The 288358-nt window shown below is 45.5% G+C and overlaps 1 protein-coding gene across 1 annotated transcript; it reads right to left on the bottom strand.

The window, feature by feature from the left end:
* Positions 1-64020: 64020 nt before the first annotated feature.
* Positions 64021-233955, bottom strand: GRIN2B (glutamate ionotropic receptor NMDA type subunit 2B). The gene is made up of 12 exons (XM_086469920.1): positions 233545-233955; positions 183867-184465; positions 141407-141521; positions 93990-94198; positions 93503-93674; positions 92678-92831; positions 91016-91141; positions 87784-88013; positions 72101-72261; positions 69810-69997; positions 67789-68027; positions 64021-65928 (listed from the first exon to the last, which is right to left on the bottom strand). The coding sequence occupies exons 1-12, from the start codon at positions 233953-233955 to the stop codon at positions 64021-64023; spliced, it is 4512 nt and encodes a 1503-aa protein (XP_086326046.1).
* Between the last annotated feature and the right edge of the window lie 54403 nt (positions 233956-288358).

Below are 288358 nucleotides of genomic sequence, written 5' to 3'. Positions count from 1 at the left end.
TCTCAACCCCTGCCTCTGAGGAGGCAACCTATGTTCTCCATCAGGGGCAGAGTGGTCAGGCTCAAGCAAGATGACAGTGAGGAAAGGAACAAGTGAGAAGGGATCAGGTGCTAAAAGGCTTTTCCCAGTCTTCCAAGTCTCTAAAACATTTCGGTTTTCCCCAGATATGGAGGCCTGTCCAGATCCAGAGAGAAGCATAACAAGAATTTCCTAAGCTCTAATGCTAACAACCACTTGAAATTAGTGCTACACTGGCCCCTTTAAACCTAACTGTCCTCTACACTAGCTGCCTCCATTTTTAAGTGATTAAAGACCTCAGAAAATCCCCCCACAAGTCCCTCAGCTGGAAGTCAAACCCAGTGAAGCCAAATGTGAGCAACAGCAGCTAACCTGATGCTTGCCCGTGTGCAGCAGCATGCCTCAAGGAACCCTACCAAACCCACTGCTACTTGTTCGAAGAGCCACAGCGTCTCTGCTGGCCACTTACCAGAGCCAGCCGTACTTGGAGATTTATGAGGGTTCTCATGAGCTCTGCTGAGCGTCACACTCTCCCTGGCCACAGCCAGCCCAGGGAAAGAACCATAAATCCCATTTCACAGATGCGAGGAGTGAAGCACAGAGAGGTGGACAATTTCACAGTCAAATCATCCATCCAGATGCCTACCACCTTGGCTCCCCAGCCCTTCCCAAATACCTTTGAGTGGCCCAAACTCCCTACAATGTGCTGCTCTCCCACTATGGCATGTGACAGAGGGCACCCATTGTTCCCCTTCCTTCTCCTGTGTGTACTGCCAGCAGAATGATTTATTTTTTTCCCCAGTTCAGAAGGCAGCTACATGCATCCCACTGTGTGGCTTATCTTCTGCAATTAGCACTTCCCGCATATCTGATAGGAAAGAAGGGCTCAGCTGCCCCTGATTAATTGCCGAGTATTTGCTTTCTTTTCCACTTCTGTGGCCTGGAATTAATTAGTTTATCCCTCTTATTCCTTTCATGGGCCAGAGCATTCTCCTTTTTTGTGCAATTATATATAATAGCAACGCTTGAAATCCCCTGGGGAACAGTTGAGAGAGGCTCTCAATGGGGAGGAAAGGAGCCTGAAAGCAGGGAGATTACTAAAGGTCATACACCCTACAGCTTCCCTTCGGTCTTGAAATATATATTATCCTCTGACTCCAGTAGAAATCCCTTCCACTCACCACCTGCCTTGCTGCCTTCTCCAGGCTTTTCAGCGAGTTAATGTCTGAACAGCAGGAAAAGCTTGCAGACCTAAATCCCAAGTGCGAGCAAGAGATGCAAAGCAAGCCCCCTGCCTTGGCTGGACACCTTCAGGTGTTGCAGAAGACATAGATCTCACAGCCCAGTGGGGACAGTCTAGCAATACTTACCTGGCCCCCTATAAGCTACACAGCAATAGGAACATTGGCTCTAATTTGAAGGAAATACTACAGCTTAGATGCAGCAGCTAAAAACTCAGTTTCTGGCTGAGGAGGATTGCTCCTGTGGTCCCCACAAAAGCCAACCAACAGCACCCTGCTGACTTGGGGGAAAGGAGGAGAGAAGAGGGTTTCTGAGAGCAGAGCAAGCAGACCATGCTCAGTCCCTCCCTTGCAAACATGGTCAGCACTGGAACCGGTGATCACATCCCAGTTCTGCTTTCCTGAACAGTAGTGTAAATCAAGAGTAAATGGGTATGGAAGCACTGTTACTGAAAGCAATCCTTGCCCCTTTGTCCAAAAGGAGAAGGCTTTTCTGCTATTCTTTATTGAGTGTCTCCAAGCCAAGCCTTATCTAGAAACTGCAGCTCTCAGGGAACAGTATATAGGGCAGCCCTCCACCTTGCATGGGGGAAAATAAAAGCATCTGGGAAGGGGTGAGACAGTACTTCATCTCATCTTGAACTGTTGGTAGTAGATTCATTTAAGCCCTTATTTACTGAAGTTTATAGAACCATAATTGTCATCTTCCTTCTTATCTCATTCATACCTTTCATTAAGCAAATTTATCTTTACAGTCTGAAGCACTTGGACCACCTCACTCACTGCATTTCTCTTTAAGCTGGGACATGATGTGCCAGGTGGCTGTGTTTGACAAAACACAGCCCGAGTTTCAGTGCACTTTTCAGGTGTCAGGGTTCCTGTGCATGAAAAATTTCAGTGGTATCTATTTTGTAGGCGTGGCAACCCAATGCAGCCAGGTTGCTGCCCCCAGCTCTCAGGCTGTCAGTATGACAGTGGCCTCACTAGGGATGGGGAGTGAGGGATTCCAGGACACTTACACAGCCAAAATTTGGCAAGTGCTTGTTTTCCCACCACAATAACTGCAGAGCTAAAGCTGTTCAGCTTTGAGTCAGAGAACAGAGAGCAGGTTGACTCTTCATGGGTGTTTGCAGGGAGATGGGGTGATGGGGCAAGATAGTATGCCTAAGAAACCCTGGCACCCTGCTCTTTGGATTGACATTTCTCTTCCCCTGCTCCCCTGCCTCTTATTCCTACTCAGCTCTGCCTTCGTTTGGCTGTCTTAATTATTAGCAGCGCCCAGTTGTCTCCGTTACAATCCGTTTGGGTAGGCTAATAAATAAAGGTGATAAATGTGTGGAAGGTGAAACCCGTGCATCGCCTGGGCTGCAAATCAAGAAGCGGCTGAGGACTGCAGCTGGAGTGGTACGGCTTCTCCCGCAGCAATCCTTCGCTTCCTTTCGTTTTCCCACTCCTGACTTGCAGCTCTGCCAATTCTGCAAAATGGACCCCTCTGAACTTGCTCTGCAGGCAGGGTGTGAACAGAGTGCAGCCCTGCCTGGAAGTCTATAACTACACAGAGATGGGCAGGTGTATGTCGGGGAGGGGGAAATGTGTCAGGGGCTAGCCATGCACACAACATGGAGCTAGGAAATGCAAACACGCTAGGTATATTATACACACCCTTTCACCCCTATTACTTGCATTGCTGTCTGCACCCTTCAGTGTACTGCATGCTCCAAAGAGCATCTGCTGAGCAAAAGGCATTAGCATACAAGAAGGAGGGAGCTTGCTTTAAAGCAACTGTATGTATTCATCCAGAGCGTGTGCTGCAGTCAGCAAGTCGTTTCAGGGGAAATGGTCGCATCTTTCTCCTTGGGGAGGCATCTAGCTTAGCACTGTTGGGCTCTCCCTTGACTCAGCATGGTGTTGGGGGAACAGCCATTTCTCTGTTCACAGAATCAAAATGACATAAGACACCCACAGCTGTTTCCTTTATCCATTTTTCTGGGAGAGGACAACGCAGGGTAGTTTCTTGCCTTATTCTAGAGGGAGTATTTCCTGGTCCTGATGCTGTCGGACATGGCTGGAGAAGACACTCTATATGGGGAGAGCAAGTTGTGCCAGTGGTCTGCTGAGGAGCCACACGCAACCTCTGTTCCACATTGACCTGTGTGTTGGAGTCCCCAGCAGCAGACACAGAGGAGACCCTTTTACCGCCCTGCATGAATTCACAGTTATCCCTGAAGTTCTTGGATTAGTGCCCTGGTCCTGCTCCTTCAAAACCTGCATCCCCCCAGCCATGCCCTGCTGGTGTAAAATGGCCAATCTGCCTTTGCTTGGACAGTGCTGGTCATTTACACCTCCTGAACCTCTCTCTTTTGTGATTAGGGATGTAACTGACCTCATATGAAGAGCTCTGCATGGCCTTGAAAGGCAGGGCTGTGAAACTGAGAAGGCTTTCCGCCCCAGCACCTACAATGCAATTCATGCACATGAGCCAAGCATCATCCTTTGTTTAACCTTGCAATAATCTACAGCTTTACTAAGGTGGCACTCACAGAGGTGACTTGAAAGCAAACCAATAAACATCTCTCTTAAATTACTTGATAAAGCTTTTAGTTTTCTGTCACTTTGCTTCACAGCTCTGAGTAACAGCAGACAGGGAAGATATGCAATGTACTGCCTTTGAATGACACGGAAAGCCAAGTGCCTGCTCATCACACCTCATTCAGGTTTGCAGAAACAGAGCCCAGAGGCACGTGCATTTCTACATGCGCAATTCTGCATCAGCATTTGCAATTGTTGAGCTGCCTGTACAAACCAAGAATTTTACATGGGCAAACTGATATTTATTCAGCCTCATTTGAATGCAAAGCTGCCATCATTCCATGCAGAAAGTAAGCATGCAACTCCTCACGAGCAGACGCACTACCCCAGTGGTGATGGAGTGCACTCCCCAAATTCCCGACAGCAAAGCTCTGGGATTTTAGTGTCATGCACTGCTTAAAAAGAAGCTTAGCATCTCATCAGATTCCAGTTTGATGTTACACACTGGCTACCTCAAATTCTCCCTACTAGTTTCCATGCAAAGTGTTCTTTTTGCTTCCTTCTGTACATGTCTTTGCTGGGTTTTCAGACATTATTAAGCATCTGTCATGCTCCACCCCAGAGGTAGCTGCATTTCAGCTGTGGCTGAATGATCGCTGTGTACGTAGTCTGCAAAGCAGTTAGTGATTCTTCAAGATGACAGGCACTGGGGATGTCAGTCATTTTCATTAACATAAATAAGATATGTTTCATTTTAGTCACTCTAAAATCATTGAGTCATTTATTGATGTCTCAGTAATTTATGTGCTTTGTATCTTGGCTGGAAACCTACCAGTGTGACTGTCTGCAGTAAGAAATGGGCACAGTACAGAGATAGATCTCTGTTTATCTGAACTTCAACTAAATATTCCCTGGGTCAAAGTGTTAAATGGACTGGGGTGACAAGGCTTGGGAACATTTCACCTGCAATTCATACAGTTAGTGGCAAAATGCTTTTACTACAGTGCCCAGTAAGAAATGGGTCAATTATTTCTTATGCTCCTGTTGGTGCTATGGCTTATAATGCGCATCCAAAAACTGTATCTAATTTCCCTTTTTGCTGTCAACCGTAGCCCAGAAGGTAAAGGACCCATTAGGACAGAGAATGAACTTCCTTCGTGCTCCTAGAAATGGTCAGCCAGGAGGAGAGGTGCACATGTTATGTTTGCTCTGCTGCAGCCGGAGCTTTTATCTGAAGGGGTGATGAAAGGGAAGTGTGAGTCTCCCAGAGTGTCAGTCAAGCACTCTCATCAGGCTAATTTCAGACAAAAATTTTATCAGGCAAGAGAACAGAGTGGGTTCAGATGAGCGCTGGAGAGGCATCCAGATTTTCTGCTGATGAGACAAACCAAAATGGGATGCCAGCTCATCACAGTCCAGAGAGAAGAGGAATCCTGCATCCTCAACAACACCTCCGCAGCCCCCAGCCCAGTGGTGAGATGGAAGATTTGTCAAAAAAAAACATGTCCAGGCTCTGCATCTCTCACAAGATGTCTGCACTGGCCTCCCTCTGCCATGTGTTTCAGATCGTATCTGCTCTCAGAAATTCCCAGAAAGGTGACCATGAAGCCAGTGGGAAAAAGAAGGGTGGGGGAGTCATGACCTGTATGAGGGTCAGTCAAGCAAACTGCGATGCTGAGGGTAAAGATATGCACACAACTATTCCAGGTCTAGCCATGAATTTCTCTCGGGGCAGGAGGAAGAGGAGAGGAGGACTGGTGGAGGGTGCCCAGAGCCCACACTGACATTTCTCTCTTCCCCATAATCTCACCCCTCTGGCATCTCACTGCTGGGAGAGGGGCAGCTTCAAAACGAGTTTTCATTAAGCCAAACAAAGTTGGGGGGAAAAAGCAACCAAAAGCCCAAACAAATTTCTTTTGTCTCCTTCTCTCACTCCTGTTCCTTCTCTTTCCTGTTCCCTTCTGTTTCTATCATGTTATCTTCTCTTCTCCCTCTCTTACTTTCCCTCCCCATCCCTTCCTGCCTCTTCTAATCCTTTTCCCCATGTTTTCTGCTAGGCAACCCCATAGGCATCCTTCTCTGTTTGCAGGCCCACAAAAGCATCTGGCTCCCTTGAACTTTACCTTTAAAGGGGCAGCAGCAGTGTTTCAGTGGCCAGTCTGAGGGACTTTGGCAACACTGCTTTGCCACTAGCCTGCTCTGTGCCACATCACCTCTTTCAAACAGCTCACAGGAGCTGTGAGCACCCCCAGCCCTCCACTCACCCAGGGACCCTTGGCCCTGGAGCAGAGAGAGGAGACGGTCCTATCCTCACTGCAGAATTACATCATACCTGGGGTGATGCTTTTTGGAAACGATCACCAAGAGCTGCCGTTCACAGCCTCTGACAGAGGGTGGTCCTTGATTCATTTCACCTCGAGAATCACGCCTGTGTGGTTGACCCATGGGTAGGCTAGAGATGCTCAGGCACTGCTCCATCTTACAACTGGGAGCCATTGGGAGCCCTGACTTTCTACAGGGGGGGTCATATTGAAAAGCTTAGAGAACTCACTCCTCCTTGCTCCCACCTGAGTGTTACCTCTTGGGATGCAAAACCAAGGCTTGAGGCTGGAATTTGTCAATTCTGCATTTGTTGACTTGTCACCCAGGAATATTAATGATCTCCCTGCATGACCCACTGCCTTCAGAGGTAAAATAGCTCATCTGGAACATTAGGACTTCCATTGATTTACTTTTAGTGCTTCCAGGCAGTAAAGTTCTCTCAGTTTTCACCAGTTAAATGTATTTTCTAAAGGGATTTTATCTACCTATCTGTTAGGGCCAGTGGGATGGTGACAGTGTGGCCAGATGGACTCACGCACAGGTGGGAAGACTGGCAGACTGGTAAACATCAGCTGGGGGTCTTTTAGACAGTCTGTGGTGGGAGCCATTTGTTTTCAACAAACAGCACAACTTTTAATCCAGTTAAGGCATGCAGCAGCATGGTGGGTCCAGGTGACCACAGCAGATTACTCCACTAAAGTCCATCAGTCAGTAAATCAGTCCCTTGCTTTTGTTTGAACAAAGGCTCTTTTGCAAGCTGCCCAGTCTGCTAACCCTAGCAGAAATGCAGTTACATCTGGTGGCACTGGAGCAATACCACAGCAAGTTTGGCTGTATCAAGCTTCTCTGGCCAGTGGAAAGGCTGTGCAGAGGCACCTTCACGGTGATGATAACTGAGAGGTTTTCTCTCCCATCTGCGATGAGCTATTAACATCCACACTACCACAACAGAAGATGCTGTGGTATTAATATCTGCCCTTAGTCAAATACGGCAGCCTCTCTGCATGAAAGCAATGCATGATATATAACACTGCTGGATGAGTTTTCCCTGGCATCTGAAAGGCAAAAATGCAAGCAGAGCACACACATACAGCACAGCACAGGAACACACATCACTGAATTGTTAAAGGCATGTCTAAACTTGTCAGAGATGGGACACTCCTCTGAACCTAGGCATTATTGCTTTCCCTATATCTTACCCCCTCACAAGATTTAATGAAACTCTTTCTCACTGAGCACAATACAGGAGTCAGAGCTGACATTTGAAAGCCAAGCCAGTTGTCTAAATGCAAAAGACAATAAATCTATACCAAGTCAAAAGGCCAGAACGATCTTAGGATAGCTGGGAAAGGGTATCTCCAGGCCAATCTCTAGAAGGGAATCCAGACCAACCCCTGTTGAGATGCCACTGTAGCTACTTGGCACTTCAGACCTTTTGTTACATTTTTTGAATTTGCTCTTACTGTAATTTTTCACAGCCCCTTTGAACAGGTTCTACTGAAACTCCCCAGATCTCTTGACACATTTTGGAGTCCAGCCTCAGCTCATAGAGTGAAAAAGGTGCATGTCAGAGCTCCAAAACCCTGGGCTTCAGGAGGAGGTAGGAGTCCGCCCCCAGGTCTTCTGCCATGCCCAGTACCCAGCAGTAGAGTCGCTTTCTCTCCACAGCCACTTGCAAAGATGAAGGGCCTGGCCTCAAGATTGTAGCTTCTTCCCTTCTTCTGGAATGTGTGCCAATGTATTTGGGGGTGGAGAGGAGAGGGAGCCCCTCTGTCCATGTTAACAGTAACTCAATGTGTTATTTCTGGCAGCTATTCCAAAACAATTTTTTTTTTCTACATTAAGATTCAAGAGCCCAGGAAGGCAGCTGAGGGCTAGACTTCAGGATGCTAAATCCTGTAACTCAGAGCAATACATAACTGTATAATAAAACAGATGTGTATATAAAAAGACCACCCCTCCTCAATGTTCTTAATGTGAAAACCTTGCAAGCCTCCAGGAAATTATTTTTTAAAACCCCAGTAACCTGTATCTCCAAGGACTATGCAGTCTCTTGCTGCACTGGAGCATCTGCCTTTGACTGGCCTTTCAAGCTGCCTCCCTGTGACTACCACCCATGTGCAGTTGGCTGCACCAAGCACATGTCCTGGCACAGACAGGATGGGCGTCTGTGTCCCTGCCACCCAGAGCTGGGGTGCACCACAGTGACTCAGCTACCTGCACCCCTTGAGAGAGGAGCGAGTGCTGAGAACAACAAGCACCTCTCTGAGTCACAGCCCTGCCCCAGGGGCTGCAGGTGACTCAGCGGGGGTACTCAACCATTTATTTTTTTGTTTTATTTTTTTCTCAGCCTTCTTCCATGTGAGCCACTCAGCCCCCAAATATTTGCAGAGGCTGCAAATCTCATGTCAGTCATGCAAAGCCTGGGATCAAGTTGAAGCCTGTGGGGATAGCGTTGCACACGGTTCAAGATACGTAATGAGTCCCTGATGGCCAACAAGGGTGTTGTGGGGTGCAGTGTGTGTACATCCCGTGGGATCCCTGGGCATGCAAAGCGCTATGGAAATGCAAGGCACCGTTGGTCCTATTCCTCCATTCTCTGGTCACTCCATCCCCTGTTTAGACCTTGCAAAGGGGAACATCCACCTCCACTGCCTTTATTGACCCCTCTATGCCAGCAGCTGCCTTACAGAGATTAGCCTGTAAAAGGGTTTCATGCCCTCCCCCTATCCCCAGGCCAGATCACTGCATTACCCATTCCTTTCCCTGCTTCCCTTGCCCCATGCCAGCATGTCCTTGGGGGTCCCCAGGGGCCACCATTGCCCATGACATTGAGCTGTGCTCGTCTTTACCAGCATCCTTGCCTCTGCTCAGCCCTGGCACCACAGCCTGATCTCGACAGGGCTTCCCCTGTGGCTTGGGGACGTGTGGCAAGTTTTGGGGGAAGCACAGAACCTGGTGGCTGCAGAGGGCAAGGGATGAGAGAAAGACACAGACAGAGAGAAAACAAAGCTCCTGGAAGATCTATAGGGCAAGAAGGGAACCTCCTCCACAGATTCGAGGCAGGTCAGTGGTGCCAGTAAGGCAAAGGACACCTTGAAGTGGAAGTGGCAATGCTTTGTTGTGGTTGCCCAACCGTCTTACACAGCCAAGCCAGGTCAATGGTACAGGAGGTCATGTGCAGAAGAGACTGTTAATGTAGGGAAAGCAAGGTATGCATCTGAAGCATGAGACCTCAGCAAATCTGGATTTGGGGCTCAGCCTCCAGGCTTTGGTGCTTTACAGTGTGGCTTCTGGCTTCAATCCTTCCACCTGCTCATGTTTGTGTCTGGGTTTTACTCTCTCCCTCTCTCTCATGTTTGTGCTTTTCTGGTTAAATAGGAGCTTCATTCTGCATTGGCCAGGGCTGGAGCACCAGCTGGGAGTGCAGGGGGAAGGAGCAGAGTGCACAGCGGTGGAGACAGGTGGTGGCTCCAGATGGCAGGGAGGGGACTTCATGGTGGGGGGCAAGGGCAGAGGAAAGAAAAAGCTGGAGGGAAGCAGGGGATGAAGAGATTGGGTAGAACAAGTTGAATGAGAAATCACCTGGCCATTCAGCTAGGTGCCAAACACCTTGCACTGTGAGCAGCTTTTCTCTGTCTGAAATGTTTTGGTTAATGCTTAGAAAGGGAATAAAATGTGTGGATGCCATACATATTTTTTTTTTTTGTTAATAACAGTGATCTATTTATAGGCTGTAAATTATACACCATGAACGTTGCTCAGAGACAAGACATTATTTTGCTGCCAACAGGGAAAAGGGAAGGAAAGAAAGAGACAGAGAGGAGGGAAGGGAGACATAGAGAAAGTGAGGAAGCTGTGAGCTTCTGAACCCCCTGCCTGCACCTCACACATTTACAGCAAAGGGCATGTTGTGTGCAAGAAGCATGACACTGAAGAAGAGAGGTCTACAGGGGCAGCTCCAGGACCCTGATCCTTCTCCTACCTTTCTGCCACGGACAAAACATGTGGGACCATTTCTGAACAGGTCGGAGTGTTTTCTAGGGCCTCCTCTGAACGCCAGAGCAAAGCACCGTCAAAAATGTTGCACAGGACCTGATGGCCTGTGGTATCTGGCACCCTCCTGTCTGCTGCAAACACAAGTGCATGGGCCACCTGGCAGGCTTTCCTGGCGCTGCAGCAAGCCAGTTCTGAGTGCTTCAGAAAAATACATTACTGTACCCCCCTCTTTTCAGTCTTTTTTCTGGTTTCCTCTCAGAAACCCTCTCCCTCCTTTTGCAATCACACATGCACAGAGAAGTCATTTGAACCCAAATTAATCTGCCAGAGTTAGAAACCCAGTCACACTGCCTCTTTTTACAGTCAACAGAAAAAAGGAGAGAAGGCAATTCATCTACTTGGTCTCCCCATTAATTACAAGATGGCCCTACAGTATTTAATTGAGTATAATGTAATGGGTTTGCATGGCAAGGTTTTGGTAGTAGAAGGGGTGGCTTCTGTGAGAAGCTGCTAGAAGCTTCCCTTATATGTGATAGAGCCCATGCCAGCAAGCTTCAAAACAGACCTGCTGCTGGCCAAGGCTGAGCCCATCAGCAACGGTGGTAACACCACTGTGATAACATATTTAAGAAGAGGAAAAAAACCTGCACAACAGCAACTTCAGCCAGAGAGAGGAGTGAGAGTATGTGAGAGAAACAACCCTGCAGACACCAAGGTCAGTGAAGAAGGAGGGGGAGGAGGTGCTTCAGGCACCAGAGCAGAGATTCCCCTGCAGTCCATAGTGAAGACAATGGTGAGGCCGGCTGTCCCCCTGCAGCCCATGGAGGTTAATGGTTGAGCAGATATCCACCTGCAGCCCGAGGAGGACCGCATGCCAGAGCAGGCAGATGCATCCAAAGGAGGTTGAGACCCAGTGGGAAACCTCTGCTGGAGCAGGCTCCTACCAGGACCTGTGGACCCATGGAGACAGAGTAGCCCACGCTGAAGCAGGTTTGCTGGCAAGACTTGTGATCCTCCATGAGGTCTGTTCCTGAAGGATTGCACTCATGGAAGGGACCCATGCTGGAGTAGTTTGTGAAGAACTGTAGCCCATGGAAAGGACTGACATTCGAAAAGTTCATGGAGGACTGTCTCCCATGAGACAGACCCCACACTGGAGCAGGGGTAGAGTGTGAGGAGTCCTCCCCCTGAGGAGGAAGGAATGGCAGAAATCACGTGTGATGAACTGACCCCAACCCCCATTACCCGTTCCCCTGCGCCGCTCGGGGGGAGGAGGTAGAGAAATCACGAACAAAGTTGAGCCTGAGAAGAAGGGAGGGGTGGGGGGAAGGTGGTTTTAAGATTTGGTTTTATTTCTCATAACCCTTCTCTGATTTGACTGGTAATAAATTAAATTAGTTTCCCCAAGTCAAGTCTGTTTTGCCCGTGACAGTAATTAGTGAGTGATCTCCCAGTCCTTATCTCGACCCGTGAGCTTTTCATTATATTTTCTCTCCCTTGTCCAGCTGAGGAGGGGGAGTGATAACACCACAAATATTTAAGTATCTAACATTAGAAGAGACAAGTCTAGGCTTTATGAGACACCCAACAAATTATTTCCTTCAAGCTTACTGTGTACATGATGAAACCATTCAGGAATAATCCTGGACCATAACAGAATAAGAAAGACTTATTTTTAATGCAACTACCGATAAACTTTTCCATCAGTCCTGGGTTTCAGAAAGGATCACAGCAAATCTAAGACAGCTTCCTCCTTTTCTGAATCTTACTGACCTCTTTCTTTGGATCTCTGAGCTTTATTACCTGACTGTTCTTTTCTTTCCACAACACTCCTCTTCCTTTTTTCTCATCTAGGTTTCATACTGTTTTTAATATGCCATTCTTTTTGTTTTTATACACTGGGAAAAGAATAAGAGGTTTTGACCCAGCTTGCCTATAGAATTAAAAAACCTTTGTCATCTCTGAGGTTTCTCCCTACCTATCCTGTATGATCAAAATGGAAAACCTAGAATGGGAAACCCACTCATTTTACAGCTCCACCATGAAAAGCACCATATATCCACCCTACTGTCACTGAAAACATACCCTTGAGTGGCCACTCACTTTAAAATATCTGTGATGTCCTTTGAGGGATGTCACAATCCAGATATTGACCAGAATCAGATACGACGCCCTACACAGCCTCAAAGCAAGGAGCACATGTGTGGAGGCATGCAATACTGCAATCCAAATTCAATCCACATCTCTTTTTTCTGGTTCTTTTTTACTGGTACTAGTAATTGGCTCAGATTTGAAATGTCCAGTGTCAACCACGTTCTGCAGGAAGGGCTTCCCTGCATTTCAGTGAGGACAACAAGGGATGCCAATATGGAGAACTGGAAAAAGATGAGAGAGATTTGTTTGACAGTCTACTGAATCATGAACAGTTGAGTAACGCGTGGCTGAGTAACTGGCAGGGTACTGCTTGGCATTGTTTCAAGCCATGTGTTGCTCAAGAGGAAGGAGCAGTTTAAGCCACTCATCCTCAGGGTGAAGTGAAAGTGAGATCATGAATTTGGATCCGAGTTTGTAGGGCAAAACCCTCAGTTTTGGGGTTTTGTTTTTTTTAAGCTGCTTTGGTCTAAGCTGCTAGTTAGGAGGGATGACATACACATGTAAGATGGTGCCATGTTCGATGCCACGTAATGAAATCTGTGAGCTCCCTAGAATCTCCAGCAAATGGGAGCAATGGCATTACAGTGCTTGGCATCAAGAGCCTGCCCTCTGCAGCTGCTCTTACAAGCCAGCCTAGGACACTGTAATACAGAGCAAAGCTTTGAGTGTCTGTTTGGTGACCTGTGTGCAAAGGGACTTTCTAGTTCCACTTAAAGGGGCACAGAAACACCTTCCCAGATGAATCCAAAGGTAACTCTCATGTAGTGCTGTACAGAGATATCTGAGCAGACACTTAGCAAAATATTACATCATACAGAGTTCCATAAGTGTGTTCAGAGGTACTGACTTCTGCCCTGGAGGTATTATTTGTTGTAGAGCCTTCAGCAGAGACACCGTGTCACTAGACTCCCTTTGCATCCCAGCAGTGGGTCTTTCCACAACTAGGAGAGGACATCCATGCCAGCAGTGATGTGTGGGCAGAGAACTTGCAAAGCAAACACTGCCGCCAAATAAATAGAAACTCATATCCCCAGAGTTTTCAGTTTGGCCTGGAGGACAAGTCAACCAGCAGAATTGATCAGCCTAGCTACTACTCATCTGAGCCCCAGGGAACAGCTCTACCTAAGCACAGTGCACCCTTCCCCTTCAAGCTCTGATCTTGCCAGAGCTCAAATACGAGCAACATGAAAGAACATCCAACAGTTGCTGATGAATTAGTACATGCTGCCTTCTCTCTGAGTTGGTGTAAAGCTAAATATGTCTGCATCAGATTAGAGAGCTACCTTTCCTCCTCAAACCCTGACACCTGCAACCTCACCTCATTCCTATCCCCTGAAGCTCAGAACTGATTACTGGACCAGCGCTCCCGGCAAGCAGACTGGCATCCCATACCCTTGGCAGGGTCTTGCAGCCAACCTGTATTTCCACTGATGCAGCAAATCAGAACTGAGCAGTCTCCTGATCTGAGCCTTGCAGGGCACAGCAGTCTGCAGAGCTACTGTATGTAGCCCCCACGCTCATGCCCTTGCCATGCCAGAAAGGCCTCTCATCTCTGTGCCGCGCAGCATGGCCATAGCTGCTGCTCCAAGGGCAGATGCCTGCCAGGGAAACCCAGCAGGACTGAAGTTCTGCAGAATCACATCTGCTTCCTTGTCCTGGTTTCCCCCAGCTCATCTATGATTTCATTCAACTAAAATCATGACAGCTTTTCCACTCCTACATAGGCAGGGCAGATCCCTTCACGGTTAGATCTTTTTTTTTAATGAGTATTATTTTGAGGTGGAGGTGGAGGGGATGGTGCTTAAATGCAAAAGTCTGAATCTGTAGCATAAAATCTCCACTCAGCCTAAAGGAAGAAGCTGGCAGATTGATGGAGAGCATCACCATAGTGTGAAAGAACAAATAGGGTGAAGATGCTGCCAGATGGGAAACTGAATCCTCCCTGGCTCAGTGAGCATAGATATTGGTGGTGGTGTATGTACCACTGGCACATTCTGCAAACAAACCTTAGTCTTAGCTATAGCTACCACCAAATTCTGCCCTGGTCTATAAATAGCAGCAAAATATTGTACCCAAGTGATCTGGGGGCTTGGAAAATCCTTTCCTTGTCCCGCTCAGCAGACCCCAGATTCACACCTATGTCCTTACACCAGTGACTTTTAGCAGCCATGGGTAAAGAAGACTGGAAGGATATCTCCCTTGTGCACACCCCTTCCACTTCTATGACAGCTGGAACCTCTTTGCAGTGAAACACCTGGGAGCGGTGGCTCTTTGCAGAAGGCAAGATTGTTTCTACGTGGGTGAGACTGTTGTTATGAGGGCTCTAGAGAAGGAGAAAAACCTCCTGTGTTACTAAGCAGGGATCTGAAGGCCGTTGTCGGGGGAGAAGCAGAAGGATTTCCATAAAAGGAAGAATTATTCTGCCTGCAGCCAAACCACCTCGACTCTGATCTTGTCAGATCTCACAGCAGCAGCAGGACTGGTCAGCAAGGGGAGGCGAGTCCCCTGGAGGGAAGCAGGGTGTTGCGGTGATGCAGAGAAGGAGGGAAGGAGCTCCTCATCCTGTATAGACAATAAACACATTACCCCCCGGACTTTTTAAGGGGTTTTTTCATGACTGAAAGAGCCCTTTACGATCCAGAGGGTGCTAAGTGTGCATCACATGGGGCGTCTTATATGGTTTTCTCATCTAATTCCAACAGGAGTAATTAGATAATACCAGAGTACCATCCCTCTCTTTCCACCTTCTTTCTTCCTTCACCTAAACTGCTCCAACAGGTCGCCAGCTCCAGCACTGTTTGAACAACTGTGTATGAAAAATATTCTTCTGTTATAAGCAACATAAGGCCATTGGGAACAAAGCAACCCATCGCAAAGCCACCCATTGGGACCAAAGTGATCCTTTGTCTGATCAGCAGGAGGACTCCCAGAACACTAAAGCAGGAATGGATGTGGTGGAGGAGAGGGAACTTAAAGCACAGGGCCTCCATCCATCAGTCCAACACCAGAGTCCACATGAGTCACTGTGGTTTGCAAGTAAAAGGAGGCACCTCCAGATCCCAGCCCGTTTTTTCTGCAGTACCCAGGGATTATCTCAGGCAGCTTGTCTCCTTGCTTCGCCTCTGAACCATGCCCTGCACAGACGGCAGAGCTGCAGAGCCTGACACAGTGGCAGCACCCTCCAATGTCCTTGAAGTCCCTGGGACAGAGCTAACAGCAGGCTTAAGTGCACTCACGGCAGCTTTCTCTCGGCTTGACCAAGTTGGTGTTGATTTCTCTCCACATGCTGGTTGTTTAAATTCACCATAAGACAAGTAGGAGGAAAATAATAGATCAGGGGAAGGAAATGACTAAGTCTTGTCCTGCTGCTCTTCGGCCAGTAAAGTGATAAGACAGAAAAGAGAGAGGAGGCTTTTCCCCCGCTGCATTAAGAAGCTGAAAATTGAAGAGCAAATGAAGAGTATATTTGAAGATAGCACAAATCCTCGATAAAGCCTCTCTGAAACTTGATGAAAAATTTCAAAGTGCATCAGGAAAGCTGGGACTCTCTAAAGGATAAATTCATCAGACAGGACAAACTGAGGAGAAGAGACAAGCAGAGATGTTTTGTCTAGGCTCTCTGGAGCAAGGCAGGGGTGTAGAGCGATCTTTAACCTCTGTGCAGCCTGGCTCAAGGTCAAGGATGGAGCACTAGTGTGGAGGTAAAACATACAGGGTCTTCAGTCTCTGCTAAGCCTCTCCCATCATTTCAGGAGACAGCCCCAGTGTGCTGGCACCACAGATGCAAGGCTGCTGGGGCAACTATGAACATGGCATGGACCCCATCTTGCTTTGCTCTCTGTCCACTTCTCTGCCTCAGGGACAAGCTGCAGACAGCACAGGCAAGCAACTCACTTGATGACTCCCTGCCTCACCAGGAAAACAGGGCAACATGCTCTTCTCTGGGCAGGGAGAAGTCCAGGCTGGTTACAGATGTGGTGTTGAGGTCTTTGGGAGGAGATGTAGAAGCAGTCACTAACCTCAAATCTTGTTTTTTTCCAGTGTCTCCTGTAGGAAAGCAAGCAGAAGCCCTCTGCCTAGCTCTCCAGATCTGCACTGCCCCCCCAATATGAAAAGGCTTGTCCTTAATTTTTTACCTGCTCTTCAAAGATTTCTGTTACCCCCTTTACATTTCCAACAAATTAATTCCCTTGGAACAGGTCTGTAATTAAGAAACATTACAGCAGACTTTGTCATCAGGTAAATACAGAACATGGTGTCTGGAGACAGAAATTCTTTCCATGAAGATTAATTAAGCAGAGTTCCTGTCCCAGTCTGTCTGGCAGTGGGGAGAACAGGGTTTGAACATGTGAGAAAGGCACTAACGCTCTCTCCGCTCCACACATCCAGCACCATCCATGCAGCAAGCATTGCTCAGGGAGGCTCTTCAGAGGATACAGACAGTTTCTCTATTTGCAGGTTTTTTGTTTAGGAAGAGCTGCTACTAAGACTAGCTCATGCAGCAGCAGAGAAAAAGACAGGGAAAATACATTTATTCTTGATCAGAAAGAACTACATTTATTTGCCCCATTTGCATCTGCTTCCCGGAGGGGATTGGGACAGGAGCTGATTTTTGCGATGCACCCAGCGCTTGGTGGGAAAGCAGGTCCAAGAGAGGCAATAGGACACAGCTATGCCTCTTCCTGGCAGATCATCCTGGCAACAGATGTTTTGCCTTAGGAGTTTGTGCTCTTCGGTGCCCATCAGGCAGCAGCAACCTGACTGCAAAGGCCTGAGTCAGTGAAGGGATCAGGAAATATGCAGGGATAAAGAGAAAGTGCAACTTCACTTTATATGTTGAGTGGAAAAAGAAAATACCCCACATAAGGACAAAAACCCACAGAGGCCACAGCACACAAAGTAAAGGAACAGATGGAGAAATGATGCAGAAATCAGACCAGAAACTGTGTTAAATCAGTAAGGAGAAAAAGGACTGAGGAAAGATATACCAAACATCCGCCAATAAAGTTAATCAAATATAGCCAGAGAAGGAAGAATCTCAAGAAAAGAGAGGAAAGACAGAAGACCCTGGTAGGGAGTGAGAGAAATTGGTATGGGAGACAGTGCTTACCCTTTCACCAGGAGACTTACATGCATAGCCCCAGTTAAAGGACAGATGTGGGCAGGAATGGATTACCCTAAATGAGGAGGGTTGTCTGCCTCCATCTTGCACAGCCACCTATGAGCTCTTCCCCTGTGCCTGAGTTTCATAGAATCATAGAATCATAGAACAGTTTTGGTTGGAAGAGACCTTCAAGATCATCGAGTCTAACCTTTGTCCTAGCTCTATCAACACCACTAAACCATGTCCCTAAGTCCAACATCTACCCATCTCTTAAACACCTCCAGGGATGGTGACTCCACCACCTCCCTGGGCAGGCTGTCCCAATGCCTGACAACCCTTTCATTAAAGAAATTCTTCCTGATATCCAGCCTGAACCTCCCCTGGTGCATCTTAAGGCCACTTCCCCTTGTTCTATCGCTTGCTACTAGGGAGAACAGACCGACCCCTGCCTCGCTACAACTTCCTTTCAGGTAGTTGCAGAGAGCGATAAGATCTCCCCTCAGCCTTCTCTTCTCCAGGCTAAACAGCCCCAGAACCCTCAGCCGTTCCTCATACGAGACATGTTCCAAATCCTTTACTAGCTTAGTAGCCCGCCCCTGAACCCTCTCCAGCACCTCAGTGTCCTTCTTGTAGAGCCAACGGAGACAGCAGCATTGGCAAAGATCAGCATGAAAAGATGTGTGTGTTACTCACAGTGGTCCCTTCCCCATCACCACTCTCTGGTAGGCAGCGTGGGCTTTGTGGCTATCAGCAGCAGAATTTAACCAGACATGGGAAGAGTTAGGCAGACTGTCCACCTCTGATCATCCAGCCCTGCTTACAGGCAGTCAACAACAGGAGCACACAGCTCTAGATAACAATCTTAGAAAAGCTCATGCTTAAGCGTAATAACTTGTTCTTTTAATAACAGTGACAACACTTGCACTTCCTGTAACAAGTTCAGCTCTCAGGACATTTAATGGCAGAGTCCCAGAAAGTTGGATTAGCTGGCTAGGAAAACATGGGCACTTCAGGAAACAGCAAGTCTCATCTGGGAGGCACATGGCTTCAAGTAAGATCTTGGCCCAAGGTAGTGACTGAAACGCTGCCGACATTCCCAAGAAGGAAGGGAGAAAAAAAGATATTACAAGAAGGTGAAGAAAGCCTTTGATGCTCAGTTTATTGGGAGGCATAATGTGATATATGAGAGATTTAGCCAGCTTTATCAAGAACTGGAGGAGACTGCCAAGTCCTTCAGAAGAGCGGAGCAGAACTGTTCAGGACACTTCCAGAGAATTTATAAGAGGCAGCATTACTGCAGGCCTAAGAGACGGGGTGTATTGGGCTACTCCTTTCAGCCTGAACCCACGCTGACTTTGGCAAAGAACAAAAAAGCTACAAGAGTAGAAAAGAAGCAGGAAGACTTGGAGGATAGGGCATGCAGAGGAGGAAGAAGCAAGTAGGTTGACCCAGCTCATGGAAACTCCCAGGCAGGTAAAAGGGATCAGGCACACCAAAATAACCATCCAGCAACAAAGAAAGAAACAACAGAAAACATTCTGAATATGCCTCTGAATTCAGGCCCTGTATTTTCATACCCAAAACAAGTTTGCAAGAGATCAAAAGAAAAAGGGAGCTCAAGAGACAAGCAAGGACATAATTAAGAGAAGTTGCTTTTGACACAAAAAGCCACTGAGGTGTGCAGAAGCAAGGCAACCCCCCGTGCCACAGAGACCTTAAGATGCAGGATTTCAGGTGGTATGATGAAACCAACCCTAAAGGCAATTACAACTTGGATTGACAGGAGTTCTCAGCAGATACAGGCAAAACCCCCTACAACCCACAACACCCAGGCTGGCCCAGTCTTCAGAAAAAGCTCCCAACTGGGGCAGGGCAAGGTTGATTTTTTTTTCCCTACCAAGTGTCTCTTCGTCTGCAGCTTCATGTTCTGTAGCACTTGTAGCAGCTGGCCAGCCATTCACAGTGCGTATAGAAGAGTTTGGCCTGGGATATTTTGCCCACAAAGCTTTCATTAGGAGGCAAAGATCATACTTTCATTTGGAGATGAGAGCAATACAGGTGGCAGGAGATGCACTTCTGATGTGAGGAAGAAGCGAGATACCCAAGTGTGATTAACGCCCTGTAATTTTTGATGTCTAAGCACAGATTAAAGCATAACACAGGAAATGGAGCTAGACCAGCTTGCAGTCAAAGGACAGACAGGTACTTTTACATTGTGATTCTTCTATCTATTTGACATAGGTACGTAAGGATGAGATAAATCATGCTCTTCCTCTTCCATGGATATAAGGGGAGCCTGGCATTGTGGTAGGCATCTATCCTTAGAGAGAGAAACCCACCACCAGTACCTAGAGAGCTTTAAAAGGCTCAAGCTACCCAGGCAAAGGCACAACTAACCTGGTGATAATAAACAGCCTGCTCCAGAGAGGACACCATGTCATGGGCCTCATGCTAAAATTGATATATCTGTGAAGATGCTGTGATAGGTCTGCATACTGTCCTTGCTGCAGGTGCAGGACCACTCCCACCCCAGGGGGAGCCCGTGGGGCTGCCTTGGCCTTTGCTTAAGAGCCCAAGCACTGTCCTCCCAAGGTCCAGTATGGCCCCAGCAAATGGGCAGCTGTGGAAAGCAGAGGCTCATCCCCCTAACCCTGCAGACAGGCCCAGAGACTCAGGGCCGCCACAGCTTTCAGTGGGAGAGGGAAGAAACAAGCAGGTGTCATCTCCTCCACAAGACAAATGAATTCGTCTATCCCATCACTTAAGGCAGGCTCGGCGCCAAGTAGAAGCTACCACTCTGCTCTGCCCAGCCCCGTTTTCTTATTTCTCTGTTCCTCTGGGTCTACTAGCCTGGTCCAGGAAGGCCATGGCAGAGTCTGTTGCTGAGGAACATAGTCCCACAGTACAGCCAGAAATAAGGGTAATTAAAGTGATCATTTGCCTTTTTTCTGTTTGATTGGCAGCTAAGTGCGGTGGAGGAGAGCTGTGCCACAAATGGTACCCAAGAAATACTTCACGGAGAAACTGAGAAGACACTCAAAAAATAAAAATCTCCTGTTCTGGGGGATCCAGAGAGAGAGGTCTCCTAACAGGTGCCACACACAAGTAAACAGTGACAATTCAGGACCCCCCACCCTCCTCTACATATGAGTGATTCCTGCTGGTTTCCAGGGGGGAGTATTTGTGTCTTGATGTTGGAGAATGACGACTCCTGTTTTGCGGAGAGGTACAGAGCAACTTTCTCCTCCCAGTTTTTCATCATTGCTGTCTGAGGGAAGGAGCCAGCTTGCTCCACCTCTGGCATCTCCTCAGAGATCGACGACAAGAACGCAATTAGTTCCAGTTGCAGAAGGCTGTTAGTTTTGTATGTGAGTGAGCACGTGTGCTGACCATGTGAAAATGAGCTCACAGAACTGGAAAACAACAATTTCCCACTTGCATAAATACTTTCTCCATCTTCTGTGCAGACATAGTAGCCTGGGCAGTGGCCACAAGCAAGTAAGAGAATCTGATCACAACCTGGAGAACTCCATGGATGTCCATTAGGGTTGAAGGGGTGTTTTACTGCTAAGCAAGGGTCTGGGGAGATATTGCCTTTCAGGAGGAGAGCTATAAGCCAGATTTCATAGCCTAAAGGCATCCATGGGGATTCTCCATCCATGGCACACACTGGTCAAGCTCTGTCCACATGCCAGCCTGATTTGTTGCATCTCAGCTCACATATTCTCACTTCTGCAGGGACATACATGTGATAGGGGTAGGTTGTAGATGTTCTGTTTCTGCTCCTAGAGCATTCAGAAAAAAGTCATGGTCCCATATTGTTGGCCCTGTAATCACAACAGCCATCCACTGAACCAAGGTAGGTTGAGGCTGTTCATCCAGGATGTGCTTAAGGAAGGTTTCCTTATTGTTTTGCAACCACCAGATCTAGATGCTTACTTTCTAAAAGCCCATTGAGAGTTCTTGAAATCCCCAGAGTCCAAGCCTGGCACTTTAATGAAATCCTATGCAAAGCTAGGGAACTTATTTCAACAACTTTCATCAGCCTCTGGGTTTACTGCTAGCTGTAGGGTCCTAGTTGCAGTCTCTAACTTCTGCCCCAAATGAATTATAAATGCAAGCACACACCAAATGAGGCTGTTTACCATCTATGCTTCTCACACTACTTCATTTCTCTGTCCCATCATCTTTCATCTGTTGGCTTCTGTAAGCAGAAGCTGTCATTGAAGGCACCTTACCTACAGCACCTGGATTGAGCACAAACACAACACATGCAATTCAAACTGACCCCACAAACCAACTCCATCCCCCAAAGGGACTGGAGAAGATGGCAGCAGAGATGTAAATCATGACTGACATTAAACCCTAGATGCATCGCTTCAGAAAGTCCCAGGGACTGGTATTCAGAGCAGAGGAATTAGGGAATTTAGTTTGGAAGTAAGAGGCAGAAGACTTAGCGCTAGACAGCCTGGAGGATGTTAAGTGCATTCGTCTTGTCCACAGATGAATGAAATGTTATCATTAGAGCCATAGAGGATAATTTGACCTTTCTGTCTGTCTGTCTGTGTTTCTCCCTCCATGCAGCTCGAGAGAAACAGAAAAACTTCAGTTCCCTTTTTTTTCCCCAGGGCTTGAAAGCATAGGAAATACCAAAGCTCCCGTTGCACACAGGAGAGACTCAGGATACAGCAGAGGGAGAGGTGAAGGAGTAGAGCTAGCAGAGGGTTGAGCCTACTGGTAGGCACAATTCTTATTGTTACCCAGGAGAGAGCAACCAGAGTGCTGTGCTCACTGAAGAGCCTGTGCATGGAAAAGTTGGACAGAGGATTGTACATTGGGCTTGGGAGTCAGCCGTCCTCCTATTCAAGCAGCTCTTCTCATGCCAAGAGGCTTCCAGTGCTGAGGGCTGCATCCATCCAGAAGAGCAGGGAAACGAGAGCACCATTGGGACTGGCTGTTTCGTAAGCATTGGGAGTCCTGTTTGAAGAAGTCCCCCCATCCATCCCTAGTAGGACCAGGCACACTATGAAACACAAGAAAACGGGGTGTACACAATGAAATGAGGAGCCTGTTGTAGGAATGAAGAGCAAAGGGACTCAAGGACTGTGATGATGGCCAGGCACAGAGTACATTGCACCTTGCAAAGTCCTGCAAGGGTCTGGCAATCAGAATCTCCCACCTCTTCGCCCTCTTGCATCAAACCTGACAGAGGCACAGCTTCTTCCCTCCATCCCAGCTTCACCTCACGTGTTCCACCACCCTGGGATCTCCTGTGCATGACACGGCTGATTGTGTGGCCTGGGTCCTGTCACGGGGGCCCACAAAGCAGGAGCAAGTCTCCAAGGCTGTGCTGTGGTAAAAGGACCCCCTGCCCTGGCTCAGTGTCCCTATCTATGTCTGCTATGTGCCTCTTCTTTCAAGTTCCAGCTATTGCCTTTGCAAGTCCGGGACATGACGGTCATTCTGGGTGCTTGAGGAGAAGCCATTCCTCAGCTGGCTGGTGAAGTGCTCTGCATGAACTTAACAAAAGCCTCCACGGTGAACCTGCAACAAAGGCCAGTCTGGGGAAGGTGGAGGAGGAGGCAAAGTCTCCCCTAGCTGTAGGCACTGCTCACACTCAGTTGTGACATACTATTGGTCTGGCCTGAGAAACATATGGCAGGAACACCATTGATATGGGTCCTAGTCAGACCACAATAGGCTGTGGTAAAAGTTTTACTCTAAAAGTTCTATTTTTTTTTTTTTTTTTTTGGGGGGGGGGGGGGGTGGGGGAGGCTGCAAAATGGAAGGAAAGAGAAGAAAATTGCAAACCTTCTCTGAAGTCGAAGAGTGGGAAAATGTGTTCAGCAGGAACAGTACAAGCACCGTGTGAGTGTGCCCCAGGAGCACTAGGGGAGAAGAAAACAAAACCTGACACATCATCTCTTCCATCAAGATCCGATGCACTGTCCCTCCAGTGCCAGCTCTGAATACAAAATCCACTTTTCCTCCAAAAAGCAGCCTAATTGATGCATAGAAGTGTGAGCATATTAGCAGGAGGGGGAAGCGCTGTGGCTCTGTGTGTGTACAGGCAGGAAGGCAGTCCTGTGGGAACAGAGGCAGAAGACAGTGAGCAGTAGGCAGGCATCGATGTTCCCCAGCAGGGCACTGGAGGGGAGCAGGGGGCAGCAGAATTGACACGGGGGCTGCAGAGAGAAGTACCTACAAGGCACCACACAACAGCCCAGCCGGCACTCAAATTTCCCAGTGCTCAAAGTGCACAGCCAAAGTATTTGATGGGAACTGTTATTTAAACAAGCCAGTTGTTAATAAATGGAGCCTTTTAGTCCTAATTGCTAGAGAACTACAAGCCTGCAAACCTCCTGGAGCTCTTCAATTATAGATACTGCCCCAGAACTGCTGCAAACAGCTGAGCTGTTTCGTGAGTCACTACAGAGCTGCTCCTGTCTGTCACTGTGCACAGCTCTCACACCACTCTGGCATGTCAGAACTGCCATGATATGGACCTTCCTTTATATACCTTTCTAGAGGCAGATTCACCTATAGCCAGCCAAAGCCTCTAGACTCTGAAGGAGAAGGGCTTTTGGTGCAGCTGTTTGCACATATTCTGCATCCTATCCACCGCTGGCTTCCTCCCCACCTCCCACCCATCAGATCACCAGCTCTGATGGGGCCTGTTTGACCCACACAGGTTTTGCAGCCAAACAACCATCAAGTGTTTCCAGCAACAGCCCTTTTGCTTGTTTCCTACATCTCCAGTGACTTCACAGGTCTTCTCCCTCGTGTGGAGTGCTGGACAAGCCCAGAGATGCTTACTTTCCACAGCATGGTCAGAGACCAGGTACTGTGGTATTCCTAAATTCCCATGCTTTCAGTCAGGCTAAGGAATCTTTTCCCCCTTGGTCTTTCTCTCTGCTGCAAGAAACCATCAGTGTTAATACCTTCCCTTGTATAACCATGAATAAAAAGCATGCAGACAGGCTCCAGTGACAGAGGTGTGAGTGAACCCTTCCTACCTTGCATCACACCAGGTGAGGAGCCAGCACACAGCTAGTTATGGGGATTAATCTAAGAGGAACCAACATCTGCTGAAGGCTCTGAAATTCCTCTGGTGCCACCACTTGAAGTCCCTCTGGCTCTGCCAAGTGAAATGTTCAAAATGTTTCATTTTGAAAATGCCTAAGGGATACCAAAAAAAAGAAGCTTCCTGGCCTGGTTACAGCTCCTGGGCTCCAAGGCAGGAGGCTGGGAGCCAAGGTGAGGGTAAGGGGCAACACAGCAGCCGCTAACTGCTTTCCTGTCCTACCAAACAAATATTTAGCATGCTTGAGTCCCATCCATGGATTTATCCAATTGAGTATATCCCTGCCAAACAACAAGAGCCTCATGAATCAGCGTTTTCTAATAGAAACGCACTGTTGAAAAAATTCTTCACCAAGCCCCAAAGCCCTGCACACCCTGGGAGACCCTACAATACAAGGAAAGTCTCAGGGGTGGAAATCATCTCATGGTTTTAAATCCATGACTTGGACCCTCCTTTTTCTCCGTAAGGAATTGTTTCCTCTCTTCTGGTACAGCTGTGTGCCTTCATTTTCACAGCTCTCAGTTGTAACTCATGAAGGTAAATGAAGGAGTAGAGGGAAGAGTGAGCTCTGAGGTGGCGCAACAGGGTCTGGACTGCTTCTCTACAGCCAGCCTATTTGTTCTGTTGCCAGAGTCTTGCAAGGACTTTAACTGCCTGCTCCTGAAGACACCTAAATGCCAATGAGCAGGGAAGGGAATGCTATTTTTTCATGCTTAGTTACGCATTTTTAGACTCAAGAGTAAGCCACATTCTGGATGGGAGTCAAAATCCCTCTTCCAGAGTGATCTCTATGTATATGAGCTGCCTGCCTGACCCAACTGGCAAGACCCCTCAAGATAAAGGCGTGCTGGCAGGAGGCGTCATGCAAGCCACTGCATGGGGAGGGCTGAGCTCTGCAGGTCACAGCTGCTCTGTGTATGGAGGGCAGAGGGATCCTAAGTGCTGCTCCTCGGAGCAGTTGAGACTAGCTCACCCCTGAGATATGTTCAAGTGGCATGTGGGTGCACAAATGAGCTAGGGTCAGTTATCCATTTTCTGCCAGGCTGAGACCTGTTTTCCACAGCTACAACTTGTTTACCTTCTCCAGTCTCCGTTGATAACTCTTCAGTAAAGCTTTTCTCTCTCCTGCAGTCCCTTTCCTCCTAGGCTTGGGCTCTCTTCCCTGACTTTCAAGTGTTTCTTTCTGTGAGATCTGTTCAGGATAGCTCTTCTGCCATGAGCAATGGTGGCATTAGCTTCAACAGACTTAATCAATTACTAACAGTATTCAGGGCAGATTGCAAAAAGACTCTTGCAAGTGTTCATGCCAGGGCTTTCCTGTTGTTTCCCATATGCAAGACATATGCCACAACATGCTCTTACTGGCACAGCAGGAGAACATGCTAAATGAGATCCACACGCACCCTCCCATGCTCTGAGGTTTACCTCTTGGCTTCTGCTGCAATGTGCTGTCTCAGTTTCTCTCATGTTTGTCTGCCATGGGAATACTGGGCTGGACAACATAGTGGTGTGTCCTCTCCTATCAATAGGTTGCCCACAGCATAGCATCCCTCAAGTTGGGCTTCTCCACACCTGCTCCTTCCTAACCAGGAATTTGCCTTTGTAGATAAGCAGTGTTGAGGAATGAAAAATAATAAAAAAAAAAAAACAACCCCCCCCAAAAAAACCCAAAACACAGAACTCCTTAGGAACGAGTGTTTTGTTTTTAATGAAGAAGCCTTTTATGCTGCTTTGAAGCAGTTGTGCCAGAAGACTGTGTGCTGTAGCTCTTTGCCCTTGGGCTATGACCTTACCCAACCTTCAGAGAAAGCAGGAAATGTTGGGTTGGGGCTCAGGGAGGTGACTGTACAGAAAACCTTGGGTGCTGCAGAAGGCAGGAGACTAGGTCCTAAGATATGGGCCTGCCTTACATGGCTCCTCTGCAGCTTAGCCCCTGGAGGATTTGCTCCATACCTACTGCTGTGGGGTCAGTCTACAGCAGCAGCACAGATCAAGTATAATGGGTAAAGTAAAGGCCAGCTCTCCAGATGTGCAGGTGAGAGAGGGCTGCAAAAGCCACTGAGTCTTGCCTATAAAAGCATGGTTGCCAGAGGCCAAGAGGATGTCCATCTTCAATGCCTTTTGTTCAGAGAAGGCTGTTAATGGAGTCAGATAGCACAGGGTTGGTGGCACCATGGGGGGATGGCTAGGGAAGCCCCAGCATTGTAGTATCCAGGTAAGGGCTCCAGAAGCCTACCAGTCTGTCCACTGTATCCACTTTGCTGTTCAGCCCCTCCACAGATGGCTCATCCTTCCTGGGATTTTTCACTGCCCACCCTGCCAGCATTCCCCTTCCTGCCAAGAGACCATAAATTTCTTCTCGTTTTTAACTCTTGAGCTCTGTTTTTTGTTGAGTTGGGGTTTTTTTTTGTCCCTTTTTTGCTGTCTTCATCACAACAGGAGCTTCTCCCTGCAAGCAGCATTGACCTGCTCAGCAGGACAAGGCCTCCGTGCAGGGATGAGGCAACCATGGTATGAGGAGAACACCAGGTCTAAGCAGGCTTTATGCTCCTGCAATTAGTCCAGCCTGAAAAAGAGCCTCTGCAGCCCTGCACCGCCTCCACTAGCACTGAACCAGTGCTCCCATGTGCCAGCATTTACAGCGATAAAAGGAGGCAGGTTACCTAGGGACTTGGTCCTTCAGAGGCTGCATTTATTTTCACACCCATCACCTTGCTTAGGGGTTGCATCCCCTGGTGCTCTGAAACTCTGGCACTGCTCACACTGCTGCTGATGGCACTGAGTGCTGTGACACAGAACAGCAGCCATGTCCCAGACTTGTCCACACCACTGCAGCATGCAAAGCTGCAGACAGCAGATCTGCCCTTGATGTTTGTGGCTTTGAAATCTACCAGCAGAGGAGATCTGTGTCATGTCGCAGCTACAGCAACTTTTTGTGCAAGCAGATAATTACATACTGCTTTCTTCATCTCTGAGTTCTGCAGCCAGATGCAGAGGCTACAGCCCACAAACTGACCTGAGGAGCTTCAGAGAGGGAAGAGACACTCACAATGAGGGGGATGTAGATCCATATGGATGCTGAAGGGCTCATAAGCTGGGAAGGTCATGTAATAGGTGAGGCCAGGAAAGAGTTGGGCTTTTAACTGACTCGAACTCTGTGTGGGTGGTGATTTGGCAGCAATGATATCTGTGTGTCAACTGGGTGCAGAGGCAGGTCAGAGCCTGTGGGGTTATGGCAGCATGCAGCAGTGAGACGAAAAAAGAAAGAATTTCTGTGTGCACCTGGGAACTCCAGGTGCTTGTGAGATATAGGGAGGGAATAAAGAAGGTGTAGAGACTGTGTGTGCATGTATAGGACCAGTTTTCAACAAAGCAGTTATTCACTGTGCTTCAAAAGTCACACACCAAAGCTTTCCTCTAGATCTAGGAAGAGAGTGGTGAGTGATACCCCTTGCCCAGACAGCATTTGGGAAAGGGAGAGGCAGGTCACTGTCTTCAGCCTCTGTGACAAACACTCATCTCCTTGACGAAAGGTGGACAGAGATTTGTAATACTCCTGTGCCTTCAAAATTTGCAATTCTGTTTTCTGGCAACTGGAGCGCACGTGAAGTACTTGATAGGTGTGTTGGTGATGTGAGACCCTGGGCTGTGAGTAATACATGATAGGAAGAAATGGATATTCAGCAAGGGACATGTAAGGCTGCTGAGAGAGGAAACTGATCCCCGACCTTGCAAATGGGGTTTACACGTTTGTATTCCCAATTCACATCCCATGAGGGTGACGATTTCAAAATGTGTGGACAGCAACACAGAGGAGCTCTCATCATTGAATTGCCACATGAAGGACAGGTCACAGAATCACAGAATCACATAATGGTAGGAGTTGGAAGGGACCTCTGGAGATCATCTAGTCCAGCTCCCCCACCAAAATCACTTGAATCTGTCTTCCTGGAACAGAAAGCAGATGGGAGAGATGGTGTAAACCACTGGCAAGTTGAGATCACCCATGTCTGTGTGCTGCTGTGCAGAAGACACCACATATTACAACCTACTGCAGCTCATGAAAGTAGTTCTGGAGGGTTCACATTTCATCCTCAGCACCGTTGGTTGTGATAGCAAAGTTGTCCCATTTCCATTTTCTCTTTGCGTCACTGAGATGACCTGTGTGTAACTACATGGGCACTCTTGAAAACTAGTCCCAAATCAAAAGCAAACTCATGGAGTGGGTTAGCAACTAGAGGCAGCTCTACATGGGAATTCCCTGCTCTTGGGAGTAACATGAGATCTGTCCTGCCAGCAGGATACAAATGTGATCAGCTGGTGAGTGCCAGAGCTTTCCTCTTTGCATGGATTTAGATATTTTGCTGGGACTACTGTACTGTTCTTACACCTAGAGTCCAGCTGTTTTGCTTTATTAAATGCGAGGTGTCCTGAATGGAAACACTGGGAATGAAGAATATTCCACAGGGAATTGCCACCTGTCATCGTGTCCCATGGCGCTGCTTTTCTTGTGACGGGCACAGAGGGAACATGAGCCATTTCCACCATCTCCTGTGTCTGTGTGGCTGCAAGGATGGGAAAGCAGGTTTGCATGTCTGCTCAAGGAGACCTGCAGCAGGCCCAGTGCAAACAGGCTCAGCCTGATGACCAGTTTTATCTGCCATGTACATGAGTGATCTAGATGTTGCCTGAGTTATAAAAGTGAGGGGTCTATGGATGTGCAGGAGATAAAACTGATAGGGGGAGAGGTCTTAGCTTTTGTTAATCCTGTAGAGGGGAAGCAGAGGGGCCTTGAGACACACAAGCCCTTCAACATTGTTGATTTCAAACACAAAAAAGTACTTGTGTGCCCAAAAACCTTCCTTCACCAGAGAAGAAGGCACTGTAATGTGGGAGTACAACTGATTCCTCAGTGACATATATTCCAATCCCTCTTTGTTAATGTGACATTCTGTTAGTTTATTAAAAGACTTAAGCACGTATCGAGCCTGTAAACAAAAATACTACTAGAGATAAAGTCAGACCAGCAAACAAAAGTCAGACAGTGGGAACAGGGGGTTACTCTGATCACCAAACTGTTTCTGGTTCACCAAACTTGTCTTTTCTGGCCACTTTGGCCATGGGACTGTTTCCAGGAGGCGGAGAATCTCATTTCATACCATGAGTTACTTCTGCAGACACAAAGCAGCATTAGCAACATTATATGTATCCTTGAAAAAAAGGTGCAATCTTCTGTTTCTCTTGGGTGGGTACCTCTGAGGGGCATCACAAACATGTAACCTGGATGTGGGTGGCAGAGGTGTTTTACCAGTCAGCTTTTCTGGTTTCTTTCCAAATCTATTTGCACTGCTTTTGGACCTTTGATCATGCTGCAATTTCACCATTGACAGGCTGCGTTTTAAGCCAGACTCATGCTCAGCCTTCTATTTCGAACTCTGTTGATGTAATTTGTCTTTATACAAACATGTCATGGTCACTTTTGCCACATGGTCTCATTTAGTGGTTATGACACATCTAATTCTTTCTCATTTCTCTAGCAAGTAACAGTTTGACCCTCTTTTTAGAGAGGTCTGCTGTGTCTCCTGGCATGCAGGTTTTTTGTAGCAACTTCAGTATTAATTAACCTTGGATCCAGAAACTTTTCAGATGATGGCAGAGTTTCTGTTCAAGAACCTCTGAAATGGTGAATCTCATAAAGTGCTGCCGGATATTTTGGTCTATGCTAAGACAGATCACTTGAATTGGGTAGGGCTTCATCTATCCAGTACTCTGGATCCATTTGTATGGATTTCTCATTTACCCTATTTGACTCTGCATTGATGGGTATGCTTGAAATGACACATTGAAGAGAAAGACGCAGATGAATCACTACTTACTAGGAATGCACCCAAAACTTCTTGGTACAAAAACCCTGCAATTTTTTACTTTTATTACTGGCACTTACTGTTGTGCAACAGCTCACCTCATAGGAATGAAAGTAATTTTTTCCCATTTCATTCAGTCTGAACAGTGTCTGAACTATGGACAACCAGTAATCTCTAGGAACTATATGGATCCCTTTGTCAATTTGGCTTTAGACTTTTTGAAGATGCTATAGTTTGATAGCCTTTCAAACAGCCCCTTCTCTGTGATCTCACACTGTCTAACACCTTGGACTGTTAATCTTGAAAAAGTGGTCTATGCAACTCATTTTACTTCCCCAAGTCTTTTCCTCTTGCCATTTAGGTTCACAGAATCACAGAATGGCTGAGGTAGAAAGGGACCTTTGGAGGTCATCTTGTCCAACTCCCCTGCTCAAGCAGGAACACCTAGAGCCCAGGACCATACCCAGACAGATTTTGAGTATCTCCAAGGATGGAGACTCTGCAGTCTCTCTGGGCAACCTGACTGAGTGGTCAGTCTCCCATGCAGCAAAAAAGTGTTTCCTGATATTCAGAGGGAAACTCCTGTGTTTCGGTTTGTGCTCATTGCCTCTGGTCCTGTCTCTGGGCACCACTGAGATGAGCTAGGATCTGTCTTCTTTGCACCTGCCCTTCAGGCATTTGTACACATTGATAAGATCTCCCTGAGCCTTCTCTGCAGGCTGAGCAGTCCCAGTGCTCTCAGCCTTTCTTCATATGAGGAAGTCAGTTGCAGCAACTCAGCTGCAATGAAGCAGAAAGACTTTGTTTAAGAATTACTGCACCCATTATTTTAAGTCCTGCATTTTTAACAGATTTTTTTTCCCATTAGTAAAAACTTTCCTGAATTTTTATCAACTGTCTTTTTTAGAGAGGTACTGTTTAACTAATCTCATTCAGTTGTTTGTTTATGCTCTATTAAATAGTTCTTTTCCTGGCATGCAGCAGAGGAAAATGCATAAAGTTCTGTTGACTGAAAAAAAAAAAAAAAAAAGGAAAAAAGGAGTTTTGAGAAAACAAAGCAGTAATCCTTTTGGTGGGTGCCAAAGGGAGCTCTGTTTCTCTGTGTAATATCCCAGGTCAAGCAGTAATGTCTTCACTGGCACGTCATTCTGTAAACTACACCCGGGTGAGGTTTCCTACTACAAACTCTACTTCTGTAATCGGTTTTGTTAACGTAAAGATGTCAGGCTTAGTTTTGCCACATGGATCCTCTTGGAAGCTATTTGAAAAAATTATTTTTATCAAAAGAGGTGCTTACTGTGATGTAGCTGTGCTTGGCTTGATCTCTTTCATGTTTCCTTTGCCTTTTTTGTTCGTTTCTTTCTGTCAATCACAAATCAGTTTGTGGTAAAGGCTAGTTTCAAAACAGTTACTTAAATCGTCAGCAGGGCTTTGTCCTTCAGAGACATTTCGTTAATTCATTTTACATTTTTTTCTGCTGAAAACAACATTTCTCTCCAATGATTTTCTAGCATTCATGGCACAGAGTTGTTGTGCCTGAATGCCGTTTTGCTGTGCTGAGATTGTCTCTGCTTTAGTGCAAGTCAGTCTCGTCACTGCTGTTTCCCTGCCCTATATACCACGGCTTTTTTAATTAGATGTGTATTTGTCCTGCAGTGTTTGCTTGTGCTTCAGTCTGGGGAGTAAGCAACTGCAAGCAGTTGTCACCCAGAGCATTATAAACATTTATTTCTCACAAGTGCTGTTGTGACTCGTGCTACAAACACTTCCCAGCTGAGAGAGGTAACGTTAAAAAACAAGCCAGCTCAGGACTGGCAGTCATCTGATCTTGCTCATCAAAAGCACAGCTCTTGCTACCATTACAGGTACTCATGGTCATTCCAAGGTCAAGGGGTCAAGTCCTCTTCTTGAAATAACTGATATTTTTGAACACTAATTACATCACAAATAGAATCACAGAATCACAGAATGTTAGGGGTTGGAAGATCATCTAGTCCAACCCCCCTACCAGAGCAGGACCACCTAGAGTAGATCACCCAGGAACACATCCAGGAGGGTTTTGAATGTCTCCAGAAAAAGAGACTCCACAACCTCTCTGAGCAGCCTGTTCCAGTGCTCTGTCATCTTCACAGTGAAAAAGTTTTCCCTCATGTTTATGTGGAACCTCCTATGCTCCAGCTTGCACCTGTTGCCCCTTTTCCTATCATTTGGCATAGTCCACTTTTAAAAATACTTTAGATTTTTATAATGTTTTATTTCCCTACTACAGTCTCAGGATGATCAACGTTATAGTCTGCCAGCTAGTTTTTGGTAGAAACACATAATCTTTCCTAAACAGCATTCTCGTCCAGATGAGAAAATTCTCAAATAACTTTTGCCTTGCTGTTCATAGCTGCTGGTGAGTGGCAATCCTGTTGCCATACACACGCTTGCATTGATCTCTAGCTTACAGTGTTTTGCAGTGTCTGTGCATTTTTAGGCAAGATCTATATTATAGGTCCCTGCTGCCTCTCAACCTGCCAGATCTCATCTCTGTCCATGTAAGTTACACACAGGTCATCTCAGTGATGCAAAGAGAAACTGGAAATGGGACAGCTGAACTCTAGGTGTAAGAACAGCACAGGAGTCCCAGCAAAATATCTAAATCCATGCAAAGAGGAAAGCTCTGGCACTCACCAGCTGATCACATTTGTATCCTGCCAGCGGGACAGATCCCATGTTACTCCCAAGAGCAGGGAATTCCCATGTAGAGCTGTCTCTAGTTGCTAATCCACTCCATGAGTTTGCTTTTGATTTGGGATTAATTTTCAAGAGTGCCCATGTGGTTTTACACGACTGTTTGTTCCTAAAAGCATTTAGCTTACCCGTTTGAGTTCTGCTTTTCTACCACTGGAAGACAGAAGCCTCACTAGGGACTGAGTCCCCACTCAAGTACTTATAAATGTGGTGAAGTCCCTAATACACGTTGGTTTTTTTTTTTAGAGGCTCACGCTGTGTTTGTTGTATGGCACACATTTGGAGGCAACCTCACTACAGACCGAAGTCCCCACCTGCTAGATCCCTACACAAACATGGATGAGAGCTAGTCCCTGCCCTATGAAGTCTGCACACCAGACAGCAGACATGGTGAAAAGCTGTTGGCACAGAAAGACTGCTAGAGGAGGCACAGTCCACCAGCTGGAGAAGAGGCAGGAAAGCCAACTTAGGGGCCCAGAGTAAAGATCACCTTCTCAAGCCTTGAACCTGTGCTGTGGCAGCTTTCTGACTGCTCAGTGGTGAGATAATCTGTGGTCATGGTATACCCACTGCCTAGTCCCTGTCAAGGACTTCTTTAACCATCACAGTAAAGAGAAGTCTGAGCCTAGAGAGACTCTTACAGTGAAATGGAAGGGAGAAGGAGCAGACAAATTCCCCTGCTCCAGCTACCTTTCCTCCCTCTTTATGTCTGACGTAACCATAAAGGTCCTTGCTGGGTGGTCCAGTACCCAAGGGAACCCACAGCATCCTCTTGCTAATGTCAACAGTGGCAAATCTCATCACAGACACTAGCTGTCACCACTGTGTGATGAAAATCAATAACAGAGATGGTGCTGTTCATGTTGTGTACAGCTACCAGCAGTCAGCCTACTTTAGGTGGCTGCTTTAGGCTCATCCACCACATCTCAACACACCTGAGTGACCCCTCAGAGCAGAGACCCTCTTTCTCCTGCAACTTGCCTTTGCCATGGCCTAAGATGCACCAATAGGAGATGCAATAGTTTCTCTCCCCTACCTGAGCCCTATATTATCCATGACTGCATAATCCTCTAATGTCTTCCTGTCCCTGCCAGAGATTAATTTATGCTTTTAATCATGCTCTTGGTAAATTTCAACCAAGTTCAAACAACTTGTTGGGTCACAGCGCTCCTATATAAATGTCTAACCCATAAATTTTTTAGCCCTTGTGCTGGTCTGTGACAGTGGTTTTGGTCTGGACAGGTGGGAATTAATGAATTTGTTCCTCTCTGAGGGGTGTTTTGAGCAATAAGAACTCCAGCCAGCTGGAGCGATGGGGAGAAGAGCTGTAAGTCTCTCTAAGGGCATTGCCCAGGAGCCTTGTTGTGAATAAATACCTGCCTGGCTTTCCACAAAATCTGTTGCATTATATGTATTTGATGTATGCAACAAGAGAAAATCCCAGGGACTGATTAATTGCAGGGTGAAAAATGTAAGTGCCTTTAATCTATAAAAAGGAAAAGTATGTAGCCTTTAAGACTTCCTCTCTTGTACCAGGCTGACTTGGAGTGTCTGTTGGCCTGTTCTTGATCATTCATCATGTACCTGTTTATTACCTTCACTTCAGTCTCCAGCATCCCTAGTCTGTCCATGCATCAGATCCTTGCTCACACCCTGACAGCTCCTCAGCCCCTCTAGCTCTGGATCATTTGAATTGCCCTTCACTGGACCTCTATGATTTCTGCACTCCTCATTAATTACACTGTTCCTTTTTTCCCTCCTCGTGTTTATCCTTCTGTTTGTATCGGCACACCTCTGCTTGTTTTACAACCACCTGGCAACATATGATGACAGGGTGTTGAAACAGCTTAGCTGGTGAGGGCTGGATAGCCGTCAAAATGCCATGTTAGTTACACAGGTGCTGCTGACTGAGGAATTTGCTCAGACATCCAGTCACCTAGAACAACATACATTCAGATTGCCGTATTACTGAGCTGAGGGAGCGGGAAGACCCGCCTGGCCACAAGCATCACTACCTCCCACCTGTGTGGGTGCAAACAAAGCAGCAGAAACATTGGGAATGTGAAAAGCTACAGCCTTCTTCCCAACATGGTGCACACAAAGGAGGAGACAGGGCTTGGAAGTGATACTTAAAGTTGTTTGTTCCCAGCACCAGCAATGACATCACCATGAGGCTCTGATCTCAATGCTGTCCACATGCTAAGGAAGCCAGGCATGGAGGCTATTTCTGCACTCCACAGCCATACTGAACAACCCTCCCACCCACAGCTGCCTGGTGGCAGGAGCTACTGTGACATTGGAAATACCCTTCATCAGCTGAGCAGCAAGCCTAAGCACCTACTGTGCTTGCAAAAGGGTCACTGACAATTCTGCCGGCTCGAACTCAAATCCTATGCGACAGGACACACATGCAGAGGCCACTGTACTCATCACTAAAATGTACTAACCTCTCACAGTCAGTGGTACCTAGGTACTCAGGTTATCACAGCCTGGTATCAGAGGCATGAAAAGGATGTACAGAAGGACATGTCTAATTGCTCTGGGACGGCAGCCTCACAGCTCAAGCAAACACCGCTTTCTGGATATATGTCATCTTGCAGTCAAACAAGGCTTCCCTTCACTAGAAAACATTTAACACTATCACTCACAAAGCAAATGTGCTAATGTAAACAGCTCCAGTGTTGGCTAGATTAACTACACAGCACATCACTTCACTGAGCTGGGCAGAACACCTTTGCCATGTCTGGGTTGCTGGGTATACCCACGCTTATGAATGGGCTACAGTAGGCAGTTTCCCCGAGCAGGGTTCAAGTAAGAAAATCTGCACAGCAGCCCTTCAGTCAGGCACTAAAACAAGGATTGTGCAGCAACTTTTTGGTAATTTTGGGACAGACATTTTCCTCCATGTTGTTAATTAGAGAACATATCTGCAAAGAATAGGTATTGTTCTCACAGAATAATCTTTTGCTGATTGCATCTCCTGAGCTCAGACATATCCAAAAGCATACGCAGTGCTGAGTACATGGCTGATTACCAAATAAAGAACAGCATTCAGATGGCTGGTGCAAGGAACACTATGCAGTAATAAGCAGTCAGTCTTTGGGAGGTTTGGGTAGTTCAGTGTGTTTTCAATGTATGGATGTGCAATCTTTTACATTTTATTAGCAGGATATTATTGCATATAGCCCTATATAGTACATCACACAATCACACAATAATTTAAGCAAAGTGAATTACAGCTTTTGTTGCTGGAACAATGCAAAAGATAAAAAGAGGAATATAAATATGCACGTGTATATAAAGGAGCCACAAGATACTTAAGAATTCACCAGGGAAAAAAAAAAGAAGGTAGTTTGAAGCCATAGTTGGGAAAAGATTAAAAAATCCAGCCATACTCATTCAAAATTACAGGTAGAATTTTTAGATAAGGAGGAATTAACTATACAAGCTGGAACCAGGCCAGGACACTGTCCTTTTTTATACTACACAACGTTATCATGTTTGAATATGTTTGTAGCTAATTGAGTCAGAGGACACAATGCTGAGTACAACTTTCCTCTGAGAACAGGAGCAAGACAACACAGCCCTCTCCAGGTCACTGCAGTCCTGTTGTCGTGGGACATCATGCTTTTGAACGCAATTTTTCTCGGGCCCCACTGACCACTAAGTCAGCCAAGATCCAGTCTCTGACTGAACACGACCATATTCAAGCACAAGGCACCACTGTCCTTCATGCTTTTGCAGACATTTGTGCTGATGTTACACCAGCTGAGGAGATGGCTCATCAGGCTTTAGATACGGAAAACACCCCTGTATAGCTGACACTGCTGAGCAATACACAGGGACCTGTAAGCCCTCCACTTGTACAGTGCTTTATTTACATCTCATGTGGCAGAAAATGAGGGAAAGGGAGGGAAAACACAATGTCGTAGCTGTCCTGACTCAAAGCAGTGAGCACTTGCTACAACAACTGATCTTCCTGCAGAATCCAGGTTTCCCTCTCCCATTAAGGCTTTATCCTATGCAAGGCACCACAACGATGACTTTTGCTTTAGGGTCCTCTAATAAGCCTTCCTAATTTGAGAATAATGAAGACTGAAGGGTTCACATCCCGCAGGCCAGCCAAGGAAGAGGGCAGCTGAGGATAGTAGAGCTGGGGAGGACACTAATACATTTTAATTGCTTGCTAAACTTTTGCTTGTCCTCCTGGTACAGAAAGGGGCCTTCTTGCTCTGTGAATTTCACTAATGGCACAGGATGGAGTGGTTCCATCTCCTGCACCCCACACAGGAGAACATGGCATCTGGCATAGAACCTTTACTGGAGCAACCGGGTTTCTGCATACTTTGGGATTAATGTTGAACAGATCTGAGTAGGTAGCATTTATGGAGTGAAAGGCAGTGCACTCGGTCGCACTGAAGGAAGGAGTAAGGAAACCTGCCCGCTCCTGGTGGATTGAGTCCATTTGCCAGCGTTTTCTGAGGGACACCCCCAAGAGGTTGTTCACCCCCAGCAGAGGAGAGCTGATGCCCAAGGCAAGTGCAGGAGCAAAGCTCATTCTCAGCTACAGCTGCACTTACAGCGCTGTGAGGAGTGTCAGGAATTAGGTCCTGAATGATGGTAGAGTGGTTGTCTTTTGGGATAGACATGGAGAGATCTCCTTCCTGTATTGAAGGCAATGTCAGCCACTGCACTCATAAGTACTTTTGAATCCAGCTACATTTTTTCCCCAAACACACACATTGTTTTCTGACTCCTTTTGCTGCTTATTGATCTTCCATTTAGTACAGGCTGCCAAGAGATGCCTCAGGCAGTAGAGTTCATTACACTTCATTCTGCTGCTGTTCTACATCACTCAGCCCTCCCCTCCTCTGTGCCTAACATTTTTTGGCTACCCCACATCAGACAACTTGGCCTAGAAGGGAATCCCAATCCCACCTCAGTCCTCAGGACCTGGCGCTCAGTGCAACTCACCTGTAAGGGAGACATTTATCCCACAGTCACCCCTGCCATCTTAACTTAAACACAAGCAGTAGGCTTTGGTTGGCCTACCTTTAGCTGTCTTCCAGTGAGGATGTCCATGGGTCCAGACTCTTAGCAGAGACCTGCCTAAGCAATGAGTTTGGTGGGACATTTGTTTAAGCCAAAAAATGTATCTATTTGGAGATTATGTAAATCCTTCTCTAGAGTTCATTGACTGGACTGAGTCTAGATGCCAGTGAAAACCTAAGCATGTAGCTGAGGTTTCAACCTCCAAAGCTTACTCTTTACACACACACACATATATATATACACACACCAGTGCCAATCATCTGGACAATTATCAACACAAATGTCCATCAAAGGGCAGTATTGCCCGAGACATTGGCTTTAGGCCAGCGTAGCTTGTTTGAGAAATGCCTCCTGCTGTGCCATGACCAAGGAAAGAGGCTTGAAGATGTCACCTGTCAGACACGTAATGTTAGGAAGGTGCATCCCCACCTGTGTGGCAAGGGTAGCAGACCCTGGATGGAGCAGTGAATAGCTCTTTTCTATCATTGTCTTCCTATGCTGTGTTTAAAAGCTTTTCTGGAAACCTTGGCTCTTCAAAGAATCAAAGGGGTCAATGAGTGCTGACATCATCAGAATAAACCTATACTTGTCAAACTTGAGTATCATAAGGCTGGTGATAATGTGATTATTTCCCCCCATATTTTTACCCATTTTTTCATAGCTAGTCCTGAGCCAGCAGATTCTCGCTGAGGTGAAAAAAAAAAAAATCTATAGATGAAAACTAATCAATCTCTTCCCACTTCCAGCCTGTTGTGCATTTGGGAGATTCAGAGAGAGACCCTGATTTTTTGGTCCCTATCTCATTCACTGATAGCATCTCCAGACTTCTTAAAAATCATTTGCTTCAGCTAAAGTGCTGCCAGTTGAGCTGTTTGAAAAGTTCTGGTTGGATTTTATTTCAGTGAAATTTACAGAAATATAAATCTCCTGAGAAATATTTTTCTGCTGTTTGAATACTTTTTCAATCTCTTTTGATGACTAACTTTGCATTTCACTCACACACTCCAGTTATTTTCCTGTTTGGATTATTTTTACTTTATTAGCAGTTTTTAAGTGTGCAGCTTGGCCAAAAGGTAAATATTTTCAAACCTGAAACTAAATTGGCAGACATTTCTTTTTCAAAATAGAACTTGTCAATTAACAATTTCAGTAACAAAAAAAAAGGAGAAAATGCTATGAATGGTATTGAAGAGGTAGAAAATCTTCCTGTTTTGAAAAGGTAAAAGCATAAAACTGTTTGAAACTTTCAAACTGTTCATGTTTCGCCTGCACTTCCAACCAAGACCTCGCTCTGGCTAGCAAGTGAAATCTAGTTAAATACCCAACTTCTTTTGGCAGATGAACCTGGGGCAAGAGCTAAAGTTTGAATGACCTATACAGTCTTTCAGCTATGTGTTGGAAGTTAGCCAGTTTTGATGACAGTGTCCTGCATTTGAGTGGGAATTAATGCAACTCTTTCCCAGACCTAGAAAACAGATTTTTGTTTTCGTAACAAAACATATCAGGTGCTGTCACAATTGGCCCAAAACAATCACATGTAATTTTTCACTAAGCCAGTGTCAAAAAAAAAAAAAAAATTATTCCCCATCAAAATGGTGCTGTTTTGAATGCAGAAATATAAGGATGAGCACCTCAGCCTCATGGCTAAAGCACTTGGGTTGAGACTGAAAAAGAAAACCCTGATATTCACTTTTTCTTTTTTGCCCTCTGATGTCACTAAGGTCACTATTGCATTGGTGGATTTTGAGGTTGGAAAGAACCACTGTCACAAGACCATCCACACAAGTAGCTGAGTCATTTCACTGCAGCAAGCCCAGTAACTTACAGCTGGTGAGAGAATCAGGCAGGTACCACAAGGGATGCAGAGCTGTGACAGTGGAGGCCTGGAGCTGAGGCCCCCCACTGCACCCATCAGAAAGGCACCAAGTTGGGTGTTAGATAATGTCCCACTGTATTGAATCATAGAATCATAGAACAGTTTTAGTTGGAAGAGACCTTCAAGATCATTGAGTCCAACCTTTGTCCTAGCTCTATCAACACCACCAAACCATGTCCCTAAGTACAACATCTACCCATCTCTTAAACACCTCCAGGGATGGTGACTCCACCACCTCCCTGGGCAGGCTGTCCCAATGCCTGACAACCCTTTCAGTAAAGAAATTCTTCCTGATATCCAGCCTGAACCTCCCCTGGTGCATCTTAAGGCCACTTCCCCTTGTTCTATTGCTTGTTACTAGGGAGAACAGACCGACCCCCGCCTCGCTACAACTTCCTTTCAGGTAGTTGCAGAGAGCAGTAAGGTCTCTCCTCAGCCTTCTCTTCTCCAGGCTAAACAGCCCCAGATCCCTCAGCTGCTTCTCATATGAGACATGCTCCAAATCCTTTACTAGCTTGGTAGCCCGCCTCTGTACCCTCTCCAGCACCTCAGTGTCCTTCTTGTAGAGAGAGGCCCAAAACTGGACACAGTACTCGAGGTGTGGCCTCACCAAAGCTGAGTACAGGGGAATGATCACCTCCCTACTCACCTCCTGCTGACAACACTATTCCTGGTAGAGGCCAGGATGTCATTTGCCTTCTTGGCCACCTGAGCACACTGCTAGCTCATATTCAGCTGGCTGTCAGTCAACACCTTCAGGTCCCTCTCTGCCTGGCAGCTCTCCAGCCACTCCTCCCCAAGCCTGTAGCACTGCTGGGGTTGTTGTTGCCAAAATGTAGGACCCAGCACTTGGCCTTACTGAAACTCATGGAATTGGCCTTGGCCCAGTGATCCCATCTGTTTAGATTCCTCTGTAGAGCTTCCCTACCTTCAAGCAGATCAACATCCACCCAGCTTGGTGTCGTCTGCAAACTTACTAAGGGTGCACTCCATCCCCTCATCCAAATCATGGATAAAGATGTTAAACAGGAATGGCCCCAGTACTGAGCCCTGGGAGACACCACTTGTGACTGGCCACCAACTGGATTTAACTCCATTGACCACAACTCTCTGGACTCAGCCATCCAACCAGTTTTCACCCAGCAAAGCATATGCCCATCCAAGCCAAGAACAGTCCATTTCTCTAGGAGAATGCTGTTGGAAACAGTGTCAGTATTTCCAGGGATGGGGTTACTACTACCCCTCTGGGTAGCCTGTTCCAGTGTTTCAGCACCCTCATTGTAAAAAATGTCTTCATTTTATCTAGTCTAAATCTACCCTCTTTTAGTTTAAAACCATTACTCCTTCTCCTATCACAGCAGGTCCTGCTAAAAATATTGCCCCCATCTTCCTTATAGGTCCCCTTTAAGTACAGAAAGGCAATAAGGTCTCCCTGGAGCCTTCTCTTCTCCAGGATGAACAACCCCAACTCTATCAGCTTGTCCTCATGGAGGAGGTGCACTAGCTCCCTGATCACCTCTGTGGCCCTACTCTGGACTTGCTCAAGCAGGTCTATGTCTTTATTACACTGAGGGTGCCAGGGCTGAACACAGTACTCCAGGTGGGATTTCACCAGAGTGGAGTAGAAGGAAAGAATCACCTCCCTCGACCTTCTGGCTATGCATCTTTTGATGCAGCCCAGGATACAGTTGGCCTTCTGGGCTCCGAGCGCACAATGCTGGCTCACGTCCAGCTTTTTGTCCAGCAGTACCCCCAAGTCCTTCTCCACCGGGCAGCTTTCAATCCCTTCACCCCCCAGCCTGTATTGCTATTGGGGATTGCCCCAACCCAGGTGCAGGACCTTGCACTTGGCTCTGTTGAACCTCATGAAGTTCACACGTTAAGCTTGTCCAAGTCCCTCTGGACGGCATCCCATCCCTCAGGCATGTCGACTGCACCACTCAGCTTGGTGTCGTCTGGAAATTTGCTGAGACTGCACTTGATCCCACTGTCTGTCATTGATGAAGATATTAAACAGCGCTGGTACCGGTACGGACCCCTGAGGGAAACCACTTGTCACTGATCATCTGGACGTTGAGCTGTTGACCACTACCCTCTGGATGTAACCATCCAACCAATTCCTCATCCACTGAAAAATCCACCCATCAAATCCATATCTCTCCAATTTAGAGAGAAGGATGTTGTGGGGGACCATGTCAAAATCCAGATAGATGACACCCAGAACTCTTCCCTTGTCCACTGATGTAGTCACTCCATCATGGAAGGCCACTAGGTTGGTCAGGCAGGACTTGCCCTTGGTGAAGCCATGCTGGCTGTCTCAAATCCCCTCCCTTGTCCTCCATGTGCTTTAGCATAATTTCTAGGAGGATCTGTTCCATGATCTTCCCAGGCACAGAGGTGAGGCTGACTTCCTTTGGTGATGAACAGCAGTGCTGACATTACCCACTGTCTCTCTAGCTTCATATCAAAACTGAGTATTGAGCCTTTCGATCTCTCCTGTGCTATTATTGACTTACCTTTCACAGTTAGTACTTAACATCTATTTTTAGGATTCTCAATAAAGCACGTATTTATGTGTTTATGTATATATAATCCTCTTTACCTTTACATCTACTAGCCTGGGATTTTCTTTTCCTGGCTCATAATTTTGCTACCCTTATTGATTATCCACATTTACTAATGTTTAATTTCTATCAGCTATTACGAGCTTCCTTGGCTGAACACTACTTTTTCTGTTCTGAATCTGGCTCGCTGCATCTGCTGTGTTCCACCCTTTTATTTGTACCACATACGTAGTCTGGCATCCTCTGACTAGCTCAGCCAGTCCATTTTCTTTATTTTTAGCTCCCCTAAAAATATCTGACTGCCCCTTCACCATTAAAGGTGACCTGCTGTTCCATGTTTTCAAAACCTGCCACTTCTTAGTGCTTCTTATAAATAACCTCTTTGGCCTTTTCCATTGGTAGGACCAGGTAAGCTCTGCAAAGATCCCCTTCTTCTCTCAACTTCCCTGTAGTCTTGGGTGTCATGATTAATGGATGTTGCCAAGATGAACTGACATCATTAGAGACTTCCCTACCATCTTTGCCACCCTGTGCTCCTCTATAGCTCCAACCTGGCCTTTGTTTTCTGAAGACAGTGTCCCAATGCCTTGTCACTTTCTGGCCTGATGGGAGGGGTTCAAGACAGCTCCAAAATCCTACAGGTGGTTTAGGAGTGTTAGCAGCAGCTTCATGATGGTGTTCAGCATGCAGCCCCCAGCCAGTTTCTGGGCAGCGTAAGGGGAAATTCAACCCATGGAGACAGTCTCCCATCCATGTCTCTGCTTCAAAATGTGTTTGAGTTTTTTGAATGTGAAAGGTGCTGGAAGCTATTCCTTCACCCACTCTCATGGTGTAACTGCAAGACAGTAGCCTCAACCCACAGCTACTAGTGAGCACCAGAGCAAAAGCCGCTCTCAAGTGACATTGTATGCCTAAATTCAACTCAACCCCATTTCAGGCTTTTCAAACATCACACATGCAGCAAAATTCCCAGGCATTCTGCAAGAACAAAGTTAACAAAGACAACCAAGAAAATGTTCTGATTATGGGTTCCGATTTTTTTTTTTAACCCTGATATTCTGTGGTAGGTTTCTTTATTTTTGAATATAAAGTGACAGAAATAATTTGTTGTTAGAAAAGAGAAAGTATCTTTGACTATTTACAGGTTTTGTACATCACAAAGGTTTTCATGTTTTTGTTGATTTTTCTTCTTTTTTTTTTTTTTTCCCCTCCACATCCTTTAAACAATGCTGAACTGGAAATCTCAACAGTTCACAAAAAAACCTCTTCCCCGAAAAACAAGCCCCAATGAGAAACAAGAGAAATCAAAGGGGAAAAAATCAGCTTCTTTCACGGTTCTTCAGAAAATCCATTTGCTTATATATATATATATTTATATATTTATATATATGAATTTTTTCAAGTTCAAACACCAAAATTCAAGAGAGAAAGGAAAAAAACAAAACAAGTGTCATCCCTGCCCCCCTCCAGAATCTGTTGATCCCTGCTTGTCCAAAATCAGAAAGAGTTATTTACAGAAAGAAGAACCGGAGGAGGGTGAGGGTGTAGGGAAGAGGAGGATGAGGTCATGACTGGTGGAGGAAAGATAGTAGGATTAGGGCCTCGGAGAGATGAGGCAAGCCTGAGTTCGACCGCGCTTTCCCTTAGGAAGACGCTACACTGGGGAAGTATCCAGTGTCCCCTTGCCCCCATGTTCAGTGCAAGGGTGCTGCCTTTCTGAGTCCCCGTCTCAGCCCCCACCAAGTGCTTGGTGGTCATCACCGCCCTTCTCCTTGCACCCTCCACTGGTCCTCCTCATGCCAGCCAGCCTGCCCTGAACATCCCCAGCCAAAGGTACCACAGGGAGCAGAGCAGAGTGCCTCGAGGGTCTCCACTGCACCCAGCTGAGCCCCTTCAGGAGGATCAGTGCCAAGGTAACCAGGCCATGACTGGTAATAATGGTTGCTGGTCCTTTCCCTCCCACTGGCTCCTTTTGCTGCTCACCCATTTCACTCCAAGCCCAAAGTCTCTGCGCACACAACTAAACTGTGTGTTCACAGGATCCTGACTCCAGGGCCACAGCATTACATGAAACCTTTCCTATTGCCATGTATCCTTGGTATTCTTTTCTACTGTTTCATGACTGCAAGGTATCAGCAAGTAACAGGTGGTAAGGAAAGACTTCTGCACAGAAAATCTACCTCTGATCCCTGTTCCTCCTTCCCTCCCTGCCATATCTTGACTTCAACTGCAACCTGGAAATGTTCTGCTAGACAAGTCAAATATTACATTGCACGAAATGGAGTTTATGTTGCAGATGTGAGCCTGCAATTTACACATGATTTGTGTGCATGATAATGTATTAATCAGGAAACACTATGTAAATGTGTGTAAATGCAAACCATGATCTTAAATAAGTTTTGCATAATGCAAGTAAACAAATTAATCTCCCAATGCACTTGTAAATGATAATAAAAACTTGATATTAACCATTAAGTTTAGATAATATTAATGGATGAGAAAGCAGTGTTGTATGTCACGTGCACCCTTGAAATGCAAATGAGTAAAATTTACATGTCCAAGACATGCATGTTCTTGAGAACTCAAATTGCTGTTTGCTGTAAGTCATGTAAGCTCTACTTTTTCCTTCAGCAATTCCTTCTTAAAACACTGCCTCCTCCCTGGAGAGAGTAAACCATCCAAAATTAAATGTAAGGAACCCTTGAATATTTGAAGAGCGGCAGTGACTGTAAGCAGGAATATGAGTAATTTAAAGGGGTACTGGCAAGACAGACCTAAAATTTCAGAGCAGTTATGAGGTTTGAACTTGAACTAAGCTGAATTGTAACCCTAGGAAAATTTATTTTATCATTCTAGCCTTTTGAAGACAAAAGGAAGCTAGGTCAGCCTTTGTCCAATGGCATGTTTGTTCACACTTCAAAGCATTCTGCAAGGTCTGGAAGCAAAACCCAAGAAGAAGCTAGCCAGGAAGTTCAGTCACTATTCAAACAGACCAGGATGTCTTGGACAAACTTCATCAAGAGATGCCAAGCTGGATGAACATTTTGCATGGTACAAATTGCTTCTTGATGACGCCTCTCTGATGTGACAGCCTGAGGTGTTACTGTGCACTGGTGGAACCAAAAAAGGGAATTATTTTCTATACAATGTTTTGACAGCCTCCCTGTGAAAGCTGAAAATTTGTAGCAGCCTGACAAAAGCAGCAGAGGGATACTCAAGACTGCTTCTGAAGAGTACACTAAGACCTTGATGTGCAAGTTTCCAAGGAAGGGCAATGAGTTGTATTTTTGAATCCTAGTAGAACCTCCATGATCTCTGAGCAGAGCTCAGAGAAGTCAGGTCAGGGTGACAGCAGAGGCTGAGCTTCATTCACTGCACACATCCTGAGAGAGCCTGTACAGACCAGCAGTTCTTTGGATCAGGCTCATATGTGCACTTCCTCATGCTACCTGTAAATGCACAGAGAAAACTACCACATTTAGTGGTTCAGGTTCTCTTTGTCCAAGGCTGGGATAAGGTACAGCATCCTCAAGGGTCTTGAATGGAAGAAGTGAAATGAAGCTGGAAAACCAGAGCACTGTTGGAATGGCAAGTTTTCTCACCAAACTCACCTGAAGCAGAGGCTGATTGCCCTGGGCATAGCTTTGCAAATAACTATCATCCCTTCATGACCTCCAGAGGGGTAAGAAGAAGAAAAAGACATCCTGCCACTACTGAAGTGGTGACAGGCAAGTCTGGGGTCTGATGGCCTGCTCCTGTATGGACCACAGACTTGCCTTCTCACTGCCTGTGTAGAAAATTCTTGTCCCCTTACCGCGTGGGGGGAGCTCCACTGGGTGATGTTTGCACACTGCTGCAAAGAGGGGAGTGTTTCTTTCTCAAATCTCAAAAAAAAGTAACAGGCTGAGACCCTGACTGGCCTTTCAAGTTGAGGTCCCAACATTCTGAATCATGTCTACCAGCACCAGCTTCCTGCACTACTTCTGACCACAGAGATTCCTGCACTGCTTTCTCCAGACAGCAACCATGAACACAATATTTTTGCATATGAAAATGCCAGGTGTCCTTCTACTCTGCCCTTTGTCTTTACCACAGTTCATATAAGAAGCCGCATCAAGTCACCTAGCTTATCCTATGTCTGGATGCCTCAATTATTTCCCCTATAAAGTGTACATCTCATTTAATCTCAAGAAAATTAGATGCAAATACATGCACTATTTCAGAATATTTGCATAATATATGTAAACTATGGCATCTGTCAATTTACTTGTTAATGTAAATGCTAATATTAACGTATTTCAGTTTAGTATCAAAATTGCAAACTCTTTGAAGTAAGGGCTATGGCAGTGACAAGTAGTGAAAGGACAAATATTGTTTGAAAATAGGACCTAAATGGTTTTGATCCATTTTATGTCAGGGTTTCACCCTGCTGGCAAAGCATTTCACTTTACTCACTACTTCCCAGATTAGCAACTGATACTTACACTGTCCAACTCCACAGCAATAGTAGTGTTGTTAGGAGAGATGGAGTCATTTTGACCAACACAAAGGTACCCCTGAAGCCATCAGTCACTGCTTTCATTCAATGTGCATCCCCAAGCATACCTTTCTGATGAAATCCTGCCCAACGTGCCTACCTACTCCCCCCTTTGTGGCAGGTGCTATCAAGGAGGGAGCTCCTGCACCCTCTGAGAGCTCCGTCTGAAGGTAGTAGTTGCTATTTGAGATTACTTTCACAGTATTTTAGGCTTAGGACAGCTCAACTAGTTTACCTCACTATTAAATACTCCAGCCCCTTCATAAAGAGATTTTTAAAAAGAATAAACATTCTTTTGTAGTGGAAATTTCTAAAAGCACCTGAGCAGCTAAGAACTATTTGCTTTCAATGAGATGGGGTTTGTTTTAATAAAACACTCAGGTGCTTCTAAAAATCCTTCCCCACTTGATGCAAACATGGCACAAGCATTAACCAATTATTTCTTCCCAAGACTCAGTGCTGCTGGCCTCCAGGCACCCCAGCTATCCAGGATGTGTAGTAGGGTGACTTGAACAGAGCCATGCAAGCAGCATGTGCCTGAGCCTCTGGACTCATGGCTCATCCCTTGAGACCAAGATGGCAGAGAAAGTGGCCCTGCCCTTTGTAGCAGAAGCTATGCTATTCCCTCAGAAAAACGATGTAGAAACACACACGCAGAGCCTGTGTCTGGGCACCAGCCAAAGATCTGTCTTATTCTACCACTGCAAGACAATAGTCTCAATTTCAAGTGAGGGAAGAGCCTTCCCTTTATCCTTTTTCAGGAAATTTTCCCTTGGGAGCAGAGGAAATGGACAAAGAGAAACCCAACCCCTTCTTTTCTGCTAAGATGCAGGTCTACATGCCAGTCTTGAAAGAGTGGCAAGCGCGTGGTGTAAGTCACTTAGCATTCCAGTGTGCGTCCCTTCTGCTAACAGCGCAGCAGCAACCTGCAGCCGAAGGGCGATCACTTACCCAAAGCTTAACCTTGCGGCTGGCAGGCCTCGGTCTCTTGCCTCCTCAGCGAGGATAACTAATCAGAGAGCCACAGAGACAGGTCCAAAACGTCATGCTTCTCCAGTTTTAATCTAACACCTCAGATAAGAAAGCGACCATGAAGCCCTTACTCTCTGCATATAAAGAAGGGGAAGGTCAGCAGGGACAGCAAACCAGGCTGCCACTGCAGCACAGAGAGAGCCCTGAAGTGGCTTGTAGAGGAAGGAGAACAGCTGAACATTTAGTCCCTAAGCAATATGAAGCTGCAAAACTAAAAGTGGCTGGTTCATTACATCTAGCTCTGTTTGGTCTCAAACGGAATGTTTTTGCCTTTATCTTAGCACAGCAAGGTTCAGCTTCCAGAGCTGAAAAATGAGCACCTGTGTGTAGAAAAGGGCTGCCAGAGCCAGTGGAAGTGCATTTATCACTTGGAGAAGCCTCTATGTGTGGGAGGCCAAAGAGAAGCCCTGAAATTATTTGCTCCAACAAGTGAAGAACATTAGTATATATCCCCCAGGTATGGGATATACATCTTTGCAGGTGCCTTTTCTGTAACTACAATCCTAGTCTCTTGTTCAAATGTCAGAAAGCCACGTTGAATAGCTTTTCTTCGTTGACAGAATCTTGGCTTCCTGATGGACCAGGCAAATCATCTGTAAGGGCAAACAAACCCAGCAGCACTCACATTAACAAAGACACAGAGGTGTTTCAAGGAGAGCATCTAGGGCTTGTGTGCTTGAAAACTCCAGACTCCTGCCCTTGCTATATGTGTGTTCTGCCCTCCCTTCTGGCCTAGTTGAATGTCTACCTTGAAAGACCTGAGATCTGAGTAGTGAGGTGAAGAGACAAGATGGGCAAAATGCAAGCTGTTCCACTTCATCATTAGGCTCTCTGGGTCTAAAGGAAGACATGAGCCTGTGGCTTCACTCCAGGGAAGGGAAAGTGAGTGAGCATGGAGGCTGAAGTAGAAGAATGGCCCCTGGCTGAACTTCCAGCTAGTGTAACGCATGGCCAAAGCCACGGTTCCAGACTCTGAAACATTATGCTTGAAAATCTGACTTTTCAGAGCAGTTGCCAAGTTTCTGCTTTAGCTTTGTTCCCCTCTTCTTCCAGGAATTTTTTTTTCAAAATGCTTTCCACCCAGACCCGTATTTCCAGGCCATGGGTTTCCTTCTCCTAACACCCTGTGCAACAAAGTTATCTATTTTTCTCCACTACATTCATTCCTCTGCAGACTTTTCCTGAAGAGAGGCAAAGCCCCCAGAGCTGAGGTTTTCACTGTGACTTTTTCTTGCCAGCAGCAAGGACCTTACGCCGTCAGGTCAGTAGCCTGGCCTCTGATGTGCACCATGCACTTTCAGCACTTAAGCTGAGGTACTGGCAGGTGATCAGTCCCTTGCCCTGTCCCCTGCCTCACATCCTCCATGGGGCATCCTGCTGCCCAGGGAAGAGAAAGAAAGACCCCCTCTCAGATGGAGGAGGCAAGAAGACCTGGGGGTCGTAAAGTCACAGTGATGCTCATGCTTCATGCCACATTCTCTAGCTCGTGAGCACACACCATGCACCAGCACAGCATTACATGGTCTCTCAAACACCACCCTCCCCCAATTCCCCTTTTCCTACCCTTCCCTGCTCCTACTGTCTTGATCCCTGACACTGCTAAGGGGATGCATGTAAATACGAGGCTGCTGGTAGAATACCAGTCACAGGGTGATTGTCCAGGCTAAAGATAAGAGGCTCCTTGTGATTCTCCTTATTGTCTTTGAGGAAGCAAATGCCAGTAAGATACTGTGTTCTTTGTAAGGAAGGCAACTGAAATATCCAAGTCACTGGAGGAAAGTAAGGTAAGCAATAACTCTAAGCTGCGTGTAATGACTTCTTAGCCCTCATGGTTCATTGAAGGACATAGAACAATGCTAGATTCCTCCCATAAGGGAAAAAGGGCCTCTTTTCTTAACATACAAGGACAGGAGGCCACAGGGATGTGTGTTCTGCACAGCTTGCTGGCAAGACTTGCTGGCAAGAGGCTGGGACTAGGAGACAGAACAAGCAGGAAGAAGGGTAAATAGCCACATAGTCACTGGAGGAACAACCTAGATTTATAGCTTCACAAGGCAGAGGAAAGTCAGTCTCTTCTTCTCTGCAGGAGTCAAAATGCAAACACAAATAGTGCATGGGATGGGGATTGGCAGAGACAGGCTAACTCAGACCTAAATAAGTCAAGAAGTTGCTTCAGGATTTGGTCTCTTATGAATGCTGGTCTCTATGCTGAAAGGAATCCCCCTCTCTTTCCTCCACAAAGAGGTAATGTTCCCATGGATCCTGTATCTGGGGCTCGGAATTCAAGAACCCAACAGTCAAGTTGGTCTACACCACCACTGCCTCCAGGTCCCCCCTGTCCACTCCACCCACGTCTTTCTTGACTTGAGCAGAAGACAAGGTTTTGACCCAGGGTTCTTTTTCTGCACACTGCTGGAGAAATAGTCTAGGCTGATATTGAGTCTTTACCGATTTTCATTCTTCTCAGTCAGTGCTGAACCCATATTTTAAGCTGCATGGCATGCTATCTGCCTCCTCCCTTTCAGCCTACAATATAGAAGACACTCGGACAACAAGGACACGAGTAACAGAGAAGGTCCCTGCTAGCTGCTGGGACAGTGTTTTAATGATTGCATGGGAGATGAGAGCATGGGGGGAGGAAAGATGAAATTCATATGCAGGAGGTCTGATTCACTCAGGCACAAGGAATATATTAAAGACAGAATGGAGAGAGCAACCTACCAACATCCCTGGGACAGTCCAGAAAATAGTATATCCTGTCCTCTGACAATTCAAAGGAGCAACACCTTGATCAACAGCAGGGTGGGATGGGTGCTACCAGCTCTTCAAAGGCAACCTAGTGCTCAGCACCTAGCATCAGAGTCCCCAAAGGATGTAAAGGGCACTGACACCCCACTTCCTTCAGGGCACAGAGAATTACATTTCTAAGAGGGACTGGAGTGCTGAGACAACATATTGTTTTGTCTGGAACAGAGAGAGGCAGTCTGTTTCCTTTAAGAAACCAGCAATTTTCTTTTTTTTTTTTTTTTTTAAAGGAATGAAGAATGGCGCCAGTATAACCTGCAAAAGGGCAGTACCTTGTTCCCTTACTCAGGAGGAAATGCAAAGAGACCCTGGTTTAACTCCTGTGCCTCACATAACAAAAACCAGAACTTTGTCAGCCTTTCATTAATGTCTTACCTCCTTCACACTTGCCTCCCCAGTACTGCAACCTCAACTACTCAAAAATCATAAGTCAAGCAGAAAAAATTCATGATTGCTGTTAACACTCAAAAGCAATTCATGGCCATTTTCAATTTGCTTTTTGTCTTTTGAGTCTTTGGGATTCATTCTGTTCTTATTTTTCAGATTTTCTCCACAGCAATCAGAGATAAAAACACCTTTTCATATAAAATGAGTTGTTTTTTTCTTTTTTTACATAATCACAAGACTCCAGTTACCAAGATTGAAGAAAAAATCATGTATCGTGAAACTCACAGTGAAAGTAGTATCCCTCTCTCATACACCACTGCTTCTCTCTTACTTCTTTTCCCTCAACGACTAAACAAAAACACCCTCTGCACAGCTTTTATTCTTGATCATTTTATTTTGGTGGTTTTCATGCTACATAAAAATTATTTTTTATATCAAAAAATTATTCACAATATTTCCAAAATAGTTCAAGTTTTTTTTTTTTTACTTTTCGTGGTTTTTAAATATTTTTAATGTATTTTTATTTCTTTTTTTTTTTTTTTTTACTGCAGCTAGGGTTACAAAACATCCCATTTCCTCTTGCCACCACCAATTCGCTGTCAGTTCCCTTTTACATTTGCATATGTAAAAAAAAAAAAAAAGAAAAAGAACAAAACTTTTTTTATCATTTACTCGAGAAATGAAAAGTCATTTGGCACTCATGTCTCTGTGGCTCTGATTTTCACCAGTGGAGTGGCTGGAGGTGGGCGTGTGTGTGTGTGTGTGCATGCACGCATGTCCGTGCATACAGGGGATGAGGAGGAGGCAAAATTTAAGCAAAGATGGTCTCAGAAGTGAATAGGATATATCTGCTGTGTGCAACAGCCTGATGGGTTGCCAGGTTCCCCACAAGATACCAACAGCTCAAGAGAAGAGGAGGTAGCAGTGTTGGGCAGTAGAAGACTTACACTACAGGTGAGTATTTCTTTTTCTTTTGGTTGATAGACTGAGCTCATGAAATGTGCTCTCCAAAGTAAATTTACATTAGTTAGAAAGCAAATACAGCTGAAGCTGACCTGTGCCAGCTCTAGAGAGGCTGCCTGCCCCAACCCTAGGAGACAGGACAGTCCTCCACTACTGCTCTCAGCCACTTCCAAGTGCCAAAAGATGAAGGTACTGGGTTTTACCTTAGATATCATAACATGTGAGAGCTGGCCAGATACCCATGCACCACCTTTAACCCGTACTTCATGGCCTGTGAGACTCTGCTCAGCCTTAAATGACGTTGTCTGAGTTGAGGATCAGCCTTACCTGCTTATACCCACCCATAGCTCAGGAGAGGCAAGGCTGAACCCCTCTGGCCCATTTAGGGTCATTCATTTGTCCCCGTTGCAGACATGCTCCACTCCTGCTCCAGCGTGGGAAGGGCTGTGCAGGGGTTGGTAGCCATCTTGCCCTGCCTGTTCTCCAGCCTGACCCACGACCCACTCAAGCCAGAGGATGATCTCTTGTGGATGCTCATTCCCTTTGGGTCAAGCCCCTCAGGAGCCACAGGGTCCTTGTCCTAGGAATGGCTGTGGAAACCGCCAAAAAGAGCTATTCTTCCTCCTCACCCAGGCAATCCCGCATGGCTTCAGGAGGGCAGGACCCAGGAGTCAGACACCCTTCCCGCCTGCTACCCACCTCACAGCAGCCTTTGGGGCAACGGCCAAAGCTTGCTGGAGAATTTTTTTTTTTCAAGGGAAAAAAGAGAAAAAAAAAAAAAAGGAAGGAAAAGAGAGGGAGTATCAAAAAAAAAAACCCAAACCCAACCCCAAAACCCACCTGTGCAACAGTTAAATAATTTGCCTTCTGTGACTCCACAGGGAAGTCAGTGAAAAGCTACTTCCCAAAAGGCTACTGCCTCCTCTTTGTACCAGCCCTTGCCTCCAATTACAGATGGCGCTTTGGTCACTGGCAAAGAGACATTTCAAGATAGCCCTGCCATTCAGGATAAACACATACGAAAGAAAGGCCCCAAACACAGCTGAACCATACAAACAATAACTGCACAGAACTGAGGTCTCGGAAAGTTGTATTGCTGAAAACACCTCCCTGCTCCCATTGAAAGGACTGTGTAAACAAACAAACAAACAAAAGAAATCAACAGCTAATCAACAAACAATTTTTTCCTATATTAGAAATTTTGAAAATGCAAAGCTAAAAAGAGCAGTTTGCTGCATTTCTGACTATATGTGTGAGAGAGCCTGCTCCAAAGATAAGAAAAGCAACCAGACAGGCAAAGAGGCCTCCAAAGCTAGCAGCTCTCTGTGCTAACCTCCACACTAACCACTGTCTAGTGGGAAGGTTGTTTCCTACAGCACCTCTTGAAGGCTCCAGCTTGCTAGGAGCTTTTAGGTGTATAGCATGTTGATAATAGTAATAGTACTAAAAATACACACACACGTGTACACGCACTCATACACATATATCTTCTCTTCCATAAAACACAAGCCTGGCAGAGCACAGGATACAATTTGATGGAGAGGAAAGAGTGGCTGAACATGGAAGAAAGCAGAGGAGGTGGATGGATGTGGTCTGACAGAAGGAGTCACTGGAGGCCACAGCTTATTCTGTTACATCTTTTATACATGTAAATAAGAAGGAAAAAATCAAAGAGGCCCAGTGAAACCAGCTCTAAAGGGCTGGTTAAGCAGACTTAAGATAGTGTAGATGATGAGGGCCCTAGCCCCAAAGTGTTGCTCCTTCCTTATCTGACTAGTCATGGCATCTCTTCATGAGGTCCTGATTGTCTTTTCTGGCTGCTGACAGAGGACAGCAGTGTCTTGTTCAGCAGTTTGGCCAGTTAAAGTGCTGCGCTGGTTGGCACCGTAGGGCCCTCCCAGCAGGTCATTCTCTCTGGTGCTATCAATGTAGTGGTCTCTCCTGGAAATTAATGGGATGGAGAATGGCTGCAGAAAGTTCACTCCCTCCCACCCTCCTTATCTGCTGTCCCCTCTGAAGAAACTGAACCCCTCCAGAGCCTGGGATTTGCAAGCTCCTTACCCCGCTCCAAGCAGCAACAGTGAGATTCTTCCAAATAGCAGGAGTGGGAGTTCAATCCACTACAGTTCAGCTTCTGCCTATGCCTGTCTGACACAAGAGCAAGAAAGGACAAACTAGTGCTTGCCTGCAAGTGGAATTTCAGTGTTTGCATTGCCCTAGGAGGCAGCAAAAAGAATAGCAGTGGAGCCTCTTGTTTCAGTCACAGAACAGATTAACCAGATCTTTCCCAAAAGACCTTACTGGTCAGTGCATGATTGTCTTCCTGTTCCACTTAATCAGTTAAGGCCATAGTAGATAATGAGTGTGGCACAATGGTTTGAAAATGTGGCACAGCAGATTCAGCACAGAGGTGAATGAATGCATGGAATGGGTTTCTGGTGCTGTATTCAAACCATCTCTGGGAGGAATCTGTGTCTCAGCCTTGTCACTGATTCAGAGCTGGTCCTCCAGAGTCCAGATAAAGCAGCCGTGCCAGGGCCTACCAGGTAAGCAAGAGCAACAATAGGGTTGCCAAGGTACCTGTGGGTACCCATCACCTGGCTTTAGCAGCATACAGCTTCAGACACTTTTCTCTCAGCTCTAACACATGCATACAAACAGCTAAGCACACATACAGACTGTGGCACCACACATACAAATGTGTGCAGGCTGCATAAATACACATATCAGTATGAACCCACTCCCACCCCCCACAAGTAGACACGTGCAAGAAATACAGACAAGCAGCAACAGGCATGCAACATACACATGGTGATCCCAAGCAGAGGGAACCCCGCTAAGCTATGTTCAAGCATGGTGAGTTCCCGGAAGATGAATCCTGGCAAAAGGCATTGCAGGAAGAGGCCCACAGAAGCAAAAGAATCCACAAAATGAATTCTAGGCGTCTAAACCTCTAAATAGCTGTTCCAAAAGCTCCTTGAATTTCACAGGAGTTTAGCTGCCTGTGTAGATGGATCTGTTTCCGAGGCCTGGAAGGAAAGCAGAGGGAGAATGCAAAAAATTTTCATCTTATCCTCCTGACTGATTTTTGTTTGTTCAGAGACAGGGGTAATCTTTCTCCAGCTGCCAGTGACCATGAGCCTAGATAGAAGCCTTGCGTAATGGATGTGTTTTCTCTGGATGCCCTGCAAATGTTGCAAGTATGTCATGCTTATGGCACATTGAATAAGCCAAGGAAACACAGCAAGGAGCCCGGTGATGCTCAGAGATGGAACTCACAATTTTGGCCAAAAGCTAATCTACGGGATGTACTCCCAAGAAGATGCCTGCCCACATCTTTGGGGTAGCACTAAATGGGCCAGCCATTTCCAACTTCACTTATGTTTAGAGTTCTGACAGGAGTCACTTGAATACACAAACATATGCCTTCTCCCAGACTGACAGCTATTTGCAGCCATGTATTCACAAGTACACAGGCCACTGTGGACCATTCTGGGACAGCCATGCCAAGTTCATAGCAAGGGTACGTGAAAGGGATGTCTACCCTGCTCACGCCTTTGAGCAGAGCTCCATTTCCCATCCAGAAAACAGAGATGCAGGCTTGCAGTGACAGGTCGAGCAAGAGTCAGCTGCAGCTGGGACAATACTGCTGGTCTTGCTGACTCCTTCCATTGTTCCCTGCACTGCCCATATGCTTTCATACAGTACAACTCAAACCCTCAGAGACCGTGGCACATGGCAACACATGCACACACAGCAATGCTGATTGGCCTTTTCTCAGACTGTGACCAGCAGACCCAGGTGTCTTGAGGGGTGAGCAGCCAGTGCCATGGCTGTGGAGGATGGTGGGTTGATGGATGTTCATTCAGGAACAATGCAAGTTGTTCAAAAGAGAAGAAGGGAGGTATCTTGGCATCTGCCTAATGCCCGTATCAGTTTTGCATTGACTCTGTCTCTGCTTATTCACCACATCACATCCTGTCACTCTCCTCCCTCACTGACATGACACTAGATCACAAACCCTAGATAGCTAGTGCCAAGCATCAACTTAACTTATCAGACATTCACTCCCAGGTTTGCAACACAGCAGAACATCATGTAGGTGTTTACAAACGAATGGCCTTTACGCAATAAAGGAAGGTAGCCCTGTGCTTCTAAAAGACAGTATACCTCTCTCCAGCAGCCTTGCTTTATTCACATAGAGTAAGAGCAAAGAAACTCTAGTGACCCTGATGTGGGTCAACCTGGAGTGGATAAAAACAGTGTCTGCCCCTGCTCTAAATTCACCAGTCAGTCATCAAGGACAGAAATTATGTTCTTTCTCTTGGCTTTCTCAGAAAAGACAATTTCACTGCTTCCTTGCACTGGTTAATTTGCCAGACTGATCATTTCTTACTTTTTGAGTGGGCAAGAGCAGAACACCACCTCAGTGAGAGTGACAGAGAAGTCAAAAATAGTTACCAAATATCATCTTCTAAAAATCTGGTCAGGGCTAGAATTTTCCAGGAAAGGAGAAGTAGAGGCCTGCCGTTCAGTCATCTTCTGCACAGCATTGCACAGTCCGATGAAGACAACAGAGCAACAAGATAGTAATAAGAGGAGCAAAGAGGGCAAACACCCAGCATAACTCATTCTGAGGGAAGAGGCACAGAGATGAAATTGAAGAATCAGTGTGAGTAAGATGGGAAATAAGTAGATAAGAGGCCAGGGAGATGAGGCAGTAACTGCTGGAGAGACCAAAACACCTGAAAACGAGGTTCTACTTAGAGAAAGGGTAGAGAGGGTCTAAAGGAAAGGAAGCACAGTAGACAAGAATGGCACAGAGGGTCTGAGACCACTCCACCTACCCTCCCACTGGTACTGGGAAGGCCATAAAAAGAGGGAGATGGAAGAGTTGGTCAGGAGATGAAGGCCCAGAGAGAGATCCCTGTAAACAGTAACAAATGTACTCTGCTTACATCCCAGGGAGAAGACAGTGGGGACCAGAGAAGAGAAAGTAATCAAAAGCAAAGCACATAGAAAAGGAAACAGCCCTGTGCCTCAAACAAACAGTCCCTAGCAATCAACACGGCTTTTATTACAGGAAATTATTAACACCCTCTACTACCCACCACCCCTCACCAATCCCAAACCTCCCCTGTTTGGGGACCCTTTCTTGGCACACACATATAACAACCAGATAAACTTTCCGAACCAGCAAAAGCAACCACTGAAACAACTTCAAACACCACAGACCAATAAAACCACAATTTAGAAGTTAACTTTCCCAACCCCCCCCATGCCATTATTTAATAAGGAAATACTGTACAGATATAAAACCCACCCTTCTCCGAACCTGAATATAATTGCTTCAGTTAGTTTCTGTACATATATACACATGTATTTACACAGTAATGCTGCAGTCAAGAAAGCAGATGATGTAAAAGTCACAAAGTGAATACATAAATTAAATAACTACCAGCAGAACATTAGGAAAGGTCATGTTGTTCCTACTTGGCAAAAATGCATTGTGGGACAGAGCCATTAAGCATACTGCGATGTACCGTGCATGTGTCCGTGTGTGTGCGCGCGTGCATAGAGGCACGCAAGCCTCACAGCTTCCTGCTGTGTTGGGTTTGTTCATGTGTGTTTCACTTCCCCAGTATGTCTCATATGTGTGCGCGTGCCCGGAGGAACCCCTGTCCCACAGTGTGGAATTTTTTTCTGAACTGTTGGAGTGTATACCAGTGCTTGCTGTGAACCTGTAATGGCAGGAGGCCAGCAGATTAAGTTATGGGTAACTACTAATACATCACAGAGGTCCTCCTTTACGTCAGCACCCAGGGGACTGTACCCTTGGTGTCGGCAGACATGAGTCCTGCTCTCTGTGATCCAAGTTTCACTGCCTTTTTCAATACACAAGCAGATTCATGCTGTGTCAGTTTTGTTGTAAGAGAGGACAGAAGGGTGCCAGAATTCACTCAAATGGCATGGCTAGGAAAAGAATTTGGGGATACTCAAGAGATAAAGCTAAAAGCCAATTGCAAAGTGGTTCTCTTTGTTGCCATTGTTGTCTTTCTAATGGCAGACACCTAGGTCTGTTTGCAGTCAGTCCCAGGGAGGTCCAGAGAGCCCGTAAAAAAGATGAAACAATAGTATTCATATCGCCAGTGAGACAGTCAGCACCCCAGTTTGCCTTTGAATGGGGAGGAGGGAGGGAGCCACAGGGAAGTGTAGGTGGGTGAATGCAGCGAGGGTCTATGGCTTGGAAATCTATTTGGCTGCAAATTGAAAATAAGCCCTTGTGGGGACAACAATTGGGTCCCACTAGTTACTATCTCAATGTGCCCTGCAGCATCCAGCAGCATGGTAGGTGTGTTCCAGGTGGACACGCCAGGTGTGTTCAGCAGCAGGGAAGCACTTATGGGAAAGAGTGGGTAGAGACAGGGATCGTGGCTTGGAGTCTGTCCCCATTTGTTGCCAGCAATCCGGTTCCTTTCTCACACATGGCTCCCAGGGGCTCCTGTGGTGAGCCAAGCATATGCCATGGAGAGGCAACATAATTGGACCCTACCCATTGTCAGCTTGGATTGAGCAGGAAGGGTGAAGTGTAATTCCTTAGAGTGATGGTGCAGAGAGTCAGCACAGAGTCCCTTCATCAACACTCCTCATCTTTATCCCCTCCCCTTTTTTCTTTTCTTTTTGGCAACCAAAAATACATGGGGAAGTGCAACCTCCCACCCTTCTCCATGGGAAGGGCTCATCAAAGGTTGCTTGACTGGAGTGGAGGATGTGTGAAAGGCCTAAGTCTGAACATTGGCTGTGTTCCCAGGCTTGCTTCCATCTGTTGATAAGCAATGGAGGTGGGAGGATATGCCACATTTGATAGAAAGCTCTAAAGCAAAAACTTGCCTATAAAGATCCCTGAGGTATCTCTGATCACTCTAACCTGTCACCACCATCATATTCACTCTTTGACTCCCCCTCTCTCTTTTGCTGGCAATGTTGCTGTGAGAAACAACCCTGATTTGAAGGTACAAAGGGGCTTTATTCAAGATGGATGCTAGTGTCATCTTGGAGTGAGGAGCTCAGCGTCAGCATGCATGGCTGAAGTCAGAAGCAAAGAGGCCCATCCCAGCAACTTTTAACTCCTCCACCAAATCCTTCAGGACATCACAAAGGAACCTTCCTCCCCCCGTGCTCTGGAAATTGAAATAACAATTCCCTATGGGCAAAGTTCGTACCTGCATATAGCTGAGCACTTTGAACCCACTGAGCTTCTCGCCTGGAGAGTTCTGACAACTCATGCCCGATTTCAGAAAGTGATGTTTTTTTGCTGAGGAGGTGGGGCCGGAGTGCTTCATTGTCTCAACTGACAACAAGTCCTGACTGCAGCTTTTCTTTCCTACTTATGATGTGACACGGCAAGTTCTGATATTGCCCTTACTGAGAGGCATGATGGGAGACAGAGAATTAATGCACCAGCCTGTGTTGTGTTGCACTATGGTAAAAAGCCAGCGTGAATACTCCAAGAAAGTTTATGATGTGGAGATCCATGGCTGCAAGTTCTACCTGCCAGCTGCTTTCCATTGTGCATGTCACATTTCTGATATTTTTTGAATTATTTCCTCCATCTCCTTCATAAACATCCTCCTTCAGCTGAGTACATATGATCCAGTACCACTTCAGAAGAACATGGCTCAAGAAAATACCTCTCAGACAGCCATGCCTGCGGGTAGAGTGAGGAGGCAAATGTCAGAAACATTGCCAAAGGTGCCTAATCTTTCCTGGGAGGCTGGCTGCAAATATACAGTAGAGGTCACCAAACTGTAGAGGACACAATGGTTTTTTCTCAGCATTCTTGTGTGCAGAAACCTTCAGAGAGGGGAAATGTTCCCAGCCACTGCCCCAGAAAATACTGGTGTTTCTACAGGAGAGAGAGAAAAAAATGGCAAGGGAGAGGATATGGAGTTTTGTCAGGCTCTGGTATGAAATTCCATTCTTTTCTGGACAGGTAATAAACAGCACATGGTTGGTTTTCTAGTATAGACATCACCTGCTGCTAATATTACCTGATTGATTCACTTGAATACTTAGAATGAAAATACACCAAATCTAAAATTCTAAATATATAATCAGAGTTTAATAACATCATCAATTTATTTTCTGGATTATGAATTACACCCTCCCCCCTCCCACCCCCTCCCCTCATCTCTGTCCCAAAACTCATTGACCTGTCAGAACTAAAATAAACAAAGCAACCAGAAAAGATCGCTTATAGGAGAAAGGATTAACCTGATGGACACGTGGCCTAATCTATTATGGGAGAAGGCAAAATACCAGGCTCCTGTGGTTAGACCAGTGGTTCAGTCCAGAATTTCCAGTTCTTCTTTTCTGGTTGCCCTAGAGCATTCATTTGAGTGGTTTGTGGCACAGTTAATATTTGCAGAGCACTCAGAGTGTTAACAGTGCTACAACAGTATCAACACCAGATAATGATTTTGGCAAACTATCATTTGCCAATCAGTGGAACAAGGGACAGACCAGTTCGGAGAAAACACGAACCAACTTTCACCCCAGAACACAAAAATCAGAACCTTTAAGAAGAGATGTGAAAAAAGTTCCGTTAACTTCTTTTTGGTTTGTTTTCGGCTTAATTTCCCTGCAGAGCCACCCTCCAGGTTTCCTCGTTCCAGGTGGGGAGGGACAGAAAAGTACCAAGATAACCGCCAAAGAGATTAGCTGCCCTTGCCAGCTGTTAAGCTCCCCCCCAAGCCCTTAGGAAATACCAGAAATTATCACGAGCTTTCCCAGGTCCAAGATTTCTAAACCAAAGTAGCATTGGAGAAGTCTCTTAATGTCAAAGTGATGGTCCAACCTGAGCGGCCAACTTGATGGTTCACCCCACCACTATCAAGACAGCGTAGTGCCTTGAGGCCCAAACTCCACAGAGAGATGCTGGTACAGAGAGTTTATATGCAAAAAGGAATTGGGGGTGTTCCCATCAAAACATGAAACCCTGCTGGCAAGGCTTGAAGTGACGTTCCGGCGTCTTCCATTCATGAAGATAAAGGTGACAGGGCAATACAGGGGGCCTCAGGGGAACACAACACACATGGGTTTCTCTCTCTCTCTCTCTCTCTCTCTCTCTCTCTCTCTCTTTTCCTCATTCATACGGCCTCGACCCGCGTAAACCGCTTCCAAAAACGCAGCCTGAAAAGTCGTAGAAAACAAACAGAACGGAAACAAACTTCCCCTCCCCTCCCACCCCACGACCTGAATATTCACGAGAAGAGAAACACCAATTTATACAAAAACGCAATAAAAAAGAAATATTTACAAATGAAAGGAACGCCTTCTCAGTGGCCACTGTCAGAGGTGTCTGACAAGCTGCCATGTGTTCTGGATTGCAGATCGCTCTGTTAATTTGTTTGGTTTCTTTTTTCTTTTTTTTTTTTCTTTTTTTCTTTTCCTTTTTGTCCTTGTAATGAGAGAAGAGGGAAAGAATAAGAAGTTCCCTTGCCCCAAAGACTAAGGGGTGGCATTACAAAGACTCTCCCCCTCTTCCCTCCTTAATTTCCTCAGTGAAATATAAGAAAATATTCCTGTCACCAACCGTGCCCACCCTCTCTTCACTCTCTTTGACTTTACAGGCAAATCCCACCTTCCTCCCGCCCCAGCTTTAAAAAATAAATAAAAGGTAAATAAATAAAAGGCCTTCTGTTGGCTTAAATAGAGAAAGATAAGATAAAATCAACCAGGGTGCAGTGAGGAATGTGAGAGGTGGCTTTCAGCTCCAAGACATGTGGCTCATAAAGACGGAGCTGCCATCTCCTTTCAGAGACAGTCCCCAGCAGTGTCCCCATGCCCTTAGCACAGGGCTCTCTCAACACTTCCCCTGGTGAGCCATGGTCATTGAGACACTGGGACAGACCCACTATAAGCAGGAGAGACTTTGCCATATCTCTCAGGATGGAAGAGGTCGGCCCACACACCCACCTCAGGAGAAAGAAGACATATGAAAGGGGAGTTCATCTTCTCACTCCTACCATTGCTCCCTTTCCTTTAGTTTAACTTGCATCTGAAATGATACAATGGAAAGAAAAAAACACTTTTATCGATACTAGGTGCACCAGGAAAGCTGTCACTACAACTGCAGGGATAGGAAACCCTAGGCTATTCCAGCTTTGTACCTGTGCTAGTATCTCTCTCTCACACACAGAGGCACACATACATGTACACACTCGTCTCAGCCTTGCATGTCTTGTCTTCAGTCCTTGCACAAGCTTCTGTGCCCTCTGGCATTTATTCAAGCAGACCCCTTCCCAGGAAGACAAGCCGTGTACTTCCCCTGTACATTCAATAGAAAATATACATATGTATTTCCCATGGGTGTGGACACCCTCCTCCCATTTCCACATGTGCAAGGAGGCATTGAAAAAGTCCACCAGCACCACCGCCACCACATGCACCCTTTCATGGCATTTTTTTTTCCCCTCCAGCATGATGCCAGAATTGGCAGAGGACACCCTATTCTTTTTGTTCCAACCTGCTGGCCAAGGGTAGGGAGAGCAAGAGGATGAAACTCCTTTTTTCTCTGCCCTCCTCACTGAAAGGACATGCCAAAACAGGCTTGGTGTCCCCTGAAGTGACAGTGACAAAACTCTGCACCTTTCCTTACTCTTTAGCTCTGTTGCACTGTGTTTGTTATCCAGACACCTTGTAAGATCATGGGTTTATTTTCCTTTCTCCACAGACATTTCAAGTATAAAGTTATTGTATATACTCGCGTATAGGCTACCCCATACTATACACTGCTCCCGCCCTTAAAGTATGTCACAACTGGTTAGCAATTCACAGCTAACGAACCAAACCTGCGCCCCTTTCCTTTCATTTCAGTGCAAACCAGCATTATCTGTCAGAGATCCCAGCAGCCTCTCTGACTCCAGCGTTGCTTTCCCAAAATCAGACTCCACTTCCTTTCCATCACTCCCACTGGTCTGCCACAGATTCAACAGCTGTAATAACCAGAGTGAATCCACTAGCCAGACCCGCAGACCAGCCTTCTCTCCCTCCCCCCAAACCCCCAGCAGACAATTCAAAATTTTAGCGTAAAATTTCTCAGCATATACGCAAATATATATATATATTTCAGCCCTAAACCCCCATAGTCTTCACAAAATAATGTAACAAGAACCTCAGTATAGCTAACATGTAAGTGCATCATCAAGTTAGTCGTGTTATTCCCCCTTTACTTTCTCCACGTCTTCAAACTACCCTTTTCTAGGCAATTTTAGGAAGAGTTGCCTGAGCAAGCGTGTTTTCCTGCATGTCCATTACACTGCTTTTGCTGTCTCCTCCTGCCACACACACATGTGTGTGCGCACATGCCTTCCTCTGCCAGGAGCCAGCAAAAGTGAAACACTAGAGTCACTGCCGCTCCCCCTCAGCCCACCCCTTCCCTGTCTTTTTCTCCGCTTCCTGAAATCACGAGCAAGGATATCCAACTCTGATGTCACTGTAAAGTGCAATGGCCAGGAATGGAGGAGAATGGGAGGAGTGAGAACATGGAAAAAGATAAAAGGGGAGGGGTAGGAAAGAGGAGGAGGGGAAACCAAAGAGGTGGCACTTGTCACCAGTGCTGCACTACTCAGAACTCCAGTATCCCACAAATTAAGGATGACCCAGGAGAGTAACTGATGGGATTGATCCCACCCCACCCTCCCATGCTCCACATACACCCCCAGTCCCTCCCCATGCTCTTCCCCTCTCACTCAAACGTCAGACTCAATACTGGAGAGTTTCTCATAAACATGCCCGTTGCTGGAGCCATTGAAAGCCCTGGGGTTTTTGTTGTTAGGCACACAGGGGTTGGACTGGTTCCCTATACAGATGTCCTTCTGGAAACGGGCTGGCACAGCCCCATGAAGGGCTGAGACCACCGGCTTGTTGGTGGTGACAATGGCTCGGAAGTCTGGCCTGGCTTTGGGCCCTCCTGCCACCACAGGCTGCCTGAAGAAATATGATTTGCTGCCGTGGAGCAAGCATTGGTCATCCCCAAAAGTGGGGATGAAAGGGTTTTGGGTGACCCGGTCGGGGTAGAGCGACTTGCTGAGCATGTAGCCCCCGCTGCTGCCGGGGTTGTTGTGGTGGTGGTAGCTGGTGGCGGGCACTGAGGACTTGTTGTTGGCAAAGGTGGTCTCACTGGCTGGCATCTCAAACATGTGGGCGTAGGGGCTCCCTTCCAAAAAGCGGCCCTTGTCCTTGAGGCTGACGCTGCGGGGAGCCAGGGCCGAGTCATCCTTCTGCAGGTCCACAAAGGTGTCATAGGAGTGCTGCCGGCGGAGCTTGTTGCGGTTCTTCTTCTGCACCTTGGAGGCAGAATTGGAAGGGCTTTGAGGATATTTGGAGGAGGAAGTGGCACTGGTGGCCACGGGCACAGGGGCAGGCGGCTGGTCCAGCTCTTGGAGTGAGTTGTCCTCACTGATGTCGTACAGGTTGCCCGCTTTCTTGCAGGCCTCACAGCGGATGCAGGCCTGGCGGGTGGAGTTCTGCCCCACCACCGATGGCGTGTAGTTGTGCAGCTTAGAAGGGCAACCACGGCAGAAATTAGCCCCAGTCCGGTCCTCCCAGTCTAGATTGGTCAGGTTCTTCTCCCACGGCGCTGGGACCCCACTCACAGCACCATGTTTGTGCTCGTTGCCTCCACTAAACTCTCCCGAGCCGTGCTTGTGGTGGGCCCTGTTGGTGCAGGATCCACTCCCTCCTCCTCCTGTGTCACGCTTAAACTCATCTCCCCGCTCTTTATAGATATCCGTCAGGTCCACATGTTCCCAGTGCGGTGAATTCTCCTTGGCCCGAAACTGGTCCAAGTAGAAGTCCCGTAGCCCTTCCTTGTCCCTAAAGTAACGCTTGTGGTCAGGTGAGCGGGGTGGGCGCCGGCGGTAGGCCAGTTCTATCTCATCAAACTCCCGCCGGGACTTGGCAGAGGCTGGGCGCTTCTTCAGGCTATCCTTGTACTGCTGCTTCCGCCTCTTGGCCGCATTGCCCTCGATGTTGCCATAGGTTACTGTGTGAGTGGAAATGTCAGAGACATCCGAGCGGATCAGGTCGTCATGGGCCCCGCTGCCCCCATAGCGGTCACTTTTGAAGGAGAACTTGCCATAAAGGTCACCCAGCTGGCTGTGCTTGGCAGGGGGTAACCCCAGGTCCAAGGGCTTCTTCCCGATGGACCGTGACTGGGCATTGAAGGGGGGGTTGTCACAGTCGTAGAGCCCATCAATGGAGCTGGTGCTGCCAATGCTGTGGGGGCGGTGGTGGTGGTGGTAGTGGTCCTGATACACATTGCTGTCCTTCAGCTGGAGGTTGCCAAAGGTCCTTTCCACCTCACTAATATAGTCACTAAAGAGGTTCTCCTCACAGGGTGGGTTGTTGTAGGACTTGCAGTCTGAGTGGGTGAAGCTGCGGCGGTGCTCGGAGATATCATAGACCGATGACTCACGGCGGATAAAGTCCAGGGCACTCTGCGGTGAGCCATTGACCCCTGACAGGTTGGCCATGTTCTTGGCTGTCCGAAGCAGGCGGAGGATGTTGGAATGGGTGTTGTTCATAGTTGCTGTGGGGGAGTTCATTGCTGATTGGCGTTCCTCGATGGCCACACCATGGATGCAGCTGTAGATACCCTGAAATGAGAGAAAGCAGGAAGGTGAGTGGTCCTGCAAAGTATACAAGGAAGGGGACCTGGACTGGGAAGCACCCTGTGCAGCAACAGTATGTTCCTGTAGGGCAGCAAGGCCTGTCAGCCTTCCATCACAAAGCACAATCAAATCAAGATAAATCAGACTTCCTCTACCAACCCTTACTGTTCTGCCCCTCTTTCTTGCCCCTCATGTTTTTTCATTTCCCTCCATTTCTCTTCCCCTGCTTTGCTTCATCTCATATCTGTAGGATGCAGGAATATCTGCTTGTATCTGCAAAAGCTACTCAAATCTAGTAGGTGTAACATGAAATTGAAAACAGGGAAAATAAAATCCTTGGGAAGGAAAGCATCAAGACAAATAATTCTGTGTGGACGAGAGGAAGAAAGTCTGGTTTGGCCCTTGAAATTCATCTCGACATCAGTGAACCAATGAGACAGGAGCTATCTTAAAAAGGGAACAGCTGCATTTGTCATAAACTTAGCTACATTAATCACCAGTACAGATTAGAAAAGGAAACATAAAGAGCAGGACTGCCGAATAGGTATTTAGGTCTTTTGCATCTAGCTGAGTGAGGTACAATAGAATTTTTAATTGCATTCTGTTAAATTTAACAGTGATAACAGGCTCTAAATTGACATCTCTGAAAGCAAAAGTCCTCTATTCAACCTCAAATCAGACAGCAGAAGTGCCTGTTTCCTCCACATTCCCCACCGGCTCATTTCAGCCATGACACAGACTGTTCGCAAGGGCTACCCCTAGGAGCAGTAGGAAAGGGGCTCATTTATTCCCTGGCGTGCCAAATGGTGCCTGCCGATTAATTGTAAAATGTGTTGATTGTGAAATGGACACCACCACATCATGTTACTATGGTTTCTTAGCAGCTAGCAGATGATTAACAGTTTTCAGACTTTTCACCAACCTGGTCCAGTTCTAACAGATAACCACAGAATGAAAAAAATCTTTACTTACCTAAGAATCACCAAACACAATCCCCCATTTCATATCCAGACTAAACCAGGTTAGAAACTAACAATATAGAACAGAGGCTGTGCCCCTGCATTCAAAAGGCTTTGTTGTTTTTCCTCAACAACATGTTATGTAGCAATTATATACTCCTTGCACAAGCAAAATCAATTCTGTTACATCGGACACTGAGGTCAAAAATGATGAGATTTGACCTCACTTCAGAGTGGATCAGGAGAAGGGACCAGTGGCTTGAAAGAAGAAAATAAAGCTCCAAATGGGTCACTGCTAGCTACACTAATAGCAGAAAGATCACTCAGAAATTACTAGAATCTCCTTCAAATTTAAATATTATACCCTAAGGCATATTTACATTAATCAATTGCTAAGTCGTGTGGTCATCCTCTCTGGAAGGACTTCTGCATGGTTTAGGGCATGGCTTTTGGTTAGGGTCTTCTGGGTGTCCATGATAGCACACTTCTAGTTAACATAAAGTCAGCTGAAATGCTGTAATAGAGAGGATAATGGAGAACTCCTGATTTTCTAATCATGTTATCCACCATTACTTGACTTACTGTCTTCATATTTGGCCTCATCACAACTCACTTTGGAGGAGCAGACAATTACAGTTATCTTCTCTTTATACTGCATTTTCATTTCCATGTGAAATTTCCATTTCCATGACCATAATCCAACAGAGACCAGAGATGTCACAGAACAACATTAGATGCTCTTGCAACATTAACAGTGAAAAGATGCTAGCCTTTAGCCTGCAGACCACCACTCTATGCCACCTGTGTGTTAGAGTCTTGGATTTCCCAGTACCTAGGACTGTCTGAACAGAGCCTCTGTTCCTCCCCACTAGATAATGACACTCACCCTGCTAATGGAGAAGACCACACCAGGCTTGCCAGAGCAGACGCCCATGAAGCAGTGGCGGAATTGCCAGTAGAAGAGATGCTCACAGATGAAGGTGATGAGACTGAGGGCCATGGCTGCTCCCAGCATGTAGAAGACACCTGCCATGTTATCTATATCCAATTGGCTGCTCATAACCTCGTTCTTCTCATTGTGACAAATGCCAGTGAGCCATAGAGCTTCCAGCTCCTCCATCTCCCCTAGAAAGACAGAGAAAAAGAAACAAACAGGTTAGACAACCCTGCAAAGGCTAAAGAGCTCAAGTTGGGGCAGACTAAAAGCAAGAAGCTGATCTAAGGTAATTTCCAGTGACCGTGCTCTTTTTCCATATCTATTACATCCATGAAATACCTTGACTGCCCTTCTGATGGGGGCAGGTGCAATTTGTCACAGGGAAGGCAACAGGATTTTTCCATACCCAGACAGTAGTCAAAAAAAAGCGGTACCACAGGACATAGCTATCACACTTGCCAAATGTCTACAGTGAGATCCTGAGTTGTCCACCAGGTGACTGAAGACCTGCCCTCACAAACTTCCACTTTCATATTAGGTCAATGAAGAAAAAAATCAGTGACTGATACTGGTAGACAAAAATGAGTCACTTCTAAATGAAAATGTTATGTTTTCATCTCAAAATTCAAAATGTGGATTTTTTTTTAAATCAAAATGACTGATTCTGAACTTGTTTCCATCATATCCATAGCCCGTTAAAACTAGGTGCAATGTACCCAAAAATATTTGTGCATTTTTCCCTCTTTTGCATCCCATCAATTTTGTCCAAATTTAACACTTCCAAGCCCTTTGACCAATCAAAAATATTACTAATTTGTATCAGCTAGGAACAAATGTTCTGTAGTCTAATTTCATACCCCACTTATTCCCATTATGGTATTTTCATGAGGGGAGAGAGAGAGATAAACACTCACACACACGCGCATACTGAGACATTCAGAAACAAACTAATTTTGCAGTTTGGCAATTCTTTTCACGCTGTTAGGAAAGGTAATTTTTCACATTTTCAACCTCCAGTCCAGTGACAGGGGAAAAAAATCTGTATATTTATGTGGCGCCATAGCACAGCCTTTTAAAGCTTTATGGAGAACCTACGCCTTTTTCTGAAATAATACATATTAGACTGTTTAGGAGACAGAACACCCTATCCATCAGGTGGACAATTTTCTGCTGAAGTGTATCAGAGCTATGTTCTTTCCATATTTATTATGTCACATGTTATTTTCAGATTTCAGAAAAAACCAAATACTTATAAATAAAAAATACTGAGAACTTTATTTATTCAAAAAAAGGATACAGCAAGATGTAATATGGAATGGAAAGGGAAAGTCAAGAAAATATTTTCTAAGAAGGAATTCCTTATCCCACAAATAATTCTTTTTAATAATACTAACTTCTCTGTAAAGGATGGGATGAACTAGGTAACTATAATGTTCTGATTAAAAACTCACTCCAAAATATGCTTCTGAGTCTCAAGTCCCTCCTTGGGTTTTTGAGTTAAAATCTGAGTTAACTCTTTCATCCAGAAATATTTATCCTTTAATTTTGCAAACTCTTCATGGCTTGATCCTGTCTAGAACTAGAAAGCATGGGAAGACCACGGAAAGTCCAGTATAATTAGTAGGTTTAGTCAGGGCAAAACCTCAAAGATAGTGAAAAGTTCATAACATAAATCTTGTTTTTACAAGACATTCTTTGCACAAGATATTTTTCAAACACATATCTGAGCTGGTTCTATGAAACCTTCAGTGCTTTTGACATTGCTTTTGATGATACTGCTACCCTGCATCAACAACATAAAACAAGTGACAGCCTCACAGTTTTGGTGTAATGCCTCTAACAAACCCTTGTTAATAATTTCCTGTTCTCAACTCAAATGTGGAGCACCAGAGCTAGGAACTTTTATTTCTTACATGCAAAACTTGGTATTTCTTAGGAAAACTCCAACTCCTCTTTTTCTTGTCACTTACCATCTCCAAAAAGCTGTAGAATGGCAAGATCCACCTGGCGCTTCCAGCCTGAGTCCTTTTGGATGGCAATGCCATAGCCAGTGGAGGCAAACACTTTCCCACTCCCAATTGTCACCAGCTTGCAGCCTTCATCTCTGCCAGCCATGTAGTTTAGCACTGCTGCATCATAAATGAAAGCATCCAACTTCCTGCACAGGTGTAAGAAACAAGAGGGGTATAGTACCGAAGAGAGAATCTGTATGAATTCAAAGGTGTCCTCAGGTAATTAAGGCAGAAATGAACATTTTCAGACAGATTACAATAGGTTGCATCTTCACCTTCATCAGAGTTAACTAAAATCTGAGCCTAGAACCTGTTTACAGGTGAAGCTAGATTATAAATTAGGACTGTCTGTTTCTTTCTGGCTCTTTGATAATCATCATTTCTGATCTGAAAGAAAATTTGGAATACAAACATACTGCAAGATAAAGATGAATGAAGAGGAAGTCAAGGGGATCTATAGTCCTAAAAATAGCTTAAAATTCTGTGCTGCCTTTCATCTCAAAGGAACCTAAAATACTTTATAAAATGTATCAATATTAGATAGTAAAGTAGGGGTTGGAGTAAGGAAAATATTATCTCCAATTAAAACTGCTGGCATTACTTAGTTGAGCAAAATGTGATTTTTAAAATTAAATATAGTCAGGACATCATGTTTAACTCCTCAGTTACTGTGAAAAGCACTACTGGATCTTTCCCAATGTCAAGTGGCCACAATAGCAGCTTTATGGTTTATCATGCTGAGTAGCTCTTTAGTAAAGAGTGCTTAGCTGAAGGCCACAAGAAAAATTCTGTTTCAACACAGAAAAATCCCCATTATGGGCTGGGATGGGTAGACAGCACAACAGACTCATGAGAGCCTTCCTCTCACTGCAACAAATTGATTTGGGTGTGGGGAGCAGTCTCAGGGGGCTGCATCTTCCACATAACCAAAGACAGCTGATGAGTAAATCCTCCCACTAAATCTGAAATAAAGCACTTTCCAATAAAAGACCAAAGACCTTCCACCTTGCACGTTCTCACACCCATGCTATCTTTTCAACCCACCTCCTGCACATATATTTCCAGTATGATGATTATCTCAGTTCAAGTACGTGTATGTGGGGAAGTCTGGCCAAGGGTGGATATGAAGCCAGGATGACTTCTACCACAAGTGATGAGCTCTATTTCATCCATATATTTCCAGGACAGAGCATATTTATTTCCTGGATGATGACTATCCTGGCAAATGTACCTTCCCAGGATGGCATCCAACAATGGTACAATCATTTATAATGGGCTGTGTGCCTCTGAACCTGGCAAACAGGTTTAGGAATATTCAGTCAATCTAGTAATTAAATTGGCTGAACATCTTCATTCGTGCTTTGGAATGAACTTTCTCATAAGAGTGCAACACAAGTGTAAGCAAGAATGTTTTTTTTTTCGCTAGGACTGGGCTTTAATAACCAGAATGGTCAGCTCTGGGAGGAGGTCTTTAATTATAAGTGACAAAGGCTTGCGAAATGGTGTTTTAAGTTAGCACCTTTACAGATTTGCTGCTATTAAAATAGGGTGAGCTGTTCAAATATACTTTTTGCTAATGATTTTTCACACCTTTCCCAAACTACCCAAGGAAATGCTCCCATTTTATATACTTCCATATTATTCAAACAACGTTTTGTTCAGCCCTTGATACTAAAATATTCCAGAGAGAAGGGCTACTTCCAAACTATTTGCTTCAAGCACACCTTCCATTATACTATATTAGCTAGTGATACACTGGGGTGGGATTAGTCTGACAAGGATTGTTTCAGCTTCCTGATTAACATAATGTTTTATACACAGAAGGAGGGAAAACAAAGGAATTTCCAGACGACAATATAAATGCTCTGAAAAAAACTTTGTCCACAGAGGTTTGTGAGCTTTTCTATGTGTGCATAAGGACTGATCAGCATGAAAAATCTTGATGAAGCAAGGTCTTTGGGACTAATATAGACAAGGCTAACACGCACAAGGATACAGATCCTCTTTGTTTTTTTAAATAGTCTTATAAACACAGCAAACCCAGAAACTCTTACACAGATGTCAATAGAAAAAACTGGCTAAGAGAACCACAGAATCATTCTCCTGTGCTGTGTGTGGTCTTGCGATATTTTTAACCATGGAATGATAATGGAGGTTTGTTTTCCAAACCCCACAAAAAAATTTCAGACAAGCATGCAAAGAAGTCAGTTACTGTGGTGAGTAAGCATGGAAGAAGAAGAAAGCCTCACCCAGTCTTCAGCGAGAACAGGGCATCATCCACCCCCCTCTGATTGAACTTCACCATGTAGCTGTGCATTTCAGGGTAGTTGTTGCGAATGTTCCTTTCTGTGCTGCCATTGGGAACTGTCCCGAAGCGGAAAGGGGGTGAGAAGTCATTTGGTTTCTGGAACTGGAGAGACAGAAAAAGAACATTTCTCACAATCTTTCATCAAGAAGCAGTCATCTGAATGGGAGAACACTCCTCAGAAGGTCGTCCTGATTTTATTTTACTATCATGTAGAAAACATGCTATTGAGGATGTATTATATTTCACCGTTTTCAAACACAAACATCTCCTGTTAGTGCCTAAGAATGCAGAAGTGAACCTGAGCAAGCTGGTCTTTTTGTCCACTCTGGATTAAGTGCATAAGATAGCCAGTGATCAAAGATTAAAAGGAGGTCAGATAAAAGGAAAAAGGAATGGGAAAAGTAACAGCATCTTTGGAACAAGGTCAAGGAAAGATTTTCAATAAAATCTATGTGCGTTTTACCCACAAAGTGTCACACAGTTTCTAAGAAGTATCTTTTTTAGCTCTGTGGGTGCCTTTACACTTCCTGATTCTGACTGAAGTAGAAAAGTAATTAATGAGAAGAGATGCCTCTCAGAACACCTCACACCCACTTCACCAAACCAATGATCAGCTTTCAGACTTTTGGGCAAATGTCCCAAATGAAATGCTATTAGTGGCTGCAAGTCACCAGTAACATTTAATGCCCAGAACAAAGCTGGCAGAGTACTCCAAAGCTTTTGCTGCTCCCAAGAAATACATTCATCATAACATTCCCCTACGGCTGCAAGGCTGTGAGATTTTATATGCCACTTGCTTAACTCAAGTCATAATCAATGCTCTCTGGGGTTTTATGAGCAGTAAAATTTAGACTGTCAATTATCAAGACTGCTTAAAACCCCTAGAACCAGCAGACAGGAAGGAGCACAGAATTTTAAGCCAGGAACTGAATAAGCAGTAAAGAAAAAGATGCAAAGGTAGGTTAGATGGAGGCAAGCCCTGTTCTCTCTTGATATATGAAGCAGTAGCTTGCCTGCTGCTAATTCTTGACTCCCAACTATGACTGTATATTTGGATGAATCTGAGAATTTAGAACATGCTAACGGTTGGTTCACCTGGCACATGAATATATGCAGTCATGTACTGTCACCTTGTGTAGTGGAAATGCAGCTGCAGTCTATAGCTATAGCTTAAAAACATGCAGATAAGCCTTGTTATTGAGTTCTGCTCAAAGCCAGTTTGGAACCTGGTCAATTCAGCTGGGGATGCCAAAGCATCTAACGCGGTGTATCTCGTTCACATCATCTCAGCAATAAGGCCAACCAGGACCTGTGTCTGTGGGTAGGTGAAAGCACTGTTCACATCACCTGTTTCCATGTACCAGTCAACTCACCTGGCTATGCAAGGAATCATCTCTCCAGTTTGGATGGTGAGATGGGCTGGCTTGTATATGCACACAGGAGTGTGTGAAAGAGAACACATATCCTACGGCTTTAAGCCAATAGAAAACATCAGGGCTGTTTTTTTGAAAAACAGGTTGTCACATCACCAAAAAAAGGGAGGTTTCACATAGCATAAAACAGGCAGTAAGGTGGCTCTTAGAATCTTGTCACACCCGCTAGGGATGAAGACAAATTCATAACTATCAAAACATGTAATGAAAGCAAACTTTGATGGGAGAAAAATCACTGCAGCATGCTAAAATTATTCTTTTTTACCAAGTTGATTATAGCAGCAGCTTAGGGCACCCATCACAAAAAGGGCATTGCCGTGCCAGGTGCAAAGGAACACAGTCTCTCCCCTGACATGCTAAAACAGGAGTTTGCAAAGTGGGCAGCCTGCTTCCCCAGAGGCTGCAGAACGCAGCCTTGAGGGCAGGTTCTCATAGAGCCCTCCAACAGAGTAAAGTCAGCAGGACAAGCCACAGGCAATCCCAGCCAACATTGGTGTGACCTCAGCTTCAGCATGTCCTTTGGAGGGGCAGCAGCTATGAGAGCCTCTGTCTGGGCACAAAGAGTGTTAAGAGAAAAAAAGGCCCCATCCAATGTCCATTTTATACCTCTACCCTCCATTGCTAATGATACAATCTCTAGCCTTGTCTGCTTCCATCACTGTGTCTATGAACTGGAATAAGGATTATAGAGTCAGGCAGGGCTGTGATAAGAGAAAAGATCCCATCTCTGAACTATCCTCTATCTCTCCTGTGTTCGAGGGCCCATTTTAGCAGCCAAAGGTGAAAGGTTTCATATTTAATTTTTAACCTCCTGGGCAATGAATAAATAAATGAAAATATTCCTCTTGAAGGAAATCATAGTTTTCGACAACTGGAAAAGCATGTTTCTAGAGAAGAAGCCTAGGCTGATGGCTCCTACAGAACCACATACTGCGCATTCACTCATCATCCCTTACCCCCTGCTCATTCCTCAGTTAGAACAGATCTGCAAATGCAAATTATTCTCCACACACCCACATGCACAGACACTTCAAGCATAGCCTGGTGGACAACAAGACAGGAAACATTCTCAAAGGATCTGTAGGGGACCCACACTAGAGATCTTTAGCTTGAATGCTCTCCTGGCCACCTGGTTTGGTGTTTGCAAAGCTGAAAGCAACTCCAGCTGACTCCACAGCCCGTTAGGCCAGAGATAAGCACCTAAGTTCTCCACGTTTGAGAAGTAGTAGTGGTACATGCATGCAGCTTTCTGGCAAGAGATGACAGCTGAAAAATCCCCATGTTTGTTGCTCAGCAGCACATGGGCACAACTCAGTCCAGGGATGGAGGGATCTCCAAACAGTTCTCCGCCAAAACTGCTGCATCATTCTGAGCTCACTTCTGCCCCACACAGCTCCTACTGAAGGAGGAAGAAGCCTTCCCAGAAAATATATGGGACGCATGGGGAAGGAGTGTGTCCTCTCCTGGTAACACAGTGGAGGAACATGTGTGGAGGAACTGGAGAAGAAGGAAAGTTAATTGACACTGTTGTCAAAGAGTTCAGAAAGGAAAGCTGCTTGTTTGGCTTCTCCCAAGGGCTGGGAGAGAGGGCCTGGATCAAAAGTGTCAGCCCCAGGGAAGCATGGCACTTTGGCAGACTGGTCTAGAAGAAGTCTGAGAGGTATGAGACAGGAGCTGAGGCAGAATACAGGAGCCATTACACAAAGGCAGCCTGCGTAGAGGTAATCTCAATGCCTCAGTAAATATCGACAAAGGAATTAACCACAGATATTGACAGAAAGGGTCAGAATTTGGATTAATGAGAACCCTCCCATCATTTCATGTAATGTTTCTTCTTCTAGAGCCCTAAGTCACAACTACTCTACCCCAGGCATCTGCAAAGAGAAGCCCTGTGAACCTCTGGCAAAAAAATCTGGTGGTTAACAGTGGAGCGGAAGATAAGCAACTGCACTGGTTGCTGAGCAAACACAGCTGCAGAGTCACAGAGAGCAGCAAACAGGGCTGTACAGGGCCTGCACTTGTAGGAGCCCACTTCACACCTCCCTGCAGCAGGAGCCCTATCCTGCCGCCCAGCTCTACCTATATCAAGGGGTGATTGCCTGAGAGGTAATCTGCAGGGCTTGGCTGCAGCCCTTCACCCAGAGAGCCCCAGGCAGAGGTGTACCCCACTTTCAGTCTCTCCCTGGCTCTCCGTGGGGCCTTGGTCATGAGATGCTCCCCTTGTACCCAAGGTGATGTGACATGCTCTTGCCCATGATAGAAATCCCTTACGGAGCTGGCTTCACATCAAATGTGGGGGGGAGGTGGATGCTAGAGCTGGGGGTGGGAAGCAGACACCAAGCATGCCTGAAGGGCTGAGGTAGCTTTGGGACATGAGACGTCTGTGTTCAGAGCCCAGCAGCTGCCCGCCTCTTCAACCCCTCACTCCACAGATTGAAATCAAGAAGCATTAAGTCCAAATCAGACCACATCTTTTGGAAAGTAACCTCTCGGAGTCAGAGAGCAGAAATCTTCCTGCTCTGGAGAGCGATAAACACGCAGGCTGGGGGCTATTAGCACATTCAGAGTGGAGAGCCCCTTTCCTGCTTCCCCTCCCCGCAACTCGCCATGAGAGCTGTCGGCAGCAGCAGCGAGAGTGGGTTTAAGTGACTTGTCTGGCAGAGCTGTTTCATTAGCAATTTGGAGCCTTGCCGTGCAGAAAGCAGCATTGTTCTCAGATGTTTGAATATCAATCTGCATAATGAAACAGGTGATAGGAGCTTTTCCCATTCAGGCAGCCACAATTGGAGGGGATTCAGGGATGAGGGGAAGGGGTTATGTCTAATTGGCCGCAATTAATTTGATGAGAATTTTTTTTCAATATATTGTCTATCGCCAAATGGTTCCTACAGAAAAGCGCATCTGCACTTATTTATCTGCCTGATGTAGGCCCTGTTTACACTGTAAAGTGTTTGCCAATAACATTGAAAGCAGTTTCCCAAACTCAGCAAGCTCTCACAACCAAAAGCCTCTTTTTTATCAGTCGAACTACTTTTACACTGCTTTAAAAAAAAATAATCCCCTGCTGGGTAACATAATGAGCTGCCAAAATTTGGTGTGAGAGTGTGTGTGTGTCTGTACATGCATAGTGCCTTACCCTCACACAGCTTCTCTGGAAGGGCTCCTTTCACTTTGTAAGGCCCAGGCCCTCGGTTTAAATTTTCTACCCCAGGAAGCTCCACAGCTCTGACCCGCCAACACAAGGTTAGGTACAAGTCTAAAAGAGCTTCAGCCCATGTGAGATACTCTAAGTTCAGTTCATCTGCCCAAGTGTCAAGTGCCAAGTTGAGATGCCCCAGGGTATTTCACCCTGGGAGCAGGTCTCTCATAGCCCCTGTGTCAGATTTGCCAGCCACCTGAGAGTATTTTGGATAATCCGGTGCACCTAAATTGGCTCTAGACATCTACATGTGCACAGCTGAATCTAGCCACTGGACCATTTGGCCCTCAGGACAGCTTCTCCCACCAAACATATAGGAAGCCAGCTGCTATGGGTAGCAGCATCACTGTCTTGAACTAGCCCATCAGGGCATCAGTCACAACCTTTTAAGCAGGCACCTATAAGCAACACTCTGCTTGCTCTTTTGACAGCAGTACAACCAGCAGATATCTGCTGTGGTACAGGCCAAATACCTCTAGAAATGATGGCATTTATTAGAGCTGCAATGTAAGGTTTAGTGACATCAGGCTAGAAAAGCAGAGTCCATGCTTGAGTGCATAATTGTAGCACAACTTCTCTGCATTGCCCAAACATCCTTGGTTGTCCCCTCTTGCTCTGGTTCAGCTGCATGTCGCTGCAGTCAGCTTGCACCTTTCTTCTTTGCCTGAGAATCCAGTCAGGCTGTTTGCACAGGACCTTCATCCAGAACTTGTTAAAAATTAAAGAGCAGGTCAGTGGTTTTCAGGTCTGACTCTGAGGTAGCTCTACGCTTACACTTAAGTCTTGATAGACTACATATGTCCACAGCAACATGTCTTGCCCTAGGTGCCTTGCTTCTGCAACCTCTGCTTCAGCCAGGAAATTAACTCCTTCATAGCTGAATAACTCTCAAAGAGAGGAGGGTTGTCGTTTTCACACCCTGAAAATAAGTAATTTTTGTCCCCAACTTGCACCACGAACAATGCAACAGAATCAGAAACCTGGATCTCGCCCTGAGAAGATGTCTGCTCTGCCTCTCTCTCTGGTGGGTCTCTCCTAGATATCGCCGTTCCTGACAACTCTTCATTCAGCCTACTGTGGAAGATGGCTAGTGCTGGAGACTCCCTCATTCCCTGGACAACCTATGCCAGTGCTTTAGTATTGGAAATTTCTTCCAAGTGTCTGAACTAAAACCTTCCTGCTGCAAGCCAAGTACAATGTTTTCTGCCATCTTCACCGCAGACAGGGAAATCAGAATAGTCTATTCTTCTCTGAAGGTGCATTTTACGTTTTTGAAGACTGTTGAGCTATTTCTTCTCCATAGTCTTGCACTGGGGCTAAAGAGGCCCAGTTTCCTCAGTCTTTCTTTGAAAGCTGTATTATCTAGACCTGCCGCCATTCTTGCTGCTGTCATTTGGCTGTATCCAGTAGGTCTTTCCTTGGCTTGCCTTTGGTTGATGGACATGCTTTCCAGTGTACCAAGAACAATCCGATCAGGACTCCAAGATGCTGAGAGAACATTACACTAAAAATGCTCACAGCAAGACAATAGTATTGCTACTGAGAGTTAATGCTCATTATTACTCTTCTCTGTGCCTCTCTATACTATATCCTTTTCCCTCTATCCTTTAATCTTGTCATCTGCAGCTTGCAAGTTCTTCAAAGCTATAACTCTGTCCTGCTCTGCATTCAGGTGGTGACCAGTTTGTTTCTGGAAAGTCAATCATCACTGCCAGCACCATCTTCAGGGCTTTTACTGTATTCTTTTCTTTATTCAGCTTGATCGTGCACATAGGCATATCCACACAAGTGTGCCCCATCACCTGTCTTGGTGGAAGAAGTGCTCCACAGTTTCCCAGCGTGGAGCCTCCTCTATTATTATGTTGGTGAACGGCACTTCTACATTGCTACAATAGCATCCCAGATAGGAGTGTGCCAGCCCAACAACATAGGCAGAAAATCATAGCACTACTACAATAATCTGTTAGGAGCACAGACTAAAGAGACTGTGCTGCTCATTCCTCTATTACTCATGAACCTCTTGTACAGACACTTCTCAAGCTTCATTCCTAAAGCATTCCTCTCCCCCTGCACAGTCACCTAGTTTTGACATTACAGACATTTTTTACTTTCAAGGTGGAACTCACAGCCATTTCTAACTGACTACGAGTTTTCAGAACCTCCTTTTACCATAGCTCCGATTTCCTCTCTTCTTCTGCATTGCTTCACAATATCACCCTCCACCTCCTCAGCAGCAGCTGGGACTCCTCACAGCTCGGAATCCAGTTGCCACATCAGGTCTTACTGGTTGTTGGGTCCAGTCACAAAAATCAGCCCTAAGATTGCAGTGGCAAAAACACAGTTTCTTGTCTTCATCAGTCAAACAATACATGCCTTGATTTGTAAACAATGAAACAAAACAAAACAACAACATCAAAAAAGAATGAACAGCATCAAATCCAATATAAGACAGTTTTGGGAAGGCATAAAAATACCTTGTGCTCCCTTACATTTTGACTTTGTGGTTTTTCTTATTATTCAATACCTGGTGATGTTTCAAATACTCTCGTCTTGCTTTGCATAGTGCTTTCACCCGTGAATTCCTCTAGATAAGTCTGAGAAAGGGTTATCAGCTAGTGCAGCTGACTGCAGGGAGGTTGGAAAAGAATTAGATTAAAGACACTTTTAAAGGAAGACGTAGGGTGGGTTAGACCAACAAACAAAAAGAAAAGTATCTATGAATGTCTGGTGGTGAAACAGGGACACATGTGGGTCAGGGAAGGGAATGGAGCAACCTAGGGACAATGCAGAGGTGAGGGGTGTAGGTGAAACCAAAAGAAAGGAGTTCAAATATAGCAGCTTTAAAAATAGTTGCCCTTGTAAAATAACTGGGATGAAAGCAGAGATCCAATTGGTGGAAGAAGCCGCCATCACATGCAGTTATTGCCAGAGCAATGCACACAGTAGGATTGTGCAGCCTCTTTGCAAGCTGGATTATTATGTGCAAACCTGCTCTGTGCCGCTTCTGCACTGAGCAGAAGACTGAAGACCTTGGGCAGCGCAGTGTAACCCCAAACAGATGGCATTTCAGGGGTGCCATATCTTCCATAGCCAGACTTACATGCACATGCTGGGACCGCACTGCCTTTCTGCTGACCCAGGCATCATGGATACACCAGGCCTGTGGGGCCATTCCAGGATCAGACCATCACATGTGGACAGAGTCTGCTCACTACCAACAAACCAGGTGTGTTCTGGGTCTGCCAAGAGTATGAGCCTTTTGCAGACTCTGTGTGGTATCTCCACCCAAAAGGTAACACTAAGGCTTTAAGGCTTCCTCAGGACACATTTCACAGGCTATAGGCCTCAGGTCACTCACATTGTTAGGTGTCCTTCAAGCTTGCACAGCCCTAGTATTAGTAGGTGTGATATCAGATGAGCACAGTCATATCTGTTGCAATTAAGTGTGCTATGGGATCTTAGCCACAGTACACTTTTTTTTTTTTTGCATGCATGTAGAGGATGGAGGACATCTGTTTATCCCAGTTTCAAATCATGCCATGTATTCCATCTTCAGAAGTCAGCTTCCTTGGAAGCTAAACACAGTGGGGCAAAGGGCGCCTACTGAATAATCCCAGGCAAGCACAAAATAGAAATTAGTGAAACAGAAATATGCTGGTTAGTACACTTGTGTTAATATCATTAGAAGTGTAGATGTTCATTCAGAGGGAGAAAATTAACTGATGAACAAGACCTTGAGAGGAGACGTGGCAGCTAAGTACAGAGGAGTTTGAAATCTGCTTTGTTTGCACATAGACAGCTGGTTAACAAATTATGAAACACTCTGAGAAATTCAGAGGATGTAGTTTGGTGGGGGACTAATTCCATTTTTCATCCATTTTCATCAAGAAAGGCAGGTCAGAGCCTCTTTCTGAGCACTAATAGTAGCCAATCTGCTTCAGTACCTTGATATGGGTACCAACCACTGGGCAGTAGGGTGAAACTCTGAGCAAGTCTGGCAAACCTCCCAAAGACTTCACTGGGGCCAGAATTTTCACCCAATTAATTAGAAAAGGCTAGTCATCATCACATTAGTGCAATTTCTTAAGCACCTCTGTAGGCAGGGAGGCAAAGCAAATATCAGGGCACTTGAGGCAGGGCAGCTGGGGCATCCCAGCACTATCCCGGAGATGGGAGATGGTGCCTTCCTTTAGCCTTCTGCAGAAAGCTGCCTCTCATCTGCAAGCAAATGACAGCAGAGGGATGAAAGCCCTATCACCTCCTTGTGAGTCCTAGGGCACTGAAACAGGTACACCTGGAGCAAGCAAGCCTGCTGGGCCACCAAGACTCAGGGAAAGTTTGACCTTGAATCCAAAGGCCTGGGAGAAGCAGGGCTCTTTTCACCAGGTGAAGTAAAAAAAACTCGGAAGATACAACCTACCAAATATTTATCAAGTATATGTAAGTACATATAACTTCAAATGTCATAGCCACTAGGCATAAACAGTGAAAGGGTGGGGGGCTGTTGGATTTTTTTTTTAATCCTGTAGACCTCATGCTCCCATTCCCTCCCCACCAGCAATTCATCCCTGATCATTCACATGAAGGAGCCCAGCTCTCCTCTCTCAGGCTGCCAAATCCTTATAGCAGGGCCATTGTCTTTTATTTGACTGCAGAGTGCCAAGTACATTTATGGCGCTGTATAAATAATAAATAAAAATATTCATTGCATCCCTCTCCCCTGACTTATACTGATGTGAGAAGCAGGACAATCCTTTGCTCCCCCCTCCTTCCCCTCCTTACGTAACTCTCTGAAGACAGCTTTTTCCAGACTGCCAAACAATTAGCACAGAAGTAGCCAAATTTGCCCAGAGCCTCCAAAGGGTTAGCTCCAAGAGACAGTTAAAAGGAAGATGAAAAGGAAGAGTCAGTGATGGCTGAGGCCTGGGAAAGGCCAGGACAGCACAGCAGGGGAATGCAAAAGCTGCAAGCTAAGGACCATGCTGCAGCTCCATAGCTGACACCCCTCATCCAGTGACTCCCATTTGTGCTGCCAGCAAAGCCCAAGGGGTTGCATTTCTCCCTTTTCAGCAAAGATGAATTGAGCCTACAGTCTAACTCTGAGTATCCCCTCTCTTGTATCTTACCTGCTTCAGTTCCCAAGTAAACTGCATTTTAACTGGCACTAATCCAGAAGAGTCCCATTACAAGTTTTTACTGCCATTAAATCCCTCCAGATCAACACAAAAGAGAGAATCCTAAGAGACTGAGTCAAGGCTAAAGCATATCACAGACTCCTTGCTGCTCTGTGCTACACAGCACTGAGCTTAAAAAAAGAGGGAGAATGACAAAGAAAGTAGGACTGAAGCAAGGGGAGAAAAAGCATGCTTGAAAAAACACTGACTTTAAACATTTATAGCCTTAAAACTACTGAATCACTTTTTAGCACACAGGCACAGAGGTTTGTTCCAAGGATCTCAAAAAGCATAAAAATCATGGCAATCAAAAAAGTTCAAAATGACTAAATCTACAATAAATGTACCCATCTACAACTGTAAAAAATTATCTGAGATCATATTTATCTACACAATAAATGTAAGTCACCAGTTAGAAAGATCTATTACTACCATACGATATGCTGTAGCTATTTTAATAGCTATGTATTAATATGAAGACTTTAGCATAATATGTAATTACACAGATATATACTGCACTATATAGTATTTGTAAATACTTCATACTATAGTAACTAATGATTTATAAAGAGGTGCAGAGAAATCATCAGATTTTAAGGCATAAAATTTCAGACTATCAGAGCTCTGTTTTCTACACTTCACTATGAACAAATGTTTGTTATATTAAGCACTACTTGGTACCACTAATGTTATATACAAAGGTCGTATTTAAGCAAAAGACTGAACAAAGTTCAACAGGAAAATGTGCCCCCAGAGAAGTGCTGTGGAACTCTACCCCACGATATAAGGTTTGGGGGGTTGGACTTCCTTATTTTGGGGTTCTTTTGTCAAGTAAGTTGCATTGGACTCTACACGTATTAAAAAAAGGTTCTGATTAGTCACAAGAGTTGGAAGTGGCATGATCTTACTTCTGTCTAGCTAACTCATATCTCCACAATGGTCTCTTGACAATAAAAATCATACTGCTATTGAAAGATTGCATATTTTCTGCTTTTGGACACCGCCATATAAAACTTCCTTTATATTGTGCAGAAATGCGTGAAAGTACCACAAATGTCTGTTGATGGTAAATGCGCAATCCCGTGGAAGATTCGTACTGCCTCCAAGCCATCCAGTTAGATGGTCCTTCCCTTCCAGACCTTACAAAGTACAAGACTGACCCCCACTTTTGGTCCCCTTGGAAGATTTCTAGCTGACAGATATACCCGCTCTGCGTTTTTCCTAGACTTCTCCAGAGCAGGTATTAGTTGTACAAAAGCTGCAAGCTCAGAAAAGCATTTAACTTCAATCATGTGAATAATAGCTCATTGACTTTAATGTCGCCACTCATGAGCGCAAAGTTAAGCACATGCTTAAGTGTTCTGCATATCTGGGATCCTTGTATAATTTAGATTTAATGTGCCGCAGAGTACAATGTGGGAAATAATTCATTTTTCAGTTTCATGGCCAAACATCTATTACTGCAGAAACACAGCAGATCCTTTTTTGCAGGTTTTTCAGTGAGACTTTTGCTTTGTATCAATCTGAAATGTTTCATCCACCTCAAAATAATGTGTGTTGTTTTGTCTTCCAATTATCTCCTTCTGTCCCTTTCCTTTGTTACAGAAAAGCCTTTATTTTCCTTTTTTTTTTTCTAAATTTAGGTCAATTTTATGAGTAGTGCCTTTAGAAAATGACAAGTCAAAAACACACGTCAGAAATATCAAACAAAATGTTTTGTTTCAAGTATATTAAATGAGCTAGTTTGGCAAATATCAGAATTTCCTTCTGTCTTCTTACGCTCTCACCAGATTTTTTTTCAGCAAAAATATTGAAAATATTGGACAGTTTTAACTATAAAACTTAATTTTTTTGAAAAAAAAGCGTATCTATTGAAAAAAATAGCTGACCTATGCTGCATAGAAACAGGCCCTTTGTCTCAACATTTCATTAACATCTTAAAAAGCAAATAAGTCAAATATGTGTGAAATTTCAGCAATCTATATTAATTTTCAGGCATGCAGAAATGCATTTCTCTCCTTTTTGTGTCAATTACAAAATTACCATTTTGATACTTTATTAGCTTCTTTGGCATTTCCAACTAATTTAGAGGCATGGATACTATTTTTTTAATTATTAACCTAGTGCATGCTAAATTATTTTATTTAAATGCCCTGCTGGCTGTCCACATTTGCTTTTATTCTATTACTACTGTATATGAATGGAAATTACATATAGCTATTAGATTATTTCACACATTAGTTTATTTTATATAATCTTTCCTGTATTTATTGCCTTCGTTAGACTGAAATACCGCAGGCGCTTGTTTCTCTAATGTGTCTGAAGCTCTCCCGTTATTGGAAATTGGGTTATATCTCCTGATTACAGTCAGATGAAATCCAGATCTGGAAGCCGACTGCAGTATTCTGCGACAGGCCGTCTTACTAGCAGGGCTTTCACATGGGGTCAGGGCCATAGCAGCCCCCCACATGGACCCCAGACGGATACATCCCGGCAGCACATGCAAGGATGCTCTCGCTGGGCTTGCCAGTGGCAGCACTGAGGGGCAGAGCTCTGGCCAGGGAGCTGACTTGGCCAGCACGTCTCTGCCCCTGCCAGGACCACATCCAGCTGCTCCACTGCACAAGGCGGACCAGTGGAGGCAGTGGATGCTGGTTTGGCATCTGTGCAGGAGGAGAGTGGTTCCGCATACCACGAGCACAGGGAGCTGGAAGGGCGATGCTGCTCAAAGCAGCTTTTTGCCTGCAGGACTCACGGGACCAGTGCTGCTCTTGGGGAGGAGTGGATTTCTCCTCCCTCAAACTGCCCACAGCTGCACCAGCATTAAAACCCACAGCATGACATATGATTTAGCAGCTGCAAGGGTTAATGTGAGGTGGGTTCCTGGGTCAGCTCTGGCACCAGTTTTGGGCCAGCTGAGCACAGAGTGGCACTCAACAGGGTGAGCATCACTTGGGCCAGAGAGAGAGTGGCAGAAGTCACTAAGGTCAGTACAGTGAGCCTCCAGCCACCCTCAATCCAATGTACTTTCCTGGCACAGAGGTATCCACTCCAGCCCAGCTCAGACAGGCCTGCTCAAGCATCCACACAGCACAGTGGGGACATGACGTTAGTCACTGTCTTCCATGTCATTAGGAAGTAAATGCTGGGGCACAGCCAAGGCACCATCCAAGTCCTTAGACAGTTTTTCTGGGGAAGCGGCAGGTCAGCAGCCATAGGCACTTCTTGGAGCGGCTTTTCCCAGGCAAGGTCAAGGAAGAGGGTCCAGGGAGACTCTCAGGGTATCTGTCGCAGGGTGTAGCCAGACTGACCATGACAAGCCTTCCCCAGACAGTCACAGTAATGGATTTTGTGAGTGCATTTGGCATTTTGGCTGCTGTACAGTGCCAGGGGGACACCTTCCCCAGGTACTGTCACACTCTGAAGATATTTGCAAGCAGATCTGGGTCTAGAAAAGTAAGAACAATACCCCTTAAAATAACTAGCCCTTTGCCTCTTGGCTTGGATTATATCCTCCGCTGACACCTTGTACTGGACACAGCTGCCCTTGCCAACTGATGTAGCAGGCCAGAAGGTTGATCTGCCTCACTTCTGCTGTGGAAACCAGATGATGCACTGGAGACTGGAAGATACAGTTGTTCTTCTTGGCCACCTGGCATTGGTCAGTGATTGCCTCCCTTTGAAAGTCTGAACTGGCTAATTTAAGAAGGCAGGAGAAGGGAGGTAGAGCACAGCACACCTCCATCTGCCCTGGATGTGGCTGCACCCTGTATCCTGGCCAAGCAATGCATTGAGGGGGTGAGTGAGCTGCAAGCAGTATGCAGGCTTTGGAAGAGGTAAAAGAGGTGATTCGAAAGAGTGAATTACTGCCAAAACAGGGCATCTTGAAGCGGTGTGACAGATGCCTGGATGGCTGCTCTCAAATTCTGCAGGGCCCTCTGCATGTTCAGAGAGTAGAAATCCATGAGCCCAGTAGATCAAATTCATTCACTCACATCTTTTGGATGGAGTTAGTCCCACCTGTTTTTCTTATCCAGAGGCAGCAGTTGGCCTTCAGTTTTTACCAGCCAATTTTCACCTGATTCCAGATGCTCTGATAGATTGTAATTTCACCCAAATTTTGTACTTGCACTAGCAGCTGTGTTTGAGGCATACCACAATGATCTCAGTATGTACTGTGGCCTTTCTCTTCCCCAAGAAACAAAGCACATATGCTTTAGGATAGTAAAAGCAAACACAGGTACATTGGCAAAGAAAAGTAGAAGAGAATGACCTCAATCCAATACACACAGGTGGCCCTACAGTGAAATCAACTAAAATAGGCCTAGAAACTTGTATCCAAAGGTTCTGTGAAGCTCCAGGAGTTACCGCTTTCAATTGATATTTCATGCACATATCTCTGCAGGTATGAAGAATATCTTGAAAAACATGAGAATGAAAGCGTGGCTCTCTCCATGAGCCTAGGCACAGCCTGAAACAATAGATCACAGGTATGAACTATCCTATTTAGCTCAGACAGTTGAAAACCTAATGATGACAAACTAACATTAACTCTGATAGGGCTGGCTAGTTTTGAACGGTGTCTTTCAGTCTGAGGGTGTCCACAGCTTCTAAGGAGTCTCTGCAACAACCTCCACCTGGCAGAAAAGCATCTTCCCCTCCACCCCCTCCTCAACACAGCACACTGCAAATGTGGAGACAGCGTGAAACAAATTGAGGTTGAAACAAAAACAAATAGCAGGAGCACTTCTGCACTTTTGTATTATTCTGTGTCGTATTTCATTCCAGGAAAAAACAACAAAAGGGTAAAAAAAAAACCTCTTAAAAATTAATCCAACACAGAGTTTCCAGCCTGCTGCACAGGACACTGTATACACAGGGGGCCTGGCCACAATTTATTTCTAGACTATCGTGGGGGACACAAGAGACAGTAACTATAACCAGTCCAGCAGCAAACTGACAATTGCAGCCCTCTTCTTGCTGCTATCCCCGATAGCAGTGCATGCAACCTACGGCTATTTGGTTGCCCTACAATGGCATGACCCCTTAAGCAGCCCCAGTGTCTGAGTAACAAATTCAGTATCGGCAATCATGCCTCACAACGCTCAATTCCTTGCAAGTAACCTCAACACAAAACAAAAATAAAGCAGTGTGCAAAGCTTCAGACCCTCAAGAACCACACAGTGTACCCTGCATGTATGAGAAATCTCCTCAAAATCCTCAGTGTGCAGAGCCCAGCAAAAGCAGATCCTCTGCGAGGACCAAATGCAGCTCATGTAAACAAGGCAACAAAACACGCTCTGAACAGGAAATTATTTCTTGTGCCGAACTTCCAAAGGCCCAAAAAAATTACAGTATAACTTCAAATGCAAGCAATAGTAAATAATCAAAGCCACACTGGTTTACCTCCATGGGCAAACCTCGTCCCCAGAATAAACTAACAGGTCATATTTGGTAGACTAACAGCCAGCACTCCCGCACAGACGAATTGTATCATCCTGAAAAGACAGGTTACAGCCATTATACACACCGTCTCCCATGCTCCATTAATTCATTTTTTGCTGACAATAAGGTGTAGTTTGGGATCATGCAAGCAAGCACAGTTCAGTTCTGTTTCTAATTCATTCCCAAAGTGCTTAAAACATGTAAAAATGCAACTGAATACTAACAAAGAGCAGTTGTGCTACTTAAACTAGGAACTAAAGCTATGATGTGACTTAAAAAAACTGAACACTTTCCCAGTAAAAGTAAAGAAGAGAGGTTAGCGCAGCCTCTTCTGTGGAAAAGGCTGCTTTGGGGGGTTGGGTGGATCCATTACCTTTTTGTCGCTCAAGCCAGACACCTGGTCCACGTATTCCTCTTGGATCATGAAGGCAGCCAGGTTGGCAGTGTAGCTGGCCAGAAAGATGACAGCGAAGAAGGCCCACACCGACACCATGATCTTGCTAGTGGTACCCTTGGGATTCTGCACTGGCACAGAGTTGTTGAACACCAGCCCCCACAGCAACCAGATAGCTTTGCCAATGGTGAAAGAGGGACCTCCTGGCTCTAGAGTGATTGAGAAATATGATCCCACAGTGAGCATCTCAGAGTGAGTCGTCTGCATTTCTATTCACATATGCACCTTGATTTTAGAGTTAAGAGTAGCATCTATTCCCACATGTGAGATGAATATCTGCAGGTGCCCTCCCCTATATTCAGGACACCATACCTCAGCAAAGTGCAACCCTGAAAAAAAAATTTTTTTTAAATATCCTCGGGCTTCCATATTTAATCTGTCTCAAAGACTTCTGCTGAAACCCTATATAAAGGCTTTTTTTGTACCTGATCGGAGTATCTAAAAGCCCAAACATTACATTTCGGTTCAAGTGTTGTCACCAGAAATAGAATTTGCTCAGAAAAATTCTATCCTTGTTTCTAGATATTCAAAAGCGATGTTGTCCTTGAACTCCCAGCATACACCTGTGCAACACATGGTCTTCACTGTACTTGTACAGGTACAAGGAAGAACGCCATCTGAAATAACGGGCTTCTACAAATACCTCTGCAAGACGGTTTCATTACCCAGTCTGTTGAAGACACACAAGCCGGAGAAGAACACATCTCCCTCTCCCCATGTTCTGTGTCTAAGGTACATAGCAGTGACATATACTCTGGTCTATCTCAGAAAACTCAGCAGCTCTGCCCCAGACAGTCCAGGAGCAGATCCAGTGTTTTAAAAGCTGCTATTTTCCCCTTATTTGCTTTTCAGCATGGAAGCTCACTCACACACCAAAAGCCATGTGTGCTCACGAAGCACTAGGCCTGAGAACTTACAAAATCCTGCCTGTCTCCCAGCAGTCTCATATCCCTGGCATATTCTGGTTTCATTAGTGGGAATCCAAACCAAAATTTGCTCAACTTGAGCACAAAAGGACCTGTCAGGGAGTCCGCAGATGTGATTATTCCAAGGATCCTGCTTCAGACACCAAGAAGTCCCTCTAAGGAAGAGAGCCCTCTGGCACAGTTCAAGGGTCTGTCACTTTTCCAATGGTGCCAACATGGCTCTGCAAGCTTTTGGGTTAGCACCCCATGTTTTATCTCCTCCCTTAGACAGGCTGACTGGTGCCTAATGCTGCTGTCTGTGGTTAAGGTTGGCTCCAGCAGAGGAACAAAAGGGAAGAAAGTTTTGACACTCCTCTCCAAACCCCTGAGCAGCAAATAGCATACATCATCTGAAAGCACTAAGTGTGTCAGTCTAAAGACAACTGAAAGGTGCAAGCTACTCATTTTGAACTGTGGTAACTGCACACCAAGCTCAAAGCAGAATCAACACCTGGCAAAATTGGAGCCTCTAGATGCCAGGGAGACAAAGTTGTTATAAAAAACATGGTTTGGCAGTCCTTGTCTTGTAACATGCTGGAGTGGTAGCTTTATATCCCTCTCTACCTAACGTGCCCTAAGATACACAGGTGTAAGGCCTGCAAATCACCAGTGGGAACTGTAAGGTGTAAGGAAATCTTGAGAAGTTCCCTCCTAAAGCCTTCCTCTCTCCACTGATCACCCCATGTGCTTTCACAGTTACTTCGTCAGCCACAAACGAAAACAGCATTGGGAGCCTCCGCTCCAAACCAGGGACCCAGAATCCTTCTGAGCTTTCTAACTTTGAGTGCCCCAACAACAACCTAACGTCATTTAGAGGTTAGATCAAGGCATGCCTACCTGACCCTGAAGATAAAATTTTGGTGTCCATATAGAGAAAATGCAGGTGTGGGATGCAGGGGTGTACTGTCATAGACTAGTTCAAATGCAGCCAGAGGAATATTAACCAGAGCAACATTAGCCAGAGCATTCACTACCAAACAAGCATTGCAGTCTCTGCAGCAGATTTCTACATCTTCATGTTACATCTGTCAGGGATAATATCTGCCTGATCATGTAGTACTGTTCATAATTGCTCAGAAATATCAATACTTTCAGCTGCAGCTCAGCTAACTTAATGACTGCACAACTGCACACCTGTACTAAGAACTGCTTCCAGTTCCACATCTGCATTAACATATCTCAAGATACTCATAGGTTTAACAGTATTTAGTTGTGTCTACAGATCCATGTGGTTACAATCACTGCCATAAATGTGCTCCACATGTTAAGAAAGAAGTTCTCCACTTCCCCATATATGTGGTTCTGCCTGCATTCTCATTAACACTTTTTTTTTTCATTCCTCTCTATTTTGATGGCATAAATTCACTCAATGCACTAGATTGAGGAGCAAATGAGTGCATTTTTCAATAACTGTCTCTCTCTTACTATTCTGAACAGGCCAATAAACCCAGAAAGGTTTGAAGGGCTGATTCACCAGGAGATAGGGAGATGAAAAAAGGCTCAACTTGCTAATTGTCTTCATGCCAATAAGGCAAAAAAGACTGTCTCTTAAGCTGGCTGTCCATCCTCTCTTTAACTCATCAGGCTGGCTTCTGAAGATCAGAGCCCCATAGATGGGTCACTCACTTGTTCCCATCTTTCCTGCTGCCCTTGAATCCATCACTCACTCCCAGGAAAATGAACTATCCACTTTCTCAGCCTGCCTTAGCAAGCCAGAGAGCCAAGTGGGGGAGGGACGTGCCCAGGTGACAGATGTGGAGTCTGGAGGACATAGCACTATGCTGGAAGGCCAGCAGAGCAGCTTGCTCTCTGGGGAGACATAGCACTGAAGGATGGATTGACAGCACTGAGCCCTCTGATTGCCTCATAGAGCACAGCACTGTAGGCACTGCCAGCACCAGCTACCAGGACCTGTTTTCCCTCAATGAGAAACAAGTCAGAGCTGGTGCGTGCTTTAGAGATGAAAGGCAACTCAGCTCCGTCTCCCGAGCCAAGCAAATTATCCATTATACACATCTGCTCTCTTCAGAGCTTTTTTTCCGCCTCCATCCCTGCCCTCTTTAGTCTGAACACAGAGCTCAGAGTGGGCTAGATCCATATTGTGTTCAAGGCAAAGGAAACACCCTGACAGAGGAGCCGGGGACTGGAAACAAGAGAGGACCATGGCAAGGATGGACTCCCCTTACCTCTGCCATCAGCAAGGCACCGATTATAGCCCACAGGGCTGAAGTACTCAAAGACAAAGACGGCCACCGCAGAGATGATAAGCAGCATCACAAACATCATCACCCATACGTCAGCACTGAAAGGCTCTGGAGAGGAAGAGAAAACCATGGTGAAAGACCTGATACACTACCTCACCCTTTCCTCACTTCCTTTGCTCTCCAGGGAACCCCAGTGAGAATGTGGGGCAAACTGGGCTGGGAAAAAAAAAAAACCAACAGAAGTTACAACAAAACCTTTGACCTGAGTCTGAATTGGGAGAAGTGTAGTTTCTGTCTCTCTAATGACTGCATTCCTTCTTACTGTTACATTTGTGACACATGGCTCCATCTGGAACTACATGCAGACGTTGTGGCATGCACTGATAAAATAAAATGCATTGATAAAAGATTGTTCCCAGGAAGTCCTCCAGCACCATCTGGAGAGAGTGGGGAAAATCAGGCAGAACTGGCAGAGTTTCAGACAAGCATCCAACTTGCAAGATGCTATTGAGCCAAAGAGTATCTCCAAATTTCTGAGGTTCAGCCAGAATGATAGTAGTTTTTTCAGCTATTCCATTCCTGTAGCAATGGGAACACTGGCTTATTCTAGAAATGTTAGCATTCATATTCTGTAAGTGTTTGATCTCGGCCAGGTTTTCTCCTTCTCTAAGCCTGAATAGATAAAGATGGGAATGAATCATATCAAAGAAAGTTAAAACTTTGCTCCAGACTACAGCTGATATTGCAACCTCAGTTAAATTGCAATTTAATTTTTTGGAGTTAACTTTATCATCGCTTTTACATACCCCATCAATACTGGTGGACTTGGCTAAAGGCAAAAACTCCTGAAGAGTAAATAGCCATGAAACTCCTACTTAAAGAGGTTTGGAAAAAAATCTTTACCCATATAAAGTTATTTCTGTTTGTAAATGTTCTCAGGGTGCTGGCAGAAAGCAGACATTATATAACTCATATACTGTGTTTGCTGCACCATAAAGCATTTTATAAAGCCAAATAATAGATACTAGGAAGACATGGATGTCTTGGGGAAAGGCAGTATCATTTTTGCATTCTTTGATCACCCCTCACCACCAAAGGACATTAGAAACCACTTTACTGGAAAACACAGTGTTCTGTGTCTTGAACTGATGGCTCAAGTCTTCTTGAAAAGCTCTATTGGATCTCTAACTTCTACCAGTTGCTCTGTCAAGGGAGCGTCAAGTTAATACCTTTTTTACAAATAATGTCTTTCAAAGTGCAATTTATTGCTAATTGTTATCATTAAGTACTATGGCATACAAGCTATAAGGTTCGAATCAATTTTCTTCTGGCCTACACACCTTGAACATGCTATTAGTTGAGTCACTGTGAAACCACATGCTGCAGAGTAGGTGACAACTCTGAGTGAGCCCATTCTTTGCTGGAATTAGGCGTACAATTGCTGAGAAATGCCTTGGAACTCCTAGGCAGTGGCTGTTTGCATTTGCCTGGATTTTGCTTGCTTGGGATTTAGAACTAAAACATCACAGTTTATTTTTATATACCTGTCCCAAAAAGAAACTTTCAGGCTGAGAATCACAAGCAACCTTCACCTAATTTTTGATGAACACTGGGTGAAGTTTTAATTTTAGATTAAAATGATACCTAAGAAGGCAGAAGGTGAGACAGTTCCATTGCTACGTGACACCATAACGCTGATTCCCGTCTCAATGAAGGGCACAGAGAAATCCACCACTTCTGAACGTTCCTCATTAATGGTGAGGGATCCCACAGCCATATAGGCCCGTTTGGTGACAACCTGGAGGAAGGAGAGGAAGAGATCACACACAGATCTGAGTCACCTCTCAAGCACTACAGCCAAACCCCTTCTCACCTTCCTGCCTTTCCACACAGTCCTTTTACTCCTGTAATCCCATTCCCTATATTGTTTCTATCATCTCTCCTTTCTAATCTTTCATCAGGACACCTTCTTCTTTCAGGAAATCTATAGACATTAATCTTCCCCTCAAAGCTGGTATGTGTATAAAAAATAAATCCGCAGAGGTCTTAGGATAAACACATCATCCACTGAGAAGACGTCTTATCTCATTTTTCTGTCCTTGCTTTCTCCTCCCTCTAACACTGCAAAGTCTTATTTCATTCTTTATGCACCTTATATACGATCTAAGCATAATCTAGGTTGCAGCCTCTCTGGCACATGGATATTACCCTCTTTCTTTGACTGTGAAGGCCAAATTTGTGACACTATAGAGCATAATAATTAATTGCCGAACAGAAAAGGTAGTCACTGTCAGAGTGTCAGAGCAGATTAATTCATCCAGTGCCCAGAAAGAATCCAGACTAATCATTTCTATACAGTGACCTCTGTCCCTGCTCCGGAAGGAACACAAATAAAGGTGGGAGACCAGACCTGACCCATGTCACCCAGCCCAGGGATGAAGCCCACCATTCCCTCCCTTTGCTGCTGACCTCTCCAATCATTCCATTCCATGTCCCATTGATCTTTTTCCCATGCTTGCCATTAGTCACCAAGTAGAGGTCATAGGTGAACTTGACAGACTTCGAGATTTTCTTGAGGATGTCAATGCAGAACCCCTTGCAACATTTCTTCATGTAATCTGGCTCCTCATCGGTTTTGTTCCTGAACCATCACAACAATAATGGGTTAAAAGACTGCAGAAAACTCCCTTAATTCCCTTCTGTTGTCTGCACACCCCCTCCCACAATATAATGCAGAGAATTGCATTTGTGCTATCTGTGCTGGAGAGTGATGGGACACACTATGACAATTTGCCCAAAGGGGCCTGTCGTGAATGGACACAGGCCAGGCTGGGCAAACGCAGGTGACTTTTCTAAAAATTATTATCAGGGTATGATGGGATTATCCCAACAGACTCTCTACATTCTGCTGAAAAGGGAGAGCCCAATAGGAGAAGAAAAACCCAGGGGTGCATACTCGGTCACTATGCGTTTTTGGCAAGGGACCGTGTTCCTCATGCAGGTGCCACTTAGGGGGTCCACATTCTCCACAATGACGAACGGTGCCTCTTCCAAGGTCACAATACTCAGGTGATCATCCTCGCGTTCCTCAGAGTCGGGATATAACTCAAAGCGGGGCCACACATAATATTTCATCTGCAACTTCTTTTCCTTCCATTTCCCCACCTGTGGAGACACAAATCACAGAAAATAGACTTCTAGCTGCCCCATTCCTCTGCATCAACCACAGCTCCCACAGGCCTGGGCAGAAGGACCACTCTGCAGTACCCAAGCTCACAGCTCATGTAAAATGAGGACATTTCTGGGGAGAAAATGGGTTCAAACCTGGGGGAAGTGAAGAACAATAAAGATGTCTGGGTTGTCCTATCTCTGTGATGGTCTCACCCTCTGAGAGAGTGAGTGGATGACCAAGCGGATACCATCACTGTGGTCAAACAGGCATGATGTCTTTCAACTTTCTCAGCTAAACAATAGGAACAGTTTTTTGTCTCCTAAAATGCTGACTTCAGCCTACTAGCCACAATCAGTTGTTTTTTTTTTTCCTGCTAAAATAGAGAAATATATACAAATGCTGAAACAGATATCATTTTGAAACAGAAAAATTTAAATACTTCACCTGAAAAAAACATAACTTCTTTATTTTTTCAAAATTTTGTCATAACTTGTTTTCAGTGAAATTCATCAAACAGATTCACTTTAGCCAAACATGATGTTGTCCACAAATAACTCCTTATGCTGGAAAACAGTTGCACATTCCTAGTCAGGACTGAGTTCTTCCAAGAGACAGGCAACTGAAGAGGGAGATGTTCTGCATTTTCAGGAGTGACTTCACAAGAGAAGAACATAGACAGAGGTGCTTGCTAACACTAGTTCTTGCTAACAGCTGCTAAGGCCTTAATGAAATACCTGGTCTTCTTCTTTCACAGTGACTTGGTTACATACCTCAGCTGGAAACAAGGAATTGCTCTGTGTTTCTCACACATGAAAAATAAAACCAAAGAGAATGTACAATTTTTTAATTCTTGTTATTTTTCCATAAGAATATATTGCAATTTTAGATCTTTTCATTATCCATTTCTTAAGCAAACAGAGATCGTATCTTCAGCGGTCAGAAAAGGGATGTGAGACTCAGTTGCCTTATACCTACTGCCATAAATAAGAGTTGTTTTGAAGCCACTCCAGTCCTGAAAAGACGGTATGTGTAGCACACACAGAGCCCATGGTAGACCATTCCTTGCAAAAATTTCACAAAAAGAAAAAACTTGAACATCAACTATGCTTTCAACTATCAAAGCCTTGCCTTTGTTCTCAATTCCTCCCATCACAGTTGACACTAATTAGCACCTTGGCTGGCAGCTGAAGCTGAGAGGGCAAGAAACTAACTGGGCTTTAGAAGGAACTTTCTTGCATGATCCTGAAAGAAAGCCCTCCAGGCCAGGGCTGACACACGTTGACTTGATGGCAGAGGCAGTGTGGGTGTGGGGGAAGCTTGCACGACTGCTCTTAGCAGTGTACCTACTTGGTGGGTGAACAGAAAAGCTTCATTCCACTGCAATCCAACACCCCTCCCACCACCCCCAAATTTCAGTCATTTATTTATTTAAATGACAGGACGGGAGGGAGAAGCACTCATTAGAAGCTCATTAGGTGTCAGCGGTTATTCCGTGAAACTCAAAGCCCAGCTGGTGTTTGGCATTTGAGAGCAGCTAGAATTCACATAAAACACTTGTCACCTTCAAAACAAACAAACAAATGCTTCATCTGGCCATGAAAGAAAAATCCACTCTGGGGGCTTGTGGAGGGAGAAGAAAAGAAGAAATGACCCAGAGACAGCAGCCTCCCCACCCATCCCTGAAGCAGGAACACAGCACCCTGGTGAGGACAAGGCAGCGGGTTTTGTAAGATGGGGGTGAGATTTTGTAAGTGGCCAGGCAGCTGGTCTTACCTTCCCAAGGGCCCTTATGACAAACAGTTGGCAAAAAATGCCAAGGAGAGCTTGTCCCTAATATTCCCTCCACCCACAGAGTCACCTGCTTGAATCAGCAAGCAGGGCACACAGTTATTTTTCTTCTTTTTTCTCTTTTTTTGTTTTGTTTTGTTACTTGAGTATGCAGGGAGGAGTTGTTTTAATTCTTAAATACACTTTGAGCAGCAGGTGAAAGCTGGCAGACCGGGAGCCCCATGAACTGGTGGCCCCTGTTGACCACAAAAACCAGATAGCATTGTCTAGGGCAGCAGTTGTTCTGTACTCATGCTAATACCTAAGCCTGGATGTGGAGGGTGAATTTCTGAGGGAACAAAAAGCATATACTCACATGCTCACCCAGGGTCTGCTCAGCCTAGACTTCCCACTTGTTGACCAAGCAGGTCAATTTATCATCGTCTGAGCTACAGATTTCTGCAGAGCAACTTTAGCCCTCAAGTAACTGAGCTCAAATCCCCAAAACCAGTTCAGTGAAGCCACCAGATAAGCAGAATAACTGCACACATGGGCCTCAGTAGAGAACAGTGATTAAGATGCTGCACAGAACAGCCCAGACTTCAGCTCGGTTACATTAACTTATCATAGAAATAAGTGGCTGATGAAAGAGACATCTTGCAGAATCTCAGCAGCACTTAGATATCACAGTAATAGGCATGATATAAACCCCTAAGTGATAAATTAGATCAGATAGGCAAACCCAACTTGTAATTACCCAGAAGTTCTCTGGGACAGAAAGGGGAGTTCATAAGGCTGTGTGCCAGGCACGTTTCACAGTGTTGTACTACATGGACAACATTATGAAATTAGGATAACAATGACAGTCTTGCCACAGCCTCCTGCGCGCTGAAGCACCTAACCTGCAAATACAGTAGTACGCGTCCTTTCCTTATTATCTCAATAAAATCATTCTAAATTGTCCAAAGAGGAAGAAAAAGAAGATGTAGGGGAATGTTCTGACCTACATTTTTAAATTAGCAATGTAGTGTCTCAAGAATACATGCTAATATTACACTTCATTGCTAACCTGAACAATTATGCATGCCATATACCTGCAGACATGTACAGATTTGAATAAGCAAAGTCAGAAAAGCTTTGCGAATTAAGAGAGTGCAGACTTCTTTACATGCTCATGTATGCAAGGGTCAAATGTGTAAGCATGTAGTTAAAGAAGAGTGGGCTTAAGCAACATGTGGGCAAGGACAATGAGGATAGTAAGAAACACCACATGTGCAAACGATGGAGACAATGCAAGAGAAAGAAAAAACGAATATGCAATATATGCCAGATAATCTACCATAAGAAGGAAGGAGTGATTCACTGTGGGGACAGAGGTTAGCCACAACAGAATTAGATGTCACAGATTTGTCCAGGTAATGATGCCTACTCTTAAAGAATATAACCTGCCAAGCTGTGCAGAGCAGAGTAAGGCACTTCTGAAGTCTCAGGGTATTTGGTATTAACAGCTTGTGAACTGTTATTACTTAGGTTTTGCTCAGTGCTGGCCTCAGCAAAAAGAGGAAAAATAACCCATCTCAGGCATCCTACATATTTGTCTCCCTGCAGTTTCAAGACCCACTGGGTGTTCTCCAATCAGAGTCTAGTCATCCAAACTCCCACTAGGAGCCCTGGAGGGTCACAGAATCAGCAAAAATAAGGATGCTAGGGAACTTTAAAACCCCCTTTCTAATCATGTTCTCCAGTCCCTAGGTGTGTTCCTGTATGCCAGGGCAGGGCTCCTAAAAGCCAGAATTTCACCTTAACTTCCCCTTGCTCTGCTTGTACCACATCTGATCTTACCAAGAAAAGGAAAGTCACTCTGGTTTGGGGATAATTTTGGAGGTGTTGAGGGAGGGAAGGAGCTAACTTTTACCTTAGATATAAGATCCTTCTTTGGAACAATCTGTTGGAAACTGAAGTCCAATACATTTGCAAAGAAATAAAGTAAGAGCTATTGTAGAAAAAAAGTCAATCCTATATGCTACTGGTTTGCCTAAGTATATAAGCTATCCCATGCAGACAAAAGTTAAGATTGCCTGTGCAAAGGAAGAATAAGTGAGAGCCTTCCAAAAGCCTTCCAGCAGGCTGGCAAATTGCATTAACAGCAGTATAATGCAGCCAGAATAAAAGAGTTTGTAGTATGTTAATAAAAGGTGTATCATATTAGTTCCCTGAAAATAGTTCTTAACAGAGGCTTTTCTCTCCTCCCAAAGGAAGCTAAGGCTTGTAATAGCCATTTGTGGCAGATGTTTGTCTAACTGTCCTTACACTGACAGAGAGCCCATGGTCTCCGTGAGCAGTCTATTCCAGTGCTTAACTATCCTTGCCATTAAAAGGGCTCTTTTCCTGATGTCTAACCTAAATCTTCTTGCTGAAATTTCTACCAGGAAAGTATATTTCCTTATTCTTCTACATGTGCTTTTTTCAGTGTTATCAGGTCAGTAAGATATTTATAACACAGAGGAGTTGGTAGTCTCCTTCAGTGGGTATCTTATATACTACATTGGCAAAAACACTGCCTGTTCAAGTGACCAGCACTCAGTGTCACCGTTTACAAAATCCTTACCCAGATGGGTAGTACGAAGAAGTACAAGATAATCCCATGAACTTCCAAAACTGTCTGTTCCAGCCAGGACAGAAGCCAATCTCTGAGCTCCTCCTAGTATGCCAAGGCAGGACTTCAAAGCACAAGAGGATCTGGAGAAACCTCTAACTATTGTCAACAGATGGAAAACGAAAACCTCCTCTAAGTTTGGCTTTCAAGGACTAGGCAGCAGAATACAATTCTGGATAAAACAGAAATGTTCAGATACATTTCTTAGGCAAGATGCTCAGAAGCATTTCGTTCGTACTTGGGGTAGAAGTTCAGAGGTAAGCCTGAACCTTCAAGAGCTTGTTTTTCAGCAGGCTGCAGGAGACCTATGTCCGGGCAAAGTCTTTTGATAGTTTTTATTTCATTCAGGCTCCGATTTGCACCGTGCCTTGCACCACTCTCTTTTCATTTAAAATCTTCTCTCAATTCCTGCCACTCCTGGTATAGAAGAAATACAAAAGGAACAAAAGGGGTTTAGTTTCATTTACAGAATAAAAGAAAGACCATTCCAAACTCACTTAGGACTTCAACTGTTTTCTGCATTTCCCCAAAAGTTCTGTGTTTCCTCCCTCATTATGTTTCTTTTTTCTTTCTTTTTTTTTTTTTTTTTTTTTTTTCCCAGGAGCTGCGGGGCGTGTTCATTCCAGTGGGGTCGCATTAAGGCAACAACACAGAGCATGGATTAGAAGGCAGAAATTCCCTATTCAGCCAAGGACCTCTGGAATCTGATCTGCACCCTTATGCCTCCAGTCCACGTTGTGTAAAATGGAGATAGTGGTATGTTTTCACCTCTGGGGTGCACTGTGTAGATAAACACAGAAAAGACCATGAGGCTCACAAATAGTATGGTAATGAGGAGACACACACATGTGTCTAGAGCTAGATGAGGTAATGTGTCTGTGAACAGTGTAAATGTGAAAACTTCCTGTCTTTTATCTTTGCTGTCAGATAGTTAACTGGAAAAAGCTTATGTAACTTTTACACCTGATTTTAATATATGAAAAAGGGAAGATCAAATATAGAAAAGGTAAAGGTAGGATGTTGGGCAGCAGGCAGAAAATAGCAGTGTTATTGGTAATAAGCTGACGGAAAAGCATACCTAACTCCTCTGGGAAGCAGGGAGAGTCCAGGGAGAAATAAGAGTCTTGTCAGTACAATTCGTACAGGTCCTGAATGAGGACATGGGAAAATCAGAACAACTGGGCAGCACCTGAAAATGGCTACTGTAGGTATAATAGAAACACCATAGAAATAGCAATTATAACTGGGACACTGGCAATAGAAGTATGCACTGCTCAGGGTACATAAAAGTAAAGGTAAACCTGGGGGATGCTGTTGTAACCTTAATGCTGCAGTAGACTGAAGAAATAAATCATGCATAAATAAAGTGGATTCATTCAAGATTGAGATCGGTTTTGGAAAAATATTTTTTCTACAAGATATTCCACCAGGACTGAACTACAGAGATCTACTGTAGCTCCACAGGCTTGGTTTTCAGTCTGGATAGAGATGTCATTACTGTTATTAAAGAGAAATTATATCAGGAACTAAGTCATTATGGGAGCTTCATAAAGATAAGGTGGAGAACAAATGCAAATTTTAACAGCAGCACCCTGATGTCTTTTTTTCTGGATCTGATAGTTGACACCTTACCCCAAAATTACTCAACAGGCAATAGGTCATGCTGTTTTACACTTGGTTTGGGCAAAGCAGTGAGGAACCTTACAGAAAAGCTAGTTATCAGAAATAACCTTGGATTGAGTGATTATGGGAACAGAGAGCCTGCCTTAAAGGAGGAGATTAAAAAGCTTGTTTAACCTAGATAAATGAAAGCCAAGAGGGGATATGACTGCTCTGTATAAATAAAGGGGGGACAGATACACAAGGTAGGAAAAAAAAGGGGTTTTAAGCAGGAAAACAATGTTGGTACAAGAACAACTGGTTGTGAGGAAATTTGCCTTGAAAATAAGATGGATTTTAACCACCAGAAGAGGGAAGGTCTGGAACAGCTGCCCGAAAGAAGCTGCGAAAGCAACTAAAATGGGGTTGAGAAGAAGCACAACTGGTTTGTACCAGGCCATATGATGTTGTCGCCTAGAGTAGCAGGGATGGGACCAGATAAGCCTTTCCAGTCTGGTGGCCTTGAGTAAGTAGAAGTAAGAGGAGGAATCCTCTGTAGAAAACCGTTTCCCCTTAACTACTCAGCCTGCAGATGTCAAAACTCAGTCTTAATCGTTATATCTCTATCCCCCAGCTGACCCACATGAACACAAAGACTCTTGTTATTGATATCTCCACCTCCCAGGCTCATACTTCCCTCATTCAGCAGCAAAACCTTCTCCAGCGCCCTGAGACTAGAACATTCCTCTTAGCCTTCACCCAAGCTGGTTGAGTCAAGACTCTCACACTTGCAGTGTTGACATTCCCAGACATTACCAAATGTGTAATTCCTGTGATGCTACAGGTCTGTATCCTTATATAGGCTGGTCTACAGCAGGTGGAGAAGAGATGCCACAGAGAGCAAAAATCTCCTGTTTACAGACACTTAAGGTGATTAATTAGCCACATCAACCAAAGCAGACAGGAAATGGTTGTGAACGCTCCACATGCAAAATTAATTAACATAGAAACAACACTCTTTCCTGAACCTCAAGTTCACCTTCCACAACCACCTGGGGAAGGCTGCTTTCTTCACTGCACCTGCAGAAGCAGGAATTGCTTCTAATAGCCTTTCAATTAAACATGTAGGGTGCAGTAGATAGTGGAATTCTCCTCCCTCTATATTTATACAGTGCCTAGCATATAACAGAGAGAGGTTCAGCTTAGAATACAGACAGGGTAAAGTACTTGCTCTTGCTTTACAACTCATTCTGGGAATAAAAACTCTTCTCAGAAACACAGTCCCCAAGCTCACTGAGGTCTGGCATTTACACAGCTCTTTTTTTTGCTGAAACATTTATTTCCTGGTGCATTTATATGCTTTTTGTAGTTGCTGAGGTCCTGTCCCCTGCCATGATTAGCCTGAGAAGGTTAATGAGATATACTTTGAGCATTTCTGACTTCTGCAAAGTCAGTGAACTATGGAGCTCCACTGGTGTCACTGAAAGGTCAGAGCTGTGAGAATGCCAAAGTGTTTGCCTTGGTAAATCATTTCTCCAACCCAAAAGGTACCAAGAGATCACTACAGGCATAAAACCAGCCAGGATCACCTCATAGCTCCCTCTGGGAGATAGTGTTATTCTTGGTGGTAGCTTTAACTTGCTAGCCCAGGAAGTAGTTCATCCAGGCAAGGCTGGCTGATGCAGGAGCAGCATGGTTTCCAGGGGGACATATTTGTTCAAGGTCCTCAGTGCTACCTGATGTACACATAACCATGATTTATGGAAATGCAGACTGCAATCAGCGCAGGCATAATTAGGAGGCATGAGGGGAGAGGTTAAAGGAAGCTGTTCATGGCAGTAGGGGCTGTGATCTGAGTGGGCTGGAGGATGTAACTCAGCAAATCCATAGCTTCGGGCAGGGGGGGCAAATCAGGTGTTAGGATTTTGGAAGAAGAATTAGAAAAAAAAAATATATCTTAACTAGCACTGCAAACTGACTGCACCATCCAGCATAACCCACCTCCAGCTAACAGGCAATGACAGCACCTGGCTCAGGCTCTTACTTCAATAATGTTGTATCCTTAGAGCCATCATGCCCTTCTGAAATGGCTCTGTGTGAGGAGAGGGGAGCTTACTATAACGTCCTAAACTTCAGCAACATTAGTCTATTCTGATTCTAGTCTGGGAAATAAAATCTAAAGCCAGGGAGCTTATAATGACCCTATCGTTCCTTATCTAAAATGAAAAAAGGTTTCACCTTGAGCATCTCTGCTGCTCTCCTCTGCAGAACCGTGGGGCAGGGGAAAATATAGCAAGGATACTGGTAAGATTGCATGTTTTGTTCACAGCGGGGTTGGGAGTCACAATGGTTTAGAGAAAAATGTGGGTTTATGTGCATGTATAGGCATCTGAATGCTTTTTGAAAGCATTTAGCGGTCTCTCGGAGTGCATTCGCATTGTGCAGGTGTGTGTCTGCATCCAGTACGTGTCCATGCATGTAATGCCCTATCTAATGATTTTTCCCCTTGGCTTTCCCTGTTGAGTGCTAGGCTTGGGTTTGCATTTTGCTGAGCTTTCATTTCTTTCACTCAGACTTCCAACACAACCTCACCCCACCCCCCTTACACAGGGATGGGCTTGCCAATTCACACCGCAGTCTAGGAGATGGTTTAGAGGTTTAGCTGGTAAGTGGGTCCTGTACGGTGGTGTACAAAACCCTAGCATGTGTTCCCCTGTGCAGTGACACCTACTCCTTATACCGAATGAGTATCTTTCCCAGCATCTCTTGGGACCTGAGGCTGAAGAAATGTTTAAAAATGCAGATCCAGAGGACGGCCAAAAACGTTCCCTTGTGCTGAGAAAAGCTAAATGTTGAAGCAGACCCCGGCAGGGTTAGGAGAGGAAGCAACATGAAGAGAGAGGGGGTGGGAGTTGCCTAAAGCTCACTGTTTTCTCAGCTGTGCAAGCAAGACCGAAGGTGCCGCTTTGAAAACCATCTTCAAGAATATCAGAGCGATCCTTTAACTTTCACCGGGGGGTGTCGCAGCGGGTGAAACACCTCCCCATCCCGAATACACCAGCCAGAGCCCCTGCCCTCCGCACGGCAGCCCCCGTTGCCCCCGTGCAGAGGCGCACGCCTGCCGGGAGAGGCACAGCCAGGCACAGCCGCATGCCCGCCCCTCCGCAGAGAGACGCAGCGTGCTCAGCTCTTCTCTCGCTGGTGAAAAGGGGAGAAAAACACCTCCTCCGGACGAATTACTGCATATGTTGGGAGCAAGATTTCAGGGAAGGCAGTTACAGAGCTGCACGCCCCTGTTTCTTCCTTCTCCCACCACTGAGAGCTCTGGGCAGGGGATTGCAAATGCTGTCCTCACCTGCCGCACACCCTTTGTCCAGTTCCCGGCCCTGGCTTTATACTGACACAGCCACAGCCAGTCCCACTGCCTCCACACCTTCAGGGTGCGTGTCTGCAGTCCCCCCACCCAGCCTGGCACATGGCAGGGGGTCCTCCTGCACTCCACTGGGGCCGTCCCAAGGGGTAGCCAACTGAGCCACCGCTCCAAGTTGACACTGTGTTTCCAAACCAAGCAGAAACACCAGCTCTGCTCTGCACCCTGGTTCTCTGCCAGGTCTCTTCACTTGGCTTTGCAAAGGAGCCAGATGGGAAGTAAAAATGTGGGATAGGGGCAATCACGGACACCCTTACTGATTTCCCTGTACCCTGTGTGTGGTTAAGGGGGCTGCTCTCTGGCATCCTTGCACCTCTTCTTATCCACAGTTTCTCTTGCCTGTCTCTGTGGAGAAGGCATGGAGATAACCTCATGCCCTGACTCAGTTTCTCCCTCCCTCCTTCTTTCTCTTATTCACTCAGGTGCTCCCCAATAAACACAGGGGACTGGGGATTGGGGTGGTGGGAAGTAGAGGCAGCAGACACCCTCTGCCTCATCTGCGTGAGCAGAAAGGGATGGTGGTCGCTCATGCCCTGACTCATCAGCACCCCACCTCCCACCCACCTGTCACTGATGTGCACTCATGGACATGGTCCCCGCTGCACAGACCTGTCTCCTCATGGCTGCCTCCATCATGTCTACAGTCTGCTGCCCTGCTGCCCCTGTGCCAGGACCAGCCACAGCAGTGAGACTAGTGCAAGCAGTGGAAAAACCTGCAGGGCTTGGGGAGTAACCCATTGTGTGACTTCCCCCCCATCACAGTTCCCACTGACTTAGAGCTGGGCTGGGTGGTTTGTCCCCATCCCCACAGTGCCCAAACGATAGCCTCATCTCTGTCCTGAAATTAAGTGCTGGCCCAAACCACAGCAGTGTCAGCGCTGTGCATCTCTGCCAGCAATGAGCATTGCCAGGGTACTTCTGTCCATGCTGCTGCAGAACAACCCATCATACAAGACAGGCTGCCAGGCCAGCCAGGAGCTCCCAGGAGCTGGTGTGGGCTGTACTCCCCAGCTGGAGACTCCTGCCTTAGGAGCTTGTGCTTCAGCCTCTCTGGTGGATAAGGGCTCCAGAAAGAGAGCCCACGGGCTGCAGGACCTCCACCTGACCCACTGCTACAGCCAAGCACTGGGCTTTGCTTGAAAACCACGGTGCTCTGCTGTGTTTGGGCAGAGTATTAGACAAGACCTGCCAGCTCTACCTATACCCGACAGAGAAGAACCAACCCTTGGACGGAGCCCACTATCAGGGCAGCTGGTTCACTGCACACACACGTGCACATTACTGCCATGCTGGCTGAAGCCAGCAAGCACTCTGTGAGCAGCAGGGAGCAGCTCTGCCAAAGATTTTGCTCCTTTCCCATCCCATACACAGGTGCAGACCACACACACACATGCACACACACAGAGGTACCCCCAGCAGCACTTATCCTAAGCTGATCTGGGCTTGAAGTCCAGGCAGAACTGCCAAGGGCCCAGCTGAGGCCATCTGGGTTGCAAGTCATCTCTGTGCAAAAGGAGTACAATCAGACCTGAGTATGGATACAGAGGGAAGTAACCTTGAAATCAGCAATTTGGGAAGGAGAGAGGAAGCTATGTATTTGCCAAGCCTAGCTGGCAAAGAAGGGTTAAGCCAAGGACTGCTTTCTTGGCAGCATGGCCTTAGGGAGATAAAGTCCTCCCCTTCTCTCAGCCCTGATGGACCTCAGGCACACCTATTTTTCAAAGATTTGCCTGTCATTTTTGTGCCTAAACATATCAACACAAAGCAGATCTTGTGTCATTCCCTTTTTGCAGCCTAGAAGTAGGGGCACAGGCATGACAGAGGCAGTCTTGGAGACATAAGATGAAGTTAAGGCTCTCAGCAGGTTGCAAGAGGTCTTTTGTGGCACATGTAAGTCCACATATGGAATGGCTTCTTGCAGTCTGGAATTAGCTGGATTACTTCATATGTGTATTTAAATGTGTGTGTACTGTGTGGCTACTCTATTATAAGGGGAGTAAGTAGTAAGCCTGTAATTGGGTCCTCTGACATTTTCTATTACAAGAGTCTTCAGGCCGGTTCTCTGAGAACAAGCCAACATCTCCATGCTTTGCAACAGGTATTTGAGAGTCAGCAGGGAAAAAACCCTGAGGCTAAGGACATGATTTTTACTTTGGCCCATCAAATTTCATTCACTCTTAACTGCATTATAAACTGTTAAATAATCATCACTTCTTTTCTGTCACTTTCTTGCAGAAATCCTGGCTGACAGCCCAAACAGCATCTGAGCATAAACATTTTAAGAGCTAAGCCCATCAACCCAATAAATCAGTGGGGACAACCCCACCAGTACCACAGTCAGTACAAGAAACACCTCAGCTTTGGCAGAGCAAGGGAAAGGCAAAAGCCCAGTCAGGTTTCCCTCAAAATCTGGACAAAACATCCAGGTTCTCCTCTATCTTTTAAATGTGCCCCACTGTGAAAAGGTCACTTACACTCCACCATTTAGGATGCAGAAGAAAGGCAAACCAGTTTGAGCTGTCGTGACTGTCTGTGGAACAAGTACAGGTTAGTCACTGGGTTGAGCAGTCAGACTCAATGCTGAAGGCTCAGCATGCATGAGAATGAACAACACCTTTCTACAGAAAAGGTTTTGGGTTTTCCCCTTAAAAACAAAACACACACAAAAAATACCCATAAAGCAAACTACACTAAAGGAACTCTATTTAGGTTGAAATATTAGGAAATGGCAGGTTTATGGTTTCCTTTTCAGCCTTTCTTCCATCCCACTTGTGTGTGGACATTTTGATTCAAGTTTTAATTAATGAGTGCATGCAACTGTCTCCATGGGGTCCCTGCCTCAATCCTTGTACTGCAAAGGAACCTGGAGCAGAATTAAGGTGGCCTGGGAAACAAGACTGGCATTTCCTAGCTTGACTTCACAAGCTAAAAATGAAATCACTGTTCTTTTTTTTTCTGTACGTAATTGCTTATACACCTTGAATGTGCACGAGCTCTTACAAAACAAATAAATGGGCCAAGAAAGCATCAGTGAAGATGGAGAAAGAGTAATCCATGAATCACCAAGCACTGGCAGAGGACAGAGGAATAAAGAAATGGTGATGGACATGAAACCAATCAACCAAGGCAGAGATTATGCAATCCCATTTTATGACAAAAGAAGCAGCACTGACCTTGCCAAGGGGTTGAAAAAGGAAAAGAAAGTAGAAGCCAAATTGGAAGGGAGCATTGGAGAGAGGTGGAAGAGGGTGAAGCTGGCAGGTCCTTCGTGGTCACGGTGCCCAGAAGGTGAGAGGAAATGAAGGCACTAACCAGGCAGATTATGCTGCAGGCCCATTTCTCAGGTTGCAGCAATATGCTTGTAACAGGCTAAAGGAGAGAGAGGGCTGGTCTGCACAGGAGGTCTGTTTAACCTTATAGTAGAAGCAGAGGGTAGGGGTAGATGGCATGGGAACACCAAGCCTGTTACAGTCCAGATGCCATCTAGTCACATTAGCCCAGCAGGGCTAAGCTGGGAGCCGAGGCAGCTTGCCAGGCTCACGCAGCTGCCTTGCACCACGCTGTGCTGCTGCATCCCTGTGGCGCTGCTCTGCACGGGGCGTGGATTTAGAATCGCAAGCCTACGCCAGCACAGGCAATGCGTAGCCGGGTTTCACAGGGCAAACTTGCCCTAAGCAGCTGTAGCAGCTGTGCAGAGCGCAGATGCTTTCTCCCCAAATGCCCAGGAGTGAAGGGACCCAAGTGCTGGCTGTAATCTTGTCCTGTGCTTACTCTGTGACCTTAAGCAAGCCACTGAAGCTTTCTGAGTCTCAGATTTCCCTCTATAAAAGGCTCTTAATAATCCATCCCACACTGCAAGGGGGATGAACAGGGACCTAACAACTGGGAGCAATGACAAAAGTCAGTATAGTACAGAGATGCATCAGCTCATCCGTCCCAGAGGAAATCGTGTATCTACAACACCCTCACACCTCACATCAGAAGCAGCAGCTTTGCCATAGAAGGGTAATGGTTACTGCAGAGCGGCTGTACACGCTGGCAATCAGCAGCGGAAACCACACTGATTAATGACAGAGCAGAAGTACAGCAGGTCAGGCATGTGCATTGACAGCTGTAAAAGGAACAGTGGGATTTTGTATGGTACTCACTAAGGACTAGTTTGGGATCAGGAGATTAACTATAGCTCGAGAGCACATTCTTCTGTCCTCTCCATCTGCTCTGGAAAGCTGAAGTGGTACAAGTGACCAGGCAGCTGTCTCTCCTGGCTCTCTGAAGATACCTTTCCTGGAAAAGGGAGCACAGCAATGCTCAAGCTGGCACATTGGAGCTCAGCCCTGCCCCTTCCAGCCTCCAGTAAACAGATCTATCTCTCCTCCCATGCTCAACATAAAGCTCAATTAGCTGCGGCCCCAGGCCACAGCTTTCCCTCGTGGCTCTGCAACAGCCTCCCTGCCACCCCAGGACACCCTGCAGTAGGTCTCCACACACACAGGTGAGATGTAGGTGGGAGGGAGGCTGCAACCTCCTCAGATGGCAGGATCGCATCTCCTGTCCTGCCCTCCTTGGAACCCTCCTACAAGGATGCTCCCCGGCTGTGTCTGAGAGCTGTGGTTTACCAACGCAGTGCTGTCTTGCATAAGGAAGTGGAAGGAGCCTCTGAGACCTGGGCAGGAGAAATAGCCTTGGAGAAGGACTGATTGATCAGCACTCCTCAGTGATGAGACAGGCACTGTGGTGAGGTGGCCGGCCAGGTGCAGAGCAGCCCCACAGCCAGCCTGAGGCACATACAAGTGCAAATTTGCCTCAGTCCAGCTTCAGCCCTGCTTGCTTTTCTGCTGTGCCAAGAATACCCAGTAAGCCAGGCCTTACCCTTCTTGCAACAGAAAAGATCGTGCTTATGACTGAACATTTATCCCTTCCAGTCTGCTGATTATTTCACCAGGCAACCTTAACGTTCCATTACTATCAGTCTTTGTGGAGCTAAATATATACACTAAGCACATACACAAATACATATAAATACGTCTCTATCTAGCAGAGAATCCAATTAAGTGAATATGTTACGCCTTAGCAATTAATGAATTCAACAAGCTGAGCTGCCTCTTGCATATGATTAAAGTGCAAGCAATATCAATCATAACAGCAAAAAGATTTCAGATTTTCTTACATGCTATCTACAAAGAGATTGTTAACACTTAAATCAATGGGCAAATTCAAGTGTGTTTGCAAACCTCAGGAGACTCATCTTCCCAGTGACATACAGCCTGTCCTTCAACTCATGGTAGCCTGCTCTTGCATGCAGCATTTCAGGCTATTGCTGCCTTCTTATATATCTTTCTGCAGCATTTTCTGGATGGCAGATCTGTAAAAATGCTGGTGTCCTATGGGCCAAAAGAAAGCAAATTCCATGACCGAACAGAATTGGCTCTCTAATCACTTGACTGGTGCAAATGCTTACTTTTTCCTTGTGTCAGCTGCCAATTTCTTGTTCATGTTTGTATGTGTGTGTCTTTGTGCGCACATGTGTGCATATGTTCTTTCGTACACCAATCTTTTCGCAGGACAAAGCTTTTTTGTGAAGTTTCTGCTTCTCAGAAATAGACAATACCAAGCCCTCTAGGGACTGCTCATTCCTTTGTCTCACAATACCCCTCCTCTGCACATTCCCCAGGGGCAAGTTCTACATAAATAAATGTTTAAGTAGCCACTAAACTACAGAAAATGCAGAAAAACGCCAAGGTACTTGGCTGCAGTATTCAGGGCTCAGAGGGGAAAGAACAGAGGCATGGCTTGGAGAGTTGGGAGAAGACAAATGATGATCAGAGTTTGAACTGGAAACTCAAACGTCCCCTTCTCTTCCCAACAGCAGGTTGGTCTTCAGCCTGAGACCACAGCTGATGTAATACAGGTCTGTGTTAGTACAGCAGCACAAATCCAAAACCCAAGAATGTGCCTTACTGGGAGGCTAGTAAAGAGCCTTTAACTGTGACACCAAAAACACAGCTAAATAACTGTATTTTTAATGCTGAGACTTCTTTATTTTAGCTGCTCCATTGTTCTCCTAGTTTGTTGTCACACTCCAGAAAGAGGCCTCAAATGCCCAGGAGCGGGTTGGAGGTTCCTTTCTGGGGACCAGTGGGGTCTGTTGCAGACAGAGGTCAGGCCAGAGCCCCAGTCCTGGTTGCTCCTTTGCACCCTCTAGCTGGGCACCAGGAGGGACAGCTGGCCCCCCTCCAAAACCCTGCAGTCACTCGCCCACCTCATGCCTGCTATGTGGCTCCGCAGAGGCTGTTATCATATCGATGGTTCCTTCCAGGCGCACCAGCTTGTGGATCCTATACCCATGCAGAATTATTTGTGTCTACACCCACAGCACTACAGATTTCACAAGTCTCTATGAGATATCAAAGAATAAAGTTTGGATCTTTTCTAGGCTACTTGAGAAATCTGGTTTGAAAGTGGACATTATAGGGAATAGGGTATAAAATTGGCCACTTATGTCACCCATGTAAGATGGTAGTTTGAGGTGTAATAGTCATGTAAAATATGCCATACCCCAGGAAACCACATGCTATTTGTATGCTTCCCAACCTACCCAGAAAAGCTAAAAAGCCCTCAGAAAATCCAGTCAAGAGCCAGATTCCTGCAGAGCTGTGGGAGCACACTGGCATACACACAGAGCCCACAGCAGGCACTGGCAGACTTGAAGGACCACTTGTATCTTCAGACTAGGACGTTTTTTCTGCACTAGCGTGGAGTTGTTGGAGGGTGGCGCTTCAGAGAGACTTGGAGTTCTTTCCTTCAGGAGTATGTCCCAGATTTTTCACTTCCCTGGAGAGCTGAAAGGTCAAGGAAGGCCCCCTTTTAGGTGATAGTTTTATTTTCTCCTCTAGGTACAAAGATGCTGGCTACTATTTGAGCTGTGGTAGGAATCAGCTATCAATGAGAGCTTTGGGTCCAAAGTGAATGCAACCAGCCAAAGCCACTTCTTCCCTGTTTCAGCTATTTCTGCAGGTTTTCTTCTGCCTCAGTAGGGTGTTTTTATCACCATTTCACCCTGCTCCACATCAGTGTCCTTTGGGGAAGGGAGACACTTTGAAGAAAAGGCTCTTTATTGATAATAAGAAAATAATATACCCACTCTGTGTATAGACATCAAAAAAGACAGCCTTTGCATGTATGCAAACAAGTGTGCTCGACAGGAATGAGAGAGGGGATGGTTTCTTACCTGAACTCTGTGCAATAATTATAAAGGAATGTACCTCCTCCCTTAGGCAGCCCTCTTGTATTACAGGAAAAAGCACCCTGTCTCTTATAAATTTGAAGAGTGAGAAGAGCCAGCAGTATCCAGCAGAGCAGTAGATGGAGGTGCCATGTTAGTCTGGTGTGTACCGCTGAACATGACAGACCGGCCCTTTCCTTCCATCCATCCCAATCAATCTGGCCAGGGACACCAAGGGCAACAAGAAAAACTTCTATAGGTATGTTGGTGATAAGAGGAAGACTAGGGAAAACGTTGGACCTCTCCAGATGGAAATGGGAGACCTGGTTACCCAGGATATGGACAAGGCTGAGATACTCAACAACGTTTTTGCCTCAGTCTTCACCAGCAAGTACTCCAGCCACACCACCCAAGTCACAGAAGGCAAAGGCAGGGACTGGGAGAATGCAGAACCACCCACTGTAGGAGATCAGGTTCAAAACCATCTAAGGAACCTGAAGGTGCACAAGTCCATGGGACCTAATGACCTGAGGGAACTGGCTAAGCCACTATCCCATCACATTTGAGAAGTTATGGCAGTCCGGTGAAGGTCCCACTGACTGGAAAAGGGGAAATAGAACCTCCATTTTTAAAAAGGGAAAAAAGGAAGACCTGGGGAACTACAGGCCGGTCAGTCTCACCTCTGTGCCCAGCAAGATCATGGAGCAGATCCTCCTGGTAACTACGCAAGGGCACATGGAAAATAAGGAGGTGATTGGTGGAAGCCAACATGGCTTCACTAAGGGCAAATCGTGCCTGACAAATTTGGTGGCCTTCTATGATGGGGTTACAGTGTCAGTGGATAAGGGAAGAGCAACTGACATCATCTACCTGGATTTGTGCAAAGCATCTAACACTGTCCTGCATGACGTCCTTGTCTCTAAATTGGAGAGACATGGATTTGACAGATAGACCACTCAGTGGCTTGATGTCAGAGTGGAGACCACTGACAACAGATGTTCTTCAAGGGTCAATATTGGGACCAGTGTTGTCCAACGTCTTTGTTGGCAACATGGACAGTGGGATTGAGTGCACACTCAACAAGTTTGCTGATGACGCCAAGCTGTATGGTGCGGTCGACAAGCCTGGAGGGAAGGGAGGCCATCCAGAGGGACCTTGGTAGGCTGGAGAGGTAGACTCGTGTAAACTTCATGAAATTCAACAAGGCTAAGTGCAAGGTCCTGCACCTGGGTTGGGTCAATCCCAAGCACAAATACAGGCTGGGTGATGGGTGGATTGAGAGCAGCCCTGCGGAGAAGGACTTGGGGGTGCTGGTGGATGAAAAACTGAATATGAACCAGCAACGTGTGCTTGCAGGCCAGAAAGCAAATTGCATCCTGGGCTGCATCAAGAGAAGTGTGGCCAGCAGGTCGAGAGAGGTGATTCTCTGCCTCTACTCCACTCCGGTGCATTCCCACCTGGAGTACTGTGTTCAGCTCTGGGACCCCAGCATAATAAACACATGGACCTGCTCAAGCCGGTCCAGAGAAGGGCCACAAAGATGATCAGGGAGCTGAAGCACCTCCCCTGTGAGGACAGGCTGAGAGAGTTGGGATTGTTCAGCCTGGATAAGGGAAGGTTCCAGGGAGACCTTATAGCGGCCTTCCAGTACTTAAAGGGGGCCTACAGGAAAGGTGGTGAGGGACTCTTTTATCAGGGCATGTAGTGATAGAAGGAGGGGTAACGGTTTTAAACTGAAAGAGGGTAGATTTAGATTAACTATTAGGAAGAACTTCTTTACTGTGAGGGTGGTGAGACAGTGGAACAGGTTGCCCAGAGAAGTTGTGGATGCCCCATCCCTGGAACTGTTCAAGGCCAGACTGGATGGGGCTCTGAGCAACCTGGTCTAGTGGAAGGTGATGCTGCCTATGGCAGGGAGATTGGAACTAGATTATGTCTAAGGTCCCTTCCAGCCCAAATCATTCTGTGATTCTATATGATTTCCACTACTCTGTAAGCAGAGCGGAAAATGAAAACACCCTTCCCACAAATAGTCAGCCAGATGTCAACGTATAACTGCATTTGCGCAGCTGAGATCCCTTGGGATTTTTCACCCCACACAGCCGTCGTAGCTGATGATTCTCCAAAGCGGTTGCTGCATTGTCAGGCTCCTTGCAGTTTGCTTTCTCTGTGGCATCAAGTCATTGCCACCCATCACCTTCTTCCTGTCTGTGATTACCACTGCCTGTCGGCACTGCAGTAAATATATGTATATTTCCGGATCTCTCATTTCTCACTTTACAGAACTCTCTCTGCTAAAAAACACAGACTTGCCGATCAGAGCAGACACTAATATAGAGAACAAACAGGAATTTCTGACAGGTTCACCTGCTCCACTCACTATGCATGAAATTATCTGCATCTAAGAACTTCTTTCTACTTCCTGCAGGAGGTTATTGCACTTCTGCAACTGTGACATTGTAAAGCTGTTGTCATAGGTGCCCATGATCTTATAGGTTAAGAAAAAGTCAGGGCTTATGTAACAGCTGGACAAGATACCTAGAAAAAACAGAAGTCCAATGACATATAGCAAGCAGAGCAGCAGGACTGAGTGAAGGAGAGTTCTGTGCTCCAACTCCAGCGTGTAGGAAAGCAAACCCTGCTGCTGGACAGACTGGCTTTTTGGAGGGGAACACAGCCAGGTTCCTGACTCTGCTTTGCCGTCAGCGATGCAGGTCTGAGGTATGGGATTAGGACCAAGGTCTGGTGACCTTCACAGACTATCATGATCCTGCTCTCTCCCTTACTCTAACATCTTTTCACTTTGACTGTGACAAATGCCTCTCAGCCTCCCACCCCCTGCACATCCATTCAAAAGACTGTTTCAGAGATCATTTGCATGATGTCATTTTCCCCCCTTTCTTTTCAGTCTTCTTTTGCCTCCTTTCTCAGCTGCATCAGGTGCCTCTTTTCCAAGTCAGTAACAAGATGTGAATGCTGACCTGCTTCACTTTCTTCAGTAGCTTTTCAGAGACCCATGTAGCTTGCTTCAATTTTGGCCGCCTTCTTGGGGGAGGCCCCATGAATACCAGTGAAGTTATGTCATTGCTTTTCTTCATACCCTACCCTAAGTCTCTCTTTTGCCCAGATAGCTGCAGATAATTTGCAACAGTCAGGTTGCTGACATGCTAAGCTTACAGTCCACAAAACTTACAAATCCTCACCCATTTTCCCTTTGTATTCTCCTAGAAGATCAATGCAAAAATGTTCACTGCCATCAGTGGATAAAATATCCTGTCTTTTTACAGACTTTCCCTAAAGTATGCACAGCAAGAAAATCCTGGATGTTTACTACTGTTCTTAACTTGCCTGCATTCCCTGTGCCTTGACTCTCTCATCTGTCTACATGACCATGCTCTCAGCTGATACTTACACAGTAAGCGTTTAGTGGCTATGGCCATCATCTTGGTCTCTCTGTGCAGCTCCCAGCACAATGGGGCACTGGTTAATGGCAGGCCTTTTCAGAGACTACAGTAATACAAATAATCAAAATAACCACAAGCTTGTTCTGCACAGTTCATGCATCAAATTAACCAGGGCTGCTTTTTTTCCAAGACAGAGAATGATAGCCATATCACAACCCAAGTGCTATTCGTTACAGTCTTTGTCTCTCTAATTACCCCTCCGTTTTCACCTGTTTCCTAAACTGCCAGCTAGAATGGCTTTGCAGTGGTGAACAGCTGCTGCATCTCATCCCAAGGAGGTATGGCAGCATGTCTACAGAGGGCAACGTGGTCTCTGTGAACAGAGCTTGTTCACAGAGAGCTCAGGGACCCCCTAGGCTAAGGGAAAATAGGAGGTTTGCAGTGTCACAGATCTGCCTCTGCCTGACCACCATGTGGTCACAGAGATGTGGAAAGTCTGTCTTGAATTTATATAAGTGATTTACATATATTTAATTACAAATGAAAAAATGGCAGATACTCAAGAAATGGATTTCTTTTTTCTTCCATTCATACCTCAAAAGCCTCTCCCCCAATCCCTCCTTCCCCCTGTCCCAGCACAAAACACATCCTAGTTGCTCACTCCATGCATTTGACAGACTCTGATTAAACTCCCAGATAATAACCTTGCAAAGCAGAGCCAAACTTGCAGCAGTACAGGGTGTTCTCATCATTGGCTCCCAAAAATAGTTCCTTGCCAATAAGAGTCAATCGGTTCAGGCTTTGCCAACCTGCAAGTGCTACTGTCCCCCCCCATCCCAGGGGCTGCTGACACAACTTGTTCCTTCCAGAAGGGTTGTGAGGCTGTAAAGACAGCCAAGAGTTGTGTATTCATTGCTGAAAAGTACCTCAGGTTTGTAATGTAAGTGTAAACCAGGCTTCCACGGGAACTTACTGTCTCCACTCCCTGGTATAAGGGAGATATGGGAGTCCTGGACTGCAATAGCTGTGAGGCAGCATTTGTAGACTTTGGTCTACATCTTCTACAACCTTCTAAGACCTAGTGGCAACTATTATCTTGGGACAGCTATTTTAGCTTTGTCTCAACAGTACTTGCTGCAAGGACTCAGCACAACTGGATGCAAAGAGAGAGCAAAGGTTGAGAAACATGCAGCTTAAGGGAGCATGCGATTGCAGACAAGCAGATCTAAAGGGATTTGGAAAGAAAACAACAGGGAGGAGCGAAGAAGGTCCCAAGGACAGAAGAGAACAGAAAAAGGGGCTCTTAATATGCAAGGATGGAGTGCAGAACTGTCTGCAAGCCAAATCAAGCCCAAGAATGGGTAATTTTGGGGACAGAAACTGCTCCACTATGCCTTAGTAATGTTCATTTTGATACCTACATTGCAAAAATTTACCCCTGACGTCAAGCAGTGAACCTACTCTGAAGTCAATGGAATTGCAGCCATTTACGCCAGAGGTGAATTTGGCTCCCAAAAGACTTTTCTGTGCAATGATTTAGATAATGACCCTTCAAAACTTATGTTGCGGCCACAGCATAAGAGGAAGAAAAAGGGGCAAAAACGGCTGTAACAGAATAGCGCATCTGTCATACTCAAGTCTAGAGTTCAGCTAACCTAGGATGGCATAAAGTAACAGCAAGAAATACTGGAAGTTAATGAGCACCCCTGGAGGAAATCTTAACCCTTAACTGTACCAAACAGTACAGATATGTTAATACAAGCGCCTTCATGAAAACTGCATCCGAGAATATTTTGAAAAGTTAAATACAAGACAGCAAATGGCATGCAGCATAAAGAATAGCTGGTGCACTGAGCAATCAAGAGGCAGTGCAAATGGCCATATAATTTTGCCTTTTAAAAGCAACTGCATAAAAGCTCATTCATCCATAAAAATGCTGCGTTTCTCTTTTCTGCCTTCCTAGGAGCTTTCTTGCCTGCCCCCTTTATTGCAAACTACAGACTTCAGATCTTCTCAAAAGAGTAACAACAAACACCTGTCCTTCCATGCCCAAATATTGCCTCCACATTTCAAGGCTCTTTTATGTAGCTCCTAAGTATTACTAGACAGGGCTAGTCAAAGAGTTCACAGGGCCTCAGATACATAACTTATTTTAAAACTACTGCACATGACATGAATATACACAACCAAAAAAAGCGTATGTCAAGGCATTATGTGGTGAATATATCTGGAATTTGAAAATTAGGAATGAATGGGATACGGTTTCAGGTATGGAGGGATAAATTTGTTTCCTAGTTCTTTTGAGAAGGCAGAATCTGGTACTCTGGTGTCCACTGAAATCTAGACATAATTTTAACCACCATGAGATTCAGCCTTCAAACCCTCTTCAGCCATGATGTCTGCAAGAATTGCCAGCTCAGCTTACAACAGCTAGTCAGACAGCAAGTTACAAGCACCATTTGTTATGCTATAATGCAGGTATTTCACTTCCTCCTCGCCCCAAAGTTCTCCCACTCTCTCCATATATACATTCAATTTATCTACTTGTAGTGTGCAACATCTTCTTTAACAACTTTGAGAGACCAACCTCTGGAAGGTGTTTTTGCCACGCCTAGTACAATACAACATAATATTAACATGAAAGATGAGAGAGTTGAGATCTGGAAGTCCAAGGGAATTACAGTAGCCCAGATGGAAGAGGATGGAAGACACGTACAATTCCAGGAGGGTGGAAGTTGGGGCAGTATCAAAGACAGACAAGTTAAATCACTGTGGATGTACACTGATGATAGATAGGTAGACAGACAGACAGACAGACATAGACGGATATATATGTACAGAAGATGCAGATGAAAGAAAATGACAAGGTCAATAATAAGGCCAAGTAAGGCAACAAAGAGCAAAGCCTGGGTTAAAGAAAGAAATAGAAGAAATAATATGAAGCCTTTATCCCTCTTCCAGGCTTACAGATTTGTGCTGAATATGGCCTGTCAACCTTTCAACCTCGCCTTGAAGATATCGGCAGCACACATTGTGAGTGGTTCTAACAACTCTTGGGCCCAAGCAGCCCCTTGACCTGAGTGCACCTACATGTTTCAAGTGGGAGAGATGCCTTGTGAGCCTGCTCACTTGCCCTTTTACCTCTTCTTTCCCATTACAGCCTCCAGAACCACTGTGTTGACCATGGTCCAAAGGAACTGTTCAAACAGGCAGGAACCACCTGAACTTCCAACCATACAAACCCCATCACAGAAATTATTCCTCCATCAGGGACCAGGTAAGAGCACTGACCCAGTCACTGATGCTGTCCCTTAGTACTGTCAAAAGGATTGCTGCGAATGAGGAAGCTCTGAGATTCAGAGTTCATTGCCTGTTGTCCAGTCTCTCCCCCATTCTCCCCAGTTCTCTCAATTTACAACTAAACAATCCCAATTCATTAAATCACCGCTTGTATGTCTTATTTTCTACACCCCTGATTATTCTTACTGCCTCCCCCGGACTTGTTCCAGTTTGTCCGCATCTTTCTTGAAGTGCTATCCACAGAACTGCACAAAGATTTTCAGCCTTACCATCACCCAGCAGAGCACAGAGATTACATCATGCGCCTTGCAGGCTAAACTCCTATTTATACATCCAAGTACAGCATTTGCCTCTTTCTCAACAACACACAATCATGTTCAGCTTGTGATCCTCTTTTATCCTCCCCCCAATCCTTTTCTGCAGAACTGTGATCTAGTTGATCTTTCTCTGCACTGTATTTATGTAGTCCATTATTCCTGCCAAGGTACAATAGTTTGTGCTTGTCTCTATTGAACGGCATCCCACTTTTTCAGAGTGTATCTCCAATTTGCCAAAAGCATTATTAATTCTAGCCCTGTTCTCCAACAAATTCACAGTCCCTCCCAGCTTGTTGTCATCCTCAAATTTGATATGCAAATTCTCCATCCATCACCAAGGCTGTTAAAGAAAACATTGAAGTGAGCACACGACAGACCCTCACAGAACCCCAGTCCATGCTCCCTTCCATTGTGACATTCTTATTCATTTTGCATGCATTTGTTATTAGCTCTCCTCAAGACCTTGCTCCTCTAGATTGCTAACAAAGCATGATGAGAGAGATGGTAAAAACTCTACTGGAGTCAAAGCAGATGACACCTTCAGTTTCACCTCTGTCCACAATGCCTGTTACCCTGTCACGGAAAGATATTAGACTGGTCTGACATGACTTGTTGTCAACAAATCCTGGTGGACTTTTACATGTCTCCTTGTTATTGTTCAGATGCTGACAAGGAGTTTGGTTGATAATTCATTTCATATTTTTTCTGAGGATCAGAGTTAAGCAACAGTGATTCCATAAATCTGCAATTCCTAAGCTCCTTTCCCCTCTGCCCCATGCCCCTGCTTATTTTTTTTTAAAGACAGGCAGTCATGTTTCTCCAGTATCTGGCAGGTACTACCTGAGCCAGTTTTAGAGGTACGGCTCCAATGCAGTGAGTTCACAGATCACACTTTCTGTCAATTTTCTTTGGAAAAAGGGGCAGCTTGGGTATGTAATGTGTTGCTGCAACAGAAGAAAGGCGGTTGTTACCTTGTCTTGGGAAACACGCACCTTGCCCTTGTGCAAGTCACCCTTGTCACACTGACAGCAGAATAGAGACTGGTATTAACATGCACCAGACCTCCTGTCCTACAGCCATGGCATGTAGCACATCCTGCCATTTCAGCCCTTGACAGCAATAAGCAGTTCAGCCAATGCACCTCAGACCCCATCTGTAGCACCTCAAATATTTTAGTCCTTCCTCCTGCTCCACTCTTAGTTTTGTCAATATGCCTCTGTCCTGCTCAGCAGCGCCCCCAGCTACTCAGTCCTGCTTACCCTATCCCACCCAATGTGCTCAGCAGGGATGGATGTTAAGCTGATGGCCTGCGCCTTCCCTGACATGACAGTTCTCACCCACTCTTCCTCCTCCTCCTTCTCCAGCTCGTCTGAGACATTTCAACCCTGACTTCCTGCTCCCTTCTGCACCCACAACTTTGTCAGTGCATCTTCTACCTCAATAAAGACTAGTTAATCCCAGGCAGGCAACAAACTGTGCAATGTTTTAGGATGATAATCTGGGCCATGGAAACCCAGGAGATGACCTGAGGCCTGCTGCACTTGTTTCACTTGTAGCGGAGGACAGGCTGGACAGCAGTGGTCAGGAAGCAACCTACTGGAGGAACAAGGAGTCTGAACTGTGCTTTGGTGTGCCAAGTGGAAGTCAACAGCTGTGTACTGGGAACAGGCATAAGCTCTAGGCTGGAAGAAGTCAAGCAACTGAGACCATCGGAGAAAAGAATTTTCTCTATAACTACTGAGAGAACAATTAACTGGTATCCTGGGGAAATGGTGCTGTTCCAGGGATGAGCTCTGATGGGCAAAATAGCTTTTTCGTGTACTAAATACCATGTGCACTCTTCAGTGCGGACAAGGACCCAGGTGCTCATCAATTATTGAGCTTGCTTGAAAAGGCATTTAGGAGAGCGCACAAGAGGCCAGTCTGCAGCTCTACCTTAGTCCCAGCTGGGCTGCTCTTAGAAACCCAGCCAGTGAGAACCAAGAGAAAGAGAAAAAAAAAGGTGAAGGAAGTAAGGAGAAAGAGAGAGAAGGGAAGAATCTGGTAGAGCCTTTCCCTTGACAAAGGAAATCATGCATGGTACAGGAAAGGCCTCCTTGCTGTCTTGTAGTATCATTCTTCTAGTATCACCCTCTTCCTCCTACTTTCTGGAATGAAAACAGCATGTCCTTTTTTCCTCAGGATGCTGTCCCACACCCTCCGAGGCCAGCTCCAAGACTGCAGAGAAGACCTTGGACTGGAGTCAGGTCAAGGCAAGAACACACTGTTGCCCCAGCAGCACTGTTACCATATCCTGACCACTCTACTGTCCCAGACCTCAATGGACTTTACAGCTTTGCTATGAGCTGCCATGTTTACCCAGTTCAGTGGACTATGAAACATCCTAGGCTCTTCTGTGTCAACTCCCATTTAGGGAAAAAGACAGCTCATACCCCAAATCATCTGCCAACAGTCTAACTCCCACCTATCAACACACATCCTCACATGGATCTGCAACAGAAAACTGTCTCCTGAACAGAAGAAGCTCATGCATTCACTGCAACTCTCCATGCATGCTGGCCATAGCCAAACATTTAATTTTCATTATTGCTTTGGAGATGAACAACTTTCCAGAATATCACATGCCTAGGAGCAGCTCTCTCAGGAGATCCACAGCTGATGTGCATTCAAAGTAAGAAAATGAGAAGAAATCCAAAGCAACAGATGCGATGTCAAGGAACATTCACTCAGAATCACTCAGAACTTTTCTATTTGTGAACTAGATTTCTTCGGCCGTAAAAAGTCACTTATGCCATTAAACAAGCATGAAGCTAAAATTTGACCAATGATAGAATTATCCTAGCACTAAAAAGTGTGTCTTTTTATTGAAAACAGGTGGGTTTTTTCTTCACAATAATATGACTTGAAAAATACTTAGTAAGGTCAAATTCTAAGTGCTTTTCTGTTTGAGATTTTTGTTATAGTTTTGAGCTTTTGAAAAAATTTTGGGTCAAGCACATATCAAAATAAGAGTATTTTGTATCATTGTGATTCCCCCAAAGGCAGAGTTTTCTAAACGACAAGCTTGTGGAGGACTAGATACAATTATGTCAGACAACAGAAGATATCTGGAGAGCCAAATTGCGTATAATCCAGGAAAGAAAGTATATCTTATTTTTTTAATCCAGAGGCTTTAAAAAGCAGCTACAAGTTTCTTTCTTTCATTAGTGTCTTTCATTTAGGATCATACACACATGATTTTGGGACCTAGGAAATACTTTTCCACACACTGGCACATGAGGTTATGGAACTTGGTGTCATAGTGCAGCAGTGGGGGACATGGCTTGATGTCAATGAGGAAAGGACCGAGTACTCCCAGGATCAGGAACAATTCCCAAAGTTGCAATGGCAATGATTAGAAAGAAGCAAAGACAAAGAAACTTGGAGCTATGGCAGGTTATAAATCAAGACTGAAAGAAGTGAAGGTGGCGTTAGGCAGTGCACACATACACATAAAAAGGCAGTGCTCCACACACACTGCAAGGACCAGTATCTCTAATTCACACATAGAAGTATATGCAGGACCAGTACACTTCCACATGTACCCTGTTAAGCACAAGTACCCATATGCACATCTACAGCTTTCTGCAGACAAAAAACACCACTCACCTGTTCCTCTTACAGAATAACACGTGAAAAGTTTTGTCTGCCCTGCAGGCACCACACTGAAGTGTGTATGTCCTGGAAACACGGGGGAAACAGGTCTAGATTCCCACTCAGTACCAACTACTCCTTGTTCACAGCCATGCTGAGGTTTGTTTCTGGGCTTACGTTTGGTGTATTGGGTGCAAGCAGCAGGCAAAAGCCAAAGGTAGCCTGGATGGTGAGAAGCGTCAAGCAAGACACAAGACTGATGCATCAGACTTTCACAGCTGGCATTTTGGCTGTGTGAGACCTTTGGCCATTGAACAGAAGTCCCAGACAGCAGCCAAAACAAAATGGTAAAGAGGATGGAAAAAAAATCACCCCAAAACTAAAAAATTGGGTTATTTCCCCTAAAGTCATAATACTGATGGGGAGGCTAGCTGATTTAATTATGTGTAAGCCATTCTGCAAGTAAATCTGCCTCTGCTGACTGTCCTGGCCTAAGGGAAACTCTGAAAGAACAGAGCTTTCAACACAAAATTCTGCCAGAAAAGTGCTTGTCTCTAGTACAATATTTTCTTTTTTTTTCCAGGCCCACAGGGGACCACACACTTAAAGTATCTGAGGGACAAGGCCTTGTCCTGTGAGTCCAAATCACTGGATACTTAAATAACTCCACCAGCATTTTTAACTGTTCTCAGCACTGGTGGAGGAGCCTGGAATGACAATCTAGAGATGAAATTCACTTCGCTTTCCAGAGAGAGACCTTAAGCAAAAGCAGTCTTACCTTGTTACTAAGTAAATGGGACATTATGTCTTGAACCACTCTGAAGTCACCCACATCATTTACTGCCAATATTAAAACACAATGAACTCATAACCTGTTGTGGAGATGCAATGCTCCTAGCCATGGACAGAAGAGCCTGTAGCATAGAGCAGAGGTTTCTTAGAAGCTGCAGAAAAATCCCACTTTTTCTGATCACCAGTGAAGACCCTGGTCTGTGTTCACCGTGAAGTTAAGTGGCAGAGGTGTGGAATTGAAGATCTTTAGGATTTATCATGATCTTTCGAAAAGTACTTCTATCACCCATTTCTCTTGCCACAGTTTAATTTCAGCTGCCGTTTCTCCAAATGCCTCTTTCTCACCAGCCAGGAAAGCTGGCTTCTGGACCTGGTGTGAAGGGGAGGGAAGGGAAATTATCACAAGGAGAGCTCCACTTCTTCTCCCTTAGCTTCTCATGGGGAGTTCGTGCAGAGATTAAAGACGAAGGAGACGTGAATTGATCTATACCACGTCACCCATCACAGACTGCAGGAGTACTACCAGAAGGACCTAGAGCAATTGAACATTGCCTTTGCAGATGCAGCTGCACCTTACAATGTTGCATTAAAAACCACTGCTGCAAAACACATAAGCAAAGGACATTTGCCCAAGGCCACAGGTCAGGTCATTGATATTCACCATGGCTTCAGGACAGAGAATTACAAGAATGTCTAGACTTTCCTTTTCTCAAGCAAGTAGATTTGCTGGGAATGGGGGTACAGAGGAAATTTTCATTCTTGAACAATAAATCTTGAAATAATTTATCCCAAAAATATGCCCCTTTGTAAACTACGTCATCAAAAGACTGAGGGTGGAAACCAAAGTGAATAAAATTTTGTCTCCTTCAGGTGGATTTAGAAAACGAATTATCAGAGAAGGTTTTAGTGAACTGCATCAAAGCAGTTTAGGGATTTCCTCTGGATGTGGCAAACTGCAAGAGGTAAGGGACATCTTTGTGAGCTTTGGTCTGAACCCTTCTTCCATAGCCATGGCTACACAACTGCAAGTACGTCCAGAGGACCATGGTACAAACAGGAAGGAAAATGTTGACTCCACAACATGAAGCACCCCTTTCAACAACAAGTGCTGATAAAAGCAGTCTGTGTAGATCAGTCCATCCACAAACCAGAAGGTTCTTGACCTCATGCACTGTACAAGGGCTTGAGGAGCTCCCCAGGATTCTGTACTTTTCTTCCCTTATGGATCAAGTCCTATTTCCTGGGACTTCTCCTGGAACCAGATGTCCACACCACGTCAGTCATCTTGCTAAGGACATTAGAGGCATTGTCCTAACCCAGATGAAGGCCACTTTTTCTGACTGATCCTCTGTTTTTTGACTTCTTGATTGACAAAGGAGTCCACAAATCACTCAACTTTGATCTGTCACCTTGTACATTCCACATTTCACTGTTCCCTACCTCCCTGCATCCCATCCAGCCTAAGAGTGTCTCCCCTGTTCACTGCCCCGTCTCCCATTTGTTAGCACTTCTGGTACTCACTGTGTGTAAGAGAGATCCTTTGAGAACACTTTCTCCAAAAGAGAAGCCAGAGAAAGATGGACAAATAGTTTATTAGCCAAAAAGAGGCTCCAGGCACCACAGACATAAGATTTGCCAACCCTCATAAGATCATTGATTTTATTTATTTCCCATTCCGTATTGTGTATTATTTCAATCTCTCCAAGTGCAATAGCAATAAAATTGAAAAACATCCATGGAAACACTTCCAATTAACACAAGGTCAGAAAATTACATTAGATACCTCCACAGCCCATAAAGAAGAAATACACTCAACACCTCTGTACACTACCGTTCTCCTCAGAAATAGCCTTAGCAAACAGGCAGGCAGTGCAACTTGTCTTAAAGGTCAGCAACCTTTGCCTGCATTTTACCAAGGGCATGGAAGAAAGTATAAGTATCTAGCACCCTGTGCCAAGATCACATCATTGGTAAGCTACATGTACAAATCTACAGATTTTTAGCTCAATTAACTTGGCTAATTTCAGTTGATGCTGAAGCATAAAGCTACAAAATACTCAGGATACAAAGCCACAGGGGGCTCTGGAAAATTAATTCAGTACCTTCAGCTGCACCAGAAACACAAAAGAAGGTAGGTCCACCAGTAAAAAAGAGATGTACTACAGGGTCAGTGCATGACCATTATTCAGTGAAATGGCTTAACCTCACTATGTCTTCGGCACAAGCTCCTGTACAGTGCTCTGTGGCACCCAGTAGCAAGAGAGATAATGACTGCAGGAAGAAGGGCACGAAACAAAACACAACAAGTAAAATCGAAAACAAAGATGTTTTTAAACAGCTAGGGTGCTATTTCTTGTCCACATGTCCAACCCAAAATAGATGAGACACCCTAGTACCTGGAGGTCAGCCATCCGGGCTCCTTTCATAGGCGATTGGAACATTGTCTAGAGATTTTCTGAGCCCTTGTGGTGTCTTCTGGTCAAGCCTCAGCCTCCAAAACTACCAAAAACATGCCACTCACATGAAGGTCTTATCCCCCAGACCAAAAGACCTTGTGTAGATAAGCAATCACCTTAAATTACCCTGTAGCTGAAGGGAGGAAAGCAGATGTGTTAATAGAAGGTGTGTGTCTGACTCAGCAACTGAATTCCGATTATTACAACCTTCACAGCTTCCCTGTTCCCAAACCTAGGCTGAAAGAGGTGAACAAGATCAGAGGTCTTCAGATCTGATTCTGCACAGGCAACTCAGCAACCACCTTCCCCTGCAAGGAAGCCCTCTTGGAGGCAGGTAGATGAAGGGAGACTTCATCTACTTTGAAAGATAGCTGTTTGCAGTATCTCTTAGAGTTGCTCACAGAAGGCTGGTAACCCATCTCCTTCTCTTTCTACAGAGGTTAGGGTGATGCCATAAAATTCTTGAAGCCAGTTACAGTTCCAGCACTGTCAGTATTATGCTGCAGGTAGATAGTTGACTGGCCATGTGGCAGTCAGTGTTCAGTTCACTGCTCTGCAAAGTGCTGCAGAAATGGATGACCAGTAACAATAAAATTCTAAGCAGAAATAACCTTGGGTTAGTCTCTTCCTCAAAATATAAGTTTGTAATCAAGGATACGGTCAATCTGCTTTCAACACTAAACTCATGAGAGTTACTTATTTTAACCCTTCCCCTTTCAGTCCCTTCTCCTGTTTCTTGGCTATCTCCATGTTCTGGCTTTGCTGAGCTTTGTACCACCATCCTGTCCAGCACTGTCTGGAGGGACAATTTTAGGACAGCATGAAAAGTCTTTGCAGGCATGCGTACCTCACATGAAGAACCAGGCAAGGACTGCCATCCCAATCCACCAGAGGGCAAAGATGGTGCTCGGGCGCCAGGAAAAGAGGCTGGGTCAGGAACTGCACTACCAATTTTACAGCATCAGTATAACAGAATAGTCTGGTTTGCAGCAACAGAGCAGCTTCTGGAGTAAGTAAGTGGGAGAGGGAGAGGGTGCGAGGCAGCCAGGAAAATACACAAGCTTTGCATGTCTAAGGGGCCTGTGAGAAAGGCCTTTCAAGAACAGAACACCTCTTTTTTGCTTTAATTTTTAGAAACCATCTTGCAAAGTTGTGATGCTGTCTAATTAATTCTTATACCTTGTTCCAATAATTTCTATGACTTTCCTGCCACACGGCTGTACCCATGCTCACCATACCCTTCATAAGCCTTCAATAGGGAAAAAGATTGCAGCTTCAGATTTGCCCAGGATCTCGACCTTGAACTATATCCATCCCTAGATGTTTCCTCAGAGATCAAGGTTTGGCTAGTCCCCCAGCATCTGCACAGCTTTGCATTTATCATAGCAGAACCTTCCCTTCTGGAGCAGAGAAAGATAGTAATTTCCTCTGAAGGAGGTACATTAGCTAAGAGTATGTTCTTTTTTTAATACCAGAATCATCTGGTTTGTGTTTCTGGCTTCCTGAAACATGCAAAAATATCCATTTGAATATAAATGAGAGGAGGTCCCTGGCATTGCTTCTTTTGCAGAAAACTTCAAAATAGTATTCAAAAATTTAAGAACAAAAAACCAAAATCAATTTGTACCCATTTGTAGCAATAAAAGACTCTGGAGTGTCTCTTTTCAAACTTCTCAGCCTTCTCACAAAAAGTTGGAGTGTCTCAAGGAAAACAAGCACCTCATATGAAAAATGTGTTTTAACTGAAATACTACTTTTCCACCAAAAAACCTTTCAGAGGATTTTCTGCAAATTAACTCAATATGAGTTGCTTTTGAGCAGTCACTCAAATAGGTATGTTTGTATATGCTGGCCTCTCTCCCAAGGCCTACCCTTAAGTATTGGAACCCATCAGCATTAACAGCTCTTCAGATTACATATCACTGAGACAATTCCCAATGAAAATGGTAGACAACTGAGTCTTAACCAGTGCTTCTTCCAGGATAAAAGTCACACTTTCATAATACGAATATCTTCATTATATCCCTTTTGGTGCATCTCTTTGCATGAAATTATACTAAGAGCTTGCCTTTGGGGGACAATATAGCAGTAGAAGCTATACCAATTGACAAGTCCTCAGCTTCAAGTCTCTTGCTGACTTTTCGTCATTCCTTTAGAAAACCTCCACTGCCTTTCACTTCACCTCTTCACAGCTGTAATTGCCTTGGAGCTGTCAACGGAGGTGGGTCACAGAACCCAGCACAAGGGCGGAAAGGTAGCACCCAACATCTCAGGGGCTTGACACATGGGCTTCATCTTCATCTTGCATCCTAGTCTATCTACTGCCACCCTGGCTGCACTGCAGGCCAAATCAAACAGCAACCTCCCATAACATCCTTCTGCTGTTGGGCTCTACAGAAAGGTTCAGCAGTTCCCAAGGCTTCCTTTCCTGAGTGCCTCCATCCTGATGCTAGAACAAACATCTAATGTCCCCAAATTCTATTTTTGCCCACTGCTCCCCAGTTCTGCTGTCCATGATTCTCACTGTGCCACATGATTCTTCACATGCGCCACACAGTCTCTGAGGGCTTCTCCTAAACCATGTTCTGACCTTCACACGCTTGGTCCTTGAGTCTCTTCTTAAGGCCCCCCTGTGGTGCCCTCTCTGCTGCAGCAGCCCCCAGGGAATACGCTCATTTCTTGGGGGACAGATCGTCACTGCAGCTGGCTCAGTGCTTCCAGGAGGAGTCTTGGCTGTGGACACACAGAGCCTACTCAGGACCTCTGGACTGCGGTGCCAACAGAGCGACAGCACTTCTGAAGCAGAGGAGACCTTGCTAGGATCCAGGCTTATCCTCACTTGAGCCTGCTGAGGCTGGTCTTTGCAGGCTCCCTCTGTATCAGATGAAGCAAAGCTACTTTTGAGCAGGCATCTGACTTTTAGCCACTCTGAATTGCCTCCTGGAGCAGCCAGTCTCACCACTGGTCACAGCTCCAACTGTTTAAATTTCACCTCCCTTTCCCCTATGCTCCCAAGCTCTGAGCCTGCTCAGCAGAAGTGGGGCCAAGCAGCACCCTAGCTGCCAGGAGGCTTTGTGTTAAGTTTCCCCTGTCCTGTGAGTCTATGCTCAGAAATCCTGTCTTCCTCAGTTTCCATCATCGTCCTCCACATCCTCCTTTTCCTCCCGTAGCCAATGCACAAAAAAGGCCTTTCTGGAGCAGGGCTTAAGAACATCTAATTCTCCATTCACATTTCCTTCATTTCAGATCCTAACTGAAATCACAGGGGACTTTTTTTTCTCCCTTACCTACCCCTCTCGTTGCCCTCTGTCAGAATTATTCAGCTCTCTGAAGCATTACCAGATATACTATGTAGGAAAGACATGGCAGAAGAAATTAAATAGTATTGTTAGGTATCTATAATTACCCCAAGTCATTTTTTCCACAGTACAGCAATTTCAAATCTCTCACAGCACTCTCTTTGGAAACCAGATGTTGACCATGTCAGCTGTGTGCTAAGAATGCATTTTCATGAGTTGCGTTTCTTGGAGTTTGCAAAACGATGATGGTGGTGAAGAGGGAATGCTCCTGGAAAATTCCACCCACACAGACACAGGGCAGGAAGAACAGAGACCCACCAGGCTCCTCAGGATGCATGGGGCTTCTCAGCCCTTTCCCTCTGTCACAGCACAAAGTGTGTCCCCTTCCCTCAAGCAGAAAGCAAGGGAAATTTCTTCCACGCTCCTGCTCATAGGAGAGCAGACAGGGGGGCTGGTGGGAGAGCATATCTGGGAGTGGGAGGGTTTCCCCCTGGGGTGCTGTGCTGCTCACCCTCCAGAGCAACATACAGGCAGACATGGAACAATGAAAATAAAAAATTTGGTGGATGTCTCTCTGGTCAGCTCCTCTCCACCTCCCTCCCATTTGGTCTGTCCCATCCCATAGTCAACAGCCGCAGCAACCAGGCTCCCAGCATGATCATCAGACAACTGTTTTGCATCTTCTAAAAGAACCCACTGATCCCTGATACTCAATCTAAATGCACTTTTGCTCTACCTCCTGCCTCCCCATTATTCTTTAATTACACTCCCTTGGATTGTCCTAAAGAAGTCCTTATTGATTATTCCTTTCAAACACTTGCAGAAAATTATCATACTCCCTATCTGGCAAAAATACATGCTTGGGAAAAATCTATCCTTAGCAATCAGGCAAAGGTCCAGTAAGACACAGGCTACCCAGAGAAAGCAGGTTTTAACTAAAGTTCAAGTAACATTGCACAGTAAACCCTGGGAATACTTCAGAGTGTTTATTTGAGACAGGGGACTTCTTAGTGGAGAAAGTCCTTAGTGTAGATTTCACTAGACTGTACTCTTTTAATCTTTATTTGTAAGACAGTGTCTCCATTAGTCCCAGGCTGGAGCAAGGTGTCTGGTCAATGAGCAGGAAAATATATACACACACAGGACTTATTCTGGGACCAAATACAGGAGACAGAGCACAGATAAGAACAACTGTTCAAACACAAACACAGAGATCTCTATGGGTCTGTTCCTCAGCCACCCCGAAAGCCAAGACCTCAAATAGCAGCCATCTGTAAGAAGGACAAGGCATGAAGCTGGTGGGAACTACAAATGCAGGCTGATCTATGCATAGGAGAAGCTCAAGAAAAGCAGCTGTCCACAGGTAGCCCCTGTTAGAGGCAGAAAAACTACTGAAATGAGATGCTGCCGTAATCCCAGCAGTCTTTACAAAGCAAACATAATTAAATGCAGGGATACAAAGAACTCTGGCCTCGGTGAAAATGAGCACACATCTAAGAAGGAAAGCAAATAGCTCCCACTTCTAAAAAAGAACAAAAGTAAAGCACTGGCCTGAAAGCAGTGACCTGAGCAATCCTGAATCCTTAAAACACCCAGAGGATGCTTGAAGCAAACAGTTAAAATCAGCACGCAGGAGCTGATCTCAGGCAGCAAGACTGCAGAAGGGACTCTCTATTATTCCCAGATCTCCCAGCTTGGACGGTGAGACTGCTTAGACTGGAAAACTTGCAGCACACATCTGCTGTCCAGTGTGCACCCAATATAAGTTGATTTACCAGCAAACACTATTTCTTCCCAAAAACCACAGGAACACATAATACCAAGGTGGATCTACTGGGAGAACAAAAGGATCTACAGCACCTATTAGCGTTAACATTGCAGTGTTCACCCCATATGTGGTGGGTGGCAAGCTGCCCTGCTGCACAGTTTCCCCAGTCTCATAAGGGCCAGCCCTGCATACTCCAACACTGACCAAAATTGCATTCTGATTAAGCTGTGCAAAAAATTATTTTTTTAAAAGTAAGGTCTGAAGAATACAGGGAAAAAAAATAAAGGTATTGCTTCAATCTAAACCCAGGTTTGTTTGCTTTTTTGAATTTTCCACTAGTCAAATTAGTCCATTCAACACACACAAAAATCATGTTCTTTATCACACATGATTAATAAAAGTGATAGAAATTTGGATCCAAACAAACATCTGCAAAGACACTTCAAGTACTCGCTGGCAAAGGAGTTTCAATTAAAACAGAAAAAAGAAATTTAAAAAAATCGCAGTCCCCAGGGCTAGACCTCTCTCCTGAGAGGTGACGGAGACTGCAGTGTAAACCTCCATTCTGAGTCAGGCAGAAGAGAGCTGAATGTAGTTTTCCCATTGCCTAGGAATCTGTCCTCACCGTCTGGCTAACAAGGCTCTGGGATCTGGAGGAAGATGCTGCCATTTCCTCCTCCACATCGCCTCTGTGAATGGTATCTAAAGGCTTTTGTGAGTCTACATGAGAACACCAAAATGTCAGTTTTCATTTACAGCTATAAAACTTACAAAAGAAATCCTCCATATCTGACCAAAATTAATGAATATTTTCATTGATCCTGAACTATGTTTTTTTCACAGATTCGTTTGTTCCTCCCACCGTATTTCTGAGGCTCGAGAATTATCATCTGGAAAGGGAAGGACACAGTCCTTATCACTCCCGGTCTTTAATGATCTGTGTCATTTTTCCCAAAAACAGACTTTGGGGACAAAATTGGCCAGAGTCCAATTAAAAATTCCTCACCTCCTTCCATTTGTGTTGTGCTGTTTTGCATCATTAAACAGCCTAACCCCATTCCACCACATGAGCGGCTGAACATTACTCATAGTGAAATGTTGCCTGTGTGTTAATTCTGCAAAGTGCTTAGGATCCTTCTCGAAGGAAGGAACAATAGAAATGTAAGTCATTATCATGTACAGGAACCGAGGAAATAAACCTAAGGGAAACAAGCACCAGAAACTGTCACACAAAACGCAGACCAAGTTGAAAGCTTAAAAAGGAACAAGAAAAAGGCTGTCAAACGATCTTCCAGGCTTGGCATGGTGGGAGACATTGCAGAATGCAGCTAGCCCAGCAGAAGGAAATTAAATAAGCCTGGCAAACTGCTGACTCAGCAGAAGACAGCACAACCCCCAGCACATTTTTTAGAAATAAACCCAGGTCAGTAAATGCCAGAGCCTTTCACGAGGAAGAAAGACCAAAGGATAGTGACAGAAACTCAGACACCACTACAAGGCAATGAAAGAGTGAGGGCTGGGATCTAATGTTACCAAAGGCGGTCTGAAAAAATTACAGACTCAGGGAAAACACAGTTCAGGCAGAGGGAAAACAAATGACGCTGAACATATTGTACGCTCAAATCGATGACACTAAACGCATGCCAGAGTTCATGAGCAGGGACAGTAACTCAAGCACACAGTAGCTCCAGTGACAACCACAGTTTTAACACTGAGATACCTTTGAAAAGCAGCAGAGAATTTAACACATAACAGTGAGGAGAAACCCACAGGGGAAAAAACTGTCCCGCTCTAGTAATAAATACTGCCAGGATGCAGGTCAGCAACAAGCCAAGTCAACCACGCACCATCAGGATTCAAACCCAAAGCAAGGAGCATGTGAGAACTGAACATAGAAATGCTGGCCAGAACCAACACCAGAGGAGAGAAACCAAGCCAAAGACACAACAAACAAGCTATTCCTTACTGAAAAAAAAAAGTCTGAGCAATTTCACACTAAGAAAAATTTATTTCAAATGCATTCAGAAGAAAATGTGGCCAGCCTTCTACTCCAGGAAAAGCAAACTGCCAAAATATTGGGGAAGAGGAGGAGGAGGAAGAGAAAGAAAAAGAAAAACAAAACCAAAAGTAAAAGGCAAAAGAAAGAAAAACATAGGGTCCTGTGAGTATGCAGATGAGGGCACAGCAGCACCTCCTTTCTCTCAAGCCCCATGGAAGGAAAACAGAGCCTCAAGTTAATAACATTCAGGAAATGTAAAAATAGAAAAAGCAAAGGTTTCACAGGCCAAGAAAAGACATCGTCGACATGAGACAGAGTCTCAAGCAAATGCAACTGAACAGACAAAAACACACCCGCAGGCACCAGAGGCACGTTCACTCACTGTGAGCTTTCTTCAGCAGAAGCTATGCTAGTACTTTCTCCAGACTCAGTCTGGTTGGCTGCTTCCTCTCTCCCCTCACGAATTTCAAATCTTAAATCTGCCATAATTCCCATGCTTTTCTCAGCTGTCTTTTCGTTGCATAGTCTGGACACGAAAAGCAATAGGAAATAAACTGCCACTTCCACTGGCACTGGGGCAACTTGTGTGGTTTCTGGCTGCTACAGACTCCCTGAAGTGATTCCCAGTATGTGCCTGGGGACAAAGCAGGGGAAAGTGAAGTTTGCTGTGCTGTGTATTTGTATGTTGTTGAACAACACACAACCTGCCCGTGTCAGTCCTGAATGAAGTACAGCTGGAGCAATTACTGTTGGGCTGAAAAACAGTCAGCTGACTCATAAATGGAGTTTATGGAAAAAGTAATTCTTGTGTTCAAATTGAAATTAGAGAATAGTTTTGGCCTGAAGAGAGTGCAAGGGAGGGGATTTTTAGAATGTCAGCATATATCACTTATACTTTTCACAATTACATGCTTTGCTTAAAAATGGCAATGCACAAAATTAAAGCTTTAGAAATTTCATTTTCACATGACATTTTTCTGTGTTACGAAATGGTTTTACTACATTTCAATAATCTGAATATATTTTTTTTCAGGTCAGAAGAACATTTTGTCTGGACTTAAACAGAAATATGAATTTGTTTTCATTCACCAAAAATTACAAAACAACAGCCATGTTTCTTTCTTTCATTTCTAACCAAATCAAACCCCCCTTCCTGATTTTTGGGGATGTTGTGCACTGATCAGGGATGATACGATGGATCCTTGATACCGTGTTGTGATAGGAATATTTAATCAGTGTACCTATGCTTGAAAGCTCATCTTCTCGCAGCAGCTCAGCTACCACCCGAATTAAGATATGGATGTTTATTGTCAACGTGCTAGGATAACACATTCCCAGAATCAATTAAATGCTCATGATGAAAGGGATACACACATACACAGCAACATCTGACATGCCATGGAAATCTCCAAGCTGTTGGCAAGCAGGAGGGTTTTCAACCAGAGGCAATGTGGCTCTGGCACTAGTGCACCAGCCCTGCACTGAGAGGGAGTCTTGCATCGCAAGACGTAGGCTTACCACAGGTTTTTTTTTGTTCTCTGTAAAATTAGGATTATCCCCTTGGATGTTAAGAAGACTGGAAATTTTCCAGCAGCACTGGGTATTTTTGAGTTATTGCACCTTCTCAGCCATAGCTCTCCAAGCACGCAAAAGCACCTTTACTGCTTTTTCCCATCTGCCCTTCACACTCTCAATGAGGCCCCCATAAGCTTGCACAAAGCCAGTTATAATTCTCCGCTGCCTATCAAAGCCTTCACAAGAGTTAGGCAGTTGGTGTGTAAAGCCTGCTGCCTACCATGCTGACTAATGTTGTCTGATTGTTCCCTTGTACTCCCCCGTCAGTCCATCTGTACCCATCTGCTGCCTTTTGTCTTCTAATTAAAGTGTAACTACTTTGGGGTAGGAGCCACCTTTCTGGTTAGCATTCACACAGCTCCATGCAGAGCAGAATCCCAAGTCCATAACTGGGTGCTGGGGACAGCAATGATGACATGCAAGAGGCAGCTGCATGTACATGCAGCAAGGGGGAACGGTGACCTGCCTTGCTGGGTGGCATGGGCAAGTCAGCTGGAGGAAAGCCCCAGACTAGAGTTCTCATCCAGAGTGCAACCGAGGCAAGAGCAGTCTTCTCCCATAGCTGGATGGTATTACCATGTTAGTGCACTGAGCACAGTCCTCAGCATTGCCCTGTCCAAGGAGCCTGGTTGGCAGCCCCAGTAAAGGTCAGATGGCTACCATCACCCTCATCAGCTACACTAGCACAGAAATGCTAGGAGGTATCCTAACTGTGGCCTGGGCTTAATAAAGATCTCCAGATTTTCCAATATCTGATTTGCATTAGAGGACAAGGTCTCTCCAAGAAGCTGTCATTGTTTCAATGTAAGAATTCCCTCCAGTAGCCAAGGAGTAGTGACTGGTGGAGAAGAGCCAGAATATTTTTCTGCAGGCTCATGAATCATAAAAATACAGTCCAAAATTCAGGCAAACAAAGTCAGGAACCGCTTCAGCAAGGGGCAAAGAGAGCAAACAGCTTATACTGACATAATAAACAGTGGTTAGGAGGAGATACCCAGCTAGTGTTCTCTTTGGTCAAAGAGACAGACTAGCTCATTATTGCAGGATGCAGTAATCTAATCTAATGGTCTGATATGATCAGTCAGCAAAGATACTATTTGATCATCATGTCCACAAGATTTACATAGGAGGCTTTTTCAGAAAGGTTGTTCCATTTATCACCTGATAAGGAAAGCTTTGTGTGGCACTTGTATCTGCCCTTCCCCTTAGGAACCAGTGTAAGATTAACATGGTCATAATTAGCCACAAATACATACAGTTACATCCTGGGCAACTGTGAGAAGCCAAGCCAAATCTTGACTGCGGATGCAGCATAGGTGCACAAATAAAGCCATCTGGTTGTCTGATGGAATCAGGGTCATCAACAGAGCCATCAGATGTGACCTAGATCAGGTATCTAAGGGACACTCACTTGTGAGTGGGGTATCCATAAAATATGTATTCTTTGTTGCAAGTCTGCTGTCTAATGAGAAACAAGGGATTCAAGAAATTATGGTCTCTTAGAGAAATGTCCAGAACGAAGACTTTACAAATAAGGGGGGAAATGCATTTACAGACTGCCGTTCTAATTTCAGCCATATGTGCTTAAATCCAGAATGGTTCATCTGCCCTAACTGAAGCTATATCCTTCTAAAAACTGGTTCTATGGGATCAGAATCAGTCACTAACTCTGAGTAGGTTTAAACAAACTCCTATGCTGTTTCTCCTCAGGGACAATGAGTCATAAATCCCCATGTACACAGGGAAATTAGCAAAACAAGACTGATTGGCAAAAACAATCCAATCCTGTCTCACCATAAAAGGAGTCAGTGGGATAAAAAACATTTCCTCTGAAGTCTCTGGACATGCTGTCAAGGTGCCAAAACTCCGCACACAGAGCAGAACCTGACCAAAGACAGTAACTTCCACCCCAGGGAGGCAAGCATACCTGTGCATGCATGTGTAAGTGATCAGAAAGGCTTGCCCAGGTGGGCACCAGACAACACAGGGAGGAAACTGTCACAAATGATCTAATCATCTTTCCAAAGGCAGGGAAGGGCCTTTAGAGGAGATGCTTGGATTAGTACAGCTGCAGGTTTCACCTCACAATCCTACATTCTTGTTCCTCTCTTATTTTTAAACAGCCTTCTTCAGAAAATTAAAGAAAGAAATCTAAAACATTCCTTCTGCTGGGAAACATAACAGGTACATGATTCATATTGGCTCTTCATGGAGTGGCCAATACCAGACAGACTCTTAATAAAAGCCAAGAATACTGATGAGATTTTCAGCCCTCTTCTCTCCTCCCCTGTTCTATCTGCCACTGCGATGTTGAAGCACACAAAGAAATGACAGTGAAAATTTCTTCCAATGCACAGAAAGACTTCAGACCAGGCCTGAAGGATTATCAAAAACTACAGCCTCTTCAGCATCTCTATGGTGTTCATCAGCCCTCCAAAGCTGCAGGTTGCAGGAGGTGACAAGTGCTTTCATAAGGGCTTTTGTTTTGCAGCCATCCACAATAGCCTTCATGTGCCAACTGCCTGCTCATAGAAAAAGTACATGGTAGAAGCTTGCAGAAATTATGTCCTCACTGGGCCAGGCTTGAAGTTTTTGCTGATCAGCTTGTCCATAACCCAGTTTTTCTTTCTTATCAAGTAAGTGGTCTCTTGTGAGACACTCTTCAGGTTCATCTTGTTCATCTAATCACAGAAATGTAGGCTGGCAGAGAACCACAAGAGATCACTTACTGCATCCACCAGCTCTGAGACAGGACAAGATAGATTTAGGCCCCACGCTGTTGGATATTTTTCTATGTGTCCTCCAGCAAATGAGCCTTACCAGCAAATGAGCCTCACCATGTCTCACCATGCTAACAATTAGACAGCTCCCTACATATCTAACCAAAATCTTTCTCCTTGAAAATTTCACAAGATTTCTTCTTCTTTCTGCTTACTGTGGACATGAAAAGCAACTGTCCACAATGTCCTTTTTTCAACAGTGGTTTAGATGTCCAAACACTCATCTTGTTCCCCTTCCTCTTTTTTCAGATGAAACAAACTTCTTTTTCCATTTTTCTTTTCTAAGTCCTTCTTTCCTTTCTGTAGCTTCTTCCCACATCCTCAGGGAGCCTTTCCCAAGCATGGATGGGCATGACACTGCTCTGTCCCAAGCAGGGGACAGTGTCACACAAGTTATCACACAACCACCTTATGTTGACTACGACCAAGACTGAACAGATTTCTGGAAAGCCCATGTGGCAAAGAGTAGTGGGACTGTTTTTCACCCTATTTCAGCATTAGGGAGTACTGGAAGTCTACAGTCACTGAGGCAGCTGACAGCATGTTACGGCAAATGGCCCCATTCCCAGGGAGTACTGATGTGTGCAATGGTGTAGGAGAACAGGCTAAGAGCAGCCTGTCTGTGAATTTGTAATCATGGCCACACCGATGGCTAGAGGAAGCAGAACAGATGCTGCTAATTGATTTTCAAGAGTTCAAAAGTCAAACACTGATAATTATAGGAGCAACAGCAGGCAAACATTTTATCTGCTGAGGTAGGTGAGGGTTGATAGGGGCAGAGGATTAGCACATGCAGCTGGGAGAATGAATCTGTCAGCATAAGTTTCCCATCTGTCCACCTCTAAGATGGCTTGTAGTGGCACCCTGACCAAACCCATCATCTGGGGCTTTGCTCATCCATCCAGGAGCACGAGTTACTGGAGCATGCATGGTAAGAGATGCCCCAGGGAGCCTGAAATCAAAGGGCTCTGTGGGGTGGCAAGAGAGGTTGCTGTCATAAGCCACACAGAAAGGTGCTCTGAATCCCCAGTGACACACCTAAGGGAAGAGGCAGAGAAACATCAGCAAAAGGGAGAGACCGAGAACAACCTGGTGACAGAAGTGATGCAAAACTCACTAGAAATTAAAGAAATTACAGAGAAAGAATCGCAAAGAGGTTCTCAGAGACAGTAACATTCATGTCATCCCCAGGTTTGCAAGGGAAAGTGAGGCAGCAGACAGGAGGAGCTGGGAGCTAATGGGACAGGACTGCTGTGCCCTGCCTCAGCAGGGAAGATGCATGTGAGCAAGAGCTGGAGAGCAGCACTTGCCAGCTCTCACGAAGGGATCACAAACCCAGAAATAAGTACTCATCATATGTGGGATTATAGGAGAGCAGAAGAGAAAGGCAATCAGTAAAGTAAAGAAAAAGCCTGGACGAAAACTCTTTCCACACAAAACACCACAACCCACAGACACAAAACCTAGTGTAGTACCAATCCTCTGGCTCACCTTGTGAGACCTCTGGCCCCAGCTCAGCACTACATTGAGGCAGGGCCCTTCATGGGGCATAAGGGTGGACCTCCGTCACCACCTCCTTCTGTGTAACTGCCCCTCTATGATAAATACAACAGGGGCATCTAGGCACCCAAAACACACCTAGGCTGTCTGGCCAGTGAAGCAAAGAGCTCTTTTACCTAGCCAGTTAAAGGGTGGTGAGGGAAGGCGTGCAGTCTTCTGCCCCTAAGGAGCAGAGAACAGAGAAGTGAATTAAATGCATCACATTTGCTTATCAGAAGAGGAATCTTTACTCATGGCTACAAGAGCAGAAAAGCTCAGATTACTGCCCCTTTCCAGAAGGTGGTTGCTCTACACATTCTTTCATGATTGTCAGCCCCACGAGGCTTCAGTCTAGCTGAAGGATGCAGGAGGAGATTTATCACCATCAGAGTCTGGGGACAGCTGTAGCTTTTCTGGAAAATGAATTCCTGTTCTGAAATAACTGGTGAGGTTTTGAAGATATTTCTTCCCAAATTGGGACCAAAAAATCAAAATATAAAAAAATTTCAGACCTGAAATCCTGAAATAGTTCAATCACCGTCTGCATCTTTGCTGCTAAGAAAATGGAAGGCTTCACACCTGCTTTATATATATATATATATACACCTCATGAGATGTACTCCTCACAATCTATTTGCCATCTTTCAAGAATCAACTGCACCAAGCTGTACAGAGCAGCAAACTTTGTCACTAAATCCAGAGGAGAGTAATAAAAATTTTCAGAAGACTAGCAAACATGACCTACCAGGAGAGACTGAACAAATTCTTGTTTAATCTACAGCAGAGATGACTGGGAGACATGATAGAAGCCCTCAAACATACATAGGGAAAGTAAAAAGAGGAAGAGAATAAACAATTCTCTATGTCCACTAGGGAGATGCCAAGTAGTAATGGGCATAAACTGCAGTCAGGGAAATCTAGGTTAGACAACAGAAAAACTTCCCAGGGTAAGGAGAAAGAAGCCATGGAAGAGATTGCCTTAGGATTTCATGGAGTTTCTAGCATCGAAGGACTCTCAGAACAGGTGAGACAAACATCTGTCAGGAATAATTTCATTCTAGTTGATCCCTCCCTTGGGCACAGGGCGGTGAGAATAAATGACCTCTTGATGTTCCTCCCAGGTACGGCATCTGATTATGGATAAAAGTGTGCAGCCATGTAACTAAAGACTGAGCTATAGTGAACACACACAAGTGGACTGAATCACTGTTTCCCATGCAGCCTTTCATCTCTCGTCTCCTACTGCCTGAGTGTTTGACTTGGAAATTCTCCTGCGTTTTAAGCAGTTTCTTCTACATATTGCCTAGAAGTTGCCAGGACAAAGCACGTTGCTACTTTAGCAAAAATTACTGAGCATTTGGATGATTTTACACTGCAAAACAATGCACTTACAAAGGTATTGGGATTGTGTGCTAATAATATATGAATAATTTATGGCTTGTATTGTGGCATTGCCTGGGAGCTGCTGTTAAGGGCCAGCACTCTGCTTTGCTTGACTCTCTGCAAACATGGAATAAAATTTGATCTTTGCCCCAGAAAGCTCTGTTTCACCCTTGTACATTAGTGTTTGCATTTCTGCTGAATGAAGAAAATGAGGAAAAAGAGTATGGGGTTCCAGGTATGAAAGGTATTTGTCTGTGATCAGAGTGTGTTGGAGATGACTTCTGTGTTTTCCAGGAAGAACCTGCCAGTGTAAAATTCAAACAGCTCAGAGTTTGATTATAATAATCTGATCTTCCTGCTGAGCGAGACACTGACTTCAAGATGAAACATTTGTGTTCAGGAAGCACTATGGGCTTTTCATACCACTAATACCATAGTTCATCATAGTCTCATTTCAGGCCAGTCCTAGCTCCTATGAAATTAAGAACTGTTCTAGTTCTTAGATTAAGATCCATCTAGTTAATGGATACCAAGTAGTCCCCGCAGACAGCAAGGCTCAGGCAGGTCCCAGGTCTAACACCAACATTCCAGTTCACCAGCATCCCTTCCACTAATTCTCTGGTTCATCTGAAAGACCATGGATATGCTCTCAGAGACTGAACAACCCCTCTTACCACTCATGGAAGCCCCCAAGCCCTCACTGAGGGTGTGACAGGGTAATGCATGTGACAAGCAGGATAAAAACAGGACTGCATTTAGCTGTGCCTCCCCAGGGCCTGCAAAGCATCCCAGGAACAGATTCCTCACAGCCAGCCCTGCTAATAATCCTTAGCAGGATTCATGCAGCTACTGCTTTGTTTTCCTGCTCTGACAATTGAGTTTTCCTCTGTGAGAACAAATTTGGTGCCAGCTAGGAAGATATCCTCCTGGACTTTGCCTGGTGGTCTTTAGAGAGGTTGTGCGATGGACAGAGCCTGATGTGAGGTCTCTGCAGCCTTGCCTGCCCACTCCCTTTGCAATATCCAGCCAGCCTGCCTCCAAACACATCTGAGAGTTGTCCACATGTGCTGATGCCATGCCATACATTTCTTCACACTTCTGTCCCACTGAGACCTCTGCTGACTCTCCCAGACCATACTCTCTCATCTGGTCTGCACAGTGCCAACACCATGATGTAATGGGTCTTCCTGGAAGCCAAGTACAACCTGGGGCCTTTCACCCTCTCCCCAAACTTCTGCAACTCCGGGGAGACCTTAGTGCCTGCCAGGCACTAGTGCAACGGCTCTTCTGCCTCCTTCAAAACTTATTCCTTCAGCCCTCTTCTGAATGCACTTTTGACAGCTCCCTATTTCATTCTCATCTCCTCATTAATTTCTTCCTGGCTTTGCCCATTCAGGCCACTTGCAAGTCCATGCAGAGAACAAGCAACCAAGGAAAGAAGGCTTTCTGCGCCTGATGGGGCAAAGGGGCATTTTTCTAAGCCCTACACTTGATCACATCCAGAGCAAGCTCTGCTTCATTATCTGTTGAGTGCTCTGCTGAGTTCTCCTTGCTTTCACTCTGACTTCTCACCCCCATCACTTTTTTATATCTTATTTTCTTAGCCCTCAAACTACCCCCTCTACTTCAACTCAAACCCTTTAGGAGTGTTTGTTCTGAGCCTGGGCCACTAACATTTATGTGGGAGGTGAAATGAACCAAAGCTTTGCACTAACATAGAAATCCACACCATTTCTAAAATGGTGCTTTGGGTTATATGCAAATTATTCAGAAATATGCAAATCTGGATCTTTGAACAACTCGATATGATCTCACGTACACATCCTACTTAATGCACCATCCCATTGCAATTGACACTGGCCAGATATATCAAATGTAGTTAACACTGGCATATATTACTAAGTGTGGCTGTAGCTCAATCATAGTCGTTTAGCATAGAGAACTTCACTGCCTCCAAGCCATACAGAGAAATATTTTCTGTTGCTGCTATTGAAACCCATAGCACAGAGAAGGTCTCTTCTCTAAAAGGAAGGAAAACTTTTGTTGAGAGGTTACAGAAGGGAAGCTGATGAATTTTTTATGCATGCTAATGGAAGAATGTAATGGCATGCTGCATAGAGAAGACAGCAGCCTGGGTATTGGAGATATCAGTGGTCCAGGATGCAAGGAGAAGATTGCCAGCCCTTGATAAGAAGTACAGAAAGGTTGGGGGGATTATCTGCCTGGAGCCTTCCTCCATCCTCCTCCCTGACGCAGTTTGAGAATTACCAAACATGTCCTACCCTCTCCCACTTCCTCTCCTTGGTCAGAAGGATGATCACCAGCTTGGGATGCATCTGGTATCCGTCTTCACTGAACGACAAATTCCTGCCTTCAAAGGTGACATTGATCAGGTACCTGCAGGAGAGAGAAAAGAGCAAGGAGAATGTTAACACTTGGGAACCAAACCTGAAATGAGAGCCTGCCTCTCTCCTGCAGCTTAAGCTGGGTGGGTAGGAGCACAGTGCAAACAATGGGAAATCTAAGAGAAAGGGAGTTGGAGAAACAAGACAATTACTTCAGGAGCTGAGACAATCAGGAAAGGCAAGGCAATTGCCCCCATTTTATGACTGGGATAGGGAAGTGATGTCCCTCCCACATTGGCTCTCAATGAATTCCTGAAAGCACACCTAAGAGTCACACATACACACGTGTGCCCATAGTCCTTGATTTCCCCTTACCACAAAGGGCTTAGGGATCCGTAGCAATTAGCCATGTAAACATGCTCCGCAGACTACACTTTGCTCACTCTCCAAAGGGGATTTCACATGTCATTTGAGGACAACAATGTCCTACAGGTAAAGCAGTGGAGAGAGCCTCCCCCCAGCCCAAACATCAAGGCAATGATAAGGGAAGCTGCAGAGTAAGGAGCAGCATACCTGCAAGAAGCTCCATCCCTATCAGCCAGCACACCTCACAGGGCCCAAAGCAATCATCTGAAGCAGCTTAGGAATAGGGACAGTGAATGTTAAGAAAGCCCATTGAAAGTCCTTTTCCCTAGGGACAGAGTCATGCCTTATACCCGGCAAGATCAAACTAAAGGGTGATCAGCCCTGCAAATCCCTGCAGCCAACATTAATGATTCTCTTTGTCTGGAAAGGCCCCGTCACTTCTGCACAAGGCACCCCCCTTTGGGGCATCTCATGTCAGCTGCACAAATGGACTATTAAACAGTCCGGGCTTCAATCTTATTTATCCTAAGGCCTCTTCACTCAGTTCTGGCAGTAGGGAAGACCTTTAAATGGACTAGTATTACAGCTACGCTCATTTCAAGGCCTTCCTGCATTGTGAGAGCATGTCAAAGTGGTGTTGCTGTAAATGAGAATCAGGTCTATTGTTTTCTTAACTGTCAGACTGTCCACAATGACACTGTGGGGAAGAGGAGGAGGCAAATACACATTTCACAGTTCAGTGGTTTATATGACATCTCCATGGCACTCTGACAGTTTTCCCTGTTTATATATTTCACTTCAATTCACAATCCTGTTGCATGAAGTAGATTTTGCCTTTATACACCTGCTCTAGCACCAGCAGCATCACATCACCGTGAGAAGCAGAGGTGACCAAGCTGCCTGCAGGGCTAGCTCCAGGACTCTGCCTTCCTATGCTTTGCCCAGTTTTCCTATAAATTACACAAGCAACATTTCCATTACAGACATGAGAGGTTCTTCTGCTCTATTACATCATGACACCAGGAAACATTTCTGGATATTCATCTTCAGCTCGTCCCTTCTGAACTCAATTTGAATCAATTTCAAGAAAAAAAAAAGAAAAAAAAATCCATTCTTTCAGCGGATTAACACTTTCCCACTATCTGCACACAGAGGACTTCCTGCTAATATAATGAAGGCATTTGTAACAGGAAAACTTCTTCAAACAAACAAAGAAACAAGTCATGGTTTTAGTTTCTTCCTTTTCCCAAACTTTTCTGTTTTAACTCCATTAATCAATCAAACTCATGTACTAATTCCCCATTACCAAGTGCAATCAGCAATCACGTTTACTTCTAAAGGATATTCCTTACTTGCTCCATGTTGTGACCTTCAGGGGGCATGCACAGCATAAGAAACACAGCTGTAAAGGAGCCCAGTGTGAAACATTTGCAACAGGATGATTTTCAAAGGCAGATAATTTGTTATTTTCCAAAAGCTGGACCCATTCAGCACCGAAAAACTGAGAGAACTCCAAAACATCAGCCGCATGGAAAATCTTAGCCATGCAACTGTTCATAATGGCCTAAAACATCCCATGTCAGGACCACACATGCTCTTTTTCTGGCATTTCTTTTCCAGCTGTTTGCATTGCTCTGGTACTGGCTAATACCAGGCACAGGCCATCACTGGGTATGTGCAGCCTACCAGACCTATGTAAGTCTCTGGTGGTGGGAAAGACCTTCCAGTGGACCAAGATTACAGCTACACCCATTTCATGATTGCTTTGCACTGGCCACCAGAGTAAGGATCCGAGAAGATGAGGATGCCGTTAGCCTGATGGGACTTTCAGCTTTATATGTCAGTAGTTACAAAGCAGTGCCAACATCTAATTAAACAGGCAGCAATATTAAAATGTTCTCAGCCCTCTTTCCCCTCCCACCCGAGAATGATGCCACTATGGGAATCTCCCTTGCACAGCCTGACAAGAAGAGTTCACAGAAATCAGCAACAGATAAGACACAAGAGGGTGTCATTTCTGTTCATTTTCCACTGGAAAGATTAGAATCACTAATAATGATCAAGGAGGGATCATCAGCGACTCCAATCCTTGGAACTGCCTTGAGATTTACACTTAAAGCAGCATTAAAATCCCTCACTTCGCACCTTAATGACTGAAATTAGTCTCCAAATTTGGCACAATATCTCTTTAGAGGGTTTTCCATCGAACCCATTAGCAACATGTTTACAAAAGTTTTCAGGAGGAGCGCAGAACAGGCTACCCCCTCGCAGCTTTCTCTGAACTCCTGTGGATTTCTGGGTCCCATCACCTACATGGGGATGCAGGGTGAGGATTTGCGCGGCATTCTCAGGTGCGCTGAGAAAGGGGACACCTGCGTGACAAAGCATCAGGGCTTGAAGGACTCCCTGGCAGGCCAAGTCGGCAGTGTGCTGCAAGGCAGCCACACTCGAGTGACTCTTCCCTCCAACACTACCACAGCAAGAGTCATCCCCTTCAGCAGCATCACTGCCCTGGTACATCAGCACTACTGCTGCCTGCTCTGGCCAGGGGCATTCGTTTCATCCCTGCAGCCTACACACACTCCAGTCCCCAAACAGGCAACCGAGGGGCTGAGAGATTCCCTGGTGTGTCTGCACTGAGCCACCAGCTGCAACAGGGCACAGTGTGAGGCAGCAGGCTGTGCATGCAGGTGAGGCAACCCAAGATGAAACTGTGCCTGTAAAGGGCTTAATCCATGTTTCCCTGGATGTTTTGGACTCCAGGGTGGAGAAACAGAAAGGGGGCATGGGGTGGGGGGGGGTGGGGGGGCAGACGCAGACAATTTAATTTAATTTTCTAGGAACACCTTTCAGCGAAGGATTTTACTTATGTGTGCATTCCTGGAGCTGCTTGATGCAAGCACAGAAGGATTGAGCCCTTTTGCCAGCCTGGTGGAGATGCAGTGGCTGCAATGCCCAAACTCAGCTGGATGGGAGCAAAACACATACGACACTGTGGAAACAGGCTGACATTGTGAGCCCTGTGGTACTGACAAGCAGACAGGAACAAAGAATGAAGGGACATATACTTGGGCACAAAGCAAGTCAGACTTGGGGGACCTGACTCCACATCCTGTGCTCTGACCATTAGGTAATATCACCCGCCTTAGATGTGAGGCTGTCAGCCCTGCAAGCTAATGGAGAGTGTTTCAAAGGCTGGTTGACATAGGAAATAGAGCATTAAAACCACATCAGATGGCCGATTTAGGACCAGCAGAGAGATGATGACATTTTAAATGGTTTCAGCTAGTGATGGAGAAAGCCTGGAGAGGCAAATGTGGCAGGTGGAGAGGGCTTGGGGGGAGACAGGGAGGTTGTTAACCGAATTTTTCTTTGCCCCAGAGACAGGTCTGAAGGAGATGCATTTGAAATCAGCACTAACCACTCCTATGTCTGCCTCCAGTGCCTTGCTGGGAATAAGTTCTTCCTGAACATGCTGACTGGGTGGGCAAATTCGGACATTGCCTCCATTTAGTCCGTCACACACCTCACACGTGTGCATACGCGCACACACACTCCCCAGTGCCCTGTCAGTGCTTGTTACTCTCCGACAAGACAAGCAGTCTGTCTGAAATGGCATGATTATCCTAACATTGACTGCTTCCCTGAATAAGACAGGCCATATAAATAAAACAGCCTCTCCACCGTCAGCACTGGGGAGTCATCTCATCAGTTCACCACATGAGGGAAAAACAGGGTGCAGGTGGAGGGTGGGGAAAGAAAGACTATGGGATACCTCCACCAGAGAGGATCTGCAGGGTAAAAGGCAGGTGACGTGTGATGCAGGATAAGGGTGCAAACCACCATCAGCATCTTTGGAAACTCACTGAAATGTGAAACGTAACAGCAGTGAGGTGAAGGCACTGAAAGGCCTTTACCCCACAGAATCTGCATGGTGAAATAGGCTTTTTCTTTCACCCAGAGACAGCATTAAAAACCTACCAGCCAGAGGTATCAGGGACAGGCATAGCTGCCTGCCCAGACCCACTTCATGCCCAGGAAAGAGCAAACACGAGCGTGTTACTGCATTTCAGCACAAGTGCCCACAGCTCCAAACCATGTTCCCTCTCTCAGCACCAGCAAGACCCACCCAGCCTGGGCTGATGCAAACAGCCTTTGCAGAGTGCATCAGGGTCCTGCCCACCCTGCACACCTGCTCCTGGATGAGGATGGACAGACAGAAACATGGGTGGACTCAAAGGACAGGGAAAAGGGAGTTTAGGACCAGTGCATTTATCTATAAATGCGAATTCTGACCTTCAAGTGGCAAGTGATTGACAAATAGAGAATTAACCAGCACTAACTATGCTGTTAATAGCTTCTGCTCTCATCTGAGAGACTGAAATAGTGTATATTTTTTTAAATGAGAAAGCTGCAACTGATCCCTTCAACTGTTGATTTAAACATCCATTCTCCAAAGCCATGGAAAGCTCAAAATAATACAGGTATTTTTTCTCCATACCATTGCTCAACATTTCCGTGGCTGCCCCTGCCTCAGAGCACAGCCAACACATGCACAACAGCCATTCAGACCCAGCTGTGAGTGCATGAGGTCTCTTGAGATAACGCAGTCTTCACAGGATACCAAAACAATGGTTCATCCCCAAAAAGGTGAGAACAGGCTCTGCCTGGGCCTTCGATCAAACTTCCCCATGGCTGGTACTGTCCCTGGCTAAGCCTTTCAGAGCGTCTCCCATCCCTCATTGCCTGGCTCTGCCCCAGCTCCTGCACTGCCTCCCACTGCTGTGGTGCCAGTGGATTGTGGAGCTGCGAAAGCTGAGCACATCTGGCTGTGTCTGTGTAACATCTGTCCAGTGTCGGTTACAATTTACAGCGAAAGGAGTCCACGCAAAGGGCACGAGCGCAGCTGATTTTACATAACAAGGGACATGGACTCCTTTCTGCTATCATGAAGAAGAAAACAAAACAAGATAGAAAAAAAAATAGAAGCAACCATTGACTAGGAAAATGAAACCTTAAAGGAACAGTATCTCACTCTTCTTCATTTGCTCCTTTCTCTCTCACTGTCAGTGCTACCACTGAATCTTGCGCTGCAAGAAAGAAAGCAAGAGTAGAAAAGAGACCAGTGAAATTCCAAATTGTGCAGGCATCCTGCACCAGGCTACAGCCATTTTATAATACTGGGAACCAACCTGACCAGCAGGCTTAGAGAAATGCCCAGAGCTCAAGATGTTTTCATTACGCAAAGAGGTTAGGAGAGCATCTAGATTAGGAAACATCCCTCAGGCTACAAGATAACAGAGATATAAGAGATTAATTTGGTTTCTCCCTGCTGTCCACACCTTTTTAAAAAACAAGAGGGCAGATACTGGGCTGGAATAAATCAGTGGTATTCAGCTGACATCTGTGGAATGATACTGTTTGATCTGCTGAGATTCTGGCCCTTCCCCTCTAGGAAGACGAATTTTCTTGGTGTCTGATCCTGACCTGTGAAATGTCCATTTCTGGTGGAAGACAAATTTCTACTGATCTGTCTTTGCTGTTTCTCCATCATATTCAGCAAAGTTGTGTTGAAAGCAATGTATATATGTGCTGAGACTTCTAAGGGACAGCTCCTATATACAGTGGAAGGATGAATCTTTTCCATCACACCCTCTCTTAATCATAAAGAAATGGTACTTCCACTTTATTTCCTATTTCTTCTATTTATCTACCATGAATTTGTCATTTCAGAAAGACTCTAAGCTGACAGTTCCCAGGAACTGACGATATATCTATCCTTAGAGTACATAAGGAGACAGAGCAATGGCAAGGATGCTTTCCTACATGCATTACTTGATCCTAATGAGATGGGACCATTCCTGAGAACAAGCAAAGCTCACTTTCCACAGTCTGTGCAGTCCCCAGCCTCCCTCCTGAAAATGCAAAAGGAAACTTCAAGCACCACAGCACAGGGTTTTGCAGCACAGACAGATGTCTGTCAGGAAGCACACACAGGGGCACTCATTGTGCAGGGTCACCAAATTACCCCCCAATGGGGAACATGGAGTCAGCTCCAAACTGAGGCAGAAATAACAGTAATGACACCTAGGTGGAAGGCTGCTTGTCCAACTGCTTCGGTGAGCTTCAGAGTTTCCACAATAACTTTTTCTTCCACATAGATAATACCATCTAGGACCTGATCTCCCATTTGCTTTTTGTCATATGCAGTCATTGCCCTTGATAGAAAGGGGGAGAGAGGTGCTCCTATTCAGGTCTAGTGGCATTTTACGCTCCTTTTGCCAGGGTGCAGCTGACAGTACAAGGCCAGACTGTAAGAGCTAGGTCACTTGTAAGAAAAATAAGTATCCAATAGGATAGGTGACCTGTTATGAAAAAAAGGGCAGGATAAATCTTCATTTTGCCCCATCTGCTATGTCGGTCACAGCAATATCTTGAAAACCCAACCAATGCCAAATTTTTGTCATTCACATCCTGACTGACCTATTTTCACAAATGCTAGAGCCAGGAAAAATTACCTATCAAAACGACTTTTTAAATGGGAAAGGGGGATAAGAACTTGGCAACAACCTTTTCTCATGAGGAGGTCAACATTTTGTCAGAAAGAAAGAGAACCATATCATCTGAAATCTGTAATGACACTGGACAGAAAATGAAGCTTCTGGCACAGTCATGCTCCCACAGAGCCTGGTCTGTTGCGTGACACCTTCTGCCATTTCTTTTATGGACAAAAGCTCCAGTTAAAATAAATCTGTAATGTGCCACCCTGAAAGAGTCCTACAAGGAACAGCATCACCTCAACAGGGGAAGAGATATCACTGGAGATTTAGTCCATCCAAGTTTCATGAAGGAGAAACAGGAATATAAAATTCCCGTGCTCCTAATCACAAGACACAGCAAATAGGATTTGGATGTCCAAATATCCCATTTTAAACTCAAAATATTTGATTTACTTTTCTTCCAAAATTATTTTTTTTCTGGGAAAAATGACACTCCTAACTAGCTTTAGAACATACCTCTACACCTCCTGGACTCACTGGAAATAAAACAGAAACAAGGAAAAGTGTTTTAAGAGCATACTCTGGTTAAAGCTGGAAATATCTATAAATCTCATAGGAAATCAGTCTATTCTCAGAAAGTTTTTTTTTTATCTGAAAAGCTTTGATAAAAACAAATATACTTCTGAATTGACTCACCAAACCTTTAAATAATAGAAAATAGCTAGTAGAAAAATAGCTTTAAGGTCAAAATTGTTATAGTGATGGGATAAAATAAAAACTAAATGTTCAGTCCAAAACTGGATCAAGCTACAAAGCTTTACTGAGTTAATAAATTCCTGCCAATTGCTTTTTTAAAGTATTATTTTTCATTGCTACATCTTTCCATCCTTCCTTATTCATTAGGAACAGATAACATATCATTTTTCTCCAAAGTAAAACTAGTCTTCAAGGTATTTCTCCCATTTGAAAGGACTAAAAATCTGCTTACATTGGACAGTAAAAGCATGGAAAATTACATTTGTCAGAACAGCTGACAATGGGTCATAATTATGTCTTGGCATCCACCTAACAGGTCACTGATGGAAGTCGTATAACTAGGAACGGACAAATACTGAAAGGTTAAGCGATGTCCTTGAGATCTGTTTATCTGTCTTAGGGCACAGGCACACAAACATTTATAGGACAAGCAGTCACACAACAGAAGTCAAATGAGACTCTTCACAGTGATTTTTCACCCAGGATGATGCTTTTCAAGCTCTGTCAATTTGCAGAGCCGTAAAATATATTCCAGTTGAACTAGTGTCCCCATACAGTGAATTTAATCCCACTGACAACTGCCTTACTTTTCTTAATCATTTTTGCACATCTCTTCGAAATCTCCCATGGACCTGCTTGGCTGTGGACCACAGCTTAAAACAACTGGCTGAGTAGATGTGCATGTCAACAGCCCCTTTGGTCTTCTAAAGGTAGCCGGTATGCCAGGAGGTCAACCATCAGGGTATCTCAGTATTCACGCAGAGCTCATTCAGTTTCTGTCCTGGAGGTCAAGACCAGCAAGCAGGTGAGCACATCAATTTTCCTCTAGAGCTTTCAGGACTTTCTGGCTTGTGGAAAACCACTTGAATCTGCCAGAAAGGTCCTTTTCACCTCTGCCAGAAGCCAGACAAGGCTAAACTAGCTGGAGAGATTGAAATAAATCCCTTTATTACATTCACTGAAACAGCAGACTAACTTAACTTTTTCTACCCACCAAGAAACCACAAGCTATTTGGGGGTTATTCAACGTTTATCAAGTGTTGAAAAGCATTCATGCATTTGCAAGGGCAGTGAATTCACAGTGCTCGCAGAAGCAGAGTCATTGCCCACAAGGAAACTACGTCCAAAACGTGCGACTGGATTTTCCTAGGTCTGTAGTGGTTTGGTCAAGATGGCACCCTATCACTTTCTTCCCTATCATATCTCCAAGCGGAAATTGATTAAAACAAACAAACAAATAATCACTCCTGTCAGTAACTGTGGGGGGATCTGGAGGCTGCTCCTCCTTTGCCAGAGGAGCCGCTCTCTCTCTGCTGCTGATGCCTCTCCTTTCTCCCTCTTTCTCTCCCTCCGTGGGTTGATGTTTCCATGGAAACGTGTTCTTTAGTGCTGCTGAAATTACATTGCATTTAAAGCATTAACCCTTCCTTGGGCTGAGGAAGGTCTTGGAAAAATTAGGGTGTTTTTTTTTTTTGTTCTCCCTCCCGTTTCAACTTCCTCGTGATTTTTTGCCTTGCAGCGCTGGAAAACCACGTTCTTCCCAAGAAGACCTCCCAGCTAGCATTTGTCTGACAAGAAGGGCAGGATACATCACCAGTGGGGTAGTGTCTAATTAAAGATTTGTGTTTTCTTTTTTTTCTGCACAAAACCATTAACACATTTCTTTCCACACTACAGGCAAACAACGAAAATGTTGCAGTAGGAAAGAAAGTGAAGAGTGAGATAGAAGAAGCAAGCCAGCCATGAGCTGGCACGTGTGGAGAGCACAGCTTCAGTTAATACCAGAGCTGAATCCCTTGTGGTCCTGCACTGAGCAGCAGCTTCTTCATTACAAAGTGCCATAATCGCAGACCTCACCACTCCTCCTTGAGCCTTCCTCTTCACAGTCATGTCTGTAATTAGTCACCCTTGTCTTCACTTGCAGTTAGCACTCCAAACATTACTGTAACACTTGCTGCAATCAGTACCCTCCTCACCACCAGCACCCTTCCCCTGTGCCACTGCTCCTCCATCCAAACTGCCATCTCTACTGTCCTTCTCACTGGCTCTCTATCACCAGCCATCATGCTTGTCAGCACTTCCAACGCAGCCATTGCTGGGGCATTGCTGTCTTCACTGCAGCCAGCTCAGCCACATGACCACTGGCTCTTCTTGTGCTCTCACTGGGGGCCAACAAGGCTCTGAAAGCCAAGATGTCCCCATCCAGCTGCTCCCTGGACCCCAGGTCCCAACTTAAAAATTACTCTGCAGATCCTCAGCCCCCAGCCTTTGCTTATCTCTATGCCTGTCACAGCCATCACCCCTTTATGCTTTTCTTCCACTGACATCATCATCCATTTTTTCAAACACTGGGAAAATACCAAGTATCTCCTTCCAGTCTTTCACCTGGGTTCTGACAGTCAGGCATGCCTCCTTTCTGCTCCAAAGTCCCATTATTCGACAGATTGCAAATCCCTTTCATTACCTCTACCTGCACAGCTACAGGGTCCGTAGTCCCTTGCACCATCTATTTCGGATGTCCCAACACACACTGAATTCTTCAAGCATATCTCGCCATTCTCAACTTTTGCCCCAAAAGTCAGAGTGTGAAGCCTCCTGCTTTGAGGTGGGTGCATATGTAGTGCCATGAGAATGGATCAGTGTGGGAGGAAGATGCTATTCTGAAATGTATTATAAATATGGATAATAAACTCAACCGAGTCTTTTCTGCCTGTCTCTAGTGGGTTCCCAATAAGGGAGATAGAAATATCATGGGTACATTTTGAACACGGCTGGGAACACTGCCAAAGTCCTACTCAGAGTTCACACATTTACATCATTTATATCACATCCGACTTCTGCCTTGTATTATTAACTTTGTAGAGTGTTTTGTGATGTAGTTTGTAGTCCAGGCTCTGTTAAATAAAGTTACACGCCCTGTCTCTCTTCCTTTTGGTAAAAACGAGAGTGATGTCTGGGGCTACACAAGGTCTTACTAAGCACAGGGACGGTGACTGTGTTTGCTGATATGGTCAATGCACTCCTACATTCTCACAGAGTGCTCTGGCAAACCTTTTGGGATCCATTCCTGGGAGTATTTGCCTTCTGATGAATGGTTCAACTCCTAAACCAGATTGGTAATGTTGAAGATTTTTTTCTCTGCAGCTGGATGTTCAGAAGCCTCTGTGAAAACTACAGATGGGGACTACCTGACAGGTGCCCAACATGGTACTGCAACTACCCAGGCTTCTTCCTCAGCAGTGCCAGAAAAGAGGCTGAAGACAGAAGGAGACAAACCCAGGGCACGGGACTGAAAAAATCATGTTCATCTAGAACAGAGTAAAGGCATATTGACAAGGAAAGAGGTAGAGCATTGCTGACAGATCAGGCTTTTTGCTTTCTGCAGGACAGACCACAGTCTGTGGCAGCTGAAAATCCATCACCTTCCAGGAATTCATGCAAAAGAAGAGCAGTTACAACGACCCAGCACTGCGACTTTATGGTTTTGTAAATCGATAATTTTTTCCAACAGCCTGAAAAGACTTCAGGTTATACTCCATCACCTACTCCACATGCCCAATTTAGACTCTGACTATGATGGCATCTGAGGCCAGGCAAGCAGCAAGTGACTCAGATGCCTGGTACACACAGACAATGGGGAGAGGTAACCACAATGCGTAGGTTAGGTGTCTGCAGCAGGCCGCCTGAATGTAGTTGTCTATATAAAAAAAGAAACAAAACATGCATCCTCAATGTTTCCTGAACAAGAGAGAGAAAGAGTCAAGTTCAGCCCATGTGGCTGCATCTCCACTGAAGTAAATGTGCCATTTTACTCTAGAGCTGCATTTGATCTTGAATTACTCCTCTCCTTCTTCTCCAGGAAAAGGTCAGTTTAAAGAAGCCTCAGGCATGATGCTAACATCACATCCAATAAAAGACTCTCAGGAGGTCTGAAATAAGTACAAGGTCCAAATTTGGGGTATATTATCTGAATCCTTTCCTTTCTCCCTCCTGAACAATCAGAGTAGGAAATCTCCCAAGAATACTTCTTTGCTCAGGAGACTTCCAGGACTCCTCGGACCTAGAAATACTGTGAATAAGGTTTCCCAACATGCATCTGAGGATCCCAGGCCACAGTCCCCACTGCAGGAAGCCTGAACACAGCACAGATGGAAACAGCAAGTGTGCTGGGAGTGAGACTAGAACATTTCCATGGAGAGTGCAGTAGAGTGTCAGTTCCCACATCTATTACCATACCACAGCTCCCTCCAGTTCAACCAGCTCTGCTACCCAGAGCAGCAAAGCTATCAGAGTACCCCAGTGCTTTTCAGAGAAATCTAGGCAAGTTTATTTAATTTGAGCAGAAACTTGACTGATTTAATCTCTAATCGGTGCTTAAGCTAACAAACTAAAATGTAACCCACAAACCTCTCACACAAGTCCTGATAAGAATGTGGACATATCCTGAAAGCTTGGGAACTAGCACGAGCTCGAGGAGGGATAATGTGGGCTCTAGTTCTGGTCTCATTCAGTACCTTCAGCTGCATCATTTCCGCAGCTCTTGCTGTGCACATATTGTGGCAGCGTATGAGTTGTCTGCACCCTTTTCTGTTGGCAGCAGTCACTACGATCGCTTCAGAAAAAGCAGCCTCCAGAGGAGGCACCTTTCAGAAATCTCTCACTCCTCCTTTTTTTCTAACATGTCTTGGGTGCTTAAACGTCATTGATTCAGATTCCAGACTCCAAATGACATGGTCCCTTGAAAAAATTGTCATAAACTGCAGTGCCACATAAGCACTTCTCAAAGCCGTGACCCTCCTGGGGTGCCCATCAGCTGGAGCTCCCCTCTGCAGCTTCCCACCACCCTCCCTCCAGTAGGACCTCCAAGTCCAAGACAGAGACTTCCCTCTTGTCCAGGGACAAGGTTTCAAAGAGGCAGATGGAGTCTCCCCTACCCACACATTAAACTGAAAAGCAAACTTTTAACACCAGAAAAAAAAAAGCCCCAACGGGTGCGGGGGGGAAGAATCTGAAATTCTTTGTGGAATATGACTTTTCCATGGCAACAGGCTAGAAAAACAGGAGGACTGGGGAGGGGGGCGAGGAGAGGGAGAGGGAGAGGGAGGCAAAGGAAGGCAGAGCATGAGGAGGGAGTGATCGGCACTGGTAGATTGCCATGGAAACCCTCTTGCATCCACAGCCAGCTGCCAAAGTCAGTCAGGATCGAAGAAACGGGCTTGGAGAGGGGCCTGGAAGGGCCTGGGGTGGTAGGAGCCATCGCCTGTCCAGCCCCAAGGATACCCCATCCCTGTGAATCTCAGCTCCACTCCTCTCCCACTTCCCTTCCAGCCATGACACTCCTGGTGCCCTCACCTCTGCCAGGCAGAGCCAAATTTGGCCCAGCTGAAGAGTGGGAGGAAATACGGATCGGCAAAGGCAGGCAGGAAGGAGCAAGGCAGAGAGGGATAATTTCTCTGATAGCCATTGGTTTGCTTTCCACCTTTCCAGATAGATTTGGACCACACAGATGTATTTGTTTTCACACCCCAGATGGCTGTAGAAAGAAGATGTCACTCCTAATCACTGAAATCAAGATGGAAATGTTACTTCCCTGCAAACTTAGCTACTGAGGCAAGAAGAAGGGCTGTGTCTGACTAAAAGTTGCCAGGTCCACGTTTGCATAGGGCCACATCCCTTTCAACTGTGTCTATCCCACTCAGCATAGCAAATGTCCCAACCTATCTCTTAAGACATGACAGATGCCACCATGTTGCAGCCAAGTGAAAAATTAGAAGAGATTCTGCTAATGGAAATGAAGCATACTGTGAAAATGAGTTAATACTACCTTCTAACCCCCTTCTGCAACACTCAGAGGGCAGGCATCTCGGTGAAATGAACAATCAGCCATTCACACCCCTTTGCACGCTGTATTTCATCAGAAGCCTTTCGCTGCCGTAAGAAGTGGTCAAAGACAGATTTTGGAGAAATAACTTAAAAAGGGCTGGCAACTTCTGTGAACCCTTGCTAGTATTTATAGCTGTACCCCTAGGATGGTAAGGGATGGATGAGTCGTTTCAGGCTGCAGACGGCTGCAGACAGCAGGAAGGAATTGACTCCTACTCCAACCACACAACTGGCTAAGCAAATTGTGGAGGAAGATTCCCTTCTCCTGAAGCATCTGTTATCATCCATCTGATTGCACAATGAATCAGTAGTATGAGGACAGGCTGCTGTGAGGGTGGGGGATGAGAGAGAGAGAGAATGCAAATCAGACAGTTATAAAGCAAGGAGATGCCAGTTTCCACTTTGTCACAGGAAAGGACATGGACCAAACAAAAATGGCCTGGTTTGTATACTCTTAAGCTTTGTGTTTGGATTGCTACTGATAGTATAGAACTAATGAAGCAGCTTAACGTTTGATGCAACCGTAGCTTGGTTTTCCCACGTATTTTCAGAGCGAGGGATCCCAAGTGCTCTGCACTCCGACCGTTCATCTCCCTCAATCATCTTCACTGATGAAATAAAGCAGCTATCCTGCACTGACAGCAGAAGTAAAATCCTTACCCCTGTGCTCCATGCACAGAACACAACCATAGCTCTGCTGGACCACCAAGTGATTCACCTGCACTGCTTTGCTTATTACCGAGATTGGAGCCCAAACCCAGGCCACCAGACCACTTCTAAGGTATTCTCACCACTAGTCATGTTAACTGGGATAAAGGGAATGAGCATGGATGGAGGCAGAATTTTCTCAACTTTCCTGATCAGGGAAGAGCAGCTGACTGACTCTTCTGAGCTCTGTAACTTTCTAGGTGTCTGATACAAAGCTACCACAATGATACCTTCATAAGGTCAGCATTAGGGTGAAAATTGTCAGTATTGTCCATGGCTCCTACCTGGACTGTTGGTGGGCCCTGAAACCAGTCTGCATTTTGGCGGAAGAAAAAGGGAATTATAATAATGACCTGTTATGGTCTTAAGTAGTAAACTGGTCACTGTGGAAAAAAGTCAGCATGGGATTAGGTTTTTCCCATGCACTTCACTTGGGCAGCAACCTGTCAGCCTGACCTCAGTACCAGGGAAGATTATGGAGCAGTTCATCCTGAGGACGCTCACATGGCATGTGCAGGACAACCAGGGACTCAGGCCCAGCCAGCATGGGTTCATGAAAGGCAGGTCCTGCTTGACTAACCTGATCTCCTTCTATGACCAGGTGACCCACCTAGTCGATGAGAGGAAGGTTGTGGATGTCATCTACCTGGACTTTAGTAGAGCCTTTGACACCATCTCCCACAGCATTCTCTTAGAAAAACTGGTGGCTCATGGCATAGACAGGTGCAATCTTTGCTGGGTAAAAAACTGGCTGGACAGCCAAGCACAGAGAGTTGTGGTGAACGGAATTAAATCCAGTTGGCAGCTGGTCACAAGCCATGTCCCCCAGGGCTCAGTATTGGGTCCGGTCTTGTTTAACATCTGTATTGATGATCTGGATGAGGAGATTGAGTGCTCCCTCAGTAAGTTTGCAGACAACACTAAATCGGGTGGGAGTGTTGATCTGCTCGAGGGCAGGAAGGCTCTGCAGAGGGGTCTGGACAGGCTGGATTGATGGGCCGAGGTCAACTGTCTGAGGTTCAACAAGGGCAAGTGCCGGGTCCCGCACTTCAGTCACCACAACACCATGCAGCGCTACAGGCTTGGGGGTGAGTGGCTGAAAGCTGCCTGGCAGAAAAGGACCTGGGGGTGCTGGTCGACAGCTGGCTGAACATGAGCCAGCAATGTGCCCAGGTGGCCAAGAAGGCCAACAGCATCCTGGCCTGTATCAGAAATAGTGTGGCCAGCAGAAGTAGGGGAGTGATTGTGCCCCTGTACTTAGCACTGGTGAGGCCGCACCTCGAATGCTCTGTGCAGTTTTGGGCCCTTCACTACAAGAAGGACATTGAGGTGCTGGAGCGTGTCCAGAGAAGGGCAACAAAGCTGGTGAAGGGTCTGAAGAACAGGTCTTGTGAGGAGCAGCTGAGGGAACTGGGTTGTTTAGTCTGGAGAAGAGGAGGCTGAAGGGAGACGTTATCGCTCTCTACAACTACCTGAAAGGAGGTCGTAGTGAGGTGGGTGTTGGTCTCTTCTCCCAAGTAACAAGTGATAGGACAAGAGGAAATGGCCTCAAGTTGCTTCAGGCGAGGTTTAGATTGGATATTGGGAAAAATTTCTTTACTGAAAGTGTTGTCAAGCATTGGAACAGGCTGCCCAGGGAAGTGGTGGAGTCACCATCCCTGGAGGTGTTCAAAAAAACATGTAGATGTGGTACTTTGGGACATGGTTTAGTGGGCATAGTGGTGTCGGGTTGACGGTTGAACTTGATAATCCTAGAGGTCTTTTCCAACCTTAATGATTCTATGATTTTAAGTCAAATTCAGTGCTGATTTCCAGATATATATTGAGAAGATCCTGCTAAGCCTGTTCACTTGGGACCAGCTTCAAATAGGTGAGCTCACAAGGGATGCTTCTATTCAGGCTGGGCCCATTTAAAAGCTTGAAGTAAGGTCATGGGTGTCATTCTGTAGGTCAATATGAGGGATGATAGTGGGACAAGGTAGTAGGCCCAGATGAGTTCAAGTTTGGGTCATAGCTAGCTGTGAGATGTGGTCTGATTCAGAGCCTGGACAAGGTACCACGCCCCAAGAGCAGGAGAAAGCTGTGAGGGCTCCCTCTCTGCCCTAATTCTGACCCACATGTTCCCTTTTCCAGCAAAGCTGCATATTCGACTTCATCAAAGGTAAAGGCACTACACAAAGGACACTGACCTCCTGAAAGGACAGTTCTCAGCCCAGAGCCCTTCACAGTGCATACAACAACTAACCATGCACCAATAAAAGGAGCCAATCCCAGATATTTTCCTCCTGACTTCACCATTGCAATTACTTTTCAGGAGTACTCTGCAACACAGGATGCACAAGTCAAAAGGGGAAAGAACAATTTCTTGTGGCTCAAAGTCTGGTTCCAGAGACCTTCTACTTCTGAGCTCAGTGGGGCTCCCATCCAGCTCACCCCCAGTTATTTACTGGTCAGAGACAGTACCAAACAGGAGCCTGTCCCTGGAAGCTGGACTCCTATGGGCTACTTCGTGCCTGGCACTGAACATTTCTTATCCCTGTATCCCCTACACCTGTGTCTGCCTTTACAGAAATGGATAGGCTATTAAATATGGACTTGTATCACTTACAAGAGCTTTGCTGGCCCATCTGTGAAATTGCTCTCTGTCTCTTGAAGGCATGCACAAGAGACATTCTCTTCCCCCCCCTCCTCATCCTCCATTGACGGATCGGGTCTGTCAGCTTGTCAGCTTTCATTGGGCACTGTTTGACATCAGTCCACATCGGGGCAGTGAAAATCTGTTTGCAGTCAGCTCTTCCAATAGCTCCTGTGAAAAAGGGGAGGCTGACCCACTCCAAAATATGCTGCCTCAGCTGGCTGCAAAACAGCCACGGATGATAGTGGTGTTAGAAAACAGCTTGAGCCAGGGTGACAATGCTACAGGTTTCTTTAGGATCTCTTGGGCAGGGCAGGGGGAAGGCTGAGAGCTGGCATGTGGACCTCATGGCTGCGGACCCCAAGCACAGATATCGCCAAGACCAGCAGCTGGTGACTGAAGCAGAGGAAGTTTGTATGGTGGAGGTTGTGCAGGGACGTAGCTCAGTGGCGTGGGCCCTGGAATAATGTTTCGAGCATCCCTGGCCTCTCAAGTTGCAAATGTCATCTGTCAATCCCAGGCTCAGTCCTTCTAGAGCAGTTCTGACAGGGGTAGCTGAGAAGAGACATCAGAGGCTACCTAGGCCTGCAGTGCCTCCAGAGGGTCAATTGCCATGGTACATCAAGTAGCCAGTCATTCAAAATAGAGTTTCTTGACCCTGCTTTCTTAATGTCGAAAAAAATTACACTGTTTGATATCCCTGAAAATCCTTCTCAGAGTCTTTATAGAAAGCCAGAATCAAGGCTATTGTGGCCATCACAAAGTCTTGGAAGGAAAATATTAAATGATTAGGAACACTGAAGTTGCCATCATGACCTCCCCCTCTGATTCATTTTATTCTGACGTGGGAAAAATGACGTGAGAATAGCTGAGTTTCTAGGAAGAAGCTGAGGTGCTACAATGGGCAGTACAGAGATGAAGAAGATTGAGTGCAGCCTGTGGAGATTCTCAAAGGGGACCATTTTGATAGGGAAAGAGGGAACTATGCTGAAAAATTCATTTATGGGTCCAGTTTCAGCGTTGCAGTTCCACTTCCAGCTGCAAGCCCTCACGTAGCAAACACTCAGTCCAAAAACGTAAATACTTTGACCTCATTTGGCATTGCAACCCTTGATTGGCAAAACACTTCTACAGATGAGCTCTTGAAATTGTAATTTTGTGCTCTCCTGCAAAGCAAGATTTGTTTAGGCCATGAAAGGAGAAACACTTGATTGGATTTCTATGCCTAGACAGCAAGATTCCAGATACTGTCAAGTCCTACCACACTATCCACTGTGAGACACGCAAAGAAAAACACACCTCAGGATGAAAATATCACTACAGCAAATAAGATTTTCAGAGTTACAGAGAAATTCAGGTTAGAAGGGATCTCTGAAGGTGACCTGGTACAGCCCTCCACACAAAGGAGGGACAGCTTAGGTCATTTTTTCACATCCATTTTCCAATGAAATAACCGAACATCAAACTATGATCATTCACTTACTTGTCACCTATTGTTTTGTGTGTCATCCATTCTTACACACCTGCACAACAAACATACACAGAGTTTTTTCAAACAAGTGTGAACAGAAGCAACAGGTCTTTCCAATTACTCTAAGAAATAGCATAGTAAAAAACAGCTAAACAAACAAAAATATTAAATCACCCTGCGGTCAGGTACGATGGGTAAAGAGTAGGAAGAAGGCTGGATCAAGAAAGGAAAGAGTGAAGGGCAAAAAATGTGACTGTAGAAAGGGGTGGATGGAGAGGTGGCGTGTAGTGGCAACGGGAACCTCTGGATCTGTTTTAGCAGCAGTGAGAAACATTAAAAATCTCACGAGCAAGGTTTAGTTTTTCTGAGTTTCCTAGCCCAGCACTTCAAAGCCAATGCATATGATTCTATGACAGTTGAGCTAAGTAGCCATGTTTTAGAAACTGAAGGGATCCTCCTTGCTTTCAGAGTCTCCTTTCCACAGAGCCTCAGTGGGTGCCAGCTGCCTGTTGGGGACCCTAACAACAATATCTGTTCTCCTGTCACTTCAGTCAGGAGCTACCCTAGGTATAGGCAGAGGGACCCATGGCAGAAATGGCTCAGATGCACAGCTATAAGGGTGAAAGAAAGCTGATGGAGACATTGGAGAAGGAGCTGTACCCTTCCTTGCACCAGGATGTATAGTAGAAAACAAAAAGGGATCAAAGTCCCAGAGTGAGGGGTAAGCATATGGCCAGGCTGAGTCACTTAAAGATGAGCCTGTCCTCCAGCTCGTAGCACTGCCCTGTGCATCAGTTTCATCACTATCCATGACAATGGTGACAGAGGATTCCCACCCTGGAACAGAGCTATAAGAGCATCTGCAGCTCCCTCCCATCACTGGCCAAATGAACTTCCTGTCTCTGCAGAATTGATGCATGAGCCTTTATTGCTCCTATCAAGCCCTGTGTAATAGCTGGGGCTAGTCTGGCTGGCTAATAAATTCTGGTATCTTTTTAAGCTATTTACCATAATATTCCCTTAAAGCAGCTGTTTCTATACTTTAATTAGACACTGTATTTTTAAGTCTTCTCCTTTTAGCCTTCTACCTTGCACACATTTTACATTTGCTGTATCTTAACCCCAGGAAATAGTTTTTGTTCTTGGAATATTGAAGGTGTGGGAGGGTCAAGCAAGGAAGTCTCAAGAAATTAGTACTGAGGTGGAAGAAATATAAGCAAACTCACTTAAAGATAAAGGTGGAGGCAGCTGAAGGACTGAGAAGTACATGTGAAAAACAGCACCTTGAGAGCACACTGCAAAAGGCATCATCATGGGGTAGGGGGAAACAGGTGAGAGAAAGGATGCATCTCTTTGTGCGTACTCTGGTCAGTGCCACTTGGCAGAGAGACATTTTCCCACCGCACCCATGGCAGTCCTGGGCTAGGTTTGGCAGAGATGTGTCCTTGCTAATTCCCTTTAATAACAGGGCCCTCTTACCCATGATTTTTTGTGAGATTCTTCTAGAGTCATCAGTGTGGCAGCTGACTACCTGAAGGAATTTACTATAAACGACAAACCTGGAGAGTTTGCTTTTTGCTCCTACCTCCCAGTCATTGATGATGATGTTGAATAAAAGCAGCTGGGATGGGGTGGGAGAGGACTGTAAGCCCCCATACACAATGCAGGGTACTCCAGCTCTGACTGGCTCTTCAGGCGTATGCAGCATGCCTGAAGAGCCAGCTTGCTATTTCAGATGAAAGCTTCAGGCAACAGTAAGCCCTGCAGCGAAGGGCTCAGCACTCACTTGGGACTAAAAACAGAGCGCTTCTTATTAAGGAAGCTGATGTAAAGCCCAGAGCAGAGGGGTGGGGGGGATGAAGCACAAAGGGATGACATGTGATATTCATTCAGTAAAAGAAAAACAACAGCTAAAGAATGCGCAAGGTTAATATCAGCTGCTTTTCCTGCCCTAGAGCCTCTTGGTGCTTGGAAGCCTAATTGTCTGGGGTGTTTTCTTCACAGACACACACCAGAAATACGCACCACACCCCATCAGTCTCAGCCTCCCACAATAGGAAAGAGGAGCAGATATGCAAACCATAGACTAAAGGAAAGAGCTCTGCAGGGAGGAGTGCTTAACTCAGAGCAAGACTGGTCCTAGCAGAGAAATCATCACTCCCTCCAGCTCCAGGGCTGGGCTGGCTTTCTTGATGCCAGCCATCTCCAGCCCCTGAGCAAGCACACAGCCACTCACTGCAAACTGGAGAGAAGCCACAGTCCCCGTGGGAAGCACATGCAGGGTGGGAACACCCACATCTTCCCTGTATCTATCTCTCTTCATTACTCCCCCTCTAACCTTCCAGCTTTCCCACTCTCTCCCCGTGCTAGAGGCTCTCCTACTACAATAACCTCTGTGATTCAAGAGACTGAGGGCTGCACAGTCTCTAGCTCCCATGGTCCAGCACAGCAACCTCACCCATGGCAAAGGCCAAAAGGAGAACCCTCACCAGGTCAGGACAGCTGCTAATCCCCAGCCTCCACCCTGTTTAGCTCTGGGTCTGGTCACCACTGATCCCCACTACTTTCTGCCCGGTTTATACTCTGTTTTCCTGATGCTTCTCATCATAAAATGGTCCTGCTTTGCCTTCCCCTCTCCTCGAGGCATAGTGCAACCTCTTTGCACAGTGGTACATGGACCAGAATCCAGGATCGCTGCTAACCACATTTGAAAAGGAGAATCAATGGGGAAAACAAGACAGTCCATTTTAGCTTCAAGTGACAGCCAGGGAGAGCTAACGAAGACAAAGGAGCAAGGGTGGCAAAGTAAGACAGATGGACAGACAAGGAAGATGGTGCAAAATTTATATTTTCTATTACCCAGATGTAAATGGATTTGTTGCCCTACAGCAATTTACAATAGCTGGAAACTGGTCTACAAAGCCCTGGAGGGAATTAGGATCCTATAGTGTCTCAGAGAGCTGAAAAGGCAGATTCGATGCTGAGCTATTGCTTACTGGGAGTCATTCTAGATTCACAGCCCAGTCAAAACACTGTTCTCAGTATTTTCTTCACACCATGACCAGAAGGACAGAAGAAATTTGGTCCGCTGACCACGTTCCTCCCCGCACCTGACTCAGCCACGTGCATAACGAACTAATAATTCAGTCATGCATGTTCACCACACTCTCACTGCAGCCCACATGCTCACCCACCTGCTGCCAGAATAGGCACCCCCCCACATTGCCAGAGTCGGTCAGGCATGTTTCTTCTCCCACTCACACAGTCCCACTCAGCTCCATCCACACCCCGACTCTGTCTGCCTTTAACAATTATCTCCAGCTCTAGGAAGGAGCACTGCAGATTTGCATCCCAGCCTTCCTTCTAACTGCTCATTCATTACGTCACAGAACATGCCCTGAGCTGGAACGAAATTTCACCCTTTGCATTTCCTTACTTATTTACACTTGCTGCCCATGCTGGTTGCCTAAGGGGTGGGAAGGAGGCAAGAGGGTATTAACAAGCTCTTTAACATGATACCTCTTAGAAATAGAATAGCTGCTGCTATCTGCATCACTATCTTTCACTTGAGTGAAAATCAGACAATGGACCCACTCAGGACTCCAGTCATGGCTATTTTTCTATGCCCACATGGTGCTACATGGCTCACCAGGAATTTGGGCTCAGCTTCTGGCCCAAAAGCTACTGCTCACACACTGGGCTCAAGTTTTACACAGTGTGAGACAGAAAGTGACTTCAGACACTCTTCAGATCTCAAAAGAAGGCGATGCTTTTGTGGAGACAGAGACTTTTACAATTCACATCCATTCTTCCACATCATTATTCACAGGCCTTCAGATGCACATGTCCTTTGCTCTCTCCACTGCCTTTCTCAAGTCAGTCACTAAGATCTTCCTTTCCCCTCCAAAGAACCCACTAGTTAAATCCAGTAGTTAAAGCACAGGGACCTCAAGTCCTAAATGCCTGACTGTTCAGATAAGGATCGTCAACCAAGGTCTCCCTGGGAAGGCCTCCTAAATTTGTAGTTGTCATATATACTGATATAGAAGAATTTCTCTAAATCCCTTCTTCTGAAGTAATTTTATATTATAGAAAATACTTGGATCTTCTTTGAAGCCTAAGCCTGCAGTACCCATGCAGAACACCCTCACAGAGGGGTATAGTGCCAGCCCCAGCCTGACTAAGGATAGATGTAACTGTACTGATAATTAAATATGTGTGCCACCCCTACAGCAGTTGCTCCTTGAGGCCACAGAAGTACCAAGTAGGATTTCTTCCCTAATGCAAGCATTTTGTGTGCATAAATAATACCAGTCAGTGGGACCAGATCAATCTTTTCTCCCCTAAGCTCTTCTATCCTTCTCCACTGGTATGTAGCCCAGGCTACTCAGGCATGTGAGCAAAAAAAATCAAACTCCACCAGCTTTTTTTCCCTAGATGCTCGTTCATGACTGTCGTGGTGAGGAACCAGAACTACATCTTTTCACTTACGCCAGCTCACTGAGTTTCCCTCTCAACTGCTAAAGCCATAAAGCCAGATTTTACCTCAACTATGCAGGTAAACCAGCATGACTCCACTTCGTTTTCCTCTGCTGCACAGTTCTTCTGTGGCACTCAGTCTCCCTCATTTTCAACACTGTCTGGTATTACGGATTTATACCGCGATAATTAAGGGTAGAGCCCGAGTCTGTTTCCACTAAGACAGGTTTGCTGTAAAAGTGCACAAGGAGTTGTACTTCATGGGGCAAATAGATTCTATCTCCCTAAAGGATCCCACCTGAGACTGAAATTGTGCTTCCAATTTATCTGATTGCTATAGAAAAGTTCATACCACTCCATTATACACATCTTAATTAATCCACTGATTGTTCCCATACTTTCCCAGATTAGGATACCCTCTCCTAGAAAACGTTAGCTTATTAACCCCAGTCATTCCTTCTAAACTAGTCCCAGAACAGAACATTGCCTACCTACTAAATGCCAAGGTATTCATAATGTTCTGATTTACCAAGAGGCATTGCAAAATCTCTCAGAAGTATTTGAGTATAACACAGGAATAACACACAGGCTCTTTCAAAAGCATCATTAAAACCAGGCAAACCTTTCAATCCATTTAGTAAAGTGCCTGAAGGTTGCCTTTTCAGAGAGGGGAAACAGAAGTAAATAGAGTACGCTGAAATTGAATACATGCAGTGCCACAGGCACCAGCCCTCTTGCACATCATTTGAGATGCTGATGTTTTTTCCTGTTTCCTCTTTTTCTTCAATCTATACTCAGTATATTTCGGGCTTATGTCAGGAGGCATCATAATAGCCCTGGAGATTTTTATTTATCACTGAGAAAGTTATAAAGTGGGCAGCAGCCAGGGAAGTTCCCACTGCTGTCTGCTGAATGCCAGCCAGGAAGGATCACTTACCTGCCAGGAGAAGGCAGTTCATAATTCAAGCCCACTCAAGCCCCTGCCCCTTCTGCTGTGGACAACTCACAGGAACTATCTGAGAAGGGGATTGGCTCACGAGAGAGATAACATCAGCTCTGAACTAGACTGAGATAACTTGTTCATCTCCCAAGTCCCAACACATTGCCACTAGTGGACATAAATATTTGGTCAGTGCTAGTGGTGAGGTTCAAGACTGCACCACCCATTCTGAAATCCCCTTCCAGAGCAGAGAACACCTGTCTTGGAGTCCACAGAAGTGATGCTTTCCACTTGGGTTTCTCCAAGGAGAGGCCAAGGGAGGATGCATCAAGTGTCAGGTGCTTGGCTGTTGAAACAAATTGCCAAATCTCTTTCAGCATCCTGACCCCAAACTTGTCCCCTCTTCTGGCCTGCCACACTCTAGTACATAGCCAGAGCTCTCTCAGCTGGAGCCTGTAACCTCACTGTGCCACTAGAAACTTTATACAAAAAGTGAGGGAAATACAGTAACTCTGGCGTTGTCTTGTTCTCATCAAGGCTTCCCATGTTTGAGGACGATTCATGAGCTGCATGGGTTAATGTGCTTTGGTGAAGGCAGGACTGCAAAATACAGCCTCGTAACTGAACACCCATGGCTGAAGCAAGAAGGGAGGAAGAGAAGGAGGAGAAAGAGAAAGACAGCCTGTGGAGGACTGGATTTTTTCCACTCGTTCGCTTGTTTATTCTAAGTGCTTGGCTGGTTGGTTTTAGTTCCACGCTGGGGACTGGCACTGATTTTCTTTCATTGTGTGACATGCATTTTTAAATGAGTATTAAAGGTACCGAAAGCCTGGGGTAGGCACTTTTTTTTTTTTTAAAGAAACCTTGTTTTTAATTCAAATTTAAATAAACCAAATCATTTCTCTGCTTGCTGAGCCCCAGGTTTAAGCCCCTACAAGGACATGTTCAGCCAGTGAGCAGACTTTCCTTGACCTCCTGAAAATGCTCCAGGAAGCCCACAGACAGTGGTGAGATCTGCATTGCTGGGGCTGGTGCCATTGTCTCTTCAGGCTGCCCTCTGCTTCCTAATGTAAAGTCTTCCTCACAGATTCCTCTAGCTACGCCAAATTTTATCTTTCAGATTGACATTTTCCATATCAGATGCTTATGCCAGGTTTGATATTTGAGAAAAATAGAAGTGGTCCATTCATTTCCAAAAACAGGTTAGAGAAAAGAAGATATTTCACTAACATTAAGAAAAAAAAATAGTGACTGACCTTTTTAAAAAGCTCCAGCAAGTTCTCTGCTTTCAAGGGACTTGAATTTTGATGACAGGGGAAAAAAGAGGTTCCTTTCATGTCACACGCTGATTTTTGCCATACTTGTGAAAACCTAGATAGGTCATAAGCCTTTGGAAAAACTGCAATTTACACTTGTTCAAGAGAGACTTAATAGAGCTTTTAAAAAAAAACCTTAAACTTTTCTAAAATCCTCTCTTCACTGAACCTCTGTAGTCTAAGGGACTTTCTTTACACATGAGCTCAAGGAAGTTCTACATCTGGACTGGGGCAGCAAAACAAGGAGGACTGCACCTCTTGGGTTTGCATCTCCCCTGATCCTTCTTGCTCCCTGCACACAGGGATCGCTGGTAAAGGAGGCTGACTCATTCCAAAGCAGTAGGAAAGAGCCAAGAAGGTGATCAGTATACATTAGCTTGGGACACTGGGAGAAGTATGGGGCTGAAATGCTACATGGAGAAGAAAACTGGGAGGTATGACACCTGGAGCATTTGGGCAAAGAGACTGGGACTTGTTGGGGCTGAGGGATGGGGAAGACAGATGGGACAAGGATCCAGAACGTGAGATAAGTGGAAATGGATGCAAACAAGGGGCATAGAGTCCAGAAGCGGAAGCTGCTTTTTCTACACCCAGGGTGCAGAGCTTAGTTGAAATGTCTGTGAGGCAGATCCTAGCTTTGCTAGGTAAGAACCAGACTGGGACAAGGATCCAGAAGGGCAGAAGAGACAAGACAAGCTGGAAGAGACAAGACAAGAGAGGCCAGCATTGGGAGGGAGAAGCTGAAAAGTTCATGACCACTAAACCATGCACTTTGTGTAATGTATTAGCCCAGACTTTGCCAAAGTCAAGCACTGCAAAAGGGGGAAACGTCAGCATTAAAGTTGTTTAAACAATTTGAATGAAGCCCATTTTGCATGACCACTATGAATCAGTCCTGAATGACATAATCAATGACAATTTTTCTTGCAGTATCCATGTCTCATTCAATACACCAGATGGATGGAACTGGGAATCAAACTTAGCTGTTTGGAAAGTGGACAGTAATCAAGGGATAGGTAGACAGTGGCTGGGATAAACAAGACAATCATATGGATAAGCCAACTGAAAGCTGTACTGCAAGGCTGGATTCGTCCCTACCTCTGTAGGGTCATGGTGATGCCAGTAGAATAGAATAAAATAGAATAGAACAGAACAGAACAGAATATTTCAGTTGGAAGAGACCTACAATGACCTAGTCCAACTGCCTGTTCAATTCAGGGCTGACCAAAAGCTAAAGCATGTTATTAAGGGCATTGTCCAAATGCCTATTAAACACTGATAGGCTTGGGTCATCAACCACCTCTCTAGGAAGCCTCTGCGAACGTAAAGAAATGCTTCCTAATGTCCAGTCTAAACCGTTCCCATGCATGGAATATTGTGTCCAGTTCTGGGCCCCTCAGTTCAAGAAGGACAAGGAACTGCTTGAAAGAGTCCAGCACAGAGCCACAAAGGTGATTAAGGTGGTGAAACATCTCCCTTACGATGAAAGGCTGAGGGAGTTGGGTCTCTTCAGCTTGGGGAAGAGGAGACTGAGGGGTCACCTCATTAATGTTTATAAATACGTAAAGGGCGAGTGTCAGGAGGATGGAGCTGGGCTCTTCTCAGTGATGGTCAATGAAAGGACAAGGGGCAAGGGGTGCAAGCTGGAGCACAGGAGGTTCCACATTAACATAAGGAAAAACTTTTTCACTGTGAGGGTGACAGAGCACTGGAACAGGCTGCCCAGAGAGGTTGTGGAGTCTCCTTCTCTGGAGACATTCAAAACCCGCCTGGACGCATTCCTGTGTGATCTACTCTAGGTGGTCCTGATCTGACAGGGGGGTTGGACTAGATGATCTTTCGAGGTCCCTTCCAATCCCTAACATTCTGTGATTCTGTGATTCTGTGATCCTGTCACTGGATACCAGGAAGAAGAGATCAGTAAAATCTCTCAAACCACATTCTTTGCAAGCAGTCGCTAAATCTGTGCACCTCATTTTCTGGATGCTTGAAAAAAGCTGGACAAACCCTCTGGCTCCTTTTTTGGTCTGGTGGCAATTCCAAACAACAGTACTGCATTGAGAGCCCAATTTTGGCAAATGAGTAAGTATAAAGTTTTGACTTTGTTGAAACAAAACATATAGTTCAGCCTGCCCTCTTTTGAATCTGAACATTTGCAAACACCTTTTTTCAAATAAAAGGAAGATACATATTGAAATTATAAACTAGTTTGAATAAGAAATTAAATGTTTCATCTAACATATATTAAAGGAAATAATTAAAATTAAAAAAGGGAAACAGTTTGGAGACTGTTTTGATTTTATCTTGGGTTCAGGATGATTTCTGCAAAACAAACAACTAAACAGGGTACAAAAATCCAGCCCATATAACTTGCATGTCACCAAATCTCAATTTCTACATTAATAGAAAATCAGTGCAAAATGCTGCACAGCCCTAGTTAAGATTTGACAGGGGGCAATTCGAGGAATTGCTGAGTTGAAGCCAAAGAGAAATTTGCTTTGAACACATAAAGCATTCTGTAATGATCAGTACTTTGAATAACGAGATTCTAGGTGTCTCAGATGGGCCATGAAAAATTAATCGACATTTTTGACCTTAATCTTGCTGCACCTCTGTTCTCTGCCTATACAATGGATTTACATAAAGCAGCTTGTGTCCTCACTGGAGTAGGGTGAAAACCCATGAACTTCATGATGTACTGAGATACTGCCCTAACGTGTGCCACAGATAACACCTTGAGACGAAGAATCCTCTCTTCTCAGCAGCCTGTGAAAACAGGCACAATACAAAGCTTAAGGCTACACATTAAACAAAGCGAAGAAAACAAAATACTGAACTACTGCTCGGTCAGGAATGTCACCCATCCTGCAGGCTGGAGTTCTGTCTTGAAAGATAGTATGCAGTCTTGAAACCGCTACTCTATAATGCATAGACACAAGACTGCCAAATTAAGATTGCAGTCTTAATTCTGGCACTTTCTTCCGTTTGAAGTGCTTGCCTTTGCAACCTAAATAATATTCGTCTGACACAGTTGTGTATATGTAATATATGAAAGGCTCTTGGCTCAGGGGCCTTGGACTTCACAGAACATTGCAGCAGTCCCCCTGAGTTTTCCTCCCCAGTTATTTTGCTTCCAGCTCATACCGGTTTTGCAGCACTGTATTAGAGCCTCTCTTCTCTTGTCTCCTTCCTTTACCACATGCCCTTCCTCAGACCTGCTTTCTCACCTCCAACCACAACCCAGCCAGCTCTCTCCTGTGCCCTTTCATTGCTGCATTGTTAATTATTTGCTTGGGCAATCATGATCATAGGACTCCAAGAACAGAGAGAGGTCTTGCTACATTAGATATAAAGCAGCAAATACAATAGTTAGAGGTTTCCTACATTCAGGGCATAATTGCAATAGCCTTGCCTTTCTGCATCCTTCCCAGATCTGGTCCATTCTGCAGAGGTGCCTGCCTCCATCACTTGCTCCTTTGCAACCTTCCACCCAGTAACTGTACTGGTGGAAGGCAGAAAAAAAATCCTTGACTCATCACACCTGTCTCTAATTGCAGTTCTCATGCTCCTCCTAGCCTCAGATTTCCTAAGATTTTCATTACTATATAGCTTCTGTGGTTTTATAGTCTCTATCCATATCTCTTTACGTGAACAGAGGCTGAACCATCCCCTAATTCTCACCTGAAGAAGACAAAACCTCTGGAAACTTCTGCTGGGGTAAAACCCCCATCAAAGAACTTCTGATGTGATTTTGTTCATCCCACAAAATGTGCCCAAAGCCTTATGTGAAGACTGTGCAGGCAACAAGTTTGCATCAAATGAAATAAAGACACCATATTAGGGTTGAAGTAGGGGCTGATGCTTAAAAAAATTCTATGCAGAGGGAAAAATAATTTGGAAATTGTCAAAAAGGAATACTTAAAAAAAAAAAAAAAAAAAAAAAAAAAAAAAAAAAAGGGTTTAGGGCTTTTTTAGTTTTGACCTTTTTTTTTTCTACTAAGAATATGTTCCAGAAGTTGAAAATATCAAAAAATAGAAAAAGATCAAGCCAGTCCAAAACATGGATAATCCTTTTCTCCCTGGCATCATGACACACCAAGTGCAAGATTCCTCCTTCACTGACATCCCTTGTCCCATCCTGTTGTAAATAACTGTCCTCCTCCTTTTTCTTATTCCCTCTTCCTTCTTCCCTCTCTTCTGGCTCTCTCCTCTGGCTCTCCCTGGTGAACAGTGAACCGCAAGAAGCATTCCTGGGCTAGAAATTAACATATTAATGAAGAAAGAGCCTTGAAGAAGGGTTGAGAGATGGGGAGAAAACAGAGAGACGAGGCAGGCAGAACAAAATAACAAAGGGAAGATATAATGAAGAAGGGACACAGAGCCAAAGCACAAAGGGAGAAAAAAATGCCTTTCTCAGGAACTTGTGCTACTTCAAACACTTCCATAGGAAGAAAAGATGAAAGAGAGGAAAGAAAGGGGGTGGGGAAAATGGGGTGGTTCTTCTGTTTTAAAACAAGATTTAATATTTCTGCAGAAAATAATCACCTATTGAGAGAAGGATGAGAAAGGTGGAGGATGGGAGCAAGGGAAGGACACAGAGACACACAAAGGGGACATGTTGCCTCCACTGCAACCCTCTTATTCTCTCCTTCCACAATGTACTCCTGTAAGCCTGCCCTAAAATTATGTTGAAAAAGGAGAAAATGTATATTAGCAAAGACTGCGGTTGATCTGGCAAGCTCACGAGAGTCCCACTCCCAACCCCTCTCAGTGCGCTCTCAGACAAAGAGTGGGAAACCCATTAGGCATCAGTGGGTTGAGAAGGAAGTAAAAAAACTGTTAGTTCAAACATCTAAGTACTTCTTCAATCATCTGTTCCTCTACTTGATTACCCACTATTCACATCCTTGGTTAGATGCAATGCAGAAGACATATTCTGAATACTGCAGAATAATACATTCTAAATTTGCTCTTGCGCCCACTGGCCAGAACAAGCCCACCACTCCCATGCCTGCTAACAAGACAATAGGGGAAAACAAGGTTGCCTAGCCTGAAGAAGGAACATAAAGAAACAGCATCTTTAGTGGTGAAATACGCAGCAGACATTGCAAAACAAAGAGACATCAAGACTTGACTAGGAAAACAAGTGTTTTGGCATAGGTCTACATCAGTAAAGGTGTGAGCTGTTACCAGAGGGCCATTCCTGTAAAACAGACCTCACTCAGTTTATTGCCATCTTTCACAGTCCCACCAGCATGTGCTGCTGCAGAAGAACTTGTTCCACAGCTTCCTGATGATACCAAACCGGCTCCTTGGCAACTCACCAGAGCGGTGCTATACTGACAGCACCCTCAACACCCTGATGTGCTGAGGGCTCATCGTCTTCTATAGCACCCTCCTGGAGGCATAAAGATTAAGTAAATACCCACAGGCACAACAGCATTTTTCTCCTTGACCAGCCCCACATCTCCTTTCTTCTATAATGGTAAGGGGAGTGGACCAAGGACTGTTTCTTACCCAGTCATCTCTAAATGAGACCTCTAGGTGCTACCACACAGCTTCCTTTCCTGAGGCTTAAAACAAACTTCCAGCACAGGCCTCTGTCACAAATGTGACAAATTTATATGGCTGCTTTCCCTTGACTTCTCAGGCGACAACAGAAGGCTGTGGGTATTTGCTGGTGTAGGAGCTCCACTGCTCGGCTTCAGCAGAATGGCCACAGCCAAATTCACAGCATCCATGCAGCTCTCCGGCTTTCAGCACTGCTGCTCTGGCCTGTGGCAACTGAAGAGATAAGCTATGAACCACACAGAGGAATAAAGGTCAGTGCCACCCAGAGCCCTCACACTTGGAGAACTGGCTGTGTTCTGAGCTTGGCAGTAGCCTGCATGTCCTTCACAGCAAGTGCTGTAAAACCAAGTCCAGTGATGCTTTTTATTTCCCCAAGTGCTCCTCCTTCTGCGCCACATCCCCATGCTCCTTTGCTGCCTTTCTGTTAGTGCCCTTCTCTGGGGACCTGCTTCCATGCTGCTGACTGATGGCTGCGACAAAGATTTCAGAGTTGCCACAGCTGAGCAGCAAGAGGCAGGATCCTTTCTCCGGGCTTTGTGAGGATCCAGAGGCAGGTGGCAAAAAGGGAGCAGCCAGCAGCAGCACAAAACAGCCTGATCCTCAATGGAAGGTGGTGGATGCTCTCACCTGAGCAGCTCTCCACTCCCCTGTGGCTAATCTGACCCGTGAATGACTACATACTGTCTGTACTGGCTTACGTGGTACTTCCAGTGCCACCCACTGTTGGGAGCGCCATGGTCTTCTCATTTGGCTCCCTTGCTCTGCCAAACTTTCTTGTTAAAGCAATTTCATGGAACTATAATAAACTATCACAAATCAATTTCACAGCATTGCTAAGCTTGTGCCTTCATCAATTCAAACTTGAGCTTTTCATGAAAAATTGCTTGGAGAAAAAAATACAAATCAGCAAATTAAGAAAAATTCTCACTCTAGCCAGCTAAACTGAAGCCTTTTCCAGAACTAGCATCTTTCCACAGCCACCAATGAAACTGTGACCTGGCACCATCTCCAAGGTATTTGCTTCATCTGACGAGTAGTCTCACATTGGCAAAAATCAAGACCTCCTCCTCCTCACAGCTACATTAAAACCAAAACAGATTTGCAAGTAGAGCTGCCCCAATATCTCAACTACATGCCTGCAAGGAAGGAGAAGAAAAATGAAACTGAGATGAGGACAGCAGAACCCTGAAAGATTGGTCCTGCTTCACCTCCTGGATTTGGGCAAGTCAAATGCTGGCAAGCCCAGCATCCCACCCTACCCCTGTGGAACAGCTAGTTGACACGAATACATACTAGGCATACTGCGGATCAGTTGCTAGATGTTCAGATTTATTCAGAGGCTGTAAGCATATGTACTTTGCACCTCAAAGTCTTCACAGTCCCTTGGTGATGCTGGAGAGCATTTCGTCATGGCTTAAGTACCAGCTCTTCTAAGCTCTCACCATGCCACACATCACCACTCAGATGCAGAAGGGCAGTGTCAGCATCTTTGAGAAAAGGGTGGAAAGCATTTCTTGCAGCAGTCTGTGTTTGAAGTACCTCATGTCACTCACAGGGCTTAATCTGCCAGTGACGCATTATTTTAAAGGGGACAGAAAGTGATGAAAAACATCCTTTCGGGGGGGGGGGATCATCTTTTAGTTATGGCATCTATTACCTATGTGGCTGCATCCTCCCAGAGCTTCATTGCAGTTCACCCTTTCACTCCACATTCAATTCTGGTTGTCACTTGTCTATACCCAGTGACAGGTACACAGCAGATTTGCTGGATGTCTCCCCCTGTCCAGGGCTGAATTTCCAGAGGGAATAAGCAGGTAATCAGTGTAGAATTTAGATATATCTGACCAAAACATGTCATGGTCTTGTGATGAAGGAGGTCTCTGAAAGCAGATATTATCTGCTCGTGAAGTTTGCACACTGGAAAACCTGCCAACCTCTGTCCTGAAACCACTTCTGGAACTGCTGGCTGTCTGCTTCACACAGGCACATGAGAGGCATGTGTGGCACTGCCGCTAATCTCTTGTGCTTATTAAACAGCCCCAATGTCTTGGCGAAAATCCACCCCTAGCAATTTCATTCTGCCAGTTGAAATTCCTCATGCAGCTCCAGTGAGATGCAGTATTCATCTCCGCTTCTTACTATGTGCTGTTAAACAGTTGCTCTACTTCACCCCAGAGATGGCTGAATTTTAGCGGTGAATTAAGCCATCCCTTTCTACTTTGTAAAGTGCTTTGGAATTGCAGATAAAAGATACTACAGCCTGTCATAAATAAATGTAAGATGCTGACACTGCTACTGGAGGTAGCCATCTTGCTGAAAAATGATTTCATTTGTGACACTAATAATACAGGGAAGAACGCCGAGCAAGACACTGAAAACTCATTTCCATCTCGTTTTAATACAGCTTCAAAAACCAGAAAAAAAGTCAGTGTCGAGTCAGCATTTATGCATTTTTAACCACTGTCAGGCCACAGAGATTCACAGAATCACAGAATGTTAGGGGTTGGAAGGGACCTCAAAAGATCATCTAGTCCAAACCCCCTGCCAGAGCAGGATGGGTTTTCAGTTCAGTGCCAGCTCTCTTCCACCCTGGCCACAGCATCATTGGGTGAACTCTTCATCTGACTACCTGCTATCTCGTCAGATCCTTAACAAAGACCAACTCTAAGTTCACAAAATCTGTTTTTCAAGCATTTCTCATGGTCCATCATTGCAGAGGGGATCTCTAATCACCTTACAATCTTTACTCAATCAAGACAGGTATGGAAACTGGTTCAGTGTGATATAGCAAGCTCAGAAATCTCTTCATAGGGGTGGAAAAGAGCTTTCTTTGTAGGAAGACAGCTGGTAACATTCAGTCTGATTGATCATTTCAAGGGCACTATGGTTAGATTTTAATATTCATTTTATATTAAGGTGCTTGCAGGCTTGAGTAGGGACATTTTTATTACTTAAATCAGGAGAGAATATGCTGCAGGAATGATAGAGCAGGTAGCGGGCTGGACAAGCTGAAAGTTCTCTGCCATTTCTATTTTCTTTGTTACTATTTCACTCAGATTTAAGCATTTTAACTACTACATTTCTAGATTATTTTTCATTCAGATATTTCAAGAAATATAGTCCACAGTGAATGTACAATACAAAAAAAAAATACACTAAGGTAACATACACCACCTTTGAATGTTCATCTTCAATTCAAAATCAAATTTTCTAAACTTAACAAGCAGGAATCCCTTGTCTAACACTGCACAGGTTTTTGAAGTTCAATGTGAAGCTAGCTTTGCATTATTTGTCCACACCAACAGAAACCCCACTGCTGGATAATTATTTGAAATCAGAACAAATGCATTCATTTCACACTCTCACACCTCAAAATCAGATGAACAGGGTTTTCAGCTCAGATTTTTCCAAAATGTTCACATTTGGACTGAGAATGAAAATAAAATTTGCAACACCAAAAAAAAAAAAAAAAAAGTATTTTAAAAATGATAGCTACTTGAAAATAGGCCAGTGGAGAGGTCTGTGAACTGCAGAGGGAGGTCTAGATCCTGCACAGGTAACAGGTGTTCAAAGCCACAGCTTGGTTTGATCCCTTTCAGAGAAGTATTCAGCTGCTCCACACATAAGCAGATCCACATTTTCCCAAAATTTGGATGCAAGACTCGAGTACATCCTTAAAGCAATGAGAGGATTTTCATCAGCAGCATCTAGTCAGGAGTGCTCTAAGCCTCAGCTCATCAAAGTATTTAACTGCGAGCTTAGCTTGAAACATGGACAATAATTTCTTAGACAAGCATATATGGCAAAGACCACTCAATGGCAGGTGCTTCTGAAGGGGACCAGACCAGCTGTTTGACAGGGCTCAGCTCCATCACACAGAGGTATAGGACAGAAAAGTGAAAAGCAGATCCCACTGAAAGTTAAACCACAGCAATGACATTAAGACTGCAGAACATAACAAAAAAATCTCGTCCCGGGCATACCAGGGTTAATGCCTCGACTTTCTGCCAAGAAGGTCATCTGATTTTTTTTTTTTTTTCCTTTTATTCATGAATTTCTGTCAACGGTGAACGCTGGCACAGGACACCCCGCCCCCCCGACCCCCCCCCGCCCCCCACCCCTCCACCCCGGGAGGGAGCCACTAGGCGGCGAGCTGGGCTGGTGTCTTGTCAAACCACATCGTGAAACCAAATTGCATCAAAGAGAAGAGAAAGCTGCTCCACAGTTGCACAGGGAGCCATAGCAACGCGGCAGTTCCTATTTTTAAAAACTTGAAAGATAGTAAGAACATTAAGTCTAAGGGGAGAAGGAAAAAAAAAAAAAAAACCACAAAAAAACACGTTTCTATCAGAAAAGAAAAAAAACGCACGTGTTCCTTACAGGCTCTAGTGATGGAACCGCATACGGCTAACCATCGATTTGCAGGTGTGCAAGTTGAAAATATCCACAGCCTCAACAAGCCAGTCGCTGAAGAGGCTATTTCTCACCTTCCCTCCGCTGATCTGCTAAAGCAGTTTTTCAAATTCCCTGGGGCACTTTAAAACCCATGGGACCTCAACTGCATTTTGTGATCGAGGGAAGACGCCACTGTAGCTGACGCTAGACTGTAGCGAGAACTGGGTTTGCAGTTTCACACTGCTTCCTTCAGCTCCACCACAGAGGAATGATTTTGATTTGCTTTTCATGAAAAGTAGAGAGAGACTGAATGCACAAGTTAAAGCATATTGTCACCAGCAAGTGAAGTTGCCACGGTATTAGCACTAATTGGACTTGGCTGCAGAGCAGGAGATGTCTCAGAGGGCTGGAAGCAGAACATGGACATTTTCCCATCTGGAAACTGATGGAGCATACCAAAATTCATTCCCAGCTGGTGGATTTCGGAGGCCTTTATGAAAGGGTCTGTCCTCTAATCAAAAGATAAACCTTGCCAAAAACCCATCACTTCACTTGAACCCTCCCATCCTATTTTAACTGCAAAAGGATGAAAAATCCAGCTGTCCCCATAGAACAAGTGCATCCTCTCCCGCTCAGACAAAGCCTTGCTCTGCAGGACCAAGGCATCCTGTGGCACCTGCTGAGGAACAAATATTTTTGCTGTCACCCCCATCATATTGTCCCTTTGAGAAGCCAGGGGTCTGCAGTATCCTACCGGTGTGCTGAGTTGGTCTGATGTTAGGCCTTCTCCGCAAGACAGACGTGCCTCCCACTACCCAAGCAGCACTGCTCAAGGGCTGGGCAAAGAAAGGAGGACAGCCAGGCACAGATCCTGCCCTTCTGCATTAGGCACCCTTAGCAGCCCACCCATATGGGGAAAGTCTGGGTCAAGAGCATGTTACAAAGCTACCCTCAGCATCCCCCTTCTAGGAACAGAAAAAAAGGAGTAAGCAGAAGTCAACTGCCCTGGAGATATGGTGGCCCATGGATAAATTCTCCCCCACCCACTGCTCGCCTCCTGGGCAGGTGGTGTGACTACCTGGTAGCCCCAGGGCTACATACCTGATGCCTTTCACCAGCACTGAACAATCACAACAGAGAGCAAGGCACACAGGACAACTGAAATGCAACAGGAGATGCAAGGCGGGAAGGAGAAAAAAAATAATACAGAAAACGCTGGTGGTATGCAAGCAGCAGAGAGTGAGGTGATGTACTACAGGGGACGTGGGGAGGCAGAGAGGCCCCAACGAAGGCAGGAGGCGCAGGCCAGCCCCAGCCTCCAGCTGCTGTTGAAACAGTGACAGGAACAAGCAGATACCAGCAGCAGGGCTCTCTAATCCTCACACCACATGCTGCCAGCTAAGAGCAGCCTGACGGCAGCCGGACACAACAACCAGCAGGAGCATAGCAAGCTGCTAACAAGACACCAGCTTAAAGGCTCCGAAAGGTCAAAAGTTACATATGCTCCCTCACCCTCCAAGTTTCTGAAAAGGGCAATTTCTACTTCCATAGGAACATGCCATTTATTCCTTCTCTCCCCTCCTCCCCTAAGTTAAGAAGCAAGTCTCTGTACCTCCCACAGCTGGAGCAGCACTGAGTTTAAAGGATGGAGCAGGGCTTCCCAGCCAGCTGCCAATCAGCTAGATGCAGCCCCACCAAAGCCAGAGACCTCAGCGCTGGCCAGGGTTCCTGTCTCTTAGCATGAGGTTAACTCAACAGTCTTATTAACGAAGAAAGGGTGACAGAAATGGTCCTTTCTCTGTCCCTGCTGTCAGCTCCCTTGCTGCATGTGTGAAGGTGTGTGGTTCACTCGGCTGGGAGACAACACAGAGTGACTCCGTGGCAGTACCCGCAAATGACATACGATGATTCTTGTGTCCAACATGGCAGGCGACAGCTGCCATGACTGCAGAATTGAAGGCAGGAGGGTAGGTTGGGTGAGGCCCTCAAAACAAGGGAAGATGCTGCCTGGGCACTGCCCTTGGCATTGACCTGAGGAAAGCAGGTTCAGGATTCTATGGGCATGGCTGCTCCCAAGTATCAGGGTGACACTATGCCCTGAAGGGGCACTGCACCTTTCCAGGTATACGTATAGCACCTATGGTCTTGAGTCCAGGGAAGCAATATATTTGTACGATCCTATTGCAAGTACTTTCTCTGCTCTGAGTCACTGTTCAGCTGTCTAAGCCCCAGCAATTCCTAGTTTCCACTAGGGGAATGTAGCCATGTGAGAACAGAGCTTCAGCTTCCCTGGGTGTTTCAGGGAAAATAGTTTCTAACCGTTCATCAAGGGCTCTTTTGCATTTCTTAACTGGTTGGCATGGAAAGCTCCAGAGGAAAGTTAGTACTTCCCCTGAAGTGGAAGTATCATGTCCAAAAATGCACCAAGCTGGCTTGTCAGCTGTTTTCATATTTGAGGAATCTGAGGTGCAGAATCGAACCTACCTTTGTTCCCCTCTTAATGTATTTCTTTGCAAAGGCAGTATAATTCTACATTTGTATTTTCATTCCAAAGCAAATGCTTCACTGCACTTTTTATTAAAATGAAATCTGGTGTGTGCAGCCTGGTGCTAAATGAGGGACTATTAAAACCAATCAGTGGAGAATTCATTAGTAACCCTACAACAACAAACTAGTAGTTATGGCCCAGCATTCACAAGCAGCCATGACAACCAGCAGGAAGAACCCAGGTCTCATTGAAGGCTATAATAAAAACACAGCTTATGTAGCCCAACGATTGTGAATATCCACACAAAACGGCTGAGCTTCTATTCCTCAAATATGTGCCAGAAATCATACTCTTTTCTCATGACTCATCCCTGAATTCCACTCCCAAGAATGTTCCTGTCATTTAGTTTTTTCTTCCCATTTCTAAAATGTAATGAGAAGCACCGATCCCAAGCTCAACGAAATCTGTCCCATCAATTAAAATAACAAAATAAGCAGAAGGCTGCCTATAAACTCATCCACTTCTGCCCACTCACTCCTCAGAAGCCATGGTTAAGGGAGAATAGATGAGCTTTGCAGAATGCCTAGAAGGTTAGCGACTCTCCTTGGAAGGACCAAGAGTGAAGAACTCCACATCTGAGCATCTCTCCAGAGAAAAACTCTGTTAGAAACTCCTTCCCAACCTTTGTAATCTTCTCATGTGCTAGAAGGAAGCAGAGCGCACAGTGGTTTGCTGGATGCCTAGGAGAAGACCAGCCATTGAGATAACTATAAACCTGGTAAGACTGGAATATTCCAGCCAGATTCCTTTCTGGGACAATGAAGGAATAAATGAAGAGGCAATTGTTAGAAACAAAACAAAGAATTAAAGAGTGTAATTGAATCAGAAAACAGCATTTGGATATTCGGACTCCAAATGATCACCTAAGCCTATTATCAGCATAAATTGAGATAAATCCCTCACTAGAGGAAAACTTCCTCTAGGATCATTCAAAAAGAAAGCCAACAATTCTTGTAGAACAAATCTTTCTTAAAGTATCATTTTCCTACTAGTTAGTGGAGTTATCTCACCAGTGGGTTCATTTCTAGGACAAAATCTGCTATGTTCAATGGTCATGATCATACTTCTCAGTTCCAGCCTAACACAAAGGAGAATCAGTTTCAAGCCAGACAAGAAACAGTTACTATGAGACCATTATTAATATGAAAAGATGCAGACCAAACACCTACATTGGCTAGAAATGGCATTTAGATAACAGTCCATCTTGTTTCTCTTTGTGCTTGCAGCCATACTTCAAACAAAACTTTGTTTGCACAAGCGCTTGCAAAAATGTGTAAGAAGGGGGAAAGACATGGAGAAACTGAGCTTGCGTTCTAAATCTGAGTAACATTCAGTTCCATTTCCTCCTTACTCCATTATACACCCAGATCAACCACCAACTGAGACCACATTGAACAAGACCATTTGATTTTAGCTGCATTCAGAACTACTGTACTTTCAGAAAGAAAAAAAAAAAAAAAAAAAACCTAAGAAATGGTCAGAGTTCAAAGGCAGACCTTGGAAAATGACTAATTCACAGTCTCAGTGTATAATGTGCCCCAGCTGAACTAAATTACACATTTTTTTAGTTGGATGTGTCATTCTCCGAAGAATAAAATGGGAAAATTCCTTTATCACACTGCCTCCCAGCTATGGATTTGAAGCAAATTGGACCACTTTGGATTAGCTTCAAGAGTTTCTGAAACACCAGCTACATGGTGATATATTATCTGAGGTCACATACACTTTGCAGTCTCCCCAGACATCAAGCCCACATACATACATTTCTCTATTCTGTGTAGGCATGCGGAGGGGGAACTGTAAGTTGCAGATGGCTGAATATAGTATTGTCAGGTCCAGGGCAGGACTAAAATTAGTTTTCCAGAACCTTCAGTCCAGTCCAAAGAGAGACAGACCATGTCCCAGACATGCAGGTACTGCTGCTGCCTGCTGTGCACAATGCACTAGTGCTGTGGGATCTTAGTAGGTGGAAGGGGTTAGGGAAAGTATGAAGCAGCCAGGTCTGCAGAATCTGTAATAGCCCAGATAGGCAAAGCATTTCATGAGAGATTTAAAGACCTCAGATAGACAAAGTATATCAGGAGAGGTTTAAAGCTTAGCACATAGTAAATTCCAGCAAGTTCAATAGGACTTGAAGGTATGAACACAGATTACAGCCATTAATCTCTGTGGGTTTGGGTTCAGTGAGGTAAACTCATATCTTCATGTTGTCTTCTTTGCACTTCTCCCTCTCCTCTACCTTTCCTCCTGCCCAGACTCCAGGCTGTGAGGCCAAGCTTGAAGCTATCACATTTCTATTGAACCTTTGGATTTGTAAAAGCAATGGCATATTTTGGACACCACTAGCTTTATACATCAAAAGGTGTCCTGCCCTAAAGTAATTTCACTTAAACAGAAAACCAAGCACCCAACTCACTGAAGTCACAATTTTTAACAACCTCACTCTGAAGGGCAGAGAGGGTGGAAACTTTTGGGGGAGTCAGAACCCCAGACTGGCAGAGCACAGGCCAGTACTGTGCGAGGCAAAGCGAGTATTTGCACTGTGGTCTCAGAAGCAACTGCAACACAGTGTAATTATTTCTGAGCTAGTTCAGGTGCCTGCAGCAATCTAGGCAGTGGCAGAACGCAGCTTGGCATGGACTAATTGACTCTGCTTCTTAGCGAGGCTAATGTTGGTACCCAGACTAAGCTGGGTATATCTACATGCGTCTGCAGTCATTCCTGTGAATGCTGTACCCAAAGCACAAAAGAGAGAAGGAGCAGCATGATTTGGGCCATGAAGGTAAGAAGAAAGCTAATATCTTCAAAAGTGACAAGAACTGCTTTCATGTGGGGCCCCCAGGCTTCAGGGAATATCTACACTGCACAACAGTGCTGTCATATCTAGAGGCTCAAGAGTCTCTGAGCTGGTGACTTCTATACGTTGCAAAGAAGTGCTATGCAGAGAGATTATGTTGGGTCCTCAAAGCAGTGTAGCTATATGGGTGTGATGTTATGCACAGGCTAATACAGTGTCAACAGAACTAATTAGCAGAAGGTCTCTGCAGAATACTGCATCACATAGCAGGGGACAGTGTTTTGTTTTCTAAATAACTGCTGAAAAGACACAACACAGCTCCCCCCAAAAATCACTATTCATTTTGAAAGACAGAACAACAGCCTGCCTTAATGCTACTTCTGATAACTTTGTATATATTAAATACATTTTCCCTGTTTAATCAGTCCAGGGGTGACTCAAAAGAGCAGTGGAGAACACGCTTACTCCTAAGCCTAGCTGGGAAGGAAACTGGCAAAATAACTGGGCACCTTTGGTGGTTCCAACACTTGTAGACAGCAAAAAGCCAGTATGGGGAAGAGAAAGTAATGGCAATAAGATGTGGTAATATGCTAATGGATCACAGAGACAAAGAACAAATAGCAGATAGCATTACACATAACCTAACGGGTCAAAGAATAGACTTTTCTTTCAGTCCCCAACTTTCAGAAAAAGCAAAATCTGCTTTCTTGCCCACCAATCCCTCCATCTGACTAGTACAGCTGATGGTGAGGGGTCACCATGTGCAAACCTATCCATCACATTTACACTGTTCCATGATTCATCATGACAAATGCACAAAGATGCTGAGCTCTCTGTGGCCACCTCTCCTGAAGGATACTGCCTGGATTCCCCTTGTTATACCACAAAGGGACCAACCTGCCCAAGGATTTTATATGTAAAACATTGGAGAGTGACAGCTGAGCAGGTCAGGGGGCATCTGGCTAATTGCAGTTACCACCTCTCCAGCTCTTCCCATGTCTAATTATCTGGGTTGCTTAGTGACACACTAAAACTCCAGCTGGGACAAAAAGGAAGATTTAGTAATGAGAGTGCTGTTCTAGAGGTTGTTCCACAACAGGCTTACTCTATGACCTTAAACAGGCATCTTAGCACTGTTTCTTAAAATCTGAATCTGGATCAAACTATGTTTATTCAAATAGGTTTTCCCTATTTTTAAATGCCCTTTTCCGTCTAGAAAAACTTGCCATTCTGATGGAGGTGCCTAGGCTCTCTGTATATGTGCACAACAGTGAATGGGACCCAAAACACTCAACAGATGATGGCCAACAAGGTGTTAATGAGCAGGGCGATAGCACAAGTCTTCCTCTTTGAGGTAAACTGGATCCTTAAAACAACCAAGGACTTTAAAGGCTTCCAGTATAAAGCAGGAACTGAGCAAAGTTGTTGACTCTAACTGTTTTTGCAGCTCTAGTTGTCCAGATCTCTCTGCACTTCTTTCTCTCCTGTAATTCAGGGCTAACGGACGGAAGGACACGTGGTCCTCAGACAACAGGTGCCATGAAACTATTCCAGGTGGGTTAAACAACCATCGCCTATAAAAGACACATATTCACCTATTGCTGGTCCCTGGAACAGAACCTGGAGCCTTCTAGATTTTAGTACAAAAATCCCAACTGCTTGTGGCAAGAACCCACCTGAGAGTTACAGACCTATTCATGCAAAGAAACTCCAAGAAGTTCAGTACTGTTACAAAACGAAATTTTTTTGCATCAGGGGACACACCCAAATTTTTGCACTATGCCTTCATTGTTCTTTTTCCTCATGCTGGCTTGCCCTCTGTGTTGTATGGAGACTTTCTAAGGAGGTGACAGTACTGGCACTCATGACACAGAGCAACACAGGTCCCACCATCAGCACACCTTCCGTTGCCCAGGTTCTGGACAACACCGCCCGCTGCCCCAAAGCATCACGTGCCCTAGCAGAAGTATTCTGGTCTCAGAGGTCCTCTGTGACCCCTCTTTTGTAAGGCTAGCCCAGCCCCTTCCCTTACCTGTTGAGCATGTTGGACTGGTAAATCCTTTTCTCCTGGGTGTTGTAACAGCTGCTCTTGGGCTCAGGGATGAAGCTGTGTTCAGACAGCATATCAGAAGCAGCCGTGGTGATTATGGCTATTCCATCCCTCACTCTGGCAGGAAGACCATAGTCCCATTCATCATATGAGACAGAGATGAGCCCGGTGGGGAACTCGGATGGCACTGTGTCTGTATCCCCTGCCACCAGGCTGGGCACGATCCACGTGTAACCATAGCCTGTCAGACCCACAGAGTTGGCCACCTCAAAAATGTAGGTGGCCTCTTCCTTTGTGCAGTAGAGGAGGATAACAGGGCTTTGGAGCTTCTTGAGCTGGTTCTGGATCTTTGAGTCCCCATCATCCAGGGACATGTCCAACAGGAGGACCTCCTCCAGTTCCCAACCCACAAAGCTGTGCTCAATGGTACTGCGGATCTTGTTCACAAAGTCCTGGTAACCAGGGAAGTAAGTAGTGACAATGGAGAAGATGTACCAGTCATATTCTTCCATGATGTTGAGCATGACAGAGGCTTGCTGTTCTATTGATGGGCCAAACTGGAAGAACATGGATGACTCATCCTAGAATAGGAAGTCAAAGAGAGGAAGAGAGAGAAAAAGAAAACAAGAATAGGTCAAAGGAAATAAACAGCATTCCTAGTCAACCCATTGAGCATGGAGGGGGAGGCACACAGTCAGAATCTTACACTTCATGTCTTGGCCAGAGCTTAAGGATTTTTAACTTTTAAAAATTTAAAATTTAAGTGAAGCAAGTGGGAAGGAAGTAAAAGCCTTTTTATGACCAGCTGTCCTTACTTTATTTTTAAAGGGAGGTTGCAGAAATTACTTAAAGGTTTCAAATGTTAGGCACGATTCTAACAGACAGGGAACAAATGATACGCAAGTGAGGCCAGAAAAAGACAATATGTACAAAATATTCCGTGGCTGCAGAAATTAAAAGCTATGATAATACATGGATTGTCATAACCTTATATGTAGTATAAATAGGATACACAGCAGCTTTGATTTTTAAGTAGTTTGGGACAGTCAATCTAGTTTGAGTTTCCAGACTAAAGTACGACTAGAGTAGGCAAAACCATTGGACACAAATAGCTCTGAGACCCTCGACTGCAAGCTCTTCTCAAAGCGTATAGTAGCACAGAGTGCTACAGCTGTGAAGGGTCAGTCTGAGAACATCATAAACCACACTAAAATGGAAAAATAAAATTCTAAACTATTATGGGTTTTGTTTATACCATGTTTTAGAGAAATGTCAGCTCAATATTTCTCTTGGTATTGTTTTCATATCCTTCTACCTTAGCAAGTTCATCTTTGTAATAATCAGAACTTGTACCATTTTATAACCTCCAAAACTCCAAGGGAGTTCTGTACAGATCTCAGCTCTCCAATGGCATAAGGCAAACCGTTTTGTCCTGGGATTTCACAAGGTATTAGGCTTTCAATTTGTGACATATCCAGTAAAATCCAAATCCCTGGTTTTGTCCAACTCATGACGGAAAGGAATGGAAAAATCATTTCCCAATATACTCTCTTATTGATTGATCTTCTGTCTTTTAAAATCAACTGCAAACTCCCACTGACTTCTGTAGAATAGGATTAGATCACAAACAAATAAACAAAGAAAAAAGGCAGAATTAAATTATATCTCTCTGCAGAGATTCCCATTACAATAAGAAAGTTCTCCAAATCCAATGATTTTTAGGAATAAGGTAGCAGCCCTGCCTTCTCTTAATAAGCTGGAAGAGCTGAACCAGAGAGCCAAAAGGAGGTAGTCAGGAGTTTTAGACCTGGTGAAACTCATTGTGCAAATGCCTCAAGACATTACCTCAAGATATTCACATTCAGAACAGCTCTCTACCAAATTCACTCTCCCACAGCCTGGCAGGCAAAGGTGTTTTTCAGCAGGGATGCCAGTTCATCATCCCTCCCTCCCTTCTTTAGTCACAGTTTTGATTACCTGTAGCCATTTTCTCTATTGGCAAAATATGCCATAGCTCAGCAAATCCAGAAAAAAAAAAAACAAAAAAAAACAACAACAACAACCCACGCTGATCCTGCACCTAGCCTTAAGCTGTTTGTTTGTTCCTCTTTCCTGAACTCCCTATGGGTCACATCCTATAGGAAAGAGTCCTTGCTCCCAGATCCCCATGCCTCTTCTATGAGGTTTGGTGATTCAACTCTGTTCACTTCCTCCACACAGCTCACCACCCGCTTGTGAAAGTACTCTTAGGGCTGCTCTTTGCTCACTGGAAAAAAAATAAATGTACACCAAAAAAAAAAAAAAAAAAAAAGGAAGAGAAAGCAGCAACAAATTGGAGACAAGACAAAAAAACAAAACAAACAAACAAAAAAAAAAACCAGGAGCAGCACAGGAGCCTCTCAATCTCTGGCAAACAGTTTACACTTTCCATTACTGGAATTCACCCCCTTCTCCCAGAATTGTGTTCAACAGAAGGATTTACTCTTCCAATAAAAAGATACTTTTTAGCTTGGAAGCTTATGGAGGAAATCAGGAAACCCAGAGAAAAGATTACACTATTGTCACAGAATCTGTCAGAATTTGAAGAAAGCCTGAACAGGTGTCTCCAATACCTTTCATTGCACTGTGCCTTTAAAAGCCACCTGTACCAAACTGAATGCTACAGTGTGAAAACTCAGCTTTACTGTAACATGAAAAGGCAAGACAGCTACACTAATAACTACCATTTATTTTTATATTAAATTCAACAAAAGCTTTTCTATACTTATTTATAAGAACATCTGAACTGACTGCAAATTTCCACAGTTTCTAGCACAGAATCTGAGATCTGAAGGACCTGGCTATTGAATTACGGGAACATTTGACACACAGTGTCTTGAAGTCTTATCTGAAAAAACACTGAGTGCTTTCATCAATGACAAATAGGGATGGAAGACGGTAAATTCACTAGTATTTCAAGGCTGCATACACACACACACACAGAGGCAGGAGTTAGTAGGCGTGATAGCGAGGTGTGGGAGGTACTGCCCTCCCTGTGATTTTAAACATGGTCAGATGCTCCAGCTAAAGTGCCTGCTGACAGTTCGTTCCACATGAATGCACAGCCCAACTGCTGAAAGGAATTCAGCCCCAAAGACTTGGGGAGAAAATTCAGGGCTCCTCACTAACCAGAGTGTATCAGAACATCAAAAATCAATACACCAAAGAGATAGCTTTATCGCAACCCAGCTAAACAATTCCTCTCCACTGAGAAATGTAAGCACCTCTCCCTAAATCAAACAGCACAGATCACTTGACTGGGCATGTAATAATTGCTCTTGAGCAACTGCTTGCATTTTTATTATAGAAGCAGCAAGAAGAGGCAATTTCTATTCAAAATGAGAGCATTAAGGAGGTGCAAGCCAGTCCAGCTTTTGGCTTGCCAAGATGTCTCTTGGCACTTGATCACCCCAATATTTGGGCTAGCCAAATGTTATTCATTCTCTAACCAACTCAGCACTCAGAAAAGAGAGGGGCGAGGGACGAAGGATGGATAACAGTGTAGAAGAAAGTGTGTCTCATAATAATTCAGCAGAATTTCTGATATTTCCCGGGAATATCAGTGAGTGCCTTTTGGGGAACAAAAAACAAACAAAGAAAAATATCTGAGAGCCAAAATTTCCTTTCTCTCCTTATTTTTGAACACACCTGATGGTAAGTCAGGGAGAAAGAGTAGGAGCTGAACTGACACAGGGCTATCAGACAGAGCAGGAATTTGATCTCATGCAGTGTTACAGTGAATGCTTTTAAATTAGAGGTAGATCTAAGGGTTTTACCATTTTTACACAAATACACCCCATAGAATCATTATTGATTCATTACCATCTAAAACCAAAAAGGACATTAAAAGTTTTTACAGTGCATTACAAGCTCCTATTTCTCCTGCAGAAATTTCATGGCCTCCACTTCCCTTTTTCACCTTGGAACAGCCAAAACATGATTCAACATTGCCACAGGGAGACAGATGTAAGTTTGGGATAGGGATAGGTTGAGTTCAAAGCAGAAGTCCTTTACATTGCACACCATCCATGTGAAATACAATCCCCTGACTACAGGAAAAAGCTCGTTTCTCCTGCGGCCCTTTCATCTGCAAGACCAGGGGCCCCATAGCTAACTGCTGCAAGAGACAGCAAGGTGCTGCAAGGTGTCCCTCACCCAGTCTGAAAGAGTAGAGGATCCATTACGAGATCTCAATGCCTTCAGAGATCCTAAGACTCCCCCATTGTCACCCTGCAAGGTCAGCGATCTGTAGTTTGCAGAGCTGAGCTGGAGGTGGAGCCGATCAATTGACACAGCACCACTCCCCAGCTGACAGATGGCTTCCCACAGAAAATCTGCTCTGAGTTTACCGCTGCTGGGACAAGTATTGCCTCCCCCTCCTGCACAATTAACCCCTCAGATAAAGAGGCTGGATTGCACATGGTTAAGGTGCAAAAGCACTCACCATGAAGCCCCCTCCTGGAGACTGGTGGCTGGTGAGTTCCTAGGTGGATGGAAGAGGGTTTGTAGAGGTGACACAAGGTTTAGAGAGCAACCAAGTGTTATTGCCACCAATTGTAAGTTGTCCAGGGCCTTCTGTCCCTCAAGGGCAAGCCCATACAGATATTGCACAAAGGTGAGGTCTGAACCCCCCACAGCTGGGATGCAGGCCCTTGGCAAAGATGTAGGTGACCCCCCCGAGGAGCCTCCTGCAGCTGCACCAGTTGAAAACAATCACTTCCGTTTAACGAACCATTTACCTCAGATGTGGCAAGAGAGGTCCCCAGGGTGCTTTTCTCACAAGTTCCTTCCTAACGGTCTCTTTGGATTCCCAAGGCAAGCAAAAGCAATTACTGCCTTACAAACAACATCTTGCTATCCAGAGCAAAACTGCTTCTCAGCATGGGGCAGACTCGAGAGCTTCCCTAAAGCAGAAGAATGCAGGATCCCAAATAACAGTTGCAGTAGGCCAGTCACCTTGAAGATCTAGAGAGCTTTCCACTGAGCCATAGCATAACTGCTGACTTGGGGAGGAGATCAGCATGCTACGTTTCCTCTGTACAACTCTGAATGCAATCTGGTTCTGTGCATCATCCTCCCATTGCTGTGCCCTGAACAGACTTTTGCTACTGGTGGCAAGCTCCTTTCATAGAGTCATAGAATCATAGAATACCAGGATGGAAGGGACTTCAAGGATCATCTAGTCCAACCTTTCAAGGTAAAAATATAGTTTAAATGATACAGCCCAGCACCCTGTCAAGCTGAGTTAAAGCTGTCCAATGTAGGGGATTGCTCCAGTCCCAGTGCCAGACTCTACAAGAGCCAGGTGTATCAAGTTATGCACAAAGAATTTGAGTGAGAAGCAACTCAAAAGCATGTGTTTGCTTCTCAGATCTGGAGAAATAAACCAGGTTTTTGCAAAATGCCATAGGCTGCTATTTCTGCATAGGTGCAGGAAAAACACAATTTGTGCTGCCTTGGGAGGAGTAGCCCCTTTTTATTAGTCTTTGGGAACATCGGTATTTCTAACCCCATTTGCTGCTGCATTAAGCTTCCTGTGCAGCCATAATTTAACAACTTGGGGTCTGCCCTTTCCTTCCTTCCCAGTTTGCAAAGGGGATCCTAACAACTAAGGCCACTATCACTTTCCAAAGCTCTCTTCTCATTTTCCTGATTTAGAAGAAAAGCTGTTCATGGGTCTTCAATCTTGATTTGTAAAATTCCTCTATCACCTACAGACAAATCAGATAGGGCTGCCTCTTGTTTAGTCTTCGTCCCTGCCTACCACACATTTTGTGGAGGCAAAAAGAAGCGAGCAAGCACCAAATAACTTGTGGGAAAACATAAACCTTAATTTCCCTACCTATGTATTTCTTTTCTTCAAAATTGAGACACCACTGTGTACCTATTTGTCACAGCCCTGGTGGGATACCTGATTCACTGAGAGTTTTATTGTTCATGATGGAAAATGCCGCAACAGTTCGAAGTCTTATAATTAAATTTCCTATATTTCTGAGTCCCGTTTGTTATAACAGATCTGACAGGAAATCAGGATCTTTGTTGCTTAAGTGTTCATTTACTGCTGTTTATTCTTACCACAAATGCATCACTGCCTCAGGCTAGGCTGCACTCAGGATCTTCTGCCTGTTTGTTTTTTATTCCCACATTTAATTTTTTTATTTGGTTTTCAGCAACTCCATACAATAAAACCCTGTTTTTAATATTGCGTGCTGCATCATCCTGTGTGAGTCCTTTCCTTGAGTGTTTGCAGTAGGGACTATGAGAGCACGGTGACACTGCAGCCCTAGCACAATGTCCCCATGGTGGGATTGGTGTCTAGAACAGCATCTCTGCATCTATCACACGCATACATGCTCACATTTCCACAAATACACATATGCACAGCAAAACCTACTCAAAGGTTGGAGCATGCTGGACTGCGTCATTTCTTTAAAGACTCTCCACCAAATCAATACTATTTAGTAGGACTTCAAAACTTTCCTGTCTTACTGGAACAGGTTCCCTGGGTTACTACTGATTTTGGCTTGTACAGCAGATGGAGAAGATGACCTCCTGCAATCCTTTCCCAGTGCTCTGATTCACTGATGAGTGGATTGTTCTCAGTGAAAATCCTCAGAGCTGCCCTGGGAACGTGCCATCAGTGGGAAGTTCAAATTTGTTAGATGCAGAAACGTGGTTTACATAACCGTATCATTTATCAGTTCCCTCCCTTGTTCTCATAATAACTACTGAATGCACTACCCTTATTTGGCAGAAGGATATATAGCTCAGAGATGACAGTTACAGAGAAGTGGCTACAGAAATTGGTGGATGAGTGGAAGGGAGAGACTCACTTCGGTGTCCCCACCGATGGAAAAGCAGGAAGGACATACTGTGATAAATTAGGGGAGGGCTGTAAGAGCCCTCTCTTACAGGAGAGCACGTTGCTGTCCTGGTCCCTGCTAGGCAGGGCGTACAAGTAGTCAAGAAAGAAGGCCTGTGGCAATTAGAAGGATCTCTAGGTCTTCTCTGGAAGCTGTGATCCCTGGCGTCTACTGAGAATAATTGCAATAAGGAATCTAGAGTGGCTAGCGTAGCTCAGTTTTGTTACGCTGGTAAACGGTAACAAATATGTCAAGATTCACATGTATAATGACGTTAACGATACACATTAGTATCATCATATACACAGATCCCTGTCATGGCTTGGACATTAATCTCTCTGTAGCAGTGGAAACAGATCTGCTGCAGAACCCTAGCCCAGGGGCAGCTGTGTAAGTGCTCCAGCACCAAGGAGTTCCTGAGAGCTGCAATAAAAAGGTCTCTGATTAAAGATGACTCAAGGGCTGAAAACAGCTAAGTGATTTCCACTTTTTAGTTAAGGGTCTACAGAAATAATTCATCCTAAGCATTCTGCAACAGAGGAGACACAAGATACCCTAGATTCTGGAATCTTGATCTTGGGATTATTTCACTCCATAACCACAGTTAATAAAAAAGATGAGAGAGTCAAACACACTAGGGACAGTCTGACATACACAATTCAGAGAAAGACCCCAAAATTTGTTTGACTAAGGAAAGGGTGTACCATTTGTGAATTTTATACATGATCACTGGCCAAAGCTGTCTAGTATATGATGGTATGCCATACTAGCTTCTCAGCGTATCATATATGGATGCCAGCACTTTTCCACAGAGGGGAAATGGCAGTTAGCAAGCTGCCAGGATAAACAGTTTTCACACCAGGCTTGTTGCATTTCCATTTTCACCTCCTTATGTGTGTGTTTCCTTGTTTGATGAGCTTACATGGATGGATTAAACCACTGGTCACTCCAGGTAGATTCCTCCCATCAGGTGCCATGTTACACCATGCTGGCAATCTGGACAGCCCAGGCCTAGCTCCCCTGTCCCAGCTCAGACAAGCCCACTAGGATGGCTTAATATCCTGGAACTGCCAGCCCAAAACACTTAGAGGAAAGTCAGACTGCTCATTACTCATGCATCCAATTACATCATGGTGTTTGCCTGGGGCTTGTTTTCTGGCTGTCTTACCCTCCAGACTAAGGACTGAATTTTGACTGTAAGCTGAATGGGATGTCATTGGTATAGCCATATTAATCAATAGCAGCCATAAAACTATCCAGCACTCTTAAAAAAGTCCAGTCACAGTATCTGGCAAGATGTCATTGAATAAATTTCTCAAATCAACTATCCAGGGTGAAATACTATTTCTTTTTATCGTTTCTAAAATAACTGCTCTTCCATTTCATCAAGTATGCCTTTGGTCTCTTATTATGAGCAAACCTTATTATAAGCTGATCCTCCAAAGGTTCACAGAGTCTATTTAGATAAGCCATGGAAGTTCGGCATTGCATCCAATGCCCTCTGAGCCTCTCAGGAGCTGAAGATCTCCTCTCGCTGCAGCCCAGCTGTGGACAGGTCAGAGTGTGTCTTTGAGGGCCTCTGTTTCCCTTGTGTCCCATGAAGTAGTGATACCCCCTTTCTCTCAAATTCTGCACTGCTTATTTAAGCATTAATCTTCTGTGGGCAAGACCGTTAGTTGCTCTGTGTCCTAACACGTGGTACCTGCAGTCCTGATGATGCCAAGGTCTACTCAGCCTTTACGGACAGAGTGAAGCTGGGCTGTGCCTGTTATGGTCTGAGCTGGCCAGCCCACAGCTGAAGCAAAGTAGTCGATTTAAGGTAATATTATGCCAGGACTCAATCTTTTCTTAGAGGCTGGCCTTATTAACCAGTTTAAATAATTTTCAGTGCCTTGGTATACCCTTCGGATCAGAGCTGGCTTGCTTCAGAGTGCGAGTGAGCGAGCAGCTGTAGGCAAAGCCTGTGTAGATGTGCATTCTGCTTTCCTTAAGGCACAGAGCAGTAAAAGGCTTCAGCCTCATCCATTTTGCCCAGCAGTAAATAGGCAGTGCTCTCACTCAAAAGAAAAAACTCAACAGACACACCGCCCAAAAAAGCCCAACTCGAAACACCACTTAAAATGGGAGAGCTCTCTAGCAAGGGGACCACACCACAAGCTGAAACCTGACTAGCTGACATAGGCTCCAGACTTCCCACCACCCCGCACCGGGCTGCCTCTTCTCCGAGAGGGTCGTAACCGACGCTCGGTCCCAGTTCAGCAGCGGAGTTTCCCCTGCAACCACGCACACGGAACGACTGCCGGCGCTTCGAAGGCTGGGGCTCACCCCAAACAGGCAGTCATCCCCCGGCAGCCTGCTGGGACTGCAGAGGTGCCCGGGAAGAGGAGGGGGGTTTAGGGACCTCCCGCCTGGACCTCTTGTGCCGGGCAGGTAGGAGTTAAGTCATGGGTTCCCCTCGTCCTGCCCGCCCAGGCCTCCTTCTCCTCTCTCTTCTGTGCTCCTTGCCACTGTTTTGCTCTGAGGTGCGAGAGGAAGCTGTGGAGCCTACGTTCTGCTGTCTTTGCTTCCCTGCGTTCACGCACCGCTGTTACCTGGGGGCTCAGTCCCACAAATACTGCCAGGTTTATTCAGTTAGCCCAGGTCACTGGCTTCCTGCGCCCCAAAATTCAGATAGAAGTGATCCCCCACCTTTTCTCCTCCTGAGCCTCGGAGTAAGCATTCAGCCATTTCATGCTCACAGCTTTCTGAGACTGTGAGGATCCATGCTACCCTTCACCTCACCCTCCAAATCAGATCCTATCACTTTGGAAAGGGGGTGCTGCTTGCTCAGAGTACACTTTCTCCCTGCCCTGAACTCTCCCAACCCTGACTCACCGCAGCTCACTCCAACCTGTGTGATTTACAGCATGGGCTAGGACAGGAGCAATGCTGAACCCTTGCTGTGCACCAGGCAAGAATGCAGCAACGTGTGGTGCATTTTGAAAGGGATTTTACCACCTTCCTTAGGCTGCCACAATAGTATAAAAGAGCCTGGGCATAAAATGTACCCCAGTCCACTTTTGTTTGGACATGCTGCTGCTGGCAAGCAGCTGCCTTATTAGCACATGACATGTATGTCTGCACCAGGCAACAGGAGGCACAAAAATCGTGAGCTGGCCGTAAGGTATCCGTGCCTCAGCACTATGTGGAAACTCCAGCTCAGGTCCAGTAAAGCTGCCATGTCAGGAGAGTGAGCTAGCTCAAGTCCTCGCCTGCACTGCCGTGGTGACACTGGTTGCAAATCTCATTGGACCTAGATTCTGGATTCAGCCCTTGGTTTGGAAAGCAACTGTATCACTGTGTTACAAGAGTCCTTGGCTGGAATAAGCAATAAGGATTTCAATATGCAGCCTCATTTGTCATGCTTGAAGGCCTGATCCCCATCAGAGCTGGCTTTGGCCATAGCTAGCTACCCCTCGTACTCCAGGATGGATGAAAGCATGGCAGCACCTACCATCTCTCTACCCAGCTCTCCTTCCTAATCAACCAGTGAGCAGTGCCTCTTGCAGGAAGCTGCTGTCATGCCTGTCTTGCTCATCTAATTGATTCGCAAAGTTTTAAATTATTATTGATTCTCCTCTTCCCCACTGTGGGGACTTTGAGACCAATAAAGCACATGGAGTTATTTACACAGGTATTAGAAAGGAAAGAAGCTCCCTCCTCAAGTATTCTTCTTGAGTGCCCATTAAGTCTCAGAAACTCAATAGGAAGTTTCCTACAGCTTTACAGACAAAAACACTCACAAATGTATGAAGTCCCCGGCACGCACACGTGCCCATCTAAACATTTGCAGGATGTTCTGCCAAATCCACACCTGCTGAATTACTGCTTCTTATTATTTTGTGTTGGGATCATAGCTCTTTTCCTTTTCTTTGCCCTGATTATTAACAGCCATTTCCCATACCCCTTGCTGCTATGAGACTGAGGCAGAAAATCCTGTTCATTTCTGAACTCAAATGAATTGGAAGTTGTTCTTGGTAAAAGACTGGACCATTGGAGACTTGCAGAGCTAGAGCTTGCAATCTCCCCACAGTTGCAGAAACAATTCACATTCATGGTTGCTACTGTGATTGGTGCTGTAAGGACCATTATATCCATCTCCATGATCTAAGCACATGAACATTTACACTCCTCAGGGTCTGATGAAGAGGATTCGGAAGAAGGAATCAGTTCATCTGACTTTGCAATAAGGGCACTATGAGTTTCAGTTCTGTACTTCTTTTTGCTTGAGCAATGAAAGTCAACGAGCCCATTTCTAGTCAGCTTAACTTTCTGCTGGAGCACATATAATTGAATTCACTGTTTTTTCTATAGTTACCTGCACATTAATAGAAGGATGCCATCCATATATTCAATATGCCCTTGACATAACTTAAAAGCAGCAGCATAATAAATAAGATTCTCTTTTTGTACTTGAATTCAAATTTTTCTGTCTATATTGGGCTTTGTACTTTTTTAAACAAAATCTGAGGCTGGGGCTGAACTGCCATATCTTTTTCAAGATCACACATGCACATGAGGCACTGAGATTTCTGTCGAGGACCGGCACAGCAGAGAAAAAGGGATTGATGGAGCAGCAAAAGAATTTGCCTCTGCTGGCCGTTAATAATAAGAGTAACAAAAGAGTCTGAGAGAATAAAAGCCAGGGTGAGGCATGTAAGGTATAGAAATAGCTCTTTGATTGACTCAAAGGCAAAGCCAATGCATCTTGTTTTCCTGCATCCCCTGTTGTCTGTTCTCTTTCTTAACCACACAGTCCAGCACAACGGGGGAGTGGGAAGTAGATGGAAGCATCAGCAGGAGCTACAGCAAGCCGGAGAGAAACAAGCTATTCAGTCCCAACATTGCCTGGATGGGGCCCACGACAAAAGACGAACAAATAAGAATATGAGAGGGGAAAGAAAAAGACATGTCCAGGACTGCACCTCCTGCAAGGGAAGATCCATTGGCTGTGATGCTTTGTCTTTCCTTTCCACTTTGTATCACTCTGTCTCATTATTTCTTGTCTTCCTATACATAGCTGCCTCCAGGTTCTTCAGTGCATGCAGGTGTGCATATACACACACACACACACACATATGCAGGATGGCTCAAGATAGGCAAACTCCCTCATCTCCAGTATGCCAGTTCCACTCCAACTCAGGCTGACAGCACCCGAAGTGGATTAGCATCTGACGATGATCTGTGTGAAATGAGGTGATGGTGCAGTCCAGCCTTACTGAAGATTAGTGTCTGCAACACCACACATGCGTTCAGAGCTAATTAAGCCTCTGGTTAGTGCTCTCAGAGAGAAGCCAAGGATTACACAGCCTGCTTCACTACACAGCCCTGGCCACAGCCCAGAAGAAGAGAGCTTGCATGCCTTCAAATTGTGGGCGAAAGCATTGGAGACAGACTTTATTCTTCCTGACAAAGTACAGTCCTTCAGGACTCATCTTTCATGGAGGCAAGTAGTGATCTAATTAATATACACCAACATGATCTGGATTTAAAACAAACAAGCAAACAAACAAAAAACCCCACAAACCAAAACTGTCTTTCCTTTAGGCAGGTCAGAAGCAGCAATACTTGTGGGAAGGGAATAGCCACAGAAAGGTTTATTTCAGGATGCAGGTAAGCAGTTCTGGAAGCTGAGACAAAGTCATCGTTCTGGTCATCTAGCTTCAGGATACTTTTTTTTACTAGTAGAAAGAAGAGCCTTTTCCTTTTCATGCAAAAACTCTGAATACCTGCCTCCTGAGAAGTACTGAGCTGAAAAACCTTTTCTTCAAGTCTGGTGACTAGTGCGAGAAGCTCAACATTTTCATTATCTCAGTGGATGCAGGATGTGTACTTTCCTACACTACACATCCATCTGCACTGCACAGGAGCCTGCAGCAGTCTCTGTGCACCCTTTATCTCAAGAGGTTATGTTCTCCTCTTCTCTGTGCTAAGAGTAGAAGAAACAGAGTTTAAGAAATATGCGCGTTCATCATCTTGGCATCAGTAGTTTTCAAGGCATGCAGCCTTGCGGAGTGGGCATGCAGCCTTGCGGAGTGGGCATGCTTGGTGAATGAAGCACACTGCACGGGAGGTATCACTCCAGTGCTCTACAGCTCATTTGGTGTCCAGCTGCTCTTACTACGTTACCCAGTAATTTCTCAGGGCTGATAGTGTATCTCTTTCTCCTTTTGCTCATCAGGCTAATCCCACTAACTTCAAAGTCACACCATAATATCCAGGTAGAAGTGAGAGCGTGGTCAGGCTCCTTGCGCATTCAGCAGTAGGCTATGGACACAACCTCTCTATTCATCAGTGGGAAAACATGTCCTTTACAGATATACCTCACTGGCCTTCCTTCCCATGGAATCTCTCTTTACAATGTAGCTGTACGATATCCAAGGAAGGAAAAGTATATGATATTTTTACATATCTGCATGTTTTAAAATGTACATAATCCATCCATAAACAAAGGGCTGAGGATCCAAAATCCCCTTTTTTACAAGGAGTGTTCTGTGAACCATGAGTTTCCCTTCAGCCGTCTGCTGTGTGGGACTTTGCACAGCCCATTGATAATTCCCCTATTTCATTGCTATGCAACAAGCAAATTGTTGGCTAACCAGAAGATTTTCACTTCACCCCATAAGCACCAGTATGTCTGTCTCATCAGAGATTAATCATGTGAGCCCTCCCAGCCTTGGACTTAGCCTTTCTCAGGGCTCCTCTAAACAGGGCAGTTTGCTTCCTTACCCAAGGTCAATTGTGTGTCTTGGACTTCAACAAAGGAAGCCCTCAGTCACCTGGGCAATGATGGGCACTGACAGGAACTGACAGCAACATTTTAACAGTGCACAGAGATGCTGCCCAACAGTTTACAGTCTAAAGATGAACAATGTTTCAGATGGAAGTGGCAGGAGGACTTTAAGCAAGCTGATCAAAATCCCTCCTGCTGGCACTTGGACAGTAGATATAATTTGGTCCCATTCTGGTGAGACTCGGTAGGGGATTTTTCAGGACTGTAAGTGGGCAACACTTTCTATCCTACAGCTTGCACCAAATCACCTCCTCAGAGCATCTTGCAGACTTTATGGACTCAGAAGGGAGATTACTGCCTCTTGTGTCAAGAGCTTTTGCTACAGCTTCCAGGTTTCTCCTGAAGTGCTCCCCTCCAGGTATTGAATGGGCTAGGTATTGCAACTGAAAAGACTTTCATTTAGCAAATTTTTCTTCTCAACTGATGCACTCAATGCAGAGGGAATATGATAGACAAGATCTCTTTGCTCACTGATAGCTGCATAAACTTATTTTAAACGCACTGTATAATTGCTTCAACTTCCCAACAATAGCCTCCTCACATCTCCAGGCCTCTCAAAATCATGTGTAATGCCACAACCCCACATCAGGGATGCCAGAGCTAACCTGGACAGCTTGGTAAGCCCACAAGACACAACTAACACTTTGCAGAAGTATTAGCTTGGATCCCTGAAGCTGAAGAGTGGTTTCAGTACAGTCCCCAAGCTAAATTTGTGTACCACCCCTGGAGCTAGCTGGGTGCTACCTAAAGGTCTACAAACTGTGCCATGCAGCTATGACCTCCCTGAGATTGACTCCCTTCCTGCAGTACCTGTGCACCCCAATATCTCAAGGTGCTTCCCACTGCAGCTGCCATGGGAGACTTACCCTTGCTGCCTGCTCCTCGGGCTCCCTTTGCTCCCACTGCCTCAGTGGAGGGTGTTCCCCACTCCCCAGAGAACATCTTAAACCTTTCCTCTCAGGCCCACCTTGGACCCTTCTCCTGCACACCCCCCCCCCAGCCCCACAGGGACCCCTCCGCATCGGCTCCCCTCCCGCCCACTGGGTGCAGGCTGGCCATGACCTTGCTGGGACTGGGGCAGCAGGAGGTGAGGCCAAAAGGACAGCAGACGGTGGCTTCACATCCACATACACGCGCATCCCGATTAAGGATCCAGCTTTGTTTCCATGGCAACATGCAGAGCCGCGGCAGCTTGGTCCCTTCCCTCGGTCGGTGGCCGCAGTGGCCGCGCTCCACACCGCTAAATCCTCTGGCCGCCGCCAGCCGCTGCCGGGGCCTGCTGGCGCTGACCCCTTACGCGCTTTCCAAAACCCTGGCAGATTAGGGCTCGCAGATTTCCCGCTCGTGATGTGCCGCCCAGAAGCAGGCAAATAAGGATGCGCCCGCTAATAGCAGTAACAGAAATAACACCACCCATCACAGTTGAGCTGTAAAGGTCTTAGAACAGCTTTACAGAGAAACACGTTTTCTCTCCTGGAAGCTGGCAGTGATAATCAATGGAGTGCAGTTCAGGGAATTAAAAGAAAGTATTTCTTCCTACACGCAGGTAGCTCCCTAGCACGCAGCTAAGCAGCCAGCACTCCCCTGGATCTACCGCCAAATGCCACTTGCAACAAAGGCCAGCTCCACCTTTTGGGATAGGTTGTCCCACGCAGCCCACCTTCCCATGGGACAGTACTTATACTCCTTCCAAACAAGGATAAGCCTGGGCTGTTCAGCTGCTCTGCTCGGCTCCCATGGTAGGGAGGTGAAACACAAGAGGAGAGCCGAGACACCAGGTCTGGGAGCTGGCACCCTTCTCAGCACCTCTCCAGGGAGAGGCCTGTTAGACATGGCCACATGTTTCTTCAGGCCTTCTGCAGTCTGATTTTTTGCAGAAAATCTGCTTGCCAGCTTAGAGCTGAATCACAAGCAGGACTGAAGTGCTCATGATTTCTTGGTCATTTCTACTACATGTCTTAAGGGTTGTCTGCTGAGGAACGATTGGGAAAATTAATCCAAATTAACTAAAGTTGTGAGTTTAGCATGAATTCATTAAATCACATTAGCCTTGAATGGACACAGTTCTTCCAAATTAAAGCAACCCTTAGAAGAAAATTGAACTAAACTGAATTAAGGTCCTTTTAATTCTGAAGAACAGAGTGCCTACATGGGGTTTGATGTAATTAAGGAATAGCAGTCTGGAAGGGATGTCCCTGCCCCAGTCTCCCAGACAGCCTCTCCATATTAGTCTTTTCAGGAATGTATCATGCTCTCACTGAAGAGAGGTTAGGTTTCTTGCTTTCCCTGTGCAGTTTGGAAGCTGGGGCAGAACCTTGCTGTATAGACGACTTTCTGCTGAAGCCTGTTCCTGTCAAGTTAATACCTGGTTACTCTTTACCTTGAAGAGCTCTCCTAGTGCCTGGGTACTTTGCCCTCACTCTTGTTTTAATGGAGGGCAACCTTTTCCATACTCTCAGCTTGCATTTTGCCAGGTTAGATAAGATACACTGTCTTAGTCTGCTCTTGTAAAACGTGTTCTCCCCTCTCTCTACCAATCAGATACTTTTCTGACTCCATTTTGCTTTAATTAGCATAACTGGAATTATACACAAAATTGTACACAGAGGAAATTACAGTAGAGCCCTTTACAATGATACTGATACTTCCCTGCCTTGGCAGGGAATATCCTGCCTGGCACCTAGGAACATAATAGCCTTTTATGCTGATGTCTCATATCTAAGGCTCAGTCATCACATGAGTAAATAATACTCCCACTTTTCATGTTTTTTGTTTTCTTCTAACTGATAATCCCATTGTTTTTTTGATCAATTAGCAGGAGTAACAAAGAATATTCCCATACAGGCCAGTAGACCAAAGTCACCCAGATCAGCTAAAAGAAACAGAAATATGTTAGGGCTGCACTCTCCAATTGATTTCTGCTGCTCAAGCCCTTCAGATCTAGTGTGGGTTCTACCACGTGACTCCAAACCAGGCACTGTAGACCTGTCTGTCTGCATGTCCCTGGACTTCATACCAGTGCATTTAACTCTCTTTCTATACCGTAGCCCTCCAGACTGTCCATTTCTTCCTGCTTGTTCCCTTTTCCACTCTGTTGATCATGCTACTCCCATGTGTGCACAAATGTCCTCATGAACACGATCCCTCACACTCCTACACCATAAACTAGAGACAGATATTTGGAAACATTTACAATTCTGTGGTTTAGAAAGTTTTAGATTAGCCACACTACACTTCATCTCATTTCTGATGTGGAACAAGGGAGCAAGGGAGACAGGTTAGGAATGGATAACTAGTGAAAGTGAGACAATCAGGTCTCCCATTCAGACAAGCACTACCCATTGCAGGACACAAGCACATTTACAATGTCACATGAACACAGTCAGTTAAAAATAGTCTTCATACAATATATGTCCAAGCTGGGGACTATACTACTAGAGCAAATTATTGTACTGATCAGCAGAAAGAGGCAAAAAGGTAAATGATTAGGTTCTGATTCAACATGCCATTATTGCCATTCAAGATGCCACTTACTGAGGACCGAGTTACTTTGCTGTAAAATTAGACTTTTGTCCTGGTAATTTAGGCCCTTTAAAAATATTCATTCACATTTTATATGCAGAATTGCTTAGACCTGGCTTGTCTGTGTTTGTTTGCTGTCAATGCTCTCATATAGGAGTTTTATCTGCATATTCATGTATGGAAATGTGCAAAAACTTGCAGAAGTGTACATCTTGCGTGTTCGCATGCAAGTATTCAAGCCAGAAGTGCTTGTGTGCTCATTCAACAAGGGAATAGAAACAATACCAAATAGATCTCTCTGACCAACCATAATTAAGTAATGCAGCCTGTATCAATCCATAGAGTAAATATTTTCCAAGAAGTTCACTGAATAAATTCAAATAAATTTGAGGAAATTATGAACTGCACAATTGATATTCCATAAGCAGAAAAAGAAGCTAAATTCACTGAATAAATTATGTGTTGTGAATTAGTCCCCCAGCTCTAGCAATTACTATGGCTGGATTATTAAAATGGATGGATAATTTAGCATCAATAGTACTATTTTTTGTTCTGGGTACTTAGATAATAATACTTAGGTTTTCTATAGCACTTCTCAAAATAAATTAAATGACAGCGTCCCCATTTTTTTACAGAGGAGGAAAATAGAGGAACAACCTTCCTAGTGTCAGTGTGTACCAAACTTCCTGACAGGTACCAAGTCAGCAGACTGGAGGAAATAAAACCCATGTCCCTGAACAGCCAGCTAGATCCTCCCTCCAACAAAGTGTAGTGAGGATGTGATCCCTCACGCACATTCCTCATCCCCTTGTATGAGAAGATGTCTGCATTCAGGCTGCAGGAAGAGTAGGGATCCTGTTAGCCTAAAGCAACAGGCCACAGTTACTGTTTGAAAGTGTCTCACCACATTTAATGGGCTGGTGAGCACTAGATTTGCCCTTTTAGAAGAGGTCCTTTGGGAAAATCCATTATTAATTTTGATCTCTTCTGTAGTGTCACCAAACTATGATGTTCAGCAAACCATACTCTGGTCTGAGAGGTAAATTAGCTCTTTGGAGAGCTAGAAATGAGATTGAAATCAGCCTGTAACCACAAAATAATTTGGGAGGTAATCTGCAGGATCTCTGCCTAGCTCCCTGTTGATCTCTCTGAAACACCTCCTTCAGAGCAACACGCACGACTGCTACCCTGTTGCAGGAAGGCAAAGGGTGGAGGTCTGAGCTGCCCACTCAGCATGTGGGCTTTCCTGGAGCAGCAGTAAGAGACTGGCCCAAACCAGGGCAAGTGGGAGGGCGGCTACAGGACAGCCTTCCCTTGTGCTGCGCCTGGAATGGCAACTGAGAAAAGGATTTTGTGCTGCAAAAATTTTCTGTTTGGCACCCTGCACCAGCCTTGGAGCTATTCTGGTTAAAAGAAACAAAGCAATTTCCTGATAATTTCACTAAAAAGAAAATCCTGAGCCCTCCCAGCCCTGATGTAAAGTCATGGGTTAGCGCCTGTCCATTCCTCCCTTCCCCAGGTGCTGTGCTGCTGCCACACGCAAGATTAACAAGGAGGTTATATTTAAACTTCCAAGAGGAGCTGCTGTGCGATTATGGGTCTATTTAAAATCCTCCGGGCAGCTGCAGTACATAATAACAAGTCAGCGGGAGGGAGAGAGAGAGGGGAAGGAGGAGAGGGAAAGGAGGGGGGTCAGGAACGTCACAGATTGTCTCCAAAAAATTGATTGCCAGAAGATTGCAGGGGGTGCAGTCAAGTTAAAGATGCCCCCCGCGGGGAGTGAAAGGGAGAGGGGGCACGTAGGAGAGAAGTGCCAGCACCGGAGGAGCACGCTGACAGCGGCGGGGGGATTGGAGAGGCCAGCATGGAAAGCTGCCAGACCTGAAACCTCACTGCTCCGGGCAAGGACGTCATTCCCTTAAACCCACTCCACTTGCTCCGGAGGGCTCTGTCACACGCCACTGGGTGCCTGTCCAGGCTTCCTCAGATCACGGGCGTTTGAATGAGTAAATAGCTATTATTAGACTGTCCTCTCCAGCCTGCCCACACACACACCTCACCTTTAGGCCAGCACAAAACTGCTCCCAAGAAAATCCACCCCAGGGCTTTACTCAGTCCTAAGCTTTGCTATATCTCTTGGGAATCTGTTCCCCTGTCTAACCTGTGACTAAAGAAGGTGGTTTTCCTCACAAGACCAGAGCAAGCAAGGACCCAGCTCTTCCTGCCTCACCATAAATCCCATTTTCTGTTTTTTTTCCCAACCATCTCACCAGCTGCCTCTACCATCCTCTGTCACCTGGGAATGGACAGGATGGGCTGAGGCTTCCTAGGTGTTCATCAACCTTCTCAGCTTGGTGTGACATCAGAGCTCAGTGACATCATGTCTGGCCAGGTCCGCAGGTGGACCTGGGGCAGGTGAGGCAGCAGCAGTGGTGGCTGGGCAGATGGAAGAGAGCCAGGTCCTAGTGCTGCAGGAGGCTGTGCTGGTGGTACCAGCCCTGGGCTGAGCTGAGGAAAGGGGCCCTCAGTGCTCCACATCACTGAAGGATGAAGGATAATTCATTTGTAATTGCAGGAGTGAGACCTTTCAGCCACAGATGTGTTTCAGATAAGTCCCACCCCATCGCACAGGCTCTCATCTAACTATTTCCCTTTGGTGGTATCATAGCCTCCCGCCTGCCTGCCCTCTCCTAACCAGTTGAATTTCCATGTCCTTTCAAAGACTTGCTGCAATCCGGCCAAGATGACTGCATTTCAGTGCTGACTGGAGCCTTTGCGATGCAGTCTATAAAACACTTTGGGAGCTTTCCAGAGGAAAGGTGCTCGAGAAACATCAGTCATAGCAGTCCACACACCTTCTTTGATACTATCCTTTGTGACCTTTTCCTACTCTTCTTTCTTCACCATTCTCTTGTCCCTACACAACCATTTTCAGTAGAGAGTGGTGCTACCAGGCAGGGAAGGAGTGTCTCTCCAGAATGAGATTTGCCTCCATTTCCATCAGCAAGAGAGAAGAGGGGAAAAAAATGTCCAAATTAAGCTGCTTGATTACTGAAATTAATCTTGTCACTTAGCATCCCTGTTCCACAGAACGGGGCTTTTGATTAGCCTCCTTGTTTCAGAATATTACAAGCAGACGTTTATTAAGCAGAAGGCAATTCCTCTGCAGGGGGAGAGGGGCAGCTGATTCCCAAGGGGATGCTGCTTTCAGGATAAGAGATGGCCCCAGCTCTGCCCGAATCCCTGGAAAGTGAGGGGGTGCTGTTCTGACAACACAGCCAGGGCCCCCCAAGGATTCTTCAGGATCCTCCCCTCAACATATGACTAAGGACCATCCTGTTGTTACTATCATAGGCTTGGTATTTATAAGGCTGACAGCTCTTGCAGCAAGTTATCACTTATTATTACCGTCACCCTGACAGCTCTCAAAGGTTATGAGATGCTATGTCCCCCCTGCCTGGCTCTCTCTGAGTGCTAAGGAAATGTGGATGGATGGGGACCACTCCCCAAGGTGGCCAGGAGACCAGCGGGCCTGCACGTGAGACCTTCAGCACCCACACTTCCCTCTTCACTTCCTCTCCAGCTCCACGTAGCATCGCAAACTGCACGGCTGTGACTTCGCACATCCATGCCGTCACAGGCAGCTATGTGCTTTTCCACTCCACAGGACACATGCTCAGAAACCATTGCCTCCTGTAGGCGTGGACTGCTCTCACTGACCTGATGAGGTGAGTCATACTTCTGGGGTGGCCAAAAGGAGAGCTCGGAGTGATGCCCCAGGGAGGGTCTCACAGCACCCAGGGAATTTCAGAGCCCACGTTCCCTTAGGAGGTGCCATCCAGGAGCTCCGGAGCCCAAAACTGGCACTGCTGGTACAGAAGTGGGACAAGTGAGGGTAGAAGGCTGCCTTCTACAGTTTCTTCTGACTCTGCCCCCCACAGCCAAAGGGTGCTTGGCTGTGATTACTGGCATAGGGGCATATTCACCAGCATCCCAGGCATATCACTGGCAAATTTTAAGTATGCTAAACTGATTGCTGGGTTTTAGGCTACACCGGACAAAGCCAGTCAGCATTGAAAAGTCGTAAAACCAAAGATCAACCTTCATGCTGTCTTCCTTTTCCTTCCTATGCAAAGGATGGTTTTGGTACTGCAGGTCACATTATTGCTACTAAAATGACTGTATTCCAATCTCCATGTGCTACAGCATCATAGTACCAGTGGTCTATCCTGCAGGAGAAATACAGATCAGGGGGAACATGAGGATAAGGCCTGTATAAGCTTTAAGTACAACTTTTTACAGCCTGTTGATCTGGCAAAATTTGGCAGGTTTCTAGTCACTTTCATCAGAGAGCCTCAAACTACTTTCCAAACATAAACTAAGTAAGTTTCACAGTATCCCAAATCCTCCAAGTACTTGCTTGCGCTCACCAGCGAAGTCAGACATGCCCAGCCTATGGAGAGGTATCATTGTCATCTCTGTTCTACAGATGGGGAAACGGAGGCATGAGGAATGCAAGGGGTCCAGAGATGGTCACACAGATGAGCCAAGAGCAGAAGAGAACTTTTCTTGCTCTGAGTCTTCCTTAGCCCTCTGCATCCCCACTCTGCAATACAGCCACTCAACTTCCAGGCTGCATTCAGCAGCCCACATATAACAGCAGATCAAAGATCCTAGAGCTGATCAAACATATTTGAACCTCCAAAACTATTCTGAAGGGCCCAGATGGAGGCGGGGACGCAGGTGTGTAACAAACTCTAATTTTAGCTAATTCAGGCTTGCTCGTCCTTTCCTCCCCCAGGGTGGCAGGCACAGCATACAGGCTGAATGCGAAACTGTGCTCTGATGAGGCATCTACAGGTTTGATGTGGTTTTGTTTGTGGGTTTGCTGTTTCTTGGGCACCAAGGCTGCACGAAGCATTGAAATTCCACCCTGAGCAGCAGTGAGCGGCAGAACCTGGTTTCCATAGCACTGCCATGGAAACAGCGCTCTGCGAATCTGTGCCTTCGGGCCCCTTTGCGGCTGAAACATCTCTCTGCTCCTCCCCAGCACCCACCTCCACACTACAAGCCCCCAGACCTCCTTGTATGTCTTGGATGATTAAAGGGTGCGGTACATAGGAAAAGCAGGACCCTGTAAGGCTCCTCCCTAGATCATAATGTGTAAAAGTGTCCTTTGAAGAAAAGTACTAATAGCATACTTCCTTCACCCGGTTCCATACATAAAAGTAGAAAAACCTACCGTTAAAATTCCTCAACTTGAAATTGCACAAGTAAAATTTCACCTGGGAATATATTAAGGTGCAAATCCAATAATCTCATGCAGTGGGTTCTTTTATCTTCCTTTGACCGCCTGGAACACCAGCTTCCAAAAGTGAAGGATTTAGTTAACTGTTAGAATGTAGAACAGGCTCCTCTTAATCTTCTCCTCTGGTTTTGTTTTTGGGTTTGTTTTTTTCTTTTTTGCTTCCCATCCCATGGCTCATACTACAAAAATTCATGACAAGGGCTACATAAAATGGAGGGAGAAGTCAGACAATGGGTGTACACAACATCTGTGTTATTTCCTCCCTGCATGCACTGACTGCTTGGGAAAGTGCACACTACAACACACGTGGAGCCGGCATTTTAATATCTCAAAAAGATACAGTCTAGGAGCATTAGCAAGCCATTTCCACTGGCTGGGAGGCCACAGGTCTGCCCAGCATCTTGATAGGTCAGTCCATAACAGCCTTGGTCATCATGAGGAGTTTGAGTTGTAGTGCTTAGACCCTCTACCCCAGGAATGGGACAGGAAAAATGAAGGTCTAAATTTCAGAGGGACAGGACCAGAGAAGCAAGTGAGAGTCAAGACCTAACTGACAGGGAGCAAAAGGCAAAAGCTGCTTCCATGGATCTTAGGGTTAGAACCATATCCAGAGTGAAAGAGAAATCTAGTCACTCTGCTTTACCAACATCCTGGTCTCTGGTACGATTATGGAAATGAATATTGTGTTACCAGGATAAGCCAGAAAATTTTGTTCCAAGTGGTTTGGAAATCACCCACAGTCAATGATACAGACCTGCTTTACATACTGTCAAAAATGACAGTTCTCATCTGACATGCATGGAGCAAAGGAAGCCCCTGGACTGGAGAGGGACCAGTTCAAATTGGCTTAGGTCAGAGTCCACCGAGGGCACAGACCCTCATATCTTCCTTTGCCAAGCAAGTGTCAGAATAACAGCAATCAACAAATATCAACATAATACCAAATTTTGCATATTTATAACCTGTCTGCTACCAATTCAAACAAGCACATTGTATTACTCTCTGAGGCGACCTGTGCTGTCATGTGAACCAGCTCTTCTCCATGTGCAGAGCAGCGTTGAGTCTATCAGTCATGTTGTGACCAGGGCCACATTTCTCCCACCTGCTGTGGCTGTAACTCATCTGAAGCTTTGCTGAGCAAAATGACTGACTCGTTGCATTCCCTTACAGAGCACGAAGAAGATCACCTGTCTTCCATCATATACGTCCACCTGAACTGACAGTCTCCTACAACAGAGTATTTTCCTGTGTTGCCAGGCCCACCTCTAGCTTTTCTTCTCCAGTGTGTATACGCATAACATCATTTCATGAAGAAAGGAAGCTTCTCAGACCCCAAATGCTTTGAGCTTTTTGTTTTGCCTTACTTGTCCCTTCATATAACTAACTACAAATCCCAAGTGACTTTGACCCCAGTTCTGGACTCCAGTTTTCTGTTGAACAAAAAGCCTACAGGAAGCAACTCTCAATCCATTGACGCAATGCTGTGATTTAAAAGAGCTTAATACAGATCAAACTATAACCCCCATCCTTTTTGCTCTATTCTTTATTATTTTAATGAAGTTTTTGACCCATCTGTTAAATCATGGATGAAGAAAACTAGCCGTTACATGTCAGAATCCATGCAAAGTACATAAAATTTATGCCTACTAAACTGGCCTATAGTCAGATGTTACTAAGTCAGGTGTACCGTGTCTGGAAAAACAAATTTGGTATGCATGATCACCTACTTAGCTGGAGTGTCTTCTAATAAGGTTAACTCGAGGAAGTGAGAATAATAGCTTAGGACAAGTACATACTGAATTGTTTTATTTTTTTTTGGTTTGGTTTCTTTTTTTTTTTTTTTCCAGGCAGCAAGAAAAGATTAGTGGCTACTTTGCTGCAATGGGCCAGATTTCCTTGTACCACTAACTCTTTCACTTGACATGGCCTACATTTTTGGTATGTGTGTGAAAAGCTTTGACAGCCTCTTCAATATCACTGCTCTTCTGAGCTCAGGATAAAACCTCTTTGGCCCCTCTCAAGTTCCTTTTAAATCCCTAAATTACCTTCATATAATCTTCATTCACTGGAAATCTTTGCACAGAAGCTCTGTCAAGACCAAGGCTGCTGAAACTAAATGAGGCACTGATTTTTCTTACGAAGATTGTGGTACTTTTTCCTTGTCTGTGGGGCAGTATTGGCAATACTGTGATCTGCCTGCATTAACAAGTCTGCAGAGTATGTCATTTACACTATATTGGTACTCGTTCCTCACAAAGCTTCTCAGACCATCTGATAATGGCTTTATGGGGTTTTAATGCAGCTCAGAATCTCCACTATCTAAACCTTCATGCCCTCAGCATCAGAATTCCTCCCCTCACAGTAGCAGGAACTGATCTATTTTTACATGTTTATTTACTCTTTAGATCCTATGTGTCCAGCTTTACACACTTCACTTCATCACCTGATGATTTCCAGAGAAGTAAAATCTTTAATTTACTCTAATCTCCACTTACAACCTAAAGTGAATTTTCTAGGGTCATGAATCATGAGCTGACTTGGCTTCTACCACTCTACCCTATAGCCAAGCAGCTTCCCTCACCTCAGGAAAATATCCTCAAATGGTATTTTCTAGGGTCATGAATCATGAGCTGACTTGGCTTCTACCACTCTACCCTATAGCCAAGCAGCTTCCCTCACCCCAGGAAAATATCCTCAAATGGTACCTTGAGAAAACCTTGGCTTAGCTGATTTTGAACCTTACAGTAATAGTATTACAGAACATTCTTTCTCAAGTTTTTAACCATACTTTTAATTCAGCCACTTCCCTGTGAAAGACCAACTCAGGCCCCTACATTCTGAATTTCCCTACTTTATCACTTCCTTCCATTATTTTTTCTTTCAAGGCTAATGTCATTTTTCCTGACATCAGACTAACATACTCCTATGCAACTTCACTTCAAGAAGTATCCCACTTGCTTTGATGCTGACGACAAAATCATCTGCTATTGCAAAACTGTCCTTTGCAGCTACAAAGAGCTGCCCAGTTTTAATGATGATGTTGGCATCTTCTTTAACTAAATTGGGAATGCATTTGCAAAGTAAAGCACAGCACTGCAGTTCTTACACCCTTTTCTCAAATATCGGCACTGTGTTGGTTATTGCTGTTTGCTGCAACATCAGTAGTTCCCTGTGTCATTTTTAGTGGACGCTGACTTTAAAGTGGGATGGTGGCCAGAGAGCTTCTTTGCAGATTTCTTCTTTTGCAGTATATCAGATTCCTCACCAAACCCAGGCTCACTCTGGACTCCATGATTCCTCCCCTTGGGAAATTCAGAGTACTCTTCCGAGGTTTACCATGGAAACTCTTGTGCTCATGTTCTCTCTCCGGTCACCCTCACTGAGTTTTGTCCTCTCCTACCACCGTCCACTTTTTTATCAGGGCTGGTTTAACCTTTCAGAATTGCCAGATGAGGTGTTCATCCTTTCTGCTTTCACAAGCCCTCTCAAGATTTTTGTCTTCTTTTTAATACTCTGGTTCAAAACCACAGGTTGAATTTGCACTGACTGCAGGATCACTCCACTTATATACTCCCATTCCAAATGAAACCTCATATGGCTGAAATCCCCTCAGAAAAGTCCATGGTCCCATCTACCCACACTTTTCATCTTGCTTGCAGTTTTAGGGTCAGTTACCATGCAAGGGTTCCCTTGCATCACCTGCATTTCCAGAGAGACTCAGCTCTAGCAAGGCTTTTGTCTGCTCTGTTCTTTTGCTCAGCATGTTTTCTTAGCTCATTTTACTCCTGGTGCCATGTGCTTCCAAGCGGTCACTCAGAGCCAAGGAGCCAGCTTGATTCAGCATCCATTCACAGGCTGCTCCACAGGAGTAAGAGGAGCATTCCTGTAACACAACAGCTGGCTACAGCTGGCTCCTGCCAAAGCATCTTAAAGTTGCACGTCCCCAACAAGGCCTGGAGAACATGTCCTCGGTGCAATGACTTTTTCAGGCAGCTCAGAAATGACTAGTCAAAAGCCTCTCAAAACGAAGCACATATTACAAGTCAACATTAGCTTTATGTGTGGGATTTGCCCATGTACGGCCTGTTTTAGAACACATTTCTGGTGATGGTCGAGCCTTTCTTTGAAAGGCCTAGTGATCACTCCATTTTGCAAGGGCTTCTGATCATGCAGAAACACAAGCAGATGCTATTGGTGAGCAATTGGTTATCCTAATTACAAACTTTGGAAGCAGAACTGGACTCCCTTTAACAGGCATGTCTGGCTCAGTTATTTTATCAACCATGACCCTAACAGAGCTGTCATTTCTGCATCCCCGTAATCCCAGGATATTACCCATAGCAACATAGTTTGGACTGACATTGCTTTGCAGGATGACCAAGAAGATTCACAAAGGTCACCCTGCTCACAGTCACACAACGCGTCAAATTGCAGGTAAGTCCAATTGCAGAAGGTAAAATTATAAGCATCCTGGACAATCACCATACAAAGTCTAAGCAAAACACCTCTCCTACCCACCATGCTAGTCATTCGGACTTGGAGAGAACACAGATCTATATGGGAAAAGGATATAATTCTTTCATAGGTGTGGTTTAGATTTACTAGGCCCAGACAGCAGCATGTCACAGCAAAATCAAAAAGCATCCTTTTTATATCTAGACTCTCACAAAGATATACTTGCAGACACAAGTACGCAGACATGACATCTTGGATCCACACAAGCTCCCACTGAACACAGCAGAATAAGATGTTACACAAGACATCAGCACCAAGTGTCAAGCACAGCCCCTCTCCGACATACCATGCATGTGTCCTCAGAATGGAAATCTCTTGCTTCTCTGCATATCCTGCCCCCCTCCCCCCCCCCCCCCCCCCCCATCCCATCTGCCTTCCCCAGATCTCTGGCAGCTTCAGCTCGATCTCCCCTCACTGCTCCTAGCAAGCACAGCCCCTGTCTCCCCAGTATTGCTGTCACAGACTGTATCATCCTGCACTTACAAATCCTCACTGCCACACCTCCTCCCTTCTCTCTCCCTACAAACCCCACAGGCCACCACTGCCCCTCGGAAGAAGGGATATTAGTCCTCAGTAAGAAGGTGCAATGGAGGTAGAGATGGCTTGAATGAGCCCCAGACCAAAGACGAGACTCCCAGCAGAGAAAGAAGCACCAAGGGAATCAAACATTCTAATTTCCTGTCACTCTCCTCCACCCTCCATGCTTTCTGTAGGCAGCCGGCTCTTCTCCTTTGCCCCACCCCACCCTATATCCTGCACCTAAATACATCCTCAGGATGGGGAAGCATCTGTGCAGTGGGTGGTGATGGGGGGGCGACGCCAAGAAGGCTGCACACTACCAGGATTGAGAGAGAATTTCGATAGTGATGGGCCCTGCGTGTTTTGGGCTTTTGCTGATGAGAAAGGCACCAGAGCAGCTTGAGGGCGACAGCAGCAGTGGATTTTGTCTGAAGGGACACATGTGGGTAATTGTGGTGCATTTCTTGAGCTGGCAAGAAAACAGAATTGCTGTTTTGTTTATAGTCGGAGGGCAAAAATTTCTCCCGTCATCCTGTACGAAAAGTCAAATATTTGACATGATTTACAAAAGATAAATACTTGAAAAACTCTATTTCAGGACAACACAAAAAGATTATGGTTTTTTTAGCCTGTCATCTACTCACCTGGCAGGCAAGAGATCTGGAAGAGCTGTACGGCCTCTCTGCAGACCAACCAACCTGCCTCATCTCCATCCACAGTTGTGACAGGCCTGACACTTTCCCAGGGGACTTTTCAATACTGCAGAATCTACATTTTCCAGCAGAAAATTGTTCCACTGGAAAACCTTTCAGGCAGCTCTACTCTACATTTAGAAATGTTTCATACACACTAGTGTGCTGACCGTACGTTCATACACTATTCACATTCTATAATCTCCAGATACTTTAAGTGCCTGTCCCCAAAGTAAGAACAAAGTAGAACATGCCCCTTAAAATGCCAATTGCAGTTAAAAAGACAAATGATCAGCATGAGCTTTTGCAAGAGGAACTCAAGTGGATGTTAATTTTCATTCTTCCCCTTCATCTCCATCCAAAGGCTCTGGTTCCTTCCTCAATTTTGGTTAGCAGCATTTAGCTGTTTTGGGCTCTGATCCCACTGCTGACTGCATAGCAGTTTCTGCCACGGGTGTGGAGAGCCTCGCTGGAGTCCATAAGGATCTGCCAAGGAGCTGGAGACATGCATTATATCAGCATGCAGAATCCAAGTGTGCCTTCCCTGTATGTTTTCTGTCACACAGAAGCACGTGGATATTGCACACGCATACTGGATGGCAGTCTCAACTTCATCTTTTTTTGAAAGCTCTCCTCATCCCCACGAGTTCTCTCCTGTGGGACTCCAAGGCTGGGAAAATTAAAATTTTGTTTCCTTTAAATGCTACAGTTCTGTTTTTCCTAGAGGCGGCTACAATTCTTTCTCTGTGATCTGAAATCGCAGCAATAATTATATTTCCTATTTTGTTCACTGTAGTTGACTGTTTTGGCAGTCATCCTGTAGCAGTAATCCACACATAAAAAGTCATCTTGCATTTTTCAATCCAATTTAAAGGGAATTGTTTCTCAAGGAAAGCAAGGGGGTTAAAATGTTCCCCTCTGGCAAAAACTTCAAGAACTTGGGTATTACATGCAAGAATTTTACCTGTCTTATTCATCATTGCATTTTACAAGCATCAATTTAAATTCTTTGCACTTATAGGGAGGCCTGAGAGTTTTTTCGTGTTGCTTTTCCCTTAGTCCTCTCTCAATTCTCCCAGCCACTCAGAGACAGAACTTCAGTTCCCTCTTTCCAAATGATGCTCACAGCATCAAGTGCTCTTATTTTGTTCTGTGGCTATTTGTTTGTTCTAGACCAGGGGAAAGGATGCAGTAGAAATTAAGGCAGGGATGCAGTAGGAGGAAAGGGAACAATTATTCATTCTTGCTACCAGCTCATTCTCTTGGTTCGATTTACACAAGTTTTCCTTCTAATTATTTTCACTGAAATACCCAGAAGCCTTTAATAATAGCATTTACATGTATAATGTAGCATTATTAATGTTAAACAAAGCCTTTGAAATCCCCTCCATTCTGCAAGCCCCATACCCTTTCAGACACACACCTCACCACTATTTTGTTAAGTCCAGATACCTTTCCTGTTCCCCATTCATTTTCAAACTTAGTATTGTCTAAGTCATGAAGATAAGAGAGCAGCATAACAATGAAGGTGCTGAGGCCAGAAACACTTAGGGTCAGGGCACACATAAAATAAGGTGACTAGAAATTCAGCCTTTAAATCCTGCACATTTCAACTGCTGAAGCTATCTCTGCATTCCAGACAGAGCAAACACCTGAAATAATAGCACTACAAGAAATACAAGTTTCAGGATGTCTCAGAAACAACTAGAAGAACAAAGTACTGAAAAATGTAGGAAGCAGAATTGGTGTTATGGAAGCATCCCCCTTCCACGTCCCAGAACATCTAAGTTTTTAGCTGTCTTTCCAGCTTGCACCTCCAAAACCTGCACATCACCTGAGGAAGCTTCAGATACATCTGTTGCAATTACAGGAAGTCTTAGGAGCTTGTCTCTGTTCTTTTTAATTCTTGTTTTAATTGGCTTTTCCCTCTCCCAGGCATGCAATAATTCAGGTGTCAGTTGTTTCTACAAGACCTCTGCTGCATCCCCCCCCTGTGACCCAGCTGCTTCTCTGCTCAGCAAACCAAGCTTGCTCCAAGCCATGCCCCACGCCTTGCTTTCTGCTAGCGGGGGCCTGCTCAAGTGTCCCCATGCAGCTGGGCAGACAGCTTTGCTGTACCATAGACAGGAGGCTGATGGCAACTTCAGGGCACTTCTGCAGCAGCGATTCAGCACATTGCAGCTTCCCAGGGATATAGGATCCACTCCTGGGTCACAGAGTGCTAAACACCCACCTGCACAGCATCACAGCCCAGAAGCTTGCAGTGTGCTTGCTAGAGGGAAGCAGCAAAGGGAGAAAAACCTAGTAGATCAATGCCAATATAAACTGAAATCACAGGGGAAAAGAGTCACAAAGAGTTTTTGTACCATAAGTGCTATTCTAGAAAGTTTCTGCACCTCAGACTCACGTATCGCTTCTAGGGCATCTGAATGCCACTTCACAGCATCACAGCAGGATGGGGCCTTGAAGGTTCCCCTCACAATGAGACCATCACCAACACTAGATCCAATCAGCTGTGGCTGACCTCAGGGCCCTTATTCCAGCACTGCACTACCATCTTACTGAAAATTTTTTTTCCTGATGTCTAAGGAGATGCTATGGCCTCTCATTACACTGTCTGGCACTACCAGGAACACTTCAGCTCCATTATCCTTGTAACTGCCCTTCAAACAGTGACGGGCACCTACACCTCTTACCCACATCTCGGAAGGCAGAGCAAAAACAATCCCTCGGGACAGCGCAAGGCATGTTCTGTCTGTGCCAGGGCCAGCTCAGTTAGACACTGCAAGTAACACCCACAGTCTTCAGATCTTCCTTGTTTCCACTGCAGAGTTTCTGTTGAATTCCTTCTCCAAAGGGATGCAGAAGAGACAAAAAGGTATGAGTATGGATGACAGAACTGGAAAGTCTTCCTGAGAATCAACTAAATAAATTACAATTCTCCTGTAGAAAAGTGACAGCAAGGGGCGAATACAGTAAGGACTTTTAAGATCAGGGGCTGGTTAGAGAAGGTGAAGAGGGAATAACTGTTAGCTACTTTTTTCCAGTAATAATGAGGGGATAATAATAAAAGAATGAGGGGATATCAAACAAGAATGCCAAGTGGCAAATTTCCTACAAAGAAGAACTTCTTCACCCCATGAGCAGTTAAGTGGTGAAACTCCTTGTCTCTCGGCTGCTAAAAATGTACATGGATTTGCAAATGCCAAGAATTTGCATGTGTGTAAGTGTACGGAAGAAAAACCTATCCAGTACTACTAAATACAAAGATACACCGACTTGCTTAGAAAGTTCTGAGCCGTAACTCACAGAATGCTTGGAGAATATTCTGAGGAAGTATCACTAATTTATCCTCTATTAATTGCTGTTGGATGCAGAATACTGGGTTAAATCAACTTTTGATGGAAACCAGTTCATACACCATTACAAAAAGGTTTCTAAATTAACATTTACTGGACAATTTTAAGTCTACTGGGACAGTATAACAAGGTCCCTACCACTGCGGGTCAAACCAATTTACAAGTCCACCCACTTTTTTTTATTTATATGCCACATCATTAAATGGAATGAAGACTTTTGGCTTCCTGGAGAAAAGGAGTGTGCCTGATCACCCCATACGTCCAGCAGGACATTACTGCTGTCCCACAGCCACCAAAGGTGCAGAGCACCTGGGACTGAGCCCAAGGACTTCAGCCATGGCACATCACTCTGCTATGCTCTTCACTTCACAGCCAACTGCCTCCAACTCCAGAGCATCTTTTATGAAAAACAGCAATGCTGTACCATGGCCAGGACAGAACAGGCTTTGAGGCCAATCATCTTCTCAACCAAAATATACACCTTCATCTCCACTCCAAACATTCACAATACGTTATTCTTTACCTCCCCTGATTTTCTGCCTTCTGCTATACATGAAAGTCACAAAATATACCACAAGGTCTTGGGATAGTAGCCCATTTGGATTGGGGAAGAATGAGCAAGGAAACCTCATCACATCACCTTTTCATTTCTGCCCTGATAGGTAGAAAACACTGGATCATACTGCTCTGCCACGCATCACCTCACACTGTCGTGATGACACTCCTCTGGGACAGTGGATCTGCTCCCAGCCTCTAACATTACTCAGCCACCCGGACCTGCCCACTACGGGCACGCCGCCATTTCTGCAAGTTTCTAGTGCTGCCTGTGCCAAATCCTTTCTCTTCCTACTCCCTTGGGTTGGAGGCAGAGTCCAGGGAGGACAGTTTGGCTGGGGGCATGTCTGTGTCAGGATAATCCCAGCTGCCACAGGGGCCTTGGGAGTCTGTCAGCAGCCAGAATAAACTGAGGTGGGCCTGACTCATGCCAAATCCCAAACCAGCAAGAGGAATATACAGGTGCAGAAGTGGTGTAGAGTCACTTGTCTGCTTCAGCGCACTGACACATACCAGGCACAGCTCAGCGTATCCAGGGGACAAGGCCCAGCAGCGCCACGCCCTGAAGAGACAGATGACTCCTATGGTCTCGCTGCAGGTGCCTGCCCTGTAGAGGATGGGACCTTGGGGAGCCAATGCTGTCCAACAGATTTGTGCATACCAGTACATTTGTGTTTGCCCCAGGTTTATTCCACCAGCTTTTCTAGTCCTAAGATATATTTTAAGCTAAGCAGCTCTCACTCCAGCACGCAGCCAGATGAGCAATGGTGTACCGAGCAGGGAATAAGCACACCACGGTCACATACTGCCATCCCCCACTAACCTCACCACCTTTACACCTCTCCTACCCCTCCTCACCCTGATCCTGCAGTGGGTTTGTTGAGGAGAAGAAAGTTGGTCCTCACAGAGCCGGCACGGGCTTCAGAGGAATTAATTCAGACAGGCAAAGTCTGATTCCTTTCAGGGAGCGTGCAAGAGAGGAGGCATCACTCAGCACTTCAGACATCAAGGGAGAGTAAGAGAAAAAGAGATGAGAGAAAGCTTCGCATAGAAAAGGCAGCAGGAAAAATGTCCTAATTTGGAGAGACAGGCCTCATTGCCATGGCAACCCAGAATCGCCCCAGAGCGGCCAGATCCGACTTTGTATGTGGTGTTAAACGATTCAACCATTAAGAGAAAATACTAAGGGGAAAAAAAATAATGGGGCTGTGGAAGGGAAAGTATTTCACGACAAAAGAGTTTTCTTCTGGGGGCACTCGGGCAACTGAAGTGAACCTTTTGAGTCTTAAGTTATATTTTTTTTCCCCCACCTTTAGGTGCAGACACATTTTTGTGCATTTGCTTTGTTTCTGTAGAATGAGTCACTCCTTCCTCGCTGCACTGCCTTCCCCCCCCAGCCTGCTGCTTACCAGCAGTGGGGCCAGATCCTGCCTCCTGGACGACAGAGGAAGAAAAGCCAACTGGAGCCCCTATTCCTTTCTTTAAAGCCCCCTACAAAAAGACCTCCCAGGACAAGGCAGAAACTGGGAACGCATGACAAACCACATGGGGACAGTGCAGGGTGGCAGCACATGTCACCAAGGAGGTGTCAACACTATATAGGGTGATGTAGCTACCAGCAGCTCCAGCCTCTGTTCCGTGGCCTTGAGAAGGCACGTACCGGGTGTTTGCAAGAGAGGTGAGGGCTGCTGAGCACATCTGGCAATGGGGTAAGCAAGAGAAGTGGCAGGAGATATACGCTCACTAGAAGTCACACAATGCACGTACTGCTGGCTGAGAGAGGAAAATGCATCCCTGCAGTCATTAATTAATTATCTGATCTCACCCTGAGACCTTTCTGCCTGCTTTAGTCTATGAATTACTCTGAATATCATGTCAAGCCTCCTCTTCCCACACTCTCACCTCCTTCCACCGTCACTCTTGGGGTACTCTAAGCCCTTCCTCTGCACTGCTGTCTCTCGTCAAATATTGTCATTCAGCAGATCTCCTCATCCTTTTCTTAGCCCTGGTACAATTTTGCCACCTTTTCTCAGCCGCCACAAGAAGTCCCACCCATTCTGCAGGGGCTAACCCTTAAAGGGTGCTAGCACATGGAGGTGGACCAGTACAAAGAATTATAAGGCCAGGTGATTGACAAGGAAAGAACATGACTTTATCCTCTGGAGGTTCCCTCCTTGTAACTGAAAGAATAAATCCCAGGGGATGAGTTCCCAGAGGACCATCCCCTACAGATTCTCAAGTGCAAAGAGGTGAATTGTCACAAGATCCTTGTCACCTCGTGTCTAACCTACTCATGCCTGCTCATTTCCCTATCCAATTTATTCATTTATTCATCAAATGGCATCAAAATGTTTGGCCAAAAGGATTCCTTGATAGCAGAGATGCATGCAGCATGGAGGAAGACAGGACATGCTTCTGCACAGGCATTATTACACAGAGACAGAGCCACACGTCTTCCACCTGCTGTTACCCATTCCCACACAAAACCACTTCTCCCTGGCCACAGAAAGCCAAACATGCCAAGTAAGAAAATTCTTTTCCTAGTATTGCAGTCTAGACTATACCAGGAGAGAGGGAAATGGAAAAACTAAACTCACTCCTCTACTACCAAACAGAAAAGCCATCAATGTGTAATTCGAGAGATTTGTGTATTTTATAGCAGCGGCACGGCAGGAGCTGCTGGCTGGCTACTGGCACTCTGGAAGAACAAAATGCTTCCCCACAGCTTGTATTGTATATTACTGAGTATTATTGCAGGCACATCTCAAGACATAGAGCAACACACTACTGGACCAGTACAGTGACCAGTGAGCGAGCTGTCAAACGGAAATGTGGCCCTCAGCACAGCAGGAGACAAATACCACTCACAACCTCCATCTCTCCTCCCTGTGGTCAGTATCATAGCATGTTTTTTCCAGCCCATTCTGCCTCTGGTGAGAAAGCTGCCAGCCACAGCTTCATTTTATAACAATTATGCAGATGAAACTTAAAATCCGCATGTGCACATAAAATCTTCCGAGGGAGCTCAGGCAAGGGCAGAGGGATCAGACAGAGAGAACAGCTGGGACAAGCCCTCGTGAAGATGAGCCCCATGTCCTCACACCAGGACATGGAGACAGCAAAGGTTAACAGCAGCATGGCTCATTGGGGAAGAATGGACCACGGCCACAAGGAACAGTGCAGCCTGGTGAGGTCTCCAGCCATTCCCTAAATGAAGCTGTTCCACCATCTGCAGGCAAGCACGCTTTGCCATTAAACATTTTGCATGAAGGTCTAATTAATGGAGCACAAAGTAACTTATTAAATCTAAATTACAGAACCAACTGACTAGCAAAAAAAATTATGTCTCTGGCCAGGTAATGGCTGTATCAAACATTTGGATGTGCCCAAAGCCCACAAAACTCACCTGGCAGAATCTAAATAAGCAAAAGTTTACCAAAAGATGACAGACTTTTAAAACAAAAGAGAGGGAGGCCACATGAGTTTGAGGAGTCTATCAGATGAACAAAACTAGCAGAAAAAGAAGGCTGTCTGGTTCATCCTTTGGCTGATTTCTCCCTATCTCCTTCCATTTCAGCAGTGCTGTTTCCTGCAGGCATGCACATACTCCAAAACTTTGTCAGTCCCATTATAAATTATTTCAGTGTTCAGACCGCAACTGCAGGAGATCAGCCCATAAAGCCAAGGAGAACTCACTGCCGAGAGACACGTCCAAAGTTTGTTGTGCACTTCCTTGCCCTGCATTTAATCTCATTACGCCTTTCAGACATTCCCATCTCTCCCCTTCCCAGGGATTCAGTCCTCGCAGCACCACTGCCCTGCCCCCTCCTTTCTAGATCAAGAGATACATACTCCCTTAGTTGCACCTCCAGGCTGGCTCCTCCTCAGCCCACCCAAGGCACCCACTGGTTAGAGCATGGCCTGTTCTCCTCCAATGCCATTTGAGGAACCCAAACCACCACAGGTTTTTTGTAGCCACGCCACAAGGCTAAGAATAAGGCTAACCAGAAAGCTCAACCAGCCCAAAGGCAAAAAACTGGGGCAGAAAACAGATGTCTTCTTGTCAGTTATGAAGAAAACCAAGGTGCAATTCACATTTTAAGTGCAATTTTAAAGTCTCTGCATTGAAAACATAGTTAAAGGCACATGCCCTCCTCTTCCACAGAGGATACTAATAGAATAATCCAATTACTGCTGCTGTCATCAGGCTAATATCTTTGCTCAACACGTCTGGTTTTGGATAGAAATATTAAAATCTCCAAGACTTGTGCCATGTTCTCCTTCAAAAGTTAACCAATAGGAGCACGCGACACTGAGCAGGTGACTGTTCATGGCTATGATCATTCGCTGCTGCTATCCAAGCCACTGCGGTGCAGTAGTGTGAATCACAGAGTGCACACATGTGATGCTGAGCGCAAGTGTGAACCAAACATCCAGCCCCGAGAGACATCACCGCTGGCATTACATGCTCGCATGCTCGTCTATGCAAATCACAGATCAGGACCACACTGGGGTGAATCAGAGTGAGTCACCGTGGGAGCGCATGGCAGGGAGGGCGACCACACTGCAAGCGTGTTTGGGACACTGTGCATGGGTCACTTGTGCAGAAATCACAGCTCCCAAGACACTCTAACACAGGGCTTTGCCCACCTTCTGTGTGCCTTTTTAGATTGTTTTCTTTAGAAAATGAGGCTCTTGCAAACCTGGTGTATGTGCATTCGTGCGTACGTGAGTCAGGCTTCCCAGTAACTCTTGAACCTGCTGGCCAATTTCCACCTGATTTGACAAAGGGGCAGAGGACTCAAGGAGAATTAAATTCTTACAGTGCTGTACAAAATACAGCCTGCAACTGCATGCAGTCCCAAAGCTTTTGTCTGGCCCCACAGCAGTGAGCATGATTCACCCACTCACAGTCAAAGGCTCACTAGGCAATCAAATAAACTTCATCCTGACCTGGCAGCATGCCTGTAGTGGGCAGCGCCTATACACAGAATGCCCAGGGCACCACAGTACATCTCTTTTGCCCAGCCAGCTGGTATAAAACACACAGTCAGAACTGGGAGAAAAGCAATAGGAGACCTGGGGGGACTGGGATTATTGTAGGGAGGAGGTATAGCCAGCTCCTGAAAAATTGAAGCTGCTATGGGCACACCCACTTGTTTCGACTGGACATCTAGTTGAAACAGGGCAGTGAGTGGAGAAAAGAGATCCTTTTAATGACCTCAGTCCTTACCATTGGGGGAAGGATGAGTTCATCTCCTCTGAAATCTCTTCATCCAGCTCAAGTTCACTTCTCTGTGGAGTCTCTGATGTCTACTAAAGGCTAGGCTCACATTGCAGTCCTAGTGTATAATTCAGTTAAAGAGTCAATTAACCGCAAGATGTGAATCCACTGAAAACAGGATTCGTTCTTTTGGGAACTGACAAAACTACTTGTTCCATCACCCTTCCATTTGCTATGTCTTCTCAACAAGCTGTTACAATGTCAGGTCATAAAATTCGCTTCCACGTGTGCCAGACTGGAGGGAGGGCAGAGTGGAAGAAAAGCCTCTAGCATGGATTTGCAAAAGCAATGAAGGACTCCTTGTGTCCATTCAGAGATACAACATGGAAGACCCAAGTTTCAGAAGGTGGATGTGCCCAGGACTTTTTCAAATTTGGGCTGCCTTAAACTGTCTCATGTGGGTTGTCAAAAAAGTGAAAAAAGGCAGCCATAATCACAGTTCACACTCAAAACACTTTAGCCTGCTTCTTCAATTGCCATCACTTCCTGGGAGGTGGGTAGAGCCCATTAAGATACCAGGTGTCCTGTGCCTGACAGCCTGGCAGGCAGTGCCGTGCGGAAAAGGCGCTCCACTCCACCAGCCCCATGCCACCTGTTCCCAACCCTCCTGCCACCCACCCAGCCCTGCCACACTGAGGAACAGGCTGAGCCTGGCCCACAGCCCGGGCTGTGAAGGAGCCCAAATGGAGCCAGGCAACTTGGAGGCATGGAAGGCAGGCACTTCTGAGAGATGCTCTCACCATACATCGTTATCTGACAAAGGCGTCATTATGCAGCAAGAGACTCTTTCTCCACTACCCGAGCAACTGTCATCTTTGTTAAGAATCCATTGACCCCTCCTTCTTATCTACAGTGTCTTCAGAAGAGGATCATCTTCCTCATGTTTCTCCTGAGCTCAGTAGGCTGTTTGTGGGGGTTTTTTAGCCATCTCTAGTTGTTAACTAAAATGTATTGGTAACCATTGGCTCAGTGCATCCCCTGAAGGAAAGCACGTACTCTCCGTTCTCAGCCTCCTTCCATACTGCACTGCAACAGGAGATTCCTTGCTCCCCACAAGCCTTCATGAACTGGAAGTGGTGGAAACACTGTATTTCCAATGCAGGGAGTCTCAGCAAGAGGAGGCATCCCCTTCGGAGGGAAAACTTGTTTGTTTCAAGAGGGTCAGAGCAACACACAGTCACTTCAAAGAAGAACATTTCTCATAATAGTAATTTTACTTCGTGCTCAGCTCCATGCAGGGTGTGTGAACCCTGTGATTTGGTAGGCTTAAACAGAAGTTAAGACAATAAAATCCTCCCAGATCTCTGACCTTTGATAAATGGGAAGAGCTGGTTAATGCAGCACACCAAACATTGAAACTTCAGCTCAAATACGTTTGTGTTGGAGGGAGTCTGCATCAGCTGGGAGTCACGAGCCCTTACCACACACCACATCCTCAGGGGCAGCTCTGCCCCAGCTGAGATGACACCACACATTGCCCCTGGCCAGGTCCCTGTGGGCTCAGCAGCCTCATCTCCTAGCCCAGAGGGAGTAACCAGCAACATGCAAGGCTGTCACAGACCTTTCCCCAAGCTTTGTCTCCCCTTAGCCGCTTGTCTGTGACATGGTATAGACAATGCTAGACTGCATGTTTGGCTGCAGTGAGAGGATCACCAGCTTGTCAAGCTGGTGATGTTGAGAACAGTATTAACTGAGTAATTAAATCATTTCTGTAATTACTTTCACACAGCTATAAATAATGTAAGCCCACACATTCTCTATGGAAGCCACAATAGCGAGAGAATAGAGGGCGAGGGTTGCAAATGAAAAAGGAGAAATAATAATAATAATAAAAACACTTAACACTTATACAGCACATTGCATTTTCAAAGCACAGTGCAAACAATAATTAAGAAATTGGTAGAGTGACAGACAGGAGAGGGTGAGAGGAAAGGAAACGGGAGAAGGGAGAGGAGGGGAAGGGGGCTAGGTGTGGAGCAGGATTTGAGACCCAGCAAGGCTGGCAGCCTGGTAGACACACTGCTCAGCCCCATGACAGGGCCATGCCAAGTGGCTCTTCATCCTGCACCTCTGTACTGCTGCAGCAAGCCTGGGGGATAAGGCCACAGCTCTGCCTCCGCATTAAATGAGCAGCAAAGCGAGGGCTCGAGCAGGAGCTGGGACAAAGAGCTGCATGAGCACACACCTGGATGAGCTGGCAGCTCCATCACAGAGCATCCTCCTAATGGCTTCTGCCTGTGCCCTCCAGCACGGAGGCTTGGCGGTGACCACGCCGGCCCCAAGCCAGTCAGCTGGCAGCTGGTGGAGGCTGCAGGGGGCTTGCACCCTCCTCCCAGGAGCTTTCCCTCTCCTCACCAGGCCTGGGGCCCCACCCCAGGGTCAGTTGGTTGAGCTGGGGGCACAGCTGAGCCAGACCTAGGCATGCTTTGGGAGACCTGCTGGCCTTATCCCAGGGAGGAGCACTGATGCTGGGCACGTGGACCCTCCGCCCTAAGGAGCCATTCCTGACTCCCTTTGTGGCTCAGTACAAAGCAGGGACCTGTCCGGCCGGAGGGAGAGGCAGCACTCACAGGGAAACCATTGCTGTGCAGTGCTGCTGCCCTGGGCCCTGCCTCAGCCCAGGCCCGCTCTCCTCACCCAGTTTCCATCCGACAGGTTTTCCACTTCTATTTCACACCCCATGTGCTGTTTGCTCAGCAGGTCTGCTACCCACTGCTCCCAGCGCTCGCTCCCATGGCAAGCTAGGCAGCATCACCTGGGCAGGCACATCTCCTTTCCTCTCCCTCTCTGCCTTTTCCTACTCCCCATCTCCTGCTTCCCACCTATTTCCAGGCCCCCTGCCCGTCTCCTTGTTTCAGGATCTCTTCCAGACGTTCCCACTGTGCACTGGCTCCCCATCACACTCCGTATGCCCCTGCTGTCTCACCCACGTTCCAGCCTAGATCCCCTGCTGCACAGTGTATTTTGCCTGGCTGGATCGCACCAAGACACCACAGCAGAGCTCCAGCCCCAGCATGGCCTGTGCAGCCCACAGGTCCAGGTGAAGTTTTGAAGCACAGCTTGCAAGGACAAGATCTTTTCAAGATACATGGCAAACATCTAAAAAGTCTCTGCTGCACATAGGCAGTTTCTCATGCTTACAACATGGCCAAACTTGGTAGCAAAAGCACATTTCTCATTAAAAGTCCTCCCCTGCAAGGCATCCCCTCCAGACCTGTGCCTTTGCTCTGAGGACCTGTGGTGGTCAGGCAGAGCCTTTGGAGGAAAATGCCAGCATTGGCAATATAGGTAAATCATGTATCTTCCTGTGCCACATTTTCAGGAAGACCTATTTTATTTTCCAAATAAATTGCAAAATAAATCAATCAGCTTGAGGCATACACCTGGCATAGGAAACTTTGCTCAAACAGTCATAGTCTGGCAAAGTTACAGGAAACCCCCGAGAGGGTCTGATAACAGGGAATGCTGGGCAAGCTTACAATAGACAGTACTATCAGCCCTGCATGCAATAAGTTCTCCCGCATGCCACAGCTATTCAACCACCTCTAATGGGGGTTACAGGTTCTCCTCCTGGAGTTCAGATTTTCATATCAAGCATTGTACTTACTTCAGCTAGAAAAATCTATTAATTGCTCCCTAGCAATTAGGTAGCCTTTGCCTTTTGTGGAACTCAAAGTACTTTACAAAAACATTGTTACCATCTTCTTGCAAAGGGCAAATTGCTGTAGACAGGAGTAGAGCAACTGTCTTGAAATCACCTTTTATAGCAGAGCTGCAGTGAGGACTTGAGTCTACTAGACCTGCTTGATTCTGCTGGCACCCTTTAGATCAGTCCTGCTCACTGCGTTTGCCTGCCTTTTTTGCCTTTTTCCTGCCTGCCTTTAGGCTCTCCATGTCTTTCATTCCTTCTTCCCCTCCCTTTCCCTGAAACATTCATTTATTGTATTATCAGGAACTTGGTAGATACACAGCTAGAAGCTATTGCCAAAGCACAGAGAAAAATTGCCTCAACAGAGCTTTTAGGGGCTTTTTTTTTTCCAGTGACTCTCAGAACTTATCCTCTTTTTTTCTTTTTCTTCCCCTCCCTCCCCCATGATCTTAGTTTTCCTGTCTGTCTCTTGTCTTGTTCATCCTATTTCTCCTCCACTCTAGCTATAACCCATTCTCTGGTGCTTAGTTCAGTCCTGCTTGAAAACAGCTGAAACAACATAGTTCCCATACTCTTCCCTAAGGAGACTACAGCACATCCGAATAAAACTCAGTGTCTGAATTTTTTCTTGTTATGCATATATATCATTTAATATTATCATTTAACATATCACAATATATCATTTAATATCTTTTCTCAACTTTATCCTGTCACTCCTACTTCTACTTCTGGCAGCTACACCAAGCATTATTTTCTCTAATCTTAGTCTACTTCTATTCACTGCATATATAAATCATACCCTGACTCATTTTTCAGCCAGTCTACAATATGCATGTATAGCTGTTTCAGTCTTTCTTCATATATCAGTTCCTCCAGACCCTTTACAGAGTCACAGACTACAATTATATCTTTCCCTGTACCCCGTTTTTTTCCAGCCGGTGTATATGTAATTCTAACTTCCTTCATAATCCATCCCCTCCAAACTTGGTTAATGAGGCAAATAAAAGGCAGAGAGAATAAGAGATTCCCTGGAAAGAATTGCTTCTCTCTGTCCCGCGGTTACTGAGGAATGACACGTGGATCTAAAGCAGCAGCATCGGGCAATTTCACACTCCGTGTTTTCAATTTCATTTTGAGGCCAGTTTAGGGTAGGGACAAATTTGAGTGTAATTAATTTAGATTTTGTGAGACAAGTAACCGCTTGGGGTTGTAATAAGGGACTGCTAGCTCCAGAATGAAGAAACTAATCTCCTTGTCCAGCTGGGGATGGCACAAATTGATTTAATACTTTTGCGTTGGGTTTTTTGTTTTGAAGAAAGGAGTTATAGTAATGATTATAAATAACTATGGGTCAGATCTCATCATGCTCCCAGATTTTCTTTAGATAAGTGCTCACAGATTTGGAGATCTACCTAAACATCATCAGTGTGAAAATCAAGCTTAGAAATCTATCGAAAAAGAACTTTTTCACAAAAGACCCATTATTTACCAAGTCCAAGCTGTGTGGAAATCAAACTTTTCCTCATAGATATTTCATTACCTCTGTTTCCAGGTAGACAATGGCAACACTGCATGTTAACATTAGTAGGAAACAGACTAATTCAACTTCTCTTTCTCTCAAGTAGATTGCAGTGGTTGCATTCAGAGCTAAGCAAGGAAAAGTCTTCTGTCACTAGAAAGAAAACATCACTATAACAACAGAAGAAAACTAACACTCAGTACTCCTGGAAGAAGAATTCTATGACCCAAAATAAAGCAGCTTATAAATAGCTACAAAAGGCTGATGTAAAGGAATCAGACTTCAGTTTTTCTTGGCATTTGTTGTCTGGGACAACTTCTGCTGAGGGAAGGCATCCACGCTTCCATGTAGTCGTCTTCTCCTTCAGGATCCTACCCCTGCCCCAGCACTGCTACTGCCCAAAAGCATCCCAGGGCACCTTGTCCCCATGTGATCCTCACCAGGGTCCTTCCAGGTTTTCCCCTCCCTAACCCTGTGACACTCAAGCTCAGACTTCAGGTGTCCAAGGCTCTGCATTTCCAAGATTCTGCATTTCCAAGGCTCAGGACACATTTGAAGTGCATCCAGTAGAAATTATTAGGGGGCAAAAAAGTGATGGGAATATTTCAGGGAAAGTTACCTTTCCAGAAGGATTTTTTTTTTTAAGGGGATTTCTTGTTGGGTTTTTTTTAAAATCAAACTCCATATTATTTCCTGTGACTCTTGAAAACAACACCTCAAGAAAGGTGAAGACCTTGAGATGGAGTTCCTCCCAAGCAAACAGGAGATAAAGTAGAGGAAAACTTTAAAAATTAAAAACCCAGACAAATTTAATAGGATATTTAATAAAAGAAACAATACATTTCTTTGAAAAGTCATTTTTTTCATTTAAATAGTATTGATGAGAGTACTTGAGCCCTTGTTCAGAAAACGAGAGTTAACATTGAAGGATTTAACGGCCCTGGGAAGAGGTTAAAGCTCTTAAAAGTTCATTTCCAGGTTTCCTAATATCTGAGGGATTTTAAGTGCTGTGACTTATTTGTAAAGCAAAAATTGTTCTAGGGAATGTTCTCAGATGTTAATTAAACTCCATGGAAATACGCTACTTATATTCCCTTTCTTTCTATGAAAAAACGTAATTTTGTATGGATGGATTAGACACAGATGTAAACATAAATTACAGATCCACCTGGCCCATTATTACATGTGTATACTCTAGGGAAAAACAACATTGGCATACAACACTGACTTCTATTCTCTACGTTTCTGTGACCTACCTTTCTTCTCCCTCCCCAACTTTTGCAGCAGACTCGTAGTTTGAGGACACACAATATTTAGTTCATTTTTTGTGAGCTACATGGAGCTTTTATTTGGCAGCAAAAGGAAAATGAGTACCAAAAGCAAAACAAGTGTATTAATCATGTCTGCAATAAAACTATTAAAAGCTTGAAGGGAACCTGCTGATTTTTTTAATTTCATTTTTTAAAATCAAACTCATCTTTGCTAATCACTAGATTAGACTAAGAAACATTTAAACTATTACTATCATCAAATGCAGTTTCAGAGAAATGAGAGTGCTTTGTGAAATTACATGAACTGTATATAATTTTGCTTTGGAGGGAAAAAAGGGATAGAAATCTTCTAACAACATTGAAACATACTCTTTCAACATTTGCAGATCAAAATGTGTCTCTTCTTTCCCCACCTTCTAAGCAGCATTTTGTTTGGAATTTATTTCACTTCAGTTCATATAATCCATTCAAAGGGAACTTTTTCTTTTGTCTTTTTTACTGAATTTCCTTCACACAAGGGCTCTAAAAATTTCAGATGTCATCCCTAATGGAAATGAAATAAATTTACATCAAAAAAATAAGGTTTGCATTCCCCATGCATCTCTATTATTTAACCTTTGGACACCTGAGAGTGAAAGTGCTTTCCTTTTAATTACAGATGTTCTGCTTTTAGCAGCACTGTCCCAGTGTCTTTGACTTTGTCCTGGTTGCAGTGTGTATCTAGGTACTCAGCTTATCCAACCAGTTTTGGCTTCGCTGTACCTGCAGCATCACTTTGCTGCACTCTGACCAGCAGCTAGTTTTCTCCCCTGGTGCTTTACACCTACTGTCCAAGTTTGGACTTGCTCCCCACCAAACCACCAAAGAATATCATTGCTGCAGCAGCATGGCCCAGGCATGGAGAGATCACAGCAACCGTCAGCATTGAAAGACAGAGAGACAAGACGTCTTGGAAACCTTGACAGAAAACAAAAAGAACGGTGACAGGGTTTTATGAAGTGGGGATGGAAATACAGAGGAGAAACTGCAGCTTTGGTGTGAACTGGGAAAAAAGAGCAAGGTAGCAGAGCGAGTAGCAGAAAAGTCAGCTCTATGCTGTGTGAGAAAAGAAAGGAGAATCTGGCCTAGAATGCATCACAGATTTTATATTTCATGATAGTTTCATACAGCTTTTATATAGATTTTATTACAGCCACGGCCCAATTTAATAGATCATTCTTTCCTACCATCTTATTTCCATCAGTATGGCTACCCTGCGTAGGCAAGCCCTGGAGAAAATAGCAAGGGATGCAGAGATAGAGGAGAACGATTTTCAGCTGGAAAAACATAATCACCCTCTCTTCCAATATTTTTCCTGGGTGCTGCCTGTGCACCAGTGTGTTACTATAAAGCTGCACAGGACAAGAAGCTTTGGCAAAATAATCTGACTGTGGAGAGGTACCGAGGGACAGTTCCACCAAAAATGATAGCCACCAGCTGTGCTATAAAAGAACCCAAGGCATTTTCTGCTCTCACCTTTTCTGCTTTCATTATCACCAAGTTGACTTTTTCTGTTATTTAAAAAAAATAAATAGTCTATCATTACAACACAGACTAGTCAGCCAAATGGTGTGGTCATTATTTAGGCAAGAAGCTGCATCTTTTCCAACACAGTGTGTCCTAAATCTAAACAACAATTCACTCTTCTCTTAAGGTACCTATAAAGGTACATTAGTATTTCCTTTTCTGTGACTGCTCCTTTACCTCCTAGTTCTGAGCAGAAGTGATTTTAGAAAATATTGAAAATATAATGAAGAAAAGCCCAGCCCATATGTCCAGTCTCAGGTCTGCAAACACAAGATATTGCTTTGTGTGCTTATCTGAACTGAAGCTTGGTTTGCAGCCTTGAAGGTTTCCTTCCACCATCAGTCTCCTAACACAGAGCATCCTCATCCGTCAGCTATTTCCACACTGTGATAGGATTGAATTTCTGCTTTCAAAACAACTGGGGAGAAAGGAGAAATTATTTTAAACACCAGAATGGGAGCAGATATGCTCACTGGTCACAAGTGCATTGCAGTCCTCTGGACAATGCAAACTAATGCTTAAGATCAGGCAACACAAAGCTATAAAAAAAAAAGGTCATTGCTGCAACTTCAGGCAAACTGAAGAGACCGGAGAGCTTCCACAAGCAAAGTTCTTGGGTCACAAGAACCTAGCATTGGTGGTGGTGCACATTTCTCTCCTCTCCATCTCATCTATTCGAGATTAATCAGTGATCCACGCTATTCCCTTTCTCATCAGAGGTCCAGGTGAAATGATGCTACTGTCCTAGTCCCTTTTCAAGGTGTCAGCACCAAAACAAGGACCAGGTGTTTCCTTGTAGGGCTGAAACAGTACAATCACTCTTCTATCCTGCCCCACAGCTGCAGGGCTTGCTCCTCTGAGAGGAGCTAACACAGGGGCTATTGGACACCCTCAGCCAACACCCCCCGGCCACCCAGCCCCAACAAAATGACTGCTGCAGGTCATGGTGTTTGGCATCACTGCTGGCACATTTATCAGAGACTAAAGGCACCGAATGGGCTATGACAAGACTGTGCCTCGGCAAAGTGGTCTCTCCAGAGCTTGAGTGAGGCACAGCATGTGTCTATCCTTCATCGTTTTCCTGGAAATAAACCCAGATCGCAGTGTGCACATAGATGATCTGGTCATTTTCTTCTGATGCCAAATTAAGCAGAGATTAAATGTAACACTTTGTAACAGCTAAACAGGTGGGATTAGAGACATGCGCACCGAGGAATGAAACAGCAAAAACATATGCAAATTCCTATATACTTATTTTTCAGAGGAAAAAGGCAAAACACAGGGTAAACAAGAAGATATAAACATTATCTACAAAATCTAATGAAATGCAGTATTAAAGAGCATGAGTTTCAACAAAACAGTTAACTGACATGAAGCCAGCCTATGGTGCACATTATACAATATTTCTGTCTATATATACAGGAAAAAAGAAAATTCAGGCTTGAAATCTTTTTTTTCTTCCCCCCCCCGCCTTTTTGTGTCGCAATTTACCTGCTTCACACTATATTACAAAGCCCTTTTTACACATGGACCCAAATTTCCTCCCAGACACACTTATTAAACCCTCATTGAAGGTGAAACAGAATTTCATATGCTACTCCAGGCAAGGTGGTTTGACTGAGGAGCTTTTTTACATTAACCTCCAGAGAAGAGGGGCTTATCTGTCACACTGAGGCATTAGTGGTTTGTAGTGTTCTTTAGGTTTGCGTTGGCACTACTGATCACAAATGCACAGGGAGCATAACGAAGCTATAAATGCAGGTCTGAACCTGTGAAATACTGAGCAGGTTCAATCACAGCTGACTGCCATGGGCATTAAGGGGATGCTGAAAGAAGCAATCCATGCCTTCAGGATCAAACCCAGCCACACAACTCATGTGCAAAGAACATAAGTAAGAGTCACTAAAAGCAAAGCCTTTGTCAAGGCCCTCTGTGGAAAATACATTGTTTAAGGACTTACCAGGTTGACTTCAGTATTTTTGGTAGAGTATCAATGTATTTACTCTCTACCATATTTTAATGCAATTCATCAAATAAATATTATCCATTGAAGATTACACACCTGTGAATCAGAAGCTGTAAAGGTCAACCTTTTCAATTTATGTTTAAAAGAAATCTTGGCCTTTCCTAAAACTGCAGATCTTTGTACATAACCTGCTTCTCCTGTCTGCAAAACTACAAAAGTTGGGAGTTTGATAAAACAAAGGTCTGCATTCATAAGACTGCCACCTTTGAGCTCCCCATGGGCTGCCTGCCCTCCAGAATGTTCTTTAGAAGCGAGCCAGTGGGGTACACAGGGCAGTCGCAGGAGATGCTGCCTTCCCAGGGAGAGACTGGAGATAGGTAGAAAGAAAAATCTTTGTAAAGTTCAATAGGCCAAATTTTTCTCTGCATTACAGCGGCGTAAATCTGATCTAATCCTGCCAAAGGCAATAGGGCTATGCTGGATTTACACTGTGGGAACCTGAAATCAGAATTTGGCCTCCCACATTCAAAGTCACAAGGACCTTTTCCCAGTTCTTAGGAGGTCTGGCATCAGTAACACTTAGGTTTGTTCAAAGAGGATGTAAAATGCTACCATAAGTGTGAAATGCAGCACTCAAGTAATGCTTCAGAACTCTCTTGCACCGACATCGATAACCATGCAACATAGCAGGCAGGAGAGCATCAAGATGCAGCATTGTTGCCTGACTGTCCTCCAAGACAGAAAAGCTTTATTGTGGGTGGAATGGGGCAGAATGACTTTAGCACATGTGCAACTATTCAAGGACAGAGTGGGAAAAAAAAGCCTGTGATTATTTTATTCAGTGATTGGTTTAGTTCAAAGGCTGATACGAGAAAATAACGCTGCATATTAGCTGCATGTTATTTGGCAACTGAACAGTTGGGCAAAGAGTGGGAAAACAATTTGTGATTAATTTATTCCTATATACTCACCTATGATAACCTGCACTGGACTATTTATTTACAAAGTAAATAAAACAGAAAGTACCTAGATTTCTCAGCCCATTAGATCTCTTTCTGAGGAAAAGCTGCCATAGTACCAGCTTAAATCTCTCCCTTCATTCAATTAGGCCCAATTCTGCCTAGCTAAATGTCTCAAATTCATTTAAGAGGGACCTGTAAAAGAAAAAGGCTGTTGCTTGTGTCCCTGTTTACTTCTTTGCAATGTACAAAGTGTGGTCAACAGGGTCTTCTCAATAAAGGGCTTGGCCCCAACTCTGTCTGGCACTGAACCTGTAGGCAAAAGGACAGCCCACTTCTTTTGTGTATTCCCACTGGCCCACAGCAGCCCAGAGTCTGCTGTTAGCCACACCATCTGGCCAAATGCACACTCAGACGGAAATTTCTGGGTCCCTTGTTCCTCCCAGACTTCCATCAGGTCCAGCTGCACTCCATGGAGGCTCCCCTAAGCTGAGACTTATCAGCTGGCCAAAGATGATGCTCCCTCTGCACCTTGCTCTGTTCAAACCCAGTAGTGAGAAGGCTTATTTGTGTAGTAATTCCCCAGAAGACTGACTGGGGCCTCAGAAAACAGTGAAATGTCGTGATATGAAGGAATAAAGTAGTGCAGTGGAAAAAAGAAAGACTTAGCTGGACTGGTTCAGACTGGTTAGTTGCTTTAGCTAACACCTATTTAACTTCAGGAGCTAATGAACACTTCTGAGAGGATGGCTTTATTAAAGATTCAATTATTTTCCAATTAAGATGTAAGAGCTGTATTAAATGTCCCTGAAAATATCACAATGTCCTCCAGCTACATGCAGGAAAACCCCAAGCTAGCATCCTTGTCTCTTCTAAGGTAAAACACAGGGAAAAATAAAACCTTTAAATAAAATAATTTTTAAAAAAAAAAATCACAATTGTCAGGGGCTCTTCACTCTTCGTAAGGAAGAAGAAAAGGTCTGATTCTTTTGCAGCTCTCTTCTACCTACTCTTTTTCCTCCTTGGTTTTTCTCTGTTGCAGATGATTCCACATGATTAATAGGCTCTTCTCAGCAGTGCTACACACAGTTAGTTCTTTTAATCTCTCTTTGAATCTGGGACTCTCTAATCCCCCAACCCTTCGGCCCCATGAGACTACACCTGAGGATCACAGAATGAGATATTGCTTTCTGTTTGAAGTTTCCATCTACAGGTCTGCAATAGAAGGACGCTCAAATTTACCTTATCTGCCATGATCATAGACGAGCCTCCATGGATGCCCAGGATGGGAGTTAGGGTCTGCGCAGAGATGAAGTCCAGGATCTGGGCAATGGCTTCCTGGTCTGTGTCATCAGCAAATACCACCCCTTGAATCTTCCGGTCTGACATGAGGTCACAGATGCGAGTGATGATGCTCTTGGGATCTGTCTCATTCATGGCCACCAGCTCCACCCGAGGCACCACTGAGAGGTGGTGGAAGTCATCTTTCTCGTGGGCATCTTTGATGGCCACTTCGTCTGAGGTCCCCACCAGGATGACTGCAATGCCAATGCTCGGGTGGCTTTTCTGGGCATGGGCCCCGCTCCCTGTTGTTGCGAGGACTGCCAGGACCAGCCAAAACCTTGGAGAGTAGCACTCCACCCTGGGCCTCATCTTCAGCTCTTACACTCCCTGAGTGAAGAAGAAAAAAAAAAGAAAGGGGGAAAGGAAGAGAAAGGGGAAGTGATTAATTGACAAGTCAATCATGCACACAGCCTTCAAGGCAGATCCACTGATCTTCCTCAGTCACTAGCCCTCCTCCCACCAGTCCTTCTTGCCTGATGTCCAGGCCTTTGGCAACATTCAGGGCTCTGTTAAAGTCAGGGTTGGGGGCAAGTCAGACCAATCCAGCCTCTACTTCAGAGAACAGCCGTCAGCAGAAGATGGGATCATGTCATCTCTCAGGTCCCATGTCACTCTGAGACCCAAGTCAAAAGTGATAGAGAATTGTCCTTTGATGGCTGATTGGCTGTCTTTGTGAAACTAATTGCTTATGTCAAGCCTATGTCTAAGTGCTCAACACAAAGGAATTACTGGTGCTTGTGATCAATTTGGCCTTCTGCTGGAGGTATAAGCAGCGAGGCTGAAGGGACCGGGTAGATAAGGATTCCCTTTTACTTCCTCAGCACAGCTCCTCCAGAATAAAGTGAGGACAGATGGGCAAGGCCGTTAGATGTATATGTATGTTTGTATATGTGTGTCTGTCCATTGCATTCCTACCACTAGGACACACACAGCTCCAGTCTGTAGTACAGTCAGCCATACGCCTTTCACCCATTGTCCTAGGTTACAGTGTAAAATGTGCCAAAAAAAAAAAAAAAAGTATTCTATTACCATCTTCAGGAGCTGTTGAGACCAGGTGGGGCGGTGCTCCTTGCCTCCCCCCTCTGGACTATCTTCTGTTACTGGGCACAACAATGCCTTATCGCATGACCCATCGATAACTCGCTCCTGGGCTATCTCCTGTTAATGGCCCATCAAGGAACTGCCTCACAACTCCCCATCCCATTGTGAGATGCTCCGCCCGGGGGGAAGGAGCCAAGCAGTCCATGCTAAATAAAAACTGAGATCTCGAACACCCTAGCAGCCTTCTTCCACTGGATTCCCAGAGGAGTTTTCCCCCCCACTGGAGTTCCAGAGGACAAGAGCTACCTACCTACCACTGGACCTTCGGAGGAAGACCAGACCCTTTTACAAGATCGCTGCTTCAACAGCACTACATTCATCACTTCAGGAGGACTGCAGCCACCATCTTATCGGACTGCTACTGCCACCCTAACAGGGTGTCAGGTTGTATTTCTGACTCTGTCAGTGTAAACCAGTGGGTTGGTTTTTTTCCTTGCCTTGTGTTATATATATATATATATATATATTAGTAAAGAACTGTTATTCCTATTCCCCATATCTTTGCCTGAAGGCCTGTTAATTTCAAAATTATAATAATTTGGAGGGAAGGGGGTTGCATTTTCCATTTCAAGGGAGGCTCCTGCCTTCCTCCGCAGACACCTGTCTTTCAAACCAAGACATCCATAAAAGGTTCATTTCTTCTTAAAAATCAAGGAACACAAAGTTTCCCAGTAGTCATGGCCAAAACTGGATCAGTTCAGTGTGGGGAAGACACTGCCTCCAAGCCCAAGTGACAGCTATTTTCACCCTAAAGCAGAAAGACCCACAGAGCTTACAAAGGCTCACCCTCAGCTACTACAGCCAGGGATGCAACACCGATCTTTTCCCTGAACATGTGCACCTGATTTCATAATCACAACAGTAGAAATGGAAAAACCAGATGAGGTCATGTCTCCAGCCCCTGCCTGAGCAGGACCGTTCCCTGTGGGATTGTTCCTAGTTCTTTCTTTATTCAGTCTCATTTTAATAATAGTTCACATTTCCACAGCACTTTTCATCCTCAAGGCACATTACAAACACCAACAAATTAATCCTTGTAGCACCTACACAGTGTAAATATCAGAACACACCCTGATCTGAGGACAGGAACAGAGCAGCGACCCCTCATCTGCTCACCACCCCTGTGGGAGGCAGCACTGCTTGGTGCACCCACCCAGGGCCATGCTGCTGTCCCAAGGAGATTTCAGGCATTTCAAACTAAAGGAGACTTTCCCTCAGCGCAAAAAGTCCCACTCAGCTATTCATGTTCTGTTCTTCAGCAGCCAGGCACACTTGGAATAAATACACCTGCCCTGTGCTTCTTTGTACTACACCTCTGGTCTCGAGGGTCCAGGAACAGGACCCTTCCATACTGTTCGCTGCTACACATTGATCTATCAAATGAACAGAAAGACACAGCAGCAGGAAGAAGGCTGGCAATACTTTGTGGACGCTGGAAGTGCACAAACAGCCCTACCTGGCGCCAGCCACCCATAGGGAAAGGGCACAAGGGGCCCCATCTTGCCCTGCCCAGGAGAAAACATAGGCTCAGCACCTGCTCCCTCATTGTCATGCTAAACAGAGACAATGTATCCTGCATTGGTATTACCGGATAGATAAGCAGATAATAAAATAGATAATAAATATGCACCGGAGGAACCAAATCCACTTAGAAGGCTGAAAGGGACCGTGGGTGTGAAGCACCAATCGATTCTAAACTCTCTGACGGATCCACTTTCTGAGAGATGCTCACAAGGAGAACCAAGAGACTTTGAGAGTTTGGCAAAACGAACAGCTAACTTCATTCTGGCAGGACTGTTATCCTCCAATTACGAGTCACTAAATTAGATTCCTTCACAGTGAAATGCAGTCCCCACTCCTGCAATGCTTTATTAACTTTAATGCACTCTATACGCTCTCTGTCTCTCACTCTCTTGCTCACTCACTTTAATGCTATATTTGTTCTCTTTAAAATATATCTCCTGCGATCCCTCTGCATAAACTGCCACAGTATATTACGCTTGGTTAGGCAATGGCTAGCTGTGACGCCCAGAGAGCAGAGTGTAGGTTTTTCCCAGCCCCTCTCCCACCAGGAATATTTTACAGCGCCATCCAACCCAGGGCGCAGATAGCAGCAATGCAGGATGCAATCATGGCAGCTGTCTGTCTTCACGACCAACACAGACTTCTCCCACCAGGAAAAGTGCTGGCCAAGAAACCCATTCCCTTCTCTTCACCTGCATCAAAGCCAATACATCTCTAGCATCTACTTCCAAGCAGCAAAAAAGAGCCCAGATCCTGAAAAGCACATAGGTGCCAATCTGCTGCCTGTCAAGCTCATGGGATGTGCCCACCCAGGCAGATTTTTCCATTCAACACAAGATGATGGAGTTTCCTGTACAGCACCAGATCCTCGGGCTTTGGCCAGATATGCAGGGAGCAGCCAGGGCTAGGAAGAGGCTAATGCAAAGAGGAGGCTGTCAATGCCTCCACAGCTGACCTGGCATCTCCTCAGCCATAAGACCCCTCTGGATCAGGCAGAACAATGCTTAGGTAGCCTGTGTTTTACCACCCAAGACAGTTTTCCCTCCATCTTTCACTCACACGTAACACTTCTGCCGTGCTCAAGAAGTGTTTCAGGTGCTCCATGGATGGTCTTCATGCCAGAGATCAGTGTCCTGAGGTAATAGCAGGTACCAGGTCCAGGCTTGGCTCCCTCACAAGATAGGACCCAGGGACGTGATAAGGCAGGGGAACACCAATAAATCACACCCAGCCCAGGGCTGAGTGGCGGTCTCCATCATTCAGCTCCCACAAGGCAGCAGCAGGTTCGCAGCGCAGAGTTGAGCTACTGAAAGACTGCAACAGGGGTGCTCATGCTGTTACAATCCCTTCCCTGCCTGCCTTGGGACTGACTTCTGTTCACAAGCAGTAGCCGCTATCCACACTTTTGCTCACATGCAAGTGCTGGCTGTTGGATAAAGGGACAAGTGTCCCAGCACCAACCCCATTTCTCTTTCTTCCTCTGGTCTGGCTCACTACAAGCCTCTTTCGAACGTGTGCTAGTAGAGGAGAGGCAGGGCTGGACGAGCACAGACTTACTATCAAATTAAGGTGACCTCAGAACTATTGTGAAAATGTATTTTTACATACACAGCAGCAAGTTTTATCCATTAATTTCTACACAGTTCAAATGCAAAAGTCTGAGGAACCCAATCAAGGAAGCACTGGAGGCAGCATGTGGACCTCCTCCTGAGTGGTGTTCTTGTTTTCAGTGAAGAAGAGAAATGGAGAAATTCACACATGGAGAAATCCACAACCTGACAAGGCTGCAGCTGTAAAACAGGGCATTTGCCCTTAGTTGTTTCCAGAAACCTTAATATTGCTAGAGTCTAATTTCACCAGTCAAGAATGATTTTTAAAACATGCTGGTATATTTTATTACAAAGTATTTTACATGACTAGGTTTTTCCCTTGGTGTGGCATGGGGCAACACAGTGTTTGGAACTTTTTCTGTGATTTTGCCACCCCAAAACAATTTAGCAAATCCCAAATTCCAGTCTGGTAAGAAAAATCCTTTACACATTACTCTACACTATCATATTGTCTCTTACTCCCTGGAAAATAATATATGACAGGTCCATTAGACAAAGTGGTTTTACAGACATATCTATATTTAGGTATAAACACATCTGTAAAACCATTATACCTCTATAATCTCATTTTACTTACCAATAAAACATATCCACCATTGTAGAGAAATGCAGCATCAACTTAGTGCTGCAGAGCGATGTTACACAATCACTGTTAAAACGGGAAGGGAAAGCTAACTTCTCCAATTGAAAATGCAAGAGGAATGTAAGTAGTCAGACGGTAATTATTCAGATTGGAATTTGGCCAGGACCAAAGGTTAGATTGCTTAAAAATATCATGAGAACCTTATTTGACACTGCATTTTTATGTGGATCAGATTTAAGATAAGTATTAATAGAAAATTATTAGGCTGCACAGGCAAAATACAGCTCAGCATTTAGAGATATTTCTGGATGATTTTTCAAAATACAGAAAGTACACAAATAGGTCACTGTGCATTCAACCAGGCTAACTGTAAATAAAGTACTACTCAGGCAGCGTAGAGCAGAGCTAGGCAATCTTCAGGTCAGATAAAGAAACTGAGGCAGAACATGGGCTGCTCTCAGGAGTTTGGAAGCAGTTCTGTCATGGGCCGATGCTGATGCCTCCTGCTGCAATTGTGCCAGCTGGGCAGCCTTGCACAACAGCCCCTCAGGAGGCTATTTGCAGGCCCCAAAACCCTATCTCCAAGCTCAAGACAGTGAGAGAAGGAAATCCTGTAATACTGCAGTCCCAGACAAAAAACTGTCTTGAAGGCAGATTTCCTAATTAGGAGGAAGATGATGCTTGGGACAGGGGGCCTGAACAGTGTGCACTAGCCACCAGCAAAGGGAACTTGGCAGGACACTGGCTCCATACTGGAGGAAGAAGAACATCACCTACCTCCAGCCTCCTCCTCCTGTACTTCCGTGGAGAGCCATGAGGAAGTTCATAACCCAGTGCTTTCTGGGCTCTGCTCACTGGGAGCTCTCATGATGTCCCAGCACCAGTTAGAGGACTTCAAGCCACAGAACGTGAATTCAACAGCTTATTTTGCACCTGCACCAACTGCAATGCTAATTCCCAGCCCTACTCTCATCCCTGATCACCAGCGCAATTCCAGGACTCACCACCACCCTCAGTCCCACCACTACCTAGAGACAGATGTCCTGCCAGCCCTAGTGTTAGCCATTAGTGTCACCATACTCTTTGGTATTTGCTCATCTTTGACAGCATCTTAATTCACACTGGGAGACAAAATTTCTCAGACAGTTTGAGCAGTATCAGACAACGAATCAAAAAAAGTTATCCTTGCGTTTCAGGCCCCAGTTGGGGGTAGGAGGAAATTCCTCTCACCTGTGAGATACTCTACAAAGCTGGAAGGTGCTTTGTGCCTGGTATCCAACACACCACCAGGGAATAGCAAGTGCACTAGAAGACCTAGGGAAGTTAACATTGCACTAGACATGTTACTGGGCTGTCTAGCAAGGAAACACCTGTATGTCCAGACCAAAGAACACTATTTCTGTGTTTACCGACTGCAGAAGTCTTATGCATATTTAGTATTTTTGTCTGCTACCTGCCTTACAGGTAAACTGCAGGAGCTAAGAAGACCCATGCAAAGGAAGGGGCAGGACTGACTGCAACCTTATAAACTGTTACTTCTAAAAGCTGGGGCTTAAAGCTATAAATCATATAATTTACACCTAAGTTTCTCCAACTCCCTGATTTTTGGTATCTCAATTTCCTCTTAGGACAGCCTCCCATTCTCAGGGTTACTGCCATGTCCTCAATCCAGACACACTGCATATTGCACATCTCTGAAGAAGCATTCCTCACATTCTAACAGGGCTTTAACCATTGTCCTACCGCACCTTCAGCCCAGGCTATTTTTACGCTGAAAACTCTTGCGCTTCTCTTCCCATATTACTGTTTACCAGGTAGGTGACATAAGTGCCCATAAATCTTCTTCTGGCTCATAGCCCTGTTGTTCCAGGAATTTTGTAAACAGAGACAAAGAAAAGGGGGATGGATCTGGGGCACGATGGATGTGTCTTGGAAGTGCCTGCACATTTCAGGTGCTGATAAACAGAATGAATGATGCTGCAGGAAAATCTCCATATAGTCAGAGTAGGAAGATGGCAGAGACTGGAGACAGTGGAAAGTACTGTGCACCGTGATGAATGCAAGAACAATCGAGCACCTGGACCAAAATGGTTCATTATGGTGACTCTGGGTAAACAATCCCCCCAGGGGCATTTCAGCATTTCAGTAATTTTAGATTAAAACTGGCACAGTTTAGTTTCTTCTAACCAGTCTGAACATCACTTATATTCTCAGAAGTGGTAGAGTCACCATCCCCGGAGGTGTTCAAAAAACATGTTGATGTAACACTTGTAGACATGGTTTAGTGGGCATGGTGGTATTAGGTCAATGGTTGGACTTGACGATCTTAGAGGTCTATTCCAATCTAATGATTCTATGATTCTATAAATGTTCCTACGACAGTAGTAGAAACACTTCTCCAAGGCCTTTTGGGCAGGTCTTCTTTCTGTTCTTCACAACCACTCCCTCTCCAACATGTACCTTTGTCCATGCCTGTAATGTCCCACAGACTCATTTCTATCTAACTTACAAAAATGCTTCTGCTTTTCCCTTATTTCTCACAAGTCAGCCTTTTTCTTTTGAGGAATAGATCACACACCCCCAACCAAAGCCTTCAAAGCCCTTGGAGCTCGGTCGCTACCTCAGAGTTGGCTTTCCATCCATGGACACTGGGTGGAAAGTAGCACATACATTTACTTCTATCCTCTATTTAGTTTTTTCAAGATGTTCTTTCTTGATTAAACCACATACAAACTCCTCCCTGACTTGAGCAGTATCAGATTCATCCCACATATTGCATATTCATTCCTCCCCATCTCCAACAGCTAGTTTGCCTCTGTCTATCGAACAGGTGTATCCAAGGATAAGGTGAAAAATTGCTTCCCCTTTTTCTGCCCCACAAAAAGTAGAAGAGCAATTCTCTCCCTACACTTAAGGCAGTACAAAGAAGGCTTTGATCATCAATTAGACCCATATCATTCCCAACAGATGGAGAACTATGTCTCATTATTGTAAGATTGCCCAAGGGTAAGTTCCCAATGTCCTTCCCACTTCCTCCCACCCACGTATTTTACATATCATGGGTGATAGCTGATACAGCCACAGCCTGCGAGCTTCTGTTGAGACCAACACCAAGTGATTCATAGAAATTACAAATTAAAATCCTCTGCTTAATAGTCTTGCCCTTCCCCCAGTCACTTCAAGATTGCTGTCTACATCTGCTTTAGCATACTACCTGCTCTGAAACGACTTACACAATAGGATTACCACTACTAGATGGCTCCAAGCCTCACATTTAGAAACGTTTCCCTAAACTCAGCCTAAATTTTCCCTTTGCTCAGCTATGCTGTTACTTTAACAATATCTCCTTCATTCAGCCTAAACAATTTCTCTCCCTTGACTCGCCATTTCCACCCTGAAAATGCTTGTAGATGGTTATCTGATCACCCCGTGGGACTTTCCTCTGCAGCAGCAGAAGTTCAGCTGTGTTCATCCGTCCCGGTAAATTGAGTGCCCTTGGGCCCTCATCAGGATGAGCGAGTGAGGATGAAGGTAACGTCTGGGCAAGGGAGAACAGGAATGAGTCTGACTGACCTGCTTACCCAGGCTGGCACACACGTGCAGAGCTGCAGGAGTCAGTGTCACACACACAAAAGCCATTAAGCGAGACAGCAGGTCAGTCTGGCATTGCCCAGTGCCAACTTCTAAATGCCAGGGCATAGAGGCTTGGCACAGCCATCGCTCTCTGCGAGCCTGGCTTGCAGAGCCAGGCTGGAGCCACCATTCCCCTGCCAGGATCTCACCCGCCGCCCAGCATCACACTTGGACAAGTTTAGAGGAATGAGACAGGCCCTCCCTGCCAGAGACTGAAATATCCTCACCACCTGGAGGGTTCAGTTGCCACAGCTGTCACTCCATGCATGCTCCACTTGAAACAAGGCTTTCAAAGCTTACGAGACGTGCAGCATTTCCCACTTCTGGCTGTCATCTGCCCCATCTGAGATCCGGATCCAGGCTCAGAGTGAGATCATCCAAAGCAAGAGACATATCATTGTGTGCATGGGGCCCCTCCAGAGGGATTTCAGCATGGCTGAAAGCAGCTTTGCCTCCTGAAGTGCAAGACTAGCTTTAAACAGGCAGCAGAACACTGCATCAGAGCATCACCTGTTTTGCCAATTAAATTGAACTGGATAAATTCAGTAATTCATGTGGCAATCCCTTCCGTCCTTCCTTCCTTAGTTCTCCACTTCCAGTTTTCATTTCCAAGCAGGAATCAACAGCACATTAATAATATAAGGACATTAAAGACTGCAATTTCCAAAAGCTAGGGATTTAAATACCTCAAATCCATTAATATCCATGAGAAACACACGTTTAACTTCACTTGGATGGTTTGGAGAAACCTCAGCATTTCTCATTATTTGCTGTATTAATTTGAGGTTTTTCTATTCAACCTTAATCAACTCTGCATTTTGAGCATTGGCAGATTGCTATATTGAATTTAAAAATTTAAAAAATTAAGAGAACTTTTATTTCCAAGGGTGGAAGGACTTTCCCATTCCCCAGACTCTCTCATGCACCTCATTCAGTACCTGTTTGTTCCTTGCATCATTTCCTTAAACGGAAAAAACAGAGCAGGCAGGCAAAGATTGTACTGTCTGCCGAAGGCAGCTGCCAAACACCACACCATTGCTGAAATCCCATGGGTTACTCGAAGTCTTACATCAAGAGACAGTCTTAAGTTCTTTGGATGCCAGATGTAAACACTGTAAAAGCCAAATTACAAAGGTTTCTTAAAACATACTGTAAGTGGGAAAGAAAATATGATTCTTTTTTTTCTAGGCAGAAATTGAGCGATTGCTGCTTCTACAATGTTGAAAATCCCAAAAAGGGCATCTGAACCAGAGGGAGACAGCCTCAAACTACACCTGCACTTTGGATACAGTCATCCAGTTTGCTGCCAATCTCCTCAGATATAATGTGTGACATGGGATGAAGGTTTAAAACATCAATCTGCCCATCCCTTAGGAAAGATCTTCATGGGTGCATGCTTCAGTCTTGCAGCCTATGCAACAAGGGCAAGCTAGGAGAAACTATTTGCACTGCCTCTGTTCATTGTGGCAGTGTTACAGCAAATCTTAAACAGCCCTAAAGCAGGGTGCCAGAGCTCACCAGACCTATCAGGCTCTCATAAAAGTGTTACAGACAGCAGAAATGGCAGAGAAGGTGGCTCAGTGCCTGAACCACCAAGATGTAAAGGGGGCAAAGGAGCCACTAAGTGGAGGCAGTGGAGTGGAGAGAGAGAGAGAGGTGCATGCTGTGAACTGGTCCAGGACAAAGCCGCAGTGCTACAGACACTGATGGGCCACATTCCACAAACTGCCAGCATCCCTCAGGAGCCTCGTGACCTCTTGATTTCTACTGGTAAGCAGCACTTTGGAAAATTGAGTTTAATCACCAAGGACCCCCTGAAAACCCCAGCCTTGCTCATGAAATGAGACAGGGAATTAATCTGGAAGTATGAGGGCCCAAGGTGTGTTTTTAGCATGCTCAAAAAGGCATGCCACAGCCATCACAGCAAAGAGTGGTCAAAAGCTGGCTCTGGTCACACCCACTAGAAATGATAGGTGAGTACTCAGCAAACTTTGTTGAGAGTATCCTTCCTTGTAATTGGCTGTCCCTTGTTCCTTCCCTTTTCCTCACTCTGATCCTTGGTAAAGGACTTTTATGTTCCTGTTATCACTACTTATAGAAAAAAAAAAAAAAAACCACAAAATCTACCTAGAAGAAGTAACAAGGGAAACCCAATGTGTGACACCAAAAAGACTGCCATTCAAGATGTTTTGAGTTGTGCACTCTCAACCCAGAAGCATCCCAAAAAACACACATCCCTTTAGAAAAACTTGCTCCTTACGATAAATACTAAAGCCAGAATGAAAGGAGAATTGACAACTGCAAATGAGGAATTTTTTTTGGTAGTCTCATTTTTCTTCTCCTTTCCCTCTTTCTTTTCTCCACCCAACACTCTCTCCTTTCCCTATCTTTCTCTTGCTGAGTTCAATGACCAGCAAGGCACCAGCCATCAAGCCGCTGGATACAATATGCTTTCACAGTACATTAGTGCTGTGCACTAGACCATGCTGGGCCTGTGATTGTATGACAGGTCAGGGCCGATTCGTCTTACCAAGACCTTCAATCAATAGTGTCCAGAAAGCTTTCCCAGATGGAGGGACCCAGCCCAGCAGGCACTGACCTCTCCCTTCTCTCAGCACTCGATCATATTTATAGAGTTGCAATGACGGAAATATACACACAGGCAAAGCCACATCTGAACCACGGCTAGTCACTGACTGTTGGTGCTTCAGGGACAGGGACGGGAAGGCCCAATCCAGCACAAGCAAACAGGTTAGATTTGGCTCAGCTGCATGCCGTTTCCATGCATTTTCTCCTCTGTTCTCTGTTTTTCCAGCCTCTCAACTTCATTCATGCTGGCCGCTTCAGCCATCTTTCCCAGTAGCTCACCTAGCTATTCATTCCTCCATATGCTGGCCAATGCATACAAAAACATAACAGGCCATGCCTCCTCGCAGCCTAGCTCCACCACGAGCTTCCTCAGGGTGCAGCTCACACCCCCTGGGCCACTCCTCATTTACACAAAAGTCACTATAGCTTACATTTGCAGCAGGGAAAATAAAGCAAGAGTAAGAGAAAATGACCAAAAGCAGACAATTGTCACAGTAAAGAATACCCTACCAGTAAATAAAAATCGTTACCGTGGATGAAGCATAGCCATAAGTTACTTGTACTTTAAGGTCAATTTACACTTTTAAAACGGCTTAAGGGGGCTTGGTATAAAAGAAAATCCAGAATTTCAATATTCCCCATGAGCTTCCTTCAAGCTACAATATATACCCTAATCTACCACTCTTCTCAGCTTTCTCCATCCACCACTTATCTGTAATCCATTTTTTGTCCTTCATGGCTCCCACAGTCATTCCATTCCTCACTTTAAGTACTGTCATATTTTTGATCCAGCCTCAGTACCTCTTAGATCACTTGCATTCACACTATTAGGTATCTGGTTTTAAATCTTGAAAGCACAAAGGGAATGAACCACAACAAGTGAAGTCTTCTAAAAGACTTCCATCTAAAATCAGTCTTCTAAAAGACCACCATCTAAAATCAATAAGCATTTTTTGAAAGTGTAAACACCATTGTTTTCTTCCTCACCCTTTGCTTTATTCTCCTCATCGAAAGATGGAGATGCATCTTCTCTGCTTCATAGAGTTAGAATGTTTAATTATTTATGGTATTTAAAGTACTTTTGGCTCTCAAGCGATAGAGGCTACAGGAGCTGAGGTTATTATTATTGCTTTCCATTGCACTTCCCTGAAGGCAGCAATGTCTTCTTGTGAGATCATACCAAACATTACTCACAGGATCCCAAGAGACTGTATTAAACCTGTATGTCCAAGATCTTCAGGACAATAAATCCTAGTTTAGCTAGGAGCAGAGAAAAAAGAATTGCTGTAATACCATAAATAGTTGTCGGTTTCCACGCAAAATACCTGATATTCAATATCAACTTTGCCACATTGACCCAAACTGCAAAATACTGCTAATCAGTAGTTTCTGATGAAACAACATGCTGTCAGTAAACGATGGTTTGTTAAGCCTATTCCTATAAAAATATGTCAACTCATGACACATTTTCACCTACTCCAAAGCAGCTTCCTTTCTGGCAAGGAAGAGCAAAAGCAATGCAGAGCTTTGGAGAGCCAGTTACAGCTGCAGCGAGCAGCCAGCCTCCAGGGTCTGGGGTGGAGGTGCAGCTCTTCTGAGCACCAGGAGCCATCCTTCTGGCAATTTTAATCCAGACCTAGAAATGTCCTGTTTCATCAAGACATCTGCCCTGTGGGTCTGCCATGGATCCGAGGAATCTTGTTCCAGCAGCCGCTGGACAGTGGAAATGTAAAGCCCAGCTCCATCTCAATTCACTCACAGAAACTCAAAATATGAGCTCTCCTAGATGTAGGTCTCAGAAGTGGAGACCCTTGGACCCTGGATTTAAACCAATGTTGGGAAACTGGCCAGAACAGAGTCACCAGGTTTTTATAGCATGGCCAGAAAGTCCTGGGAGCTCTGATTCCCTCCTAAACAAAAATCCTGGTCTTACACCACAGAGCCTGGAGACCCCGAGAGTCCCGGCTGTGGCAACATGTCAGAGGTGTCAGGAATCTGGGATTCACAGAAAAGAAGTCCTGAGATGTATTTCTGAGGGCCCATAGCCTCAGGCCAGGCCATGAGTGAAAGTACACCACAGCTGCAAACCCTACAAGCCCTGGGAGCCAGAGGAGGAAAGTAATAGCTTTGACAGTTTCACCACAGTTATTAGTCCTTTCTATCTGTTCCTCCGAACTTGTGGTTTCCCAATATTTGCAGGGAGAGGGAGGGAATTTTGCCATTATGTTTAGACTAAAACTAGGTTTCTGCTGCTGAACATTCCCTCCCCTGGATAACCTGCTTGCAGCCTGTTGCCCTATGATTCTGTCAGACTTCACAAACTACACTGCGCTGTGCCTGCTGAGAACCTGAATGAGACCTGTGGAGAAACACAAGGGGTTTTGAGGGGTGCTGGCAGCCACAGGCTATATGTTGTCATTGACAAGTTTACAGAGAGCAACTCTTCTGCTTTGGGGGATTTTTTTGTTGACCAGAGACAGTTAATAAAGACTGGACTAGTCCTGGAGTCAAGAGAAAAGGTGTTACAGACCACCCCAGCACAAATTCTTCCTCCAGACAGGACTGCATTTCTTTGAAAGAGGAAAGCAAGTGGGAGAAGCAGCTCTGCAGGATGGCAAGGTACAACTTTCCTGCCAAACTTGAAATGGCACCAGTTCCTAAACGTGATAAATCCTTGTATTCCTGAAAACCGGAAAACTCAAAAACAGCCCTGGGAAGGAAAAAAAAAAAGAAAAAAAAACAAAGGTGGAGACAACATTCAAGTTGCATCCCTTCTACAGGATGATACAAGGACCAGGCTGGTCCCTGTAGGAAATCAGCTTCTTGGATAGAAACCTAAACTTTGCTACCGTGCCAGAGGTCAACCCCTGGCAAAGAGCAGCTGCTGTCCTTCCTGCTGTCCTTTCTAGGGTGGACGTAGAGGCACTACTCAGCCAGAAGGTGGGGGTTTAGTGGATATAGTCTCAAGGCTGTTTTCACACTGCCCATCTTGAAGTGCTAGAGTAGCACTGAGGTGCCAGCCCTGTCTTCTGAACGGATTTTGTACAATTCTGAGATTCTAGCAGTGTATAACAATCCCATTAAAGCATTCAGTTAGCCACAGGCTGCAGTCCTTAGCCACGTCTCACCCTTGTTTGCATATGACAGTACCAATATTGACATCCTGAACAGCCAAAGATCATATGCTGCAAATATCACCCAGCCCCTAAAATGAAGTAGAGAAAGCAAACCAGGTTGCCTATATGAACTGCCTCTCCAAACTTTGCCTTGAGCACACCGCTCGTGCCCCTGGGGCTACGCTTACTTTGGGGTTTCCTTGTTTCTCATTCTCATCGTAGCTTTGACACCTCCAGACCAGGTCCAGGCCACATGGCTGAACCACAGCCCCATGGTGTCCCCAGTTTCAACTAAAAAAAAAAAAAAAATAAAAAAAAATCAGCCCTTAGATACCATGCTGGCTTCCTGCAAAGCCTCTCTGACACAGCCCCTGCTTTAGCGTCCTGTCAGGTTGACACTGTGGCAGGACCTTTTTTCCAAGCCAGGAGGCATTTTTGCATGCAGCTGTGTCAATTGTTATATATATGAAGATGCCCAAGTACAGTAAAATTCCCAGAGGCCTTTTTGCACTATGTGTTTCCACTACCTCTGTGCCAGAGTGTAAAGCCCCTCTGATCTGATGTGGCACCATTTTAAACCCACTTTGCACAGGTGTTAGCACCTTTGTGAGGCACTGGATGCCACGGGAGGGGGCTCATGATCTGTAAACACAGCACACATCCAGAGAGGAGCCTTTTGCCACTCTCCTTGTGATATTTGTCACAGGGGAGAGAGGAAAAAGCTGGAACAAACAAGACATGTATGCATTATCACCTGACTACATAGCCTGGTGTTGCTCTGGGATCCCCTTCCTCTTGTTTGTACTTTATCTTCTGGGCCTGCAAAGCTTCAGGGACTCTACATCACCTCCCTGACCATATTCCTAGCACAGCCCTGTCACCACCCCATCCAGAGGCCAGGGACACTTCAGCAAGACTAAAAGCTATACCCATTTATCACTCCTCCGCTACTAATTAAAGGGATCAAAGGGCATATCAGACCACGGCTGAGCTCCTGGCCCTGGAGGTGAGGCGAGTCGGTGGGCAAGCTGTGCAGCCCATCCAGCTGATTCATTTACCCAGGCTGGCCTGGCATGCAGCTAAGGGACCGTCCTCTCTGTATCTGCCTGCCTTAAAACTTCCCCTGCTGCTAATATTTCTATTTATTTATAAAAAGCAATTGCCTAAAAGTATACATTAAAAAAAAAGTCAAATCCAAAATATCAGGTGTCCTGACATTAGGGGGAAAAAAAAGCACTCAGGCAGTGTACAAATTCCCCAAGGGAGGTGCTTAGGCTTGAGTTACTGCCAAGATGACATCTGTAGGGAAATAAGCCACCAGATGCAGGGGAATGGACAGGAGTGGCCTAAAGCAATGGCAGGGGGGCAGGAAGAAGGAGAAAAGGTAAAAAGAGAGAGAGAGAAATAAAACACGAAATTAAGCAGGCTGGTTTGCCCATCACTAGCTATTATGCTTTACAGAATTTACAGGTGTTTTCCACTCCTTATGTCTGCTGAAGTAGCTTCCCAAACGTCCCAGTACCTGCTTCAAACCATCTGGCCTGCCACACCCCATCCCAGCAGACTCCCAGTCAAAAAGGCTTCAGTGCCTATCACAGCAGAGCAGAAGAGGAGACATCTTCTCTAGCCACTGTGACCTGATGTGCCCACTCTCCTCTTCCCTCTACTTAAAGGGCTCCCCACTTCTCTCGTAAGCAAAAATAATCTCATGCACAAGCATATACATCCTAGCTTTCAAAACAATGCACCTTCCCAACTGTCCCTTTTGCAGCGGCCATGATGAGACAGGTCTGCCTCCCTCAGGCCCTCAAGCCCACACTGGTGCAACAGCAGCAGTGGTGTGAACAGAGGGTACGTCCCATGCCAACAGAAATGTGAAATGAAGAGGTTCATACTTCACCAGATGGCTTCAGATTGTCACAGCAGGCAGAGAAAAACCTGGCCCTGGCACTAATCATCACCTCATGAACAGGTAGTGCAGGACCACTGGAGCAGTTTGGACTGAGTACTAGATATGAGATGGCAGGGACGCAGAGCAGCAATCACACAGGGCTAGCACAGACACAATGAGAACCACAGGCTTCTTCTGGGACTGCAATGATATGTTCAGGCAGGCAGAATGTTTGGAGAAAGGGCAGAGGAAAAGAAGCAGAGGAAAAGTATGGTTCTACATACCAAAGTGTCAAGAGACCAAGGTAATGAAGAACCAAACCATCTGTCCACAGCTTATTATGAACAGCATCAAAACATGGCAAGCAACTTGTGAAAGAAGAGCAAGCTCTGGAGAAGGCTCTGCAGTGTAAAACATGCAGTACACCAATCTGCCTATGGAGCTCACCAGCCCAGGAGGCTTTACCCTTCACAATTCAGTATCAGCCCAGAACCACCACTCGTGCCAGTGCTTGTCCTTGTTCCACACAGCCCCTCTAAAGGGCCATCTCCTTAGACATCATGCCTGAAAACTCAGATGACCACGAGACAACTGTACTTCGTATAAATGAACCCTGTTGTTGTCCAGCACACTGAAGGGAGGGAGGTCCTTGCCCCTTCTACACTGCTTCCCAGTGCACTGCACTGTGTCCCAGGAGACAAACCTCTGCTGGTACAGAAAATACCATCCCATATTGAAAACTCACCTAGAGATAACCCTTTTTGGCTTTTTCAGCCTTCATTGGAGTTTTCTGTTTGAAGGGCCTCATCCCAGCACTAGGGGTGTCAGTCACTTGCATGGGCACAGTTAGCAGAAGTCTCCTGCAAGCCTACAATTGGTGGGACAAGGGGCGACATGGGGGTGGATGTGACTATGCTTGCAGTTGGATGGCTAAGCCCACGCACTCTCCCCTTATAAAGGTTTCGGCCAGAAAGGGCCTGAAAGTAAAAAGGCTGCCTCATAGGCACAGTCACAGCAGCTGGCACATGTGCCATGAGCAAAGCAGACAGTGCTTGCAGATAGATGAGCTGCATCATGGAGAGAGGGATGATAGAGATGCTTTCCCTTTCCTTGTCCTCAGAGTGCTTTCCTGAATCAAGGGATACCCAGTCCCCAAAAAGGCCATCAGCCTGCACCATCCTCTAGTCATGTGCGCTTTGCTGAGGAGGTGGGAATGTTCAATTAGATGCAGTCAGTGCCTCCACATCCATTTCAGGTGCAATGTACACAACCATGCACCGGTGAATAACAGTAAGAAAACGAGAGGAAAAGCTAAGGGGAAAGAAACAGTAGGGCAGAGAAAGTGAGGAAAAGAACAAAAATGAAAAGTGAGGGATGATGAAAAGAGGAGATAAGGATAGCAGAGGGAGCAGAGAGGAGTTTCTTTGCAAGCTAAAAATCTCCCAACGTTTACGGCAAATGATGCATGAAATACACTGTCAGGAATGTGATGCCCAGAACCTATTGCTGCTAAATATTTAATCTGATTGGCAGGGAGCTGTTAAAACCTCAGTGTCTGGATCTCAGGCATCTACAGAGCAACAGGTAAAGTAAATACATCAACATGTAGTGATTCACCTTGTGTGCCACCAGCTTTCCAACCTGCAGCATTGCACAGGAAAAAAAGTTGTCAATGGATATTAACAACAGCAGAAACAGGCTACAGGAAAGACACAGCTTATGTACCTTGGCTCCCACTGCAAGCTAGAGACAAGTGGAAGGTGGATATGCTGAGTGTCTTCTTCAGAAATTACAACACACTGCTGCAAAGATCTCCTATGATGCAGTTCATGCCTCTCAAGCACTATAAAGTCATGCAGAACTGTGGTACATCAAGGCTGCAGCTCTAATGGCCCACACTTCCCTGCACGTAATCCCTGAAGCCAGTCTGCGAGCAGACCAAAGCCTGTCTCCAGCAATCAGCTTCCACAGTCTGTCGAGCATGAAGCAGGTCAGAACATCCTATATAAGTGTCTCCTATCACCAGCACATGAGAGCGCAGCAGGGCTGGTGGGGTGCACCATGCAGGTGTGCAGCCCTTTGGGGTAGGAAACCTCATTAGCCAGTACTGCAGCATAGTGAGGGGACAACAGGACAGCCAGCTGCTAGCCGGGGCATATACTTGCACACATTCACACAGCCAGTGCAGGCTCCCGCTTTGCTGACTCTACACACACAACCTTCAGAGCGGCTGCTGTCCATGTCAGCTCTGGTGTCCCTGAGCCTGCATCTGAGCTGAGTCTGTGCTCCCAAACAGCCGCTTCTAGGAGAAGGATTATGTTTGGCCAAAGCTTTTGCACTCTCAAGCTACAACTCCATTCTGACTCGGAGGCAAACCTGGCCACTCAGAGATACTCTGGGGAAAGAAACACTTTCTTCTTCATTTTGTATTGTTCAAACCAACTCATTTCTATAATGAAGGGGGGGGGGGGGGGGGGGGCAGTATTTATTTATTTAGGTGTAATGTAACATTTTAGGTTTTCCAAAGCTAACTTAAAGGTAGAAATATTCTGCTCAGCTGTAGAAAGCCCCAGACCAAGTTCCTCACCATCGTCCAATAGACCAATAACAGGAGTGCAGCTCTTTCTAAGGACTCTACAGGTCCAGAGCATGTGGTTGACTTGCTGCACAGGCATTGATAAGTCACAAACTGCAGGAGCCCAGTGACTGCCTTCCAAAAACGAATAGAGAGAGGTAAATACATAAGAAGTGGAAAGTCACCACAGAAATGTAAAGAAAAGCAACATGCCCCATACTTGTTTCACAGAGGACATTGGATTTTACTGTATCCAAAACCCAATTTGCAGGACATCTGCAAATCTAGCACTAGCTGCAGAACCTTGGAAGCCTGGGATGAGGGCTTCATGGGTAACACAGCACTGAGATCTTCTCTAGGCATAGGTCTTGCAGGATTCATCATAGACTAGTATTAAGTCTCCCATCATATTCCCCTCGCTGTATTTCTGGCTGCTTTCCTGTCCCTGTTGCAGCTGTTCAAGGAGCTGACTTCATCAGAATATGCTTTGTGAAGTGCTTTTCTGCTTTTGCTTTATTTCTTTCAGTAAGTGCCGGACCACTGAAGAATGCCAAGAGTAGAGCTCTGAAAGTCAAGACCAAGTAAAGCATAAGTCTTTTTCTATGGCATCATCAGCTGAAAAGTCTCAGGGCACCTCACAAACACAAAAGAAAGTGTGACTTTTGAATATAGCTGTATGGTATTCATGTTCATCATCCCAGCTCACAGACGAACAGGTATGCTGAGTGACTTGCTCATGGGCTCTGACAAACCCTGGTACTGTTTGAGACTTGACCAACCCCAGCTTGCCATGCTCATGAGAAGGTGCTGCCTGTAGCTGGCAAGGCAGAAGGAGACATGTGCTTGTGTTTCAGCCACTCCAGTCAGCAGCCTGACTTGCCATCCTCAACCAGCAATGAAGGTGGGTTTGCCAGACCACTAAACTGCTGCAGGAACAAACTTCTGGGACAGGGAATGGAAACAACTTTATTGATCACAGCCGTTGATTAACTGAATGAAAGCCGATGCACGGAAAAGTCAGACATGAGATCCTGCTGCTCTGCCTCCTATCTTTACCACAAGACAAGTCTTCTGTGCAGCCCAGGACAGCATAGCCCCACTTGCATGCGGTGCTTCAGCCTTTGCCTTAAAAGGTGCTCTTCCAAGTTCACAGCAAGAACCTGTTTCTCTGATCCTGGGCTCCTGTCACTCTTTGAACTCACTCTTAAAACTGCCCAGGAACTAGCTGTGTCACTGGGACACAGTCACTGTCATACAGGGAACTAAGTTAAAACATTTATTTTCCAAATGTCCCTCTAAACAGGTGTCACAAAAGAACAAATTTAGAATGCTCTTCACATCAGGCTCAACAAAACCGTTTACCCAGAGAGACTAGAGCTACCAGCTGAGATACTGCACCGGCTCGTGACTCTGTTTCTTATCCTCACCTCTTCATTTCACTTTGAAATGCGCTCAATCTTAAAAGCAGATCAGGAAATTAACATTTCCAGGTACGGAATATCCTCCTAGCATCTGAAAATGGAATTTATATGAAAAAATGTGCAGAATTTCTTAAGTACAACTGGATGAGAAATGCTGTGGCAAGAGCTCTTGCTTCATGATATTTTCCTGTGCCTGTCAAAATGAGGAGATATAGTACTGCACAGAGACTCTTTTTTTCAAAGCTAATTAAGCTATTTCATACCTCAAAAAAAGATTCACACCAAAGGGGTAAACCCGCCAGCTAATCCACACTCTGCTGGAACCAGCTCCTCATCGCATTTTTTTTTTATAAGTGTGCATTTCATCGGTAGTCCCTCCATTGCAAAAGGCAGCATCCAAGCAGACCCATAATTAAAGAAGAAAATAAAATTAAACAGAAGCATTAACAAACATGGCCTGAAAAAATAACCTGCCAGGAAAAAGCACCACAGCACTGTCTCATTTAGAAGCTCAACAGCTTTTTAAAGACTATGAAATCATACAAAATCTTGCTGAAACAAGATCAGTTTCCTGGTGCCTGTGTTGCCCCCTGATAAGTCAGTGTCTAATACCATCCCTGGGTATCTATACTCACTGCAATTCCCCCACCCTCTCCTAGCCTCCTTGTGACCCAACACTTAGGCTTCTCCTTCATACAGATCCCGCTTTTCCCAGCTTCAGTTAAGGGCCCACTCTCTTTCATATCTGCCCTTAGTGACTAAAGAGAATAATTGGCCCCTGTTCTCTCTTTATAACAGTCCTTTACAGATTTGCAGACAGTTAGGTTTCCACCCACAGTTATCTTTCCTCTAGACTGAACATGTCTGAACCTCTTAGCATTTCTTATAGGACTCAAGTGTCTAGTGCTGGCTACCTCTAGCCCTTTACTTTGATCCCCCTCCAGCCTGCAAACTATCTTTTTAAAAACACTACGCCCCGATATGGATGCAACACTACACAATCACAGCCAAAAGGATGGGGGAGAAATGATCTAGGGGTCCTGCAAATCAGAGGGGGAGGACTCCTGTGGGAATGCCACATCCTTTCCCTCCTCTCCTGGCGAATTCTGAACACTCCTTGTATCAAAGCTCCCAGGGCTACTTTCGTTCAGAGGCTGCCATCAATGGTACTTTAGCCTCTGCCACACTTCACAGCGGGAACTGTGCTGACTGTTCAGTGTTTCTTTTTGTTCAATGTGCTGCTATTGTTTGGTTACGGCTACTTCTGCTTCGGTTCTCGTTAGGCTCGTACACAACTCCCCTAGCAGTGCAGACTGGGCATCTAACCAACAGCCACTCTGACAGCACTACACAATCGCTCGTTCTCTTTCTCTCTCCTCGGTGTTTACATTCTTAAGCACACACTTTAAGGCAGTCATCACATCTCTCTTTTAATTGTCATTTGGCCAAGCTAAATGTAATTAGTTACTTTAATCTTCCCTCTTAGATCAATCCCTCCAGCATCTTAATCATTTTTGTTGCTCCACTGAATTCGTTCTAATTTGCTGCCATCTTTGGGGCACAGAGTTCTCCAGAAATGAACTCAATAGCCCAGGTACACTCAGACCAGGCACATGAAGAAAACACGGCTACAAACACGTAGAAGACATTTCCTTGCTCCGAGATGCAATAGTTCTGTTTATGCAATCCAGAAATCACATCAGCCTCTTTGCCGCCGCATTGTATTGCGAGCCCTTATCTCATTTGCTAACCAGTGCAACCCCAGTGTCATTCTGGCATTACAGCTTTCCAGGGGTGTACTTCTCATCTCTGCTTTCTTTCCAAGTGCAGTCTGATTTTAACTCCTACTATTCATTTTATTATCCACTCTGCTAATCCCCAAATCCTATTCTGAGGTATGACTGCTTAGCCAGCTATATATCTCAAATCTCTTTGATTTCCAATGAAAATACTCTCACAAAGCAAAAGGTACAGGGTTTGTCATCAGAGTAAACTCAAGGCCCACCCCTAAATTCACAAGACAGTATGGACAGTATTTTCACAAGCCTGTCCCCAGCATCAGTCCCTCACCAAAAACTGCCAAAGGGTTTTCAAATGCTACAGTTTGACTTTGGTGGCGTACCAACATTGTGCCGCTGTGTGATGGCTTTTGCTTCAGGCCCTGCTGCTCTCAGAAAAAACAGCGGCCCCTGAAGACCTCTGCAAGGCCCTGTGAGAACAACTGGGAGCACTGGGCAGGTGCCGATTAAGCATCACCCAAAGGTACCACTGCTGGGGTACATATCTGTGCACTGCCTTTCTCCACATGCACCCTCAAAGTGAGCATGGTACCTTCCTTGTAGCAGGCACATCAGCTTCCTCTAAATGGTGGTGTGGAAGGCTCCCCTCCTCCTTCATCCCAAAGGCAGGAGAGGCTTCTTTGAAGCCTTTCTATGAGACATCACATTGGTGCAAAGCATCCTAGATGCTCCCTGAGCACTGAACAGTCACAGAAGGAGGACCCAGGTGCAAAGAAGATTTTTTAGAATGCAGAAGAAATAACCCTTTCCCCTCCTCCAAATTTTATCCCTCTGAAATCTCATGCAAAACTCTTCCCCTGTCCCCACCACCACCACCACTCCTCCAGCTCCCCTAAGGACACCAGAACCTCCAACAGCTCCCGAACTAGTTCAAAGGCACTGAGATAGGGTGGCTTTGCCCCCCAGCCACACCCATCGCCTGCAGGACTGCCTTGATCCCGAGCTGAGCGTGATGCATGAAGCCCACTTGAGTTTGTCCAGCCTGAAGGAGCAAGAGGAAGGTGGGGTGCCACAGGGTCGAGTGTGGACGGAGAGCTAGCCCTTAGCAGAGCTTATGCATCAGCTCCGCAGTTGTTCAGCTCTGTGAGGGAGATGCTGTTCAGTCCAGCCCTGCTTCCACTAGCCACAAGGCAGCTGCAGCTCAGCAGTGTCTAAATGAAGTAGGTCGGCGGTCCTTGCCACTCTGTCTCTGGCTGCCCCTGCTCCCCCTCTGCTCTGGGCCCCTGGTGAAGAAGGGCACATCTACCTGCACCAAGCAGACTGTAGCGCCAGTCTCCCTCTCCCTAGAAAACAGGGGAAAATAAAGCACTGGTTACTCCCTCCCACCCTCTCCCATACATATGTACTGTTAGTGCAGGTAAATTTATGAGTCAGCTCTCTCAGTCCCTCATTGTCCAGGCTTTCCCAGGACCGGAATGCAATTTATTGCCAGTGAAAGTCCAACGAGGTGTATAAATCTGCCCTCCTGCCACCAGCTATCCTCATGACCCATGTCAGCCCACTTCCTCCTCTCCAGTAGCAAGAGAAGGTCTTCTGCTTAACTTTCCAGCCTCGTGTGCTAACAGAAAGAAGTGAGGGAAGAGGCTTAGTGCAAGTCAAGTCACTTGCAAAGTTACAATGTCTGTGAATTGGCTGGATTTATGACAGTCAGCGTCACCACAAAGATTCTTGCTACAAGTAACAGGATCAGTTTGAGCAGAGGGAAAACAAAGTGGACTGAATAAAAGTACCAAAGTGCAGACTACCCATCCTTTGGATGTTTATAAAATGTGAGATACTGTAGATGCACACATACACCTCTCCTACGTCTACACTTTTTGCTTACTTGCGGTCCATGGGCCCCCATTGCAGAGGACTTGTCTACAAGACCTTGGGATGCTTTTAGCCCGAAACCAAAGACCAGACCTATGCATACACCTAAACGAGAGGAGCTCCAGCCAAACCGCCTGACTGTATCTCCTGGCATGGACCAAGGATGGGCACTTTCTGCCAAATGCTGGTCAGCATATACTAGACCAGCTCAGCCAGGATGGAGAAGGTCAGCTTGGCTTCAGCCAACTGAGAGCTGACTATGGCCAAGAAAAACCTTAGTGTGGCTCTTACCATCTTGCTCTAGCAAGCAATGAGACAATTCTCAACTACATCTTCTCCAAGCCCTCCAGTTTTGCACCAAGGAACTCCATCCATTCAGTGCACTGCAAGTGCCACCTAAGGTTGTATGGCTGTTCCCCAGTATGTTCTTCTATTCACTGGTATGAACGTCTAATGTTTCATTTCCAGTTATGTTAAGAGGCACAGGTTAACGTGCTGCTTCCAGGTAAAATTTGTCTTTTCTTTATATTACTATGCTGATCTTTCATTGAATGGACTATCTCCAGATGCTTTTATCCAAGTTCTGTATTTCTTTATCTGGTGTAATAAATGTGGCATTTCAGTAAAGCCAAGGTTCAAGTTGAGTCTTTTGCATACGAACTTCTCTAAACCCCCAGGCTTCACCTAAAGAACATACAGATTTGTTATATCCAGGAAAAGCATTGAACCAAATACTGTCTTTCTGTCATCTCCTTTAAGTTCACCAAATACTTAGACATCCTATAATAAAGGAAAATGTGAGTTTTAAAGGGAATTTAGGTCTTTAACTCTTTGTTTTTTCTCTCCCTGTGGAATTCTGACAGTAAAATCAAGTTCTATGATTTTCCATCAAGTTTTGTCCTGCAACTTTTAAGCCATTGTTTTATATTACTCTTTCAAAGTCATTCAGATTATAAGAAAACACCATTAAGTTGCTTTAAAAATCTCAAATTCTGTTCAAATGCAAATTTCAACTATGCCAAATACAGTGACTTTAAGCAGTTCTTACCAGAGAGTCATTGATTTTTCTCCTCCAGGCACAGTCCATGAGGATTTGAGGGAGGAAACTCGACACAACTTAACCTGATCCCAAAACTGAACGTCAACCAGATTCTATACTTATTGCTGTTTTGTACTGCAGGAAAAGCAAAATGTTAGGTGATCGAGAAAACACCTGAAAAATTATACAGCAAAGGAAATGTTGATGAATCTGTTGATATCCTTAAAATCATATTGTTTAATCTTGAAAAACAAGAAAATCATCAAATTTGAAGACAAAAAAAATAACACCTATTGGTGCATTGGTATCGCAGCTAACATCAAGAATTTATGCAACATTCATTGCAGGCATCAAAATAGCTCTTTAACATGTTCCTCAGATGACAGAAGTGAACAAGTTTATAAAAAATAATACTTCAAAATGAAGCTGATTCAAAGAAATACTGCAAGCCCTTGCGTCTTGTACCACAGAGTAGACATCCAAAGTCAATCCAATCCTTACCACAGCCAATGCCAAGATTCTGCCCAACTTCAAAGGGACAGCAGATCCAGCCTCTGGGCTGCAGCTGAACCCTTGTGTAGGTATACATCGCAATTTGTCCTGCCACAGTTGCTGAACTACAGTATCACTGAAGACTGTCACGTCAAAGAAGATACACGGATTTCTGTATTACCCTGTGGACTTAAAAGGACACAGTTAGACTGCTGGGGCAAACCTTCTGTCTAATTTTCTCTTTTGTTTGATTTTTATGCTTCATCATGCAAGCAATATTTTCTTACGAAACATCTGCCTTGGTGGAGATGGGCAATGCTTCTAAATGCACACAGGCAAAGATGTGCAAAGATGTACAATTAAATGTAATTCTTATGCCAGCTCCCTCCTGGGACGCAGTGGTTATAGAAGAGGCAAGCCCTGGCCATCTTTCCTTAGCCTTCCTGCAGCATCCTGAGAGACAGTTCTCTGTGGGATGCCAAGGACCAGCCCTATGATACCTGCTCATGTCAAGGGACCTCGTGCCAACTTGCCATTCTCTGGCTTGAAATTAAGGTCTGAGATGTGCAGAGATTGTGGCTGGGCTGAGCTATATGGACATTGCTGTTTCTTGAAAGTTCAAATCACGTTTGGGAACCATTTACATCAGACCCAGACTGAGGGATCTCCAGGTCTTCATGTTCAAAGAGAGATGGATTATCTGGTAGCCAGTTTTATCACAGTGGAAAAATACAAGACAGAGGACCAGGGGTTAGGAGGCTTTGGATTCCTCCTGGATCATGACTGTTTTCCAAACTGAGCGGTGAAAGAGGGATAATTTAATACAATTCCTGTCTTTTCCAGCGCCCAATCCTGTACATCCTTAACATGCATACACACAGAACAAAAGAGAGACTTAAAAATCTTCGGGAAGCTCACCTATGTAGGCTGTCTTTGTAGCCAGCAAGGATTAGCTTCTCCAGAAGGCAAGCTGGTGCACACCCAGGGCCCCAGCTCTACACTGCCCTTCAAAGGACCCCCTCTTTCTCCACTGACTCCCTGAAGATTCTGTGGAAACAAGTCTCCCACAGCTAGTACAGCTTCTGGAAAAATTTCCCTTTTCCATGTAAAAGTCAAATATCTCACCAAGCTTATAAAAGCAAATGTATAATGAACAACGGGGATATACAGATGGATACGAACTGCAGGAATGAATATCCAAAGTAATTTTAAAGATCCAGAGGTAACTTTAAAGAGCTACGTGCACATTATAGGAAATGATAAAATTTTTCATTGAAGCAGTAACTCTGGTTTCCTGTCATAGAGGCTCTGTAGCTCTCATCCCTTATCCTTTGTTTAAGAGCATTTGGTTGAGGATCAGGTCTTTGTTCCCTGGGAATTCACCTCCTCCTGTCACTTTTTCTCCCACCTGGAGTCAGCACTAGAGCTGGATGCTAAATGGAACATTTTGTTGTCACTGGGAAATACAAATGCATTCAAAGCAGAACAAGAACAAACCTGCGCTGCCTAATTTGAAGGGAGAATTATCTCCCTTGTCTCCCGTATCTCACAGGACTCCCCAGCCTCTGGGCTATGGAGCCAGCTTCTCCATTTCTTTCATGCTGAAGTCATTTCCCTTTATATAAGTAATTACTTTATATCGGGCCAAAGAAACAAACTACCTCCACAGCCAGTCGTTAGAGTTCTCCCGATCCAGCACAATGAATAGGCATTTATATAAAGTAGAACAGCTCCAACTGGAAAAGCTCCAACTGAGAAAGCATCACTGCAGAGGACCCAGTAGTCTGGGCCCTCATGTTGGCTAGGACAGCCTCAGGGACAAGTCCCCACTCCGAAGTATGCAGAATAGGAATGCGTCACCCCAAACCCAGTTACATTTCTGCCTACCGGGCTGCTAGCTATTCTGGGCTTTTCTCTGCTTTTTCATGAAAAACACATCAAATGCTCTAATTAATTTCAGTGCAGAACTAGCAAAATCTACAAAATTCATATTTTTTTTGTGGGGCAGTAAACCCACTTCCTGTCCTGTTCACTCCATTGCAAACCTCTCCTGTCAAAAACCTTAATCACCATCTCTAGTGTCAAAAGCTCAAGTCAGCGATCTCTCAGACAAGCTGTGAACAAGGAACATGATTCCACCTCGATGTCCTAACAAAAAGAAGTATAAGAGTATTAAGGCAAAGTATGTCATTAACCACCACTCACTCCTATTGTGTATCTCCTGGTTTCTGAAAGTTATTCCTCACTCCAGTAAAAAAAAAAAAAAAAAAATTGCACAGAAAGGGTTGCTCATGTAAGATACCTGCTGTGGGCATCCAGCTTCTGCTTCAGAGAGCACAGAGGCACAGGCACTCAGCTCCTGCAAAGGTCTCTGAGTCCTGAAGTTCAGAGAGCCTTTTAGCCCCTTTACTCCCCGTTGAAGTGGTGCAAATTAGAAGTGGATAAAGCATGGTCCTTACAGCTCTCTCCGAATACCTGGTTTGAAAGTTTGCAAACTTTCAAACCAGGCATTCAAAGAGAGTTTTCTGTAAGAGCCACCGTATCTTTCAAGGCAGCCATCCCACAGCTATCCTATTTTTCTAAGCTACTTAGTTTTTATCTCCTCCTGTTTAGACTACAGGCCCCCCATCATGTAATGAAACGATTGCAATGTCTTTTCTGAGATTCCGTTTATGCTTTTGTGGCATTTAGCACTTTGCTACTTCTAGACAGAGTATTAAAAGCCTCCTCCCAGAATACTCAAATACGTGGTACCTCAGACCACATCCAAGCTTCTTTTATACTTTGACTTCCAACATTTCAGGACACTATCTTTGCAATTTTAATAATATATGCTTTTCAGTAATAAATTAGAAGGTAATTTAAAGTTGCACCAAAAATGTGGAGAGCTGAAGAGGAGAGACTGTGAGAACAGATTATGTCATTCTGTCGCTTTCATTAGACTCTCCCTTGGGGATTGTCAGCCTCTGATGTTTCAGCTTGCCTCTGCTGAAACACGTCTGACACGAGGGAATCTCCCCTGAGATGCTTAGGCCACTGACTACAGCAGCCAGCTATAACAGAGAATTATAGAGCAGGAGAGAGAGGGGTGCAGGGATATGCAGATCCCTCCCACGTGCTTTCCATGCAAGCGTGTGCCTACGTGCAAGTAGCGGCGAGCTACTGCATTTTTGTGCATTTCCTCTGCCACGATGCATTTCAAATGCATTTCTCAGCAGAGCCCTGTGACAGAAATTCCCCAGCAATCCAGTCGTGTGCAAGTAATTAACATCCCGCTTTACCTGGCTACCTCTATAAAGAGATTCACAGCAGTGGCCCTTTCTCCGTCCTCCTCCTGGAGTGACTGGCAGCATCCCTACACCTTTCCATGCAGCAGCAGAGCCATTCTTCTCACTGTACAGGCTTCAAAACCACCTGTCCCCAAAGGCTGTGAAGATTTAGGACTGCCCTTGGAAGTGGAGGCAGCTTTAGGCTCCTAGCAGATCTTCTACAACTCATTTCCAGGTGGTATAGAGGGCCTGGGCCTTTCACATTCCAAACACCCATTGTGTACCTCCAGGACCTCTTTCCCAGCTGGAGATGCTGGGGTAACAGAAGCCCCATGTGACCAAGGGAAACCACAGTCCCTTGTTACAGCACACTACAACCTCTCACCTACTGATATCCTCCTGTGTCCTGTTCATGGCCCACAGCTGGTGGCAATTCACAGTCAATGCTATCTTCAGCTATCATTAGGCTATTACGCCTATCACCTGAAAACAATTTTCTGTTCATTAGGCAATCAGCCGTGATGTAGGACATGGCATTTGTGCTAGTAAATTATCAGCAGGTTCATGACACCAAATCTTATCTCTCTCAACTGGCTCCTAGTAACCATCTCAGCTTCTAGTCTGTTTTGAAATAGTGAACTTGGTAAGTTTTACATTTGTTTCCTTTTGCAAAATCCTCCAAGTTCTTCAGAGGTCATACATGCAAGAAACTACATCCATGTGAAAGAGTTCTGCGCGCTAGCTCCTCAACAGTGCATGGCAACCCTAACTAAGCTTAGGAGAACAGGCGAAATAAAAATGTTAAATCCAAGTATAATAAAAAAGAGAGCTTATCATGTAATTTCCTCCATTTGAGTTCGAGTTTGTCCTGTGTAGAAAGCTCCTGATTTATACAAAAAACACCAGAGGTCAGGATTACATGCTTGTTGCTCTGCTAAAAAAAAATAGCATAATCCACCAGCAAGGTTGTACCACAGTCCCCGCTTCTGCTGATGCACAGGAGGATATAAACTGGCATAGGCTTTAGGCCACCCAGCACGTTCCCAATGCTGGACAAACTCAATCTCAAAATGGCACTTTCAGCCCTCTCAGCTACTAGCAGGGGAATCCCTACTGACTCAAAGTAGGGAGACCCTTCTCTGAACCCATTAACAGAGCCACCCATCCAAACCCCAACCATGAGCAGGAAGCTCCTCCAACTCAGAGCACAGAGAGGTGTGACTGTGAAGGCTGGATAGTGAAGCAATGATTCTCAGAAACCACGATGCTCGTGGCTCCCCAGATCCCATTTTTTCTTCTGGAAGCAGCAAGTGAGTAAACAGAAGGCATCTTTAAACTGTAGCTCACCTTGCAAGACAAAGGAATGACATCATGAAATAGCAAGGCGTGTATTTTCACATTGTTCAATACATGATGATATACGTCACCTCCCCCTGCAGTATCAGGTTTTGTCACACTAGCTATTCAGATGTGATAGCGTAAAACCTTGAAAGCAATGGCTACAGACGGGTGAAGCTTTTTAATAAAAGGGACATGGTCTCAACCTGGAACAGCCCAATTTATCCCAGGATTCAAGAACTGAGTCTGAAAATGCTAAAGCATCGTTCACATGGAATAGGTTTGTCTCTTCTGCACAGACTTCTATACTGAAGCTCTAGCCGCCCACCAGGACAGGACGCACTGTCACAACGTACTAGAGGTTTTGAAAACCGGACATCTTTGGGAGCTGCCAATATGCTCAAGCTGTGCCACCAGTCAACACCATCATGCTGACTCCTACAGGTACCACATGAGATTTGGAGCACAAGGACAAACCCGCTCAAGTGGGGAGGGTTTCCTCCAATGGGTCAGTCCCTCCCTCCTGCACACAGAACAGATCAAACTTAGTATCTTTCTTCCAAAGTTGTTTGGTTAGGCATACAAATATCATGATCTATGGTTCACTGGAGACAGACTTTATTCGATACAAAATCCTGATAGTTCAGCACCTACATCTAGCTATAAACATGTTCAGTCACAGCCGTTCTGCCACGTTTATCAGCATCTTCTACTGTCACTAAACTGTTATTGCAGTAAACATTTAATTTGATGTTTAATCTGTATTCTCTCTGCTTCATCTTAAACTCATTTCTTTCCTGATCTGTCCTCAGTGACTAATGAGAATAATTGGCCCTTGTCCTCTTTCTGTAACAGTCTTCTATGTATTTGCAGACAGTTAGGTATCCACCCACAGTTGTCTTTTCTCCAGACTGAGGTGGCCTGGCTCTCCCAACCTTTCTTTACAGGTCTTGTTTTCTCTGACCTGTCATCATTGTCTTTGTTCACTCCCCTACACTCTCCCCAGTCCTTCACTTTCTTAGAAGTGCAGCCCCCAAACAGAATGAAGTTATCTAAGCAGGACTTCACCACATCTGTAAATAGGTGTTAGACATATCATTTCACCATTTTGAACAAGCATTGCACATGGAGCTCACTCGTGGGCTGGACAGCAGGTCCAGCAGAGGATCGTGGTAGCTAGAGTGATTTATTTCTTGATCTGTCGTTCAAATCCACACTATCAGTGTAGTAAGCAAGAACTGTTCCCATTTCACAACTAGATAGCTACACGCAGACGAAGTAGTGCAGGCTGGCTGCTACCTTGAGAAGTAACTTAGGAGTTTGTCACATGGAGAGTTAACTGGGTGTGAACTCCTACATGCCTAGCATGCCAGGGGTGGGGGGTGGGGGTGGGGGTGGAGAGGTACAGAATAATGTCCCATGGATTATTCAGGTCAGATAAACTGGAGGTCCCACACCTGTTTTGGTGGATGATCTATCAGCAGAGACAAGCCATCAAACAGACCATGAAGACCAAATTACCATTTTTCCCCTAAAAGTGTTTCTTCCCTGTAAATGTTTCAGCACTGCCATGCACACCAATATTAATGACACTGTATGTGCCCTGGGAATACAGAAACATCTTCGGTATTCAGAGCTGGCAACTGGCAACCTGACATTTCAGTGACTCTTTTCAGTTTTGAACCTTCCTTGTGGATGGAGTTAGAGATATAGGGAGTGAACGCTGCAGCAGTCTCAGCTTGGTATCCCTTTCACTGTGAGCCAGTAACCACACTCCGATTTGTAATTTCTCTTTTTCCCCAAATGCTTAATCAATTCATCTATATTGGCAGCTCTGAAACATGGTCTTTGATTTCTTGTGTTAGAAAGGGAAGAGAGCCACCCAGCATACTTTACAGTCTGCAAATACCCTCTGTATTAGGAAGTATCATCTGACGGCGACTCTCAGAACATACACCTTTTCCCTCTCCCCTTTTTTTAGCGGCCTGAGTATAGAAAAAGCAGTATTTTCATTCCCCTCACATTAAGTGTATTCAGTGTATGCGTAAAAGTCAAAGAAAGAGAATCCAGTCCCTTCTCCTGCCCAGAGCCAGCATTTTCTGCTTCTAAGACAACACTAAACAAAAAGAAGCCTTGCCTCAAGAGGTCCAAATTAGCCATGGTTTGCATTGACTTGATCGCAGCACCGCTTGCTCACTGCCTAGTGCCATGCATTTGTTTCTGAGCACATAGAGAGGGTTGTTTTCTCTGCGGTTGACCTCAGGCTCATGGAGGTACGCTGCCTGATTTGCACAGATCACCACCATGCACTTGGTCGACTTTTACATACACCAGTTCACACGCTGTTGCACGATTCTAGCTGGGAGCTGGCGGTTTGCGGCTTAAGGAAGCCATGAGCTCTTGAACCACAAAGAGTGGGTTTGTTCGGATTTTTTTTCCCCCCATCATGAAAGGTAGCTTTTACATTTAACCCCACTGGGTCAGTCTCCTGGTTCCCAGGCAGTTAGCACCATGCCACTAATTTTGCCAGAGCAAGCGCCAGTCCATACCTGCCAGGAACCTCCTCTCCTGTCTTCAGATGAGCAGACAAACAAGATGGGTAAGCCAGAGGGATGGTGGAGCCCCCTTCGTGGGTGGAGAAATGGTCTTTTTAGTTCCCATTATGACGCACTTAGCTGAAGCAGAAACACAAGGCTCAGAAGAAGGGGCAAGGCAGTGGTAGAAGGAAGGCCATGCTTAGCTTTAAATATCTTATTTTCCTCTGGTTCCCATTCCACATATTTCGGTACTGCGATCTTCAAACTGCCATTTCATCTTATGCAGGGAGGCACCCAGGGCAGTAACTAGCCCATCTCACTGCAGCGAAGCAACAAAACGAATAAGTGGATTCACTGTGGTTTAAAGGATTCTTGTAGACGGGTGGGTGGAGGACAGACCAGGGTAACAGCAGATAACTTATCAGCCGTGTTTCTCCCAACCACTCCCTGCTTTTCTATCAAGTATAAATATATCTCGAAGAAAGCTAATCACAGAATCACAAGAGTCAGGCAGTCCTAGAGCCCCAGCGTCAGGCAGAGTGGATACTACCAGCATCCCATTGTAGATTAGGCAATCACAGTGGAGCCATCTCTCTCAAAAAGATCATCTAGTCCATCTCTCCTATTAACTAATCCATTTCTTTGTGACAAATTGTGGCTTACACAAAGAAAAGCAAAAAAAAAAAAAAAAAATCCTGCTGCGTATTCTCCAGCTGCGAGATAACTCTCTCTCCCTGCTGCCCACCAAGCCATGCTGATAAGTAGAGTACAGCCAAAGTAGAGCTGTGGCCTCCCTAAAGGCTGAGAAGATTAAACCTCTAGGGACCAGCCCTCAGGCTGGACTATCTCACAGGCAGCTTTTGCGCATCATAAGGAGCAAAAGATGGGAGTGGGGAATGGAGCCCATTGCAGAGACAAGCCGTGCTGTCTGTTCAGCACTCCCATTCTCTGCCAGCTTGGGGGAATGAGAAAACAGCACTGGGAATCAAATCCAGACCTCCCACATGGTACTGCAGAGACACCGATTCCCGGTGCCAGCCCAGGCAATGCGAGTTCGGCGTGGGAATCCAAGCGCAGCTCCATGCTCTAGCGCAGAATGGCTCTGGCACCGGAGGCAAGGTCCACCTGCCCTCTTCCAAACGAAGCACAAGAAACAGCCCCAGAGGAGCTCCAACAGATGAAAGACAGAAATTAATGCCGCCACCTTTTCCCCTGTAGGCGAGGGTTTGGGGAGTGGGTGCTGGTTCATAGATTGAGAGGGGTTTTATACAGGGACAGCTGGTAATCCAAAATGAGAATAAAACAAGTCAAAGCCTAAATGATTAGAGGGGGGTGGAAGGTTGGGATTTTTGCCCCTGCTTTGCATTTTCCATCTCTCCACCACCTCTGTGTGCTTTTGCATGCACAGGTGCAACATAAAACTCAATCATTAATGCAGATGTCCTAAGAACCCTGCCCAGACCAGGATGGCTGGGGTCTGCTCCTGACATCTTCCTTTGCCCAGCTATGGTCTCACTGACAAAGGGATTGCAAAAGCCACTAGGACTGGCGCAGGCTGAGCTGGACTAGTGCAGCAGGTGTGTGTCACCAGATCAGAACCCAGAGCCCCTGGGAAGAAGAGGAGTAGCAGCTCTGACCATGCTTCTTTCCTTTCCCTGCTGAGATCTGCCCCTGTGTACCAAACGCAGGGCCAAGAGAAAACTGAAGCAGGTCTCACCACCCCCAGGCTGTTTCCCCACTCCATCCTCGAACTGCTCCATCCTGTGCCAATCCTCTCAGACCCCCACCCAGGGCTGAGAGACAAGCTGGCGTGGTGAGGGACCAGAGAAAACCAGGATATGCAGAGGCAACATGAGCTGCTGCTTTGGGGTGGCGTGGGTGAACGCTTGAAAATCACCCATATCCACACCTCCCCTCTTACAGAGCACCCTGCACCTACACACACACTGCCACTCTCTCCAGAGTGGCAGTTGGGGCACACCAGGTCACCCTGCACCCCAGGATGCCATGCCCCTGCTCTGTTTCCTAAGGTCTTGGGCAGTGTGGGCAGCACCAGGGCCCCATGAACTGGGAGTGTTGCATACCCAGCCCTCCCTGCCTGCCCAAGGGGCAGCTCAAGGGGGACCAGCTGCCCCCCTACACTGCTTGCAAGGCCTGAGGTAGCTGTGCTTGATGGAGGGGGGTGGGGGCAATATCAGAGGGCATCTTCTTTTGCCCATGCTGGAGCTGGCAGAGAAGGTGAGGAAAAGTCCCAGGTAAAGGCAGCAGCAAGAGAGACTGGGAGGTAGGGGTGGGATGAGGATGTGGGCCCAAGCTCCCTCCCCCCACCGCCGAGCATCAAAGCTGCAAGACCCCTCCCTAACTCTCATCCATCCTGCTCTACCTCTGCCCAAACCTGGCCCAGGTCACGGCTGAGGAGGACCATGGCAGGGATGCGGCACCCGCTTGGGCCCGGTGCCCTGCAGGCAGGGCTGGCGGCTGTGGCAGGCACCGGGCAGGCAGCGCTGGGCACCGCTCTCCAGGGAAGCACACAGCCCAGCCCGGCTGTCGGGGACTGCCACCCTCGCCAGACACCCGAGGCAACTTTCCCCCCCTTCCCTCCGATCTGCCTGCAAAACCCGGGGCGGGCAGCAGAAGGGCAGGGGCTGAGCCGGGCTCGCCCAGCATCTGCCCTCCTCTCCCGCTTGCCGTGCATCCCACCCGGACCCTGCCGGCATCCCCATTCCCTCCCTCCACCCCACCCCCCCCCCACCCCCCCGCCGGGGCTTGTGCTTTTAGGGGCTCTCAAGGGTAAATGAGACCCGAGGGAAGGGGCTACAACCCTCCACCCCGGGCGGTGCTGGGGTCCTGGGTGGATCCGGCAGTAGCCGGGAGCTGCGGGGCCTCAGAAATTCCTCCCGAAAACGGGAGAAAGACTCCCACACGCCCTCCTCCCCGCACAGGTAAACTTTCTACTCCCACTTGCGGAGGGAGCGGGAGGGAGGGAGCGCTCTGGCAGGGAGGATCCAGGCGCGGATAAACCCTGGGAAGCTTTAGATATTTATAGAAGCACAGCCAGAATATGGCAGGAAAGGTGGCTCTCAACCCCTCGACGAGGAACCGCTCACGGTTTTTAACAATATCCCGATGAAACCCCTTCAGAAATGTGGGAAAGAGCCACTGGAAGGACCAAGGCGAGGGAGGGGGCGGGAGAGGCGCGCCCCCGCCGCAGGATGCTCCGGCCGCCTCAAGGGCTGGGGGCCTCCGGCGCCGCCCTGGCCCCCGGCTCGCCCGGCGGCAGCGCTGGGGGACAGCCCCCCTCCTTCCTCCTCCTGCTGCGGGGTGAGCCCTTTGCTCTATATTGCCTCCCCCGCCCACTGCCAGGCCTCCGGTCTGCCGTAGGGACGAGAGGAAGGGGGAGGCGGGTCGGGGGGACCCCAGGCGGGGGGCTGGCAGTGAGGGTAAGGGTGGTGGGGGTCCGCCCCGGGGGAGGGGGGGGGGGGGGGTGTTGTGCAGCAGCTCGCCCCTGCCCCCCTGCCTTTCTGTCGGTGCGTGGGCGCGCAGCCCCGCGCTTGCCGGGCGAAGCGGCGCGGCGGGCACGGGCTGAGCCTTAAAATAACCCCGAGACGTTCAACACCTTGTGCCCGGCGCTCCCGCACCCCGCGGCGCTCCGCTCCCCTTTGTCTTGCCACCATCTTACGGAAAAGACTCACATGTCACGTTACGGTCGGGATGCACCGGTGTCTCTCGCGTATCTACAGCCGAGCGGCACGATAGCCATTTTGCATCCCTCCCAAAGGGGGGCTGGGGAAGGGGCTGCCTGCGCGGGGGCGCGGGGTACAAGGCGCGGGAGGCGGTGGAGAGGGGCCACGATGCCCGCGGATAGCACTAGGGGGACGGGGATAAATTAAAACCCGTGAAGTTGCCTGAATACAGCGCCTCGTAGGTTCAGGTTAAATCTCTTGACGTGCTTGGACTTAAAATAGCCCTTCACCTCCACGCAAGCAGGCGGCACTCGCCCCGGCGCTGGGCGGGCTCCTGCCGCGGTGCCAGGGGCGGCCCCGGCCCCCCCCCGGGGCCCCGGCCCCGGCCCCCGCGTTAGGCCGCTCACGATCGAGAGGCCGGCGTGGGTTTTAAGTAATGCACCACCCTCCTCGGCAACAAGCAGGTTTCTACGTACTGTTATTCCTAATGAGCTCTATTTTCACATCAAGGCATGACAAGGAGCCGCTGGACCAGTGAAAAGAAAGAGGCAATTTGCGGGTGGATGGATGGATGGATGGATGGGAACGATCTTTGTTTTCACCCCTTTCCAAAGCCGTGTTCCTCCTTCCGTGTCTCCCCCGACCACACCTGCCCACCCCAAAAAAAAAAAAAAAAAATCACAAGGGACTTTCCCCCGATTCACGACGCGGTATGTAACTCGAAGCATCCCTCTCGCCTTCTCTTCATGTCCTATTTGATGAGCCAAGAGGGAATCAACATGTCTGGTGAACGTTTTCTCCTTTTTTATTTTATTTTTTATTTTATTTTTCTGTATCTGCTTCGAAGAGCAGCATCCCTAAACCTTTTGTTCTACTGTGAGTGGTCTTCCCTGGGCAAACCCGTGTACCAAAATGATCTGCCAGCAAAAACATAGGAATTTCCCTACCTTGGTTTGTAGAAGCAGAACCTCTAGACGGACAGATCAAGGGAGAGAGCATGTTGGGAATGTCCAGTCTCCTCTTCTTGCTTGCATATCCACATAAGAAGAATAAGGGTCGGGGGGCAAACGTGGGGGAATGAGTTAAAAAAAAATCCTATTTGGCTGTAAAAAAAAATAGAGGATTCTTTGTGGCAATCTTGCGTCTTGAAGCGGTGCAAATTCAAAAGCCGGAGAAAATCGCTTCAGAGGATATTCAGCGTGAGTGGTGAGGATCGTCAAATGCAGGTTCCAGAGTAAGCATTCCTTTCGCCTTTTTAATGATTATTCTTATAATTATTCTATTTTTTTTCCCTCTTTTTTTCTCTTTTCCTGGAGCCCTAGTGGAGGAGGTTGTGTTTAAAGCAACTGGAGGTCGGTGCCGTTCTTCTGTGAAGCATGATTATCCTCAAAGCGTCCCCTTTCTGAAGGGAAAAATAAGCATCAATTTTGTATTAGAGGGGTCTGAAGGAGATAAAAACCGCTCCCCAACAAAGACATTAATATATTGAGAAGAAAGGGAGGCAAAACGCATTTCCCAACAGTGCACACAAGCGGAATAAAAAAAAAAAAAAAAATAAAAAACCACCCAGCTGGCACGAGTCTATAAATAATTCAGATACGGGCTGACTACACCATTCCCGGGATAGGCATGCATACGAGACGGGAAAGCGGGCGCGATGTGAATCGCGGAGAGAAAGCGAGCGCACACACGCCCCCCCCCCGCCCCCCCCCCCCCGCCCCGCGGCCCCCTCCCCACGCACGCACAGCATTTCGCCCACCCCCGGGCCCAGCCCCCGGAGGGCCGGCGAGGGCCGTGCCCACCCCTCTGCAGTGCTGCCGGCACCGCTGCCCGCCGCGCTCGGCTCCGTGGGCAGCGCGGGGCGCGCTCCGCGCAGCCGGGCGCACACACACGCACTACCACGGCGGGGAAGGGGCGGGGGGGGGGGGGGGACACACGGGACGGGGACAGGGACAGGGGGGCGGTTTCACCTGCGACGAGGCCGGTTTGCACTACGCACCCCCCATCACCCGCGGGAACACAACCTTTGGCTCTCCGGGGTTTGGGTCGGGCTCTTTTTTTTTTTTTTTTTTTTTTTCCCTAGGGGTGGGTTGATGGGTGGGGGTCTCCCCCCCGCCCTCCTCCAGCACACGCGGGCAGGGTTTACAGCTATGCAGGCATTTATTTAATGAATTCGCAGGTATTTTTTTTCCTTTCCCCTCCCATCTCGCACGGAAAACAACTCACACTTACAGCTGTCATAAAATACAGACCCACATACATACCAGCAAATCCTGCTTCCAAGCACTCGGGCTGCTCTGAGCAGCTACTGCCCCCCTCTCTCCCCGCAAGGCTGATCCACCTCAGACATGCTCAACTTCTTCAGTCTCTTCTCTGATACTGCCAGGGTAGGAGCTATGGGGCGGGGAGGGGGAAGTATTCAGAGCATCACCCTAAAAATACCTTTTAAAAAAAAAATCCTCTGCAATGTAAAAGCTCCGAGAATGCTTTCCGGAGGCGGAGAACGCATGCGAAGCTGAACTAATAAAGCAGCTTAATGATTAATAATAATAAAATATACACGCGGAAAATGGTGGGGAGGGGGAAAAATCAAGGCGGGGGGGGGGGGGGGGGGGGCTGTGCTAGTGAGCAGTGGGGAAAACAGGGGGGAGAGGAGGAGGAGAGACCGTACAGGGAACGGGAGATCGACCCCTCCCTGCCGCCGGAGGGGGCAGGTCTCAGCCTCCGACGCCCGGCGGGGGCGAAGGGGGAGCCCGGGCACCGAGCGGCGGGAGGCACCGGTGTCTGCTGCCGGGCCGGGGCCGGGGCAGAGCCGCAGCCGCTGGGGCCGGGGCCAGCGCCGCGCAGCTCCGCGGAGCCCCGCGCAGCACCGCGGGGAGCGCCCGGGGCTCCGTGGGTCCGGCCGCCACCCCCCGGGACCGCGACTCGTGCGGTCGGAAGCGACAGAGAGAAGGAATGCTTAAAAAAAAATTAAAATATTAACAATAACCATAAAATAGTAATAATAAGGCGAAAGGAACAGGCGCTCAGCCAGCAGGCAGGCAGCGGAATTGGATCTGAACGAAAAGAAAGGAGTGAGAGTAGAGATAATGTTAATATCCAAATTGGATACTCCACAATTAAGCCTGGTGCTTTAATTGCTATTCTCAGAGCCCCCTGGAAGCTAAGCGACGTGAAATCAGTCTGAACAGAAAGCAACGTGCGTTTGCATACTCCTCCCTGCCCGCGGGTGGCTGCACCCGTGCTACCCAGGGTGCTCTCAGCCTCACCCCTGCAGTGCGATCCGCTCTGTGGTCATGAATCCATCCTTGTCCCTTCCCATGCCTGGGTTTAGCTCTGAGTGGCTTGAGCAGAGCAGCGAGCACCCACCTGCCCTCTGCAGCACTGCAAAGCAGCCCTAGGGGAAGTCTGCCCCAAACCAGGACAAGCCAGAGAGGGTAACAAGGCAGAGCCCCTCCAAATGGACATGCCAAGTTCACTCGTCAGGATCTGTAGTCACTCTAGGGTCACAAACGCCTACCTTGCCACTGACTCGGTCTTGGTAGGAGGTTTGGAAGGGCTCAGCCAGGCCTTGGTGAACCCCTAGAAACAAGAGCAATGATGAAAGCCCTCCCCATGCTGCCCTGCCAGCTACACTTGCCCTGCAGGGTATCAGACTCCAGGCCCAACACCATATGCTCTGCTTTGGTGCTGATGCAGGCTGCGTTGTCCAGCTTTTGCATCCCTCTCGCTGAAAGCACCCTCCAAGGAAAACGCGGTAGCCTGTACCTACCTTGGCATGCTCTGTGTTCAGGGGCGGTGAGGAAGGTACACCTTAAAAGACAAGCAAGGAGGGCTGGATCCCATGTGACAAACAGTTGTATTCTAGTGAGCAGCCAAGCACTCAGTGCTGGCCATTTGTTGCTGGTATCTATCTGCAGGGCAAAACATGGATATGGCCATGATTCCTCAAGGAGGAAAGCCTCCTGAAAACACCACAGCAGCTCTGGACCCTCTCTCAACCCCCAGATCCTGCCAGTTTGGACCTCACAATCCATCCACAGGGTTCAAACAGGGTTTGCTGGTCTGTAGGGGAGGTTATGGATGGCAATGTGGCTGTAGCATCGCATGCATGTATCAATATGCCATCTGGAGCTTGAATGAATTTCTGTGTCCATGTACAGTGGGTGTACAATGGTATTTTTCATGTAGCTGCAGTGACCACAAGCAATACCAATCTGTGCTTGAGCTCCTTGCCAAAAGCAGACACCAAGATTTTAATTTCGACAGCCAGGATCTTCCTGAGGGTGCTGGCAAGGTCTGTTCTGTTAGAAAGATTTTCCTAACATTTTTAGGCGTGCTTAAAAAAAGTGACTATGATCTTTTTCATCTAATTTCAGTAAAAATGGAAGACATATTAGCCAAAGCCTGAAGTAATCTGAAATTATCTCAGAACAGTTGGAGGAAAGAAATGTAGAATGATACTTACATACAGAAGTTGCTAATAGCTGAAGAGATTAGTCATTTGACTTTCCCATTCCTTTCAGTGATAATAGTGATACAAGAATAGCAGATACGATTTGGCCAAGGGATGTTTTTCGTTTCTGTATGGCAAGAAGGGATAAACTAGGACTGTGCAGGTCCTCCTACATTCTTCTGGATGAAATAAGTAGAGAAGGAGCTTGACAAAAAAGAGAGGGAATGATTTTCATCCAGCATATTACTTAGAAACACAAAATGGAGGGTTAAGAAGTATCTTAGGAACCATTTCTGAAAAGGGGCCTATCAATCAGAAGAGAACAGCTGCAGTTATTTTAAGCAAGTCAGCAATATTTAAGATTATCATTCTCTGTGACTTTAAGACTAAGGAATTCATCAGCCACAAGTTTTCTTTCTAAAACTACACAACTCCACAGTTACGTGGTATATGGCAGTCTGTGTTATTGCTCGCTTTTAAGGGTAAGCCTAGTTGCCTTTCTACTCAATAGATGTATATGTACTTCTTATATAAACATTATAGATATGCATATTTATAATTTTCTTTTAAATAATTCATAAGGGCTAAGTTCCCTATAGTGATTAGGGGCCTGAGTGTCTGATTTGATACCTTTTTCAGAGAAAGGTGGTCCATTCCCCCTGACCAAACAAATCGGGCTCAATTACAAGTTTGAAACTGAGCATACAAAAATGCTGGTTGCTTCAGAATCATCTTCCTCTTGAGATTCTGGACAGCATCTAACCTCCAGATCACTTATACACTAAGATTTAATATTTATTGTAAATAAGGGGTGTGGAGGTAGGCTCCAAATAAAAAATGTTACAAAATCTCCAGCAGCATAGTACTGTAACAGGGTTTACTCTCACTAGCTGGGGTTGGCTTTTATTTTTACTCCAATGAACGAAGATGAATGAACTGTATAAAATGAAACAAATAGCATCTCTGATGGGAAATTGGTTTTTCAAACATCCCTTCAATTCAAAAACACTTAAATGTTATTTGTAAGACAAATTGAAGGATTTATTTTAAATGTGTCCATGCTTACTATATATTAAGGGCCATATTATTCTTGTCCTGCCTAAGATAAAAGAATGTGGATGAAAGTTCTTGCATCAAGAGCAATCAGGACTGGATGTGGCAGCGACAGTGTTGGGGAGGATGCGGAGCAGCAGAGCCGTTCTGCTACCACAGAACAACATCTGCCAGCACTGACAGAGACCGAAGGCTCTACAGTATCTTTAAGCCTCAGTAAATGCCCTGCTGACTTCATAAAATCAGAGCCCACTTCCAGTGTAATATGTCCCTAGATAAATGGGGTCTGCAGCTAAGAAAAGACTGGCAATTCATAGGTCATCTGCACAAACACAGATGCAGTGGCATCAGTGGAAGAAAAGCCATGTCTACGAAGAGCAATTCCTTATAATCAATGAAACAGGCCGATTGCTCTGGATAACTCACACCATAAAAACGTTTTTCATAGTAGCATTCCTTTGGGTGTTTGTATATGGGGTGCAGAGCACGGTAACCAAGTCTCCAGCTGCTTTTATACGGTGGTCTGTGCCCTGCTCCACTCAGCCAATCTGATTATGAAGTGGCCAAATAACCTCTATGCCCATGTCCCAGATCTTCCCACTGTCTGAGACACTGTGAGAAGTCCTAGTGTTCAGGTACCAGGCCTATGATGTTTTTGGAAGATCACCGTAACATTGGCCACACAGGTCCACAAGCAAGGTGCCATGTCATGCTGCATACAGAACAGCATGAAGAAATTTTATTGGATAATTAAAGGGAAAGCAAACAGAGAAACAAGCACACAAACCTGACAGTGTCACAACCACTAGGCTGAAGGACTCAGCTGAATTTTGGCATGAAACCTTTTAACCTTTCTTTTGCGCATGGCTCAGGACTAAGAGATGCTAGAACAGGACTGAGCCAGAAGCCGCTGGAGGGGGTTCTATGCAGTCTCTTGCAAAGACACCTGGGCACAAGGAAACTGCTTGCTTTGTTTGCTATCTCAGAGAATACTCATCCTGCCAGCAGCCCTGCAGAAGAGAAACATGAGCACTGTTGCATTTGCTTTGAAGTGATATACGTGTTCTCTCAGCTGTCATACCAGGACACTTAGCTGAGCTTTCTTCATCTTACATCGCAATAATTGCAGCATCCCCTCCTGTCTCTGCCATGGTCAGTCTGACCCCAGAAATCCTAAACAACTAATGACTGGTTTTTTGTCATGCAGAATCAAAAAAGTGTGAAGGAGATTAAAAGAGAAATAGCTTTCCCTGTGTCTTTATAGACTTGGTTTATTCTTTTGAGTATGGAACGACAGGCTCACTGAAATTGGTTTTCCTGGATGGTCATTTATATATGAAATACATACACATTAAACTAAGAAACTGTGGAGTTCTTTCTTTCAAATGGAAATGTGTTATTTTTAAACTGCAAAAGCAGAGACAAGATTTCAAACTTACACTGTCACTTCTTTAAGATGATATATGGCTCCTCTACCTATAGCACACCCAGACTGAAGAACCTATCCGTCAAAAGCCCGGTACTGCATCTAATAATAAATAGTAATTATCATCAGACGCTGTGTTGTATATCATCAAAGCATGGTACAAACATTAGCCATATATGCCATCCCTTTTCACGTGCCATTCAGAAGCATGAAGGAAAGGTCAAAGCGCTGCCTTGCACCACTCTGAGAAAGAAGCCTTTCTCCTCCACCTCCGGGGTGCAAAGATCATTCCAGTGGCTGGAGATTTTGTGCCACCTTGCTGGTCTTAATGAGGCCCAGTTTCCTGACACACTTGAATGAATGGGAAACCATAGCCCTCCAGGCAGTCATCTCCATCCTGTTCCAACCATAACGAGACAAACAGATTATCAGGGTTTATTTTGAAAACCAACTTTCTGCTTGATGCAAACCTTACTGGTTCTCTCCAGATTTAAGTGATGACACTCTTTCTTCTCTTTACTGGAGGAGCTGCAAAATGGATTAAGCAGATTGCCTTCATGGTTTAAAGGAAACTGGAAAACTGCTTTCAGCGAGAGATAAGGTGTAGCTTTTGCCAGCTTATCATGATGAAAAGCTAAAAAAGAGTCTCTTCAAGAAAGTGCCTGCATTCACCTATTCTCCGTACAGGGCACAGAGCAGTCAGGAAAATCGCCCTTATGTCTGAAAGCTGTCATCGATGTTCCAGCAGAAGATCCATCAGAGCATTCAAAACTAAATCAAAATCCCAAGTAGGAATAGGGGATTTAATTCTAGGATTAAGCTTTGAAGTCGCTCCCAGGAAATAAATTATTATTGGATGAGAACCAACACACCAATTATCTAGTTTACTGCTCATGCTACTGAGAGCTGCTGCACACACCCTCAGGGATCAGATACCACGGCTCTACCTAGCCAGTCTTGTCTTTAACACAAGATCCACATAAAGGCGAAAGCTGAGATAGTCACATTCCAAGAAACTTAGCTTCCCAGCTCCCAGTATTAACAGGGAAACTGTTATCTACAAAAATATAGGGCAATAAGATTCAGTCACTTAAACTCCCCGCTTTTTACCTTTTATCTTGCTTTGTTGTAGATAATATAATAGTTAATAACATGCCACTTCTTTGCTCTGTATGTTAGAGTCGGGTCAAAGTACTACAGTATTGGTGCTACCATAAATAAGCACATTCATTTTTCTTACACAGAAGGCCTACGTGCTATTTAAGTAGTAGCAAGCTCTACTCCATTCAAATGGTGTCTAGACAAAGCAGTGGGACATATCCAGCTTTTCACTTGTTATTCCACAGATTCCTTCAGGCTACCCAGAATACCTCACCTTCACTTATGCAGCCTCAAATCCTTAATGCTTGTTCGATGGGACATTGCTACAACATGAACCACCTCCTGTGGAAGGAATAAGTAAAGTTAAACAGCTCCAAAACTGATAAAAGTGTCTGGAGCAAAGAAGAGTACAGACATCAGAGCTGATATTTCACTCTAACTAAATGCTACCAGTTAATCAGTGCTATTATAAACTCACTCAGAACATTAAGTTACTGTGGGTAAAAAATAAATCCTTCCCTCTTAAAAATATGCATGTCACCACTGAGGCAAAAGCTGGCAGTAGCAGTGTACACAAATATTTGGTTTTCTCCCAAAGAATGTATTTTTTGTTTAAGCACCTTATGACCCAAAAATACTGCCACCAAAGCATCACTACATTTTTCCTCCCAAACACCTGGTTCATATCTTTTCTCCATGGATTCCTTTCAGTCCTTAACACAGGGAAATGATGTACACAAAGAAAACATTAAATTCCACCCACTATCCATGTCCTCCTTCACCTGTGAGCTCTGTCAGTACTCTTGATACCATTTCATACACACACGTACATATGGAGTGGGACATATCCAGCGAGTGGATTCACTTCAGCAGCAATGTGGCCAAGCAGAGACACTGGTTAGTGTCCTCAGCTGGGCTCCCTGCTGGCACAGCAGTTCTGACGGTCCCCATCGCTCACAACCTTCTAACAGACCCAGTTTTTTCAGAAAAGTTCAGGATCGATAACAGCACCAAGTCTCCGTCTATTCCTCTCATCCCTCCTTCAGGTGAAGCAGATGGTATTGCAAATAACTCGCCGAGTGGGTGCGGGGGGAGAAATGGTAGTGAAGGAAAATATTATTCGTACTGACAAGGATTCTGAACAAGGAGCTGCATGACATTAGAAAAGCGGATCACTTTCCTAACACAGAGTTGTGGGTCTGAAAGCATTCTTCGAAACAGAAATAAGAATGATTTCACTGGTGAGCCAAGAGCCTGTGAGCTGGGGATGTTCCCACAGGGTTTGGGTTAGGTGTTCACTGTAGCATTTATTGTACATTTGTATTGACCATCTAATTTAAGACAAATGTTTTCTGTAGAGTCATTTTAAAGTGGAAAATTATCTCAGTTAGCATGCAGCTGTGGTCCCTGAGATAACTCCTTGCCTAGGGGCAAACAGAAGAGAGATGTTAATAAGCTTAAAAGTAGCTCTGAAAACCACTGTGTCCATGGTCAGTTGAGAGCCAGCAGGAGCAGGGTCACCTGCTCCTGTGTCCATCTATTTAGTAGTCTCATTAATTGAAAAGGTGGGAAAACATGTGCTAAACCTGAATATTCACAGAGCAGGGAAAGACTATCTACCCCCCCAGCAATAGAGGTTATCATGTTGCCCCATCACCATCACACCTTCCTGAAAAAAAGATAACTACCTTTGGCAAATTACTTTATGCAAATAGAGATAGATTTCCTTTGCCTAAGCTGTTTCCAAGTGAGCCAGCTGACTCAATAGTTCAGCCCTCTAGCTGGAAGAAGCATTAAGATTTCTGTCAGATTGCTCTATATTCTAAAGAAAACTGCCACCTTCTTCTCTCCCTTACTTAGATATCCCCTTACTTAGACATCTAGGAAAAGGCAATAAGCAAAACACCTCTGGTACACCTCAGCTGCCTCTTTTAATCTACCATCCAACTGAAATGGAGGACATTTACCTCAACTGCTTTGAAGCCCAGCAGCCCATTTTTGCTCTCATATTAGGTCTGACCCAAACTCAAGCCTTAGCATCTTGGTTGCATGCACTACCCACAGATTGTCTCATGTGTTTGCTATTTTTTTTGCCACACATCAGCTGTAAACCTGATCCCAAGACCAGGCCTTACTCAAACATGAGTTGTCTTTCATCTCCACAGTGATTATGAACTCAACAGAGTGAGGTTTGGCTTCAGCTGACCAGCCTCCATCCTCCAGCAAGCCTGCAAGTTTTCCCTCTCCCCCATGTGTTACTGCCAGGACCCAAGTACTGATTGTGTTTCTATGGCCTGGCAGTGGGAAAATGGTAAATATGAACCCTTCCCATGCACAGGGTATGCCTCTTCCTCATCCCTTTCCTAGCACTGAATTGAGAAAAGCACACACTGTTCTGTCCCCTCCCCTCATCTTCTTTAGAAAATGTCCACCTACAGCTTTGGCCACACTCTGGCAACTTTCCCAGTCCAAGGACAGAGGCCGGGCACTAGAGCAAGGCAACATTTATTTGGAAGGACAGCTCAAAGCAGCTCACAGTGAAAATGTTGCCTTCCTCTGGCCCTTGTAAACAGGTTTGTCTGAGAAGGGGGAAATCTGTGATTATATTCTATGCTCTTTTCATGCCATTCCCTTGTATTTATACTGTTGTATTGCTTGGTTTTACAACAAGGCCATTTGTCCTTTGTTGTGCCCTTTAGATACAAGTACATAAAGCTCCTGTGGAGCTGCGGCTTGTTCCCCTGGCGAAAGAGCAGCTGGGCATCACTGCTCCAGCCCCTATGTCGGTCAGGAGTCAGTACTGTGGGCTTGCCGTGCTACCAGGCTTTCTCGTGCTGACAAAGAGCGAGCCTGCAGGCAGTTGTATCCTTGCCCGTCATGTCCTTATTCTAGGTCAAGGATGGCCATGTGTTTTCGTGCTACCTGAAGGAATTGTACATTTTTTCTCACAAACTGATCTGTGTCTCTTGCATGACTCAGCTTCCATAGGCCCCCATCTTCTTGCCCTTGCCAGCTAATAGCTTTGTTCTTGGAGCACAGCCTCTGCAGAGGACACTGTCTCAGTGGCACAGATGGCACAAGGGACAGGCCATGACCTAATGAAGGAACAACATGGGTAAAAGAGGATATCACTAATGCCACTTTGCCCACATATTGTTGTCTACAGAACCATCAGAAGAGATCTGTGTCTCAGTTACATTGTTCCTTGTGGCACCTCAGGGGATGCAGAGAGAGGAAGAGAGGTGGTGGGAGAGGGTAATGGGAATGGTGGGATGGAGCAGTATTTGGCAAATCCATGAATTGTCAATTATAACTGTGAATTATGTTACTACCTTCCTTTCTGCCATATATATTATCAAGAGAGGCCTTTACCTACCAGGACTCAACCAATGCTGGTGGCTCTGTTGGGCAGAGCAAAGGCAGGTTTTACTCCAGCAAATCCAGGGTTGATGGAACGGCTCCTTGTTGGCCATGCTGTCTTGTGTTATGCAGAAATGTCAGCAAACCTTGGGATGCCTTTACAGGAAACTGGCTGAACATGCGCATTATGACAACTCAGCAGGAGCTGAAGGCCTAGTGCAACGCCTGTAATGGCCAGGCATGTTCAGGAAGAGATGTAAGAATTAAGGTAAGCTGCACCATTTGGAATGCAGGTTTGTGGTAGCGTGCTACAAAAGTTCCTGTCCACAGGCAGAAAAAAGCCTGACCTGGCCATGATGACAAAGACAACTTCTGAAGACGCAGGCGTCCAGCACACATCCAACATTGCATGTGTTAATGCCTACAGACTGGGTCAAACATCCTGCTCAACTATCCATCAGTCCCTATGTTATAATGGCATAGGACCCCTTTTTATTGTTTTGGTGAGCCATCACCTCAAGTTGACACTTTGTAAAGCCATAGGTCCAGCAGCAGGGGAACCCATTTTGAGTAAAACCTTTAATGCTCCCTCTGGATCACTACAAGGTGTGCAGTGCCATGGGGCACATCATGAGGGGACAAAAAGTGTACACCATGACATTGCCTACCACTCCTATGACAACCGCAGTGATGAACTTTGCCTCAAACTAGACTGCTACCCATCAACAGAAGCTGATAGCTGTCCTTCTGCATCCTTGGCCTTAGAGGCTGTATGCTGACAGTCTGAAATGTGTGCAAGCTCACAGCACAGCATGTCAGAAGATCTTCACATGTATACAAGCCCCCTGTAGCTGCTGTTGCTGACCTTCCCAGAGGCGGAGAAAAGCATGGTCCCATGGACTGTTGGTCCCTGTCTCCCAGAACTGATGCTCTACAGCAGTGTCACAGATCAACCAGTCAGTTGCAGTCAGGCAAAAATCTAAATAGCTCCCCCAAAACAATGAGGCTAGAACTGCTTTTTCTCTGTTTCCAGATATACTGGGTCCCAGAGTTGATGACAGATATGACTCTGGAAAAGGCCTTGCTCCTGATCCAGGTCCCCACCAGAAGAAGAAAAGCCAGCAGCCCACATACATAGGATCCCTGACAAAAACATGCAATAGGAGAAGATAGGGGTCACACAAGGCCTGGATGCAGGAATCCAGGCAACGCAAAGAGATGATTTCAAGCTCTTCTCTGTTCCTTGGGTGATTCCCACTGTCTCCCTCAACCTTTATCACCCAAAAATGAAAACCGAATATTTTTTCTCTCTGAGCATGCTAAGGAAAGACTATGGGACCACAACTGCCGCAGAGAAAGTTTGGCTTCAACTACCACTGATCTAAACACATAAATCTCCAATGAAAGAGTCAGGAGGACTGTGCAAGTGACTGCAGGAATCTCCATCTGAAATGGCTATATTTGGTACAGGGTACTAGATCCAAGCGTACCATTCTGGTCATGAGGAGCTGGAGGCAGGCTGGTGTTGAATAGGTCTCTGCTACACATGATACCACCACCCTGCAACCTGGTACTCTGAAAGTGCAGCTTTACTGAGAGGCACTGGTGCACTTGAACACGACGCTGACATGGAGCAGAGTTAAGTATCTCCTGGCTTCAGGGCTGACTGGTCAGCCAGCCATGGAAATTGTGAGCAAGGAAATTGGCTATTATCATCTGCTTCTACAATACTCCAGCAAACAAGTTCTTATGTACATTAGCTGTAAATAAATGGGCTCACACAAAAGATACACTGAGTTGTACAGACAGTTTCTTTGCTTAGCGGAAACAGCATGGCAAGACCACTGATACTAGCTAACTTTCTGGGCCACAGAACAGCAATACCAGGCTGATGACAGCCCCATCCCTCCCGAACTGTCACCACGATCTGCATTACTTTTCTGAGCAGCTACCAGCAGCCTTAGCTCAGTTGAATAGAATTGAAATAGCTAATCACACAATCTCAGGTAATAATGGTAGGCCTCAAGCTCAAGCAAGCATCTAGCACATGTACAGATGATAAATGTCCCCTGGAGTTACTGCTCAAAAGACCAATTTCAGAGCTTTCATTGGAAAGGACTGGCTCCTTAAAAATCTGTTCTTTCTTTTGAAGTCCAACAGAGGTCAGAGCTGCTTGGTGTCTCAGTGTGCTGCAATGAAAGGAGTGTAATCTCTTTTGAGAGGGTGAATAGGAACAATTGTCTTCACTATTAACTGCATATCTAACTGTCATTGCATCTGTGATATTTTTGTTTTCAAACTCCTCTTGATGGCCACAAGGGTTGGAAACTGCAGAGATGCTGTATTGACTTGAAGTGCTTGGCTCTGTGGGCATCTTAGAGTGCAGTGACAGAAGAACAGCAGCTGCTCCTCCCCATCAGGAAGTCAAGGGATCATAGGGTAATTCAGGTTGAGAGGGACCTCAGGAGTCTCTAGTCCAACCTCCTGTAAGATCAGATCAGGTTACTCAGGGCTTTAACCAGTTGGCTCTTGAAAATATCCAAGGATGGAGACTGCACAGCCTCTCTGGGCAACCTGTCCCATTGCTTTTCTGTCCTCAATTTCTGCAGAAGTATAGAAGTACAGGCTGCAGGGTATTTGAGCCCAAATTTCTGAGAAAGCCCATGTTGACTGGACAGACTACAGCCCTCATGTTTACCAGCATGTCTTCACAAGGTCATGGGAAGGCATGCTCTGGCCCCCACACCCGCAGGCCCCATGTATCTCTGCAAAACCCCAGTCGGTATCAAGATAGGGTGACCAGCCTCCTCATCAACTGTTCTGCCCACATCCCTGTACAGCACCAAGATGCTCACCAGCTCCCTATCGCCACCAAAACCATGAGGGACTACACACACAACTGTAAGTAGACCCAGTACTTGCTCCAACACACAGTCCTGAACAAAGCACAGCCAGTGTGGAGCACCATAGTTATTGTACTTACCCTCCTGCTTTAGCTCCCCCTTCCCCTCCCAGTACAGTGTCCTTCAAAGTGTCCCCTCCTCAGATATCACCAGCTGAACTGTGACAACAGGGTTGCCAAGCAACATGAATGCTCCAAGCAACCAACCACAGCAGATAGCAGCAGCCCATCGAAGATCAACTTGAAAGCTGGTGGGCCTGCCACCATTTTGTCTCTCAGCAGCTCTTCCATCCAGCCATATCTAGGAACTACTCAGGTCCATCCTCTTCTCTTCCCTCATCGACCAAGAGCACTGGCCCAGGCACTCATGCTATTGCCAAGCAGCAAATATGCCCACAACTAACGAACGCATACTCACAGCACACACAAGCACAGAGGTCAAGGGAGTCCAACCAGGAATGGCCTTCATACAGGCACTGAGCGCTTCCCTGTCTTGCATAGATCACCAGGGTTCTGTCTTACCCCTTGTCTCTTCCCTCTAGCCTTGGTGGTCACGCACTGCAGGTGGTCAGGACATTGCTCCACATCATCCACATATAGCTGTCCCATCTCCAGATGGCATGCTGACCACCCTCATCTGCACGCATGCAGAATACCAATGAGGGCAACTCGGGATAGCAGCCATATCTGCAACACAGGCCTTACATTTAAATACCCACCCCTACCTCTGCCTATCCCCCATTTACTCCTCAGCCTCTCCACATCCTGACAGCTGCTGCAGGCTGTCCTGCTGTATCTCCAGAGCCAGGGCTGAGACGCAAGGAAGAGGCTGAGCACTGCTCTCAGCCTAACTCCATCTCTCTGTCCTTCCCATAATCATGCTACACACTAAGTATCAGCTCCCCCACAACAGACCAAGACAAATGATCCAAGTGCCCAACACCTGCCTCATGTTTTTGTTCCTCTCAACAGGGCTCTTGAAATACACAAAATATTTCTTACAGCCTTACCCCAATATTTCAAGAAGAAGCAAAGTATTTTTTATCTGCCTTTGGAAACAGAGCTGGTCCTTGCAGACCCTCAGTACAAATGCAATGGCATGATAATCCCCTAGAGAGGGTTGTTCAACTAGACGCCACAGGATAGGTAGATCCCAATTTCTCTTAGACACTTTTGGAAAAAGCTCCCCAGGGAAAGTAAACCATGATGGCAGGAGACAAACACACAGCACCAAGATCCACAAGTGACTATTGCTGCAGCCACTCCCTGCTCTTTCTTCTATCTGTCTCTTCTGTTTTTCTCAAGGAGGCAGTCACAGCACCTCCTGGGACCAGCACTAGTGACTCCCCAAAACCAAATCCCTTGTCCCACCATCACTTAGCTTCCTACACAAGAGAGCTGTAGACAGAAGGTCCCATCTGTGCTTCACTGTCCTGGAGTTTTTAAGCACGTATCGTGAGCAAGTGGCAGGCAGTAAATTCTTGGAAGGCACACATGGCACCCAGGAGAAATTGAAGGCTTGGCCTTGCTGCTTGCAATCAGCTGAGTTCAGAGGAGGTGGAGATCTCTGGGTGAGCTGAGTGCTGCCTGTACTCAGCACAGCCTGAGAGAGAGACTCCGCAGGCCACCTTGGGCAATCTCAGAAACCACCCCAGAAGAAGACTGAGCTTGGGGGCTCGCACGCTGGCATCATCTGTCTGGTATGGGTGATGTACAAGAGCAGCCCACATAGCTAATGGATTCTTTAGACACGCTGTTTTTACCAGGCGTATCACCAATAGGGCCTGAGATCATGCCCATGGTTTACTCCAAGTTGACTATCTAAGGACAGAAGGCTTAGAGGAAGGCTCTGTCTTCTTCAAGGCCACAAGCTCTGAGCACCAGACACAGTTTTAAAATAAGATTTTCATGAGGGCCACAGCAGAACAGTCTTCTCTTTGAGTTATTTATGTTTTACTTCATGTCACATCACACATAGCCCAAGTCCCAGGCCCCACTAGGAAGACAAAGATCTCCCTGTCACAAGCATTCAGCAGCATCTGCACAACCAGAGAGGGCAGTAAAGAAATGAGGTTGCAAAAGACCTATTCCTTACCCACAGACACGAGTAATGAAAGCAAAGGTGTTTCAACATGATCAAGGGGTTGGTTTTTTTCCAATGCATGTTGCCTTGTATCCTGGCTGAGGGACTTGAGGAAGGACCTAGGTCTCCAAATTGAGTGCTAAGCTTGACAGGGCATGTCTACACTGCTCCATGATCTAGTACAATTTTAAAAATCCTAATTGTGACATATGATGCTAATGTGGCATTAATCAGCCCAGGTGTAGTAGCTTGTTGATATGAATTCTGAGTTCGGTCCGTCCAGACCTAGCTTACATATATCCACCTCCACCTGCTGTACGGACATCCCCTTGACAGATTCATTTTAACCAAAACAGACTGAAAGTGTTCAGATTAAGTAAATCAGTTCTTCCACATAAAGGGGCAGCATAGACTTAATTAAGTTGATAACTGGGCCAACCTGGACTAAACTAGTGCAAATTTGGGTATAGACAAGGCGTTCTTTTTCTTATTAAAATCATTAACTAATCCAAGTTTTGATTGTCATTAACTGCAAGGCAACAAATGTGAACCCTCAATCCAGTCTTCTAGTGTCTGTGTCTCCATCTGGCCTCAAATATAACACATGGAAGAGCTGGGCACACTCCTGAGCCTGCCCTCAGAATTCATATTTAGTGGGTTCATACCTGAATCCCAAAGGACTCAGCAAGATTGCTGCTTTTTCCATAAAAACAACTTTATGGAAGCATCTATACAAGCATTCCTCATGGAGGAATTTGAGCGAGGCTCACTCTTACAAAGAAGCTGTAATTTCTGAAGAAGCAGCAGTTAACCAGATCATTCTGTTCCAACATCTCATCTGTGGGCCCTGTATAGGGATGATGGTATTATCCTATTTTTCCTTCCCAGCTAGTTAATAGGAAATCCCCTTTCAAAGGCAATTTCCATTTTAAATCACCCACATTAAGAGAGACATGTTTAATACCAATAAATCCGCTTTCTTAAAAGAGACAGAGAAGCCAGGCTCATCAGCTGACTAAATCCTCTCCCCCCACCCCCATTCCTGCCTTGCAATCTGTAGATCTTGCAGAAGGGTGATCTAAGAGAGCTGTAGTTAGCTAGCTACACTTCTGAGCACTAAGCTGCTCCTCGCTTTATATTCACTCCATGCCAAACCAAGGTCACAGGGACACGAGGAGCTAAAAGACTCTTCTCGCTGTAAGGGAGCGGGAGTCTCAGCCAGCAATGCTCAGAAGCTGAGTTTCCACACACTTCCCATGGGAGCCTCTCCCTACACCAGTCTCCTACTACAAGTCAATGTGGGATGAGTGCTGTCTAAAGGCTCTGCAGATGAAATTACTTTCTCTCCTCAAAGGTTTTTGTAACACACCTAGGAGAACAAGCCATTGACTCCCAGAAGGATCCCTGTGCCCAAAACATATGCCCTGAGGTCTCCTCCTCTGCTATGGGGACCCTGCTCCATCCTCACCATCACTGCTTCCCCTCTCCAGAGGGATTTCTAGCCTCATGGCTCTTGCAGACAGTTTCACCACACCTTTGGCAGAGAAGCGGGTGGCAGTCTTTCCAAGACTCCTGTGTGTCTAAAGTATCAGCCAGCAGTGTGGGCAATGCTAAGGCAATGCTCCATCAGAAGCCAGAGAAGAGTGACCTCGAAGGACCTCCCAAGGTCAGGACTGCACCAGCACCAGGGCAGTGGCACAGGTACCTTGCTTATCTGACAGGAAGACACAGAGCTGACTAAGGGGGAAGGATGGGGAGCTCTGAAACCTGAATAAACTCCCTCCTGCTTCCCAGTGCTGTGACAAGAATCAGGAGCAAAAACTACAAAGATAAGGCGAGGCTTAGGGGAAAAAAACCCACAAGATACAGCAGAAAAACCTTGGCCTGTCTGCCCTTTAGTGCTGCCAAAAATCACACCCAAAGTCATCCATGTGATATTCCTCTGCCTCATCACACAGGTCCAGTAGCCAGACCTTCTGCTGCCAAGTACAATGCTGTGTCGCTGCAATGGTCCCTCCTGGGAGAGAACAGCCAGCTCCCTTCATTGAGTCGAGATCGTGATACAGTGGTAGGAATCTTGAAAATTACTTTGAAATCTTCTATCTGAAGCACATGTTGGAGAGAGAGTATAATTCATCACATGTTTTTCCAGTTGAAAGTCTGAACACCTTATTTGGCAAAACAATTCCTGTTTTTTTTACAGCAAATGGATCAATTTGCTCTGGACACATCCCTGTTTCCCCACCAAGTAAACAGGCTCCAGCTCTCCAAGCACCCCATAGGTAAGTATAGTTATGCATATGCATGCCAGAAACAGCA

This window comes from Leptosomus discolor, chromosome 1, assembly GCF_034619465.1.
Source record: "Leptosomus discolor isolate bLepDis1 chromosome 1, bLepDis1.hap2, whole genome shotgun sequence".
Classification (NCBI taxonomy): Eukaryota; Metazoa; Chordata; class Aves; order Leptosomiformes; family Leptosomidae; genus Leptosomus; species Leptosomus discolor.
The sequence above is the reverse complement of the archived record's forward strand: the minus strand, read 5'-3'. Positions and strand labels throughout refer to the sequence as shown.

Bases quoted from the DNA above. Each gene is read 5' to 3' on its own strand.
- GRIN2B (XM_086469920.1), bottom strand. From the start codon at position 233,955: ATGAGGCCCAGGGTGGAGTGCTACTCTCCAAGGTTTTGGCTGGTCCTG. The intron at 72,262-87,783 runs GTAATGGATCCA...CTGTCTCTCCAG, and splicing joins CTGGCTTGAGCGACAAAAAG to TTCCAGAAACCAAATGACTT. The intron at 68,028-69,809 runs GTAAGTGACAAG...CTGTCTTTCTAG, and splicing joins TCTACAGCTTTTTGGAGATG to GGGAGATGGAGGAGCTGGAA.